Genomic DNA, 288,358 nt, shown 5'->3' with positions numbered 1-288,358 from the left:
GGTTCTAGGAGATCCTTACGGGCTGCAGCATTTCTTTTGCCACCCATAAGGAGCTCAGACAAACCCTTTCACAGGACTGCCACTGCAGCCTACGTGAAATAGTGCACTCACTATTTCACAGCCATTTTCACTGCACTTAAGTAACTTATAAGTCACCTATATGCCTAACCTTCATTTACTGAAGGCTAGGTGCACTAGCAAAGGTGACCCCACGCAGTTCAAGGCCACTTCCCCGGACTTTGTGAGTGCAGGGACGCCATGCCTCTCGTGCACTACATATAGGTCAAAACATGTATGTAGCTTCACAATGGTAACCCCGAATATGGCCATGTAAGGTGTTTAAGATCATGGAATTGTCAACCCATTCCAAATCTGGTATTGGGAGCCAATTCGATGCAACCTGCAGGCTCCACCATGGACCCCCAATACTGCCAAACCAGCTCTCTGAGGCTTGCACTGCAGCTACAGCTGCTGCCACCTCACAGACAGGGTTCTGCCCTCCTGGGGTCTGAGCAGCTCAGTCCCAGGAAGGCAGAACAAAGCATGTCCTATTGGAGGAGGGTGTTACACCCTCTCCTTTTGGAAAAAGGTGTCACAGGATGGGGAGGGGTAGCCTCCCCTAGCCCCTGGAAATGCTTTGAAGAACACAGTTGGTGCCCTCCTTGCATAAGCCAGTCTACACCAGTTCAGTGACCCCCAGTCCCTGCTCTGGCATGAAACTGGACAAAGAAAAGGGGAGTGCCCACTCCCCTGTCCATCACCACCTCAGGGGTGGTGCCCAGAGCTCCTCCAGTGTGTCCCAGACTTCATCCATCTTGTTTTCCAAGGTGTGGGGACATTCCGAAAGCCTCTGAATGGCCAGTGCCAGCAGTTGACGTCAGAGACTCCTCCTGATAGGTCCATACCTGATAACGTAGCCAATCCCCCTCTCAGGGCTATTTAGGGTCTCTCCTGTGGGTTTCTCTTCAGATTCTGCTTGCAAGTTTCCATCAGGAATCCTCTGCAACCACTACTTCATCCTCTGACCTCGGATCGACCGCAGACTGCTCCAGGAACCGCTAAACCAGCAACAAAGTGTCCAGAAGGGCTACTTTTCCTCTGCAACTTCAGCTCCAGCCAGCAACTGCAACAGTTTCCACAGTGTGCACGGTCTGGGGACTCCCTGTCTTCACCCTACACCAGAAGAACCAAATAAATCTCCTGTGGAGTGTCGGAGTCACTCCCCTGCTCCTGCAGGCACCTTCTAAGATGACGACCGGTTCTCTTGGACTCCGCTCCTGGCGACGAGCATGCTCCTTGGAACACAGGTGGTTGGCCCCTTCGACACAGACTGTCCTATAGTCCTGCTGTCCAAATTTGGAGGAGGTAAGAGCTTGCCTTCCCTGATTGTGACAGTACCCCTGTGCACCACGTCATCTTCACCTCCTGAGACCACTATGCACTATTTGCAAGAATCATTCATGCACAGCCTGGCCCAGGTCCCCAGCACTCTATCCTGCGACGCTCAACTCACTGAGTTGCCCTCCGGCGGTGTGGGGCCTTCTTTTGTAGCACTGCAACAACTGCAATTTGCACCTTCTTTGACCCCGTGTCCTGGGACTTCCATGGGTGCTGCCTGGTCATATGTGGGTTCCTTCCAGTGTTGGGAGCCCCCTCTGCCTCTTCAGTCTGAGTTGAGGTCCCCAGGTCCATCCACATTCTTAGTATATGGTTTGTGTTGGCCCTAGACCTATTTTCTCCCATTGCATTCTATAGCATTTCCTATTGTTTGCACTATTCTATGTCTAATTACTTACCTTATTTTGGTGTCTAGTGTATATTGTATACAATACTTATCTCCAGAAGGAGTATTGCCTCTAAGATATTTTTGGCCTTGTGTCACCCAAATAAGCTACCTTAATTTTTGGTGACACTGAGTATTGTCTTTACTTGTGTATAAGTACTGTGTAACTATAAGGGATATTGCAGGACCTTTGCATGTCTCCTAGTTCATCCTAAGCTGGTCTGCTATAGCTACCTCTATCAGCCTAAACTGCTAGAACACTACTACATTTCACTAATAAGGGATAACTGGACCTGGTATAAGGTGTGAGGACCCAAGGTACCCACTACAAATCAGGCCAGCCTCCTACATGCGTGATGGCCGTAGTGTGAGTACTATGTATGTGTATGTGGGTATGTGCCTGTGTGTGAGTGCGCGTGTTGTTGTAGGGTTACGCGTGTGTGTGTCACCCTCGCAACCCGTTACCGATTGGTATGTTGTATGTGCATAAGTACTTTGACATTTTACAAGAGTGACAGGTAAGTGTGTCTACTCACAATTGCTGTTGTCGTCGCTGGTTCCAAAGTCATTGGGCAGCAGGAGCAGCGGGAAGACCTGTAGTTCTGGTTTTATGGTGGCTCCGGACCAGTATGGGTTCCTGAGGGTGAGTGTCTCCTTTTATACAGTTGGTTTCTGCCAGGTTTTCCGTGGTGGTGCAACCGCAGTGGAAACCTTGGTGGTTTGCAGCCTCGTAATCTGTCCAACAGGAACATGATTTCCACCGACCTGCAGGTGGTGACCGTAATCCATAGCGGCCTGACCGCACTGGTGGTGCTGGTGGTGGATTGGCTATATACTGTTGGGAATACCGTCATGGTCATAATTTGGCTGTCTTCTCCATCATCCTGTTGGTGGTACGACCACCACCACCAATGTGGCGTTCTGAGTTCGCCAAACTCGTAATGACCTCCATAGTGATCATTGTTACAAAAACAAAATCACAAAACTTACAATCATGTGGAAAAGGGATCACACCAACCACACTAACCAATACACAACTCACACATACCTAACATTAAACTTGGGCTCTGGACAATTAGTAGGTGCTAGGCAATGAACTGTTAGCATTCTGCCAAAGTATAATTTAAAAAAATATTTTGCGAGATAAGTAATTAGTCAAAAACTTCAAGATGTCAAAAATTCCATAGGACAGAATAAATAGGGTAAGAAAACCGTTCTTTAAGTCTTTCAGATCGCTTTTTTAAATATAGCGGTACATTAAGGCCCATATATAGCAAGGTTTTGCGCTGCTCTTGCATCATGCAAATAGTACACAGGCGCAACGCAAAACCTAAGTGAGAATTATCAAGCCATACAAGGCAACCTTACGTGGCCCTGCATTGCTCAATAATTCTAGATTAATGCAATGCAAAGCAAATTGTTGCCCTGCATTAGTCTGCGACAGGGAGGCCTGACAAAGATGGAGGGTAAGTGTTCCCATGCATCCACCCAAGCCTTTGGACACTTTCCCCGATTTACCAACCCGGGAGACCTGGGAATGAATCAGAATTTTATGCCTCCCCACCAGAGATGCAACAAGACAAATATCTATAATTATTCTCTTTGTTTACTCTTTGTCCCTTCTTGCACAAAAATAATCCTGCCTACAATGTAGGTGCCATTGCACCATGGTTCAGGAGTGCCAGTGTTGGCGCTAGGCAGCAGTTTGTGCGCCAGCACAGGCAGAGAGCAGGAATGTGCCATGTTATGTTAAATATGTGCATTCCTGTCCTCACCCTTTCACGCAGTGAAGCACAACAGGGCGGCTTGCTATGCTGTGTTGTGTGAAATATTGATACACATGGGCCTATATATTTTTTAATCACACAGCTGAATTGTATTAGTTTTTGTGTTCCCCGTTTTTATTACTTTAATGTTAAGTATGTTTACTATCTTGTTAGCGTGGCTTTGTTTTTTGTTGATTTGATTATATATTTTGAGGTTTTTTTATAAATTGTGTATTCATTTATTTTTGGAAGGGTTGTTGGGTTTGTAGGGTAATGAAGTGGGATGTTTATTAAATATTGATTTTTACTTGATTATAAATATTTTATAAATGTTGCTTTGTTTATATTATCATTACCTATGTAGATTATTTTTAAATATGTAATGATTAATAAAACAAAATATAATTTGTTAATATCCAGATTCTTAAAAACAATTAAATAATCAGCACATCAATTATTACCATATTTTAAAAATGAATCTGGATATTAAATAATTATAATTTGTTTTAGTTTTTTTCTATCACAATTTTAAAGTATTGTGATTTTGTAAAATAATGTGTATTGTTACTTTTTCTTTTATTAATGAAGTTCGATTTTGTGGTTGTTGAGGTTTTAGGCTTATACAGTGGGAAGTGCCTAATCGCCTGATTTAGATCTCGGCTGAGAGGTTACTCCATCATAAGGGTGACAGATATCTCGTCCATCGAATTCTAAGTCCCATTGTTTTCAATGCAATTTAGATTTCAGCGGACGGGATATCTGTCACTGTTGTGACGGAGTAACCCCTTCACCAAGATCTAGATCAGACCCTAAATCTTGATATTTTTTAAACATAAAATTTCAATATAACTTTACGTATTATTTTATTTGCAAATTTAGAGTTTTTTAACATGTAATTATTCATAAAAATTACATCATGTAATCATATATATATATATATATATATATATATATATATATATATACTGGGTGCTCCCTTGTGTCTGGACAAAGCTAAACCCCTCTGAAGAGCTCTAATGAGAGCAAAACACGTGTCAGGGGTGGCTTTACACATTCCAGGTTGGCTTGGATGGTATTTGACCAGTCCAAAGCAGTAATACTGTGCCTGGAGTGGTAAATGGCTTTTGTCATTTTACAGCTCAGCGAGGATGACATTGTGTCAATCCTATGCTTAAAGAATTTGCTGTACAAATGGCAAAAGACTTTGGCCCTCAGTACAACCCTGGCGGTCTGTGTTAAAGCGGCGGTAATACCGCAAACAGGCTGGCGGGGAAAAAAATGGCATTACGACCGTGGCGGAAACATAGACAGCAACTTTAACACTCCGACCGCCACAGCGGTAGAAACAAACAGCGCAGCGGTCACCGCCAACAGACAGACGGGAGACAAAGTACCGCCCACCCAATTACAAGAGGCCTATCCGCCACCTTTTCCGGGGCGGAACCAACGCTATCAAAAGCACAGCGGAAACAGTACACAGAAGGGAAAACACTCACCTCTCGACACCCAACGAGGAACCAGGACGCCATGGAGCCCAAACTCCACGTACTGCCCATGTTGGTTTACCTCCTCTTCTACCAGGAGTACGAACGGCGGCGGTGGCGACCACGGTGAGTACTGCACCTACAAGACAGGGGAGGGGGGAGGAAAGAGAGTGACACACACACGCAACACTCAACACCCCCACCCTCACCCCCCACACTCAACAACATACACACAAATACATGCAACAACATTACATATACACCCCCCACCCCCTGGAAGAACGCAAGGACAAAAGGAAATGATTGTAAGCATTGTAATCATGAAAAATCTATTAGTCAAAACTCCTAATTCAGTATATACAAATATGTACACCAACTACACAAGTCCGGATAGTGTTCCAATCATTGTCCGTGGACCACTGGGCCCAAAATGCACGGGCGAAGCCCACAAATGATACCTGACTGGAAACGGAGAGAACACTGCAGGGGCATCAGATCGAAAATATACAGGCACCTCAGGGGGAGGGAGAGGGGGGCACCTCAGCCTGATGAACGCACAATGCCACTGCTGCACGAGGGGGCTCCATGCCCATTGATGTATCTTGGGGAGTGCAAAGCCACAGTCTCTCAAGTCTCTCCAGTGGGTGGTTTGCCAACTGCTTTATCCTGGGGAGTGCAAAGCCACAGTCTCCCAAGTCTCTCAAGTGGGTGGTTTGCCCACTGCTTTATCCTGGGGAGTGCAAAGCCACAGTCTCTCAAGTCTCTCAAGTGGGTGGTTTGCCCACTGCTTTATCCTGGGAGTGCAAAGCCACAGTCTCTCAAGTGGATAACAGTCTCCACTGGTTCTGGAGGGGGCCTTGTGCCGAGTGCTTCATCCTGCCAAGGACTGAGGTAGTGGATGTATCTCTCCACTGGTTCTGGAGGGGGCCTGGTGCCCAGAGTGCTTCATCCTGCCAAGGACTGAGGTAGTGGATGTATCTCTCCACTGGTTCTGGAGGGGGCATGGTGCCCAGAGTGCCTCATCCTGCCAAGGACTGAGGTAGTGGATGTATCTCTCCACTGGTTCTGGAGGCGGCATGGTGCCCAGAGTGCTTCATCCTGCCAAGGACTGAGGTAGAGGATGTATCTCTCCACTGGTTCTGGAGGGGGCATGGTGCCCGGAGTGCTCCACGTGCAGTGTGGCAGTTACAATTCCATCACCTGGGTGTGCGTGCCACAAGATTGGCGAGGTTCTGGTAGCATGATACGCCATGGAGGCAGCAACATACTCCACACTACTGCGGCTGCGCCTTCCACCTGCAGGTGTAAACAATGATGGAAGAAATGCCTCATGGAAGCTGCCCAGGGTCCAGGAACTCTCCTCCAGCCTCAGATGACTGACCACTGGGGATGGTAGCCATGTCAGCGGTGGTACCAGTGTCCGAGGACTCCGCGGGGCCGGTGGCAGTGCTTACGGCGGTGTCTGTTGCAGCGGTGCTTTCGGCGGTGCTGGCGACGGTGCATGGGTCAGCACCTGCAGGGGGACACAGCAGGACGTTTCCTGCAGCCTCGGATGGCTGCCCACTGGGGAAGAGGCTGGGGACTGTCGCCGAGGCTGTAGACGTGCCGGGGGCGGTGCAGGTGGCGGTGCAGGTGGTGGTGCAGGTGGCAGTTGTGGTGGCGGGGTAGCTAGCGGTGTTCACTGCCGTACAGGTTGGCATGGTCGTGGACAGAAAGTGTGACACTGGTCCCTCAGTCGGTGCCACCATGCCCTTTCCTGACCTGCTCTTCAGCTTTTGGCCCTTCCCCAGTTGTCTTGCTACTATCCCCTTTGGTTTTTGCTGAGCCCTTGGTGGCAGGTACTCTCGGCTTCTCCCTCTGGGATGTGGGCACCTTTTGCACCTTGGCAGGTGGAGGAATGTCCTTGCCCTCGCTACGTGGCACACTGGCAGCCCTGATGTGTGGCGCACTCGATGACCCCGCAGTTGCTGGCACCACTGTGCCTGGGGATTTGGTGGCTGAGATGCTGGGCTGGGACCTGGAAAGCCTGGCCCTAGGTGAAGGACTGGGGGGAGGTGAAGGGAAGAGGTCAAGGTTTGCCAGAAACTGTTTTTTAGACATACTGGGACGGGAAGATGGAGGGGGTTTGGGAGTGGAGGTAGAGGTAGTGGTTGTAGGAGGTGTACGTCTGCTGAATTTGGGTGAAGGTGCATGGGCCGGAGGCTGTTGTGAGGTGAATGACTGTTGGGTGGGTGTGTGCCTGCGTTTGTGTACTTTGGAAGGAGGGCTCACTGACACACTGGTAGAGGACACAGGGGATGTGTGAATGGTAGTAGGGTGGTAATTGCACATGAGCGGTGTGTGGTGATGGACGTGCTGGTGATGGAGGCAGTGGCTGGACCGAGTGCATGCAGGTGTGAGTGGAGACAAGACAGGGAGGGAGGAGGAGGACATGGAGGAGGGGGACACAGTGGAGGCAGTGGATGTTGCTGTGTCTGCATGGGGATGGTGCTTGTGTTAGTGCCTGTGGGATGTGTGGTGCTTCTGTTTGCTTGAGCCACTCTTGTGTGTTGATGAGTGTGCATGCTGGTCTGATGGTGTGCTTGGGATAGGCTGAGGTACAGGGGATTGGGTCTGGGTGGAGGAAGTTGGAGGGGGGAGGCTGGACACAGGGACAATGGCTGCCATTAGTGCTGAGGCCAGAGCCTGAACTGCTCTCTGTTGGGCTGCCTGCCCAGAATTAATGCCCTCCAGGTATGCATTTGTTTGTTGCAAATGCCTCCCTACAACCTGGATGGCATTCACAATGGTAGATTGCCCAACAGTGAGGGATCTCCGGAGGTCAATAGCCTCCTCACTGAGGGCAGCAGGGCTGAATGGGGCAGGGCCTGAGGTGCCTGGGGCGAAGGAGATGCCCACCCTCCTGGATGAGCGGGCACAGGACACACGCTGAGGGGCTGCTGGGAGCACAGTGCTGGTAGGGGGGGTGGCGGCTGTACCTGTTGATGCGGTGGCCACAGAGGTGACCGCCAGCGCAAGGGAGCTCCCATCAGAGCAGGAGTCGCTGTCACTGGTGTATGCTCCTGTACCCGCTGTGGAGCTCCCCTCGCCCTCCGTCCCACTGGTGGCTTCAGATTCCATTGTTTCGCCCTCCAGGGCCAAGTGGGTTGCAGCTCTCTCCTGCTCTGGTGCCAATGCTCCTCCGCCTGATGATGCTATTGCACACAAGAACAGGGAGACCACAAAAAGGGAGGAAAGACAGAAGAAAGACATGTTCAGTGCATGCAACACCACTACAGTTGGCGGACACAACACACAGGGTGCAGCCCTCTGCAGTACGCCATGCACTGACAGTTCCTAGAAATTTCAGCTGACCATGGGGTACGAGGCCTAAGACCGATTGCTGCACACCTGGGAGTCACAGGAGCCTGACTAGGTGTTGATGGCTATTACCACTGGTGGGTTTTGGGTGCCTCATGGCCTGCCTCACAAGGGACCTTGCCTACCAAGTTCGCCCTGGCCTAGGGGAACCCACTGCCCACCTCCCCCACCCAGACACCTCGTAATGCACGCAGAGTCAGGTGAATGAGATTGTACTCACCCTCTTGTGGCTGCTGTGATGCTCTCAAGTGCCCATCCAACTCTGGATACGTCACCGCCAGGATCTGGAACATCAGGGGGGTCATGGTGCGACGGGCACCCCTACCACGTTGGGAGGCCATCTCCAGCTGGACCTCCACCGTCATCTTGCTCCAGCGGCGCAGGTCCTCCCATCTTTTATGGCAGTGGGTGCTCCGTCTGTGGTAGACTCCCACGGTCCGAACGTCCTTGGCGATGGCACGCCAAATACCCTTCTTCTGGTGGGCACTGACCTAGAGGAATGGTACAGGGGGAAAGGAAATTACTTACCCGTCCGGACCGTCATACTCATTGCCGCCCAGTTCCCACCCTTGCCCTGATGCACATACACTCCCCATCCACACATGCAGGCCTCAGCACCCCCATGTATCTTCCATCTACACCACTCCAAACAGGCATTGCCCATGCAGCATGCTCACAGTGTACTCACCTGTTTGTCTGGAGGACCGTACAGTTGCGTGTACTGGGGGAGGACCCCATCCACTAGTTTCTCCAACTCCTCCGAAGTGAAGGCAGGGGCCCTTTCACCATGCACATGAACCATCGTCACTTCCAGACACAGGTCACAGCAGCACTTGCAGTGTAGGTCCTCTCCTGTTGAAGGTCAGGTATCAAGTGAGTGAACAGACAGAAAATGGTGGTCACGTCCGCGGTGGTGCGTATTGTCACCGCCGGCGTACATCGTCATTGGCTCCTGGCACCCATAGGGCCCAATGTTAACCAATGCAGAATTGCGCCAGCGCAGTTACCTCATATCCCCTTGTCCCACCTTACAGGTCAGGCAGCCGCCATTTCAGGAGGCCACAAGGGATGGATGTTAACTGCATCATACCTATCTAGGCCAGGAATATAGACAGATACCGGCACATTGCGGATTCATTATGTTTCTGAAAATAAGACATTGTGATACCTCAGTGTTGGATGACTCACTGCTCGCTGTTCTCCTCCATAGGGCAGGTCCGCTGCGGCAGGTCATGAGATGGCGGCATCCTCTGGTGTGCAGATCCCTGGTGGACCAGCCGACAATGGAAGAGAGACACATCCTAGTCACATACAGACTTGATCGTGCAACAATCCAGGAACTGTGTGTCCAGTTGGAGCCGGACCTGTTGTCAGCTATCCGCCATCCCACAGGAATCCCCCCTCTAGTGCAGGTCCTGTCTGTACTCCATTTCCTGGCCAGTGGGTCTTTTCAAACAACAGTGGCCATGGCATCAGGGATGACCCAGCCAATGTTCTCTAACATGTTGTCCAGAGTGTTGTCTGCCCTGCTGAAACACATGCGCAGCTACATCGTTTTCCCTCAGGTGGAGGATTTTCCCACAGTGAAAGGTGACTTCTATGCCCTGGGACATATCCCTAACATCATTGGTGCCATTGCTGGTACACATGTGGCATTTGTACCCCCCCCGCAGAAATGAACAGGTATACAGAAACCGGAAGAGCTACCATTCTATGAATGTGCAGATGGTGTGTTTGGCAGACCATTACATCTCCCATGTGAATGCCAAGTATCCTGGCTCTGTGCATGACGCTTACATTTTGAGGAATAGCAGCATACCTTATGTGATGGGCCAACTCCAGAGGCACCATGTGTGGCTAATAGGTGAGGCCAAGGTCCCAATACTGTTGACATAGGTCTCTGGGTATGGGGCTGTCCCTAAGGGTTAGTGTGTGTCTAACAGTTGTCCCTCGACATTTGCAGGTGACTCTGGTTACCCCAACCTGTCATGGATACTGACCCCAGTAAGGAATCCCAGGACAAGGGCAGAGGAACGCTACAATGAGGCACATGGGTGAACTAGGAGGGGGATCGAACGCACCTTCGGCCTCCTGAAGGCCAGATTCTGGTGCCTCCATCTGACAGGTGGTTCCCTATACTACTCACCGAAGAAGGTGTGCCAGATAATCGTGGCCTGCTGTATGCTTCACAACTGGCTTTGCGACGCCAGGTGCCTTTTCTGCAGGAGGATGGGCCAGATGGTGGTCTTCAGAGCCAATACTTTTCCTGCTGTTGCTCAGATAGGAGTGGAAATAGTAAATTTACCCCCTGAAAAGTCCTACACTTTCCCCTACAGTTGCTTACGTCAGAGGGTGAATAGTAAATCTGACCCTGCTAAAGTCCAACATTTTTGCTACTGTTTGTCAGCTTTGAGTGGAACTAATGAATTTGAAATCTACAAGCCTTTTGAATCTGCATTTTATAAAATGTTTTAATTTTAAAACGTTGTTATTTTTTTTTTTTGTCATTTTCTGTCTTTGTTTTTTTAATATTAATGTTGTAATTGTATATATTTTTCAATGTATGAATGCCCAGTGTTTTAATCATAACTAATTAATTTGTATGTTCTTTATTTTTGGGGTTATTTTAAAGTGTATACTTTGATTTTTTGGTTGTAAGTTGCAGTTTAATTTTTTTTAAATAAAATACATATTTTTTAAAAATGCAATATTATTTAAGTCAAAATATGTGTTTTAAAGTTAAAATAGTGTTTAATAGTTTCAGTTATACTTACCTATTCTATGACAATATTGTGGCCTTCTATGCTTTTGCTGTCAATATTTTTGACTTTGCACAGAAAATATTAAGGTTAAGACTTATGCTTTAGATATTTTTTAATTGATATTTTTTATCACCCATCTTTTGCTGTACAACGAGCAGTTCATGTAATGAAATCATATTGCTCTGTAGCTGGAAGGCTAATAGCTCCTATAAAATGCCTGAACATTGTTCTCAGTGCTTTTTAAAGACTTTTTGGCCACCTTATTCAGGACTACACAAAAGTCACTATATTCATTCGAGTCTAAAGTCAAAGTAAGCAAAAATGAAGATTCAGTGTAATAGAGCTAACCAAACTGAAGTTTGTGCCCTGGACAACTCATTAAAATATCCCACACAGGAGATGATCTATTTGTGTGGGTACTAATCTGCTTCAGATCTGTCCTCTCTTGGAAATCATGGTGGACCCTCACACCAAAGAGGCCGGTAACAAGACTGATGCTATATAGAGGTTCCATCAGGAGCTTGGAAAGCAGTCACAGCAGTTGTTAAATTATAAATAATAGTAGAAAAACACTGCAAATCCATATTGTGATACATGAGGTCCTGCCTCACTGCCCTGACCTTGAAGCAATGTCATGCTACTCTCCCCAATTGATAGTGTTGCCAAGAGAGAGAAAGAGAGCACTTTTACAACTCAAGCACTGAAATGCCAAGACTTTCAGGAATTTGATAATTCCTTCCACATAATACAGGTGCTTAATTTGTGTGCGCGGTTGCTGGTTGGTCTCATCAACAACTATTTTTGGTAATACCTAGGTACGTTTATATGTTTTTATCCATAATAATGTTGTAGTCAATAATAGTGTCCTTTATCTTGTAAATATGTAAAGTTCATAATTTGGACGGCAATATTTGACCTCAATAGTTTTATATTGCATATTCTTCTGATCAGTATCCCATTATACTGGAACCTAGAAGTGGTGCTGAGATTAAACAGCGAGATCATATTACATTAGAGTTGGAAATCAACACACAGTTTGTATTAGGCCATTATGAGCAGTTAAAATGTTAAAATGAAAAATATTAGCAAGTCTCTGAAAAATTGATCTCAGTATGACTAGTGTGCCATTATATTCCATGATTTTCGCTGTTTATACTTCCGGTTATGTAGGTGCAATAAAAAGCGAGAGTTTCAATGGCCGAGATCCTATGACCGACCGAAATGACATATTTTGCTGTACAAATGGTATCTGCCTCGGGAAAAGAACAACAATTAAACACCAGAATTAATGAAGCAACATATTTGTACCAATGGCAGTTTAAGATCATTCATGCACTAAAAAAATCTAGAGGATGTAAATGAAAACTTCCGATGTTTGGGTGGCGTGTCTGTAATCAGATAGCTTCATTTCTCGCTGCATAAAATTAATAATCTACACAGAAATAAAGAAAACAAATTTAGGCATGAAACAAAAAAATATTTATTTTCTACACTCTTATCCATTTATACTTCGAGATACTATTACAGTGTTGTACATGTAGAAAAACGGCGCTGCCTGGGGAGTCAATGACGCTAACAAGGTCTAAGTTGAAATGCAGGCTGACTACCGTATGATCTGGATAGCTGAGATCACTAGCATTCTCACTGTGAATAGTGGTTAGTCGTCCCTGCGGGCCTGGGTAAAAGCCTAACAAAATCATTTCAGGACGTGAGATAACTCTTTCACTTACTTTAGGGATACAAGGAGTGCTGGTCGAATCACAGAAGCCATGCGCAGCTTCCTTAGAACAAAAGGGATTATAATAGCTTGCTGCTAGGTACATTTCACGAGTATGCAGCTACAGTTACTAGCGGGGCTGGTAAGTGTATCAGTAAGGCTCTCATTACAAGTGCCCATGTATTTTAGGGACATTTAGCGCACCTGATATATAACGATACTGTAGGCTTTTTTATTTATCGAGTAAATAAAAAGACTTCTGAATTTATGAGGCCATTCTTAATGGTGTGGTAAGGAGTATCAAGTCAACCCTTATTGAATCCCTAGAGTGCTTTAAGTGGATAGTATTGGCTTCCAGATTTGCTAAACCATTTCTCATACAAGCCTTTATTTCTGAAGATAAAACACACCCTATAAAACGTCATAGGGCCTGATTAGGAGTTGGGCAGTTGAGCCTCCTCAACTCCAATACGTTGGTGGGGAGGCAGCAGTCAAGCTGGCGTCCTCACCATCGCCGTATTATGATGTTTCCACTGGGCTGACCAGAGGAAATGTCGTATTACAACGTTTCCGTGGTCACCCCAGTAGAAACAGTGCAGCAGCATTGGCCTCAGCTCCCTTCGGGATGCGTACTGTCTGCAATGTCGTGTGCATTGCAGAGGTCCCCTCTGACCCCTAGCACTGCCCTCCACCAGCCTTTTTATGGCAGGGACCCCACCATCTAAAGACTGCCATAAAGCAAAGTCATGATCAGCACGGCGGTGCCGAACTCGGTATCGTAGTGGCTGACCATGACTTTGACTGACACCACCCATCGGAATCCCTGGGGTGGAGGCGGCAGTGTCCTAGTGGTCCGACTGCGAGGATCGTAATCCAGCGGTCAGAACGCCAGGAGAGCAGGAGACCGACCACACTGCGAGTTTGGAAGTCCATGGACCACCAATCTCATAATTAGGCCCACAGTCTAGATTGTGTTTCTCCTTTTGCATCTGTCCAAAGCTTTCTATATGTTATACAACTTTGTGATAAACATTTATACGATCCGTGTACACCCTGATTATCAACCACAGAATATCCATGGGGCACAACATTGAGGACAATATATATATAAAAAAATGTCAACAGGTAAGTTTCTATTATTGACAGCTAACTCCACTTATATGTACATGTGTGGTATAGATACCTTCAAGATACGTAGATGTGGAGTTAGGAACAGACAATCTACACTTCTCTATATACACTTACCTTTCAATATTATGCCCTCAATATTTTTGTACATCGATATTCTGTGGGTCGGTATTCAGTAGTACAATCATCTGAGCCAAAGTTTGGGGCAAGACACCACAATATTGCCCTCCTGTCGAATGGTTCAGTTTTAAAACTACACTTGTGTCTTTTTCATCCCAAACCGTTTGTGCATCACTTTCTGCTGATCTGACAGCAGAAACTGTTTTCCTGAAAAATAGAGGAACGTCTGCCAGAATGTAGCCTACAAGTGCTCTTCAAAAGGTCATCAAGATTAAAGTGCCGATTTTGTTTGTCTAGCTTCATGCCTTTAGACATGCCAATCTATTGATGGCTCGTGTTTATTTTTCTGGATGGCAAATATCACATGACAAGCTGACTTAAGCAATGGTTGTATGATTCACAGTGCACAAGCCTGTTACAGTCTAAGAATAGTTTTGTTTGTAAAACAAAGTGTTAGATCTTTGAAATTGTATGAGCTATTTTAGGGTGGTTTCCTTCATGCACTCTTGCTTCAATTGGGCATAAACCCATAGCTGTGAACTAAGCTCATACCAAGAGCCCGATCTTTACCCAGTCGCCTATCTACACTAGGCATGCGGCAACTCATATGATCATAATAATAACCACAGCAGTAAAACTATAAGCCCTAGAATGCAAAGTGGTGCGGGCTGAAAAATCAGAAGTGACTGAAAATCACCTTCATATTATTTGAAAGGCTGACAGCTTTGTACACTCTGGTGCACTAGATGAGAGGTTACGTTTCACAGAGTGCATGGCCAACTCCATGTGCAGAGGTACTGAGCTTTCTGTTCTCTCTTAACAAGGGTATGTGGACATGTTTGCATCACAATGGGATCCTTGCTAGGTGGCACTGCTACACCTCATTATCATGTAACTAATCAGTGGGCCCAGTTCACAGAAATAGTATGGTTTCTGCACCAGTCAAAGTAGTTCAAAGTAGTTCTATGTACAGGTGCAGATTTAAAGTTTTTTGGAATTCCCAAATATACCAAACAATAGGACTGGAAAGATGTGCTAGCCTTAGGTTTTCGGACATGGTACCAGGAATGTCAAGTGACGTGTTCACCAGACTCTAATTCCCCAGTCCACAAATTGTTATAGTGTACAATCATGCACAGTGAAAATGGAGCCCATTGTCTTAATGCACATTTTTCCATTTTTTTTATCAGCAGGGATAACATTTTTCCCTGTGGAAAAAACCCTTTATCTGATCTCCCACCAAATCTGGCATGGGAGTTACTTCAGCTCCTACCTGGATTAACTTTTCAACTTCTACAAGGCGGTAAAGGATCAGTTTTCAGTATGTGAATAATGACTACAAATGTATTGATTTCAGGGTGTTCACAAATTTACAAGTTCAACCTTGTAACTTGCACTTCAGTCCCTAATCCTGAGATTTACTACTGTGATGTATGAGAGATATCTGAAGCGCTAAAGTCGCTTGCAGCTGTCAGGATGGTTTCTTAAAGTTTCTGGCAGGGGTCAAAGAAGACATTGTTGGACATAAATGTACATTTATGTCCAAAAACTCATTTGAGAATCAGGTCCAGTGAGATGTGATGCTTGCAGCTTTCGCTCTGGTCAATTGAACTAAGGTACAACGTAATGTGAGGAGCACAGATACACCTTACAGGATATAGTAAAAAAAATTGATGGCCAGGTTTATCAAGTAGTGCGTCGCCCTTGTTCCATATAAGGGGGTGCAAGGGCAACGCAATTTAAGTAAAATATATAAAGCGACACAAGACCACCTTGTGTGGCCCTGCATGGCTTGATGAATCTAGAGTAATGCAAAGCAGAGCAAATTGCTGCCTTGCGTTACTGTGTGGCAGGGATGCGTTCCATGGGTGGAGTGTGGGTGCTCTTCAGACAGTGTGCATTCTGAGGGTGCTGGTCAGCTCCCTCTGTGTGATGAGATAGCACTCTGATTATTGAAGGGATCTGAGTGCTATCTCATAGCACTATTTGTGCCATCTTGACCGGCAGGAACGCCCTATTGCAATTCTACAGTACTGGCGGTCAGACCAGCGAGAACATTGTAATAGGGCGGGTGAGATGTGACCTCCATGGTGGTGGCATCCTCCCCGCGAGTTTGTCGGGCCTGTGGTGAGACCACCAAACTCCTAATGAGGCCCTTAATCTTGTTAGAAGGTGACCAGTTCTTTCGATCAACTTATGCATTGCTTATTGTATGAAGTTGAGTGTTGGTGCCTGGTGGACTTGGCCAGCGTCAGTTTATGTGTTCCTGTTTTCCCAGATAGAGATGGTGTGACCTAGCAATTACGGCTAATCTTCTGCTACTAGAACAGCCCTGAGGGTGATTTACATATGATTTACATATTTTGATCCCTGTCTGTAGCAACATAATGAGCAAAACAATGATGGACTCAAATCAGGTCCAGATTAGTTAATAGAGGCTGAGATTACTTATAGCATTTCTCCCATCATTTATTGCTTTTCCCAGTGTGGCCCTACCAGTACAACAGCAGCTTTCAGACATTGGGGCCTTCCCTCTCTGTGCACTAGGAATCAAGCTGAATATAACTGACAAATACCAACCTTTACCGAACTTGCCCAAGGATGCCTGTGTTTCAGTTCAGTGGGGAGGCAGTTTAGCAGTTCAAGATGGGCAGTTCCTTCTGAAACAGGATGAGGGTTGATTTCCATATAGTTGGTCCTTGTCTACAGTGGGACAGCAAGCAATAAACAATAGACTGTCATGTGGCAATGGCTGAGAATGATTTAAACATTTCACAGATCACTTTTTTCTTTCGAGATCTATAGTGACATCATTCTCCGGGTGACCCTTTGAAGGAAAACAAATTAAAAAAAAAGGATATGGTACAGAAACATTGCACAAAGCTATATAAAATCCATACAGATAAACAGTCAGGATACAAAGCATGAGGTTAGACTCTTTTATATAACCAAGTTCTCAAACCAATGTACACAGATAAAGCAAATTAAATACAATGTTTGGAAATTAATTGTATATGATATTTACCTTAAACTGTTGGTTAGAGGGAAGCCAATGATGACCTACAGAAATTGGAGGAATCATTGTCTGGAACTTATCAGAGCACGTATGGTACAACAAAAACACAGAGATTTCTAAGTTAACAAAATGTTAGGACATGTCCTTTTCAGAAGTTCGCAGACTGCAGCTACATAAATAAAGGTGAAATATTACATCACCTCCACAATGCAAAAAAGGTAAAATTATGAGAAAATGTCACATGTGATTGTAAAGATTGCAGATACAGCATAAAGTGCTACAACAGCTATTATTATATTGGATAGACAGAATGAGTGGCCACAATACAATGGAATGAACACTGGCCCAATTTAGGGTTGAAAAACATGTTCAGCTAAACGCTTTCTCTATAAAGGACATCAGTTATCTCAGGAGGAATTATAGGTACTGGAATTTTAACATAAGGATTCTAGAAGTGAAAATCTCAGGGAAACATTTTTAAATCTTGTGGATTGTGCTACTGGATACTCCTGCTTTGAGATGGTGTAATAATCCATGTAACTAAAGTTGTTTTCTAAAAACATATGCACTGTTTTTATGAACTTTGAGCTGAAAGAATCATGTATTTTGAAACAAGAAGAAAAATAGATGTGGGGAACACCACTAGTCGAAATGAAGGAAATATTGCAGATGGAGTTTAGAACATCTGTTTGTGACAAAGGAGTGTCAATAAAGTAGCCAAGCATAATCTTAGTTCAAAACTCAACTGAATGAACATTCTAGTGGATGGTGTAGACAGCCCTGTGTAATGTGTATGTGTATTTAAAATGTCCCCAGTGTATTGGGAACCACAGAATGTTTCCAGTGAACTGAGATCTACATTTAATAAAGTTGGTTGAAGTGAAGCATGGACATTGAAAAATCTCTGTGTAGGTGCACACTGTTTCTGACCAGACTGAGCAAAGCCATGAATGGGAAAGAAAAGTTGAATTCAGATTCTCCTTCGTTGTCAGGCTCTGTCACTGAGAATCTTCTCCACCATCCATATCTGTTCAGTCTTATAAATGATGCTCACTTCCAATTTCTCTTCTGCAGCATACAATTATTGTATTGACGGCCATTGCAATTATGTGATTCTGCTACCACAGAGTTGTCCACATTATTGTAGATTTGCCACTTTATTGCATAATCCATAATCTACTGCATAATCAACATATTTTAACCAAAACCTTGTTTCTGCTCAAATGTATCAAAAGTTACAAAAACCTTAGTAACCTGTGTTGCCACACAATGGAAAGCTTTTTGCAGTGGTTGGCATTTTATTTGCATAGAGCTATTTTTGGGTGGAATGAATGAATGAATGGCGACTTGTGTAGTGCATGTTTACTCCAAGCGACCCTTGACCCAAGGGTAGGTCGCTCCCCCTGCCGCTGCAGCTCCTCCAGGTTCCTGAGTTCCTGAGTTCCTGAGACCCACCTCACAGTAAGTACCCCCCCCCAGCACCTCGCTCTGCCCCGCGCTACTCAACCTCTCTCCTGCTCCTGCTCCTGCTTCTTTTCTTCTTCTCTGTTCTTCTGTTCTTCCTCCTCGCTCCTCGTCTGTAATCTTCTTCTGTACTCTTCTTTCCCCCGTCTTCACTCTTCTTCTCTTCTTCCTCATCTTCTTCTGTGGTCTTCTGCCCTCTGTTCTTCGTTTTTCTGTATCTTCTTCTGTGTTCTTCTGTGTTCTTCTGTGTTCTTCTGTGTTCTTCTATGTTCTTCTGTGTTCTTCCGGTCTTCCTTTCTTCTCTCCTTCCGGTCTTCTGATCTTCCTTTCTTCTCACCTTCCGGTCTTCTGTTCTTCTGTTCTTCTGTTCTTCTGTTCTTCTTGTCTTCTGTTCTTCTTGTCTTCGGCTCTTCTGCCTCCTCCGTCCTCTTCTCCCCGCGCCTGCCCTTCTGCTCCTGCCTCATCCCCCTCCCCCACTCGCATCCCCCTCTCTATCTCTCCTATCTAACCCGTTCACTATCTACCTCCCTCACTCCTCCTATCTACCTATCTCTCTATCTCTCTATCCCACTATCTAACTCCCTCACTCTCCACCTCCTCCTATCTTCCTATCTCTCTATCTATTTCCCTATCTATCGATTTCCCTATCTATTTTCGCTATCTATTTCTCTATCTCTCCCCCCTCCCTCACCCCCTCTATTACCTATCTTCCTATCCTCTCACTCTACCTCTCACCGTCACCCACCTCTACAACCCCCCTCCCCTATCTTCTCAACCCTACTCCTATCTTTCTCCCTTATCTCCTAAACCTCCTAACACTCACCCCCCTCCACCCTTAAACCCCCCTCCCCCAGCTCTTCTCACTCTACCTGTCCCCCCCTCCCTCGCGCTTTCCCGCCGCGACCTCCTGCACGCCCCCGCCCCCCAGCTCCCATTTGCCCCCACCTGACCCCTCCCCCCCCTACCTTATATGGCGGCTGCTGCGCCAGCGCAGCGGGTGCGCGCAGCGGGCGCGCCAGAGGCGCGCCAGAGGCAAGCCCGTCTGCGCCCGTCCGCGCCTGGCCCGCGCCCAGCGCCACGACCCCTGGTCCCCAGCTCTCCCAAGCCCCGCTGACCCGCTACGACCCCACCACCCTCCACGCCCTCAACCCAGGACGCTCCAACACCTGCTTCCAAGCTCACCCCAAACGCACCCATGGACCCTTCGCCTGCAACTCCTGCAAACGCACCTTCCACCACGCAACAACCACGACCACAAGCCCACGCGCCATCAACCACCTCAAGTGCATCCTAGTCAACGCTCGCTCCGTCCACAAACACGCCATTGAACTCTGGGACCTCCTGGACTCCATAGCACCGGACGTCGCCTTCTTCACGGAGACCTGGATGAACGCCTCCTCGGCCCCTGACATCGCCACTGCCATCCCAGAAGGCTACTAGATCTCCAGAAAAGACCGCACCAACCAGGTAGGAGGAGGTATCGCCATCGTCGAAGACTCCATCAGCGTCACCACCTCCACCGAAGACACCCCTCTCGCCGCTGAACACCTGCATTTTCAGATTCGCACCGATCCGAGGACCACCCTCAGAGGATCCCTCGTCTACCGTCCTCCCAGCCCACGCGCCCCTTTCAGCGACGCCATCGCCGACTTCATCTCCCCGCACGCCCTCGCCTCGCCGGACTACATCCTCCTAGGTGACCTCAACTTCCATCTGGAACAAAACAACGACCCCAACACCACCACCCTGCTCGACAACCTCGCCAACCTCGGCCTCAAACAACTGGTGAACACCGCCACCCACATCGTCAGACACACGCTTGACCCCATCTTCTCCGCCAGCAAACACGTCTTCCTCAGCCACGCCTCCGCCCTACACTGGACCGACCACAGCTGCGTCCACTTCACATTCCGACGCGAGACCCGCCACCTCCGCACCCAACCCATCCCTCGTCGACAGTGGAACAAGATCCCCGAAGAGCAACTCTTCTCCGCACTCGCCGCCAACCAACCCACCCTCACCACCGACCCCAACGACGCAGCCCTCAACCTCACAAACTGGATCTCCAACTGCGCAGACATCCTTGCTCCCCTCAAACGCACGCATCGACAGACCAACACCAAAAAACCTCTCTGGTTCTCTGACACCCTCAAAGAATCAAAGAAAACTTGTCGCGCCCTTGAGAAAGCCTGGCGCAAGGACCGCACCGCTGACAACATGACCGCCCTCAAGAACGCTACCCGCGAACACCACCACCTGATCCGCGCTGCCAAAAGGAACTTTTTCACCGACAGACTGGACAAAAACAGACACAACAGCAGAGAACTCTTCAGCATCGTCAAGGAGTTCTCCAACCCCAGCGCCAACGCCGTCACGCCCTCACAGGATCTGTGCGAATCCCTCGCCACTTTCTTCCATCGCAAGATTAGCGACCTCCACGACAGCTTCGGACACCAGACCCAACCATACACCACCGAACCGGCATCCACGGCCATCACCCTCAACAACTGGTCCCACATCAACACGGAAGAAACCAAATCCATCATGAACTCTATCCACTCCGGCGCCCCTTCGGACCCCTGCCCGCACTTCATCTTTAACAAAGCCGACGACATCATCGCCCCGCACCTCCAGACCGTCATCAACTCTTCTTTTTCTTCTGCTACCTTCCCCGAATGCTGGAAACACGCCGAAGTCAACGCCCTACTAAAGAAACCTACGGCTGACCCGAGCGACCTGAAAAACTTCCGCCCCATCTCTCTTCTGCCTTTCCCAGACAAAGTAATAGAGAAGACCGTCAACAAACAGCTGACCACCTTCCTGGAAGACAACAACCTGCTCGACCCCTCACAAACCGGATTCCGAACCAACCACAGCACTGAAACCGCCCTCATCTCAGTCACTGACGACATCAGAACCCTGATGGACAACGGTGAAACAGTCGCCCTCATTCTGCTCGACCTCTCGGCTGCCTTTGACACCGTCTGTCACCGCACCCTAATCACCCGCCTCCGCTCCACCGGGATCCAAGGCCAGGCCCTGGACTGGATCGCCTCCTTCCTCTCAAACCGTTCCCAAAGAGTTTACCTCCCTCCGTTTCGCTCAGAACCCACCGAGATCATCTGCGGCATACCCCAAGGCTCATCACTCAGCCCGACACTCTTCAATGTCTACATGAGCCCCCTCGCCAACATCGTACGCAATCACGACATCATCATCACCTCCTACGCCGACGACACCCAACTTATACTCTCCCTCACCAAGGACCCCGCCAGCGCCAAGACCAACCTACAAGAGGGTATGAAGGACGTCGCAGATTGGATGAGGCTCAGCCGCCTAAAGCTGAACTCTGAAAAAACGGAAGTCCTCATCCTCGGCAACACCCCGTCCGCCTGGGACGACTCCTGGTGGCCCACGGCCCTCGGCACCGCACCGACCCCCACAGACCACGCCCGCAACCTCGGCTTCATCTTGGACCCTCTTCTCACCATGACCAAGCAAGTCAACGCCGTGTCCTCCGCCTGCTTCCTCACCCTCCGCATGCTCCGCAAGATCTTCCGCTGGATCCCCGCCGACACCAGAAAAACCGTGACCCACGCCCTCGTCACGAGCCGCCTGGACTACGGCAACACCCTCTACGCCGGGAACACAGCCAAACTCCAAAATCGCCTGCAACGCATTCAAAACGCCTCGGCCCGCCTCATCCTCGACATACCCCGCAGCAGCCACATCTCCGCACACCTGAGACACCTGCATTGGCTCCCTGTCAGCAAAAGGATCACCTTCCGACTTCTCACCCACGCACACAAAGCCCTCTACGACAAGGGACCGGAATACCTCAACAGACGCCTCAGCTTCTACGTCCCCACCCGCCTGCTCCGCTCCTCTGGCCTCGCACTCGCTGCTGTCCCTCGCATCCGCCGCTCCACGGTGGGTGGGAGATCTTTCTCCTTCCTGGCGGCCAAGACCTGGAACTCCCTCCCCACCAGCCTCAGGACCACCCGGGACCACTCCGCTTTCCGGAGACTCCTAAAGACCTGGCTGTTCGAACAGCGATAACCCCCCCTTTTTCCCCTAGCGCCTTGAGACCAGCACGGGTGAGTAGCGCGCTTTATAAATGTTAATGATTTGATTTGATCCAAGGAGTGTCTTGGTGCTCTGCACCTACGTCACTATTATACAGTGTGGTTACACTATCTATTCCTGCCTCAATAGCCAGGTTTTCAGTTGTTTCTTAAACAGTGAGATTACATCAATTGACTTTAACTCCAGTGGCAGCTTGTTCCATGCAGAAGGCCCCAGAAAATAGAAAGACCTTCACCCAGTTATGGTGTGGCAAATCCAAGGGATTCTGGCTAAGAGTGTGTTGGCTGATCACAAATTTCACACGGGAGGACATAGGAACTAATTCTTGGCCTGAGGTAGCCTGTACCTCTATGGTGGAGTGCCTTGTGGGCCACAACAAGTGTTTTAAATGAAATTCTATACAGGGCATTTCCATAGTCCTGCCTCAAGGTTATAAGTACCTGGACAACCACTTTCCTTGCTGAGAAGACCGAAGAATATTAATTCAGTCTTGTCAGCATTGCATTTAAGTTGATGGGAGGTTAACCAGTCTACGACAGCTGTTAAGAAGGGTCTGATTTTCCCAGTGAATTGAGAACTACAGAATGTTCCAAGTGAATTGAGATTTGCAGTTAATAAAGTTGGTTGAAGTGAAGCACGGACATTGAGAAAACTATGAGTTGAGGTGCGCTGTTTCTGACCACACTGAGCAAAGCCATCCATACTGAGCAAAGCCATGAATGGGAAAGAAAAGCTGAAATCAGATTTGCCTTCGTTGTCAGGCTCTGTCAGTTTGATTCTTCTCCACTGTTAGACCTGGCCTCCTTGGAGTGGTCTTCCCTGTCTTTTTTGCCTCTGTTTCCCATGTTTTGACTGTGTGCTGGACTCTGTTTTTGCTGTTTTTGGTACTCTGGGCACTTTACCACTACTGCCCAGTGCTAAAGTGCAAGTGTCCCCTGTGTAAAATGTATGTGTAATTGGCTTTTCCATGTTTGGCATATTTGATTTACTAGTAAGTTCCTAGTAAAGTGCACCAGAGGTGCCCAGGTCCTGTAAATCAAATGCTACTAATGGGCCTGCAGCGCTGGTTGTGCCACCCACATGAGTAGTTCTATAAGCATGGCTCAAACCTGCCACTGCAGTGTCTGCGAGTGCAGTTTTAAACTGCCAATTCGACCTGGCAAGTGCACCCACTTGCCAGGCCTAAACCTTACCTTTTTATACATGTAAGGCACCCCTAAGATAGGCCCTAGGTAGCCCTATGGGCAGGGTGCAGTGTCTGTTAAAGGTGGGACATGTACTGATGTGTTTTACCTGTTTTAACAGTGAAATGCTGCCAAATTCGGTTTACACTGTTGCAAGGCCTATCTCTCTCAGAGGTTACCATGGGGGCTACCTTTAAATATCTTTTAAGTGCTGTTTCCCTTTGGGATCAGATAGAAATGTGGAGTTTGGTGTCTCTGAACTCACAATTTGAAAATACATTGGTAAAGTTGGTTTTTAAATTGTCAGTTTGAAAATGCCACTTTTAGAAAGTTTGCATTTTCTTGCTTAAACCATTCTGTGGCTTTGTCTGTTTGAGGATTCCCTGTCTGGGTCAGACTGACAACTGGGCTGTTTATGAATCCCCCCTCTAGACAGTGAGAAAAAGGTAGCTGGGGTGTAGCCTGCATGTCCTGATGAACCATCTGGGCTGGAGTGGAAGAAGGAGTGGTCACTTACACCTGAATGGGCTGTGCCTGCCCTCACACAGTGCAGTCTCCAACACTCTGGTATATGCCTGGGGCCTGGCCTGGGCAAGGCAGGATCCTGTAAGCAACAGAGACTTTCCTTTGAAGTTTGTCTATATCAAAGACAGAAAGGGGTATAAGTAGTGGACCCAAAACCCCAGATTTTTAGATTACTTCTGGAATCAAGAGGAGCCTCTGCCAAAGAGAAGAGCTGAAGAGCTGGAGGAGGAGTACTGCCCCTTTGCCTGTGCTTTGTTGGGTTGGCCCGCAGTTGCTGCTTCTGCCTGAAAAAGGACAAATACTGGACTTTGTGATATATTCCTACTTGTGAAGAATCTGCAGGGTCTTGAATTGAGCTTGCCTACTGTTTTGAAGTCTCAGAACAATGAAAGATTTCCTCTGCCAGCACCTGGACTCTCTGTTGAGATTCCTTCTCTGCCAAGTGGTGCCCCTTCCAGTCCCTGGGCCCTTGTGAGGTGAAGTTGGCAGACAATGACTGAAATCCAGGCACAGAACACTGTGAGGGGAAAATTTGGACAGACCACCTTTGTTTTACAGGATTGTCATAATGTGTATTCATTCTAACAAAACGGTGACATATTTTATGCAGCCCAAACTTTGTGCGTCAACAAACTTGTTTTATCAATTTTCCATTACACGCCAAAACTAGCTTTAGCATTAGTATTCTGTCCTTGCCTGCTGGACACAAAACAAGCAAGATAAACTCGGCCTTTTCTCCTTTCAGGGTTAGTAAACTGAGTAACTGTTAATTAGGCATTAGTAAGATGGTTTATGTGTAGCTGTTATGGGTGTCTGACATGCAATATGAAAAGCTATAAAAGGAAGCACTGATAAACCCGGTAGGCCTCCTGTCAGACACACAAGGAGGCTGGGGACCAGACTTAGCCCTACTGGAAGTGTGCCCCTCAGCCCCTACCGATGTAAGTGTGGGGGCCCTTTCAGCATATCTTGCACGGGGAGCAGGGGCGGCGCTCCCCTTTTGTTAAGCCACTGATTAGGCCTAGGTGAAATTTAAATATATAAATAATCTAATCCAATAATACGTGTTTGTTGTAATCATATCAGTTTTGACCAGTTGGTTTGAAGTAAACAATTTACCTTTCTATTTTCTTGTATTGCCTCTAAGGCTTGCGGCACTACATTCTTAGAAGTGTTAGCCCTGCCGCTGTTGGTTGCTGTGTTAGAACCCCACCCCGACCGACTGTCAAGTCTAGTTGCACCCATGGTAGTCAATGTATAGGTAGAGACAGGATTTACAAGAAACGCTATGACTCAGTGGCACACAAAACGAAAATAACCAGGGCAACATACCAAGGAGTTAACAGAGAGGTCACATCTTCGTGGCTGTGATTTACGACAGCACCCAATGTATCTATTGCGCACAACAATAAAAACTCAGTTATACGATCTTTTTAGCTATATAACTGTTCAGAGAAACATTCCTTGTTCGCACTACAAATACTCACGCTGTCTGAATGCACGTTCGTAACACAAGCTACCTGTGTAAGAGAGGGGCGCAAAATTGTGACACGAGCATACCCTGTCTCAAACTGCCTCTCTCGGTTTCACTCTTCTCCTTTCTTTACACTCTCCATCTTTCCCTTTCTCTCTCTCTGCTCGTTCCCTCCATCATACGTACAACCCCGCCCTATCTTCCAAGCGCTCTCTCTCTCTAATCTGTTTCCCCCTGCCCCCTCTCTTTCTCTGACAAAGGACACTGAAACCTATTCTTATCGATTCTCGAAACGCCAGCCCTGCGCAGTCTGCCCACTCATCTATTAGCCGCAGAGGATTAACAGGGACAGAAAAAAGCGAAATGCCTGTTAAAGCGCGAAGCTGCGGGAATACTTGTTTCCGTGTTGCATTGCACGTCACTCAGTTGTGCTTTTGCAGTGGGTAGAATTCCCCAGCCACTCTACTTGGCTTGTCATCTCCGTCACACCCCTTCTTCTCACTCCCCGCCAGTGCCGTCACACATCACTGTCGGCTGATTCACTCGCATATTGGAATGTTACAATGGTGCGATCCTGTCAGGGTTATCTTACCTCCTGATGGCCTGCCTGTAAACCTCCCACACACATCCTGCCTGTAGCCAGGCAGGTCTACTGAGAGGGCATGCCCGTACTCCTTCATAAGGTCCTACCTGGTCAACAGGGGCGAGAATTACAACTCATTGTTAAAAATCATCAAGGGGCATACCCCTTGTGCTGCCTTAGCGCCGCCATAGCGTCATTTTCTTCTCCACCCACCATCCCCCACCCAGAATTACAAAGAGGCACAATGCATGCATTGCGCCACTTTGCAACCCATTGCACCACATTATGCCTGCGACAGGTCATATTGTAGGCAAGGGAGACATTTCAACGCAGGGAGGCCCGAAAAAAGTGGCAGTGAAATTTACTGGATTTCATTCTTCAATTTTTTCCGTCATTTTTAATGCCTGCGTAAGGTAGGCATTAAAATGACGAGCCTATTAAAACAAATGGGCCTCTTTGGGCTTTGCTGCACTTTTGTCAACATTTTTGACGCTAGTGCAGCAAAGCGCCACACAGCGTCAAAAATTCCGATGCTGTTGTGGTAACTAGTGTCATGGTGCACTGTATTGTAAATACGGCGCAACCTTGGTGTCGTTTGGTGGGGCAAGGGCGACGCAAGAGAAGCGGCACATCGGGACCGATGCAGCACTTTCTCATAAATGTACCCCTAAGGGCCTTGAGGTTTGTATCGGGAATTTATTAACAAGAAGCAGTAAACAAGGAACATTACCTTTTTAGGGTTGAGCGCAAAGCGCTCTGTCCCTGCCGTAATTTCTCAATGGGCTTGTAACCATGCCCATCGCACGCCCATGAGTTTTGTTGGTTTGTGGGCTTGCCTTTTAAAATTTGCTTGCTTTCATTGGTGGAAGGTATGCATTCGTCATGTCTTTTCCTGTGTTTAGTCCTCCTTGAGCTCACCGGCCAACTACTGAAAACATACGAGGCTCTGTGTTTTCCATATGGTTTCTGGACTACTTTTTTCTATTTAATTCCTATGCTGAGCAATCTCGCTGGGCAGTAGTCGATTGATTTGCATCACATTTATCCTGTTACATGGATAATTGCATTTTTGCCGATAATACGTTTGACTGCGAGCAAACTTGTGGTTTACTTTTTATTTTCATTTTATGTGACAAGAAATGTCCAGTTCGGAATTGACAACGCAAGTAGCTCTTACTTGAGCTAACACGAGACCCATTGCATTGCAAATGCTTGTTATTTTATTATTCTTGCTTTCCACTGGTTGGCTGCTCTCTCTCTCTCTCACACGCCCACACACACACACACACACACACATTTATATCACAAAAAATCAATAGAATAAGTTCAACCTATCATGGTTTGCTGTTATTATACAAATTTCATTTACAACATGAACAAAAAAACAAATCAATTGCATCCAGTCATTGATTGCTATTATCCTACTAGAGAGCATTGTTTCCACTGTCACGATGCCAAATTTCCAAATCGACCCTCATCACAGAAAAGAATCAAGTTTATTACTTACCACTGACATTTTCTATAATTATGTTAGGGAATTTAAATGTTAAGTCACTGCTTCCAAAGTGTTTATGTTTTTGCTCCAAAATTGTCCAACCGATTCCTCAGAGAAAATAGCCCGAGGACAATATTTAATTATGAATATTTTGTCTTCTTATAAGCATAGCATACTTAAGCTTGGCATTTTCTTTCCAATCACCTCGTCATAAGAACGATTGTCATTTAGTTAGGTTAAGCGCAAATAATGTTAAAAGTGGAGGAAGATCTGACATGTGCAGGCTGTAACATTAATTTTTCACTTTCATCCTAGGTCGAACTCCATTTGGGTAATGGTGCAGTACATTGATGCTTTGAGGATTATTTTATAGAGAATCCTTGATGGTACACATTCACTATGGTGTCTCTTATGAAGTAATGTTCTAAATTCCAATCCTTGTTAATTTATTTCTGTATTTTCTAGGTTCAATAGAATGGTTGTATGATGGAATCATGCATGCCTGAACAAGAAAGCAGTGTCAACAACAAATTTTGTTACAAAAGCATGTCTGGTAAAGGAACATGCGTGGTAAATTGTCCCCAACCCTGACCCATTACACCTCATACCATACTCTGCAATCCCCCTCTCCCCAGCCATTAAAACTGCTCTGCACTACCCTAAAAACTACCCTGACCCCCGCCCTGAACCCTAAACCCTACCCTGCTCTAGCAACTACCCTGACCCCCTACCCCTGTCCTGAACCCTAAACCTACGCCATCCTGTCCTAAAAACTATTACAACCTCCCTGACCCCACCCTGAACCCTAAAACCTATCCCGCCCTATCCTAAAAACTACCCGACCCTCCACCCCTGCCCTGAGCCCTAAGACTAACCCTGCCCTGTCCTAAAAACTACCATGACACCCCCACCCATGCCCTAACCTTAAAACCTGCCCCGCCCTATCTAAAAAAATTACCTGCCCCTGCCTTGAATCCTAAAACCTACCCCACCACTTCCTAAAAACTACTCTGACCCCTCGCCCTGAACCCTAAAATCTACCCTGCCCTGTCCTAAAAACTACCCAACACCCTGCCCCTGTCCCAAGCCCTAAAACCTGCACCCCTCTGCCCTAAAAACTACAAGACCCCCCTCCCTGAATCATAAAACCTATCCCAGCCTAAAAACAACCCTGACCTCCCACCCCCACTGTGAAGCCTAAAACCTGTCCCTCGCTGTCCTAAAAACTATTCGACCCCTCCGCCCCTGCCCTGAACCCTAAAACCTACCCTGACTCCCTCCATGACCCTTAAAACCTACACCGCCCTGTCTCAAAAAGCTACCTCGACCCCCATCCCCACCCTGAGCCTTAAAACCTACTCTGCCCTGTCCTAAAAAGTACCCCAACCCCCACCTCTTAACCCTAAAACCTAAAGCATCCAGTTCTAAAAACTACACGACCCCCGCCCTGAACCCTAACACCTAACCTGCCCTGACCTAAACATGACCCAGATCCCCTGCCCTGAACCCTAATAAAACCTACTCCACCCTGTCCTAAAACTTCCCCGACCCCCCCACCCTCGCCATGAACCCTAAAACCTACCCTGCTCTGTATCAAAAAGCTACCCTGCCCTTACCCTGAACCCTACAACCTACCCCACCCTGTCCTTAAAGCTACCCCAGTCCCTGCCCTGAACCCTAAATCCCACCCTGCCCTGTCCTACTAACTACCTCAGTCCCTGCCCTGGACCGTAAAACCTACCCCGCCATGTGCTAAAAACTACCTCGACCCCCTGCCCTGAACCCTAAAACCTACCCCGCCCTGTCTTAAAAACTACCCCGACCCCCTGACCCTGCCCTGTCCTAAAAACTACCCCAAATCCCCCACCAAACTCAGCTCCAGCACCAGTTACCTCTCTATCCTCTGCTCCTTCCTGTTCCACCAGGACAGCTAGACTGCTCTCTCTGCCTTCACCATTCATATGTGTATTAAAGACATGCATGTTAAACGCATATGCGTGGTAATGGCAGTGTGGTAAATGCATTGCGTTGCATTGACCATGTTGTAAGTGATGTTTCCAATAGGTTAGAGGTAACCTAGCTGACCTGCGGGTCATGCTGGTATAGTATATCATTTATTCATGTATTAGTGGTTGTTATCACTAATTCCAGACACCACCAGTGAAGTATGAAGTCAAAAGAAATAGCAATGCACAGAAATTAGTATGGTCCTAAAGAAAGCCATGTGCCCCACCTATAGGCAAATAGGCAATTTAATGAGGGCTTAAACTCAGCACAGGAATAAAACATTTGTCAACTAATAGGTAGTTTTATTCAATTTCTGTTCCCCTTTTTTGGAACTAAGCTCTCACCATAATGATTATAGGAAGTGGGGTCAGAAAAAGCTCCCCTGCCCAGGGTAGTAGCCTGGTAAGAAACCTTTCGCTAATGCAAGGAGGTGGCCCTGTGATGAAGCATGGTACCTTTTGGTGGGTTAGGGCATTTGTCTTAATAAACAAAAGTTTATGGCAGGATGGCTTGTGGCCTCTTCCGTACACCTACATTTTAGGGGTTAAGAAAAGAGTGGGATTACACCACATTAGGCTTGTTTTTTCTTGGACTAGTTGGTGTCTATTTCTCGGGTTATAGAGATTTCGCGGAGTAAATGCTTTTTCACGATTTTTTCCCTTTGACTGTATGCTGCATTGCACAGCACACATGCAAAGTAGGAACATTTTTATAGTTGGTCTGAGAATAGGATTTTATACTGGAAGGATCCCTTTCAGTACAAAACCTGTGCTAAGCTCCACACACACCCTTGCACTAATGTATAAACATGTATGCATGACCCTTCCAGCCTGATTGTCTGCCACTGCTGGGGAGAGTTTATATAAAACAAGGAGCACCCACTTTCCCAAGCAGCATGCTTAATATAGTCATCAAAGAACACTGCTCCTCTAGAAAGCATTTAACCATACTTTAAAACATCCATGAAGATCTCAAATTAATGATGACCTTGTCTCAGAATACAGAAATTATGGGCAACATAAATTCATTAACAACATACACATTTAGGATATTCTCATAAAATGAATCCAAAGGACAGGTCAAAAGAATGCAAGTTTAGTGCAACTTCATAATGGTGATGTAAACGGTAAGGATAACACAGTGCACAGACAATACATACAGAGGTCCCAACCAACATGACAAAAGCATTATTTGAAACGCAATAATAAAGACATTCAGGTTTGAGAAGATGACAATGTATGATATGGCTAGGATCTAACAAGTCTGGGGAAAGAGCGAATGCATCATAATATCCTTGTAGATATGGTGCTGTTCTGCTCTCTCCTCATACAATACAACATAGCAAATTTGGTTGCTGTGCTGCGTTGCAGGACATTTTAATAAGCATACCCCAGTGACTATTCCCACATTCTGATTATAGGCAGGACAGCACTGGTAAAAATGATGATCCTCCCCTTACTATTATTTGTTTTTTCTAGTATAATTTTGAGAGTCCCTAAATTTGTTTTCCTGGAGCTGGATTCACGGATCAGACAATTCAGATGGACCCATACGAAACCTCGCTTTCAGCTAGTGAAGTTAACTCTTACAGTGGAAGATGGGGGTTGGCACTCCCCAATGTTCAAACTAACTATGAAGCTTCCGTATTAGATTGGGCTTCAAGAGCTGCGTTAACACCAAATGCCAACTTCTATTTTAATCACATGTTGACAGATACTGGTACACAGCTCTTGTGATTTCTTAAACACCCTTGCCTCCCGAAGCTGGGAAGGTATAAACTACTGATAATGATCCAGACTAGTATATTGTTGATACAAGCCAAATACCAAATTTGTAAGATTTATCCGTCAGTCAGACTTCAGGATGCATGGATGGTAAGATTAGAACTCAATCAAGGATATGTTCAGAAGTGGGAAGAGGCAGGGGTCAAGAGTTTTGCTGATCTTCTAATGGGCGAACATATTAAGACATGGATGCAGTGTGTAGCACTAAAGAATGCCATTTCAGAAAGCCTTAAGTTTTCCTATTGCCAAATTCAACACTTCTTGCAAACAGCAGAAAAAGTGGCTGATGGCCCTAATCGAGCCATCTTTCTGGCTTTTTATGGAAACTGACTGGGCATCAGCAATTGGTGTAAGATGCTCCATGATGGGTATTCAACTAAGGCAATTTCCCAATTCTTGGCTAAGGCAGAAAACCTTACAGGGTGTAAAACGGGGTTACAACAATAGAGAAAGCATTATGATTTGTCACAAAAAGCACTTAGTAGGGTGAATTTTAAAAAGACTGCACTCTATTCCAAATGGCTGCTTTATTACACCCTGCTAGATTGAAGGAAATGTATCCAGAAACATCAGGCTTGTGTCCGCGCTGCCAAACGACTCAGGGGGATTGGCTCCTTATGAGCTTTTCATGTAAGCATCTGACAGCGTCCCAAACCCACTAACAGCACTATGGGGCATTTCGCAACAGGCAGGCTTGTCTATTTACTCTAAGCAAATTATATTTGTGGCTACTTTGATGGCCAAATGGTTGATTCTCTAGGCGTGGAAATCACCAATATCCCCTACTTATGCGGCATGTGAGGCAAAGATGGAGGCAACAGGGGCAAAAGAAAAACTGTATGCTGATAGGGTTGGAGCTCTGCGAAGATACCAGTGTATATGGGGGAAAATGAGTGATCATGAGAAGAATTTGGTTAGAAATGGGGAAGGAGAGGTCGAAATGCAAGGCCCCCTCCTCATTCGTCTAAATGCCTTTGGGATATGTGTACCTGAAGGAATTGCTGCACATTGACTGTTTCTGTCACAGAAATTGTATGTCAAGATAAGATCGGGATTAAGCTCTGATGTATGTAATGTATTTTCACCTGCAGCAAAAAAATAAAAAAAAATAAACGTCTATTCCACATTCCTTCAGCTGGGGATATTAATGCTATCCAGACGAAATTGCTCCTCTTTTATTCCTTAATCAACAGCTGAAAGTTACAATTTCAACTTTTTCCATACTATCTGCTGCAGCTCTACACCATCTGTCGAGTAAATGTAGTTTTTGTTACCCACCTCTTTTTGTATTTCTCTCCCTTGCTCTCTACCTCTTGATCTCCCCTTGTCACTTTATTTTACCCTCTCATTCTCATTAACTTTGACTAATCCCAGCACTGTGCAGTAAAAGAGGTGATTCCCTATAATAAAGTGCCGTCATAGACATCAGGCCCTAACCTCACTTGTCTCTTCCCTTCACTCTCTTTTTGTCATTACCTTTGTGTGACTATTCATAGCTCTTTGCTGTAAAATATGTTTGTCTTAGAAATCAAAAGCTAATCTAGTCGGTGGGCTTTCCCATGAGCAGTTAGTGCACTTTTTCAGCCCTCTCTCCAGGCTGCATTCGGTCTGCAGAAAAATAGTTTTAAGCTACATACATAATTGTTTATCTGTGGTATAATGGCCCGGTTTTACATAGACAATGTGCTAAGCCTGGGCACGGTTCTTTCTCAATTCCCTCACTCCCTCTCACATACGCACTGTCACAAATACCCTCCACAGTCTCAGCCCCAGGCAGGTTGACTATGATCCCCTCCTGGGCCTCAGCCAAGTTAGAATTGAATTGTCTATGGGTTCCGGTTGTTACTCTGTGCCATTGCCTCACCTTTCATTACCTTGTCCAGATCAACAGTGATCAAGTTTGCTGTAGCAGATCTGAGGACCCTTTCGCTTCTGAAGAATGGTGGTTATGGTGCAGAGATCAGAACACAAACTACATTACCTTTGAAGTTACATTCAACTTCTGATTTGTTATGCAAGACTAGGCTTTGAGGTAAAAGTACAATTCAGTAACTGTGGCGGATGGACTGTAAACAAACCTGGGGAAAACGTGAGAGTAAGAGAAAGAGATGGTATAACACACTGAAAATTACTGGTTAGTTGTAAGTGAGCATATCTATACCACAGCTCCTCAAGGAAGGTTCCTCTAATGAAAAGAACTCAGTGAGAAAAGCGCCCCTATCCTGTCCTGTAAAAATGGGTTCGGGGGGGATGTTGTGACTCAGGGGTTCATCTTGTAGGTAAACAGCGTGTGTGAGTTTGACTGAGTGTATAGGTAGTTTCAGGCAGAAAACACAAAAGGAACGGTATGCAAATGGGCAAGAAGTGAGTAAAAAGCGAGATCGAGAACAAATATAAGAGGAGAAGGAAAGACAATAGAGAGTTTGGGACAAGGAAATGGGAAGACCATTAAGGAAAGATGGCCAGAGAGGGAAAGAATAACACTGTGCAAAACCAAATTCCATCCTTTTGTCCCTTGTCATTTCCAGAGGGTGTGCCCCTTCTCCCTGATCTTTTTTCTCCTCTGTGGCATTTAACTGGGACCGTATTATGATCATGAACGTGTGCACAGGAGCAGAACTCTAATGGGTGCCTGCCTCTAAAGACAATTGCAGTGCCTACATAGTATACACTATCTTAGCAACTGTAAGGGTCTAACTCAAAGTGGGCTGGGAAAAAAGTGGCGTATATACTGCATCTGGTAAGTAGCAATACTTCCGGGTGTGGTCGTTATAAGGTGTGGTAAATCCCTTCTTTTCCTAGGTTTCAACTGATAATAAAGTAATAACTTTTCGAACTAGGGGTCTGATTTAAGAAAACTGGTGCTGCATCCAATGCAGCACCACTTTTCTTGCGCCCCTTAGTGCCCCCCTACAACCAAGTTTGAGCCGTATTTAGTATATATGGCACACCATGGCACAGGGTAGGGGCAATTACATCAACATTTGTGACGCAATTGATGTACAGTGTATTATTAGTACCAAAATTTTGGTGCTAATTCTGCACAGTACTTAGGGACTCATTGAAAGCAATTGTGTGCCCCCTTTTAACACCTGCTCTGTGCAGGTGTTAAAAGTAGCCACAAAAAATGATGCAGTTTTTGCATAATTTTTGTGGTCCCCCTCATGGGGGAACTCCCCCCTTGCATACTTTATGATGGATTCAGCACTATACAGGAGCAGGCATAATGTGGTGCAAGGGGTTACAAAGTGGTGCAATGCATGCATAGCTCCACTTTGTAAATATGGCTCAGTGATTTTGGCCTTGTTGGGCCATATTAGCGTGAAAAAAAAGTGGCGCTAATGTGGGGCAAGGAGAAGCTAGCCCCTCTATTATCTGGGACTTGGTGTTTTCTGTACAATATTACGAATGTATCAGAATATATTACATGTTTTCCTTCTGGTGAACACCGATACTTTGACTGCCAAAATTCACTAGAGACAAATAACAGGAATGTGGTGTTTATCACAAATTGTGGAATTCTGAAAACTGTACAAAGTAGAGGTGTTGCATTTCCCAAGTATCTGAATTTACTTGTACTCATGTCCTAAAGTTAATGCATAAAATGCAGACAGCACAACTTGTTGCTTCAAATCGTTGAGTTGTGCTGTCTATTGTGCTGCTGCTCGACTAACTCATACAATTTCGGATTAAGGTCTTTATTTACAAAGCTTTGCCTACTAATAGTTTTATTCTTGTGCCGATTTTAGATGTGAAATACTCCTGAGTATCATGTCTAATAATAAACATTTTTTGTTTTAGTTTTTGTATCCTATGCTATGTTTCGGAGAGACTTATTCGTGAGTTTCCTGAAAAAAATTATTTATGATTTATAAAGCTTTTTTTCCATGAGTAAGCATATCTTAATTCTGGAAATATACGAGTAGGAGATTTACCACTGTAGTAAGACACTTCTAGTGATAAAAAAGCTTTGATTTAGACCCTGCGACAACACAATTTGATCAGATATAGGTATACAGCTCAGTTCTATGCCTGCGTGCAGGTTCATGATACAGCATCTGGTATCTCTGGCACCCGGCAACTGACCAAGACATTCCATATAGCTGAATGCAAACATCAACCTAGCTTTCAGGACCAAGAAATGCCAAAGAAATACAAAATAGGTATCAGATGGTCAAATTTCTGTGGTCCAAGGACAAATCTGTCTTCAGAATATAGAAGATAAAAGGGGTGAAGAAAATAAAAAAATGAATTGAGATCCATAATCCAAAAGGTTTTTAATACAGTGTGATGAATATTGTAACTAATCTTAGGTGAGTGACAAACCTATCAAGGAAACTTAAAAAAATAGACCCCAAGAAGCCAGACTGTTCACATAGAAGCATTTGAACCACAGTTGTGTTTAACATCGTTTTACATCTTGTAAAGAAGTGCTTTTGGATTTCACTGCGTTTTGCAGTAGTCCGTGCTTTCTAGGTTTCGCCTGCTCAGCACTTGTGCTGTGCTTGTAAAACCTATTGTATTTAATATAAATCTTAAAAGGGACGTACATCCTGCCTCTTGCTTTCCTTGCTTTTCATTGGTTCCGGTACTTGACACTTACTTTTCCTGCATTTCTTTTGGCTTTAGCACTATTTCTTGCATTTACCAATGCTTGTCCACCTGTGTTTGCTCTTATCAGTGTCCCGATGCCCAAGCACTGTGTTCATCTGCAATGATTTCTGGACGTCTTTTCCTTAACTAATTTGCTATTTTACACACAGCGCGAACTCCAAAGAAGGTATCTGAGTGCTTCACAGGCATGGTGGGATAAGTGATTTGCACTGAAACACTGGATGTTGTTCCTCACACTGAGACTCGAACCGTGATCACAACGGCACTCAACAGTCTCCCCGGGGCACCCTCTCTAGTGTTCACGTTTATTGTGAGGCTGGTGCTTGTCTCTGACACCCTCCCTTGGTGTGGAGGTGCCCCTTTGAGCAGGATGCCCACAGATTGCGTTTGTGGAGAGGAGTCAGGTATTTCCCTTGGTTCCTCCATATTCCATTGATAAGAAATTGTATTTTCTGCAGAACGCTGTCCACTGGTAGACAGATCTCCTCCTTGCAGCCTTGGGGGTAAATTACCTTTACTGCGTTCTAAGACCCCCCCAACTCTTGGACAGATGGCAGAAGATCCCTGTGGACTGCACCCCCTGTTAGAGAGGGTGAATGTGGCTACTGAGACTGTACTATCAGATGATGTCTCTGGTCACTGGAAGGTTCGAGCCTGCTGAGATTTATCACTCAATTTAACATACAATTGTTCACAGAACGCATTTGTCACAGAATGACTGAAAAGCTGGTTGTCCTGTTAATGACTGGTGACAGACCCTGGTCTCGGCTCAGTAGCATGGATTACAGCAAGCTGGTCCGATCTGTCAGGCAGTCCTTTGAATGTTTTCAGCACATGTATAGCGCTTTCTGTCAGTAATATGGCACCGAGGTGCTTTCTATGGAATTTTTTCGTTTTCTGTCATTATGGCCCTACAGTGCTTTCTACTAAATGTTTTTATAATCTGAAATAGCTCTTTCTATCATTAGTACGCCACCACAGTGCTTTCTGTGCAATGTTTCCAGCATTTGCATAACGCTTCCTGCAGTGGTATGCCACCACAGCACTTTATCTGGAACGTTTTCAGCATCTACATAGCGCGTTTTGTTATAATGACACCACCCTCATTGACTGTATGGAGGAAATTACTCTTAATAAACTATTTCGGTTTAACCTTCCCGCAAGTGCCAGCCATTCCTATGAAAAATAGTCTGTTGACGACGGGTGATTGAATATTTTGATAAATCTTTATTTAAGTACATTTGTGGTCTTTGGATGAGGCACACAAGCTGTTTACATAAGCTGGGGGGCGATGTTGGTTGTATTCTCTTGCTTGAAGTAAGTTTAATGAATCAAGCGATCAAAAAATTAATCATGCTGATTACATGGGGTTGGCAAGTCATAATATGATCATTGTTCTCTTTCTGCTTCATGCAACTGTACAGTCGTATCTAAAAAATATCCTATTTCAATATAATGTGGAACAATAATACAAAAATCACTTCGTCTGCGGCCTCTCAAAAGTTTTAATTATTTATTTATACTATGCACTACGGAAATGTTGTTTATTGACCAACATGCCGTTGGTCAATAAACAACATTTCCGTAGTAGATGCTGGTGAGATCAGTGCCATGGAGAGAGTTACACAAAATGCGTAGGTCATTCCCACCATTTTTAGGTTTCGCCTGCACAGCGCTTGCTCTGTGCTTAAGTTATAGCCCTTTGAAAAAAAAAAAAAAAAAAAGCGAGGTGGAAGGCATTTGAAGCCTCCGTATGCCACGAACTTCCTCTGAAACTCCTTCCCGCACGGCCTCCCACCAGCAATTTTAAATCTTTTTAAATTTTCAGCCATGCTGCACCTCAGTCGCGCTGTTGCGAAACACGGCTACAACATTGACAAAGGCAATAGTTTTTTGTAAGTTCTTTCCCATCATGGAAACTCGTATAAAATAACAGATTGATAAACAGGCTTAAGTGCTCCTGTTTTTCCAAAGTAGTATAGGGAAGAGAACACCAATATTCCAGGGTGCTGGGGTGGGTTAAGGGATAAAGTGAAGCTAAAAAATAAGCACACTGTCATTTTGGCTGGGCACTCACAGTCACCACTCTTATGCAAAGAAGAACATGCGTGTGCTTGGAAATATACCAATTACACTGATTTGATGGATTTGGTAATGCCTGACTATCTGGAGATATATGCACATCTGAGGATTGCATCTGCATTGTGTACTGTGGGCACATCTAAACCCCACATTCTTGCCTCCAACACCTTGCAAGTACTTATGTCATTTTTTGTACCAGGCAGATTGATATATTGTATCAGTCAAGCATCGGAGACTGCTTATGATGTGGTTATAGCACAATATATTGCATTTCAAAATGAACAAGTCATAACACTTTAATTGAGTTTCAGTAACTTATATTGCACAACTTCTCACCAAGGTACAACAGCTTAGTATTAATCATAGAGGTAAAACCTAATGCATTCACCAATGCTTGTTATGGTAGCAATAATAAATATTTCTACTTTGTATTCTCAAATAAAACATGAATTATGGAGCTTTATTTCTCCACTCAGCACTTTCTGGCAAGGAAAAGAATAATGCAACGTAGTACTATGATGATTTTCCATGCCTTACTATAGATAGTGAAAGTGTGATATTTTGTTTCATTTATTTCAGTGAATAGTGCTGTCTTACAGAAGCAAAACAATTATATTAGTGTCACGAATGTGCATACAAAATGTGAACCCTCGTTTCTTTACTTTTGGAAATGTGTTAGAGAATCTATGTGAGGTCTAGGATAGGTTTTGTACTAAAAGGGTACCCTTCCTGTACGAAAAAAGTATCTTTAGACATAGTTTGAGACTTTCCAAACTTTGTTTTTGTTCTGGACAGGGCAGCATATATAAAAAGTTTGAAAACATGTTTACTCCAACTTCATGCCTGCCTCCAGGAGGCATACATTTTTTGCTCAAATTCCTCTCACCAAATAATAGGAGGTAGGGCTTTGCATCAAAATCCTTGGGTGGTTGAAGTGAAAGCCCATGCACCATCTATGGGACATACTCTCGACATGAAGTAGCACAAAGCAGCACGGTTACTTTTCATTACTTTAGTGCTACTTTCCAATTCAAACAAGTTTTGCCCCAGAGGGTAAATCCCAAATCAAAACTTTGCACCAGTTGGTGTCAGTTTTCGGTGACATTCACTGGTACAAAATGTTGATAAATCTGGCTCTAATTTAGTGCTAAATAGCACACTAGTACAAATTAGCATATACTTTAGAATACTGGCTCAGAAAAGCTGCCCCGGTGTGCTCAGGCCAGGCAAGCACTGTTTACTGTAAGGCTGGAGCTGTACGCAGGGAGAAATGGCATAGCAGAAACAACAAGCATTTTCAATGCAACGGGCCTCGCATTTGTTCGAGTTAGAACTATTAGCGTTGTAAAGCAAAAAATGGAAAATAAACAGATAAAGTAGTCCGAACTCCAGCCTGAAAACATCGAGCCTCGTATGTTTTTGGTACTTCACCGGTGCTGTGTAGGTGGGCTAAACACGGGAAAAGGCATGACGTATGCATGACTTTCCCAAATGAAAGCAAGCAAGTCCACGAACCAATTTAAGTGACTGACGTTGCATGGGCGTGGTTTGAAGCCCAAAGAGAGATTACAGAATGGACGGAGCACTTTGTGCTCACTCATAAAAATGTAGCCACAATGGGAACACAATGAAAACAAGTGGTTTGCCCTCTGATTAAGTATGGCTGGTAAACTGAAACTCTTATGGTTTTCAGCGCCATAGACTCCACTGTTGACTTAGTAACCTGTGCCAGCTGGAGGGCAGCACCAAATGGTTAACTAGTGTCTTAGCTGCATTCTCTTTTTGATAATGAATTGTTTTTGTATATTTCTTCACAGCACCCATCTTCCGTTTCAAAGCACAGAAAATAACAGGTGGAACTATAACCCAATTTAATGATACTCAATTCATCAACCTCAAAATCATGGGTGTTGATTCAATTGCTAATGACATCAATTATTTAACCTCTTCTCTCACCTGCCATAGACCCTCATAATCCTCCTATTTTCTACTTAGTGGCTATGGGAATGGTAAGGAGTGTGAACATGTTTCTGAAAGCCCTATTTATTTTTTGTTCTTGCTTCTGCCTTCATGACAACTGAGACCAGGAATCCAAAGGTCAGTTCCTGGGGTACCAAAGAACAAGCAGGTTTCTTCTCGCTCCCCGAATTGACATCTGTGATCAGAAAGATAGAAGGCAGAAATAGCCAAAGCGGAGTTTGGATTTTAACCTGCAGATCACATTAGGCATCAGCTGGGAGTATTGAACTCCTTAGCACATCTTATCACATATTCTATTTTATGCTTATGAGCAGTATGACCCACGTTATCAAAGACTATTTCTCCTTTGTTAATTGCATAGTGTTTTGACTTGATCTAAGTTATGTGTTTTGGTGCAGGAGTAAACAAGGGCAGAAAATATTGTAAAATGAGGAAATGCTTGTCTGTCATTCACCAGGACACTTCCAGGATGAAATATATTCCTCCCTCCTTGGTGAATTAGCCACTGTTCAGCTCACTCTGGTTTCTCGTAGTATGCATCCAGCACCTCAGCTGAGAATGATCTGATTTTATTCCATTTTAGGGGTACTGATTAATCTGAGATATGACAGTCAACCCCTCCTCCCCCAGCAAAATCATATTTATCTTTCCTTATTCCAAGTTTGCAACCTGGAACATACTATAATGGAACATTACTGTCCTTAATTTTAAACTTGCCGACCTGGACCGGGGGAATTTTATTTACCCATTCGATCTATGCAGGCTACAGAACACTTGGTGTGTAGAACCAGTGCACGGACCTAGGTATACAAGCTTTTTCGGTACAGCCACTTCACAGGGTAGGGGGTCAGCCAGCAGGTGCTTTAATCACATGGATCAAGAACTAATTGGCCAGCCTATACAATAACTAGGCTGGAACTAACTTTTCTAGATATTTTGAGGTTGTCCCTTGCTGGAGGGTTTTGAGGGGAGGGGGAGGTTCGTATTACACCTCTAATGTTTACAATAGGTCCAATGATGCAAACAGGCCATTTAGCACTCTTTATACCCAGACGGATGTCATTGACTCTTTCCCTCATAATGACTAGGTAAATGTCGCTGGTGACTTTAATGTAACATTCAAAACCTTTTGGCTCCAGTTCCCTCAGTCTAATAGAAGAGGAAGATGTGATTCTGGGTGTTCCCCAGTTAGATCTGGAACCCGTAAAAAGATGCACAGTGGCTGCAAACTGGCTGAAGAGTTTATCTCTTCTCCTTGGCTTCAGGGTATTCAACGGTAGGTCCATTTCCAATTGTAGAGCTGTCCATACTTTTAAGCATCTTCTGGAAAAGAGCAGTATTGATTATATATTCATTTCTATGCAGGTATGGCCCTTTCTCATAGATATGATGGTGGTTGAGCGCTATGGCAGTGACCACAGTGCTCTTAATTTGACCTCAAGGGGCTTGGACCACAAGTCCATCAGGGTGGAATCTGCAAACTAGTGGGTGAACTTGCCCTTTCAAATAATAAGCGTGCACTAAAATGGGAGTCTGTTTATGTCACACAATCACCTGGTTCCAACTGCAGGGACGATGCTGGTCCTCCAGTCCCAGTTGGGATAGCTTAGTGAAACAAGCAACAACTTTCTGGTTCTAAAAAATGCCTCCAGAGGGAAAGGGGATGAGATAAAACAAGAAAAGATTAACTTGCGTCACTGAAGGGACTGCTCTGCTGCTTCACACACTGCCTACTAGGATTGGTGGTCCCTGGACTTTGTTACCCTCAATGCAGGTGTGATACACGAAAAACAAGGGGACAAATTACCCATATGTTCTCAATACCAAATGATCTATCAATTGTTTACACAATATGTACACTTACAGACTTCATCACAGATATTGGATGAGAGAGAACAGAAACCATTTAAAGAATAAACTGGAGACTTTCTGGCACTCCAGAACATTTGAGGATCAGATCCAGACTTGAGTAACACTTCAGGCCCTAGACGTCTCATCCAAAATACTAGATTCAACTTGTCAAGAATACAGTGAAAAACTTTAAGTTCAGATACAATAAAGTTCAGAGAGCTATGTGTAAGAGTCCAGAGCGCTGGGCCTTATGGGGATTAATATTCAAACACTGTCCAAGGTCAGAAATTGTGTTTACAACTTCATAGGAATCAGTTTTTGAAATAATTGTTACCCTGTGGATTAGTCCGCACTAACCTGAGGGGAAGGTATTTAGCCATGTGAGCACTTGAACTGGAATCCGAAGACTCGGTGCAAGAAGCTGGGGAGGAGGCGGAACCATAGCTTATCAAGGAAGACTCTGGAAGCGTCACTGACACCAAGATCACAGGACCATCAGGAAGTCTTAGAAGACTAGGGCGCTGAAAGTTCTGGGTGAGTACGGTAACGAGTGCAGGAATGAAGCTTGCGCAGGACTGGAATGAGGCCTAGTGGCGATGCAGGATCCGAGGGGATATTTATGCTGGAAAGAAGGAGTGTTCCAGAAGGCACGTGTCCCACGTGGAAGTGTGGAATTTTCCAATGAACCTGGGGAAGATCACGTGTTATAGAAACAGATATGAGACCTTGCAGGTGGCAGGCACAAAAGGCAATTGTCAATAATAAACAAGTACAACAAATTCAAAGTGAATGATGGTACAATTCAGTGTTTCACAGTGGAAACGTAATTATCCTAAATAAACATGTGATCATTTGCCTGTGCAAAATGAACTAAACTGGTATAGCAACAGAACAGGAGAATCAATGGTTCAAACTTCCAGGGAGAGGGACCATGGAGTGCTCAAGACTGGAAGGCGCCACAAGGGAAGCATGACTTGGGGTACTAGAGGCAGGAAGGCACCACAAGGGAAGGGTGAAATGAGCCCAGAGAGTAAAACCCACCACACATAGTGCACTAGATGGAGTTGTGACCATTTACAGGAATTAGAATGTGTTAGCTTTGATTTATGCAAAAAAAAAATAGATGATGGATGGAATGCTGGACATTGCAAACATTCACCCTAGTAACATGATCTGGGTTTAATCCATCATTGTTTTGCCTGTCATGCCATCCCAGTTTGGACCCAGCAATATGCAAATCAGTCTCAACCTTGATTCCCCATGGGAACAGTCCAGCCCAAACTGCCAAACCAGGTCCTTGCTGGACTGAAAACAAGCATCCTGGGATCGGTATGTGGTCAGGTTGCTGTCACCTTGGAGCTACTTACATCTTCTAGTGGGTCGCAGCTCCATGACTTTGCATCTGTCCTTCATAGCCATAAAAAATAGTTTACCTGTCTCCAAGGTGTCTTAAGTAAGGATGGTAGTAAGGCTAACAAATCCTCCCTAATGCATATGTTAAAACCAGGGAATAGAACTGACATCTCTAGGGCCAGGAAAATCAATGAAGATTCACTGTTGCAGGCCAAATCTGCCTGGGAATGTACGTTGTAGGAAGAGTTGGTAGTAGCTGCTAGGGCATGTGAAGTAAATCATTATGGGGCATAGTGGCTCATAGCGGCTGCAATGCTGCCACCCGGGTTGGTTATAATTTACACCGGTAGACCTGGGTGAACCATTTTCAGAAGGTTTATGCAGCTAAGCCAAACCACATTGCCCAGATACTGAAGAAGCCCTTAATCTCTCAGCAAGAGAAGTTACTGCGTTGACTTTTCAATTTAAAGGTATCTTAGAGGCAATAAAGCTGATTCCTCTTCACAAAGCTCCTGGCTCCGATTCCAACCATGGGGACTTCTTGCGCTCAGAACCTCTTATTTGGACCTCCTAGTTTGAGCTGCTTTTTCTTTCTATCCTGGAAGGCGGCCCTATTCCAGGTTCTTGGCAGACTGCCAAGATTGTTCCCATATTTAAAGAGGGCAGTCAAGATGACCCTGCAAATTACATGCCCATCAGTCTTATTGATGTATCCCAGAAATTATTTTCTCGTCCTATTCCAGGGGAACTGATGGAGTGGATTCAGGGTAATATCATCCTTTCAGAAATGCAGGCGCCATGCAGAAATAGGGTTAGAACTGGTTGCCAAATTCTACGTTTCTGTGGTATATATTGGAAAACAGTAACGTTAGAGAAGGACCACTTATATGTTGTCTTTGTTGACTTAAGATCAGCTTTCGAGTCAATCCCCAAAGCTAAGCTGTATGAAGTTTTGAAGCAAATGGGTGTTCCTGCCAAACCTTTGACTGTTTTGATTAGCCTACATGCCTCTAACACTGCTGTGTTAGATATGGGAACAAAGGAAAGCTCACAGACCCTTTTTAGATTGAGACTGGTTTCCACCAGGTGTGCATTCTGGCACTGATGTTGTTCACACTTTACATTAACAACCTAGTGAAGGCTTTTTCTCTGGGAATTATGCACCTAAATTGGGTCCTTGTAAAATCTCTACGCTGCATTTCACAGACAACATGCTCTTCATTTCTAAAACTCCATGTGGGATACAGTAGATCGCTTCTTAAACTTCTGCACCACCCATGGCGTTGAACTAAATATTAAAAAAAAAGGTTTGTGATATTTAACCCCTATAAATCAGGGAGAGCGAATATTTTGGTGCAAGGTATGACCTTGGTGCAAGTCCCAGAGTTTGTGTACTTGGAAATCTGCTTAACGAACAAGCTGAGTTGGATTACACACATTGGCAAGAGCTAACTGAAACTTCAGCAAGAATTGGGTGCCATGAATAAAATGTGCAAGAAAGCTAAGGCATGTCCACTTGCTCCAGCAGTGGAAATTTACAACCAAAAGGCAAAAAACTCAGTGGTGTATAGTGCAGAGCTTTGGGATCACATGATCATGGATGTAATTTACAGGTCGCCAGGGGTCGCAACTGCAATCCCTAGCTTGCCCTTTTGCTACCTCCGGCACTGTCTTTGCAATCCCTGGAAACATAGGGGGTCATTCAGACCCCGACGGGCGGCGGGAGCCGCCCGCCTGGAGGGAACCGCCATATGGCCGCTCCGCGGTCGAAAGACCGCGGAGGCCATTCTGGCTTTCCCGCTGGGCTGGCGGGCGACCGCCAGAAGGCCGCCCGCCATCCCAGCGGGAAACCCCTTCCCACGAGGAAGCCGGCTCCGAATAGAGCCGGCGGAGTGGGAAGGTGCGACGGGTGCAGTTGCACCCGTCGCGAATTCCAGTGTCTGCTGAGCAGACACTGGAATTCAAAGTGGGGCCCTCTTACGGGGACCCCTGCAGTGCCCATGCTATTGGCATGGGCACTGCAGGGGCCCCCAGGGGCCCCACGACACCCCTCACCGCCATCCTGTTCCTGGCGGTCGGAACCGCCAGGAACAGGATGGCGGTGAGGGGGTCGGAATCCCCCATGGCGGCGCAGCAAGCTGCGCCGCCATGGGGGATTCCCAGGGCAGCGGAAAACTGGCGGGAGACCGCCGGTTTTCCTGGTCTGACCGCGGCCAAACCGCCGCGGTCAGAATGCCCTGCGGGGCACCGCCAGCCTGTTGGCGGTGCTCCCGCATCCCCGCCGGGGTCGGAATGACCCCCATAGTTTGCAGAAAAAGTCCCAGAAACACAGTGCCAGCACGTCTTTATGAACATGGGTTGGGGCTCCTTTCTCTTTTGTTTTCTCTCATTTTTTTTATTACACTAATAGTGAACATTTTTAATTATTCATTATTAATGTAGTAAAAAATTTAGTACAATTAGCTGGATTAGACCCTCACTTACAAGTGAGGGAAGCAAAAAAATGCTTGAGGGTGAGTGTGTTTAGACGATAGAGTGTGGGTGTAAGCCTAAATGTATGTATGTGTAAGCATGTGAGTGTGAGTGGAATTGAAGGTCAAAAAGGGTGTGTGCCGTCACATCTGCTACCACTGGCATTTTGGTGAATTGGCGTTCATGCACATGAGGGTCGATGACCTCTAAAAAGGCAGGTTTCTTAGGTGTCTCCTCAACGTCTCCCAGAGTACTTCTCGCCACCCCCATCTAAAGGACATTGGTATCTATCCGATTAACCTTAGTGTGAAGCTACAACCCATCATGTATTGGCATAGGCTCAGGACAATATTTGAGCTGGAATCATTTGGAACAACATTAAAGGTGCTCCTAAGGTCGCTGGGATGTGAGAGGATCCCTTGGTTTGCATATATTAAATCTATCCTTTATGAGGTCGGCGTGTCTTCTCTCTTGGATACCCCGGATGCAGCAAAATTAGTTCCTCGCTCCTTGATCAATGAGCGTTTAAAGGAGTATCTGTGGTTGCAAGAACTGAAGTGTGTAAAGCCAGGGAGTCTGACAGATATGTACTTAGTCTTCAAGATTACTCCTGCATATGAATCACTCCTTGACACTGTCCCTGGATGTCTTTCTCTGCAGCTTTACCCAAAATGAAGGTATGGGGTCCTGCCCGTGAATCATTTCTGTGCTCAATGGGGTGAGAAATTCTCTAGCTCTAGTAAGTGCCCCTTCTGCACCTAAGTTAATGAAACTGCATCATTTTGCCTTTTTCTGCCCTACCTATGTTCGAACACATAAAAATGGCTTAATCCTATGGGAACGTTTCTTGGATTATGTCAGTATGCACTGTCTATTTTATGCACTGACATGAGAGAAGTGATTATTATTGCAGTGGCAAAATTATTTTTGCATGATGCCTGGTGCATTCGTAATCATATTATTTTCAGTTGGTGTATGACATGTTTCTGACAGCATTGTTAATTGGCATGATGCTGGCATTTAAATTCTATCTCTAATTTTCTAAATAATGCAATTGTCTGAAAATACTTTGATACCGGATATTGAAATTAGTATTCTTTCTGCTTTCCTAATTGAGTTACTTTTGAATTACTATCATTCAATTGTTGTTTGATATTGTCAGTTACCCAGGTCTCAACTGGGTCTATGGGTTTCTCCTGTTGTTGCAAACATCGATAAATATGAGGCATATAAAAAAATTAATATCCACTTTTTCAATGTTTGGTTTAGAGTTCATACCCAGGAAGAAATCTTTACGCATCCTTTAGGTACCATCAAAAGGTTCTAGGCTGTAGTCATAAGGTAATTTATTTGTTTTTAGCATCTGTCTACAAATAGCTCTAGCTATTTGTTTGCAAGTGCTCATGTGCTTGGCCACTGGATTTCAGGGATGGCTGCACCTTAACATTGACTTTACACTGTTAGGCCCAGGTTTATCACAGTGTTGCATTACCCTTGTGCCACGCAAGGGGGCACATGAGTGACGCAGCACTAAAGTCAAATTTATCAAGCCACAAAAGGCCACCTTGCATGACCCTGTATGACTTAATAAATCTGGCATATGCAAGGCAGCGCAAATTGCTGCCTTGCGTTACTCTGCCCCAGAGAGGCATTCTGTGGGTGGAGAGTGGGTGTTCCCACACATCCACCCATAGATGTTGGTGCATTCCCAGTTTTACCATTAGTGGCAGACCTAAGAATGCATCAAAATGGTACACCTCCCCTGGTGAGGGATAAAAATGAGAAATGTCTTTCTTTCATTTTGCAACACACATAGAAAGAAGAAAATGCCTCTCAGGATTGTTTTTGTGCATGAAGTTGTCCCTGCCTGCACAAAAACAATCTTGCCAGCTACACAGGCACCCTTGCACCATGACGCAAGGGTGCCGGAGTTGGCGTTAGGTAGCCAAAAGTGCACCAGAGCAAGGAAAGGAAAGGAATGTGCCATTTAATGTTAAATATGGCACATTCAAGTCCTTTCCCTTTCACGCAGCAAGTGGCTTGCTGTGTTGCGCTGTGTGAAAGTTGGATAAATCTGGGCCTCAGTTCAGTGATGTGCCAAAGTACTTCCTAACTGGATAAACAACCATTGCAGATTTGTCACCAGCAGGAACAGCTTCTCCAGTCCTGGCAAAGGTTTCACCCTGGAGACTTACAACCTTGATAGCAGAGCTCATCCAGCCTCCTCCCTACCAAAGTTCCTCTCCCAAGGTAACTTCTCAGAGCTCTTCAAATAGTGCAAGCCACAGGCAGTATCTATGCCTAAGGTTGATGCACAATCTCCTGGAGATAATGCAGTAAATGGTAGGTGCTCCTACACGCTATGCGCCTGATTTAGGAAAAGTGGTGCTGCACCCAGAGCAGCACCACCCAGAGCAGCACCACCCAGAGAAGCACCACCCAGAGCAGCACCACCCAGAGCAGCACCACTTTTCTTGCGCCCTTTAGTGTCCCGATAATGTCATCATGTGCGAGCCGTATCTAAGAAACATTAGCGTAAAAAAACATGACGCTAATGTGGCGCAAGGAGGCACTAGGGGCTCAAATCTGCCCCTATGTTTTACAGGATGTAAAGTTGATTGGACAGGCCTTATGTAAGTTTATCGATAAAGTCTCAGATAAGATCAAATTTGAAAATGTTATAGGCCGATCTGAGCGTGCTGCAGCAGACACATACTTGGATGAGTATCAGTGCGAAAATCACTACTCAGTTACGTCATAATGACATGCAGGAACCAATGGTTAATTGTTTTGTGCCCATGTTTGTTTTGTAAATATCTTTGTTTATTGTCTTCATCCAATCACATATAGATATATATATATATATATCCATATATACCTTGTCTGAACATCATTACAGAGCCATTGTATTATTGCTTGAGTGGAATGTCAAATTATTAAATCAATTTGTGCGTTTTGGAAAAGCCTTTAAACAATCTGGGGTGTGAATAGTGAAGTTAAAACATATGGACTTAAACGGGAATGCTCAGCTCACAGGAACATTAAGATAAAAATGTGAAGGGGTGAATGTTTAGTGTGGTCTAAACATGGTTTAATCGTAGCACATATTCAGCTTCTAATAAATTAAATTGAAATCATGAGTTAGAAACAGAGGTCACCATGGGATTAGAGTTCAGTATCAGTGAACAATAAATGACGAGTATTTACAGTAAGTGGATTAATCAGACTGTTAAATGAAATGAATCGGCGGACAGACACATAATCGGGTTTATACAAAATAAAAAAAAGATGATAAAGGTGCTGGAAAATATCGAGGGAAATTCCAGCATTACAATGAGTGAGAAGCGTAGGAGAAGATAGCAAAGAAGAAGCGGGAGGAGAGCAGCCAGTGGAGAAGGCTGTTATCTGAACCTGATTTCCAGACAGAGTTCTCTCTGGTTATCTGCAAAGGGAGAGTCCGGGAATGAGCAAGCAACTGTCTGTGCCTCCCAGAGACTGGCTGGCTTGTTGGGCCTGGCTAGAGACTGATTTGTAATGCTGACCAGTTTTGACAGTGGTACCAGAAGGCTACTCACATTGTTCACCAGGTTGTGTGCTCACTGCCCTGATTTGTACAAGTCCACCACTCTCTGGTCTACATCTGACAAGGGCGAATAAAGTATTTCATCCTTCCCAGTTGCTTAAATAAGCATGATTATTTAAAAATGTCATATGTTGTTAAATCTTCTAGAAACAAAATAATCTTACTTTATAACAGAGCATTAAATGGACTGGGTCTTGCCAGGGCTCATTAAAAACGAAGGGACATATTTATTGTACACTTCATCTCCCATGTGCCACGCAGTGGGGAATAAGAGAAACACAACTCTTAAGTTAGCTTTATTAAGCCACACAGGGCCACCGTGCTTGGCCTTGTCTGACTTGATAATTCTAGATTAATGCAACGCAGTCTGAATTGCTGCGTTGTGTTACTCTGCCCTGGGAAGACGTTCCATGGATGGAGCGTGGGAGTTCCCATCCCATTTGCAATATACTGTATTCTGGGCCACCTTAAAACTAGCTCTGGTACATTTCATGATGATAACATTTGTCACTCTAAGATCCACCACAAATGCGCACATCCACTATCCACCGTCATTAAGTCCCTCTTCAGAAAAACACACACTTTTCTCAGAATAGTCAAGAGACCCCTTGCACGAGCCACTCCCCTTGTGCATTCAAAGCTGAAGGAAAGATCCTGCTAGCACGTCTGACATTCATTAGTAAAATTACAAGGGGACGCAAATAGGTAGATGAACCTTTTGACTCGCAATTAAGATGATCCCACCATAACTCCAGTAAATGCAGCTCAATAATCAATAATCAATCAACAATATCAATAATCAACAATAATCAATGACATTAATAATCATTGGAGTCAGTAATTGTCACTCACCATGACCTTACAGTCATGAATAACTACAACATTTAGTAAAAGTTCGAATATTTATTTCCCTATATTAACAATGTTAATGTCACGTAAATTAATCTCAAAATCAAATGTTACACATACAGAAACAACACTGGCTGTCCAAATCTGTGGAAGAACCACAATCTAATCAAAGCATGAACTATTACGCATTCTATGGTTATGGTACAAATTAATAACAAGAACAATTGCACAAACAATATCACATACATCTCGATTCAGCAGAGAAATTCATCAAACATTTTTCCCTATTGACAGATTTTCACTAGTGAGAATCCTTATTTAATATCAGATTAGCATCAGCAGGTTGGGCTTCATGCAATTTAGTAACACACATTTGGTAAACATCTAACTATTGCTCTATCAAAACAGTGCAGTTGGTACCTAGAAAGAAAAATTACATAGGCATAACAAACACATGTGTACAATAATACCTCTCCACAATTGGTTCGACAAGCTAAGATAATCTTCATCATCAGGACATCAGTTCAGTCAGCAAGGCATCAGATTCAGCATCAGAGTTCAGAAACGCAAAGTCTTTAAGCATTAAAGTTAAGCATGTCTCTTGTCAAGACGGAAAATGGTCAAGAATGGGCTGTCTTCTCTCGGTGCAGTCTGGTTAAGTTAAATTCCCTAAAACTACTTCCCAAGTCCCTATTGGTCAAGGGATTGCATGTTCACACGTTGTCCAATAAAACTAAAAATTCAAATCTGTGAATTCTACCACTACTCTGTTCACATGTCACTGATTGGTTTCTCCTAAAATGTCCTCATCATCCAGCTCATCAGGTAACAATACTGTTAAAGCTTCTACTCTAGTCAGTGTCACCATTGTTCTTCTCCTGAGAAAGTCAGTCTCACACGCATTACATACATATTTGTTACATTTATCAAGAACAGTATCTTCTAGCAGTCGGTTCTCATGAGAAAGATTCTCATCTACTAACACATTTACACAATACAATGGAAAATCACAATTTAACTCTCTAGGACAGCCATTTTATTAGACGGTAAGAAATATAGCTTGACATGAGGCCTAGCAACTAAGCCAAGACCTCCTCTAAGTTAAGGCCTACAATTAATAAAGGTAATACATAATACATAAACCTTCATATGACACATTACCACATTAGTCAAACATATACTCAACATTCCATATTAATAAACTATTAATAAGGACTCTTCCTGAACATTGGGGGCCACTCATCGTGATCACATTTTCAAATGCGTGCATTATTATTCTATCGTTATTACATCTTCTATGCAAATCCATAACTCAGAATACATAAACACTCATTAATAATTTTCATTAAAATACCTGCGCTAGCAATCCCACTGATACTTAAAAAACAAACCTTATCCCTACAGTACCTTTCAGCTCATCACATACCCACAATTGCTGAAAAACCTAATTACGTTGATTGAGTTCTTGCTGATTTACCAATAACCGCGCCACCTTGAGAAATTGAAAGTTTTCGGAATGAACAGCAGAAATTATCATGCTAATTTCTAGCTTATTGCACTACTCAGAAATGAAAGAAAATTACATGTGAAGCTGGTTTTAAAACATCTTAAAGCATGAAAAACTTTGATCTATTCATGTCCAGTCGAGCAGTAGAACTTTGACTGGGTGCATCAGCACTGGACAAAAATGCATATTTTACAGAGTTGCTGTTAATAATACAGGCGAGTAACAACAGATTATTTTGCTGCATGATAGCTTATTATTGTGCTTTGAATAAAGTATGCAGATGTAAACAGGCGAGCGAACTTAGAAACCTGGGCATTGATTCCGGCTTTTTTAACCTCCTGCAATTACTTCACTCAGATGCCTGAATAAATGTGTTATAAGGTATAGGGCACTCATAAATAACCACAACTACACTAATCCTATTTGAAGTGCTTGTTTAACTGACCTATGTCATGCCCTTGCGGTTTACAGATGTTATCCATCAAAGACTGGCAATTCTCCATTGAGACAAGTATTAGACGGAGATTATATAATTTTACTGGACAAGCATCCTCTTGGTTTTTAGTATGCTGTGAGGACTAAAGACTTACAATCAAGATAACTTTTTATAACTACATTTAAGCAGTACAAACATTTTTACATTTGGTTGAAACAGGACAAATGTCTTCACATTGGAATAAGTAAAGAAGTAGTATTAATTAGAGTTCACAGACACACAGCTGTTAAATTAGGTTCAACATGTGATAGTGGCTAGAATGAAGTTGTTTGAGATTTTTATTTCCTAACATGTCATTTCAGCTGAACCTCTGTTATGTTCTCCTTTAAAGTAAGGCAGAAGCCATTCTGTGGTATGACAGAGTATTGAGAACAAAAACATTGTGACACCAGTATATTGTTTTGAAAATATTGTCTACAAAAATATTGAGTCTAATACTAAATAAAATATTGGGACACAGAATATCTTAAAAAACAGTAAGTATATTCACATGTTCACGGATATACCACTAAATGTAATTTATTTATAAATATTAAAGTACAAAAATACTAATATAATTAAAAATAATCATTTTAATTAGTAATGTGAATTAAATACATTAGTAAATGACTAAATGTAGCCGTTACAACCTGTAAAAACAATAAACAAGTCTTAAAATACAAAAACAGTAAAAATAACTTACATTTCAAAATGAACAAACATATATAAGAAAATACATATCATATACAACCAATTTTAAAAATGAAAATAATCTAAAAATAGTGTGTATAATTAATGTGTACAATTTGTATAAATTACATATAGTACACAATACATATATATATGGATATTTGTATTTAATCCTATTGTGTCCTTATTGTCTATTCCCTTTCTCACCCTCGCAGAGGTGGTGCCCACACCGAGACAGCGAGGAAACGTGTTCCCAATCCAAACCTCTTCTGCCTCAGTAATCTAACATAATATTGCCTGCACTCTGGATACTTAGTTCTTATATTCTGTATTGCATTAAATTCATAATGTCTTCTAATCTCCAACCCGTTTAGGCAGCCATGGCCATGATCAGGGATGCCAGTAGTGCCCAAACTTCCTCCTAAAAGTACAGTGTTCTAAACATAGAAACACACTTCCACAAAAAGTGCTCAAATTTATATAATTTAAACCTGCCACCATCTTTTAATGGGTTTTTAAATATATATTCTTTCTATATGTCTGCTCATAGTACATAATGGATGTCTGCATTAAACAAAGTAATCATGTTCATTTTATGTTAGGGCCCAATCGACTTCAAATACTTCTGTTTTGTAATATATATCTAAGTAATTCCCAAATAATGAAGGGCCTTATTATGAGTTTGGCGGTCAACACACCGCCAGACTCGTGGTGGAGCTTGGACCACCACGGTTGCGGTGGTCAGACCGCCACATTACGAGGTTGGAGGGCAGACCCGCCAACCTACCGCCGTCCTCACCAGGAACTCCAATGGGGTGACGGCAGTGCAGGTTGTAATCAGCCAGGGCAGCGCTGAAGTCAAAGCCGCCCTGATTACTACCTTGTTTCCCGCCAGCCTTTTCATGGCGGTACATCCTCCATGAAAAGGCTGGTGGTAAACAGGTGCAGGGGGGCTAAGGGGAGGCCTGCACTGCCTATGGCATGGGCAGTGCAGGGCCCCCCTGCCCAGTACCCTCGAAATGCGCACTGTCTGCTGTGCATACTGTGCACATTTCGAAGGTGCTGGTGCCCACTGCATGCAACAGCTTTACCATCGGCTCTATTATGAGCCGGCGACAATGCTGCTTCACCGTTCCCAGTGGCATGACGGGCGGGAACCTTGGTTCCCATCTGTCAGCCCAGTGGAAAAGTTATAATAGGGCCGGTGGGGAGACTGCTGGGGGAGAAGACCGCCAAATTATGACCATGGCGGTATTCACAACAGAATACAGCCAAACCACCGCCGGCAACGCCAGAGTGGGCAGGCCCCCATGGACGACAGTAACCACCTGCAGGCCAGTGGAGACCATGTTTCTGCAGGACAGATTACGATGCAGCACACCACCAAGGTTTTTGCCGTGGTCGCACCACCACAGAAACCCAGTTGGAAACCAACAGTATAAAAGGACACACTCACCTTTAGGATCCCATACTCGTCAAGAGCCGCCATGGAAACAGAACTACACATCTTCCTGCCTCTCTTGCTCACCCAACAACTCTGGAGCCAGCAACCACGGCAACAGCAACAATGAGTATACACACATACCTGTCCCCATTGTAAAATGTCAAACGTACCTACGGACACACAACATACAAATTGGGAATGGGTGCAGAGGGCGACACACACGTAACCTCACACTGAAACGCACACTCACATACACACCTGCACATACATAGTACACACACTATGGCCATCACACACACATGTCAAAAACACACACCAACCCCCAGATACACAGCACTGGCACAGTCACACATGGTTCTGCAGGACAGATTACAATGCAGCACACCACCAAGGTTTTTGCTGTGGTCACACCACCATGGAAACCCAGTTGGAAACCAACGGTATAAAAGGACACACTCACCTTTAGGAGCCCATACTCGTCCAGAGCCGCGATGGAACCACAACTACACATCTTCCTGCTGCTCTTGCTCACCCAACAACTCCCGAGCCAGCAACCACAACAACAGCAACAATGAGTATACACACGTACCTGTCCCCGTTGTAAAATGTCAAACGTACCTACGCACACACAACATACAAATTGGGAATGGGTGCCCAGGGCGACACACACGTAACCTCACACTGAAACTCACACTCACATTCACACCTGCACATACATAGTACACACACTATGGCCATCACACACAGATGTCAAAAACACACACCAACCCCCAGGTACACAGCACCACCAAACAACACTACTACACCACAACTGCAACACCAGCAAAGCATTGGCAAGTACCCACAATAGACATAACTGTTGACAAATTATACATACAAAACCACATACCACCACCAGAGAATGAACACACACAATCACACAACCACACAATGCAGCATACGACATACCCCGCAAACACACATCACAACGTTTCTGACATACTGTTCAATACACACACTTACGCACACAGTCCAAGTACACAAAGGCACACAACACTGCAACCAACACATGTCATCTCAAACACCACTCAATACCATCACAACAACATGTCCCCAACATACATATGCCCATCACACAACACACACCCGTCACTGGGGGACAAATTCTCTGCACCCAACCTCACATGCTGCCCAGACAAAACAGGTAGCACAACCACCACTGACACACAAATATTCACACACAATGTCAGCCAAGAACAAATCTTCCTTAAGAAAAGAAATTCAGGACAAAGATGTGACGCTGAAACAAACAATAGGTTGGTCCAAATATATAATATTTGAATAAATAATGTTAAAATGTCCAAGGCCAGAGACCAGTCGAAGAAAATATTGTGCAACATGCACACAAAGCACATGTGTGTGCCCTGAACATGACTCCTGACTGCCATGTAATCTCCACAGGTAGGGGTATCGAGGGGGCACGCAGGCACCTCAGGGATTGGGGGGCTGGAGGAGGATTGGGAGGGGGACTTTTGGGTTTGGGCTTGGGAGGGGGGCTTAAGTCGAAGCTTAGGGGAGGGTTGGGCACTCTTGGGAGGGGCTGACTTCTTGGTGTGGGGAGGAGCATGGGTACTTGCAGGTGGGGCAGAGAAGATCTTGAAGATGGAAGCGTCGGACTTGGGGAGGGACACGAAACATTTGTGGTATCACAAGGTGGTAGAGGAGTAGGGAAAAGGGCAAACTCCGAGAAAAAAGCTTTCTTTGACACATGGGGATGGTCATGGGAAAAGGGTTGGGTATGAAGGGAGAGGGAGTGGTTGTCTGAGGTGGTGTTGCGGATGTCTTGGGTGCATATTTGTGTGAGGTATGCTTGTGGGTGGTGGGTGTCTGTTGGGTGGGTGAGTGTGAGCGATTATGTGTCTTGGGAGGAGGGGGGTGGAGGTGCTGGGAGATGCCGTGGTGGATGGGTAACTGTCTGTTGGGATGGTGACTGCAGATATGGTGGATGTGCTACATGTAGGCGTACCTGTGGTTTTGGTGTCTGCGGATTTGGTAACTGGGGTGTATGTCTGAGGGTCTGCTGTTGTGCTGTCTGTGGGTAAGATAGGTGTAGTGGCTGGATCGGTGAATGTTGGTGTGGTGTCTGCAGGTGTGTCAGATGTGGTGTCTGTGATGCTGGGGTGGTGGGGGTGTCAGGGCAGGATGTGGCTTTTGATGTGTCTACAGGTGTATGTTGCTTGTGTGCATGCCGGTGCTGTGTCTTGTGGTGCTTATGTTTGTCCGAGCTACCCTTGGATGTTGAGGTTGATGCTTGCTTGTCTGTCTGTGTGCTTTGGCTGGGTGGTGGAAGAGGGGTTTGGGATTGGGAAGAAGACGGAGGAGGGGGGACAGAAGACAAATGGTGACTGGCTGCCGTCAGTGTGGAGACCAGAGCCTGAAAGGATCTCTGTAGGGCAGCCAGTGCACCATGAATGCCCTCCAGGAATGCATTACTCTGTTGGACTTGAGTTGCAAGTCCCTGGATGGCATTCACAATGGTCGACTGATCAACAGAGATTGACATTAGGAGGTCAATAGCCTCCACACTGAGGGTAGCAGGGCTGGCAGGGGGCAGAGGTGACTGTGCAAAGGAAATGCCCACCCTCTTGGGTGAGCGGGCATGGCCACCTCGGGGGGAGCTACAGGGAGGGCAGTGGTAGAAAGGGGGCGTGGACAATAATGTTACAGGGGTGGTCCCAGATGGGTCAGCCACCCACAGAGAGTGTCTACTGGAGGAGGATTCTGAGGATGATGACATCGATCCTGTCTCCCCTGGGCACTCCCCTCACCCTCAAGGCCACTGGGTCTCTCGCTGGCCGGTATCTTCCCCACTCTCCTGTGTCCCCCGTCTCCTTTGCCTGCTGATGCTGATGCACACAAACAGAGAGAGAGGTAGAGAGAGGTACATCACATTCTTCACTCATGCACATTACACCATGCACAACAGTAGGTTTAATGTCCCAGTGCAAAAACCTTTAGAGCCTACATCATGCCAACTTCCCCGTTCGTCATCTGTCTCACCGACAACATAAGCCAACTATTTGAGCACTACTTGACCATCCCATCAAATCACCTAAGGCATCATGCACATTATGGCCTGGCTAATGCAAAACTTTCATCCCCATACAGCTCATCACTGTCCAACATCATATCAGTTTAAGGAAATGCAGGTGACTGATAAGACAATATCATGCCTACTCCAACTCCACATCTGCCCAATCCATCAACAAAAGTCATGTTCCATGAAAGGAAAGTCATCTCACTTCACATACGACACAGCACCTTGCCTTCCAATCACATGCCTAGTTGATCATTCAGCACATAACTCACACAATGGCAACAATCTCTAATTAATACACTACATGTGGCAGTCCAATACAGTGGCCATCACAATTTAACATTCTATGTCTGGGAAACATCTATCTAAATACTACTGAAAGAGTCTTCAGGAATTTCTGCACTCAATATTCAGATACATTGCACATAGACAACAACTCCTTGTACTGCAATTGGGGGCTACCTCGCACACATGATACATCCACATACAATCACAGGGAGCATAGTTACAGCAATAAAACTATGGACAGCATAGAATGTGCTAGAAAGGCTCATAGCATTCCAACTCACATGGTGATTCAGAGCCTCTACATGACAACATGAGTACACCTATATCACTTACAGCTGTCCTGATATGTGATTCTCACTACGTAAAACCTGACTAAACACTTACACAACTGGAAACCAATGTACCCATGAATGACACATGCACCTAGATGAAAGCTGTTTTACTGACAACGTATCCCACAACACCAACAAATGGACCATCTGCTACACCATTAAATCAGGCTAAAATAAGCAGAACCAAAACCATACCTGTCCAAACAGCCTCAGATCAGCTAAGGTAAGCTTGGGAAAAATCAGCCTACAATACATGATCAGGCACAAAGTATCAATTGAGACATGATGTAGGCAGCAAAAAGTATATGTAGCACTCTTATAGGTATCACTTTGGCCTATCTAGCATGGACAATACACATGGGCAAAGGGTGAAGCAGCCTACCCACTTGCCTTCTCTGCAACTAACGCATTGGGATACAGGTTATTTGTAAATATGTCAATCTAATACCAAGTAAATGTTAAGGGCCAATACACAACATGAGTACCCCATTGTGGGATGTCCATCCTTTTCAAACTTCACATTCCCCATTGTATGAATAAGATATGACAGTGGGGACACTTTCTCAAATCTCATAGGGACAGTACTAAATTGACCATACCAAAAGCCTGATTTGGATGTCAGCCTCACATGAAGTCTCCAACTGTTTCAGGACACAGGATAATTAGGCCCTGTAAGTAATCTGTCAGAGCCAACTTTGCACATAGAGCAGATCCATTGAAATAGGACTGGTCTGACACCATAGAGCTACATACCACATCATTTGGATGAATGGACCTGGGGACACTAGGTGGGAAGGATGAGTAGGGTCACACATATGGATAAGTCACATGTGCATCTCCACATGCAGTCATACATCTTGCTGGACACAGGTGATTAACATGTTTCCATGCACAATACAAAGGCCACATCTCTGTCAGTATATTGGCAACTGGAGTACCATGTATTCCCAGTAGTTAACATACTTGTAGCACCTACAACATCATCACAACTTCAATACTGAGACAGAATACACCAAACTATCAGAGGAATGTACATGGGTTCTGTCAGTACTTACCCCCTTGTGGCTGCTGTACTGCCCTCAAATGCCCATCCACCTCAGGGTAGGCCATTGCCAAAATGTGGGCCATTGGGGGGGGTCAAGGTCTGACCAGCACCCCTCCCATGTTGGGTGGACATCCCCAGCTGGGCCTCAGCGGTCTTCTGGACCCAGTGTCTTAGGTCCTCCCACCGCTTCCTACAGTGAGTGCTCTGCTGACTGTGGACCCCCAGGTTCTGCACTTGCTTGGTGTTGGCGTGCCAAATCCCCTTCTTCTGATGGGTGTTGACCTATATGGATGACACAGACAAAAGGAGAAAGTAATGTTCACATGCACCATACCAATAGTAGTGGACAGAACACATCAGTCACAGCAAGTTGGCACACATTCCCATCCTCTCAGCTCACACGCCTTCACAATATACCATCTGCATGCATCAACACCTTTACCTACTATTTATATTAACAGTACATGTTCAAACACCACATCTATCACACAATGGAATGACATTGGACTCACCTGCTCCTCTGGTGCCCCATGTCGCTGTCCATACAGGGATAGGACAACCTCCACTGGCATCTCCAGCTCTTCAGGGGGGAAGGTAGGGGCCCTATCACCTGCAGGACGTGGCATGATAGCTTTCAGAGGTAGTACACAGCAGCTCAGGTTGTGGGGTCTAGCAGGAAGCAGTGTCAGAAGTCAAGTGAGCAATACTGCAGAAGATGGCAGAAATATGTTCCAACCGCAAGTTACACGGCTGTTGTGGCTGCCTACCACCATGACGGCTTCCGCTGGTGGACTTAGGTCACTTCCACATGTCCAGTACAGTGGGTCAGGCGGCTGCCATTTTGAGCCCATTTCATGTATGGAAGTGTTTCATAACCTGCGTCATTAACTTTACCCCATATTGTGCTGTACATATGTAAGTACTGGCCTCATGTTTCGGTGACTTTTTGTGCATCTGTGCTGTAATTGCTGTTTTGTGGGAGGATATGTGGTGATAGCTATGTACTGCTCCTCGGAGGTTGTTGTTTGTCAGAAAAATGTCCATTAGGTCCAACAATATGTGTGAATCATGTATAACAGATTAGTTTTACACACATTGACAGTAACAGTTGATTTCATCAGTTCAATCCCATTGTTATAGTAGGCAATGTGCACCAAGGAGGGTGTAGTCAGATGCATATTTATGTGCTGTACTGTATATGTCACATGTAGTAGCCATCCTCTACAGCTGTTGAGTATGAGGAATGTAATTAGCTGTACATGATGTGTGCATTCTGAATTTCACATACTATGTTTACATGTTTTCACATAGTTACCCTGCCATGAGGAGAGTAAGACAACCACCAGTGTACCATCCACTAGTAGACCTGCACACCATGGAGGAAAGATATTGTACACAGACATATCATCTGAATTGTCAAAACATCATGGATCTTTGTAATCAGTTGGAGCCAGATTTGATGCCTACAATCCAGAATCACTTTAGCATACCTCCAAACGTTCAAGTCTTGTCAGTGCTACACTTCCTGGCAACAGATTCCTTTCAGAATATAGTGGCTCTAACAGCAGGGATGTCTCAGCCCATGTTCAGTCTGGGTTTGAAGGATGTACTGTGTGCATTGTTGAAAGTACTGGACAGCTACATCAGGTTTCCCCTGAGCGGATTTGGTCTATGCAAAGGCAGACTTTTATGATATGGGACACATTCCACATATAGCTGGAGCTATTGATGGCACCCATGTAGCCTTGGTCCCTCTCAGTGCCAATGAACAGGTGTATAGGAACAGGAAAAAACACCACTCAATCAACATTCAGGTGGTGTGTCTGGCAGATTAGTACATCTCACAAGTCACAGCCAAGGATCCAGGTTCAGTCCACGATTCCTTCATCATGCGAAACAACAATGTCCCACTGCTAATGACATGATTCTTCACAGAGAAGGACTGGCTGGTTGGTAAGTTCCCACTGAAATGTTTGTTTGTGATTCATGTCTCCATCACAATGTTGCACGTCCCACATAAATGTTTGCGTTGTTCTACGATTGAGTTTACCGGTGACACTGGCTATCCAAACCGCCCTTGACTGTTGACACCAGTAAGGTACCCAATAACCCCAGGGGAAGTCCGCTACAATGAGGCCCACTGGTGGACAAGGCATGTAGTTGAGCGGACTTTTTGGGCTCCTGAGGGCAAGATATAGGTGCTTGGACTTATCTGGAGGAGCCCTCCTCTACTCACCCCACAAGCTATGTCAAATAATAGTTGCCTGCTGCATGCTCCACAATCAACCCTGAGATGTCATATAGCATTGATACCAGATAAAGAGGAGGAAGCAGAACCTGTGGGTGGAAATGCTGATATGTCAAGAAATGAAAAGCCTGAGGAAGAGAAAGCAGGAGACTCTAGGGCAGATCTCATGAATCAGTACTTTGACTGACTGATGTATGTGAAGTAGACCTATTGTTGTTATGTAATTGTACAACCAGATGTTGAATGCTAGCATATCACCTTCTTTCTTGCATCATCTGTGGGGGTGTAGTGAGTTCCAGTGCCTATGAGTGAGTTGTGAATGCAGACTGAAAGTTTGTATTGTGTACAGGACAGAGTGGTCTGCAGTCTCATGTATTGTAGCAGCAGATGCAAACTTAGACTTCTGGAAATGACTTCTCAGAGGAGTGTGTTCTGCTATGTCCTATCTTTTTTCCCTTTCACTCATAGATTTGCCTAGATTCTGTTTTGCTCAGCAACCTTGGCTTAAGAAACACTGTCTCAGAAGCAGATGGGAATTACTGGCAGACATGAGAAGTGCACATGACTGAAACCTGATAATATTAGTGTTTTTCAAGTGGGGAGTAACCAAGATTGTTATACTGTCGTAACACCGGGGTGGAAAAGGCTTTTACTGTATATTTTACCTGTTGGGTACAGGAGGTTGTCAAATGGTATATTATGTTATCATCTTTGTATGTTCCATGGGCTATGTGATTTTGAAGCTAAGGCATGGGTATGTGATGAGGCTCTACCAGGTGATTCAGAAGACCTATAAGTGTGTCCCTGCCTTGTAGGTAAATTACCATGACCCTGACTTCTGTATCCTGTGTTTTTGCATTGTATGACACCTTAGCATACATCCTGATGCTACTCTCAGTCATGCTCTATGTGCCGTTTTCAAATCTACCTATAAAGTTGTGTAGAGATGGATTTCAACCTCCTTGATTTCTGTTTTAATGACTCTCCTACTGATGGAGTCCCCGTTTGATGTCCATTACAATCGCTGTACAATACAGAGGGACATGGCCAGACCAGAATTGCTATGCATAACTATTGTACATGGAAGATAAAAGACACATACCCAGGATCTGTGTTTAGGTGTGATTTATTGTGCACATCAAAATGAAATCTGTAACAATGAAAGGAAATAAATGAACATGAAAGTGATGGGTGACGTCATGGTGGATGAATTCATCAGGGTAGCTTCTACACCAGTTGGTAACACAAGTCCAGTGTCCTTGTACCATGGGAAAATTGAGTTAGGTTTCAGAACAGTCAACAGGGTGTATCTGTGGCACACAAGGGGGACTAATCAGTCAAGGTTCACTTCTTGGCAGTTGGGTTTGATCTTGGCATCTGCTCCTGCTGGATGTCTGGGTGAACATCGATGTTTGCTGAGTGTTCTAGCAGAGCTCCATTCCACTAGCAGCCGCAGATCTTGAAGGAGCTAATGTTTCATTGCTGTGGAAGGAGCCAGATATTGTGTAGAAAAACTAATCAGAATGGTATTAATGTCTGTCAGCACCCCTGAAATGGAAGCCAGGTGGGCATTTTGTACCTTTCACTGCTGCATGACTTCCTGGTGGTGGTCTCTCTGCAGCATTTGATTTTCCCCCAACATGATGATGACTTGGCCCATCCTGTCTTGGAAACCTTAGTAGGCTCCCAAGACTTGGGAGATGGTTTCCTGGTCAGTTGTGTCCATTTGAGGGCCCATCCTCTGGGCCACAGCATCCCTCCCACACACCCGGGCCCCACATGCCTGAGCGCCTGGCACAATTTGCTCACTTCCAATGGTTGCAGGTCCATCATTTTCAGGGGTGGCAACGTTAGACTCAGGGACCTGTACTGTGGGGTACACAATAGATGATATAGTCCTTGGGGCACAGGGTTGGGGGCTAATGACTGCCTGTGATGCCAATGCAACAGGGTTGGGAGGAGTTGATGTGGGCAGGGTGAGGCTATTAGTCTTTGACTGACCAGGTGTCCCAGATGGGCCAGTTTGTTCGTCAATGTTCAGACATCCAAAGGTGTTGTCCTCATTGGGGCATTCATCCAGAGGGGGGTGCCAGTCTCTGGTATCCACTGCATTGCGGCAATGGCAAGGTTACGTGTGAAGGGAGTGAGACACAGAGTTCAGACTAAAATGAGTGTTTTGTTGCATTAGTGTGAGATGCAGACGATGCAGACAATGCCTTAACATGATTCCCTTCAATGACATTGACAGCTGCTGCACAGCATACTTTAGTTGTACATACAACTTCCATTCCCCATGTTAAGAGTTGTTAGACTGGGTTGGTACTTATTGCACTACATATGGTATCTGATATTGTCTGATTGTTGACATGACTGTACACCTCTGTTACCTAGTGTACAGTCAGGCTTGCTAGATGGCACAAATTAGAGCTGCGCAATGCACAATGGTGTCATTGTAGGAACACAGTATGTAAGTTTGGAAGGGACATTTACCTATATCTGGATGTACTGCATGTGCATCGACTCATCCATCTTTCCACCACAGGTGAGTCTATTTCTGGCTTGAGATCTTTGATCTGTGGCCATTATGAATGGTCACTCAGCTATATCTGTTTTGATTTGGTTGCTATTGTGAGTGAGAAATTGAATTGCTGTCATTGCCATGTACTGTTCCACACTAGAACTATCCATATGGTGTAGATAGTAAATTAGTTATACATGCATGACATGTGTGCACATTCCAGTTTTCACAATGATGGGATAGTGCATTCTGGGAGTTGCAGTGATAAGATTAGCCAGTAGTTCACGTGTTATTTCCAAGGGCTGTGAGGCCAGTTGAATTCAGTGGAGAAGTGGCATGCCAGAGAGGGCATTACGTGATTTGGAGAGTAGTGTAGTGGGTAAAAAGTTAATTAGGGTGGGTGTTGATGGTGAGGGAGCATGGAGGACAAGACAATTGTGTGACATGAATGTTGTGAGTTCTTACCAGACTCCAGTCCCCGAGGTATTCCTCTCAGGCCCTCAGGATGCAGGATGTTTAAAACCTTCTCCTCCCACGATGTGAACTGTGAGGGAGCAGGTGGGAGGCCCACCGCCCATCTTCTGTATGGCTAGCTGGTGCCTGAAAGCCATGGAACACATCTTTCCCCTGAGGTCGTTCCACCTCTTCCTGTCCTCCCTTGTGCGTGGATGGCTGCCTACAGAATTGACCCTGTAGACTATTCTTTGCCACAACTCAATTTTCCTGGCAATAATGTTTGTTGGGCCTGTGCTGCGAACAGGTGTGGCTCTACCCTTACAATTTCATCCACCATGACCCTCAACTTGTCACCAGTGAAACGTGTTTTTTTTTGTGAGGACATGGCAGTGGTTGTGAAGACGGTGTTTGGAGGTTTTGTGAGTTGAGTAAAAGGGTGCAGTGTTTGGTAAATGGTGAGGTGTAGGTGCTGCGATGTGAGTGGGAGATGGCTGTAGCGAATTGTGTGTGATAGTGATATGTGTACTGTGATTGTTGTGCTGATGTGGGGTGTGTGCTGAGTGAAATGTATATGTGTGCCTATAGTGTACAAGAGCTACATCTGATATTTTTGGCTTCTCTGTGTATGTGTATGACGTTCTGGATGCAAAGGATTGTGGGTTGTGCAGAGGTGTGTCATATAGTGCAGTGTGTAGGCGTGTCGGGTGTGTGGATGTGTGTCAGGTGTGGGATATTCAAACTATCCAATGTGGTGTTGTGTTCTAACAGAAGTGAGTTTAGACCGGCATGTTTTGAACTGCTAATAATTTTCCACCATGGAAGAACTGCTGTCGTGATTTGTGTATCATAATTTGATGGGTGGACTTTTGTCGGGCTGGTGGTGCTGGTGGTGGAACCTCCTCTTTTCTGTCCTCCAGTGTACTGGCGGTTTCGGATATTTGGCTGTTGTTTGGCAGTGTTCTCAGTGTTACTCGTAATAGGGTAGTCGTATGACCGCCAACTTGGCAATCTATTGGTAGCCACCACCCTGCCAGCCTTCCCAAATGACCGCCAAAGTTGTAACGAGGCCCATAGTCTCTGTTGTCTTCACAATTTATTGATAGTCCAGTGAAAAGGTCCAACATCTATCCCTCGTCCATGATTATACTGCATTATGTTCCTATATACCTTTACAAGTAAAGTTAAGCCCCAGAAGGCAAATAATTATGCAATTCATCATCTAAAGGAGACAAAAACACAGTTGACGGCTTGTATGTACATGATACATCCTCCCATTAAAAACAACAATTAAAAACAGCGCAAAAGCATTGCAATTTCACACAACATTACTATGACATGTGATAATGTGAATGATCTACATAGATACCCTCATCTCTTCTTCAATATTTAAGCTGTCCAGATTTTTAGTCTCGGGTCTAAAGTATATCTTGACACTAAGGGCCAGATGTAGCAAAGGTTTTTACCCATTCTGTGTCTATGGGAAAAAGTGTTCGTTCATACGGCCCTAGATTTCTGTACAGTACATTTGGTGGGGCTAGATTTACAATTCTAACTTCACTGTAAACAAAAGGAGGACAAGGGTTGGATTTTTGAGGGGCTAGATATACCATTCCAATTCCTATTCATTTACAAAATCAATACCTAACAACATATAAATAGTAAAACATTTTTATAATAAAAATGCATTATATATAAATAAAATTACATGTAAAAAAAATAATGAAATCATAGTTTGCCAAATGAAAAAATAAAATAAATATATTTAAAATAAATACAATTCTCTCACTACTATAAAAAAACATCCACCAACAAATTATAGAATATGTTGTAAATAAAGAATCACAAATTTAAATATTAACTAAATACCACTAATAAAATGAAAATAAATAACAAACTAAAAATTCATTAAAAAAGTTTAATGGTATTTGCATCTGTCAAATAAATAGCACTGAATAAAGTACAGCAATTATTTGGCATTATTTAAATAATTTACTTCATTAATTACTATTGGTCTCATTTCGAGGCTGGCAGACCCAGGACCGCCAGACTCGTGGTGACGGTCAGACTGCCACAACTGTGGCGGTCGGACCACCACATTACAACCTTGGCGGGTAAATCTACTAGGAGACCACTGTCCCCACAAGGAACATGGTTACCGACGGGCCGGCAAGGGCTAGAGTTGTACCCAGCCAGGGCAGGGCTGAACTCAGCGCTGCCTGGCTGATTACAATCCCACCTTCTACCAGCCTTACTATAGTGGGTATCCCACCATGGAAAGGCTAGAGGAAAGCCAGTGCAGGGGGCCACAGGGTATCCCAGCACCATCAGAATGCGCACTGTCTGTTTGTAGATAGTGCGCATTCCGAGGGTGCTGGAGTGTTACAATATTGGCCTTCAATATTGTAGCACTGGTCCCGCTGGTCAGCCCAGTGGGAATGTGTATTACAATGTTCCTGCCAGTTAGCTCGGCAGTCAGCTCGCAGGGAACGTCACCGCCAATTTGGTAGGACCGCCAAATTAGTAATTCAGCGAGGAGTACCCTTTTATTCAACCCAAAAACGAATTTGAAATTAAAAAATAATTAAGAATTTCAAAACGTTATTATAAATTAGTAATTGAACTTTAAATAAATCTCACTCGACCATGAAAAAGCAAAAAATGCGCTAAAAAAAACAGTTAACCAGTTAAATAGGTAAGTACCAATTAAATATGTAATTAGTAGAAACAATTACATAAACAAAACAATCATTTACAATTTATGTAACTTCACACCTTAGTCTACCCACCAGAAATCTAACAACACCTTACTTTTGAAATTCATAATTAAAGTGTAAAAAATGTATATTACACAAAATAAAAATCCAAAGATGCACTAGGATATTTCAAACAACAGTTACTCAATTAAAGCATTAACATAATTAATTACCAACTAAATATTCAATATAAAAATCATTACAAAAATAAAAAATACTACTACAAAAAATTATATATATAACTTATCTCCATATTCCCCCACAAAAGTAACAAACCTGCTACTAAATTACAAATTACTAATTAAGTGTAGAAAAAGTATATACATTAAAATTTAAAAACTACTTAAACAATTATTGTAATAATATGAAAACCTTAAAAAAACCTAATATGAGTTAAATTGATTTTAAAAAAGAATACTTAACACAACTGTATTAACACAAGCAACAATGCTATATATAAACATTCAGAATTCTTATCTTGTATATTCTGTCCATGATACTTCTGACTTGCCAATATTTTCTGCACAATATGCTTGCAATTCAATATTTTTGAAACAATATTTTGGCCATTCACCACTGTATGAAGCCAGTACATATAACGGTACAGTAAACCTGCAGCTAAACACCTCCAGATATGTAGCTCTGTGAACTCTATTTCACTCGTGCTGGAGGACTCCAGAATCTGTCATTAGGCTGGAGTTAGTTGGACTGGTGGAACTGTGACGGATAAGGCCACATTTATGTAATGAATAAAGTTAGAGCAGACAAAGTCAAAAAATGTAGCCTACTATTCAGAGGATGTTTTCCATACCTCTAATGGCCTTTTATTTGGTTGAGGTGCCAGTTGTCAAAAACCTTACATGTGAACACGAACTGGTTGATATATAGTGTGATACTGGTTACCCCTATGTAGTAAAACCAGCTAAAAATTATGAAATAAGAACATTTATTTTTGGTGCTGACACTGATGCTTTATCTAAACTATCATTGTATTTTAGATTAAATGTTAGATACAGCAGTTTCCTTCCTCAAAGGCTGTTAGCAAATTCTATGGCACATTGGATGAATTTTGGCTTCCTTAGATTAGGTTAGGGCACCTAAAGGCCTCATTACAAGTGGGACCGCCAAACTCGCAGGGAGGACGCCAGCGCCACCCTGGCTGAGTACAACTCAGATCTGCGTCACCTCGCTGGGAACCCTGTTCCCAGCAGGACGGCGGACCCTTTGCAGGTTCACCTACCAGTGTTTTAATTGGGCTGTTGGACCACCTGGAGTGCCGCAGTCTGACCATCAATGTGAGTGTAGCAGTCCATGGACCACAACACTCATAATGAGGCTCTAAGGTTTAAGGTAATTATATTTTGCTGAAATAAACAACAATCTCAGCTGACAAACTGGTCAACAATATGGATTGTGAGACACTAAATTGTGTAATATACATTTACCCTTATTTGTCAGATTTAAGAAAAAAAAGTTACTAAAATGTGACCGACTAAGAAATGGCAGACCTAACTGTGGGGAGGAAACTGCATTTCTTGAAGTTGGGGCTACTTATAACCATTGGTCTTTTAATACAATAAACAAGACGTAGTGGATGCCATAAGCTTGCACATCAAATTGGGGTGTGTGACGGGCTGGATCCTGATCGCCCGCACACAGCCCTGTCCTGTGCTGACTCTGCCCCTGGTGCTCTCGGTCTGACACGCCTCCCGTCCCATGATTGGTGGGATGGTCAAGAATGGCGGGCCGACGGGAGGTCAAAACTGCCACTGGCAGCACTTGCGGATGTCGGAGGTTCGGAGGACACAGACGAATGACCACAGGAGGAGGAAGAAAATCAACCACGGGAGGAAGGAGACAGCGAACATCAGATGGACGAAGGAGAGGGAGAGTGGTGGCAACTCGCAACAAGGGAGACAGCAAATCCAGTCTTCTACTCGGGAAGACAACCGGAGGCGTCTGACGAGTTCAGCGGAGACAGGCAACCGGGAGGACGGAACGTTACAGCCCGCCACGCTTCTGGAGAAGCGTGGCAACCCCAGGTGCGTGGGACCACGTCCCTGTGAGAAAACGAGAGTGAGAGAGAGAGAGAACTGTATGAGAGAGGGGGGAGAAAGAAAGGGAGGGATAAAAAGTACAACACGGGCACTGAAAAGGGGGGGGAGAAATCCACCATTGAGCACAATAAAGCACTGTAACTAGAATATTTCACGTCAAAGGCACCTCACACAAAAATCGGCATAGGCACCAAAGAAAAGGAAAGAGGCACGGAGCAATAGAACAAGGCCAAACGGAAGATTCGAGGACAGTGCCTAGAAAGATATAAAACAGAAGAGGGACAGATAACGAAGCTCTGAGAGGGAAAGGAGAAAGACATGGAGGAAAACATAAAAAGACCAAAACAAAGGCAACCTGACCACTTACTGTATTTCCTCTGTTCTCTCCACATGTACTTCCCGGGGGAACCTGTACGCCAAGGAGACAAAGAGAGAGAGAAGAGTGAAGAATAATCTGCGATAGAAACATTCTGCCCACTGCCCAAGAAGAAAGCCTTAAAACATACCTGTACCTTAACTCACCGATTACCAAATTGATCCAATAAAACTCTGGTACATAGGAACAGTGAGTTTTGAGTATTCCTTCTGCGCGGCCCGGTCACAAGTGGTGTCAGAAGTGGGATCACAAGGGAATCCGCCACCATGGAAGAGAAGGCAACCATGGCCGACATAATAGCTCAATTGGCTGAAGGACAACATCATCTCCAGTTGATATGGGAGCAACAAATGAAAGAAGCTAAAGAGGAACGTAAGGCGTTGCAAACTGCTCTTAAAAGTCAAGCCACAATTATGGCCAACAACCAGATGGTGCATGAAACCGCATTGGGAAAACTTACCGACACAATCGCCCATACTAAAGTACACCCCAATGTACCGAGTAGTGTGTTGCAGCGTTATCAGGAGCAGGAAGATCCCGACTCTTTCTTCACAAACTTTGAGAGGGTAGCAAGTACAGCTAATTGGCCTGAGGATAAATGGGGCCAGTATATCGCCCCCCTTCTCACTGGTCACCTGCAGTCTACTTACCAAGCCATCAATCCAAGTGGGACTCTTCCTTATAGAGAAATCAAGAAAACCATTTTAGAAAGAGTGGGCTTAGATAGCGAAAGCTACCGCTCCAGATTCCGACAAACGAAATGGCAGCACCAGGAGAACCCCTGCACCTTATACTACAGAGTCCAACACGCAGCTGGTAGATGGTTACATCCCTCAGAAAAGTCCAGGGAAGAAATGTTTGACGTCATAGTCTTGGAGCAATACCTGGATGCATTGCCATCTACCACTCGCAACTGGGTACGACAACATCCCGGTCTCACTAATGAAACGGCTGTGGATCTAGCCTGTGCTTATCATAGGGGTTAGGACTTCAGTGCTACCGGGAGGCGAGCCCCTCCACCTCCTGTCCGAATGGTCATCACTAGAAATGTCACCCATCGACCAGTGGTGATCCATGGCCCTGACCGTGCCCAACCCACGGGCCCGGTAGTTTACGGACACCCAGTCACCGGACCACAGTGTTATAACTGCTCAGAATGGGGCCATATTGCCAGGTATTGCCCTCAAAGAAAAGATGCAGAAGAACCCATGGAGATAGGTCTGACAAAGGGTAGAGTGTTCTGGACCGGAAGAGAAAAAACAAAATATACCCTCCCCATCATCGTCAATGATGAAGAAGGAATAGCTCTAATTGATTCAGGTTGTAGCCAGAGCGTGATCAGGGGGGATCTAGTACTGCCAGGTCAGAAAGATACCGAAACCCAAGTCCTCATCGCCTGTGTACATGGTGATCAACAATACTACCCCCTTGCCACCATAAGGTTGAAGTGGAGAGACCGAACCGAGAGCCTACAGGTCGGGGTACTCTCCAAATTAGATGAAGATAATTCTAGGGACAGGCTATGAGGATTTTCCCTCTTTATTAGAGAAAGCCGGACAAGAGCACCTTTTCAGGGACTGGTGGAAGGAAGCACCCAGTGGGGTGGTTATGGAGGAGCCCAGACTAGTACGGAAAACCCTCAGTAGGAGACAAAAAAGGGAGCAACAGCGTTCTTATGTTCAGAATAAGTCCCCCCAAGATGAACTTATAGTCACTAGGAAAGTTTGCACGGTCACAGGTGATTTCTGGCGGAGTCAGAATGAGGACCCTTCATTAAAACAAGCATGGCAACAGGCAATATACGGGGCAGCACAAGGGGTATGTCCTAGATTCCTGATACATAATAATCTATTATACTGGAAACCCACCATCACAAGGGGAAATGACCTACAATTAGTTGTACCCAGAAGACACCGCCAACAGGTGTTACAGTTAGCACATGGGGATAACGAGGAAGGACACTTGGGGAGGGAGAAAACCTCGGAAGCCGTGCTTAGACGATTCTATTGGCCTGGGGTTTATGGAGAGATTCGCAAACATTGTTCCGAGTGTCCAAAATGCCAACTATACAACCCCTCCACTACAAGGCTCGTTCCCTTACAACCACTTCCAGTTATCGATATTGCCTTTACCAGAGTTGGGATGGATATCATTGGTCCTCTCACTCCTTCTACTCGGGGTAGACAATATGTCTTAGTATTAGTGGATTATGCCACGCGGGATCCGGAAGCATTGCCCTCCCTAGTATGCATACTAAAGCTATTGCACAGGCAATGATAGAGTTTTTATCGAGGGTGGGCTTCCCAAAAGAAATATTGATGGACCAAGGGACTCCTTTCATGTCCAGACTGATGAATGAAGTATGTCGATTGCTAGGTGTGAAACAAATCCGTACCTCAGTATATCACCCCCAAACAGACGGGCTAGTGGAAAGATACAACAAGACCATTAAATCTCTCTTAAGAAAAAGCATATCTGAGGTGGGTAAGGATTGGGAGAAGAAACTCCCTTTGGTTCTATACGTTATCTGTACTCACGTACAGTCCTCTTTAGGTCATAGCCCCTTTGAGATGTTGTTTGGCCGACAACTTCGTACGTTGCCGGATATGTTAGCAGAACAGTGGGAGGACACGGAAGAAGAGATAAAAGACTTGCTAACATACACCCGAGATTTGAGAGAGAATCTTCACACGGTATGGGAAGAAGCCCACACTGCTTGCGGGAAGCTCAGAACAAGCAAAAGCAAATATATGACACCAGAAGCGCGGTTCGGTCGTTAGCTGTAAGGGATAAAGCATTGGTCTTACTCCCTAGCACGGAGAACAAATTAGTCGCTCGATGGCAGGGTCCATTTGAAGTGATTGCCCAAATAAACCCTATCACTTATAGATTAGCCATACCCCAAGGCGGCGGAAGAGAACAGATATACCATATCAACCTTCTTAAAAAATGGGTAGAACCCACTGGCGGACAAGCCATCCATTACATTAACTCTGATGTAAATGAAGACATCCCTTATCCGTTCCTCTCTCACCAAGAGGTATCCAACCCGGGAAAACCGTGGATCAACCCCGATCTTACCGGGTCGTATCTTAGCCATTTAAACCACCTAGTGACCCAAAACCAAGACGTGTTTTCTAAATATCCGGGAAGAACCACCTTAGTCCAGCATCTCGGGAAGACAACCGGAGGCGTCTGATGAGTTCAGCGGAGACAGGCAACCGGGAGGACGGAACGTTACAGCCCGCCAGGCTTCTGGAGAAGCGTGGCAACTCCAGGTGTGTGGGACCACGTCCCTGTGAGAAAACAAGAGTGAGAGAGAGAGAGAACTGTATGAGGGGGGGAGAAAGAAAGGGGGTGATAAAAAAAACAATACGGGCACTGAAAAGGAGGGGGGGGGGAAGAAAACCACCATTGAGCACAATAAAGCACAGTAATTAGATTATTTCACGTCAAAGGCACCTCGCACAAAAATCGGTATAGGCACCAAAGAAAAGGAAAGAGGCACGGAGCAATAGAACAAGGCCAAACGGAAGATTCGAGGACAGTGCCTAGAAAGACATAAAACAGAAGTGGGACAGATAACGAAGCTCTGAGAGGGAAAGGAGAAAGACAGGAAGGAAAACATAAAAAGACCAAAACAAAGGCAACCTGACCACTTACCGTATTTCCTCTGTTTTCTCCACATGTACTTCCCGGGGGAACCTGTACGCCAAGGAGACAAAGAGAGAGCGAAGAGTGAAGAATAATCCACGACAGAAACATTCTGCCCACCGCCCACGAAGAAGCCTTAAAACATACCTGTACTTAACTCACCGATTACAAAATCGATCCAATAAAACTCTGGTACATAGGAACAGCTAGTTTGTAGTATTCCTTGCGCGCGGCCCGGTCACAGGGTGTAAATAAATGTTCAGGGAAGAATCCAAGGTTCCACGTCATGGGTGCCAACCTGGTATGACACCCATCCCATCCACCAAGGGTGTCAGAAAGATTGCTGACTGGAATAGTCAGTAATGATAATTATTAATAAATTCTCACAAGTGGTGGTTAGGGGCATAATGTCTCTTCTCAAATACTCTTAACAACTTATTATTATTATTACACACAATTTGTCAAATTTCTTTTAATTTCCCCCTCTTTTTCTAATGGGTGCACATTACACAACAAATTTTATTATGCACAGTTTACTCTTTACGGACACCGTCATCTTTCTCGTCTGGCAGTCTTCATCACTCGCTGTGTGTTCTCTGCTATTTTCACTTCTATCACCTTCCTATGATCCCTGTATATCATCAGACCTGTTTCTCTCATTTTCTGCTTCTTCGTTGTTTTATTTAACTTGCAGCCTTGATAAAGTCAATGTGACAAAACATGTCTCGGCTGTAACTGTGGATGGAACTTTTTTAGATAAGAATAAATTCTATCTTCACCAACTACGTGGGCCTGTACTTTCATTTACTTTCCACTAGGATGAACTTCACTGTACTACCTTTTTTGGTGTACCCTGGTCCATATTAATAACCCTTGGTCTTTTGTAGTTTGTTATATTGAATTTCCACGTGTAGGCTACAACAGGCACATCACTTTAAATGTGAACTTCCATCTTTATACTAAACTTTCTGGGTACTGGTTGACTAATACCATATGTAGTATGTGGAGCTAAGACCAGATCTTAACTGTTTATGTATAGCTTAACATATTTTTGAAAAATGTCTTTCATAATTAATGATTGATGATTTATAAAGCATGATTATTTGTTATTTTTTATTCTGTGGTTATTAAGTTAATGTTTATTGTGTACTACAGGTATACACAATAGGTTTTTGTATAAAAAAGCAATAAAAAATAAACATGATTCTTGAATTTGAAAAGAGATCACATTCTCTTTCACAAAATTAAACTTAAAACGTGAGGGTGGATAAAGAATTCCAGATTTTAAAACCTATAACTTAACTTATTGTCTCAAGCAAACTTTCCAATAGCTTTCTATTGTGATGTGTATTATTTTCCACAGTGCTAAAAACTGAAATACATTTTTAATTTCATTTAACTGTACAAAGATGATGCATATTATATAATTTGCCCTTTGAGAATTCCAGTTCATACGCATGCATTTCCATCCAGACGTTCACAATACTAAATACATTAGAATGAATTAATTAGCATTAATTAAAAACATAAATAAGTAAATAGTTGATATCTAACCAAAAGTTTAAGTTAAAATCAATTCCATCCTACACGAACATCTATCTGAATTGAGATGCTGCTACAGCTCTGAAACAATTAGCATCTTCTCATGGATGACACCTTTCTGATCAGACAACAAGACTCCAGTCTGCTTGATCTCTCCACCACAGTAAATATCACTGGTCATTAGTCCCACGTACATATCCTTTCACCATGGAAGAAAATGATTAACAGAGCACAGTACTGCTTCTACTTCTAAAATTATAAACAACATTCACTGATCTAGATAGGCATCTGCATATTCCACTGGCTAGTGTTAAACTAAGGACGGCCCAAAATAGTGCTAAGAGTAATACCTTTGATCTTACACAAAACAGGCACAGCAAAGACAGCATTAGTATATTCTTTCGTCAGAAACAAAGAACAGTTAAAGCAAAGGAACAAGACCAATATGACATTCCATATAACAGCAGTAGGGATTACCAATGGCTTGCTATTGCAGTTCTTTGTCACATTAAACTTGTTTGTCAGATGCAGGTCTCCAAACAGAAGAATATAAATAATACTGCAAGAGAACAGCATTATGGAGCTGGAGGGTGGGGGCATGGAATGCCAAATACGTCAAATGCAATAAGAGAAAGAGAGCTATAATTAGAGAGAGGAAGAAAAATTATGAATACTAGAAAGAAGGGGAGATGAGAGATATAAATGTAGTGAGTGAGTGTAAAAGAATGAAAGAATAAATAGAAAAAATGAAAGCAAGGAAAGAAAAAAGAAAGAAAAAGGATTAAAAAACAGGGGCAGATTGAAGATGAACGAAGGAAGGAAAGAAAGAAAGGAAAGCAGAAGTAAGAAAGATATACATTAGTTAACATGAAAAGAAACAAAGATGGAAATATAGAACAACACTAAAAGGAAGGAAGGAAATATGAAAAGGAGAAAGGAAAGGAAATGAGTGAAAGAAATAAGTCCAGTAAGTACCAGTTGTTGCCTTTACTTTATTTTATTGTGCTCAGCGAAAGTCTAGGTTATATCACATTGCCAGTCATTAGAAATCTTTTTTTAAACACTGCACTTGGTTAAAAAAACAAAGAACAACTTTTTATTAAAGATTAGGTACTGGACTTTCACTCTTGACACCTTCCTATTCTACTTAATAAAACGACAATAGCATTTAAAAATATCTGTTTACTCTGCGTTCAAGGTTATCTGGTTGGCCTGGTTGTAGGACATGGAAGGGTCCGAATGGGACGTGAGGAGTCCTAAGTAATTGAACACTTTGCTCATAACAAATATTTGACTCTACTTTTAATGGGACATGCGGTTTTAGCCTGTAGGTACGTTCGTTATGCTTTCCACTTCCAAAAGAAAAGTTCATGATATCAACAAGATTGCCTCTAAATATATCTTTAGCGTTCGGTTTTAACAAACACTCAACTGTGAAGCATACATTGGGAACCTGTCTAAAGTGGTTTTCTTGAGCTAGCAGGTGTCTTCAGCAGCAACATCTTCCCTGACCTCCTACTCAGGGACTCATTCATTTTGAGGAAGTAGTGCCTGGTTTAGCTGGAAAAGGAGACATAGGGTTGATATTAATAAAGAGCATCTAACGTATGGTACTGTTACTCTACAGATAACTACTCAAGGGATGGCTCTGCTTTTCCCAACCCAGGGTTATATTTTTTTTCTGCAAAGCAATTGTTTCTCAAAAAAGTAAACTGTGAAAGAATTTTCCTATAAAACATTTTTTAGAGAAAGTATTCCAGCTACCAGTTGAATTTCGAGGGATTGTCCTCCCCAAATATACTTTTGTGGGATTGCGTCCCAGTAAAAGTGTGTAAGAATCTTCCACAACTTTGCACAGAGCAAATTAATCTATTTATTATTTAAAAATGCAAACCCACTGAAATTCATAAATTATGGTCAGCTCAGTAATCTATCATTTATAAAACAGCCACACAAATCATAAATTGCACACCAGTTGCAATGCGTATGACCTTACAATAACACCTAAAACTACAGTATTGTGTTAGACCTGTCAGCTTCAGGCTGGTATCCACCCCATACATTTTTCATTTACTCTTCTATTTTTGCTGGAATGTCTTTTTTGGCTTTAGGACTCTGCTTACTTTACCACTGGTAACCAGTGCTAACGAGCCTTGGTTCTCTCCTTTAAACATGGCAAAACTGGTTAACACTTGATTGGCATATTTAACTTACTTATAGATCCCTTATATAGTGGTATACCATACACTCTGGGTCTGTACATTAAATGCTATTAGTGGGCCTGCAGCACTTATTGTGCCACCCACTTTAGTAGCCCCTTTAAACATGCCCCGGTACTGCCGTTGAAGCCTGAATGCAGTTCTAAAATGCCAATTCAACTTGGCAATATAACCCCCTTGCCGAGCCTTGAACCTCTTTTTGTTGCATATACGTCAACCCTAAGGTAGGCCCTAAAACGTATAAAGTTTACATTTCCTGGTAGTGAAAAACTACTAAATTTATTTTTCAGTACTGTGAGGCCTAACTCTCGTATAGGATAATATTGGGCTGCCTTATCAAATTTAATAATTGCTATCCTTCGATTGGGAACAGGTGAACATATCATTTGCGGTGTCTGAGAAATTGTAATTTAAAATCATCTTTAATGGTAAAGTCATATTTTAAGTTACAATTTTGAAAATGCCACTTTTTGAAAGTTGGCATTTTCCTGCCCTATTTGGTCCCTGGAGCCAGTTCCTGAGTCATATGACTGGGTCTAGTTGGCAGTTGAACTTTGGTTATTCCTCCCAGACAGCCACATAATAGAGGGATTAGATGTACCAAGATGGGCAATCAACTGTCAGGATGGGGAGGCAGAGCTGGGCACATCCCCACTTGCAACTGAATAGGCTGTGCTCTGCCTTCACACAAATGACATGTCACCACTGCATTGTTCATGCAGCCAGCTTGGAGCCAGGCAAGGGGAAACAGGAAACTTCAAACACTTCAAAGGGAATTCTGCCCCCGATTGCAACTGTTTCCCTGGGAGGAGAAGATCCTGGCCCTCCTGCACCCTGAGAGCCTGACAAGAATAGCTGAGGCAGTGGAATCTGGCACGTTAGACCTCACTAATGGTCACAACACTTCAATGTCCTGCATGCTCTCATCTCAGTTTTTGCTATTGTGTTGTCCATCTTCTTTCCTAATATGCAATACTCAAAGTATCAGAAATGTTTGACTGTCAGTGTCAATGTTTATTGTTGCATATAAGATCACATGTATCAATCTCAATGACATGCCCCATGTTGGAATGGGCTCTGTAAGTGTAGTATTACATTATCATCCCAAGACCCCTGGTATGTGTCAATGTGTAAATGTATGGTTCAATCCAACTGCATTTTGGGAACATGTATGCGTATGTAAGACTAACCATTTGTCAAGTGTTTGGAGGTCGAGAGTAAAATGACTACAACTAATATGAGGCCCTGTTTCTGTAAAAGAAAACAAGATGCAATTGAGATTTTGCAATTTTCACTTGTTTGACATGTTACAACTGATGTTCACTTCTTATGGACTCAGCAATATACATACAATGCTATACTCAGAGACAGGTCTGCCTGCTTAGCTTGATGTTGTCTTGGTCTCCTCAACTGAAACTATTGATGGTGTGAGTGGCACCATACGAAGTGGGTACCTCAAATATTTGTAAGATATTAAGATATGTTCCCTGCCTGGAAGTGCAAGGTAACCCATTGACTGTGCACTGCTCAGATGATGAATAATGCTACATATACAATCAAGTTATGTGTTTGCCTGTATTGTACATATCTAGGTCTTGGAATGGTCAACTACACATGTTACGTCTCCACTGTGTTGGCATAAATGTTTGTGAGATGTCATGTTTATTCCTTCATCCAAAATGCAACATATCAGCACATCTGATGAGCTTCTCCATTCTAGTAAATGTATTGACTGTCTCCAAAAGTCTTGTTCACAAGCTCAATAACACAGAAATATATCAGAATAGTAATCTCTACCTATTTTATTCTTCCTAGGTCTCTACTTACCATGACACAAAACATCCAACACAATGTTCTCTATTTTAAAACTGGTCGATATGGCACAGCACCTTGGCAGAGATTGTCCACCGAACAGACTCCCACCTTCACCCCCGGATGAAGCCCTCAGTGATGACAACACTCTTGGACATGTGGATGTAGATAACAGTCTTGGCACATCTGGTCAGCCTAGGCAGATGGCAACAGTGAGTCTCACTGTGCCCACACCAACACCTCCCACCACAGCTGCAACACCTCAGCCAACCCAATCCCCCCAAACCTGGGTACCTGGCACAGTTACTCCCAATTTATGCCCCCCCCCCAGTCCTGGATTCTGAGGTAAGAATCACCAGCCCTGTCACAGAGGAAGCAGGACCCAGTGGAAGAGGGCACCCTGGGCTAAGGGCACAAGAACATCTTGGTAGGGTTCATGGGAGGGATATTGTGGGCCAACAGAGGGAGGCCACTGGGGCCACTCACACCCAGGACACCATCAGCCAAGTTTTGGGGGTTCATCAGTAGTCCCAAGGTGTGAAGGTGTGTTGGGTGTTAATCAAACTCCAGAAGATGAAGCAGCTACAGACTACATACAACCCTATCCAATGCTTTCTGATCAACTACTACTTCTTCTTTTGATACAACAACATCTGGCCCATCTACATCTGCGGCAGCCACTGGAAGAGAAGACCTGCCGGATGAAGAACTGCCTGCAGACACCCCAATCTCTGCAGTAGCTGAACCCCTTCCACCTTCGCAAGTGAGGACATGCAGGCAAAAATCCAGGAGTTGCAGATGGCAAGACACCCAGCACAGCCAGCACAAAACCTCGACCTCCATTGTGTGTGACACATTTACTCTGGGGACTAGTTCTGGACACTTTTCCATTTCTGATTGGAGCAGTAAACTAGACTTTGGACTGCAGATAATTTTGCATCAACAACTCTGGTTCCATTCACCATGAAATGTATTTTTTTGTTTGTTTTAGCACATTGTATCTCTTCGCCTTTATCACTTTAATAAATACACAAGCCGCAAACTCATTGCCTGCTGTAGTAAATCGCACACATAATAATGTATATATGTACTACCATGTGAACTATGCAATGCCAAAACAAGCTACTTGTGTAAGCATGGAGAGGTTACAAGTCCCATGTTTAGCTCAGAATTACAAGCATGTCACACCAATACATAAATACAAGTGTCCAGTCTTATAACATCAATATTCCATTGTAGCAATTATAGGCTGGCATGATGTCAGAAACTTAGTAAATCATATGGCTCAAATATGCTGTGTCATTGATCACATTTTCAGGTGCAGACCTGAACAACATGGAAGGAGGGGCTACATCAGATGTTATCCTATAGAATAGGCAAAATAAAATTGTTCTATGTCATCAGCTCAAGCCTTATTGCCTACCTTGCAAAATGATCACACATAATTTAAAACAAGAATCAGATGGATGGCAGTACACAGTTTCTGATCACAGGTTCTTACAATCCAGTGTTTCTGCATCTGGTGGAATGTCACAAACAAATGTCAGTGATGTGCTAGAAGCACTTTGATCTACAAATATCAGACACATCAACAGGTACATATAGTTTATACAACATGAGGGTTTAGCTAATGTGAAAAGAGACTAGAATGATTTGGGCCTACAACAACATATTGTTTGAGGACATGATCACACACGTAATGCATTATGGCCGCCAGACGACTAGGAACAAGTCCAATATATTCTTGTAGAAAAGTACCATCCTTCTTGGGATGTTACACCCAATTTCTACCCGTTTGTCTGTGTGTTTTTAATGTCTCACTGGGATCCTGCTAGTCAGGACACCAGTGCTCACAGTTTGTGGCCTATATGTCAGTATGTTTTATTGTGTTGTCAGTACGCTTGACTGTGTCACTGGAGTTTTGCTAACCAGAACTCCAGTGCTTATGCTCTCTCTGTTTCCAAATTTGTCACTATAGTCTAGTGACTCCATATTACAATCCAGATTGGCAGACTGGATGCCCCTTATAAGGCCCTAGTATATCATACCTAGTAACCCAGGGCATTGGGGTTCCAGGAGATCCTTATGGGCTGCAGCATTTCTATTGCGCCCTATAAGGAGCTCATACAAACACTCCTTCAGGACTGCCACTGTAGCCTGAGTGAAATGGTGCACACACTATTTTACAGCCATTTTCACTGCATCAGGTAACTTATAAGTCACTTATATGTCTAACCTACAGTTACTGAAGGATAGGTGCAAAGTTACTGTGTGTTATGGCACCCTTACACTAGCAAAGGTGCCCCCACGTTGTCCAGGACCAATTTCCTTGACTTCGTGAGTGCAGGGACAGCATTATAAGCGTGCACTACATATATGTCAATACATATATGTAGCTTCACAATGGTAACCCCGAATATGGCCATGTGAGGTGTCTAAGATTGAGAAATCGTACCCCCAATCTGATTCTGGTATTGGGGGGGCCAATTCCATGCATCCTAGGGGCTCCACCATGGACCTCCAGTACTGCCAAACCAGCTCCCTGAGGTTTCCACTGCAGCCCCAGCTGCTGCCACCTCACAGACAGGTTCTGCCCTCCTGGGGATTGAGGAGCTCAATACCAGGAAGGCAGAACAATGTATTTCCTTTAAGAGAGGGGTGTTACACCCTCTCCCATTGGAAATAGGTGTAACAGGCATGGGAGGGGTATCCTCCCAGAGCCTCTGGAAATGCTTTGAAGGGCACAAACGGTGCCCTCCTTGCATAATTCAGTCTACACAGGTTCAGAGACCCCCAGTCCCTGCTCTGTTGCGGAACTGGACAAAGGAAAGGGGAGTGACCATTCCCCTGTCAATCACCATACAAGGGGCGGTACCCAGAGCTCCTCCAGAGTGCCCCTGGTGTTAGCCTTCTTGGATTCGAAGGTGTGGGGACACTCTGAGAGCATCTAAGTGGCCAGTGGCAGTAGGTGATGTCAGAGACCCCTCCTGGTAGGTGCATACCTGGTTAGGAAGCCAATCCCCCTCTCAGGGCTATTTACGGTCTCTCCTCTGGGTATTTCCTCAGATTCAGTTTGCAAGACTCCGCCAGGACTCCTCTGCATCTTCTGCTTCAGCTTCTGACCATCAGATCACCCGCAGACTGCTCCAGGAATGCTGTAACTGCAACAAAGTATCCAAAAAGGCTACTGTGACCCTGCAACTTTAGCTCCAGCCAGCAACTGCAACAGTTTCCACGTTGTGCATGCTCTGAGGACTGCCTGTCTTCATTCTGCACCAGAAGGACCGAAGGAATCTCCCGTGGAATGACGGAGTCACTTCCTTGCTTCAGCAGGCACCTCTCTGCAATGACAACTGGTACTTTGGAACTCCTCTCCTGTCGACAAGCGTGATCCCTGGAACACAGGTGGTAGACTGAAGTTATCCTGACTGTCCAAGGGTCCAGCTGTCTAAATTTGGTGGAGGTAAGGGCTCGCCTCCCCGTGCCAGACTGTACCCCTGTGCATCATGTGTTCTGCAGCTCCTTGTGCTTCTGTGCACTTCTTCTAGAAATTCTTCATTCACAGCATGACCCAGGTCCCCAGCACTCTATCCTGTGACGCTCAGTTCCCTGAGTTGTTCTCCGGCGGTGTGGGAACCTTTGGTGTAGTGCTGCAAAGACCGCATTCTGCAACTCCTTTGTCCTTGTGTTCTGGGACTCCTGTGGGTGCTGCCTGGTCTTCTGAGGGCTCTCTAAAGTGTTGAAAGCTCCATCTGTCTCCTCAGTCTGAGTTGAGGCGCCCAGGTCCCTTCTGGGCCCAGGTAGCGCCTTTTCCCACAAACAGTGACATTTGCGTGAGCCAAGGCTTGTTGGGGGAATCCAAAGAAGAAAACCAGCCTGCCTCTAATGACTCGACATGGGACATCTCTTGCACCAAGCAGGAACCCCCAGCTGCCTTCTTTGGTGCATTTCTTACTTCTTCTTCCAACCAGAGGATCCACTTTTGCACCTTCATCCAGGTTAGAAGGAGCTCCTGTTTTTCCTGGACTCTTCATCGACTTCTGGACTTGGTCTCCTCTCTACACAGGTCTTCAGGTCCAGGAATCCATTGTTGGTTCCTTGCAGTCTTGCTTGGTTTTTGCATAATCCTTTACCACGACTTCTAGTGTGTTCTGAGGAAACTTGCTGTACTTTACTCCTACTTTCCTGGGCTCTGGGGTGGGGTAATGTACTTACCTTTGGTGTTTTCCTACACTTCCAGCACTCCTCTACACACTATACTTGCCTACGGGGGAAACTGACATTCGCATTCCACTTTAGTATATGGTTTGTGTTGCCCCTAGGCCCATTGCAAGCTATTCTGTTTTTCACTGTTTGCACTATTTTCTGACTGTTAACTTGACTGATTTTGGTTACTAGTGTATATATTGTGTATAATACTTACCTCCAGAAAGAGTATTGCCTCTAAGATATTTTTGGCCTTCTGTCACTAAAATAAAGTGCCTTTATTCTTTTTTAACACTGAGTATTGTCTTTCTTGTGTATAAGTTCTGTGTGACTATAGAGGTATTACAAAAGCTTTGCATGTCTCTAGTTCAGTCTTGGTGACTATAAGTTCTGTGTGACTATGGAGGTATTGCAAGAGCTTTGCATGTCTCCTAGTTCAGCCTTGGCTGCTCTGCTACAGCTATCTCTAGACAGCCTAAGCTGCTAGACACTGCCTACATTTCACTAAGGTGGATCACTGGACCAGGTATAAGGTGTAAGTACCTCTGGTACCCACTACAAGCAATGCCAGCTTCTCACAATTTTCCTAACTTCCATTCTATCACTGTGCAAGCTGTCTTGGTACAGGTTTTGTTTACCCAAAGTCTGTGACATACAGACCAAGAAATAGTCCATGTTCAATTTGTATGTCCTAATATATACGTGCTATTGTCACAACTCTGAAATGTCCAAATGAAGATGCTGTGCTGAAGGTGCCTAAAACACATCAAAACAAAGAGATTAGCTATGAAACTGTACATGTGACACAGTTCACATAGTAAACATCTGGAGGACACAGTCCATGACAAAAATCTTAACTACAGAAAGGAACACTAAAAAAATGAACGTTTCTAAACTTTCCTCCACAAACACCTTTCGCAAAATTTGCCAGAGCTTGTTAATTTCCCTACACTGATGAGAAGAATTTGTTGATGAGATTTTGAGACAAGTCAGCTCCTTCCTGTTCACCACTCCCATTATTTGGCATTTCAGGATCCTCATCCAGTGACACTTCAGAGTCTCCATCCTCTGTGATATAAGGGATGTTCTGTGGCAGGCCAAAGCTGTGGAGCATTCAGCACCCCACAATGATTTGACACACCTTCCTGGGTTAGTAGAGGAGGGCTCCATCAGTCTTGTCCAGACATCTGAATGTGGCCACTAGAAGCCCAAAAGCCCACTCCACTGGCTGCTGTGTTTTTCCATGGGCCTCACTGAAGTGGACATCCCCTAGCATTGTTGGATTTCTCAGCTGGGTTGTTTTGCTTTACTGCTGACTGAGCCAAAAAACACACACTGAAAGGAGTTGCAAAGATTCTCTGGAATGCACTTCTTAATCTGAAGAAGACATTTATTATAGCTTTTAGCAAGGCTTTTGAAGGAAGGCCTGTATAGCCAAAAGTGGATTTTCAATATGTGCAACAATGAAGAAAGACCATGTAGAAATAATCTTCAAATTATATACAGCAAATATATACATGCAAGGATACAAACACTTAAATATATATATGTAGATATATTCATACTCAAAGCAAATAATTAATAAAAATGCATCACTGTGGAGCCGGTCGGGTGCTTCATCTTTCTCCTGCCAGCAAGTCGATGACCCTGTTCGACTGCAATGAGAAAGAGAGAACTCTACCCTCATGGGAAATATATCAGGCATTCGACTTCTAAAATCCTGATTGAGGTCTCTCAGTCTCCCACTGTTGACCTGGGTCTCTTATATATTTTAAACAAATGAGGAAGGAGCTTTCTGGAAAGGCCCCTCCCGCTGCGCAAGAAGTATTAAACAATGCTTGCTATTTTTTGGTCAGGATTGAAAGAAACAGGTTGGAACTGGCCAGTTTCCCAAGGTGTCTCTCCCAAGCCTAAGCCGTTCCGTGCTTAACCAGAAATATCAGTCTAGTACATCCTTATTGTGCTGACTGACTGACTCCTCCACATTATGTCCTAGATCTTCGGTGAGAAATGAGAAAAGAACACGCAAAATAGAAAACACATTGCATAACATGTTTTGTACGGTAACTACTCATACCTTTAACATGGCAGTGAAGTCAAGGCTAAGCTGAATAAAAAATGGAGTCTGTAACTGGTGATCACTAATGTGATGTTGGCCAAGTGCAAAGTGGTGTGACACGAAGTCAGTGGTCAAAATACAAACATCACTACAGGTGTCAACAACCAAGGACAGTTGGGAAATGCTGAGTCTCCTAGTTGTAAGAAAGACATAATTGCTACATTACCTCACACACTTTCTGATCATAGTACCTGACATTACACACACAATGTTGGGACAGATCATACTTAGCAACAACCCAGGCCCTCTCCAGTAGTAGTTGTGACATCAGCTAGGGTGCAGTGCTGTTCCGCAGTATGAAGGAATAATGGGTTGAACCTGGGAACCAGGCACAGATGTTTAAGATATACAAATCCGGTAAGGATACAACTTGCACATTGATAGAATGGACGGTCTTCCTATTCCAATAGACTTGTTGGCTAGCTTGCTGTGGTACTAAGGCAATATGGTTGCCAATAATGGCTCTAGCCACATGTGGGAGCGGACCAAATACATAGAAGTTAACCTTTACATTGGCTAAATCCTCACGTCTGCGGAACCAGATGTAGCTCTCAATGTTTCATCATTGTTTAAATCACGTCTTTTAATACAGTACTGAACATTGGTTGTGACATACCACCAGATATAGGCACTGTATTTTGAAAGTAACCTGTGTCCAGAAAATGCAATGCTGCCATAAGTTTTACAGTTGGTGGGATACATGTAAGATTAGTGTTGTGAGGCTGGATATCACGTTCCAACAGATGGCATAAGTCCAGTATTGTTTGCCTATTCAAACAAAACTTCTTGATTACATCCTTTTCTTCCATGGTCTGAAGGTCTGGAAAGGGGGCAGTACACTGGAGCCTGTCATCTCCCCCCTCTCCCAGGGTACCTCTGTGTGGAGTACAAACAGTTCCAGGGCCAGCCGGCAGAGCCGACAGGCGTCTGTCAGATTGTTTTGAGTCCACCTGGGTAGATGGGCGTACGTTTTATGATTTTATTACTTGTGTTTATTGTTTGTGTAATGGTTTTAATTAACTGAACACGGTTAAATAAATGAACTGAATCTGAGTGCAAATAATTTAGAGCATTGGTCACAGTGTCCAGAGTAACATGTATAAACAGTAAGCCAAAAGTTATGTCACAAAACATAAGTGGATCTGAAAGCATTACACATAATTCAAAAAATAAGTGTCTACTGCCTAACATCCACCTATATTCCCCATTGTGGTCTTCACTTGTATCTTTAACAGAAATGTGCACAATATACATCTGAAAATGCATCATGAGCCCCTCAATATTGTAAAGTCTGAATTGTTCTCACAACATACCGTCACCAGTGGTGTACAGTGCACTGCAGTAATATGGAATTTATGCCTAGTAATGCACTACACTGATGTTTGTGTAAAGGAAATTACAGAGCAACAGAGTAATACACATGTAAACATGTTACAATACATTTGTAGTGGTGGACACACACTTAACAGTCACCAATACTGTAGTTCCAACAGCTAAAATGGCGGATGCCTGACCTCATATGTTGGACATTTGGAACCTTCCACCTCCGGTAAAAGTCGACCACGTGGTGGGTGGTTACATCCATGGCAGATACAGCCATAGGCTACTGTTGGTGATTGTGATGGCCTAAGCTTAATGATGTGTCTGTCTGTGCTGATGACTACGTGTGTGGCATACATGTATGCCGTGGTTTGAAAAATAACTCACTTTCCTCCTGACACTGCTGCTATCAGCACCTCCTTTATTTTAGCTGCTGTTTGCAACCTCTGGGAGCAATCATACAGGCCAAGCAGGTGAGAGGGCCCCTTCCTTCTCTACAGAGGAGCTGAAGAAACTGGTTGAAGAGGTTCGTCCCCTGTATGGCCAGCTCTATTGCTCACCGGAGGAACAGGTATCTATCTCACATACATACTTTACTCTGTTCAACTCCATCCTTTCTATTTCCACAGGCTACAATGTGCCTATGAGTCCCAGAGTGAATTCAAATTACTGTAGTAACATTTTTGTGGTCCCTACATGGGATAAAAACATAATGTATTGTGAAGCCTTGTATTTTGTGTACTTAACATCACTATTGTGATGTGTAATGTGTGATAAGCACTAGATCCTACTTTTGTTGCATGCACATATCTGTGTATGTATACATTTCAGGGTACCTATGATATATTTTCTAATCAGATCATGGTAAATGAGCAAAGAAATGTATATGCATTACAGCATACTGTTAGAAGTAGGTGAGGATGACGTTACATGTACTGTCCCACATATCACTCAGCCCAGATCAGGCCTCGTCAAACTGTTGTCTGAGAGCCAGCTATACCTCACAGACCCTTCAGAGTGTGACACAACCTTGAGGTTACGTATTGGATGGCCACAATATGTCTGTTTATGTATTGAAGCAGTGGAAATGTGATGTTCATGTGAGTTCAGTATGCTCAGCCTGCAGAGAGGAAGGCCTGACAATGGGTTCTGCCCAGTTTGACCCATGGCCCAGGCTGGGGCAGATTTACTGTGGTGATACAACTGAGTAATCTCCCTGTAGGCCTGCAGATCCTTGGATGCTCTCAACCAGTAGTAGCACTGATTGCTTTTAAATAGACTACATTTAGAATGGTGACTGAGATTACCCCGAACCTGATATTTCTTTCCATTGACCCACATTGTCTATGTATGACATTTACTAATGACAGTTCCCTTACTCCCACAGGACTGCTGTCACTTTTCCATAGGTCATGTTTGCACTGAATATGCCTACTGCACATGTGACAAATTAACAGTGAAGAGAGTTGGTTACTTCTGAAGAGATTATGATATTTGAATCACCAGCTTTCTTACATTAAACCAGTCAAACAAGACATACAATGGTATGTTGAATGTCATCTCAGTAACAGGGCCACATATGTCAAAATGTGTTTCCTGTGATGTCAGAACATACTACACAAACTCAATCAGACGTGTATAATATCTCATTAAGTACTCCAGATGTCCACAAATCCCCAGAGAGGAAGCTCTCAATGACACACATGCCAGTCCTTTCATTCTCACCTAAGTCTTAGGATGTATTCTATACTATAGAACCAGCCTGTCTGGACAGTATGCATTAAGTCTCTGGGCCTGGCGGTAAAGGTGTCTGTTCAGTCATGCACAAGTAGATTACCCTTCAGAAGGTCTCAATAGTGAGTTCTGTTTCATTGTAGCCCTGGACTGTCATGATGTTAGTGGGCTAGCTTAGTCAGTGTAGGTCATGACCACGGTTGAAGATAGTCATCAGATGACAACAATAGTGTGTATTCATGTCTTTGCAGTGCTCAGCATGTGAGAATTCCACATCTAGGGCCAGATGTACCAAAGGTTTGTGACTCGCAAACGGGCAGAATCGCAATTTGCGACAGTGCAAAATCGGAAATGGGATGCAAAAAGCCCATTTCCGACTCGCAAAAAGCGATGGGACCCGTTTGCGAGTCGCATCCGTTGTGACCCCATTTTGCGACCCGCAAATACCAAGTCGCAATTTGCGAGTCGCAAAGCTTATGCAATTGCAACTCGCAAATTGCGACTAGTCGCAAAAAGCCCAGTTTGCATGTCCCATTTACCACTAACTCAGAGCAGGTGGTAACCATTACCAAAGTATAAAAGGGGACCCAGAAGCCATCTGGGTTACTCAAGATGGCGGAGATATACCTGATAGCAGTAAGGAGGAGAGTCTACGCAGCCCAGCAGAGGAGGAGGAGGGGCCACAGACAGGAGAAGATATATAGAACCAGGCAGACTATTTTTCAGCAAACTGAAGAGGAGATCTATGACAAATACCGCCTTAGCAGCGCAGCCATTCTAGAATTAATAGATTTACTCAAACCACAGCTAGAACACCAGACTCTGCGTGGCTGCGCCATTCCTACGCATGTGCAAGTACTATGCTCACTGCACCTCTTGGCCTCAGGGAGCTATCAGGGGGTCATTGCTGTGGCAGGTGGGGTATCCCAAAGTGCAGTGTCAAGGTTCCTCAGGGCCTTCCTAGATGCCTTAGTCACGCACATGTCTCACTTCATATACTTACCAAGGAATGAGGCAGAAATGAACAGCACCAAGCTGGACTTTTACAGGATTGCCCACTTTCCCCATGTCATAGGGTGTGTAGATGGGACACACATTCAAATATGCCCCCCTGCAAATCTGGAACACATTTTCCGCAACAGAAAGTGTACCCACTCACTCAACATACAGGTTGTTTGTGATGCCCATTATGTCATCACGGACATCGTAGCTAAGTTTCCAGGCAGTACCCATGACTCATACATTTTTAGGCATAGTGGGATACATCAACGCCTGGAACGTGGGGAATTCGGAGACGGTTACCTCCTAGGTAGAGCCACAGACACTTGCAGACATACACACAGGTCACTGTGCATGACTATCTGGACTTCCTAACAGTGTACTTTTGTGCCCAACAGGTGACAGTGCCTATGCTCTCAGGCCTTGGATCATGACTCCGTTTTTAACACCCAGCACTGAATCAGAGAGGCAATACAACAGTGCGCATAAGAGGACCAGGAACCTGATAGAGCGCACCTTAGGACTCCTGAAGGCAAGATTCAGATGCCTCCACCGCAGTGGAGGCGCCCTCCAATACACCCCCATTACCGCATTCAAAATTGTGGTCGCATGCGCCATCCTCCACAACATAGCCACCCGACGTGGGCTACCTCTCACCCCTGCATACCCAGATCCTGATGATGAAGAGCAAGAACAACCACATCGCCATCATGGGGATAGGAGTCTAGCTAATCAAGGCAGACTGAGACGGGAACACATTGCAACACAATATTTTGGACGGTACGTGTCAACTCCCACCATACTCACCAATTGACCAAAAACTCCATTTGTTAAGTGGAACAAAAATAACTGTTTTATTACTGTAATTAAGAAATTATATACAAGTCGAAATTGTCCATGGGCAGGAAAATGCCAACCAGTCATGTGGCACATTAACGCCATGTGCCACATTTAATGGTCCTGGGTGTTCTCTATGATCTTCTGCCCCTCCTGTCAGCCTGGCTGGTCCCTGCTGCGTCCGTGGTGCTCTGCCTACCACTCCTGAGCACCCTGCTGTCAGTGGCAGAGACACTGCTCACTGTTGAGCCCTCCTCACTGTCTTGGGGTGTTTCCCCTGTGGCCCTCGACATTTCCCGTGTCTCCATAAGTTCGATGATGTGGGTGAGAAGTCCCAGGCCCCTGGCAACATCCCCAGCAAAATGGCCCATCTCTACTTGCAGCCCAACTGTCCTCCTCGACAGACCTGTTGTATTCATGGCGAGCCTGCCGATCGATGTGGCCATCCTGTCCAGTCTGTGCATTATCTGCCGATCTCTGCGCCGCCCAGCCTCTGCCTGGGCCAGCAGTCCTCCCGCCAGTTCCCTAATGGCAAGGGCAAGGTCCCCAGTGTTCTGGCACATCATGTCCATGTGTCTGTTGAGGTGCTGCATGCTTGCATGGTTGTTTCGCACAAAGCGGTGCAGCACACCACTAATCCTGCCCAAAATTCTGTTCTGCAGGCGCTGACCACGCAGCAGATGTGCCTCACTGGTGGTTGGAGGAAGTATCCCGGATGCAGACTGCAGCCCAGATGGTCTTGACCTGCGACGCCTGCGCAGCGGTGGCTGCCCTGTGCTCCCACCTGTGTCCTCCCTGCCTGTTGCTGGGGCAGCTTCTTGCGTGATTGTTGCAGCAGGTGTGGCTACTGCAGGGATGCTGCTGACCGTGCAGGTGGGGGTGCTGGCGGGTCCTGGGGTGTCCTCCTGGGCCTGGGTGCTTGGGGTGTTGGGGGTGTCTTGCTGGAGACCTGTGGGACATGGGGAACAGACTGTCAGTGTCTACTATCTATTGCACACATCCTAATAAACATTTGCCTATGAACAGCCTATTTGACTACATTTCCCATAATGCATCATTCTGGCAATTTCTACCCTGAAATGGAGCTATTTTGGTTGTGCATGCACCTGTGTACATGGTGGGTGGGGGTATGGCATTGATAGGGGTACAGGCTTATCACATGGTACTCACCGGTTGATGTGCTGGGCTCTGAGGTGTCCAGGTCCCCAAATCCACACACTGCCTCCTGCTCCAATGTTTCTTCCACCCTTTCTTCCAGGGGTGTGGGTGGTGGCACAGATGATGGTCCCCCTCCTGTGCCTCTCATCTCCCGGAGCCTTTCAGCCACCCTCTCCTTGGTCCGGGAGCGGAGGTCATACCACCTCTTCTTAATGTCCTCGATTGTCCTGTGGCTCACACTGAGGGAATTGATTTTATCCTGAATGTCCTGCCAGAGTAGTTTTTTTGTGGCCTCAGGAACATTGAGGGCTGCTCTCCCAAAAAGCTCATCATGGTGCTGACAGCATTCCTCTGTCAGCACCTCCAGCTCCCTCTCAGAAAATTTGAGCTTCCTCTTTCTTGGGGTTCCCTCCATGGCAGCTGCTGTTTGTTCTGTGTAAAGACTGGCAGTTATAAAAGGGTGTGGTCCTCCCTCCTCCCAGGTGTATTTGTAAACTTCCTGGCTGTGATGTCATCATCATGTGCCAGGAAGTGTTTCCAGAGTGTTCTGGTGTGCTTTCTGGAGTGTTCTGCTGCACCTGCAAGCAATTTTCAAGGTAATCGCAATTTGCGACACCTACTCGCTAATTGCGAGTTCGTTGTTTGCACACTCGCAAAAAGCGACCTCGCAATCTGCGGACTCGCACACTGCGTTGCGAGTCCGGCTGCGAGTCGCAAAATCGGATCGTTTTTTTTTCTGGCATTACATATTGCGACTCGCATTTTGCGAGTCGCATCAACTCGCAAAATGCGAGTCGCAATTTTTATTTTTGCTACATTTGGCCCCTAGTGTGTTAACTATTTAGTAATGATTGTGCTAGGTTATACAAAATGTGTATCAACCAAACAGATATCCTAAACTTTGCATTTATGATCTGTTTATTCATGTATTGCATCCACACGGGTCAACATCCATCAGAAACAAGCCATTTGGCGAACCACTGCCTGTAAGATGCGGACTCTGGAGGTCTGTCGCTGGCACAGCGTCGATTGCAGGAAAATATGGAAGGACTTTTGGAGACGCTGGACCAGGAATATCATGGAGGTCCAGCTGGGGATGTCCTCCCAACGTGGAAGGAGGTCTCGCTCGCCAGTCCCTGACCACTCTAATGGCCCACATACTGGAGGTGCCCTACCCAGAGCATGATCGGCAGTTATGGGCCCAAAAGCAGATACAAGGTGGGAGTCCTGGCCAGAGTGGTACATGTTACATTGACAATTTTGTATATTACAGGCAGGCATTTCATTATCAATATTGGACGTGGCTCATGTGTGACACACAAGAAAAGTTTTTGTTTGTGTAGGTCTGGTAGTAGGTACATGTTGATGTGCTTTGCGTATTGTTCTTATGACCAGGACCACAGCAGAGTCCAGCCCACTACCAATTTACTGTCTTGGGCACACACATGGCTGAGTAAAGTGATTAATTAGCTTATGTTGCTTGATGTTGTTGCCCTAAGTCTGAAGGGTATGCCCAAACGTGGGACTGTGCTTGCTATGCCACCAGATTCAAGATAGCCTGTCTGATGAAGTTGCGATACCCTGAAACCGGTGCCAGGATACTTGCTTCTGGTCTAGGGAGGACCTGGCCTAGCAGTTTGGGCTGGACTGTTTCCATGGGGAACTGGGTCAAGATTGATTTGAGTATGGCTGGGACCAAACTGGAATGGCATGGCAAGCAAAAAAACTGTTGGATTAAACCACGATCTGTGACTGGTGGTGAATGTTTGATTTGTTCTGCATTCAGTCCATCATCTGCTGTTTTTTGCATTGGTAATGTTATGAGCACTGTATTTGGTGCACTAGTCTAAATTAGGACCTTTCACAGACTTACCATGTGCGCATTGTTATGTTTACCTGTTTTATGAATAGGGGCAAATGTGTCTATACATGAACAGCATGAGAATCCACTTAAATTGATAGAATTAACTCATTAAACCAATAGGCATTATTATGAGATAACAAAAAATGTACAAATTATAATTCCAGTGTTGGATTTGGAGGAAATTGACACTTTTATGCTTCCTGAAATTTTGGACCTCGATTCAGAAAAAGAAACTTAAAAGCACAAACAGATTTACATTTCCACCTGAATTTACTTTACAGTTTAGTTTCGATTCACTTGTTTTCAGTTGAGAAACATTACAAGTAGTTCACGTGGAAAGTTCTTCCAGGTGCATGTTTTCAACGGGACTACTGGGATTGGCATGCAATGTGTACAGTGGTCTTCTATTCCTCTTGTAGTGTAGATTTCAGCACAGAGGTGATGGAGCCCTCTATGCACATATGTCTTTTTTTACCTTTTTTCCAGTGTTGAAAGAACAGTGCACCTCCAGAAAATAGAGTCTGGAATAAATTCACAACCGTTCCCAGGCTGGGAAGGGTCAGATTGATGTGAATCACCACCTACATACATGTGGTTAAAATATATTTCCCAAATCTCTATTTAATTTTGTTGAGATAAAGTGTATGCTTTGCAATTTGTTTTTCCATCCATAGGAGATGATGGTAAAAACCTGCTCAATCTGAAACTCATTGTGATCCTTCTCTGACACCATCTCAACCTGTACTACGTGTGTACATTCAATGCGCCAATTTTTGGTCCAGCCATTGACTCTTACTGCTTTTGTTTCCCTCTCTATTTATCTTCTTCTTGAGTTTCAATTACTGTTTTAGAATTTGTTATATTCTATGCGTTGCTTTCCTGGCATATTTAATCCTTTATCTATGTTTTCCATTTCAAAAATCCTTTTCATGTGTCTTCTTTTTAGGTGTTTCAAACAGCATGTACTTAGATCCACAGAGCAGTGAAGTGTTTTATGAAGAACATTTCACATTGTAGCAGGGATGCCTCAAACATGGTGTGCTGTACATAGAACGGTATGATGTGCAGAGTCCAGTTCAACTGAGGCCAAGTACAAAACACCAGGATGTGATGTGGGCCTCTGCGTGAACAGGAGTATGTAGTTAAGGCAGTGGTGGACAGCACAAGGTACAGTGTTTTTCATACTTTACACATATTTATAATCGGATGCACAGAAATATCAAACTATCTGCCTAGAATCTCATATGTTGGTATTTTGGTGAATCTTGACTCACACAGAATAATTTTTTGTCCACCATTTTAATGTTTGGGTTGTTCTTTGGCAGTGTGTATACGGCACACCATTGATGTTAATTATATGTTGTTGTTCCAAACTCAATGTTAGAACCCAGTTGGTATGCATTGTATTGTATTGTAATAGTATTTATACAGCGCTTACTACCCCTGACGAGGCGTTGAGGCGCTTTTCGGCGAGTAGCTCGCTACTCCAGAACCCAAAAAGAATTAGTGTTGGATTAGTATATGGAAATATGAGTACAGTTTTAGTATTATTATGAGTTAATTTGAGCCGCGGATATGAGAGTTTGTTAGTTAGATTGACTGGAGTAATGGAGGGGTAGAGGAGGGAAGAATCCAGAAGTGTTAATTGGGAGTTTATGGTAAGAGGATTTAGGCGTGGGATGAGTAAAGGGGGGATGGAGGAGGGAAGAGTCTGTGGAAAGGGTTAGGGAGATCGTAGTAGCAGGGTGAGATAAATGAGGGAGAATATAGTAGGGTTGTTTGAGAGATCATGGTAGTAAAGTGAGGTTTGGGTGAGTTAGATGTGGAAGCGGAGGGAAGAGCTTAGGCAGAGTTATTTGGGAGATGAAAGTAGTAGAATGGATTTGGGATGAGTCAGAGTGGGAATGGAGGATAGATTGATAGAGACATGACATATGGTGATGGATAGATAAGTGTGATATAAGATGAGAGCAGGGATTCCTAAGTATCTAGTATAACAACTTATCTAGGAGTTTTGCAATGACCTATGAACATGTTAAGCATAGAATAACATACACACACACACACACACACACACACACATATATATATATATATATATATATACATATATATATATATATATATATATATATATATATCCATCCACAAGAAAAACGAAATTCAGAAGCCTTCCAATTCCAATCTGGCACAAGTTTATTTCATTATAAATTGGCAGCAAATTATTTCTTCCTTTCCTGACACGTTTCGGCAAACAGCCTTGTTCACAGGAGAGCAGTTGCATACAATCACAGATGCTTCGAATTACATTGTACATGTCACGTGATTCAATGGCTGAATACTTCAACTCCCAAAATGCATCCTTCTCATCATCATGTATCACATTGTGGCATATTTTCATTGTTTTGCTTAAATAGCGTTTCTTCACCACATTTCATATTGTGCTTCATATTTAACCAGGTGCAATTAAAAGTGATCACGTGCAATTTATTTAAAAAATAAAATGAGCTATCAAAGTCAAGCAACCCTCATCATCGTAGATGCTGCCATAAACAGTACTTTAGTGTCTCTTACTCATGAAAGTTCGGAATGGTGAAGGAGGAAAAAATCCCTCTCTCTTCCCTTTCTCGTCTGTGTGTTCATTAATCACAGGTTAAGTCCTTCGTTTGGCACACAGGCAAGCAGGTCAGGCCCCCACAGTCATAAATACTCCAACACAATCTCCATCGCCAGGGCCCCCAACCCTGCAGGGCGGCTTCATAACAGGGATGGAGCATCCTGTTATATTCATCCACAAGATTTCTTTGTAGTTGTAGTTTTTTCATAATAGATAGAGATGGTCCATGGTAGAGGCCATTGGCATAATCCAGTTTGGATAGTACAATCGAGGTAGTAGCTTGCACCTTGTGTGGAAATCCGAGGTGGGGGAAGATGCATCGTAAAGTCTTCAAGGTGATGAAACTTGTTTGTGCTAATTTGTCCACTTGAGCATTCATAGTTAACTTGGAGTCCATGGTGATTCCAAGGTTTTTTACTTCCTTGGATAATTGAGGAGGTGGTCCAAGATCGTCAGGCCAGCCGCACAGTGGGTCATAACTTTTCCTGTCACCACATATGAGTATTTCTGTTTTGGAGGCATTTAGGTTGAGATGGCTCCAGGTCATCCACTGATGAATGGCTCTGAGGCAACTGAAGATTTCTGAATTTTCAATGTTTTTGGGGCATTCTAATTTAAGTAGTATTTGTGTGTCATCTGCATAGTTGTAGCATGTGAGATGAAAATCACTGATCAGTTCTGGTAATGATATCATGTAGATGTTGAAAAGCAAAGGTGAGATGATTGATCCTTGGGGGACCCCTGCTTTTGCGAGGTAGGGTTTGGACGAGAAGGAGGGAGAATAGATGATGTTAGATCTTATTTGAAGTTAGAATGTAATCCACTCCAGTGCAGTCCCTTCTATGCCGGCTTCGTGGAGGCTTTGAATTAGGGTGTCATGGTCAACCGTGTCAAAGGCAGCTGAGAGGTCCAAGAGAAGTAGTGCAGCAACTCCATTGCGGTCAAAAGTATAGAATTGTCTTTAATGAATTGTGACATCTGGGCGAATGCTGCTCTTTCTATCTGTTTGCCCAGGAAAGGTCAATTTGTGATTGGTCTGTAGTTGTTGGGGTCTTGCGGGTCTAGGTCTGTTTTCTTTAATAACGGTTGTATGTATGCCTTTTTCAGGTCTACAGGAAAAGTTCCTGTTGTTAAAGAGTTGTTGATGATTCTTCTTACAGGTGTGGCAGCAGAAGTAGATAAAAGAATGTTCTTGAAGATGTGTGGTGGGCAAGGGTCAGAAGGGCAACCGGAAGGTCTGCTTGCTTTGACCAAATCCATAAATTCACCTTGGGATATATGTTTGAAAGACTGTAGAGGCTGGGTTGGTTTATTCTTAGAGGGTATTTTAGGAAAGGGGTTGGTGCTGATTGTTTTCTTCTGTTTTAAATAGGAGTCCAATGTGTCTGCCTTGGTTGAGTAATGAGTTGTCAGTTTGTTTGTGAAATCTTGAGTAGTGGGATGACTTCCTTCCATGCATGTAGGTTTTCAAAATTCATTTAGAATTTTATAAAATTCTTTGGTTGCAGATTTAGCATTTTGAATTCTGTCTGAGTAGTAAATATTTTTTAGCTTTTTGATTGATGATTTGCATATTCTGTTAAGTTTGTGTAGCTGCAGTCTGTCATGACTGTTGTTTGTTTTGAGCCAGGTCCGCTGTAACTTTCTGATTTGTTGCTTTATCTTTTTAAGTTCTGTGCTTCTCCAAGGTGTTGGTTTTCTTTTGTCGTGTTTAGTTTTTCTGAGTGGTATTAGGATATCAAAAGCTTCCTGTAGCCACTCAAAGTTTTGGAACAGAATTAATTGTATCTAGATCTGTGTAGGCTGTTAGTTGTGATTCTTAGTCATCAAAATTGAGTTTGCTCCAAGGTCGATAGGTGCATGTATGTAAGTAGTTGTGGGGTGTGTTGATTTGTGGAGTTTTATGTCGGAAAGTCATCAAATGGTGGTCTGACCATGTGATTGGCGTGATGCTATGAATGGTAACTAGTTCAATGCTGAACACTATCCTCTGATAAGCCTAACTTCTCGACCACACTACCACAAATCGAGAATTAGTATTATCTATTTCAGCCTCTGTCAAGCCTCTGGGGAATCCCTGAACTCTGTGCACACTATATCACATTTTTATATAGCATATACAGAAACAGCTTCCTACACCATCAGAGTCACGATTCGAGTTAGAATCTGCGATCGATGGACACTGCAGCCTGATGAGTTATTTCTTCCTGCGCGTGTTCTTCTCCGAAGATGTCAGGCGTTTGTTCCGATGACTTGGACACCATCTCCAACTGACGTGCTCTTCGATCCCTAAGAGTTTTCTTTGAACGGAAAGATTGACACACTTTACAGCTTCCTTCTCTGTGATCCGGAGACAGATTGCACACCGATTGCTGATTGGTGTATGGGAACTTGGCGTAACACTGAGGGCTAAAGCAAAACTGAGTCCGTCCCATCAGCCTGACATCGTTCAACAACCACGAGTCGAAGTAGGCCCAAGAAGGGCACAGTCACCCAAAAAGAGCATTTATTCGACCCTGGCTATTACAATCGGATCGAATATGTTAGAAAACGTGTTCGAGAACTATACTGACTTTTATAGAAGGAAGAGAGAAGTTCAGATAGTACCGAACAAAGATCTGCCGGAGCAAGAGGAAACACGTCCGAACCAGATGGCGGAAAGAAAAGAATCTAACAAAGGACTTGATGCCCATGTGCACCAAGAGGAGGAGTAACTCGATCTTGTGACTTAAAGTTGTAACACTCCGAGCACAACACTAGATGGCGGACTTATGCAAGTCCTGTGTATCTGCAGCTACATATGCCATTGAACACACACATATGTGTGTGTATATATATATATATATATATATATATATATATATATATATATACATACACACACACATGTGACATTTATATATATCTCCATTGCGATGGCCACTGAAGTAATTGGTAGCTTGAATGATTTTCCCACTGAGGTGTTTTGTTAGGTTCCTCAATTGCACCACCTTCTAAACTTTGTAACAACAAGTTGCCCCCAACTTCCAGCTGCTTGAGATCACTGTTGTTCCAGCCACTACTGCAGTGGTGTCATGTATAGCCTTGGATGTGGCCATCATTTTCCCCAATGACCTTACTATTAGATGTTGACCCTTCTGGTAGAGGTGACTTTGATCTACCATTGCTTTGACTCTTGTTAACTAGAAAGCCCCTTGTCTGAATTTAGGGTTGCACCCAGAATTTATTTTTGCATTTCTGCTGTGGTTGATGATTTTTCGAAGCTGATGAGAATCCAAGGTTGGGCAACATCTTCATGACCTTCCAGATGTTTTTTCATGCACTGTTTGAACGTATTTGCCTTTACTTCTGTAAGAAAGTGCCATTTTTGTCATCCCCCTCTTTTTGCACACTGGTATTGCGGTCTTTCGACTGAGGTGCACTGGATTGCAGCTAACCAGGTCCCTAGTGCCAGTGCTCTCTCACTAAAACAGGTAAAATCTGTACAATTGGCACACACTCCTTTACCTCTAAGTCCCTAGTAAATGGTACCTGTGCTACCTAGAGCCTGGGTCCCCCTCCCTGATTCCTCCCCCGACCCCTGGAGAGGGTCCCTAAGGGCTGCAGCATGTATTGTACCACCCTCATGGACTCCCCATAAAACATGCTGCACACACCCATCTTTGCAGTCTGCGTGTCATGGTGCAAGCCTGACAAAACACAACATGGTACACCCCTTGTCTGCCAGGCCCCACTCACTGCATCTAAATATACATAAGCCACCCCTACAGCAGGCCTTGGAGCCCTAAGGCAGAGTGTGTTATATTTGATGCAAGGACATATCTGCATGAGCAGATATGCCCCTGTGACATCTAGTTTGATTGCTGGACATTACAAGCGAACAGGGAAGCCATCTTAAGGTATTCCCTGGACACTGTAATTATGAGTTTCCCAGCTACATAGCTACATAATGGCTTACCCGAAACTTGTGCTGCTTGGTATCTTACACCTCGTCGTAATAAATCCAGGCTGATGCCAGCCTTTGATTTCTTATGACGTGCACCCAGAGGGCCCCTTAGAGGTGCCCCCTGAAACATACTGGTCTCTTTGTGTGCTGGCTGACATGTTTCAACCAGCCTACCACCACAATCATGTTTCTGACCCCTGGGGGTGAGAGCCAGAGGCCAGAAACCATGATCATGCCTGCTCCAGAGGAAGGTGTTATCACCTATTCTAGCAGGATGGCTAGGGCATCTACATACCAAGGCCAGGGACTTTAAAGACCCTGCCACCTTTGGTATGCAACCGCAGCTTCCCAAAACCTAGGAGTTGCCGCCTCCCTGCCCTGAGGCCCACTTGGCACAGTACAGGCAGTAAAATTAGTTAGGCAATAGGTGTGTTCCACCTTTGGGCTATCCACACCCTATTGTGGGCTACCTGAAGTTTACACTCAATGAAGGGTTCCACCATCTTGTTTTTGGAGTTCTGGGATAGGCTTATGCCCACTTCCCACACAAAGTGGTCATATAGGTGGTGCAGTCATCCCAAGGGTAAGTAGTCCACTGGCAACCACTCTAAACTCTCCTAAACGTCCCTAAACGTCTCTAAATTACTTAGATGGTGCCCCTGAATGACTGGTGGACTTTTTGAATCCAAACTCTGCCTACTCACCTGCATCTGTCTCGACAATCGTGACATCCTGACTCGTCCTGCAGCTGTGATGTCTCCAAAAGCCTCAGAAGTTCTCCAGTTCTTCGCCAGACCATTAGTATATCCCTTGTAGTGGAGGAGCCACCTCCCTGATTCCTGCAGGCACCAACCGCAACATCCGGTTCACCGTTCTGCGGGCCACTGGGACCACCAATGCAGCAGCTGCCCAGGAGGGAGTCACCGTGCCGTAAGAGGCCACTTCCGTCTCCCCTCCAAGTAAGAAGACATCAGGATCAACCGTAGCTGAGCTGCACCAATGCCTGGGGTACCACACCCCTTGCAACTACCAAGTCTTGTTGAAGTCCAACACGGATTCTAATGAGAACATCTGAGGACCAGTGGTCGGGGGACATCAAAATTGCAGAGGACATCTTACAGTTCCGTCCAGCTGCACTTTTTGTCCCTCCTCTTGCAGGTGGCTCAAAGAACAGTGGGCGCCTTGACGCAACACCACCAAGGACAAAGACCTGCTGCACTCGAGCTCCCTGGTCCAGGTCCACGACCATGACATCCTAAGGTGTTCTCTTGCTCCTAGGACCCTCACAGACCGGGCCCCCCGTTGGGAGCTCACGGACTTGTCCCCAAGTCTCCCCTTGCACTCTCTTTCTAGGTGGCCCCTCTCATCGCCAACTGTGCCGTGTGCAAGACACCCAACTTGACTAGAACCCCTGAACCTGGATATCCCAGGATAGGTAAAACTATCACTGATCTTGCTTGTGACCTTCACACCCATCACCCTTCAATTCACAGGGGACCCCGACTACTGTTTGCAAGGACCCATTTGCAGTAAAATTACTTTGGAACCTTTACCGCATAAAAGGGTATTTGAGTAAAAATGTGACTTACTTGCTATAGCAATGCAACTGCAAAAGTATTTATTCTCTTAAAAGTATTCTGGTGTTGAAACATAATATAACTATTTATAGGAAGCTGGCCTGGTGTGTGGTGGGCACCTAAGGTACTTACACCCTATATCGGGTCCAGGTAGCTGTAATTCTAATACTTCTGACACCTTCAAATATTCTAATGTACTGCCTATTCTCTATGGATAGTTTGCGACTTCTATGTACCTATTCATTTTCTGATTTATTCTCCCTCATACTCTGGTCCTTTTCATTGTTCTAGGTCGCCATGAGCCAGTCTGTAACATTAGTTTAATGTCAGTCTGAATAACCATAGCCCAGACAGATATTGTTACTTGTGCCAACTATACAATGCTTAGTATTCATTCTAGATACCTGTAATCTGGTCAGTTCAGAAACATTTGCAAAGGATGGGTTAAAGAAATTGGGTTATTGGTTGAAAGGGGTGGAAGCCCCAGTCAAGCAACAACCACAATTCTTGTCAGGGTGAACCACAAAAGTTACTAAATTAACCTGTGCTGAAACACCTGGTTGCTTGGAACACAAGCAGTCAGGCTTAACTTAAAGGCAGTGTTAAAAATAATCATGCAACACACAAACAGTAATAAACTGAAAGCACGACAAAAGAAAAATCCCAAACCAATTTAGAAGAGTACAACAAAAATGTTATAAAATACAATGACACCAGAACAACAGAAATCCAATCAGTAGAACTGGTGATAATAATTTGTAACGTTTTTAGTGAAAATAGCTAGAAGATGCAGAAAATGCAACTCGCAGTATCTAGTCGCACTAGACTGGGGGAAAGTCACAAATTACACAATAAAGCACAGGTCAGTTTCAGTGACGGGTTAGTCCTGCTGGAATGTTACCTTCTCATGTCTGGCGCCAAGAGTTACATTCGTGTTGGAGGAGGCTTCGAGGAGGGGGCTTTCAGTGTGAAGAGAACCAGATTGATTGACTACATGGCTTCATGCCACTGAGACACCATTTTTCCATTCCTGGACTTTGCTTTTACACATTATTGTTATCAGGTGTGTTGGTCCAATAACTTAAATAGAATACCCAAGACTACAACAATCAGAATGAAGTGGCATGCAAAAGCAAAGTACAGGAATGGAAAAGCAGTGTGCTGTGACATGTAGCCATCTGCTTATCCTACCCTCAGAGACCCCAGTCAGAGCATCCTGCAGTTTCTTTATGATGTTGCAGGTGTGGAAATTTTTTTCCCCACTGTTGCAACATCGTAGCAGCGAATTTACAGTCCGGTCGTTCACACTAATGGCTTTCTATGCATAACAATTAAATTGACCGCGCGTAAAACATACACAAGAACAAGATGATGATGCAAGGCAACTTATGGCCAAATAGAAGTAATCACACTAAAATACACTCTATTGATCTGGCTAATCATTTCTGGGTGATTTTCCACAAATCCTGGAGCTCATTCATTTTTTTATTTAAAAAAGTAGATTATTTTAGTGGAAAAGCACAAACAAAGTGGTGTATATGTTCTGTAGCATATACCGCTGCTGGATAGGATATCGACTGACTGCTAGTACATACCTCTGAGGCAACCTAACACGTACACCATGGGCCCGATTACAACTTTGGAGGAGGTGTTAATCCGTCCCAAATGTGATGGATATACCACCAGCCGTATTACGAGTTCCATAGGATATAATGGACTCGTAATACTGCTGGTGGTATATCCGTCACTTTACCGTCACTTTTGGGACGGATTAACACCTCTTCCAAAGTTGTAATCAGGCTCCATATCTTGCCTATCCCATCTAGTTCAAGTTCATGAGTTTAAACTCAATTAAATAACAGTAATGTTTTACCATCACATAGCTAATTGCCCAGCGTTAACCAACATATAGTAGGCCAATTCATAAATGACATCCAGCTTCCCGGCATTTAGAATATCTGCCTAGATTTACAAAGGGTGGTTTAATATGCGCATGTTGCTGCACAAATGTGCGTAGCGCGTATGAGCTTTTATAATGGTGAGTAAATCAAAGCATTACTTGGTGTTGGTTTGCGCCATGCAAACACCCACGAACAACGTTAGTAAATAACACCATAATTTTAAAACCCACTCATTGAAAAAGCCATTCAATATCACACTCTACATGGGCTCCGCCTAGCCAGATGCCTCTAGACTAGATATCGTAGAACTTTCGACAATGCTTTCTGGCCTTCCGATTTGCATACTGTTTCTACCTGTGTGTCGCAGTGACGCGCCTGTCATGCTATGCAATGATATATAAAAGTCAAATGAAAATAAACAACGTGATTTTTTAGAAGATAAGAGAGTTTATTATCCTATTAGTTATCACCCATTACATTGAGGGGCATATTTATACTCCGTTTGCGCCAAATTTGCATCGTTTTTTTCGACGCAAATTCGACGCAAAACTAACTCCATATTTATATTTTGCCGTTAGACGTGTCTAGCGCCAAAGTTCATGGAGATAGCGTCATTTTTTTGCGTGAACACCTTCCTTGCGTTAATGATATGCAAGGTAGGCGTTCCCGTCTTAAAAAATGACTCCGATGCATATGCGTCGTATCTATACTCCCCGGCAAAAATGACGCCCGGGAGTGGGCGGGTCTAAAAAACCTGCATTAGCGCCGGATTTTAGCGCCTGGGTCAGGGCAGGCGTTAAGGGACCTGTGGGCTCAGAATGAGCCCAGAGGTGCCCTCCCCTGCCCCCAGGGACACCCCCTGCCACCCTTGCCCACCCCAGGAGGACACCCAAGGATGGAGGGACCCATCCCAGGCACATTAAGGTAAGTTCAGGTAAGTATTTTTTTTATATTTTTTTTGTGGCATAGGGGGGCCTGATTTGTGCCCCCCTACATGCCACTATGCCCAACGACCATGCCCAGGGGACAGAAGTCCCCTGGGCATGGCCATTGGGCAAGGGGGCATGACTCCTGTCTTTGCTAAGACAGGAGTCATTTCAATGGGGGTTGGGCGTCGTAAAAAAATGGTGCAAATCGGGTTGAGGCGATTTTTTTGCCTCAGCCTGACTTGCACCATTTGTGGACGCCCATACGCCATTTTCCCCCTACGCCGGCGCTGCCTGGTGTACGTCGTTTTTTTTTAACTCACACCAGACAGCGCCGGAGGCTAACGCCGGCTAACGTCATTGAATAATTACAGCGCCCGCATGGGCGCAAATTTTTTTGGAGCAAAACTGCGTTAGCGCAGTTTTGCGTCAAAAAGTATAAATATGGGCCTGAATTCGAAAAGGTAAACGCCAACTCGGCTCTGCCGTATTCAGGTCTGCCAGGTAAAATAGAGGAAATTACCTCAGCTGCCTTCCCCACTCCGTTTGCTTGAAGGAAAAGCAAAAAGAAAAGAAAGTGCCCACAACATTCCGCAAGGGTGAAAAGTTTCCATTAAGTGAAAGGGTTGTTTTGAACAGTTACTATTACAGACATCACCGTCAAAGACAGTACAGACCCCCGTTTAGATTTCTTTAGTCCGAATGTAGATCTGAGTAAAGCATGTGCATTACTGGAAAACCTTCCTTAAACTGATCCCTGGTCAATTACCACTTCCCGCAGTTTACACAAAGGACTATTATTTTGGTGGGTAAAAAAACTTTGAACGCTTCAGAGATAGGTTCCCTTGATGACACGTTGTTGTGCGGTTCTGTTTGAAAAAACAACCTTGGTTAACCATATAAACCCTTTTCCAGCCATGTAAGCAGTTGTCTGGCGCACAGCTGGAGAACAGAGGGCTGCATGAATTGAAATCTAGTGTTTAGAGGGGAATTTTGCGTATTGCTTAAAGGTGCTCACTCATCGCCGACAGTATGAAGCAACAGGGTAAGGCAGCTATTAAAATTCATGCACAAACCCCAGGGAGACTGCCGCGTAACTCAATGGTGTGAAGTCAGCCAGGCCTTGTTTTTGCCCTTTCCACCCTTCCATCCCGCTAGCGCTCCCATACAGAACAATTAAAAACCACTAGGTTGATCTCGAATTACCCTTTAAAAGTACTGAAAAAACAGAAAGTAAACACTGTTCTATCCATGAATAGGCACGGGAAAAGCCAGTATGTCGGATAGTTTATACAACTGACGCACACAACGTGTATCACACGTGCAAGCACATCGTCCTTTTTCTTATACACACACACACCACTGTGACATTCATAATGTTCTCACACACAATAAAAAACTTTGTGGTATAATATTAGTGGCGGTAATGGTGGAAATACTAGTGGTTGTGATGATGGTAGTAGTGACTGTTTAGGTGATAGGGTTAAGGGTGGTATTGATACTGATGGTATTAATGATGGTAGTCATTACTGTAGTACTGGTGATGTTGGTGGTGGTAATACGGATAATTGTAATGTGGTGATAATGGCAGTAGTGTTAATGGTGTTAATAATGTTGGTAGTGCTGGTAGTGGGTCTGATGTTAGTAATAGTAGTGGTGGTGGTAACAGCTTTCCTATGAGTAAGGTGGTGGTGGTGAGAAAGATAATGGTGGAAGTCAAGGGAATGGTGGTTGTGGTGATTTTAATAATCGTATTGTGAGTACTCATGATGGTGATCTTGGTAATGGTAGTGTTGGTGGCAATTGTAAAATGTGGTGATGGTAATGTTGGTAATTGCGGTGGTGGTAATGGTGGTGTTGGCAATAATGGTGATAATGACAGAGGTAGCATTGTAGTAATGGTATTGTTGGTGACGGTAAAATTGTAATGGTGATGGTGATAATGGCTGTGGTGGTAGTAATGGTGGTGGTGCATGTTATGCTAATGGTGGTAGTGGTACTGGTTCTCATGATGATAATAGAAATGCCGGTTGTGGGGTTAGTAAAGTACTTGTGATGCTGTTAACTGTGGTGTTGGTAATGGTAATGGTGCTGTTAAGAGTGGTGGTGAGATGAGGGTAATGGTTTTGGTGTTAGTAGTGGTGGTTATAGTAGGGTTGGGGATGGTCATTGTGGTGGTAATTATAGTGGTGCTAGTAAAGATGGTAACGGCAGTGATAATGATAGTCGAAATGGTGGAAATCATGGTGATGGTAATGATAAAAGTGGCAATAGAAAAGGCAATAATTAACTGTAGTGGTGTTAATGGGGCCAGTAGCCTTTGTAATGATCATGATGGTAGTATTTTGGTAGTAATTGTGATTGTCGTAATACTGTTAGTGGTAGTAATATTGATGGTGGTTGTGTGGTGATAATAGAAGTGTTGGTGAAAACAATAGTGATTGGACTGGTGGTGGCAATGATGGTGATAGTACTGGTGGGGTTGCTGGGGATGTTACTGGTGGTAGTAATGGTAGTGGTGATAATGGTGGTGGTGGTAATGTTTTTGGTGGTGGTAACATAATGGTGGCAGTGGTGGTAGTAGTAAAGACAGTGTTGATAGTGGTGATGGTAATGGTTGTGATGTTAATGGTGGTGCTGGTGATGGTAATGGTTCAAGTATTAGTAATGGTGGTGGTAGTGGTGATGATGTTTTTGGTTTGGGAAGTGATGGTGGTAATTTTGGTGGTGGTGATAAAAGACGGTGTTGATGGAGGTAGTAATGGTAGTGGTAATGATAGTGGTGGTAATGGTGGTGGTAGAGATGGGAATGTTAACATGTTGGTAGTTATGGCGATGGTGGTTGTGGGAATGGTGGTGATAATGACTTTAGTTTTCGGAACAGTGGAGGTAATGGTATTGGTGTGCCTAATGATCATTGATGTAATGTGCTAATTTTGGTGGCGGTGGTAAAGTGCTAGGTGTTGATGGTAATGATGGAGGTGATAATGGTGGTGGTAAGAATTGTGGTGTTAATAATGGTGGTGGTAATGGTGGTGGAGATGCTAATGGTAACGTGTTGGTGGTTAGGGTGGTGGTGGTTCTGGGAATGGTGGTGGTGATAATGGTGGTGCTGTGGCTAATGGTCATTATGGTAGTGGTGGTAGTGATTGTAGTGGTGGTAATGGTGGTGGTGGAAATGGTGGCAATGGTAGTATTTATATGCAATTGCTGTACAACCTAGTAATTAAGTGCAACAGTTAAGTCATATGAAAAAACAGCTGTCTCCATATAGAAAAAGATGAATACATTATGTTAAATATTTATTCTCACAACATGTTTTAAAGTGTACCTATAGGGGTCGTTCTTAGATTTTGGAAAACACAATTGTGAAACTGAACAGTAACAATGTTACTATAACACAGAGCTATAGGTAAAAAAAAATCATCCATCATTAACAAATGATAGCAGACTAAGGGCCGGTCCTTTGAAATATAAATCTCTTTGTATCCTACAGGATTTATATTTAGGCAGACGGGCTGTCCGTCACCATTATGACTGAGTAACCTGTCCACCCATATCTACAATGTAATGCAATTCTCTGTGGCTGTTAAAGGAAAATAGTTTTTTAAACAAAACCTACAGTTTCAAATGTAGTATTGAATATTAATATTAATAGTGCTCTTACAAACATAGTTCACCACATATCCACTTTTTAAATATTTTGCTGAATGAGTGGCATATGAAATTATGACAATGTTATTTGTTTTATTTATTTCAAGCCTGGCCTGGAGACAGCTTTAGCCTCAAAATCATAACAAAAATACATATGTATATAGAAGCTTTCAATCAACCCTCTTTTGCCACTGATCTACTCAAATGTCTCATAAATTACCCTTCCTCTGAAAACAGTACAAAATATTAGTTAATGGATAAGTCCATTTCAACCACTTTCAGTGACTGTATTATATTCTTGCACAAGTAAATATCAATATAAAAAATAGCTTCCCAATAGGCGTAGCCTGCCATGGTTGCTGAGTGGATGTAATCCGTCGAGACTCCGTTGCAACCTGGAGCAAAAAAGGGTAAAGGTGCTTAACTAAAGCCAATCACCACCAAGGCATGTGGTGGCAGTGAGAAATAAAGGCAAATCACCAAGAATATTGTGATCCTCTTTGTGACACTAGGAAACGTGAGAAGGAGGCAGAAGTAGACCAGATGCTTGGTGGGTCGAAAAAGCAGGGAGAAGGTGCTGGTTCCTGACACAGCCATCGATCCCACAATTTGCACAAAGACGGAGCACTGTGAGCTTCTCGGCCACCCCCCATGCACTCCGGACCCACGGACAACTCTTCAGGTCTCTAGAATCTCAATCACTGACGGACGGAATGGAAGTCCTGAGATGGGCCCAATATGCCGAGCGGAGTGGCTCTATTGCTGCAGCCTGGCAGTAGACAAATGTACCCGCAGACAGAGTGATATTATAAGTCCAGATCCACACTTCATAAGACAGTAAGAAGATCTTTATTGGTTGTGGCACCTACATTATGCACAACAGGCTCTCTCCTCTCTTCTCTTCACCTCTTCTCCCAACCGTCTTCCTCAGAATCCTGTGCTCCTCCACCTTCTAATCTCTGACATCATTAGTCAGAGATCCAAACCACAACACATCTACCTCCTTATAACAATGACATTTTAGGAACAACATAAACAACAATATACAACAATACAACTGAACAATAATAACAATAGTAAAATAACAACAATATATACATAAATAGAATTAAACAGTTAGTGGTGCATACACAATTTTGTATCCTGTTACCACCATAAATTCTTTAATGTACAAAATTCTCCAGATACCTAGGGAAAATCTTCTTTCTTACACTTCTCCTAACTTTCCCACCAAGATCAGACTCATAAACATTTTGTTCTTTGCACTTGCTCTCACAAGCCGATGCTTTATCTACATATTTAGCTAAACGTGACATACTCCAGACATCTCCTCCTACCAGAACGATTACATTCTTTTTAACCTGTACAATTTTCTTGGGTCCCATAAATTTTCATTCACCCTTTTGGGTCCACATAGGTTTCTTTATATATACCAGATCACCTACATGCCAAATTCTACATTGCGCACTATGTTTGTCATCAAATACCTTCTTGTATTTAGCTTGGTTCGCAATTATTTTATAGCGACCACTATTCACTGATGACTCTCTACACTTTCCACCAGGTGATAACCATAAAGGATTTATTTTAGAACCTGCTATCCTGTCTCTCAAGATTCTAAAAGGAGACATACCAGTAACAGCATTTGGGGCATTTCTGTGAGCCCACAATTGTTCTCCGAGAACAGTCTTTAAAGGTAGTTTATTATCAATGGCAGTCTGCACACTAGCTCTCACCAACTGGTTCATTTTCTCAACCAAACCATTAGCCTGCGGGGTATATAGCGCAGTGTGAAAATGCGAATTGGCTAAATTGTTAAGGAAATTCTTAATTTCTAGTGAAGTGAACTGTAGACCATTATCAGTAATTATCACATTAGGAACACCCTCACACGCAAAAACATCAGTCAAAAACTGAATAACAACTTTGGTGGTGATCGAATTCACACAACTGGCAGTGACCCACTTGGAGGTATAATCAACCAACACAATGACAAATGTTTCATTATAAGGTAAGGTTTCAAATGATCCAACCAGATCCAAACCTAGTTTGTGCCAAGGTTCATCTGGAACTGAGACAGGTGATAGTGGAGCAGTTCTCACACATTTAGACTTATCATTGCTAGCACATTGTATGCAATTCTTTTCAAGGGCTTCAACCTGTCTATCTAGACCAGGCCACCAGTAACATTCCCTGACACTCGCCTTAGTCAAATTCCTACCTAAATGTCCCTCATGAGCCAAATTGATGAACTTTTTGTATAATCCTGCTGGTGGTACCAATCTGTCACACCTATACAAATTGCCTTCCACAATGTTTAGCTCATCTTTGACAAACCAAAATGCCTTAGCACCTTCAGAACAACTGCCTAAACTGGGCCAACCTTCCACCACACAATCAGAAACCAGCTTGCGCACAGTGTCCTTTTCACACACTGAATACCATTCTTCCTTATCCATAGCTGATTGTTTGACCCACAATATCGGAACTTGATTGGAACTCCACCTTCTAATCTCTGACATCCTTAGTCAGAGATCCAAACCACAACACAGAGGTAAAGGAGTAGGTGCATTTCTGGGCCTCGGGAGCATTTGGAGACTCACCAGCACCAAGCACCCCGTGCCAAGTTGGGTATCGAGAAAGCCAAAGACATGGCTCAGCACACATTTCTTCAATTACAATGTAAGCTGGTGTACCTTCTGGCGGTGCAATATCTCCTATACTCGTTAAAATGTATGTATCTTCCCTTAGGGTACTCTTTAAAGCTTTGAAAAATGTAATTTCTGGGACCTTTGTGTTTTTCTAAATCAAATCAGAAAGTGACTTTTAATCCCAGAATCCTCTTCACAAACTTTCTCAACCAATTGCTCTTCATGGTTGTCCGCCAATCAGTGCGCAACCCTTCTCACTAACCAACCTCTCCCAGAGCGGCTTCAACGATGTCACACTCACACGTACTGTGGCTGACAAAGTCTTGCGGCTTGTCCTCCTAACTTCAGATTCACACTAGACTAATGCAAAATTATCGCGAGCACTAAACAAAATCAAAAGACAATTTGTCCGTTTACTAAAGGGAGGGTAGCTAAATCGCTTCAGAAACCATACGGATTTTTCACTGACAGCATTTCACTCTATCAACTACTCCTTCTTTCTCAGTTTCCCTGATTCGCAAGCAAAATTCAACCCGCAAATATTTACTCTCAGCTGATCAATGGGTCTGTCCTGGTGCACATAGGACTTGCCAGAACTCAGTCAAAAATTATTTCACTCACTTTTGACTCACACTCTGACTTGGTGACTTTTCCCGATCAATCTCTTAAACCAAATAAATTACCACAAAAACCAAGTGTTAGAAATAGGATTTCTGGTTGGCTAGGGTATTCACCTAAGCCAGGCAGAACTCACCCACTCTAGTCAGGGCAAGGGAGTTACACGTACAGGATAAACCCTGCTCACCCCCTTGGTAGCTTGGCACGAGCAATCAGGCCTAAACTGGAGGCACTGTGTAAAGCGTTTGCACAACACACACAACAAATGTGAAGCAATATGTACACCACAAAGTAAACACAACACTGAGCTAGGTAAAAATTAACTGTATTGCACAACACATAATTAGACCAAACATTACATGCCAGAAATACCTTACTACCTTAGCAGTTGTCAGAACGTTACACAGGTTACTAATACTCTGCAGGAATAAGCAGTTGTCACATTAGAACATGTAAATTCTCAGGATTATGCAACATAAGCAGTAGTCCGATATCACATTATAAAGAACTAAGGGCCTCATTACTACCCTGGCGGTCAAAGACCGCCAGGGCTGTTTTGGAGGTTGCACCGCCAACAGGCAGGCAGTGCAAACTCGGGGATTACGACCGCGCCGGAAGCGCTGCAGTCGCACCGCCGGAACCAGCGGTTTTCCACCACGTTGGTCCTGCCAGTTATAATCCGCCAGGGCAGCGCTGCCCAGGGGATTACGAGTCCCCTTCCCACCAGCCTTTTCATGGCGGTAGGAACCACCATGGAAAGGCTGGAGGGAAGGGGAGTCATGGGGCCCCTGGGGGCCCCTGCACTGCCCATGCTTTTGGCATGGTCAGTGCAGGGGCCCCCTGGCACAGCCCCACACAGCTTTTCACTGTCTTCAAAGCAGACAGTGAAAAGCGTGACGGGTGCAACTGCACCCGTCGCACGGCCGCAACACAGCCGGCTTCATTTGGAGCCGGCTCCCATGTTGCGGCCGACATCCCCGCTGGGAGTTTCCGCCCGCCGGGGAGTTTCTGCCCGCCGGGCCAGCATGGATGTCATGATGGCCACCGCATTGGTGGCCGCACGGCGGTTACAACTTGGCAGGTGGCAAGTTGTAATGAAGGCCTAAGTGTCCTTGTCATAAAAGTATCATAGCTATCCATAAGCGGAACAGCAAGGAACATATGGCAAGTCATGAACACCTATTAGCATACATGCCTGGGCCATAGGAACCCATTACCACAAGGTATACATGACATAATTCATCACAAATGAAGGTTAGAGTAGAACCATTACTGGGGCACGGCGGATTCTCCACGCCAGGCAACAGGGAAATAGAGGGGGTCCTCCCTGGGAAAAACCTACTTCAGCAGCTGCTCGCGTACCTGCTGGGCAGCTGCTCCGTTTGGCGGTCTCCTCTCCCTCTGGAGCTCCGTGCTCTGTTCAAAGGAAAAGAAAAAGTGGGAGGTCAGCCACCATGATCCACGTCCTTGTGGTCTAGTTTCCAGCCTCTATCCCGCACGTCTCCCACTCACGGTGGCACGGGAGATCACAGGTTCAGGGTTGCACGGCAGCCGCTCCGGACGGCTCATGTTTTCTCTTCGCATTCCTGCAGAGGGGATGGGGCACAACAGCAGATGCTGGGGGGTGCCCCAGGGGCACACCTTACTGCGCGCCTTCCCCCCAGGGCACGGATAGGAGCACAAGGGCTCCGGCCTTCACTTCCTGGTGTCCCAGTGGCACAGAATACAGCACGCTTTGACTGGGCTGCAGTGATAATAACTGCCCGGTTCGTGGCGGTGAGGATTGTTCCACAGCAGCGCTCTCGAGCTGCTCACGTAGATCGGACAAAAAGGGCACTCCCGGATGAAAATAAAGTGTGCTCCTCACACACTTTGACAAAGGGTAAAGGCGCTCTTCAGGCACTAGGCAGGACAAGTGAAGCATTCTCCATGTCCTGAAAACACGTTTCAAGGTTACAGAGAGCAGGGGCCACAGCACCCAGCCTCTGGGGGACACAAGGTGGAGCACAGGGCAGTAGGGCCCAGCAACATGCCACCACAAAGTGGATGCAGACAGTGGCAGTTCCTTCTGTGGGTCACAGGTCAGCTCAGCAGCAACAATCCATGGTGATCCCTGGTGAGTCCTTCCAGCAGCAGTGTGTCCAGTTCCAGGTAAGTTCCAAAGTGTCACTCCAAATGTGAGGAAAATTCCCCTGTACGTATATTCAGTTTATAGTGTGTTTTCAACCGGAGGGGAGAGGAGGTTCCAGACAGTTACAACTGGTCCTGGGAGGGCCCCCTCTCTCCTGCAGCACAGGCTCCAAACATCAGTTGGGGGTAAACAACCCTATTGTGTGAGGCCAGGGCACAGCCTTTACAAATGCAGGTGTGCCCCTCAGCCCAGGAAGACTATTCAGTATGTAGATGCACCTCTGTGACACCTCCACCCACCCGGTGTACAGGCTGTCTGAAAAGTATGCACAAAGCCCAACTGTCACTCTGCCCAGACGTGGATTGGAGTCAAGCTGAAAAACACCAGAGTCATAAGCACAGAGAAATGCTCACTTTCTAGAAGTGGCATTTCTGTAATAGTAATAAAAAATACACCTACACCAATAAGCAGCATTTCTTACCACCATTACAACCATACCAAACATGCCTACGCTGCCCCTCATAAATTAGACAATACCCCTTGCACATAAGGCAGGGCATTTCTAATGCAATCCTATGAGAAGGCAGCACTCAAAGCAGTGAGAAATCAAATAGGCTGTTTGTCACTACCAGGACAGGCCACATTACTAGGCACATGTCCTGCCTTCTACATACATGTCACCCTGCCCATAGGGCTAGGTAGGGCGTACCTTAGGGGTGACTTACATGTAGGAAAAGGGGAGTTCTGGGCATGGCAAGTAAATTTAGATGCCAGGTCCCTGTGGCAGAAAACTGTGCACACAGGCCCTGCGCAAGCAGGCCTGAGACGGGTATAAAAGGCTACATCAGTGGGTGGCGTAAGCAGCGCTGCATGCCCACTAGTAGCATTCAATTCACAGGCCTTGGGTAAAGGGATACCACTTTACAAGGGACTTGTAGGTAAATTAAATATGCCAATTAGGTATAAGCCAATCATACAAAATTTACAAGGGAGAGCACATGCACTTTAGCACTGATTAGCAGTGAAAAAGTGCTCAGAGTCATAACGTCAGCCAACAACGGTCAGAAAAATAAGGTGGAAAAAGGCAAAAAGTCTGGGGAATGACCCTGTAAAATGGCCAGGTCTAACACCAAGTGTCTCATACACTTTTCAATGTATTCCGGAGTCTTAGACCACACCTGGTCCATATACCAACAACAACGTGGACAATTTTTTAGTACAAAGCGCCACACAGATGTGAAGTTCAGCGACTTCCCTACTCTCACACTTCGGAGTACACACACTCCTTGTACAGCATCACTTTGTGTACGCAAACTCCCTAAACCCTCACAAACATCACAATTCACTTACGATTTGCATAAGCTGTGCAAGTGCAAAACTTACCTCATTCACACTGTCATTAGAATGCTGGGAACATCCTCAAACAATCAATGGCAAGCTCCAAGATTCTGGGAAAGTCATTTTAAGTACTTAGGGGCACATTTTTTCTCTCCACTTTGTATCATTGAATATGAAAAATTCAAACTTTCTGCAACTTTTCTCTTTTGGGGCCACTCATGTATGGGGCCTTTATGATGGGCTCTTCAGGAGACTAACCATCATAATCTCCTACCATCTCAGTCAGCCAGTCAGTCTTTATTTGGATAAATGACATTAATTTATAAGGGGACGCGTTTGTAGGTTGAGGAACCTTTGGCTGCACATAGAGCAGTTCCACCAGGAGACTCCGTACCAATACAAATCATTAGCAGTAACAATCAATGGCATCAATAATCATAGGAGTCAGTAATGTCCACACACTGTGACCTTTCGGTCATGAATAACCAAACCTTCATGTAAAAGTTAGAATGTTTATTTCCCTATATTAACAATGCTAATATCACGTAACTTAGTCTTAAAATCAAATGATAAGCATACAGAAACAATACTGGCTGCCCAAATCTCCTGAAGAATCACAATTTAATCAAGGCTTGGACAACTACACATTCTAAGGTTACTGTACAAAGCAATAGCAAGAATAACTACTCAAGAGAAATGGCATACATTTCGATTCAGCAAAGAAAATACATCAACTTTTATCACATGTAGCAAGCATCATTAATGAGTACCCTAACTAACCTTTAGATTAGAATAGCATGTTTGGACTTCATGCAAAACAGTTTAGTCAACACAAATTTGGAAAAACATCTAACTATGGCTCTATCAAAATTAGCGGTTGGTACGTAGGGACAAAAGCAAATAGACATAGCAATCAGTAACATTGTCTTATACCTTGCCTCAGTATGATTCAGCAAGGTGTGACAGTCTTTGTCAATTGGACATCGATTTAGTCAGCAATGCATCGGAATTTAGCATTAAAGTTCAGGAAAGCAAAGTCTCTTCATGCAGTTCGGAAAGAATAATAGCTAAATGCTCAAGAAGAATGGGGAGAATGGCCTCTCTCCTCTCGGTGCAGTCAGGCTAAGTTAGATTTCCTAAAACTATTTCCCACGTTGCTATTGGTCAAAGAATCGTATGTTTACATTTAGTCCAATGAAAGTAGAACCCCAAATCTAAGAATTTACTGGTCCACTCTTCACATGTCGATGATTGACTCCTCTGATCCTATTCCCGTCGTGGGGCTCATCAGGTAAGAAATTTGTATCAGCTTATACTCCAGTCAGGGCATCCATTGCCTGCTCCTGGGAAGGTCGTTACACAGACTAAGTCATACGCTGTACCCCTAGCGAGTACAGCATGTTCTAGCAAGTAGTTCTCATGGGAAATAACTTCAACTACCAACATTCGGTCCATGCAGGGGAAAATCACAGTTTAATAAGCAGCCATTTTATAATTCGCTTAAGCAATGCAGCTTGATATAAGGCCGTGCAATTAGGCCCAAGACCTCGCTAAATTATGGCCTATGATTAATAAAGCAAATACATAATACATAACCGTTAATATGACGTACTACTACATTAATCCCTACATTAGCTCAACATTTTACATTAATAAGCTGTTAACAAATACACTTCCTGAACACTGACGGTCACTCAAGTAGGCACATTTTCAAATGCGTATATTATTTCTCTACGTTAACTAATTTTCTATGCAAATTCAACACTCACATGAATATTCATTTGTAAAAATTCAGCGTTAACACTGGCAAACCACTTGTTCTTGGAGATCTGAGTGGTATGTGACCTAGCTGTCACATGACTTGTAGTCCATGACTTTATGCCTGGCTTGTATACATGTTGTGTGGCTTGACTGTGAGTGTGAGAGTGCCGATATGTGGTGGTAGGGTCTCATGCCAGAGAAGCTTACAAAACCTTACAGGTATTTGACAGTTGCATAAGGCTAGTCGCTATCTAGTTGTCCAATCATTTTCGTTGCTGTGCTGTTGGAAGCCTCATATTCTGTTGAGAAGAAGGGTTTCGCTCGTTGCCCCTTTAGATTTACATTGATCGCTATTTATTGTCTCTGTGTGTCTCCCTGGGGATTGGAGAGTATATCGGGTATTAGTTGGGTAAATGTGTGACTTAGACGTGTTTGAGATTTAACGATTGTGAATTGTTAGTACTCCATTGGTCGCAAAATGACTGTTCTTTGTTTTATTGTTTGTGAATAGGGAGGTGTGAAGTATTCTGTATGTCCCAGTCCCTGTCTGAGCTGGTGCCCAAAATGCTGAGAGTTAATGATGATTTATAAGGATGTTGATGTGTGTGTTGTAGCGTGTAGATAAAGTTGGTGGGAAGATGAATTCTCGACTATAGCTAGGTAGCTGACTCCCAACCTAGGGATAACGTATTGCAGCTTCAATAAGCGCTCACATGACGCCGTGGAAGTATTCTACGCTTTGGCACTAGAGAAGTGGTTGTCATTGCATTGACAAAATTAGTGCATGCTGCTTGGCTCATTCACATTTGCGGTATCAAAATGTGAAGTGTTGATATGCTCTAATAGCGCTTCCTTAACTGACATAAGCTCGCTACTACAGTTTTATTGTACTCTTTTTTTGGTATGTCTAATTACTTCTATAGTTTATTTTATTATTCTGCGTCGTTCTATGTTATTTTATATTCTGTGTTATTCTTATGACTGTGGCGTTAACACTTTGTATGTAATTGTTATTATTCATTGTTATCATTCATATTAAATGTACTATGTTTTAAACTTTTAATTCTCTGTATTTTTCATGCATTGTGTTTTATGGATTACGATATTAAAAAAACAGATTTTGAAATTGAATAAAAATAGAGTTGGCTAGCGATTGAACTGCTCTGGCTCCCTCAGTGGTGAAAAGGTATTAGTGACTCTCCACTTGAAGTATAAAACACCTTACCATTGTACCTACCAAAAGGGGTGCAGCTTTCAAATCTAGGAAGATTTTCTGTCGCCTAGGGCCGTATGTGCAAAAGTTTGGCTTAGCGATTTCCAAATAGTGATTTTGTAGAAATTGCGATTAGGGAATCACAAATTGAAATGTACATAGGAGTGTATTCCTCCAATAGTGATTTCTACAGATTCGCAATAGAATTTATGAACTCGCTAAATTGTGATTTCCTGAGAGGAAACAGCAATTTAGCAAAGGTGATTTTACTTTGTTTGGGTTGCAAAGGCAGCCATGCCTTCACTCCTGTCACCCACTCAACACCCTCACATGGCACAGAGGAGCAGGGAATAGTCCCTTCTGCCTGCACACCGCCCCTGTTTTCTTTCAACCGTCACTGCCTTACACCCCGCTCCAGTTTCCCACCATGTGGTTAATCAATGCAGATTTGTCCTCAAAATAGGGACACAGCATCAGGATTCGGACTTGGTAATGCTGGGCCCACATGTTATTCCCCATTCTGGGGGAAAATATTTGTACTAGACGGATTTATGTGCAAGGATACTAACCAGGATATGTTATTGACAGTGACATGGTATCTCTGCACATATATCCACCCACCTCATACCTGAAACTTAAGAGGCACAGTATTTTGTCTAACACAGCCCTATTCCTACTCAGTTGGAAAGAACACTGCATGTATTGCTCATCAGCTTACATTAGGCATGTGTAATGTCGAAAATAGGTGATCGTATTTGACAGCTTATGTTCTTTTATGTGGTAAATCACTGTGCTCCTGTAATGTATGGAAAGCATTTCTGGGACCGGGACCATGCAAGAGATTTCTTGACAGACATGCAATGGCTGAAAAACTGTGTCAATATAATGTGGAGGACCTGGGCAAAGTATGGGGAATACATTGTCTTACCAAGTATTATGATAGGATTCACATTCGAGCTGTTGCCCGTCACCCCAATTCCAAGCTGCAATTGCTGGAAATGACATTCTTTGTCATCACCTACTACACTTCCACTCATTGATTAATCCCAGTTAGTATTTGTGATCTATACCGAGCATGTGTACAATAGCTTGTTGATGAATAGCTTGCACTTGACCAGAGTACAATGCATGACTTGTCCAAAGGCTCAATTTAATTAGTGATGGAGGAAGTCATCTTTTTTGGCCTGGAGGAGGACTTAATGTCCACCAAGTCAAGACTATTCCATTCACCAAATTTGGGAATGACAACCAAGCCGGCTGTCATTTCTGCAACATTGTCAGGAACTGGGGTTGCAGCAGTTCCTGTCAACACTGTTTATAGTTTGGTCCATGGCTCCATCAACATGGCGGAGCCCTGCACTAAAGTGTTTTCATTAATATTTCCAAACTGTAAATCCAGTATTGGGATTTTCTGTTTGAAAATTAAAAATAAAATGCTCCCATTACTGCAAGGGGCCAATTTAACAGTTCTACAGTTTTACTGCCCGTTACTTCCAGGTTTTGCTGGTGGTGAAGGGCAGTGAAAACAGACCTCTAACTCCGCTCATATAAATTAGATGATTTTTGTTCTATAACGTAGGGCTCCAGCAGTTTTGTGGAGGCAACGTAACCTGTAGTTCAATATGCCAAACGTCCATTCAGTGATGGACCACGTTATCGTACGTGCCCTGTTGTACTGCCTTTCACTTTTGGTTCTTGGAGTCAAGTATGGTGAGAGTATTCAAGGACTCAAGTCATATGCACTGTCTTCTCAAAGAGCATGAGAAGGATAAACCATTAGGTCACATTACACAAACAGTTCTTGCCACTGTATGCATTAAGAGAGCAATTCTCTTACCAAGTAATAAGTCATCGGCTAATTCACCCTGTGACAATCGGTTATATAGTCTATTGTGGCAGTACATGAACGAATGATGGGTGTTGCCTGGGAATCTGCATGCAAGGTCAGTTATGATGCATGAAGCATCACAAACCACCTGTATCTTGTGCGGATGAGTGCTTTTAATATTTCTATATATGAATTCATTTGTACAGGGGGGCATATGGCAATATGTGTGTCATCAACACAGCCAATTACTTTGGGAATCTGTGCTACCCTGTAAAACATTACCTTGATCTGTTGCACTACTCCTGCCACTGCTATGACTCCCTGGAGATTACCTGAAGCCAAAAGGTGTAGACCTCCACATGTGGTGGGATACCATTGCTTCTGACTTTTGGGGTCTCTAGCTGAAGTGACTCAGCAATTAATTCCAAAATCACCTCCCTACTGAGTCTGCACTTCTCATATAACACCTTCTCCTCGGTCTGTTAATAAAGGGTGTCCCTCACCCTAAATATTCTCTCCTGTCTCAGCCTCATTCTTTGCCTAGCAGCCAAAATCCTCATCGGCCCCACCAAGACATACAGAGTCGCCATTCTGAATGAGCCAGCTGCATTTTGGGTGATTTTGTTTTAGCTAGCCTCTGGTTACCACCAGAAATGGCCATTTTGAGACTATTTCCAATTAGGAAACCCTTTGTAGATAGTGTTAGCAATTTGCTATTTGGAAATTCCCATTTGGGATGTACTATTTAGCAATTTTTTTAATATTATTTCTACTAGATAAAATTGCATTCTGCACCTCTACAAATGCCTTTCTTACATAGAAAAATGTCATTTTGCATTTCCTAACAGTCCGAAATAGCGATTTGCACCGTTAAGATATGCAAAATGCCTTTGCACATATGTCCCTTACTCCTTTGGTAAATATGGAATGCAAAAGATTGTCCTGGAATGCCAGGAATAAGTACTTGTATTTAGTTAAGGTTTCATTATAATTGAGCCTGATTAGCATTCATTTTAGTTGAATTTTACAGTGTGTGAGGGAGAATTGCAGATTGATTGAAGTATCAACGGATCAATATATTGTTTACTGTATGTACTTGAGTTGAAAAAGAGGGCTTGCGATATTCCAATCATTCTATAGAAAATATCACACTGTGTATCATCAGACAAAGACTTCATTACCAAATTTTTGTTTAACTTTCAAAAAGCCTAAAATAAAATTAGATTGCTCTTCCATTTAAATGACATGTCTGTTGCAGTTGTGCTACAGCAAGAGGATTCTAAAAGTAAGTAATAAGTAATTTTGGTTTAAATTATTTTTAATAGCGTATCAATCCAAAAGAAACCAGGTGACATTAGGTACAAGCATGATGGTAAACAGTATGGTGGCACTTTGCAATACATATCCAGGAAATATTCACAATCCCTCACCCTTTCCCTAGCGACTCTCACATTCATAAGCCTGTCTAGCCCTTCTCGGTCCCAAGCATTCCAAGTGGTATGCATTTCAGGCATACATGGTTGTCCCTGAAATTCGTTCCATTTCCCCCATTCTTAGTCCATTTGGGTGGACACCCTCTAGTTTCAAAGACTGCCTTCGCCACTTGCATGCACAAGTCCATATCTCTCTTCCAGTCTCCTAAATGTATTACAAAGTAAATTTTCCAAGGTTTGGCTATGTTCCGTTTGACTACCATCAGTCCCGGAGTGACCAGGGGTGGACCGTACAGGTGAGATCTGTGTCACCCCAAACGTTCAAGAGGCACTGTTTTGTTGGCTCTCATTGCACCAAAGAGTCTGCTGGATTCGGGCAGCGGCCACCACAGAATTGTGGGTAACTGAGTCCAATTCCACACTGTGTGACAACTGTCGGCCTAACCCTTCCGGCCAGCTAGCAGTACCTCACCAGCACCCAAAAGTGGTGGTGATTTGTGGCAGCCATGAGCATGACATTTTGATTTCTCAAGGAAATCATGGTGGAACAGATCTTATCCTTTTCTCTCAGTTACATTTGCTTAACACATGCAAAAACAAACAGAAGTAGGACTTGGTTCAATGGATTTTATTGAATCAACTGCACTCAAGAACAAAAGGCATGTACTGTAATAATATGGATAATGAACATAATAGCAATGCAGTGACAACAAAAGTAGAACATAAGAAATTTCCCACCATAGTGTCATAATGCTAAGTGTTAGAATTTCTACCTATACCACTAAGGTTCTATACTAGAACACAGCAGTGTTAGCCCTAATACGCCCTTCAGGGCCCCTAGAAAAACACCATACCCCATACCTGAATATGGTAGTAGTGAAGAGAGCTGTTGGCCTACTGAGAGTCTTCTTCCATGTAGGTGGAAAAGAGCAGACAGCTGCAATGAGGCAACAGCAGGTGGTGGCAACTTCTGGCATGAATTTCCCTCTAATGTGTAGGGAGCAGAGGAGTGTTTTACAATAAAACATCTGATGTTCTAAGAAAACTGCCTTCAAGTATGTTTCCGTGAAATGACTAGTTATGGGATGTTCTGCTATGTACCAGCAACATTATTGTGTAAAGCCTTGAGCAAGCACTGAGTGAAGATGTCATGCTAAGAAATTAAAACAATTTCTAGGCTAAAATTGTAATAGATAAAAGAATAATAACATCATCGCAAATTGAGGCTTTTTCTAAAATAATAAAATGAATTATTTTCTAGGCTAAAGAGCACAAGTTGCAGGCCTATGGCTAAAATAAAGTGGCCATAAAATGATGCTAAAATAACCTCATGGCATCACCATTTCGCCTCTGGTTCCAATCCACCGACACACATACTTGCAATGCGGGACACCGCTGCTGTCCAATACTTCTATAGCAATGGACAGTCCCATATCATATGGTAGAATGTACCTAGTTGTCCACACCTTTTGGGGCAGGCTAGTTAGTCAGTGTTCATGTAGGAGGAGGGTTATCTGATGCTTTTGACATTCTGTGGTCAAAGTACTGCCTAGAAATTGCTGAAACCTCTCATTCTAAAATGTATTGAAATGTTTATATTGATGTAAATAAATTATTTACAGACAGAATATTACGCCAGAGTTTTAATTTGGAATAATGTTCCAACATCTTTGTTTAAAATGTCCTGCTGTGCCAATGCATTTAAGGAAACAATCCATTATTTACTGTTCGTTTGAAAAACAATACATTTGGGAGATGCAGCAGATACTTTGCAATGTCTTATATGTAAACTACATCCCTCTTCAAATGCATGATAAGAGAGAATAAAGATATGAGCGAAGAAAGAGGTGAGGCTCAGGATCTCATTGTCTACTTACCAAGTAGACATTAATTTATTTGGGCAACCGTAGTCCGGCCTTTTCATCTCACCTCAGACCAGATGATTCCATTTAGTGCATGTGCCATCAAAGAGCCTTATTACTACTCATGCTATAAGACTATACAGGAGAATCTGTTTTTTGCAATTAACATCATCTGCCTATCCAGTGACTCCAACTCTTCCATTTCTCCCCCATATTCAATTTTCTTGTGGATCCTCTTGCAATGTGGCGAGACTTATTCTGAATTACGCTTTTACCGTAAGTGCCTTAGCTAGAGTAATTTGTAGTGTACAGTGGCCAGCCACAACAGCCACCATCCTCTCTCCAACTTCTTGTTGACTTACTAACACTTCTACTGAACACCTCCTTTTCTGTGGCATTGTCATTGAGTAGATATGTAGTCCAGCCCACAAGAATTAAGAGGTAATAAATACCCAAACCAATGGGTCGGTTGATTGCATCATGCCACTGGAAAATGTAACTTATATGGCATATTATGCCTCTGAAGGCAAATGATTTATCATATTCTGCGGCATTATCTATTTAGAAATTTAACACAAGTATATATGGAAATACAAAATACAACTTATTATTTAAAATATACAGATTTATTAAAAAACTTTATTCTCCAACCTTTTGCCTAGCCATTAAGAAAACATATCTATTTGTTGCTGAAAATAGATCCAAATGATTTAGAAAATATCCGGATTTTCTCCAACAATTTATGTCATGAAAACACGTGAGCTCCATTTAATCAGCACTATCACCTCTGCTTCACCACGTAAAATCTTTTTTTAAACATGTAAAATTTTGCACTCAGCAGACCACAAACCTACACGTACATTATTCTTGAAATAAAATGTGTGCCTTTTTTATTCAGGACATACAATCTGTATTGAACACATTGTCAAGTTTCCTCCGTGTTCACAACTGCAAGCAACTCTTTTAAACAAGAACCCTCCATGCAGAACAGTTTTGTGCACTAGAAATATATAATGTAGGTTACTCACCAGACAACACTTTACAATTAAAGACATTAAAAATATGGAACATATTTGTAAAGCTTCTAACTTCTGACAATTGACTCCTGCATTAACACCATAATGTAAACATAAATCTGCAGTGACCTTACAAAACAAATTTATGCCAAATAATATTTTCCACCCTGTTTAAAATATACTTGAGTAAGTTGTTTTTAGGGTCGAGCCTGGGAGTACATGTGCTAGAGCATGCATCTCGCTTGCCAGACTCTGTTGTGTTCAGCAAAGGACTTGGAGCCCGCCTGCTGCTCACCAATTGTTGGTTTGCTTGCCACACTTCTTCACAGCCTTGTAATTCGTTAATGCATGTCTGGAACCATTTCCATTGCTCTGTGTGGAGCAGGGATCAAGCACTAATTGATTCAACCTAATTAGTGCCCTTCCTCTGTTCCCGAAGTGATCAAGGTACTATTTATTCTTTTTAACTTCTAGATCCTCACAAACAGAAGGCTTGGGACTGGCAAAAAGTGCCCAGCAGGACAAACAAAATTGCAAAGTTTTATTTTTAAAGCTACATTTTTTTATTTTGCCAAGTCATCTTTTCTCAGTTTCCATGCATGTTTTCTTTAGTTTTTGCTCCTGGGTGCTGTTGTCAAAAGATGACAATTAACTTGTTCTAAATATGCGAGATCTATTGCATTGCAAATACTTTTTTTTATTTCTTCCTGTGGAGAAAAGCATTTCTTGGATTCTCCCACTAACGTACATTAAACCATTGGGGCAAGATTATTATCTCTTTGTTTCCAGCATCAACTAACATTATGAGCTGGATTGACAATGCCCAGAGTAAAACAGACATACTCCTGACACGGTAATATTCGTATACTTGGAGTAGCTTTCCAACTTTCTAGGAATTTACAATGAATACCCTGTGCACCAGTGGCGGCCGGCAGTTTTAGGAGGGAGCGGGGCGGGCGGACGGGAAGCACACACACACTCATTCTTTCACACACACACACACACGCACGCACATCCATTAAAAACACTCGTCAACATTCAAACATGGCCTCACGCACCAAACATTCATTTAAAAAGATCACTCACACACACACACTTACCTTCAGCCTCGGAGGTCAAGGGAGGGTTGGGACTGCCGCCTTCCCTCACTGGCTGACCTTAGGTCAGCTAATGAGGGAAGGCAGCAGTCCCCACTTCATCACTGTGTGGGATGGGGTCAGTGAGACTACTGACCCCACCCCACTCTGTGATGAGGTGTCACTGATTGACACTCGCCCTGGGCGCTTCAGGGCTTAAACCTTTGTTCAGTCTGACGGCACTCTTCATGAGGGGCAAAAGGTGGGGGGGGGGGGCATGGTCACTCTGCCTTAAAGGACGGGCCGCACCTGCTGAGTACTTAAGGAAATATGCAATACTGGTGAATTTCCTGACGTGTTCCATTCTCATAATTAAAGATCTAGGATTTCCATCAGGTGGGAAATCGTGCTGGCACAAATAAGGCATAAATGTGCATTAGGAAATCTCACTCTTTTATCCTCGGTATGCAAAAATGTTTTCCCCATGGAGGCCATTAAAAGCTGTCCATATAGCTAACAAGTTGCTAGCTCAACTATTACTAATATGTTCAGAGTACCAGGACTTTTGAGCACAAAAACGGTTGAATGGAAGTTATGTTTTTTTATGTAAGCTGTTAATAAAAAGTTCCAACTGTCATAACCATCTTTTGATGTAGTTTCTTCAGTGTAAAAATAGACGATTGATGTATCTTTACCAAGAACGTATTCATCAACATTCCCTGCACACCTTTCTAAGTTGCATGTTCAAATGAGTGGTTGAGTAAAATAAGCATCGTTAACCAGCTGGTCAGTTCCTATATCGACAGTGGAGTATGGTGATGAGCATCAATTGGGTCCTCAGTCCTCTCACAAATAGTGGGAAGAAATATTCAGCACTCTTGGCAAAAACAAGCCCATGATAAAATAGATGATCAACATCAGATCAATCTGTCTCTGTCAGTAAATTATGGTTAAGTATTGTTTTCTACTCGAAAGGTGTTGCTTTGGTCTGCTAACAATCAAGCTCTGTTTGACAAATCTGCATGTCATTGAATCAGCTATAAATGCACTGGCCAAGTTACTGGTTCGGTTTCGCAGACCTGTGAGGTAAGAAACTTTAAAATGTCCACAGAACTTTTGGCACTCTGCAACAGCAAGAACTATTAAGCAGCAGAATTACACTAATTTAGACGCAAAACTAGAACTTTATTGAGAACATTGTGTTGTTGTTGTAAATCCATTTATTAATTCTGGAGATCTTTGTGGTCCAAAAAAGTGTCGGCCCAGCTTTAGAGGTTAAATCAGAATGCCTTGACTTTTAACTAGTGGAAGTGAATACTCAACAGACCTGTATCAGCCCACATTTTTAAATATATAAATTAAGCTCTTGGGAAATGGTAACCTTTTGTGTCATCATCAAATGGTGGTCTTCTGACGTGCTGGCAGCAACAATAAGACCCGATAATGTGAAAAAATAGCAGGGCATTAAGTTTCAGGTAATGCCTTCCTGGCCATCAGTGAAGGGCACAAAAGGGTCATTCAAAGGGCTAAATCAGCCCCCCAAAAGTGTATGTAAATATTTTTTGAATCTGTTGCACAAACCCAGATCTGGGTCTGCAAAGCCAGCAATACTAGAGAGTGTCTGCAGCTGTTCAATAGAACCTGGGACCCATGAACAATGACAAGATTTGCTGACAAAATTATTACTTGAAAGCGCCAAAGACCTAATTTGGAGCAGGTGGACGCAAAATAAAAATAAAATACAAACACACAATTGAAACTATGCCATCCAAACTCGGAGGCCAGTTCCCAATGTGCACAGTCAGAGACCCTGCCCAACCGGAGACAGGCAAACAGGTTGAGGGACACAGGCCTGTCAGGGCCTGTGGTCAATCCTTGGTTGTAAACAGCAAGATTGCCTGCATTTGGGTTAAATTCAGGGCCTAGTTGGAGGCAGACTGGGTTGGCATTATGGGCCAGTTGACAAGGTACTATGGCCAAACCCATGTCCTGGTTTTTGGAGGTCATATGCAGAGTTTTTGCTAGTCCTCTCTTCCAAAGGGGTAGCCTAGCCACCACAGACTTAGTGGCTAAACCACACTGCACACTCGGAGGTCATGCTCCACAGATATTGGTCACAGAGTGGGTTCGGCAGGGTCTGTCCAAAGACCAGGCCGTGCAGCAAACCTCTTGTGCATAACTTAATATCATGCACAAGAATGATTAGCTGCGGCGTACTACCAGAATATACAGAACCTCAATACGAGTTTGGGGGTCATGAGACCACCACACTCGCGGTCGGACTGTAGCTGCTTTGGCGGTCGAAATTACGACTTTGGTGGTCGGACTGCAAAAGGACCATCGGAACATGTATCCCGACAGCATGATAGCGGTCGGGCTTGCAGCCAGCCATTGCGGTGCTGAACTCAGCACTGCCTGACTGATAACAACCCCTCTTTCCACCAGCCTTTTCATGGTGGGGTCCCCGCAATGAAAAGGTGGGCAGAAAGGAAGGGCTGGTGGCCCCCTGCCCAGCACCCACGGAATGCGCACTGCCTGCTTTGCAGATAGTGCCCATTCCGAGGCTGCTGGGGTGTTATGATATTGGCATCAGCTTCCTTGGAGAAGCCAAGACTAATATCTTAACATTGTTTCCGCCTGTCAGGCCGGTGGAAACAGGTATTACAATGTTCCCACCATTTAGCCCGGCAGGAACATTGTAATATACTCGGGGAGAACATCAATGCTATGGCGGTGGCGTCCTCCCTGTGAGTTTGACGGTCCCACGGTGGGACCTCCAAACTTGTAATGAGGCCCTTACCCCCAAATGTTGTGCAACTAAAACGGTGTAGCAAGAATATTGACAATAAAGCTATTAACAAGGTAAGAATAAAAGCAGCTAAATTATACTTCTATGTACCTTGACAAAATACATACCGTCATGCTGCACAAAATTGATGATAAGAATAATAAATCTATATGTGCCTATATACACTAACCTTAACAATATTTTTGCTACAGTATAATAGTTGCATTACATTTTCGTGGTCTGTATGACATGACATATAATTTTATCTGCACATGAGATTAGGTGCAGAGCACATGAGGTTGTGGATCCTAGTTGGAGGTTGGCAGAGATGAATTAAGCACAAACATTTCTGAATTTTTGTGAAAAAGTTGCACTTTCAGTAGGGCATTATTTAACACCATTTGACAAAACTGCGTAAATATATGAACAAGTCAATGCTCATAAAAAGCTGATCATTTTTACAGCGCTCTTGATTTCCCGTGTCTAATGTTGCAATATTTTGCCTTGGTAATTAGGGTAAATCTTTGCAGTAGGCTTCTAGAGAAACCATAGGTGTACTCTAAGGCAGTGGATCTTAACCTTTCGACTTCTGTGGACTTAATCTTTACATGAATCTGGGGAACCTCCCTGAATCATAATTTGACGCAGGGGGCCCTTACCTAAGCAATGCATTATTTAATTCACAAACAAATATAAAAAAGCTGCAAATTGTAAGTTTAATAGGAAGGTTGGAGCTTTTCTAAATTGAAATGAGGTCACCCATGACCCATACTGTATTCTCGTTGATGTACTTCCACTCTTGATTCAGGACGAGGGTATCACCTCCATTTTTAGCCTCTATTTACAAGCTCCTTCGGTTTTATACAGTGTTTTTATTTTTTCAATTTTTATTTTGTTTCTTTTTTTATTATACTTTGTTCAACTATTGAAATTATTTTATTTTCTAGTCAGTCGCGGACCCTTGAGTAAGGACTGCGAGAGGTCCTTGAACCAAAGATTAAGAACCGCTGTTCTAATGCCATTATGTTTCAACTTATTTACCCATAGACGCAATATAGATAAAACGCTTTGATACGTCAAAGCTAAAGTTCCTTTACTTAGGCCTGGATGAGCCGTCGATGACAAATCTCAGAATAATTGTTAGCTCAGTGAATTCATTTTAAATCTGGAATAGAGAGATTGTGCACATGTTGGCTCCCAGTGTAAACAAACCCCTCCCTGCTGCCACTCCCATGAGAAGTCATGCTCACACAGCATACAAGAGAGAAGATGACCTAGTTTCACTGTGATGTAACCTTAATTGCACGCCGCTCAGCCAATTATGCAAGGGAAGCCTACACATGGTGCTTGCGATACGGTTACATAAGTATTTTTAGACTTGTCCTTCCCAGAGTACTGCTGAATACTGCCACTGGGGTTTCCTATGGGAAGGACCAAAGATAGGTCTCAGAAGCAGTTGGAACATTTCTTTGTTGGGAACTTCCTGGCGCGCACTTAAGTAGACAAGAAGGTTTTGGCATGCTGTAGCACTTTATGCCAGCATCTTCGGGACATTTAAATAACTCATATACATTAACTTAATTAAGTAATAAATACATTAATCCAGCATGAATATTGGTCCATATGCCTATGCTACCCAAAGAAAAACCGAGGATTAGGGAACCTGCAAAATGATAAATGGCTGTATGTTTGCACTTTAAAGCCCGATTCACAAAGATAAACTTACACTTTTTGTGGAAGTTTGCATTTTTTATGATTCAATATTGATTTTATGATTGCGGCGTCTATGCAGCCGGCGCTAGAACTCCACACATAAAAAGATAGTTCAGGCCCATCTTTTTATGTTCAGAGTTCTCCGTCTCGAATGCAGAGTTTCCGCAGTAATAAATTTACTATTAGGTCGTAGTTTTGTGAATACCAAAGAAAAAGTAAGTTTAGGCCAAAGTGTAAGTTTACCTTTGTGAATCAGTCACATACTGTTTTTGTTGCCTTGTTTCTATAAGAAAGGATGCACTAACAATTGAAGCCAAGATTCACAAAGGTTTTGCAAAAGGTTTGTGTTACTTTTTTTAAAGCAAACCTGACATCAGGCCTTTTTGGGAATTTATAAACTAACTCAAATCAGTATTTGCGTTGGTTTGTTAGGAAAATGAACGTAAATCTGGGCGAAACACTGCTCTACGTTACTCAGCCTCAATCGATCGCCCAATACATGGGTGGAACATGGATGTTCCCATGCTATGGTTTTGAAGTAAAACCAACCCTATCTACAAACATTAGTAAACAGGGTTTTGCATGAAAAATTAACGCTTCAGGCAAGCTGGGATTAAAAGGAGAAAAATTTTAATTTCTCTTTTTTTCCAGCTTTGCAGGTGTGCTGCACTATGCAGGACAAATATTAAGTAGGGAAGTTTTAAAAGTTGTCTAGACATATTATTTTGTACTAGAAGGGTAGTCTCCCAATACAAAACCTATGCTAGACACATGAAAACACCCTTGCATTGTGGCATAGAGGGGTGTGTGTGTGGTGTTCGGCAGCAAAATTCTGCAACAGCCCTAGAAAGTGGGGAGAACAGTGCCATATCTTTGTAGAAAATTAAGCTCTCCTGCTCTCTTCCTGTCACACAACACAGCAGAGTACCTTTGGGTGGTGCCCTGCATTGAGTGAAACATTTGTAAGCCCGACCCACTGTTTCTTCAATCAATGTCCCAAGAAAGAAATTTAACATCACTTGATGTCTTAACTAAGGCTTGACAAAGTTGCAAAATGTTTCTCATGCCCAATAACCATACATTTCATGAAAATTATACAAAATTAAGCTTATTAAGCAAAATTAACTTGGCTGGTGAATCACATGAAAGTAGTTTACAAAGGCATATCATGCTTAGAAAGTCATGTGAGGCTTCAGGATAGAGTTCAAGCAGAAATCACTCAATAATAGAAAAGTGTTCCCATAAATCATTTTGTACTCAAACTATAGGAGAAAATTGTGCAAAACAGCATACCTGCAGAAACAAATAATTTGCTAAATATAAAAAAAAACAAAAAATATTTTTGCCTAAATTCGTACCTAACTCTCACATCCATATTGGCTCTCGTTAGGAGTGCCCTGTTAATTCTGGTTGGCCTGGAAGACGGAGTTACCGGGCCCATAGGAATTAAAAGTTTTGTGGAACACTGCTGATTAGTGGTATTCCACCCAGTGATTTCACCTACTGTGAGCCTCTGGGTGGAATGCAGGGGGAAAACATAAAACATATGCACTGTAAGTCTGATTTGTTTAATTTCAGCAGGTAAAACCTGCTGAAATTTAACAGGGGAAAAATTGTACAGAACTTATAATACCATTAAGTTTTTGATCTGGTTCACACCAAAACCTGCAAGTTATTCACCAGAAAACAGTAATAGGGGCTATTTATTGATCTTGATAAACTGCATACTCACACGGCTATACTTGTTTATCTGGTGTGACAAAATGCACCTGGAGTGTGCCAAATTCAGTTTCAATATGGGGTTATCCCCACACAATGGGGATGCAGTGTGTGACTGCACCCGCAGTCGGAGAGGGGGATACAGATGAAGTTCCTGATACATAAAAACCCTACTCCCAAAGTGGTCTCAAGGGCAAACATAGGGTGCACTAAATGTGTTCCACTTGATTAATATATGGCACACAATCAGAGCACCTCCACATGCCTGGGACATTTGGAAAGAGCTCAGAATTCTTCAAGTCTCCAAGAAAGCTAGGTGGGAGGACAACTTTTGTAGTGAAATAAGAAGCAAGATGACCGTTTGTTAGTACAAATTCATACATATTTACTGAAAGATATGGGATATGTATGACATTAAAATGTAACATCTAGGACTGAGTTAAATCTTGCTGCCCATGCAGCATCTAAGAGTTCTAAGAGTTGCATGGCAACATAATAAAAGTAACACAGTCTCATTCATAACTCTTCTCTCATTCTTCTTCAAGGTCCAGCTCAAACTTACCTGGATTAGTTTTCCAACTGGTTCCATGCCTCTGATGCCATTGCTGCTGCTAACCCTTTTGACATATCTCTTTACCATCTGTATTCTACCCTCATCTCTCCTATTCGCTCCTGCCCCTCTCTGGACCTTTTTCTCTTACTCGCTCTCACCACTCTCTGGACCTGTTTCTTCCTTTAATTTGTACTCTCTCCCTTCTGCCTCTTTTGCCTTGTACTTTTCATCAGCCTTTGATGTCTTGCTGCTCCTGCAGCCTCTTTGACTCCGCTCCTTCAACTCACCTTGGCCTTCTTGCCTGGCATTTGGCTCTCCTGTTCGTTTACTCCATTTCACCCTTCGCTTCTCTCTCTCTTTTCTAACTAGTGTCTTTGCTTTCCTTCACTATCTTCTACCTCACTGATTTCTGCGACATGTCACTGAGTTAAATCTTGCTGCCCATGCAGCATCTAAGAGTTCTAAGAGTTGCATGGCAACATAATAAAAGTAACACAGTCTCATTCATAACTCTTCTTTCATTCTTCTTCAAGGCCCAGCTCCCACTTACCTGGATTAGTTTTCCAACTGGTTCCATGCCTCTGATGCCATTGCTGCTGCTGCTCTCCCCTCTGACTTATCTCTTTTTCCTCTGTATTCTACCCTCTTCTCTTCTATTCGGTCCTGCTCCTCTCAGGACTTTTTTCCCACTCTTACCACTCTCTGGACCTTTTTCTTCCTTTGATTTGGACTCTGAGCCTCTTTTCTCCCTTCTGCCTCTTTTGCCTATTACCTAGCCATGGCCTTTGGCCTCCTGCTGGTCCCCCCACCTCCTTCACTCTGCCCCTCCTTCCTGCCTTGGCCTTCTAGTTGCGCAATAGGCTTTCCCACTCTTTTTGCTTCATTTCACCCTTTCCAACCCTCACTCTTTGCTAACTTGTGCCTTTACTCTCTTTCACTGTTTTCTATCTCACTGCTTTCTGTCACTGTGCTCTGTGTAACATGTGCCTTGCTCTCTTTCATTGTTTTACAAGTTTTTAGCTCCTGCTCCCACCCCGCTCTTTGTCTCTTCCTCTTGCTCTCACCCCTTCTGTCCCCTGCCTCTGTGCGCCCCCCTTTTGTGTTCCTACCACTGTGCTCCCATAAGTCGCTCTCTGTCACCTCCCCTGCTCCTTACCGGGTTTCCAGGCCCTTCCCAGCATCTTTCTCACCTTATCCCGTCCTGCCCTTATTCCGCCGCACTCCTCACCCCTCCCAGGATCTAAATAATGGTGGCTATGCACAGCGAGTGCCCTGCTTGAAGGTGTGCTAAGTGCAAGCTCATCTGCATCCATCAGCTCCTGGACTCTGCCAACCCCACTAAATTTGGTCTAACCACCCCCACAGCTATATAGCCACCACCCTCCGCTTGTTTGACCCTGAATGCTGCCTTGACCATTGAGGTTGTGCCGCAACACACTCCATGGTAGGGCCTTTCACCTGCACTCACTGCCACTTCACCTGCTGCAACACACCCATGCTCACCACCAGCACCAAACAGGCAACACCATGCAAAAAACAAACACAACAATAACATACTTTCATGCTTCTCCACATATACTCACCAAGTTCTCGGACCTCCTTGGGACTCATGCAACATTTCTCCTCTTCCTCACCAGAATCTCGACTCTGCATCAGCACCCAACATTGCCACAGCCATCCTGAAGGGGTACAAGATCACTCACCAAGACAGACTCCACAAGCCAGGCAGAGGATTCACCATCACCCACAAGGACACCATCAAGTACACCTCATTGACGGACCCCAACACCACCTTCACGGAACAGAAGCACTTCAAACTGCAAACAGACGCAAGAACCACAAAGAAAGAAACCCTTGCATACTGACCTCCTGGACCACAGACAAACGTAATCATACTTATCAGCGACTTCATCGCCCCCTCTCCATCAGCTCCAAGGATTTCGTAGTTCTGGGTGACTTCAACTTCTACCTAGGTGACTACACAGACTTCAACTCCATGACCTACTCTAAAGCTTGAAGACCATTGGAATCACCCAGCTCGTCCAGGGCCCAACTCACAGTGCTGAAAACACTCTGGATCCCATCTTCATCTCCAGCGACGTGATCAAATTCAGCCACGTCACCCCGCTCGCATGGACACACTACTCCATAGTTCACATCCACGTCACCTTGCCTCAAGTCACCCCATTCAGAAGGCCAAGCAACCCGGACACAGTTTGAACAATGTGATGGAAACAGACTAGCTGAGCACTCTTAGAACCGACCAACTAGACACCACCAACATTCAAGACAGCAACATTAGAAAATTAATTGATTGGATATAAGATTAAGCTAACACCATTGTACCAATAAAGAACAATAAACAAAGGAGAACCAACAAGCAAGCCAGTTGGCACACCGACAATCTCAGGGAATCTAAACGCTACAGCAAGCAACTGGGGAGGAAATGGAGAGACAGCTGGAAAACTGCCAGAACCACATACAAGGCCTTAGTCAGGTATAACCACCACTTGTTGAGGGAAAGTAAGAAAAGGGCTCTGGTAAATAAAATAGAAACCATCTCCAACAACTGCAAATAACTATTTTCCATTGTCAAAGAATTCAGAATCCCTGCAGCTTCAACCAACATCATAATCCCATTGAAGAAATTTGCCATGACCTGTCTGACTTCTTCCACACATAAATATCAGAGATCTACAGCAACTTTGACCCCCAGCACAACCCAGCAGACCTCATTGACCAGCAGATGATCACCACTAAGGATAAAAACCTGAGCAACTGGAACCCACCCACCAACGAAGAAAAAGATGTAATCATGAAAATGGTGAACCTAGGGGCACCCACAGACTGATGCCTACAAAACATCTACAACTTAGGAGGGACCACGATCAGCCGTGCACTTACATCCACCATCAATACCTCTTGAGAACCGCACCCTTCCCAGGGAACTGGAAATACACTGTAGTCAACGCCCTTCTCAAGAAACTATTGGGTGACCCAAGCAAGCTCTGCAACTACAGCACATCTCATTGCTGCCATTCCCAGCCAACGTTATGGAGATGATGATCAATAAGCAACTTCCAATGACCTTGAATTTCACTTACTCCCGGACAGCACGCAGCTGGATTTCTTCAGAAACCACAGCACCAAACAGCCCTCAAAGTGGCCACAGGTGACTTCCAGACCATCCTTGACTGAGGAGAAAACCAGCACTCTTCCTCCTCTAAACGCTTTGCAGAATTCAACAACGTTTCCCACCACACACTGATCACAAGTCTTCATAACACAGGACTACAAGCACCCGCACACACATGGATAATAGAATTCCTCACAGAAAGAACCAAATGAGTACCACTCCCACTCTACACCTCAGAATCCAAGGAATGCATCTGTAGAGACCCACAAGGATCCTCATTCAGCCCAACCTTCTTCAACATTCACATGACACCGGTCGCCAACATCATCAAGTTACACACAGCTCATTTTATGTCTGAAAGACGAAACCGCCACCTTGAGGGGCAACACCACAAACTGTATGATTAGCGTAGCATACCGAATGAGAAAGATCTTCCTAAAGATCAAACCGACAAGACGGAAGTACTGATCTTCAGGAACAAGAGCTCTTCCTGGGACTCCACCTGGAGGCCTACAGAACCAACATGTATGAACCATGCCAGAAACCTGGGTCTCACACTGGACAACAACCCAAGCACAGCATCACACAAACCCTCCTCATATGCAAACTGGACTATGGCAACTCAGTTTATGCAGGAATCTCAACTCACCTACTCCACAGACTTACATGCTGCAGCCTTATCACACCACACCTCAGAGAGCTCCACTAGCTCCCTGTCCAGAAATGCTGCCAATTCAAACTTCTCATCCATGCATTCAAAGCAATGCACAACATAGGATCCACATGCCTTAATCGCCAACTACGCTTCCACCAACCCACCAGACAATTTCGCTCAGCATCACTTTCACTCACACACACACACCCCACATCCATAGAAGCAGAACTGGAGGTTGTTGGTTCTCCTGTACAGTTGACAAAACCTGGAACACCCTTCCCCAGCTTATCAAGACCTCCTCCTTGCTTCTTGAATTCTGCAAAAAACTGAAGACTTGGACTTTCAATTAACCAAGTGGGATCTGCAGAGACAGCAAATAACCTGGCTTAATGTCACCTCATCTCGCCTGCACAGTGCCTGGACATCCTCATGGGTACAAAGCAGCACTTTAAACAATGAAATAACATAACGTAACATACCATAACGTAACAAACATAACATCAGTCATTAGGATTTTTCTAATCTAACAATCAAAAATCATGTAATGAAGCAGCCACAGAAGCACTGTCCCCAAGAAAACCTAGGAATTACCCATTGAATTATAGAAGAGAGATCATTCTTTGTGGTATGCTAATGTCCAGAGACTTACTCTATCTATTCTGTTTTCTTTTCTTGTTTTTTGTCATTCTACAATCAATGATTGAAGTATTTTCAGTGCTTCAGGGAAAATACAATGTAATATTCTAGAGAACTCAACAAACACAGAAGGCAATATTTGGGCCTTTATAAGTATCTGGCACCAAGACTACATTGGGTCTGAAGGCTTTTGGCTTAAATAACCATGTTGGAGGACCAGACCAGCAGTCAAGTAGTTTGTTGCTGACCCACAGAGATGTTCCTCAGGCGGTCAATAGCCTTCTCACTCAGGACAGCATGGGTAACAACCGCTGGGGCGGAGGTGCCTGTGGCAAAGGAGACGCCCATCCTGTTGGGTGAGCAGGCACGGACAATTGGGTGGGGAGCAACAGGGAGGGTGGCAACAGAACTGCGGGTGGTGGACAAAGATGGAACCGAATAGGTCACAGTTGGTCCGTCACTGCTAGGGAGAGCCACTGGAAGTAGAACTTGATGATGAGGATGTAGATCCAGTCTCCTCTGTGGCACCCCCCTCACTCTCTGGGTCACTGAGACCCTCTGTGTAACTTGTGTCTTGACCAGAGGTACCATGGACAGATGCTTCCCCACTTGGTTGTGCCCTGTCTCCTTCGCTTGCCTGGGCTGATGCTGAAAATACATAGAGAAAAAATGTTGCCACATGTTCCTGATCAAACCTGAACAACAGCTGTGAACAGCAAACATGACCATGATGTTATTTAGGCCCCAGCAACAAACTCCACCAAAGTGGCCCCTACATATACCAAACCATAAGCATGCATGCAATCCGAACTATCAACATCTACCCACAGGAAAACAGGATCTCAGACAACTACAGTTGCATGGTCAAAGTTGTGAAATTACAATAACCATTTAATAAGTAGGAGACTGCGTCACCTTCAATGCTTTGCCTCATGGGGCATACCTCAGTTACCTTTTGTCATACAATAGTAGGCCAATGCTAACTTCATTCCCACAGATCCCACACAAGGTCATGCAGATATTTATTTTTCACATGCACAATAATACACAATAATACAACAATGTGAAATGATGCTCCCAGAACATGCCATGTTGCTGACAACAGTGCAGTAGCCTGGAGAAGTTGACATGGAATTATTAATGTCACACTGGAAACATATCAACAATGCACACTTCACCAAGTGAGTCATGGAGCCAGCACCAATAATAATCTGATATGCCACACATTGGGCATAGAAATGTACACTGTAGACATCATGTGAAAATTGACAGGGAGATATGTCTCTAAAATCCACACAATGAATCAGCAAGCCCCAGGGAACTAGTGTCTGCCACGACTTACAATGTCATACCATGATTGCATCAATAGACGCCATTAGTCATTTGTATTTTGGAGAGGTCCAGAGATTTGCAAGTACCTGCAGAAGGCCCTCAACATGTTGCCCAATGGGAAGCAACATCACTGTCTCCATTACGGTCCTGCAAATCCAGCTGTATGTGGATGAATGATTTTACCCAACCACATGTGATTTCAACATAAATGCAATTCACTGTATGATGCATGCCAACAGTCAGGTTACAAACCTTCCCCTTTACACATGTGCAGTGCACTTTGTTACAGGATGGTACTTCAATGGCCTGGAAATGCACATCGTGACTACAAAATCTAGTCATACACATCTTGTCCCTCATTGCTACTGCAGTTGTACATGCCAAATGACATGCAATGACGGTTGAGGGTATGTGTCAGCCGACAATCAATGGTGACACACTCCAGTCTGTGGCACCACATGACATGTACCCCCATTGCAAATGTCCTATTCCACACACAGGTTAGCATGCACATATATGTGAGGGAATAAATAAATCATCCCATAAACACAGGTAGACTATGTATGAACCAGCAGGCTCCACATTTTGTCAAAAGAGAAAGGGACTCGTGCTAACATGTAGTCACAAAAAATGTTGGCAACAGTAATGACACACAAATCATGTCAATGGACATTCCCCACTTACCAAGGGGAAGTATTGATGTGTGGCTGACGCAAAGCACAATGAATGCTCTGTCATGTATGATGGCCATCCTCACACTACAGACAGTAGTGAGGCACTAGCACCCATTACAAGCTGAAGACAAGTGAGTGAATGTGCACAACATGGCGGTCATGCCTGCCATCTAAGCGGTCATCACCGCCGGCGAACACAGCCATTGGGCCGCAACCGCCACAGGTAACAATGTTAGCCTATGACTATGTCTGCTGCGGTTGAAACCACCCTGACGACTTCTGATGGTGGTCGCGGGCAGTTCCTAATGTCCAGTGTAGAGGCCATTTTGGCAGCCTGCAATGCTGTATTTGGCTTTGTGTCACACCTAAAATATATCTATTTTAGCATCATAAGCATCCTTATTCTGTCTTGTTATGTAGGTTCCTCTACACAACCACCAGTGTAGTGTGTTGCAGGACACAGATCACATTTGATGGCAGTGCACATTCCACCACTGCTGACAGTCATTTTGTTAGTCAGAATATATAGTCACATTTTGAGGGGCAATTGTGTCGCACATCTTTGAGTTTCGTCCAAATCCATGATGTTGACATGTGTTGAAAACCATAGGGGTCACATGTGACCCTTGTGTACTTGCCAGGTGTGATGTGTACTGTGTGCCATGTCTATCCAGTCAGAAATGTCTTGTCACATGATATTTTTGGCATGCATCATGTACGTTGCTTTGGACACACTGTCTAATGTTCCAAATCACATCTTGTCACACATAGATACCCCGTGAGAGGGAGGATGCGACAATCTCCTGTCTACCATCCACTGCCAGACCTTCAGACCATGGAACAACAGTATGTTATTATGTTATACCACCTGGATAGGCAAGCAATGGTGGACTTATGCCATCAGTTGGAGCCATTCTGATGCCAGCTATTAGTTATCTAACCTGCATACCACCCATTGTACAAGTCATGTCAGTATTGCCCTTCCTAGCCACAGTGTCCTTCTAACATACAGTGGCCCTATCTGCTGGTATGTCCAAAACTATGTTCACTCTAGTGTTGAAGGATTTCCTCTCAGCAATGTTGAAACACATTGACAGCTATATCAGCTCCCTCATGAACATGACTATTTAGCCAGTATGAAGGCTGACTTTTATGGTTTTGCCCACCTCCCACATGTGCTGGGGGCCAGTGATGGCACACATGTTGGCTTGGTGCCATAGCAGGCCACTGAACAAGTCTATCACAACAGAAAGAGCTTCCATTCCATCAACGTGTACATTCTCTGGCCCATATTTCTACTTTTTTTGCACCGCATTTGTGTCATTTTTTGACACGAAAGTGATGTAAACTTACAAAATATAATTGTATTTTGTAAATTTGCAACACTTTTGCATCAGAAAGTGACCCAAATGCGGCGCAAAAAAGTATAAATATGGGCCTCTGTTTGGTGGAGCGCTACATCTCAGATGTCTGTGCCCGTTATCCAGGATCAGCCCATGATTCCTTTAAAATGCAGAACAGCACCATACCACAGCTGATGTCACAACTGCACTCATGGAGGGCCTGGCTGGTTTGTAAGTCACGTCTGTCCTGATTGTGTGTGCACACCGTCAGGTGCTACAATCATGAACTGAGTGACTCATTGTTGTACTTATGTCCCATTCCTTAATAGGAGACTCCACATATCCAAACCATTCTTGGTTGTTGGCGCCGCTGAGGAATCCAACCACGCCAGGGGTTGTCCATTTCGATGAGGCCCAGGGAAGAACATAGCGGCCTGTGGAGCAGGCTTTTGGGCTCCTGAAGGCCAGATTTAGGTGTCTGGACAGGACTGGTTGAGCCCTCCTCTACTCACTTGGAAAAGTGTGTCATATCACTGTGGCAGGCTGCGTGCTCCACAACATCGCCATGCGGGGCACCCTGCAGTGCCCCAGATGAGACTCTTGAAATGCTGAGTGAGGATGACGGTGATGAAGAGGAAGGAGTTGACTGGTGAGAAGATCTCAACAGCTACTTTTCATGACGGTAAGTAGGTCATGTGATCTTATGACTGTGACTGTACAATGAGCTGTAGTTGTGAGATGTGTGGAGTTGAGTGTTTTTAAAACAGCTAGGGAGATGATACTCTGCAATATTCAGCCTAAGGCTGCTGGATAAAATAGCTTTTTACTCATCCCACCTTCATGATGTTGCTTTGTCTTTGTACGTTGCCTTGCAATGTACTTTGTTTTCCAGTTTCTTGCTATGTGACTTGTGTTTTGGGTATGGTTTCAAGCCTACACTCCTGGTTTTGTTCTTTGTACAGGCTCCTTCACCATAGCTTCTTCATGTGGGCATTTCAGAGTTGTGACATTAACAGGTGTCTGATGCTGTTCCCACATACAAAGTGGGCATTAATTGTTCCAGGTAATGTAGGTCACAGAGTTTGGATGTATGAGACCTGTACCAAGACAATTTGCATGGTGTTTGGGTAGAGGTACAGAAGTCCCCATTGCACTTGTTTTGTGTGTTGTGGTGGGCCTGATGCATCATGTTGTCATCATGTGGTTCGAAAATAATGCGGTCCGAGCTTTTGACCAAGTCATTTTTCCTTCCCATTGGCTAAACAATCTTTTTGCATGACCTGTATATAGCTGTAGATGCGTTTCACCATTGTAGGCCACAGTGCCTGTGCTACAACACTAAAATATGTTTGTGTCATACCACAAGATGCATGGGAATTGGATTATGATGTACCTACGACCAGGGACTATTGTACTATCATCTGTCTGTGTCTTGGATCATGTGATGTTAGAATACTTTGGTGTGGTATGTGATAACGCTCAAGCTCCTGACATTAACCACTTTAATGTTTGCCTATTCTACAGGACAATGTCTGAAAAATCCCTTTCGTCTGTGTTCTGGGGGTCTGTACCTGTAAGTATGTTCATTTACTCAGTATGAGTCACTCATCCTTGTTTCAAATAGTCCAGACATATTTACAGCCTATGTTTTAATCCTGAGCTGGACACTGTGTATCTGTAACGTATCTCTACTTGCACAAGTAGCTTGTATCTTCATTGTATGGTTCACATGATCTTACATATCTATATAGCTAAACGTGAAATTTAAGCAAGCAAACAATTAGTTTGTGATGGACAGATTTATTGTAATGCTAATAGAGAAAATACATTTTGGATAGAAAGAAACAAAAATGTAAAGCAAAGGGGTCAGTCATGGTGAATGAAATCAATGGAGTAGATGCCACACCATTGGGAGTCTAAAGGCTAAAATATTCCTCCCATTGGAACTGGTCAGTGGATATGGGTCAGTCAACAGAGTGAATGTGCGGCACACAAAGGAGGACCGTTAGGAAGAGGTCACTTGCTAGCAGTGGTGGGTGTCTTGACATCCGCACCTTCTGGATTCTTTGCAGGACATCTCTGCTTGCATGGGGGGATCTGCTGCTGCAGATGCAGGGGTTTCTTTGGCTGGTACTTCCTCTGGTAGGGCCTTCCTTACAGTGGCTGTCACCGATGTTGATGTGCCTGGTGTTGATAAACCAAAGGACGGGGTAGATTGTTATTGAAAAACTCTGTACAAGGTGGTGTGAATGTCCCTCAGCACCCATGTTAGGGAGGACATTTTGTTATCCTGGGCCTCCATCTGTTCCCACATGTTTTTGTGCATGTCCCTCTGTAGCTGCTAGATTTCCCGGAGTTCGGTCAAGACCTGGCCCATGACGCCATGGGACTCCTGATAGATCCCCAATATGTGGCTGATGGTGTCCTGGTTGACAGCTGCCCCAGTAGCTTCACCTTGCTGGTCCATAGAATCCTTCCCATGCACCCTACCCCGATGGGCCTGTGACCTTGCCACAGGGTGCTTCTCTCACTTGTTCCTAGAGCCTCATTGTCAGAGGTGTTGCACTGCAACTCAGGATCCAGGACTGCAGAGCACACAATGGTTGACACTGTGCTAGGGACACAGGTTGCAAGACCTTAGTTGCCTGTGATGTTGAGGCAACACGGCTTCGAGGTGTTGATGTGGGCACAGTGAGACTCACTGTTGCCGTCTGACCAGGTTGCCCCGATAGGCCTGAACCATCCTCCACGTCGAGACGTACAGGAGTGTCTTCTTCACTGTGGGCTTCATCCAAGGGGGCAGTGGCAGTGTGTTCTGTGGCCTTAGTGTGCCCAGCCGCAGCTCGATCTGTTGATATAAAACATACAATATTACTGATTGTATTGTGACGTCTACCTTCAACAGTTTAGAGTTACAGTGCCATCTTGCCACCAGTGCAGGCACAACAGTGGGTGGGCAAGATATGGGTTTGCCCATTTGGAGGCCCAGATGGGTGTGATGCAGGCAACCCCAGGACTTTGTTGTATATGTGACTAGAGTCATCATGTTCACAGTGCAGTGTGAATATGTCTGCTTCCAATACCAATGTGGTAAGGCACCTTGAGACCTTATGAATATTTGTTATACACACTGGGTAAGGTGTCTTTCATGTCCTCAAAAATTTCATCTTGGGTTAGCAAGTCAAGGTGGAGCTATGTTGAAAATACATCTCTGATTTGGGCATCATCTGTTCTTATTCACTCCCAGTTGAGTATATTTCATTTGAGAGTTGACAAACAAGGCTATTTGGACAAGTGACCACTGTGCTGGTGGTTGGAGTTAGAGTAGCAAATATTATCTCTCCAGGTGAGTACACTTTGTTTGTGAGTTACCAAACAGGAGTATTTGGTCAAGTGAACACTGGCCTGGTGTTTGGAGTTAGAGAAACAGTGTCTCCTGGAAGTTGCAGTCAGGTAACTCTCTCTACCACATACACTATATACATGGTATCCTCCCAGGTGAGAACACTTCAATTGAGAGATACCGAAAGGAAGTATTTGGGCAAGTGTACACTGGGCTGGTGGTTGAAATTACAGAAGCAGGGCCTCCTGGCCTCAGCAAATCAGGTCACTGTCTCTAATTCCCACACTTGACAAATGGTATCCTCCCAGGTGACTAAACTTCAATTAAGAGTGAACACTGGTCTGGTGCTTGAAGTAGTAGAAACAGTGCCTCCTACGTGTTGCAGTCAGGTAACTCTCTCTAATACGCACACTATACAAATGTTGGGTATTACATATCCGTATGCAGACTGCATTTATGTGTGGGCATATATTTACCTGTTCAGCCATACCATGAGACCTGGGATTATTTTTGTAGAATGAAAGACTTACAGGCCCCATTTAGACACAAGGCATGTGAAGGACCTTAGTAGCTGTGACGTTGGGTCCAACATTACAGATTGACAGTGTCAACACCCAGATACTCTGCTTATTGGATATTGGTGGGGTACATGAACAAGATAGTAGCAAAAGATGGGCTATGAGCATGCATGACATAGAATTTTCGTAGCATACTTTTGGGTTCTGACTTACCAGACTCCACTCCCTCAGGTATTCCTGTCAAGCCCTCAAGTTGGAGGGTAGCCAAGACCTTCTCCTCACAAGGAAAGAGATATAATGGGGCACTGGGAGGGCCACGTCAGTGTTCTTGGCCTGCAGCTGGTGCCAGGAGACCAGGAAATGGACCTTGCCTCTGAGGTTTTTCAACCTCTTCCTGATGTCCTCTTTTGTGCACAGGGTGGTGCCTACAGCATTTACTCTGTCAATGATCCTGTCCACATTTTGAATTTCCTACTGAGAGGAGGATGCTTGACTTGTGCTGCAAACAATTGTGGATCTACTCCAATGACTTCATCAACCATGACTCTTAACTCATCTTCTGAAAAACTGTGATTTTTAGAAACTGCCATGGTGGGAAAAAATTGATGACAGTGACTTATTAAACAGGGGAAGTGCAAAAGGGTTTGAATGGACAAACGTGTATGCAGGGTGTTCTATGGGATGGTGAAAAAAGGGGTGCCTAATATATGTACTTTGTGGAACAAAGGTGCTTTGGCTTCTGTGTTTTGCACTGGAAATGTAAAGAATTGTGGTCTGTGAAAAGATGTGTTTTACAGAGTATTTTGCAGGTGTGCCCACTGTAGGAATGTGTGTCAGCTGTGTTGTATTCAAATTCGTCCAATGTGCGGTTGTCTATGACTTTGCTGATCTTGATCCGCCGTTGTTCGGACCACCATTGGCTGACTGCCATGATGGGACCACCACGGCAACTGTGCATTTGTTATATGCTCTGTGGTTGTTCGCAGTACTGTCACGGCTGGAGGTCGGACCGCCTATTTCCAGGCCGCCGCACTGGTGATGGTTGCCAATTTTTGCTTGGCAGTCGGCTGTCCTACCTCTGTAACTTGTAATAGGGTGGTCTGAAAGACCGCCAACATGGTGGACTTTTCAGGACCACCAACATGGCAGTCTGGCGGTTCGACCTCCAAACTCTTAACAAGGCCCTTAGTGCCTCATTTAGAGTTTGGCAGAGCAGAAGCACTGCTGTTAAACAGCAGTCCTGTCATACCAAACTCTTCTGCTCTATTTAGAACCTGGGGAAGTGCTATGTTTACACGTGAGGAACCTTAATTAGTGGCAACCTCTAACCTTGCAGCTTCTCTCCCAAGGACCACCAGGTCACAATGACATTCACACCTCCCTGTTGAGGGTCGGGTTCTATCACCGACTGTCCACTTTAGGAATTTGTTTTCTCTAAACAAAAAATGGTTGCTCTGTGAGTGCTTCACATCTGGGGCCAGATGTACGTAGGTTCAGGTTTGCGATTACCAAATAGCAAATATTTGTGTTTCGCTATTTGGTAATCGCAAACACCCACTTACGAAAGTGTGCTATACACTTTCTGTGATTTCCAGTGGGTCCTATATAGACCTACCTCATTATTATTCATAAGGTACGTCTCACTTTGTGACCCATTTGGAATCACAAAAATCACAGGCATTGTAGCCTGCTGAGGTCCGCAGACCACCATGTCTGTGACTGCTTTTAAATAAAGAAATGTTTTAATTTTTTAACTGCAGACCATTTTCCTTTTTTTCCTTTAAAGAAAATGGGATATGTTTAAAAAAAAAAAACAGAAAGCTTTTCTTCTCATTGTTTAAGAGTAGGCAGTGGTCTACCTGCTATTAAAAAATATTTTTAAAACCATTCTTAAAGAAGAAGGGATCTCCAGGAGACCGCTTCCCATTTGTGAATGGGTTACCACCCAAATGTTTTGCGGCTGCATTTCGGTCGCAAAACATTCACACACAGCACTGTGATTCGGTATTAGAAAGGGACAACCTAAGTACGTCCTTCCCTAAAACTGACTCGCAAATCCAACTTGAAATTCGGTATTGGGTTACTGAATCGTAAATTGGTCCTTGGTGCATTGAAAAACGCCTTTTTTCATTCGCAAACGGCCAAATTCTGTGAAACAAAGCCCTCAAAGCGCAGAGATCCCTGACAGATAGAAAAGGACCTCTATAAAGGGAAGCCATCCTCTGCCAGTGTGCTGGAGGCCAAAGCTTTCTCCACCATGGTGAAGAATCCTATAGGGTCTAAATTACCTCTTCAGTTATGCTGTTGCTGTAAATATGGGCCCCTCCGACGCAGTTTTCTGTGGCAGAGGGGCGTGTACTGGGTGTTGCTATCGGCGTTCCATTGCAGCACCCATTGCTTTTGACGCTGCCCAAGATTCATGAGAAATTATAATCTGTGGCAGCGACAAAAGCTAACGCCACCCCATTCTGAAGCACACATAGAAGTGCCAAATCGCCATTGTAGATTGTTTATGAGTGGGAAGGGCCACCATCCTGCACAGGAACAACGTATACCCTCAATGTAGACACCCTTGAACTATGGTGCAAGGATGCCTGCATTGGCACTGGCAGCCAAATTTAGTGCCGGAGGAAACACAAAGGTGTTTTTAAAAAGAGTTTCTCTATTGTTCAGTTCTTTCATATCAGTTCATGTAATAAGGATGTGGCATTAAATTTTCCCTCCCTGCCAGACTATCAAATGTTGTACTTCTGCTTTAAGATGACCTTTCCTGTGCTAACGTTATAAATATAAAATAATTGTGGTGCTGGGGCGGGGCATGTTCAAGATGGAGGCCAGATCATAGCTGCCCTGTGGAGCTCTGCATCAGTTTTACCTTTGCCAGCAGAGACAGGGTCTATCGCACCTCCATGAACTCTCCCCGGTAGCATCAGACATAATAGATAACGTTGCTGACCTGATTTGCAATTCCTGAAAGCCCTTGTGGAGGTTTTGGAGCATCGTCTTTCCCAGGCCTAGCATCTGTGCACCCAAAATGAAGGCCGCCAAACTCTGAAGAAAGAAAGAAGATGGCTCCTGCCACTCTAGGCTGCAGGACCCGCTGGTATTGGACAGACGAACCACTAGTGGTGGCTTCCACTGCCCTGCACCTTGCAGCAGCCCAAAAAGCAAACCCTTTAGGCCCGGCAGAAGGGATTCTTAGGCCGGCCTGTCCTGAGGCTTTCACAGCAGCAACTCACCACATGATTGAAGTGGAGGATCATACAAGGCATCAATTGGGCTCCAAGGTCAGTGGCGGCAAGGGGTACCATGCTTTCAGGACCCCACCCATGGGCACATGAGTGCACCCCCAAGATGGTGATCACCTAGTTGTGTGCAGCCAAAAGGAACTGGCCCATGCCTCCTTGAGCAGCAGTCCATGCCTGAATTAGACAGACTGAACAATAGCAGAACCTCACAGTGGACATCTGTTACACCCAGCGGCAGAGGCTACAGAGAAAGCAGCCCTGAAGCCTTGGCAGCAGCAGCGAGCAGACGCATGACCACAGCAGCCGGACTCACGGGTTGTCATACGGGCCCCCAGGAATCAGCCATGACTTGGGGACTCCATAATTCATAAGCTCCTTGTGGCCTGTCTACAAGTGGCAGGGTAGACACGGATCGCCGCTCCCACCAGGTTATTTGGTGCACATGTTGTACCCCTGTTGGAAAATGGGTTATTGGTAAGGACAGGTAAGTACCTACACTAGCAATGGGCCAATAACCTCCACTTAGGTTCAGTTAGGTCTCAATAAATGAAACGTAGCTCAACCCTTAGTAGCTTGGCAACAACTGACAAGGCTTAACTTAGGAGACAAAGCGTAAAGCATTCCAATATCACAAAATAGTAATTAAATAAAACACAGGAACCAATTTAAAAATCCCAAATCAATTTATACAAAATGGGAAATAGTTTTAAATTTAAAATGACACCAAAACAAATGAAATCGGATTAAGGGAACCTGAGATATTAATTTTTAAAGAATTAATGCTTTTTAGCACTTAGAAACGACTAGCACCAATCTGGTCATCTGGTCGCACCTCGACCGGGACAAAGTCAAGGTCTGAGGCCAACCGTGATGGAGCCCTGTCCAGCTACAGCTCGTGGGAGGCCTCGGTCAAAAGTTTACCTTCGGACGTAGTCATTTTTATTGAGATTTTCTTCACCGGGATGAACCTGCAAGTCAGGCTGGGTCGGGGTTAAGGCAAGCCGGCTGGAGTTGCCTCGGCGGGTCGGTCCCTTAAAGAGCTTTCTTTCAAAAAGTTCTCCAAACTTCTACAAACTTCTGGATCTTCTCCCAGATGTTCTTTTAAGGATCCTTTAGTGTCCACAGCTCACCCCAAGGTTCCAGAAGCTCTGAGATGCTCCCTGAGGGTGCGGACTATAACTCCCACAATGCACCTGGTGCAAACTCCAAAACACCCACTGGACAGTGGTCAGTTTCTTTAGGAGTTTGTGCAGGGGACTCTGGTTAGCAATTTTGACGATCTTGGCAGTTCAACACGGACCCTACTCATCATACATCTTGCGAACCCAAGATGGAATTGCTACATTTATGTTATCTGTTGATGTTTCCTTCCTCTCCTTTTTCTCACCCCATCTTTTTAATTTGCCTTTATACTCACCATGGCACCCCCATATAGCAGACTTGCATGTCCTCCCTCACCAGCAGACTGATGGGTGATCTTCATGTGGGCCTCCCACAGGCTTTCACCCCCTATATGTCTTCAATGGTTAGAATACTTAGGACCAATGCTGGAGGCCTCAGTGCACCACCCAAACGTCTGGTGCTCCTGTCAATGTTGCAATATACTAAACGCGATATATGCCTAATTCAGGAAACACATCTTCTCAAAGCAGAATGAAAATGCCTGTACTCCTGCTAGTTCTATCGCCAATATTTTTTCTCTAGCACAGGAGAGAAGGTGGGTAGCCATCTTATTGGCCTCCCACTTCCGAGGTAGGGTGACATCCCTGGTAGACTTCTCTCCCTCCACATTGCTGAGGAGCCCTACACAGTCACACTCACCAATCTCTATTCCCCAAATTAACGGCTGGAGGCATTTATCCTCAATGCACTGGGACATGCCTCTCTAAACAGTGATAGCACTTCTCAGACATGCCCCCGGCTACTATGGGATCAATATGAGCCCGCCAAAAAAATAGCTTTGTTTCTTCCATAGTGAAAAGATTATGCAGTGTCTTGCTACTTGTCATTCTTTCATGCTGCTGCTGACAAGAAAAAAGTATTAAAAATGTAAAAAAACAAAAAAACGCAACAGCCGGCGAAAAGATGTCAAAAAATAAAAATAGAACTTTAGAAAAATAGAGTAATTTATAACCACATACAGATGGTGAAGGCAGGTATTAAAAAGCATTCTGAAAGTATTGAATTTAACATCAAGGGCTCTGCCCACTTGCGAACCATGAGAAAAACTTATACGGGTCGCAACACATATGTGTACTGCTTGAGGAAAGAGGTTTACAATAATATTTGTAAACAAGCTCTCGAATTCAAAATGTACAGTTTTGAGCATGTTCTGTTGTTAGAAATGGGGTCCTTGGTTGGCAGTCAGGTTGCCCCCTGTCCAACCAAGGACCCTCACTCTAGTCAGGGTTAAGGAGAATCACCCTCAGCTTACCCCCGCTCACCCCCTTGGTAGCTTGGCACGAGCAGGGAGGCTTAACTTCAGAGTCTGGGTGTAAAGTATTTCTACCATCACACACAGTAACTCAGTGAAAACACTACAAAATGACACAACACAGGTTTAGAAAACTAGGAAATATTTATCTAAACAAAACAAGACCAAAATGACAAAAATCCAACATACACAATTCAAGTTATTCATTTTAAAAGCAAAAGAGTCTTAAATCCTTTTGTAAACAGTGAAAATACTATTAGCGTTGAAAAGTACCTGGGTAGCGTCAAAATAATACGCACGGGTGAGTGTGCATCGAAAAACGTTAGCGATGTGTCGATTTCTCACCAGCAAGCGAGACCGTGCATCATTTCTCCTTCTCCGGTCGGGTCGGCGTGCGTCGTTTTTCCTCTCCATAGGAGAGCAATGCGCCTATCCGGGCAAGCACTCATGTCTGGGCAGGCGTTGCGTCGTTTTTCCACGCCCAGCAAGGTCTGCGTCGAAAATTGTGCTGCACGGTATCAGTAAAACCACGCTGTGTGGTTTGCGATGTTACCAGCCTCCGTTAGTGGTGTCACGCGTCGTTTCTCCAGCCGCATGCACCAATCTTCCAGCCGCGCTGCATGAGGAGCATTGATTTCAGCCATGAAGCCGGCGGCGCGTTGTTTCTTCAGCCGCCTCCTAGAGGTTTCCCCGCACCGCAGTCGGTGCTTGGATTTTCAATCTTGGTCTGCCAGTTTCACCTATCAAGGCCCCAGCAACTGGATAGGGTACCACTTGGCAGGGCAGGAGTCTCAGCAGAGAGTCCAGGTGCTGGCAGGTGAAGTCTTTGATGGCCCTGAGACTTCAAAAACAGGAGGCAAGATCAGGACAAGCCCTTGGAGATTTCTTCACAAGAAGGAATGCAAAACAAAGTCCTGTCTTTGTCCCCTTTCACCAGGCAGAAGCAGCAACTGCAGGGTAGCTCCACAAAGCACAGTCACAGGCAGGGCAGCACTTCTCCTCAGCTCTTCAGCTCTTCTCCAGGCAGAGGTACCTCTTGATTTCCAGATGTGATCTAAAGTCTGTGGTTTTGGATGCTCTTCTTAAACCCATTTTGGCCTTTGAAGTAGCCCTACTTCAAAGGAAAGTCTCTCTTGTTTATGAAATCCTGCCTTGCCCAGGCCAGGCCTCAGACACACACCAGGGGGTTAGAGACTGCATTGTGTGAGGGCAGGCACAGCCCTTTCATGTGTGAGTGACCACTACTCCACTCCCTCCTAGCACAGATGGCTCCTCAGGATATGCTGGCTATTCCGCAGCTCCCTTTGTGTCACTTTCTAGAGAGAGGTGCAAACAGCCCAACTGTCAAACTAACCCAGACAGGGAATCCACAAACAGGCAGAGTCACAGAATGGTTTAAGCAGGAAAATGCCCACTTTCTAAAAGTGCCATTTTCAAACACACAATTTTAAAAAACAACTTTACTAAAAGATGTATTTTTAAATTGTGAGTTCAGAGACTCAAAATTCCACATGTCTATCCACTCCCAAAGGGGATCTGCCCTTTAATCATATTTAAAGGCAGTCCCCATGTTAACCTATGAGAGGGATAGGCCTTGCTACAGTGAAAAACTAATTTTGCAGTATTTCACTGTAAGGACATATAAAACACATTAGTATATGTGCTACCATAAACATACACTGCACCCTGCCCAAGGGGCTACCTAGGGCCTACCATAGGGGTGTCTTACATGAAAGAAAAGGGAAGGTTTAGGCCTGGCAAGTGGGTACACTTGCCAAGTCGAATTGGCAGTTTAAAACTGCACACACAGACAGTGCAGTGGCAGGTCTCAGCCATGTTTTTACATGGCTAATAATGTGGGTGGCACAATCGGTGCTGCAGGCCCACTAGTAGCATTTGATTTGCAGGCCCTGGGCACCTTTAGTGCACTGTACTAGGGACCTACCAGTAAATCAAATAGGCCAATCATGGAAATCCAATTACATAAACATTTCATATAGGAGCACTTACACTTTAGTACTGGTAGCAGTGGTAAAGTGCCCAGAGTAACAAAAACAGCAAAAACAGAGTCCAGCACATTTCAACAATCTGGGAAATAGGCAAAAAGTTAGGGGAGAACACGCCAAGGATGCCAAGTCTAACATCTGTTGAATCTCTTTTGTTTTTAAATTGTGGGCAAACTCCCCATCAAATACACCTTCAATCACCCTTCTAATGTTCTCCAGCTGTTGCATGTTTTTGATACACTTCGCAATTGCTTTAGTTTTCTTTTCTTTTGCTTTGTTGATATTATTTGGAGGCACCCACATAAACGTAATGAATGTTCTTCCAGGGGCCCTATATTTCTTGAATTTACAAGGACAGCCCTGTGCCTTGTCGACCTATTCCTCCGCCATCATACATCAGTCAAGTTTGGATTCATATTCCCTCAGTGTGGGTACGGATTGACTTCCCCATTTCTTGGCTATGTCATGTCTCAGAACCGCAAGGGCCACATTGCAAAAGAGTAATGTGTGCCTGTCCAGCGTCTGTCCTCCCCAAGTACCCAGAACCACCAGTTGTGGTATGAGTTACACTTGCTTTTCCTTCACTTTGCACAGCCTGGCTCTCACCCCCCACCAATACCTCTGTAATGATGGGCATACTCTGATGGTATGTAGCAAGATGCCTCTCTGACCACAAACCCTCTGACAAAAGTCTGAGTCGCTGCACCCTATTTTGTGTGGCGTCACCCTTGTGAACTATGCTCTGTGGAGCAACTTCAGTTGGACCAGGCAGAAGCCTTCTCTTATCACTACCTATCTCAGGTAGCAGCAGGCTTTGCTCCATGCATTGTCCTCTAGTCTACCCAGCTTCTGTTCCCGTTTGAGTCCGTTTGGGAGAGACATTTAGTGAGTAATGTTGTGCATACCTGGGAGACAGCACTTACGTGCAGGGTGGGGGCAAGCACTCTAAACCCTTGAGAGGTTTCCTCCACCAGACCTTCCAGGAGGTGCTTGTGTTTCCCAAGAATATGCTACATTTGCAAGTATCTGAGGTAGTGGCTCTCTGCCAATTCATATTCGGCCTGTAGTTCTGGGAAGGGTATCATCCATCCCTTTCTCCAGATATCCCCCACAATAGTAACTCCTAGCAGGTGCCACCTACCATGTCGTCAATTGCCCTGAACACCTTTAGGGCCATCATGGTGATCTTCACCTGCCAGCCTACGCCTTGTGTTGCCTTCTCCAAATGCTATCCACTGTGGCCGTTGGTGGCGGAAACCCGCATGTCCTATCGTGCAGTACAGGTGGCAAAGGTATCTCTCCCAGTCCAGTGCCCTTCTGTCCACCAATTGAGAGGGTTCCCGCTGGCCAGCATAGCCCCAATCATTCATGACTTTCAGATGATCTTCTCAATAGTACAGCTTCAATTTGGGTAAGGTGATGCCCCCATCCTAAGGCTTTCCAGTCCATACCACCAGGGCCACCCGGAGGTGGGGCCTCTTTCCCACAGCAGACTTTGGCCCTCATCGTGACTTTGGCGGTCTTTTCAAAGACCGCCAAAGTCGCGGGTGCCAAAATACCACACACCCCCATATGACTGATCTCTGACTTTCACCTGAAATCACGTGGAATTCTGAGACCAGTCGTGCTGGCGGTTGGCAGTGCAGAGGCGGTGCTGCCACCGGTATGGCCAACCAAAAAGAGACCACACACCATATTACAACCTGTAATATGGTGTGGTAGTGTCCAGATGGCGAGGCGCTGCTGGTGGTGGGCCTGTCCCCTCCTGGACATCCTCCTCGATAGAAGAGGTAAGTGGATCGTCTGACAGGGGAGGGTGTGTGTGTGTGCGTGTGTGCGTGTGTGCGTGTGTGGGTGCATGTGTGAATGTCGTGAATGTGGGGGAAGAGGGGTGTCTGTGGGTGCTTGTCTGTGTGTGGGAGTGATTGAGTGTGTAAGTGTGATTGAGCGGATGGAAGGGGTGAGTGCGTGTGCATGTGTATGTAAGTGGATGGGGTAAAGGGAGTGCGTGTTTGTGTGAGTGAACAGGAGAGAGGGGTGCATGTTTGTGTGAGTGAACGGGGAGAGTGGGTGCATGTCTGTCAGTGGACGGGGAGAGCGGGTGAGTGTGTCAGTGGACGGGGAGAGCGGGTCAGTGTGTGTCAGTGGATGGGGAGAGCGGGTGAGTGCATGTATGCGGTGCAGAGGGGAGGGGGTGGGAATGTATGTGTAAGCTGGGGGAGGGGGTGTGAATGTATATATGTGCTGTGGGAGGGGGGAGTGAATGAGTGCATGTATGTGGTGTTTGTCAGTTTGAATGGGTGTGTATGTCGTATTTGCGTGGGTGGGTGGGGATGTGTTTGTGTGCAGAAGTTTGTGAGTGCATGTGTGCGGGTATGTGGACATGTGTGCAAGTGTATCCTGGTGACAGGAATGCTTATTCCTGTCACTAGGGTGCAAGACCACCAGTTTTTTTCTGGCAGTGCGACTGCCAGATAAATGCTGATGGTCTCCTGCCTCGTGATACCACTAGCGGTATCACGCCATCTGCTGTTCTAGAGGTGCTCACCTCCAGCCCAGCGGAACGTGGTAATGTGGCAGGACGGGTGGAGGCTCAGCGGTTGGGCTTCGGCCAAACCGCCAAACTCCTAATTTGGCAGTATTCACCACCAGCCATTTGGCGGTGACACCTCCCAGCTGCCATGGCGGTCTTCAGACCACCATGGTCATAATGAGGGCCTTTGTCTATCTGGCAGAAGAAGCTATCTAGCATAGGTGCAGGGGGTGTTCTGTACAACATATAGGAATTTGGATAGATGTATCATCTTATATAATGCCTCATTGTCCAACAGCATCAGAGGCAGGTTTACCAGTGACCCACATCTTGTCTACATGCCTCCAGAACCTTGTCCAGGCTTTTCTGGAACAACACCTCTCAGTCAGTCATAATGTAGATACTCAGATATGTAAAACCAAAGGGCTCCCACTGGACCGGGGAGAGACAAAGAGAGAGGCGGTAGTCCGTCAGGGGGTACACCTCAGATTGAATACAGTTTATGCGAACCTTCTGAAGGTGCACAATATTTTCAGTATCCATGAAAGAGACTAGGTGGGGTCTGCCAGGTAGAGAAGAATGTCATCTGCGTGTAGGAAAATTGTGTCTTCCCAGTCCAGGTTCCATCTCAGGGTGTGAATCTTGCCATATCCATTTAGCAAGCGGCTCAATAGCCAATGGAACCAGCAGTAGGGATGATAAGCATCCTTGCCTGGTGCCCGTGCATATTGATATTTCAGTTATTCGCAGCTTTGCAGAGAACAAAGAGTGTCTTTAGGGGCCACTTGACTTCAATACACGTGTATCTTTGTTTCTGCAGTTTTGTGGTATAGTCTTGGTATATGTTTATGGTGCCCCCGCCTGCTGCCATGGGCCATGTGTTAATGCTGCCTGACAAATGCTGTCTCTGTCCTTGAAATTGTTGAGTTGTGGCCCGCATCGCTCTTTGAAGCCTCCGGGGAGGGAGGTCTGCCCAGGAAAAGGTTGGCACACTCCACCATGAAAGGTTTTGAGGGTTGCACCTCCAGGTATACAAAAGCCCAGCCAATCTTCTATAAACTTGTCAGGGGATGGCCCATCTGCATGCTCCAGGATCCCTACTGTCCGTACATTATTGCGACGTGAACGTCCCTCCAAATCATCCAACCTCTGCACCATGACTGCGCATTCCTTTTCCAATATCACAAGGCGATCATGTCCCCACTTCACTGTGGGTGCTAGCTGTGTGAGGGCCTGTTCCACTGCCTAACCCATTCTGTTAGTTTTTTGCGGTCTGCCTGGATTAAATCTACCTCTTGGGCCACTGTTTCAATCTTGTGCTCCACAGTAAATTGCATATTCTTGTTGGTGCCAGGATCGCCGCCATGTGGGCCTTCAGGCTCTGTTCAGCTCCCTCTGGGGTTTGGCAGCCCATGCCCAGCAGCCACCAGGGATAAGATACTCCGGCCGCTCCTGTTTTGCCCCTTTATTCTGGCCCATTATCAGCAAGCTGGCATCTACCATCCAATGGGAAGCCTCTATCAATGGTTGACTCAACCATGACTCTCTCAGCATTCCCTCACTGCATATGGATTTCAAACTCAGGCTTTCTCCAGGGGGTCGTACTCCTCTCCCCATCAGCTGTGCCAGAGGTCAATCATGTCCCTATAGTCCTCCTTGAGGGTGCCAGGGATGGTCTTTCTGCCAACCAGTGTCCAGGCCTCTCTGTTGCCTCTGAATGTAGGGGGCTTCTCCCTTCACCGTGGGGAGGCTGAGGCCACAAAGCAGCAGGCATGCCGCCACTCCCCAAGATCCTTCTCTGCCCCTATGCCCCCTGAAACCACAAATGGCTCTCTGAGTGCATCCCAGGAAAAGGGCGCACCGGCCCCAAATTTCTCATATTGGATGCCACCACAGGGCACGAGCACCCCCAACCCTCCCCTCCTGCCACTCACCAGGGGCAATGCAGGCCCTGGATAGGGCCACAGGCAGTCTTTTGAACCTTCTGGTCACTTGGAAGGCTTTGATGCAGTTGCGGCTTTAGGCTGGAATGATATGCACACCTGGCACACCCACTCTACCCCTCAGGTCTAGCACATCACTGGCTTTGGAGCAGGCTGACCGCTGTCCCGCAGGGGCTTCCACATCCACCCTGGCCTGCATCTATCTCTCCTCGCAGACCTCATGCTGCACTCATTGCTCACCTAGGCCTGGGGACTCACCATCTAAATTGGCCAGCTATATGCTGGCCCTTGCCTCCACCAGAATGACTGGTTTCTGAACTCCAAGGACCAAAGGGCAGCACCAAGAGGCCCCTCAGGGTCTGGGCAGTACCCTCACTGACTTTGAGGCTTCGGGTGACCTCCAGTCAGAGTATAACTGGCTCTGCTGACCTTGGATGCACGAGCTGTGGACTCACACAACCGGCTCCATGTGTCTCCAAGCCACAGCATGGTTCTTGGTGGCCTTGACATATTGATAAGGGAACACTTGTTCCAGACAGAATGTCTCATCAGGTGATATCTCTGGATCATCAGAACGCCTTGACACTTCAAGGCCCTTCATCAGTTTGACAAATGATAAGAGCAAATGACATTCATGTCAATATTGGTAACAATGGATATGACAAAATCTGGCAGAGGTGTAAGCGGAAATAGATTTCAGGGTCTGATTGGAATGGAGTTGTAAGTTAAATAGAACGGACGAGCACGCTACTTTGCGACTCGGATTAAGCACAAATTTCTAATTGGGCAATATTGGATCCTTCATATTATTAAAAGAGTTTCAAAAACAAGGAGACTCCATGATTTGTTTACTGTTCTGAATATTATGGAGCGAAAGGCAAGACTTGAATAAGAATATGGACTTGTGATGATTTGTGAGCAGTGATCTGTCAGATTTATGTTGGATGCAGATTTGAAAGGTATACGTTGGGAGTATATTTGTTTGTCCTGAAGAAGGTGGTGGAAGAATTGTCACATGACCACCGAAACGCGTCAACGCTAATTGGACTGCTGGACCCATTGGAGCGGGCCTAGATTCAATTAGGGACTGTGTGCAGAAATTGATTGGCCTGTAAATACCAAAATTGGGACAGCTTGAAGACAATAGATGAAAATGGATGTCTTTTTTGTCCCCCCTATATGTATGGTGTCTTTTTAATGTTTGTGTTTTATTAATAATTTTCATGTTTTTATTGGTTATGGGTAGCATGTTGTAATTTTATGGGAATGTGAAAAAAATATTTTTTATTAAATTAAATTAGAATTTTTTTACCGATCCCTTTATTTGAGATTCATCATTGGAGTGATTGAGTGGGTGATACTGTGTGTGGTGCATTTGAGAACAGCCATTGGAGTGTAAGGGTGTATCGATTGGTTGTTATTTCCTTCGGGGACTCTTTTTCTTTTTCCTGAAGGCCGAATTCATCCCAGATTTTCTGGTTTCATATTGTGCAGTTCAGCCACTAGATGTATATGCTTCACTTTCCCTACACCTGCCTTACCGCTAACCCCCCAATCCCTCCAAACGCCACCCTGATGGCATCTGTACCGCTGTCGGTTACATCACATACCACACTTTATGGCCCTTGGGAAAATGTTCACAAGTACCTATGATCTCCCCATGTAGGGAGATGCGTGTTGACAACCAAATATACCAGTGATGGAGTGGAATGGGCCAAATAAAAAATAGGCGGCGTAAAAAAACATTGAAAAAGTGGCATCTCCTCAGTCCATGATCCATAAGCCATGTGATATTAAGAAAGAAAATCATATTTCATTCTCCTGCTTCACAGACGGCATGTCAATATCTTGTGTCACGCGCACAGAATAAGTGTGGTCATTGTAGAGGTCGGGTAATGCATGCCTATATCCATAAACCCGCACATTCAATGGTCCAGCACCCATTGGCTCAACGGAGGCCCTTATTGATGATGGAAACTCTGCTCTGCTTCTGAAGGCTCCAAGGTCAGTAGCACATTGAGTCATTGGTCAAGAGGGGCGTTGAAGAGTGTAATACTTCATGTTGGGAGGACAGAAACGGTGCTTGCCATCGTTTCTGGAGCTCACATAAACGCTGAATCATGGCATCTGCAGCAAAAGAAGCAATAGGTATGTCAGGTAATTGCTCCAGTGATAAATCCAAGATTATTTCGATCAGGTAAGAATACAGGTCTTACTTTAATCCGACACCACAGCCAATTAGCAATAGGACTCCTCATAAATTGCTAGTGAACAGGGAGTGATAAAATGATAGAATGAGTCCAAATACTGCTTTGAATTCAGTCAGCAACCTAGATCCAATGTTCCTAAAAAATGCACTGCACTAGTTGTGTGAATTGTGATGAATAGAATATCTTTTGTATGATATTGGCAAAGTGCTCGAGGTATTGCGAATACACACCGCTCTGTATTTTCGAACCAGCTATAGCTATTTGTAGAGTATGTACCTCGGTCGCTGAAGTCAAAGGGACTTCTTTTTGTAAAAAGACTGGCAATAGTTTGCTTAGGTCGTCAATGTATGTTCTTCATACTAATATAAAGCCAAGGAAGATATCCAATTCCATGTTTGGGGGGGGGGGCTACAAGGTTCTTCCACAGCACTGAATTATTTCCAAAACAGCTATCAGGTAAGGTAGGCCAGGTTCCAGGCCTCAGCAGTTAAAAAAAATAAGAGCCATTGTTTAGTAGTTCATGAGACGTAGGAAAGGACATAGTGAGTTCTACAGAAAATATGCAGTTCAACCCTGGCATACAAACACTCCACATAGAGTCACACAAAAGGAAGTATCCCAAAGGATTTTTGTAATTAGCTCTGCTGATGAACACAGGGTCATCCTTGTCTTCGTTCAAGCAAATGTGGGAAAAGAGAAGTCTGTGAATGGAATAATTGTCTATTATGCATCACTTCATACCAGCCTTTGGGTTGTACCTCTGACAATTGTGAAAATGAAATGTGGCAATAGGTACAGAAATTATACCATCTATTAGCCAGGTAATAGATGGAATGTCACTATCAGTGGAAGGGGCCTCTTTGATTTTTGTAGTTATTTGCAGTTGCTCAGTGAGTGATGCCAAATTATAAGGTTCAAGGACGACTGTTTCATTTAGAAGTTACAAATGCACAAAACCTGATCTGAGTGCTTGCAATGCCCAATTCAAATGTATAATGGCTTGCAATCGTGCATGCTCGTGTTGTAATAAACCCAAGTTTCCTCTCTTAAGGTTTACGTCAGAGCACATAATACATGATTTGATATGTACATTCTGTCAAATTTGGTTCTCTAAATATTTTTGTCAGCAATATTGTTTTCCCAGTGCTCATATTAACGGCTCGCCAGATTTTGACTGAACTCAGTGGAATAAATCAGTTTGATCATGGCAAGTAGTTTTGTTTTCAACTGTTGTGGCTATTATGAGAAATAGAAAGCCATGGGTGCAGCCTATCCTCACTTTGAAAGTTGGGGAATTTCTTTAAAGAAAATTAGGTGAGTATCAGAAGGCGGTGCCTTACATTGTTCTCATGGTGTATAGTTATAGATTTCTCTATGATAACTAGTACTATGGATGCAATAGGGTGTGTAATGATGATAACAATGCAATTCTGAATTTAAATAAGGATCTTCCTCATTCAAACTGGAATAAGCTTGCAAATCAGACATCATTCATTCAACAATTTTTGGTCTATATTTATACTTTTTTGTGCCGCATTTGCGTCATTTTTTTATGCAAAAGCGGCGCAAACTTACAAAATATAATTGTATTTTGTAAGTTTGTGCTGCTTTTGCATAAAAAAATGATGCAAATGCTGCACAAAAAAGTATAAATATGGGCCTTTGTGTCTCAGTCGTCTGAGAGAGAACCACGAATCAAATTAAAATTAATTGAAACGTCAATTACATTTGGTAACTGCAATGTCTATGTGGGTCCCATCATCTGATATGGGACCTTTTCCCAAGCCATGCCTTCAAGCACAGAATACACTGTAATACTGACAGCATAGAGGTTTCTTTGAGCTCTGTGGGAGGAAGAATCTGACTGTAGTTCACGAACCACAGGGAATGCAGTTTTTCTTCCAGGGACAAAATGTCCACTGAGCAGTAGTAGAACGATGATCATTGTTGTTAACCATAGGATAAAAAGTAAAGTTCCTTAGGCGATTCAAACATAGGACTTGGGTAGAATAAGGCACCTGTCATGAAGCCACTGGTAACTGAGAAGCAGCCTATTTTGGTGAGTGAATGTAGATTGGTTTGCGAAATATTCTGATGTGTATTCAGAATCATCCCCAAAGTTAGTAGGCTCTCGAGTTTATTGAATGGGCACCATTTCATATGGCATGGCATCAGGTAGGTGTTCATGATAGACCATGGAACCAAATTGAATCAATCAATCATTTCTTTTGTAGAGCACAACACTGTCACCCCTGAGGGTATCTGGGGACTGGAATGCGGTGCCTCACTCAAATAGCAAGGTCTTGAGTCTTTTCCTGAAGTCTGCAAGTGAGGGTCCATGCTGAGGGAAAGGGGCAGGTCGTTCCAGGTCTTGCCGTCGATACGAGAGAAGGAGCTGCCACTGATGGGGCTGTGACATATTCTGGGTGTGTGAGTGAGGGACAGCGAGGAGGAGCGCAGGTGTCCGGTGTGTTGGTGGAAGCTCAATCAGTGGTTGATGTAGGCTGGTCCTTGGTCATATAAGTCTTTGTAGTCATGTGTGAGGAGCTTGATCTGGCATCTCTTCTGGACAAGGAGCCAGTGGAGGTCTTTGAGGTGGGGGAGATGCTAGTTAGGTTAGGGAGGTACAGATCGAGTCTGGCTGCTGCATTCTGTACAGTCTGTAGTCTTGTGAGGAGATGGGTGGAGATGCCAGCGTAGAGTCAGTTGCTGTAGTCGAGGCAGCTGGTGATGAAGGCCTGGGTGACGGTTTTCCTGGTGTTTATTGGGAGCCACTTGAAGATTCTGCAGAGCATGGGGAGTGTGTGGAAGCAGGAGGAGGCAACTGTGATTTGCCGCTTCATGGTCATCTCACTGTCAAGGATGATGCCAAGGTTGTATGCGTGATCCGTAGAAGTGGGAGTGGGATTGGGTCAAAGTTCGGCTGCCCACCAACTGTGGTCCGATATGGATGTGTTTCTCCCAAAGACTAGCACTTCCGTTTTGTTGGGGTTGAGCTTGAGGCAGTTCTTTTTCATCCAGTCGGCATTAAGTTAGTCATGGCACTGTAGAAGTTTGTTCTGGTGGTGGAGGCATCTTCAATGAGTGAAAGGATGAGCTGGGTATTGTCTGCATAGGAGATGATGTTGAGTCTGTGCGATTTGACGAGATCAGCCGTAGGGGTCATGTAGGTGTTGAACAATGTGGGGCTGAGGGTGGCTTCAAATTCAATTGTGCTGCAATCTCGTACTGCCATCATTAGTGTTTCCTTTTGTTTGTAGTAATGAAGGCAGGTTAAAATATCTTGGGAAGATATGGGGATTCTGCAGGTCTGCTCGGTCCTGTGGGTGCGATCTAGGATAATGGGGGTCATTCCAAGTTTGGCGGGCGGCGGTTGCTGCCCGCCAAACTTCCCCCGTCAAAAGACCGCTCCGCGGTCAGAAGACCTCGGGGCCATTTCGACTTTCCTGCTGGGCCGGCGGGCGCCCGCCAAGGGAGCACCCGCCGGCCCAGCGGGAAAGGCCCTGCAACACAGGAGCCGGCTCCGAATGGAGCCGGCGGTGTTGCAGGGGTGCGACGGGTGCAGTTGCACCCGTCGCGATTTTCACTGTCTGTTAAGCAGACAGTGAAAATCATGCTGGGGCCCCCAGGGGCCCCACGACACCCGTTCCCGCCATCCTGTTCCTGGCGGTAAAAACCGCCAGAAACAGGATGGCGGGAAGGGGGTCAGAATCTCCATGGCGGTGCTGCAAGCAGCGCCGCCATGGAGATTCAGCCCAGCCAGGGGTAATCTGGCGGGAAACCGCCAGATCCCCTTTTCTGACCGCAGCTTTACCGCCGCGGTCAGAATGGGCAGGAAAGCACCGCCAGCCTGTTGGCGGTGCTTGCCATCAGTCACAGCCCTGGCGGTTTTTACCGCCAGGGTCGGAATGACCCCCAATGTCTTGAGGGGCAAGGTCAGGTTAAACATGATGAAACAGTCTGCATACGTAGTGGGCCAGATTCCCCAGATTGGCCTGAAGGGGTACTCCTTTAAATCTGATATTGGCCTGGCGTGATCTGTTTTCAAGGTCTTCTATATACTTATTGTGCAACTTCAGCAATTCTCGCTGATGTGTGTCCAGTTCCTCTTCACGCTAATCAGTAGCCTGCTCCATTACGACCACTCTCTGACCCAGCTCGCTCATTTCTCTTTCAATGTTCTTCATACTGCTTACCATTTCATTCTTGAGGGTTGCAATGTCAGCCCTTGGGGTGCTAAAGAGAGTTTCTAAGAAGGCTGGGTCACTGGTGCATCCTCACCCACCTGATCCAGGAGGGTGTCATCCGATTGTGAAACATTGCAGGGATGTTTGTTTGCTGGGGTCCCCTTTTTTTTGCAGACTTGGAGAGTAGGTCTTTGATGGCATTGTCTTTCTTGTGGGAGCAGGAGCCGGCCATGGTTGCTTCTACCAGTTGAGGAGTGGTCGGGCAAGTAGTTTAGTGAGAAGGTATGCCACATGTGATATTCTTGGGTGTGGAAGTGAAGATAGGCAGCCAGACGCTCTGTCCTGTCAAGAAGGAGGCAATCCACTTCAGGACAATCCCTAGTATTCCGATGCTATAGAATCTGTTGATGATGGTGTGGTTGGAGGCGAGGTAGAATGCCATGGATAGGTCGAGGGGGATCAGGGCAGTGGTTTCCCCGTGATCGAGGACTGCTCTGATGTCGTCAGTGGCAGCGATGAGTGCCATCTCTGTCCATGGTTGGTGTGAATCCTGATTGGGAGATGTCCAGGAGGTTGTTTTCTTCCAGGTAGTTGGTGAGCTATTGATAAATGGCCTTCTCAAGTACTTTGGCAGAGTAGGGGAAGAAAGAGATGGCTCAGTCAGTTTTGAGTTTGATGGGGTCAGCGGAGGGTTATAGATGGTGGTGATTTTGCTGTGAAAGTAATCTGGGAGGGTGTCGCAGGGTTCATGGGAATGGTGGATGGTGTTCTCTGTGGCTGTTGAGTTGGTGTATTTTTTGACTAGTCTGAAAAGTCCTTTGGTGCAGTTGGCTGCTGAATCGATACAGGTGGTGGTTGCCCCTCTCTTGGCTCCCTTGATTTGCCAGTAGTAGTTGCTGAGGGCTGCTTTGAGGGCAGCTGTGTCAGATGGGTATATGGTGGATCACCATTGTTTCTTCAGCCTGTGCAGCTGTGCTTGCTGGCTCTGAGCTCCAGGGTGTACCAGCTGGTTTTTAAGGTTTTGTTGGTGTAGGCCATCTTCAGCTAGGGATCTCTGTCAGTGCATTTGGTGATACAAGTGGAGAAATTCAGGACGGCATGGTCAAGGTCAGATGAGGCCTTCGGCAAGTGGGAGCTGAGAAAGTGTGTCCACTGTATTTCTGTTACTTTGCCCCAGCTGCGGTGGTTGGGTCTGGGTTATTGGTGGTGGTGTGTTGAGGGCTAGCGATGGCGAAGTGCATGATGCTGTGGTTGGGCCAGGAGAGTTCTGTGAAGTGGCTGAAACTTACTCTGTCTCTGGGAGGTGAAGATGGAGTTCAGTGAGTGTCCGGCTTTTTGAGTGGGTGCAGTGACCAATTAGGTGAGATCAATGTTGCTCAAGTTCTCTAGGAGAGTGGTGAAGGTGGGGTAGTTGGGGTCTTTGGTATGGAAGTTGAGGTTTCCGAGTAGGCTGAGGTGGAGTTGATGGCCAGTAGTGCAATGATGTTGGGAATGGCATTGCAGAAGGTTGGTCGCAATCCTGGCGGTCTGCATATGAGGGAGCCTCTTCCTGTTGTCTTGGTATTAGTTTGTAGTTGGAATGGAGGTGTCCAATGAGGGGGGGTGGTGTTCTTGAAGATGATTGCGATGCCCCCGCCCTATTTCTTGGTGCGGTCTTGGTGTATCATCTTGTAGTTGTCGGGTGTTGCAGTGGGGATGTCGTGATATGAGGAGGGGTTGAGCCAGATTTCTGTGATGAAGGTCACATCAGGGGAGAGGGATATGACGGTGTCCCAGGTGCCCACGGTGTGTTTGCAGAGAGATCGGACATTGATTAGGATGCAATTAAGTAATTCTCGGTTGTTCGTGGTCTTCTGGGTGGGTGTGTCGTGGGGGCCAGTATCAGCTGGTGACTCCGTATTGCAGGAGAAGCATCAGCATCAGCAGGTGAAGGGTCTTTTGGTTGATCGGGTGAGGAGATGCAGCAGTTTGCTGCTGTGGTGCCCTGGGTCCAGGACTCTGAGCACCTCAGTGGTGTAGGGGTGGGTGTCTGGAGGGCCAGAGTTCCTGTTGCTGGACATGGACCAGGGTTGGGTGGCACAGAAGGGCTTCCCTTTGGGGTACCAGAGGTGCACCCGCTCTGCATTTATGCTTTGGCATCCATTAAGTATGGCCTGGGAGAGGGTGGGGTGTGACAGTCAGAGGGTGGGGCTGGAGACAGCGAGAGTGGGCGGGAAGGCAAACTTTGGGAATAAAAGACAGGGACAGATAACGAGTGAAAAGCCAACAAGACAACCAGAAATGTACTAAGACTGACAAGTCACTAACAGGGGACATTTGCCAGAGAGGCACAGAGCAAACTGAGAGCAGATAATGAGTGACAAACCAACAGAGACAAACAATGGCACACAGAGCGAGAGCTGAGCGGTGCGAGCTCCAAGCAGGAGGAGAGACAGCAGAGTTCTGGTGTAAAGGCAAGTGACAGGGTGGGGGAGCTTGCACAGGACCTGCTCAATGGGGTCACGCTACAGCCTACTTTAAGTAGGTCCTGGGAGGGAGGGGCGCGGCAATCAGTTGGCGGGCCAGACTCAACAATAGCAGGGGGGAAGGCAAACAGCAGAAAGGTGGGCCACACAGGAGCACGATTGGGGAAATCCGAGATAAGACACTAAACAGAGGCCAGAATGCAAGGTATGTACAAAACAAACAAAACACTAACAGGGAACAGACTCCAGTGAGGCACAAGACAGACAGGGAGAGAAAACGAGTGAAAAGCCAACAAGACAACCAGAAATTTTCCAAGACAGACAAAGCACTACATGGGACACATGCCAGAGAGGCACAGAGCAAACAGGGACAGAGAACAAGTGAAAACCCAACAGAGACAGGCAACGTCACATGGGACGAGAGCGGTGCGTGCTCCAAACAGGAGGGGAGGCAGCAGAACACAAGCAGCAAGGCCAGTGACAGATTGGGGGAGCTGGCACAGGACCTGCTCTATTAGCAACCGTGGTTATGGTAATATCAGGTTCTGTTGAGGAACTCAATGTTCTGAGTGTATCATTGAGCTCTGCAATATCCAGCTGGGAGGTCAAGCTAGTAGTGCTGCATTTTTCCAGGGGCATTATATTCAGAGTAGTTAGAGGCTGAGAGGTACCACTCTGTATCCGTCTCAGTGTTTGGGCTTTTTTTTCATGTGATCAAAGGACACCTCTCTAATTCTCTTGGAACCAGGCAGAGGAGGCAGAATGACAGTTATATTGCCTTTTACCCCCAAAACACTCATAGATGGTCGTTAAGAAGACTGAAAAGTTTGCTTGTCACGAATTTTCTTTTGGAGTGGTCCCCAGCTTTGAGAACCCACCCATAAGCAGCAAGTATAACCCTTCTCTTTGCAGGTGGCGTTGTCTGAGTGGCTTATATTGGACAGTTTATCTCTTACTTCTTGGACATTCTATAAAACATTCAAACTCTTCCCCAAGTCAAATTTTTCTCCATCTTCCACCTTACCAGCATACTCTCAGCTGGGCCCATACATAGGAAATCCCTAGAGACTTCCAACCCCACGCTGTGCACATCCTTTGGTGGCTTAGGAGGCTGGGTCCAGATCCTGTCATCAACCCTGTGGCTAACCCCTCAGAGGGAGTGAAACCCACACTGCACATGTCTTTCAGTGAGATGAATTTGGGGGAAGTGGGTGCATGCCCTTTATGCCTCTTTAAGGCTCCAGGAATCCCATGTCCCGGGGGTGATATTTCAATAAAGAAGCAGGGGGCCAGGTGACTCACCTTCAAGAGCCTAATAAGGCTCCAGGGACCTCATCCCATAGGGCCAAGGTAAGTAAAAAGGAAGGGGGCATGCAGACCCCCTTCATGAGCCTTATTAGGACCCAGGGGCCCCATATCCTGGGTCTGAAATGCTTTAATTAAGAGAAGGGAGGTTTGAAGCCCTCGTCCTTGAGCCTTCTTAGCCCCCAGCGACCCTATTCCCCAGGGCCACAGGTGGGTACCTATCCGGTGCACCCACAAACCACACATTTAGGGGGACATGCAGGGAGCCCAGGGTCCCGCAGCCCCAGCAAGCTTCCCCCCTGATGCATGAGCTCCCACTAGATGGACAAGTAATTTTGCAATCTCCCTCACGGTAGGAGCAAAATCTGTTCTGTTTCCCTGCCCTCAGGAGTGCAGGCAGGGAAACAGAACAAAAGTCTGCTCCCAGCTGGCAGGAGCATGTTTAGTTCTACAGCTAAGTGGGAGCAGACTGGCCTTCCCTGCCCGCACACTTGCAGGCAGTGAAGCCCTGTTTGCTCCTGTCTAACAGGAGATTTAAAAATGCTTCTGCCGGGTGGAGCACACATATGTTTCCCTGCCCACGCAAGTATGGGGTGGGCTGCCTGTGACAGAGTGCTTGAGCTGGCCTTGAGTAATGAGGTCATCAAGGCCTTTAAATGCTCTGGGAATGGGGACCTGTGGTCCTCTCCCCTTTTTATTATAGATTTCAAACTAGGGGGATGGGGTCCCTGGGGACAAATTAGGCTCATGAGAGGAGGAACGTGCACTCCCCTCCCTTCTTTTTCTTCCCGGGCCCTGGGGGATAGGGTTGCACAGCCCCCATTCATTAAAATATCAGCCCTGAAGGATGGGATCCTGGGGCGCCTTAAAGGTTTGGAGAGGTGGACCATGCGCCTCCTCCCCTAAATTCAACAATGCACTGGCCCACCCTGGTGGGGTCTTTTTTTACCTGAGTGGGAGACCGCACAGTTTTTGTTTCAATTTAACCATGGATTAGTGGATCCTCCAGTATATGGGGTCAGAGTATCTGCACAGAGTGCACTTGTTGGGATGGAAAAATCTTCTGCATGGTGAGAGACGTGTACCTCTGCCCTGTGTACCCCACAGTATTGTTGTCTGCATCCGTAATGCAGATGTTTTTCGTCAGAAGCAAACATGGATCATAACTTAGGCCTGTCTCATGGCTTATGGACTTGTTAGACCAGGAGAGGTGCCCAAAGCGCCACCCTCATAGTATTTGAAGAAATGCACAGGTTTGGTAGGTTTCCCTAGGTGCCGGCTGAGCTACAGGCCAAAATCCACAGCTTGGCACTCTGCAAAAAAAAAAATTATTTGGGAAAATGTGATGTGTCCATGTTGCATTTCCTGTCATGAGCATTAGGCCTACCCATTCAAGTGAGGTACCATTTTCATCGGGAGACTTGGGGAAACACAGAATAGCAGAACAAGTGTTATTGCCCCTTGTGTTTCTCTACATTTTTTACTTTTAAAGGTAAGACAGTGTGTAAAAAAGACATCTCATCGCATGCACTGATGACATCAGGACCAAGGTCGACAAAGGCGAGGCCATCGCACTCATCCTCCTAGACCTCTTCTCAGCCTTTGACACTGTCTGCCACCACACACTCCGCACACGCCTCCACAACATAGGAATTCGCCACAAAGCCTTAGACTGGCTCACCTCCTTCCTCACCGACCGGACCCACAGAGTCCACCTTCCACCTTTCCACTCCACCGCTACCAAGATCATCTGCGGAGTCCCCCAAGGGTCCTCCCTCAGCCCCACACTCTTCAACATTTACATGATCCCCCTAGCCAACATCCTCCGACCACACGGAATCACTATCCTCTCCTACGCAGATGACACCCAACTCATCCTCTCCCTCACCCACAACCCCACAACCGCCAAAACCAACCTACACGCTGCTCTCTTCGACACCGCCAACTGGATGACAACTAACCACTTCAAGCTTAATTCCAACAAAACCGAGATCATCATCTTCGGCCCCAACAAAACCATATGGGATGACTCCTGGTGGCCCACCGTCCTAGACCCCGCACCCACCCCCGCAAACACGCACGCAACCTCGGCATCATCCTGGACCCCTCCCTCTCCATGACACAGCAAATCAATGCACTAACCTCCTCCTGCTTCCACACACTCCGCACTCTAAAAAAAATCCTTCAAATGGATTCCCCCAGAGACCAGGAAGACAGTCACTCATGCACTCATCAGCAGCAGACTAGACTACAGTAACGCCCTCTACGCCGGCACCACACTCAAACTCAAACGCAAACTCCAGAGAATCCAGAACACAGCCGCAAGCCTCGTCCTTGGCCTCCCCCGCCACTAACGAATCTCACCACACCTCAAATCCCTTCACTGGCTCCCCATAGACAAGAGAATCACTTTCATGATCCCCATCCACGCACCCAAATCCCTCCACAACACCGGCCCGACCTACCTCAATGAAAGTGTGAACTTCCACACTCCCACCCGCAACCTCAGATCAGCCGACCTCGCACTAGCTACAGTCCCCCGCAACCAACGAACAACCACAGGAGGCAGGGCCTTCTCCTACCTCGTCCCCTCAACCTGGATATCCCTCCCCACCAACCTCCGCAAAACCAAAGACCTCCTACTCTTCAGAAAAAACCTCAAGACATGGCTGTTCGAACAGTAACCCCCCTCACCCCCCCACACAAGCGCCTTGAGACCCTCACGGGTGAGTAGCGCGCTCTATAAAAAATTTTGATTGATTGATCTATTTGAGAAATGCCCTGTAATTCTAATGCTAGTATGGGGACCCCAGAATTCAGAGATGTGCAAATAATCACTGCTTCTAAACACCTTACCTTGTGCTCCTTTTGGAAATACAAGGATTTTTTTGATACCTACTTTTCACTCTTTATATTGCAGCAAATGAATTGCTGTATACCAGATATAGAATGAAAACCCATTGCAAGGTGCAGCCCATATATTGGCTCTGGGTACCCAGGGTTCTTGATGAACCTACAAGCCCTATATATCCCTGCAACCAGAAGAGTCCAGAAGACGTAACAGTATATTGCTTTCAAAAATCTGACATTGCAGGAAGAAAAGTTACAGAGTAAAACTTGGAGAAAAATGGCTGTTTTCACCTCAATTTCAATTTATTTTTATTTCAGCTGTTATTTTCTGTTGGAAAACCTTGTAGGATCTACACAAATTACCGCTTGCTAAATTCAGGATTTTGTCTACCTTTCAGAAATGTTTAGCTCTCTCTTTCACACCCATTTCTCTCACTAACTGGAAGGAGGCTGAAAGCACAAAAAATAGTAAACATGGGATTTGTCCCAGTAAAATGCCAAAATTGTGTTGAAAAAATTGGGTTTTCTGATTCAAGTCTGCCTGTTCCTGAAAGCTGGGAAGATGGTGATTTTAGCATTGCAAACCTTTTGCTGATGCCATTTTCAGGGAAAAAAACACAAGCCTTCTTCTGCAGCCCTTTTTTCCCATTTGTTTTTCAAATTTAATTTTTGCTGTATTTTTGCTAATTTGTTGGTCTCCTTCACGGGAACCCACCAACTCTGGGTACCTTTGGAATCCCTAGGATGTTGGGAAAAAAGGATGTAAATTTAGCCTGGGTTGCTTATGTGGACAAAAGGTTATGAGGGCCTCAGCGCAAACTGCTGCAAATAGCCAAAAAAAAGGGCTGGCACCTGAGGAGGAAAAGGCTTAGCAGCGAAGGGGTTAACTGAGATAAAAACACACACAGCATCATGATACGGCCACCATGTAAGTAACATGAATGTGGCAGAGGACACAGAGGGATTGTCGCCTTCCAGCTACTCAGCAGATGAAAGATAACTTTCTAAAAGCCTGCACTTTCATATTCTGAGGCACCAGGTGCACTAGAGAAAGCGCACGCCATTGGTTTCCTTATATCCATTCCCCATGACCTCTTATTGCTCTTTCGCATGTATTGAAAAACAAAATTTGTTCCACTAAGGTGGGACCTTTCACTTTCTGATGTGGAAGCTCCTAAAACAAATCTTCTTACATAGTTATATTTCCTGTATCCTACTGCAAATTGTAACGATGAGAATGATTGCCTACCTGTTAACTGTTAAGCCACAACAGCTGCACTTGAGAGCAGCAGCCATTACTCACATCGCTCCTTGGCTGTTGTGGTGACTCTTGGGGTTATTTATGTAAAAGCTGCTTCTATCCCTAAATTATAAGGATATTACAAGTCACATTCCATTATTGCAGGTCGCCTGCTTATACAAGGTAGCAGATTTCCGAGGTGAATTGCAATATCCTTCTCGTGTATGGTTAGGTTATTTGTTATTATTTCAGGGCTTTTTGTTCCTCTAGGTATTTGACTCAGTTGTCTCCTTTGCTGTCATTTTAGCCCAGCTTGTTTAATAGTTGCAATCTTAAACAAATGGGATACCTAAGATGTTTAACACTTTAGACAAAACCTTGTTTTTAACTAAGTAGGGTTTGATGACCTGTTTTGACTTTACAAAAGTTAAGATTTAAGTAACAAATCACAAAATGCAACATGTTGTTGCCAAAAAAGCTATGACTGGCCAAAAGGTTTATAGTTGATATATCGACTCTTAGCAACTAGCCATAAACAGCCTACATGGCAAAAAATCTGTGTTGGCAAGGGTATAATACTGATTCAGGGTTGAAAAACATAGTTTTTAATGAGGATAATTTGACTTTGCCAAGCAATGGCATGCTACTCTTTTTATGTTATGTTTGCAGTCTCACTACAGACGTTTGCTTGATACAGGACTGCATATTATGTTCCACAAACTGGTCAATGGATCAACCCCTTGCTCACAATTGGATGGCTTACTGTATAACTTTCCTTCCTTTTCTTGTGTTTGGCCGTCTTTGGAAAATATCTTCTTTACCATTGTTTAAGAGTGGGTGGGGTGTAACCTTCCACCTTGCATTGCTGGAATCATGGAACTATTTTATTCTCATTTTTTTTTACCTTTGCTCTCAATCAAGCATGGTAAGGGTGCACGTTATGCTCCTTTTTCAATCCTCGCCTTTAAGCTGTTCTCACCACCCAAGTCCCTCCTCTCTTTGTTTTCCCAACTCCCCATGAACTGCTCTTTCCTCTTTGTATCTTTTTTTTTAGCTTCCACAAGCACTCTTTCCCTTGCTTTGTGATCCTTGCCCTTCTGTTTTTCCACCCCCCATTCATATTGCTTTTCCCAGTCTCTGACATTGAACATTGCTGCAGATCAGTGTTGGGCACACTTCAAGAAGTATGCAAAATTTGTTTCCATATAATTATGTGAACTTTCAGGGAAATTAAGCAAAATTACATGTAATTATGCAAAATGTGTATCTATCATTTCAAACTGTGTTTTAGTTTGAAATACATCCTCGTTATAGATTTCTGAAATTGGGGTAGTTTTAGGAATTGTGCATAACAAGCGATATGTGAACTTCCATAAAATACAGAAGCATGATTTAATTTTTAATCTGACCTACTTACTTTGTCCTCTTTTCTCCTTTGCATTACCTCTTTTCCCATCACTCTCCACCACCCACTTTTCTGTTCCCACTTCTGCCCCTCTCAACCCTCCTGATCTTTGCCATCCGCCACTAATGGTTTAACTAATTCCATGTTTTTACAACTTAGACAGAAGAGCAATAATGACAACATGCCTTCTAAAAAATGTTAATTTTCTTTACTTTAAGATGTGGATAACATTATGTCACACATAACATGAAAGCTATCTTCAAAAGTAAAGACAATCACATTTTGTATACCATGAGGTATGGCCCCCTATTGTTTGGTGCAATGTGGCCACAAGCAACATGGCCTGATTCAACACTGATATGATCCTAAAAGTACAGAAAACAACACTTTCAAGATGGCCTCCATATTTTCATAACGTGGTCTGACACACCGTGGCACTCACTGAACTATTATAAATTTATTTTTCATACTTTCAGATTCCAAAGATGTTGTGTCATGTCACATTGTGTCCCGCAACATGGAGGCAATCTTCAAAGTATGAAAATATTATTTTCTGTACTTTCAAGGTTAACTGCCACATTGTGTCAGACCAAAGTTCATCACACAAGACAAAATTATAAAAAAATAAGCTCTCCAGATCACCAATTACTGCTATTGGTTTAGCCAATGCCAATTCTTTAAAAGCATCTGCACTGTCAATCTAATAGCAGCAGTCAAAAAGCATTGAAAACACAAGACTGATTGGCTTTGCCCTTGCTTGCTTTTGGATTAAGCTGGTGCACAGTGAACAGGATCTTGCTGAGTACTGGTGCTGCTCAGTTAGGTGTTTTGTTGCTTCTGTCTGTCTGTGCTTCTATGTGAGGAGAAAGATTTGTTAAGAATGAAATACAGACTTACTGCCTCAAGACCAAGAGTCACTACTTCTCTCTCCAGAAGTTGTGATGGTGAAGTTGGGCAACCAACCAGGTAAGTACAGTCTCTGTACCAGGTAAAAATATACATGGTCATGAAATCTGAGGGTATTGTGCTAATAATGCAGACAGAATTCATGGGATCAATTTTCTTCTCCGGGTCACTTGGAGAGTCACAGCCGAGGGTGCTTTAACAAACATTCAGGGCTTAACAATAAAGGAAGGAACTGAGGGAAGAATTGGAGAGATAATGTTAGGAAGGGATTAAAGTTTATGTAGAATGGTCAGAATGTTTATGTTCTGTTGAAAACCAAATGTAAAATTAAGATTGTGAACTTGTTTGAGAGATATAAATTACTTAATTAATGACTGACTGAAATTGGTTCCACCCCTTGAAATGTGGAGTTGGAGCCAAATTTACAAGTGTAAGGTTAGTACTAACTTTTCACATGTAGGGCAGAGTTCTCCATCATTGCAGTGGAAATCTCTTTATAGTAAAATATGGGAAAGTGGAAAAAAGTTAATTGAACTTTACAAATAAATGTTATGGTAAATACTAATGACAAATATTTCTATTTGTGTATTTTAAATGTAGAGCAAAATAAAAAATGCAACAGCACTTTAACTTGAACTTGAATTAATATTTATATTTAATGCATAATTGGTTGCTTTGTTGCTTAGTAGTTATCATATGTAAGTGGGCATTATTGTATATTAATTTAATTCAACATGCCTCCTTTTTTGGTTTATTTTTACTGATATTGTCTTTTTAATATTGTATTTTAATGATACAGTTTACATGTCTCATTTTTCTTAATCATCTGTGCTGTGCTTTTATGGTATTTTTTACCGAAATAAAGCAGAACTGAATTGAATTGAATTACATATTTAATTCATTTACATAAAATGAAATCTTTTTTTAAAATGTTAGTGAACTTTATGTGTATTTATTAAAAAGTTTATTAAAATATTTTATCGTCAAATAATATTTTTTGTTATTTATTTGTAGCAGTACATCACATAATATACTTACTAAAGAGAAAGGTTAAAGGGATGCTATTTTAGGTAAAAATGCCAATTAACACAATGTTTTAAAATAATACAACCACTGAAATTCACCAGTTCTGGGTATCTCAAGTAACTATAAATTGTGCATATTTAATGACCCAGGAGACTTACTGGTCTCCTGGTTTAATGAAGTATACACAAGTTATAGTTGTTGCTGGTGGCCTGTTGCACTCCCTGCAGCCCATCACAACTTTAAAAAATACTTGGTTGTGTCCGGTCCTTTCTAGAGGGCAACACCAGCATCAAAAAATATAATAAAAAAGTTCTTGCATAGCATTATTGAGAGCTCCTTGACTGGATCTGTGAATAATAAATGAGTGTCTCCTGCTGCTCATTTATTTTTCCTTTTGTTTGGGTGTCCTGGTTCCACCTGAAACATCCACACTTTATATTCAGTTTGGGGTTATGGGGGTGATTCCCAAGCCCCGTGCAACCTATACCAGCTCCCCAGCTAGCTCCCATTAAGGGTGCCGGAAGTAGCTGGCCATTATTTCACCATGGGTGCCACCTGAGTAGAGGCCCATGGCCCCCACAGTTCCTGCCAGCTCCCCAGCCAGCTTCCACCCTGCTCCGGAGCCAGCTCTAATTAAATTGTATACAGTTTATTTGGGCATTCTTTTACATTTTGTTTAAGTGCTTGAGGGCATCTACGCCTTTCTTTTGTGAGATCTACACATATGTCTTCCTTCCAACTTTCTTTGAGATTAAGTTGACTAACATTGTTTGGATGTGAAGGTTTTGTAAATAATAATCATCACTCGCCGATCTCCACCCCTTGTTAGCAAAATCTGTAATGTGCTATGAGTCTCTGGTATTCGTTGTAGGACAACCATTTTTGCTGGAGCTGCTGAATCAAGCAGAGATATAGGGAATTTTTTCCATTTTTTTATGGAAGCAAAAGCTCGGTTCAGATTACCGGATGTGATATCTTCTGGCCTTATAAACCCACTCAGTTAAGTACTTGAAGGTGTATGTTGCGGAATCAAAGCCTTGCACATGTAGGGAATATAGTTTAGGGCACTAAGGTCTCTTAGGGGGAAGATGTGAGACTTGCTACTATTTAGCTTTAGCCCTGAGACCTTCCCAAATAATTCTAATTTCCATGCTACTACAGGAGAGCCTGTGCTAATGTCATGCAGTACAGTAATTTATTACCTGCATATGGTTAATCCATCTGATTCAATGCACTACATTTCAGTATAAAGGTAATCCAAGCTATATCAAAACTCCCCTAGTGTAGATAGATTATGTTGTACAAAAGACAGATCCTTGCCAGTCACTGGGAAACCTACCCCCCTCAATTTTGGTGAGGTGTGTTTTCTGCAGAATAGCATGGTGTGCTTAATGTTGCTTTAAAAATAAGTGTGCTTAATAGCTTTTGGTGAGCTAACCTAGACCCTGAGAATTTCTGGTTACACTTTTGATTTTGCCCATTTTCATGTTAGGAGTGTTTGCTTGCTCCTGTAGACCAGAACCATACCCAATATTCAGGACCACCCCAAAAATTCAGATTATCACAATTTCACTCCAGACAGTTCTACCATATGCTGATCTAGCATGTAAATGTACTCCTCATCATCAATTTAGCAGAATATAGGCAAAAACATGTATATCACTCAAAAATTGATATTTGGATCAAGAGAAAGTTAATAACTAAAAATCTCAGAAATTATATGGTACAGAATAAATTCCATAAAGGCTAAAATGCAGAGTTATACAGACTAATTATAAACCAGACATCTTTCTAAGTCTCACTGAGCACCCAAATCATAAAAGAATCGAGCTGCATCCCTAGTAGGAAATCCTACAAATTTGGCACACCCCAAAACCAAGTGATTCTTATACACAATTCTTGCAATGCAAATTAGAGAAATAGCAGAATCATCATGGCATGATCACAAGGCACAAATATCTTAGCAAATCAGAATAAGATATATCACTACTTTACTACAAAAGCACTATCCCATTTTGAGAAAACATTAAGCATTTTCCAAGCTACCTCCATCTGGAGATGCTCAAAATAATATGAAACATTTTAACAATGACGCTTAACACCAATGAACAAAACTAAGCCCAGCAAGTGAGCTACATCAGAAGGGCCTAGAAAAATGAAACAGTCTAGTACACCAGAAAGTTCATTCAAAGCACATCAGTAAAAACCCATTAAATCAGCTCGTCTCTGCTTCTGCAAAGCTTGTGAGAAGGGAAGGTGCACGGGGTAGAGGATATGAGCGGTGGTTATAGGAGTGAATGACAAAACAGCACCAGAACAGCATCCATGTTATCAAAGACGTAGATCAAAGATGATAATTTTGTATAAGTGTGGCACAACTACATTTCATCAACATACTTCTATATATCATATTAAACTCTTTGCAACTGTAATCATGTTAGCTCATCATTTGTGTTTTGGACCCAACTTATTATTTATTAAAATTCTTTGTTCACAAAAATATGATTTCCAAAAAAACAGTACTACAGTTCTCCTCTCTTATTATTCTATAATGATTAAAACCAATCAAAAATACTTTATTAATCAGGAAATAATTATTCAGTTGCCATCACTTTCTGTTTCTTTCTTGAATTCTCCTCTGCCATTTTCAGCTGGTTGTAGACACATTCCTTATTGTATTCCCTTTCATGCTCCTCAAACCTCTTCCTTTTCATCAACCATAATTATTCCTGTTTCCACATTTCTTGATCACATAGTCAGAAAATGTTAACAAAAGAAATAATACAATTGCACAAAGTCTTAGAATTAATTCAGGTGTTAGAATCAGTTTTAGTGCACCCCGCCCAAATTATTTATCCATCCACTAACCTTGCTAAAACCGTTCCCTAACTCACTAAACCAGGCTCTCCGAAAGGTTGAAGAACATGTGTGAGATATGTTATCCATGTAAGAAATAATAACCCTACTATTAGTTGGTGCAAATGTACAATACCTTTTGACCTTTCTTACCTTGCAAACTTCACATTCCTTCGCCAGGAGAATATCAAACGCTAAGTGATTCTACGTTACCATAGTCCTAATAGCAATTATTTCTGCATTTAACTGCTTCAAGGCTTCAGCTTTATTTGCTGCAAGTTTATCAACTAAAGTCGATAGACGTCTAATCTTCACATCACGCATTGCAATACATATAAAGGGAACCAAATCACTCAACATATTTGATACTACCTTTCCAAAATGCAGTTTATCTCTTTTTAGGTCTATTGCAGCAAATTGAACTAAGCAGTCTTTCAACAAACGTAATAAATCCCTCTCAGGATTGCCTCTCTACCCAACAACTAATTCCCTAATAACTTCTTTTGAACACACACTCTCCCACATATTCAGTCTTACCATTTTTCAAAGATCTTTGATGAAGCATACACAATTGACCCCTTAATTCCTATGCCATCCTTAGCCTAGCATGTATATTTGACAATCTAAATTCTTCATCTTCCTTCACTTATTCCATTATAACTTTTCCCTCTCTCCAGTCTTTATACTTCTTTCACTTCTCTCATTATATTCCATAATAAACAAGTGTTATTCTTTATTCAAATCACACACATACACCTGTTTAGTAGGTTTAGTTTCATACTTGGTTTGTGTAGCTGTGCTCAGGAATTGACCATATTTATTACCTGGATTATTCACTTTTATTGGAAGATCTTCTAGAGAAACATTAAAAGCCATTAGATAAGGGGAAAGAAAATCATAATTATTAAATATAGCAACATACATATTGTAAAAGAAAGAAACATGCATTGAAAGTTGCACATGTGTAGATCCCTCACCAGCAGAAGTAGGAAGAAAAGTACAAACAAAGCATTCTTTATTTATCATAATATTTACATCTTCCTGTATCATCTAGCATGTATATTGTGCTGGAATCCACTATCTAAAATTTCTCTATGTTCTAAATTGTCATGTTTCGATGTATATCTAACAGTAGGTAATTCTACATTAGAAGCATGCTCCACTGGAGATGATAAGCACATCAATAGCCCTTCTAAAACTAACAATATTGCTAATATAATTGCTAAACATACAATTTTACAGTTGTTGTTGTTCTTCATCCTCTGAGACAAAAAATATTGCAAGACTCAAAAATTCCAATACAACAAAAACATTCTTAAAAACCAATAACAATTTCTTCTGTTACTTCTTATTTATTAAAAACACTAAACAAACAAAAATTCTAAAATAATAGGCTTCTTTTTTCCTTTAAACATTTCAAGTTCATTTCAGTTTTAATCTTTAAATTGTTATCTTGTTGGACAACTGGTCTTAACTTTAACTTTTTCTTAACAGTTACTTTATTCTTTCCAGGTGGTTCTTCTTCTGTTTCACTCTCTAGAGCATCAAGAGCTGATTCAGGGGCTTCTTCTATCACTTCTTCTTCTGCTGCTTTTATTCTCTTCATGTGAGCATCATGGATCGACTGCAGCACTAGAGTGCACTTTCCTTCATTGCTCGTTGTTAGTATTGCTTGATAGGGTCCATGCCACCTCTCCTCCAGGCAGTTCTTCCTGACATGCTTCTGGTCCACTATCCAGTCTCCTGGATTTAGACCATGACAGAGAATGTCATAGCCTTGTGATCTCTGGGTGAAATAGACTTCAGACAAGTTAGAAAACAAGCTGACAATGACAAAGATGTATTTCTAACCACAACCGAGAATGTCCTCCGTTGCTTCAGTCTCCACATTCACCTAAAGAAAGACAGATTTCACCACATCACCTAGACCTTTGCAATAATCTAGCATAATGTCAGTTTTTGAAACAAATGCAGTTGAAGGAATATAGGTTAGTCTCTTTGCTCTTGCCATCATCACCTCATGGGATGCCAAACCAGTCTTTCTATCAGGAGTACTCCTCATGCTCCTCGGTACCAAAGGGAGCCAGTCTGGCCACTTCAAATCAGTTGGATACATACTTTAACCAACTTATTCTTAAGAGTACTATTTGTTTTTTCATCTATACAAACTCAGCTTGGAGCCTTCTACATGGGCTTCTGATTTGCCAAGACAACCTCCAATTTTCTAGGTCTTTCTTCGTGGTTTGACTAAATATATACCCTTGAGGTGATTTAATAGGACAATTGTATGAAGTTTACAGTCCTCCTTTGTTTTAGATGTGACTAACAAATCATCAATATACTGCACTACAACTGAGTTATAAGACACCCCCCAACTTTCTAGGTCTTTCTTCATGGTTTGACTAAACATATACCCTTGAGGTATCCTACACAACATGAGAACTGTATTAAAAAATTGTAAAACAAAAAGGAATTGGCTCTCTTCGTGTAGAGGAATTGTAAAAAACACTTGGCAAATGTCAATGACTGTATAACATTCTGCATTTAAAGAAATTTGATACAAATCAATGCTTTATTCAGTACTACAAAACAACAAGGGATGACAATTTTATCAATCTTGAGTAATTCCTGAAATATATGCCACTTTCCAATTGGTTTCTTTATACCCATCAAAGGAGAGTTACAAGGACTACCAAGTACGTCCTAGAGTATTTCCCGTTAAATAATTTTTTCATTCAATGTCTTCATCCCATCTTCTGCTTCTTTTCTGAGTCTGTACTGTCTCATTCTAGGGAATATGCATCTGGTGTAATTGTTTATTTTAACCGGCTTTGCTCTTTTAATCAATCCAATTTATTTTCTAAAAATCCCATACCTCATCTTTAACAGTATGTCTTTAATCCAGAGGTGGTACCTCTTTTTGTTAAAGTTGAAAATAACTGGACTCTAGTGTCTTGTGGATTTATTTTAAACAATGAATCTTCATCTTGTGTCTCAATTGAACCACCATCTGGTGTTCAGTAATTCACACAATTCATATTGCAAAACCAGTTACTACCCAATAGGTCCACAGCACTTGAATCACTCAAAATGAAATGATGTTTGTTTTCTATTTGACCAATTTTAACTGGGTCATCTGTTGTAACCTGATTAATATTTTTGTTTATTATTAATACCTACAACTTGGACTTCTGTTCCAGATAAGGGTAGTTTTGAGACTTCCACAGAACAAACTGTAGAATGGATAGCCTCCACCTTAATTAAAGATGAAACAAGATGGCTATTGACTGATTCATCAACATATGGTGAACTTTGGTCTACCTCTAGGACTGCTCCAAGAATGCTAGCCCCCCCCAAGGGATCGTCATTGTGAATTACTCCCCGCTGAGTCATCAATCAGAATCAATGGACTCTGCACTTCATTACATCTTATTCTTGATATTTTGCTGCATCTCTGTGCTGAAGACATCAACATTCAAAATTATTTCAGATTCTTCACACCCTGCTCAAAATTTGGCACAGAAGGGACAATAGCATTTTTGTCTGCATTTGAGACACAACTTCACCCCAAATTCTCTTTGTATTCTGGTAACACTTGCGTTTCCAGTGTCCAATCCTTCCACAGAACTGACAAGAAGTGTTTCTTTTAATCATTTCAACATTCACGCTCATGCTATCATTATTCATCATCCCTCTTTCACCACCTTGCATTTGTATCACTTAATTTCCCATTTGCACACCTTTCATTCACATGAAAATAGTCACTATTTCACCAACTTTAAAATGTCATCTATGCTTTAGGATGCCAATACACTTCTCTCTGCTGGCGTGATTACTAAACTCTGGTCTCAAACCCTCAATGAAAGCAGAAACACAAACACTGAAGCCATATTTCTCTGGATCATCCAATCCACTGTGTTTCTTGACAAATTGCATACGTCTCCTATAAAAAGTATGCACTGACTCTATCAGTTCCCAGGAAGACCTAATTTTTATCCTTTTCAGGCACTCTTCAAACGTTCAATTACCAGTCGGTACCTAGCTTATGTACCTCTTTGTACCACTCCTTTGGTTTCGCCGCTGACTTTGGAAAATTTGTGGTAAAATAAATAAACATCAGTTCATGTCCATGGCACAAGTACTAGATATCCTCCATGCACTTGTTCTTGTCCCAGTTTCCAAATCACTTACTCTTCTCTCAGCAACCTGCGCTTTCTTCTCACTCGCTGTCCCTCTCTTCCGCCTTTCTCTGTGTCTCTGTGTCAGAGCCTGTGATTCTCATTGGGAGCAGAATTGTCACGCATTCCCAATGCCCAACTGCCTGTAACGCTTTTAATGAACCAGGCTTCACTAGCAAGGGTAAAGATACGAAGAGACAACTCCAGTTGCAATGACTCTTTTGGAAGTGGGACTGGCAAACCCACTGGATGTGGAATATTTTGTTTACAGCAGCAAGGACCTAATGCACACATGAAGCAAACAACACCATAAACACCTTCCTAACTAGAATACATTTGCTAACCAATTAGCATTCCAATAGGCCTATAACCTACCACTTCTCACTGAAGTTTTAGCTTCTCTTATAGCCTTATACTGTTTAGTATCATTCTAATACACATTGAACAGTTTATCAGACTTGAGCATATTCATTCAGTTCCAGAACTCGTTTTCTAATGCCTAGCATTCAAACTATTTCCATTGTCTCTAGATACATATCTGCATAACATGTGATGATCAGTTTTTAACGCAAATAGTCTGCTGGCTGAAGTCCAAATATGCTGATTTTACTTGCTGTTTGGATGGAAGAAGTATTGGGTTCTTCTACGCATAAATAGGGACTGGGAAGGATAGACCCAAGGAAAGAAAGGTAAGGGTAAGCAACTGAAAGGAGATTAGAAGGGGGAAGAAAAAAACACCTCACTGCCAAGCAGAAATAAAGAATAGCTTACTGACTTTAACTTTTCTTATGAAGTTCTGGGAACTTATCATCAGAGAAGCCTCACGACTAGAAAGCTTCCTGACTTGCAGGTGATGAAGAAACTGGTGGAGGTGCTACCGGACAGTACTAGTAGCCATTTCTCTACATCCTTCCGGTCAGTGCACTTATACCACTAGCCTTATTACGAGTCCATTATATCCTATGGAACTCGTAATACGGCTGGTGGTATATCCGTCACTTTACCGTCACTTTTGGGACGGATTAACACCTTCTCCAAAGTTGTAATAACCCCCTTCATATAACTTTTTTGCGATATCTCTACAATTTCACATTGCATCTTTATTCATTTTGACCTGCAATTATCCAGATAAATATTATATATTTTTCAAAACACTGTGTGGTGTATTTTTGTGGTGTTATATGGTGTTATTGTATGATTTATTGCACAAATACTTTACACATTGCCTTCTAAGTTAAGCCTGACTGCTCGTGCCAAGCTACCAGAGGGTGGGCACAGTATAATTTTGGAGTGTGTGTGACTTACCGTGACTAGAGTGAGGGTTCTTGCTTGGACAGAGGGTAACCTGATGCCAACCAAAAACCCCATTTCTAACATTGGTGATCAGCGGTGAGGATAGGACTTGTATTTGAGCATATATATAGTAGCTAAGTATTTCCTACCTACCCACAGTTGAAGGTCAACTTGATTTTTATCTCTTGTTTTGCAAATTAGTTTTCCTAACAATTTTCAAAAACTAAATCCTACTCAACATGTCTCTGACTGGGTCTCAAGTAGGAGACTTTGACCTAGCCCTTTTGGAAACATATACGGTCAAACAGCTAAGAGGGTTCTGCAGGGTGATGAAAGTACCCACCCAAGGGGCCTCCAAAAAGGAGGACTTTCAAGTGGCACTGAGGGCCTGGGCAGAAGCCCATTTAGAGGAGGATGATGAGGAAGAGGAGACAGAAAATGATCCCCTCAGAGGATTTGTTGCTATCAGTGGATGATGTTACCACTGCAATTGTGCCCCCTTCCAGACCAGGGAGCAGTGTCTCTGTGCAAAGCCTGACTGCAGAGGAAAGGGGAGAAGAAAGGGAGTTCCAATTGCAAATGGCAAAACTGAAAATTGAGGTTCAACAGGAAGACAAGAGGGCAGAGAGAGAAGCCAAACAAGCTGAAGCTGAAAGAGCAGCCAAACAGGTGGAAGCTGAAAGAGCTTTGTATGAAAAGAAACTATTGTTGGCTCATGAACTGAGTCTCAAGGAGCTGGAGATCAAGGCAAGACAGTTTGAATCCAGCAATAATGGTGGCAGCATACAGACAGGACCTGCTGAAGAAAAGAAGGTTTGTATACCTAAAAATGTGGTGCCCAGTTTTGTGGTGGGAGATGACATAGATAAATGGTTAGCTGCTTATGAAGTTGCACTAAGGGCTCATGAGGTTCCTGAAGGGCAATGGGGGGTAGCTATGTGGGGTTATGTGCTGCCATTGGGGAGGGACACACTTCTCACATTGGATCAACCTGATCAAAACACATACCCACTTCAGAAAGCTACTTTACTTGCCAAGTTTGGGCTGACCCCTGAGGGATACCGTCAGAGGTTTAGGGACAGCACCAAACAAACCACACAAACATGGGTAGATTTCTTTGACTTTTCCAGTAAGTCACTGAATGGATGGGTGCGGGCAACAAAGTAGATAATTATAAAGGGTTATATGACTTGATTCTGAGAGAGCATATGCTCAATACTACTTATACAGAGTTGCACCAGCACTTGGTAGATAGTAAGCTGACTGATCCCAGGAAGCTTGCTGAGGAGGCGGACCTCTGGGTTAGCACCAGAGTGTTCAAAAAGGTACCGGGGGACACACCCACAAAGGTGGTCAGGGTTCCCAACAGAAGAAAGAGGGGGAAGATAAACTTACAGATAAGGAACTCTCAAAAGGCCCCCAAAAGAATTCCCAGGGAGGGGGTGGCAACCATTCCTTTTCCAGATTTGGGAAAAAGCCAGGGACTTATGATAAATTATGGAGATCCAACCCCAAATGCTTAGAGTGCTACAAATATGGTCACTATAAAGGCGACCCCCAGTGCTCCAAGAGGGCACCGTCCACTACTGGACAGACACCTGGGTTGACTAGTGTAGCGCTCGGGGGAGATGGACCCAGATAGCTTTGGGGAGCAGGTAGAGATTTCCCTAGTGTCCCTGGGAGAAGGAGAAATGGGGCCCAAAGCCCACATGCCTCGAAATACTTCCAAGTACAGGCAGTGGGTTACCATTGATTGGAAAAAGGTGGAGGTTCTCCATGACACAGGAGCCAGTATGACTACTATCAAGAGTCAGCTGGTGTCAACAGAGCAGATAGTCCCTAATACATTCCACCAGGTCAAAGTCACTGACAATTGTGAGAGTCACCTACCAGTGGTTCTGGTTCCCTTTGAGTGAGGGGGGGAGTCTCTGGTTCTCTGAAAGTAGCTGTGAGTCCTGCCATGCCTGTAGATTGTCTGTTAGGCAATGATCTTGAGCATACTGCTTGGAAAGAAGTAGAGCTCAGATCTCACCTGGAGATGTTAGGGTTACCTGAGTGGGTCTGCATGACCACACGGTCCATGGCTGACCGAGAGGGAAGTCAATGGTGTCTGGAGCCTGGAACAATGGCCCAGAGAACTGCCAAGAGGAGGGGCAAGGGGCAAGGGAAACCGGTCCCAGAAGTTCTCGCAGTGGTTGACGGGGCTCCTGAGGAGGAGGCTCCCGAACCAACTGGGGAAGACATTGCCACCCTAGGTGATCTACCTGAGCTTGCTGGCTGGCAAGTTGAGGGTGGACCCACCAGGGAGGAATTCTGCAAGGCGCAGAAAGAATGTCCCAATCTAGAGGTTCTGAGGAAGCAAGCCTCAACCCAGGCAGCAGGTGAAGCCTCTGGCGATCACCACATATATTGGGAGAATGATCTCCTCTACAGTGAGCCTAAGGTTCCGGCCATTGGGGCAGCGCGTGCGCTGGTGGTCCCTAGTGTTACCGTACCTTCTAACTGGGTCTGGCTCCCGACTTTCCCCTGGCAGGACATTTGGGGCAAGACAAGACCTTTGCCAGGCTTGTCACCCACTTTTATTGGCCCAGAATAATGACAAACTTAGATACGTTCTGTAGATTTTGTCCTACCTGCCAGGCCAGTGGTAAAACAGGAAAAAGGGTTAAGACCCCCCTGATTCCACTTCCTGTCGTTGGCACCCCCTTTGAAAGGGTGGGGATCGACATTGTTGGTCCATTGGACCCCAAAACTGCCCTAGGCAACAGGTTCATCCTGGTTTTGGTGGACCATGCCACCCATTACCCAGAGGCAATCCCTCTGAGGACCGTAACTGCACCGGTGGTGACCAGAACTCTGATGGGGATATTTACCCCTGTGGGATTCCCAAAGGAGATAGTGTCTGACAGAGGCACTAACTTCATGTCTGCATACATGAAGGCTATGTGGGATGCGTGTGGTGTAACCTACAAGTTCACCACACCCTATCACCCCCAATCTAATGGTCTTGTGGAGAGATTCAACAAGACCTTGAAAGGCATGATTGGTGGCCTCCCTGAGGCCCTGAGGCGTAAGTGGGACGTCCTCTTATCATGCCTTCTCTTTGCTTACAGAGAGGTACCCCAGAAGGGGGTAGGGTTCAGTCCCTTTGAGCTTCTCTATGGGTACCCTGTCAGGGGACCCTTAAGCATTGTCAAGGAGGGATTGGAGAAAGCTCCGAAGGCACCCCCTCAGGATGTGGTCAGCTACATGTTGGCCCTCCGCAACCAGATGACCCGCTTCTGGAAAGAGGCCAAAAGTAACCTTGAGGCCAGTCAAGAGGTAATGAAACGCTGGTATGACCAGAAGGCCACCCTGGTAGAGTTTCAACCTGGAGACAAAGGGCCTCATTCCGACCCTGGCGGTACAAGACCGCCAGGGCCGGGGGCAACGGAAGCACCGCCAACAGGCTGGCGGTGCTTCATTGCCCATTCTGACCGCAGCGTTAAAGCCGCGGTCAGAAAAGGGAATCCGGCGGTTTCCCGCCGGATTTCCCCTGCTTGGGCAGAACCTCCATGGCGGCGCTGAGATTCCGACCCCCTTCCTGCCATCCTGTTCCTGGCGGTTTCTACCGCCAGGAACAGGATGGCGGGAACGGGTGTCGTGGGGCCCCTGAGGGCCCCTGCACTGCCCATGTCACTGGCATGGGCAGGGCAGGGGCCCCCTAACAGGGCCCCAGGGAGATTTTCACTGTCTGCATTGCAGACAGTGAAAATCGCGACGGGTGCAACTGCACCCGTCGCACCCCTGCAACACCGCCGGCTCCATTCGGAGCCGGCCTCTGTGTTGCAGGGCCTTTCCCGCTGGGCCGGCGGGCGCTCCCTTGGCCCAGCGGGAAAGTCAGAATGGCCTTCGCGGTCTTCTGACCGCGGAGCGGCCATTTGGCGGTTCCCGCCTGGCGGGCGGCGTCCGCCGCCCGCCAGGGTCAGAATGACCCTCAAAGTGTGGGTAATGGAGCCAGTAGAGCCTAGAGCTCTCCAGGACCGCTGGACTGGCCCATTTGAAGTAAAGGAGCGGAAAGGGGAGGCCACTTACCTAGTGGACCTCCAAACCCCTAGTAACCCCCTAAGGGTGCTCCATGTCAACCGACTGAAGCCTCATTTTGAGAGGTCTGAAATCAACATGCTTCTGGTCACAGATGAAGGAATGGAAGAGGAGAGTTAACCTCCCCCCGACCTCCTCTCTGCCCAAGAAGGTGATGGGTCAGTGAATGGTGTCATTCTCTCTGACTCCCTGACACTAAACCAGAGAGGAGACTGCTATGAGCTGTTGGAGCAGTTCTCCCCCCTGTTCTCCCTTACTCCTGGACTGACCCACTTCTGTGTTCATGACATTGACACAGGTGACAGTCTCCCTGTGAAGAACAAAATTTACAGGTTATCGGATAAGGTGAAGGCCAGCTTCAAGGAGGAGGTCTCCAAGATGTTAGCTTTAAGGGTTATTGAGAAATCCAGTAGTCCCTGGGCCAGCCAAGTGGTGTTGGTCCCTAAGGCTACTGCCCCAGGTGCTAAGCCAGAACTCCGGTTCTGTGTGGACTACCGGGGTCTCAACTCAGTCACACGGACTAATGCTCACCCCATCCACCGAGCTGATGAGCACGTTGACAGACTGGGCGCTGCCAAGTTCCTGAGTACGTTTGATCTTACTTCAGGGTACTGGCAGATCGCCCTGACCGAGGGGGCTAAAGAGAGATCCGCATTTCCCACACCTGATGGCCATTACCAGTTCCGGGTGATGCCATTTGGGTTGAAAAATGCCCCCGCTACCTTCCAACGGTTGGTTAACGGGGTCCTAGCTGGCAAGGATGCCTTCTGTGCAGCCTACCTGGACGACATAGCTGTCTACAGTTCCAGCTGGGAGGAGCACCTGCTCCACCTCAAGGAGGTGATTCAGGCCCTGCAACAGGCAGTCCTGACCATCAAGGCTAGTAAGTGCCAGATTGGGCAGGGTTCCGTGGTGTACTTGGGACACCTAGTGGGTGGTGGCAAGGTGCAGACACTCCAGGCCAAGATTGAATCTATCAAGGCCTGGCAACCACCTAGAACACAGACTGAGGTGAGAGCCTTTTTAGGCCTCACAGGATATTACCGCAGATTTGTCAAGGGCTATGGTACCATTGTGTCACCCTTGACAGAACTCACTTCCAAGAAACAACCTAGGTTGGTGCATTGGACAGAGGCTTGTCAGAAAGCCTTTGACTCTCTAAAGGAAGCCATGTGCACGGCCCGTGCTCAAGGCCCCTGACTACTCCCAGGAATTTATCGTGCAGACAGTCGCTTCAGAGCATGGCATAGGGGCGGTCCTAGCACAGCTAAATGAGGAGGGCCTAGACCAACCAGTAGTCTTTATTAGCAGAAGGCTATTACCACGGGAACACAGGTGGAGTGCTATTGAGAGAGAAGCTTTTGCTGTTGTCTGGGCACTGAAGAAGCTGAGGCCATACCTGTTTGGGACTCACTTACGGGTTCAGACAGACCACAGGCCCCTCAGATGGCTCATGCAGATGAGGGGTGAAAATCCTAAACTCTTGAGGTGGTCCATTTCCCTACAGGGGATGGACTTTATGGTGGAGCATCGCCCAGAAGTTGACCACGCCAATGCTGATGGTCTCTCCAGATACTTCCTCCTTAGCAATGAGAGCTCCCAGGAGGTCGGGTAGCTCTCCCCACTTTCAGCTGGGGGGGACACATGTTAGACCTGACAGCCTTAGGTAGGTCACCCCTAACTTTTTGCCTGCGTCCCTCCACTTTTTGGACACTGTTTTTGCTTGCTTTTAGACTCTGCACACTTTATCACTGCTAACCAGTGCTAAAGTGCATATGCTCTCTCCCTTTAAACATGTAACCTTGGATCATACCTGATTGGACTATTTAATGTACTTATAAGTCCCTAGTAATGTGCACTATATGTGCCTAGGGCCTGTAGATTAAATGCTACTAGTGGGCCTGCAGCACTGGTTGTGCCACCCACTCAAGTAGCCCCTTTACCTTGTCTCAGGCCTGCCATTGCAAGGCCTGTGTGTGCAGTTTCACTGTCACCTCGACTTGGCATTTAAAAGTACTTGGCAAGCCTAAACCTCCCCTTTCTCCACATATAAGTCACCCCTAATGTGTGCCCTAGGTAACGCCTCGGGCAGGGTCCAGTGTGGGTGAAAGGCAGGACATGTACCTGTGTAGTTTACATGTCCTGGTAGTGTAAAACTCCTAAATTCGTTTTGCACTACTGTGAGGCCTGCTTCCTTCATAGGCTAACATTGGGGCTGCCCTCATACAGTATTGAAGTGGTAGCTGGTGATCTGAAAGGAGTAGGAAGGTCATATTTAGTATGGTCAGAATGGTAATACCAAATCCTGCTGACTGGTGAAGTTGGATTTAATATTACTATTCTAGAAATGCCACTTTTAGAAAGTAAGCATTTCTTTGCACTTAAATCTTTCTGTGCCTCACAATCCACGTCTGTCTGGGCTTAGTTGACAGCTCCTTGTGCATTCACTCAGACACACCCCAAACACAGGGTACTCAGCCTCACTTGCATACATCTGCATTTTGAATGGGTCTTCCTGGGCTGGGAGGGTGGAGGGCCTGCTCTCACACAAAGGACTGCCACACCCCCTACTGGGACCCTGGCAGACAGGATTGAACTGAAAGGGGACCTGGTGCACTTCTTAGCCACTCTTTGAAGTCTCCCCCACTTCAAAGGCACATTTGGGTATAAAACAGGGCCTCTGCCCTACCTCATCAGACACTTTCTGGAGAAGAAACCAGAACCTGCATCCTGCCAAGAAGAACTGCCTGGCTGCCTAAAGGACTCACCTGACTGCTTTCTACAAAGGACTGCTGCCTTGCTGTTGCCCTGCTGCCTTGCTGAACTCTTGTCTGGCTGTAAAAGTGCTCTCCAAGGGCTTGGATAGAGCTTGCCTCCTGTTCCCCTGAAGTCTCAGGACCAAAAAGACTTCTCTTTTTCATTTGGACTCTTTGTGCGTCAAAAATTCGGACGCTGATCGACGCGACGCCTTCGGGGCGACCGGAACTTCGACGCACGGCCTCACAAGAACAACGCCGCCCGACTTCCAGAGGGGAAAACGACGCAACGCCTGCCGTGAGAGCAAAACTTCGACGCACAGCCCCACGGAACGACGCGCAGCCGGAAAACAAGCAGGAGAATCCACGCACAGACCCCAGAACATCTGGTAATCCCGCGACCCGCAGAAAGAGACTGTCCGCGCGCCGGAAAACGACGCACAACTTCCCCGCGTGAAAAATAACGACGTAAGTCTGTGTGTGCTGGGGAGAAATCGACGCACACACCATTTTTCCACGTATCTCTTCTTCTGCGGCCCTTTGCGGAGATTTTCCACTCCAAACCAGGTACTTTGTGCTTGAAAGAGACTTTGTTTGCTTTTTAAAGACTTAAGACACTTTATATCACTTTTTAGTGATATCTCTACAATTTCATATTGCATCTTTATTCGTTTTGACCTGCAATTATCCAGATAAATATTATATATTTTTCTAAACACTGTGTGGTGTATTTTTGTGGTGTTATATGGTGTTATTGTATGATTTATTTCACAAATACTGTACACATTGCCTTCTAAGTTAAGCCTGACTGCTCGTGCCAAGCTACCAGAGGGTGGGCACAGGATAATTTTGGATTGTGTATGACTTACCCTGACTAGAGTGAGGGTTCTTGCTTGGACAGAGGGTAACCTGACTGCCAACCAAAAAACCAATTTCTAACAAACCCACTATGTGGAGTGTTTAGTAAACCTGATGTGTCAGCGGTAGCTCATCGCAAAATAGGTTGTAAAGGTATTGTTTGAGGCGTTCATATTAGAGAAATTGTTTTGGTGGAAGATTACACTCTGCTACCTGTGCATGGTAGTCCTTCAATTAGCCATTAAAACATCAGTTGCCTGTTGCGGAGATTTTAGCAGTAAGCCCGGTTTGCAAGTGTCCTGGTCTTAAGCATCCTTTTTTGGTTGGTAGACCTATTAGGGAGACAGCGGGGCAAAATGGGGTCTGTGCGATGGTCAGTCTGCTTGTTCCAGCTAAACAGGGACCTTTCTGTGTGTCGCAAGCACAGGAATTTAAGCGAGTGGAAGAGAACAAGAGACGATGTAATAAAATGTATTGAAAATCAGCCTTTGAGATTCCTCTCTCATGAAGTGACTGCCCGGAGACCCAGTGGGGAATCCAGTACAGCTGCGCAGCCAGATAATAGCATTCAGTGTCCGGGAGGGTAAGGCCTCCAGCTTCCACAGGAGTTTCAGTGTAGTAAGGGCGACTAGGCATTGCCGAGAGCCACAAAGAAAAGCAACCAGGGATAAATCCAGTTGTTTAAAGAAGGAACAGGTGATGAGGAGGTGAAGATTGGTAAAATAATGAAGAAAATCGGTGAAAGAGGTAAAGATGACTAGAAAACCATATGAGACGAGAGCACTTGCATTGCTTTTCTCAGGATGCCATCACGCAAATCTGTGGGACAGTGGTAATTGTTGACCCCTAAATATCTAAACCATTGTTACCTGGGGTCTATCCGCATTTGAGTGGTAAGCCTGCAATTGTTTTGGAGAGCATATATACAAGATATAGCCCAGACCACCTTAAGGCCTGAAAAAGTTGCACAGTCAGAAAACACCTGTACTATGACAAACAAGTCCATACTCATGACAAACATACAGAAGGAGGTCACCAGCATATAATGTTATGCGCTTCAGGCTGCAGTCCGGTATCTCCCAGTCAGCTCCTTGGCGACAGAGGTGCGCTGCCAGATGGCCTTGGCAAATAATAATGATGAAAGTGGCACCCCCTGTCTGGTGCCTCTATCCATGGGCCACGAAGCCAAGATGCATCTGTCAGTCTTTGCATGAGCCGTTGGTGCAGAATATGGTAATTGGGTCCACTTCCGTTGGTGGGGACTATTGCAGCGCTCTGCGCATATAATCCCAATGCAGGAAATTGAAGGCCTTGTTTTGGTCCAATGCGATGCAGAAAGCAAATTGAGCTGCAGATTTGCCTTTGATGTGCCACCGTTGGCAAAGGTTGAGAGAGATATTGGGGCTCATGGTCCTCATGAAATATGTCTGGTAATTCCGGAACTAGGCAAAAGGCCAATATTTTAGTCATAATTTTGTAGGTGGGCCTGTTGTGTACCTAACCAGTGAGTTACAGTGCTTATATGTCAGCCATGAATCATTTGATATGTACAAAACATACTACATTACCATTGCAGGGGACAGGGCATATGCTTATAGCCCTCAATACTCACCATGGCCCAGATTTATACTCTGTTTGCACTGAATTAGTGTAATTTGTTTTTACGCTAATTCAGCGCAAACCTAACACCATATTTATATTTTGACGCTAGACTAGTCTAGCGCCTAAGTATTGGAGTTACAGTCATTTTTTGAATGCGTGAATCCACCTTGTGTCAATGAGATGCAAGGTGGGAGTTCCTATCCAAAAAATGACTTTAAGGCCCTAACGCCTGATTTATCCTCCCATGCAAAAATAGTGCACGTGAGGAAGGCGAGCTTAAATAATGGTGCTAAGTCTGCTTAGCGCCATTATTTAACGCCGGGGTATAGGCAGGTGTTAGAGAACCTGTAAACCCATTTCCATGGTCAAACATCATGGAGAGAGCCAACAGGTGCCCTCACCAAGCCCCAGAAACACCCCCACCCGCACCAGAGGGACAACAAAGAATGGGAGAACCCATCCCAGGTCAGTATAGGTAAGTAGAGGTAAGTATTGAATCAAAAAGTATAAATATGGGTCCATTTACCTCCAGTGGAAGAAGGTGTAACACAGTGCACTGGCTCACACATTTAGTGATAGAAAACAACTCTGGCCTGCTTAAAGGTCACTTCTGTTTTCCACACGAAAATGGAGGGGTCCTACAGTATGCACCATAAACTGCATGTAAAATAGATGCATGTTGTGCAATACTGCACAACATTACTACCAGGTAGAGTCTGTTGACAAATGTCCTGATGAGGATAACATGCCACCACCTCTCACCCCCATGTGTCTCACCGAGACCTGTAGAAGGTATACTACCCATGACAGGATTCACAGATAGCCACTTTTGAGTGAAGACCTATTAAATATAACAGTACACAAAGAATGGACATATAGGTTTTTTGCTGCATTAACATAATCTTAATCTTTTAGTTGCAGATGAACATACGAAAATATACCAAGTTAATATTGGACTTTTTGAGTAAACCCACTCTGATGAACTCTTTTGAGGGTAATAAATGTGTTTCTTTCGGCCTATGCTACCTGAACTCCTTAGTGTACCCTTAACTGTCCCTGGGTTGATCTGTCTCACTGCAAGCTCGAGTAGCTGACCACTTTAGGTCTCTGTCATAGATACTTTTCTAATACTGGATACCACCTCACTTTCTTGTGCAGAGGTTCCCATTTCATTTGAGGCCATTTATATGGTCTGGAGTGTTTCTTAGGTGAGAGAATTGTGCTATATCTTTTGAAACACACTAAAGTATATCAAAATGTGATGCATGGAATGCTTGAATTTATCTCAACCATTGGTAATTATTCAGATCTGCCTCCCACTGCATTTTTATTTTGCACACCTTGCCATCTCAGTTTGGAATCAGCTATATGCAAATAAGTCTTGAGCCTGCTTCAGTGGGAACAGCCAAGCCTGAACTGACAAGCCAGGTCCCCCCCTGAACTAGAACACAAACAACCCAGGACCATTTTCACCCTAGTTAGGGCTCATCAGCCAGGTATTGTTGGTTCCATTGGTACCATGGGTCCAGTGTGCACAGGACCCATGTCTGAGCATACCTGTACCACTTAGAGCAGCACACTAAAGTATACAAAAAAAGTGATGGATGTAATCTTTGAATTATTCTTGCTCACTGGTAATTATTTAGGGTGTATAGCAGTTCATTGTTATTTTGCTCACCATGCCACCCAAGTTTGGGCCCATTCATATGCAAACCAGTCTTGACTCTGCTCTAATGGGAACAGTCCACATCAACCTGCCAGGAAAGCTCCATCCCAACCAAAGCATAAGCAACCCAGGACTGGTTTTCCCTTGTTAGGGCTCAGAAGCCAGGTATAGTCTGGTTCTAGTGACAGTGTGCACGGGACCCACGACTGGGCATGCCTGTCCCATTTAGTGTGAGACACTAAAGTATACAAAAAGTGATGGCTTGATTTAATCTGAGCCACTGGTAATTACTCAGGGCAGCATCCTCTTCCATCATTTTTTCATCGGTTTTCCACACCATGCCACCTCAGTTTCAACCAAGCCACATGCAAATCAATCTTGACAGTGCTCCAACAGGAAAAGTCCAGCCCAAACTGCAAGGCCAGGTCCACCCCCAGGCATGGTGGGCTCAAAAAGTGGTGGAATGAGTTGTGGCACAAGTAATAACCAGTGGCTGAGATTAATTCAAGTCCTAAGTTTTATGATGCCCTAAGTGTGACAGGCATGCCCAGACGTGGGTCCCATGATCATTGTGTCACTTGAACCAAGCTATATCTGACTGATGAGCACTAATAAAGGTGAAACCGGTCCTGGGTTGCTTGTCTTTTGGTTAAGTTAGGACCTGACTTTGCGGTTCATGTTAGACTGTTTCTACCGGATCTGGTTCTGTCAATGCATGGGATGGGTGCAAGTAGGAGTCCTGAAGAGTGGGGGTGTCTGAGTGGTTGGTGGAAGTAGACGCGAATATTCAGGTAGGTGGGGCCTGAGTTGTGTAGTGACCTGACTGTGTGTGTGAGAAGTTTGGATTAAGCACGTTTGTGTATCAAGAGCTAGGGTATTTACCTGATGTGTGTTGCAGGACACCCATGCTATGCTGCTTCCTCCCGCCTGCTGGCAACCTTCCCTTCAGTCCTGGTGCATATTGCACATTTTCTAGATACTGTGATTGGCTACTCCCACTGCATTATTTAATTCTTTCATCCTTTTCAGAATGCATAGCTGCCAAGTTTCTCGGGTTTATGCATGATGTGCAGTCCAAGTTTTCCCTTTAAAATCTGGGACTTGCAGTTTTCTTTTATAATGTAATAAAGAAGACTACAAGTCCCAGAATTCACAGAAAAACCCTGGACAGGAGCCCCACATCACTCATGGATCGGGGATACTTGGCAGGGCTGGGCTTGGTACTGGCACTGATTGGAATGAGACTTCAAAGAGTGTGTCATTGTTTCCAGAACATCAAGATGCCCAGCTCTGCTTCATTGAAGTTTCTTTTTATTTGGTCATTGCCCATGTTTATTTTGGAGTTTTTCAGCAACACAAGTACCTCCTAAATACCTCCTCTGTCCTCTTCCGTTGCACGTGGCTCACTTCCTGTAAATGATGCCAGTAAAGTGAGACACAGCCTCATTCGCTATTTCCAAGTTGTGATTTGACATTTTTGTGGCCACAGAATCGCTATTTGGTAATCCTAATTTTTAAATACGAAACATATAGAAATCACAAAATGTGCACTTCTAAACTACGTACATATACAATCATTTCCAGTTGCACCTACAGACTCGCAAATGTTTTTGTTCATACACCTAGCCTTAAATCTTTATCTTATAGATGCATTGTACACAAAGTAATGCTTTTTTACAACATCATGCTTTTTTAAATGTCAAGTTTCAAAATGAAAGACGTCTAGAGGAACAGATCTCAGCCAAACTTTGTACACACAGAAGAAACACATCGTGACATTCACTGATTAGATATAGTGCTTAATCTGAGCAAGTGGTTTCCGGTGGGGGGGGGGGATCACCCGAATTTATTTGTGTGTGGATGGGGGAATGAGGGAGCAGCACTTATTTTTCTCCATCAGGTATTTACTGCCACCAAAAAGACATATGGAAAAGACGGAAGAGAAAGACAGTGAAGCGTCACAAGGAGAGAAAGTAGAAAGCTGCAAGGGTGAGCTGAGGGAGCAGGGAGTGGCTGTAAATAGATTAAAGAGGCCCAAGAAAGCATTAGGATTACGCTGCCTCAGTATTCTGTGCTCGCACATTTAATTGGAGCAGGCACGTCTTTCAGAGGAGAGCTTTGGGCACTGGCATGTTTTTATTTACAAATTAAGCACTGATTGGATAGAAGATTAAACATTGAAATACCAACTGCGTAGTATTAACTAAACATCGCAAAAAAATTGCTAGTACTCCCCTGGATTAGACATGTTTCTCATTGGTTTCGATTACTGGGTTTGGCCGATTACTGGGAAAACCCCCATAACTTAGGAAGACGCCATAAGAATGCCTTAAAGACAGTTTACTGGTCCTATATTAGGGCCAACTACATAACTTGTAAATCTTATGGCAGGTTAACGAATTGCTTTCTCAATTTGAAGTGGTTTCCGCAGTATGAGCCATATCTAGATATCATACCAAATCTACTGGGTAAAAGCTTATACGCAAGATTTCGATTTGGAGTTCTGCCTCTATTGTCCTTGACTAGTAAATGGGGGCAGTCTACCAACACGGATATGTGTCCTGCGTGTGGTGGTGCGACTGAGTCTATTGAGCACTTTATGTTCTTCTGTCCTGCTTACTCTATCCCACGGATAAAGTGGATTTGCACAATTTGTCGAGAACTGGGTCTAATTAACTGCAACCACTCATTAATGATTTTAAAAACCCACAGATCTTGTGACTTAATACTAGCAGTTAGCAAATTCCTAGTAGCTGCTTGGCATACACATCGCTGTCTTTTAACCAAAAATTAATTAAATACCAAGTGCAATTAGATGCTGTTTTAGGATTTTATGTATTTTATGCTTTTATCTTTTTTACTATTTTATATATTGATGCTGTATTTGAATAAGAATATTCGTATTTTTGTGCATTGCTTTGAAGGCCAATGGACCGAATAATACTTGTTGTTGTTAAAAAGTTGCTAGTACATTCTGTGAGTCAAAGTCCTCAAATCAACATTGTCTCTTTTGCTCGATAATAATGTGCTTTATGTTGCAAGATCAATCTCATTATTTTTTTCCATGTAATAATATAGACCAGCTCTTAGAAATGCTAAAAACCACAGAATGCTCTGCTGCCTGTACAGTGTACTGATGTCACTGGGAAGCCAGGAGCGGCTAGCGGTGCACACGAGGGGCTGGGCGGCACACCCTGAATCGTCGCTGCCGCCATTACCATGCTACTCCTCTCCCGTCCAGACAGGCTGCAGGCACAGGCTCCCAGCCTGCCCTGCGGCCAATCCTGATGCTGCTCAGAGCAGCGTCAGGATTGGCTGGGATCACCCAGCCAGACCTCTCCAAGGCAGGCAGGGGTATCTATGTCGGCACTGTGTTGCCAGGCTGGAGAAAGCCTACTACACATGTGTGTTTGCCGGCCACAGACGTCCGCCCAAACATACTGCGCAGTCCCTCAGTGCTCGTCAAAGTCTCTGTCCATGCCCCTTTTACCAAAAATATAGTTTATAATCGGTTTTTGGTAAAAGGTTTGCAGCTGCTGCTGCTGGCGGGGGCTGACGATCCTCAGCCCTGGCGAAGGAGCCGTGCCTGGAAGCCAGGCCACGAGATGTACCTCATAAATGTCACTAAAGTAATCTTCTATGGCACGAGCTTCGGCGTGAGCAGGAAACTCTGACTGCGAACGTCTTTTGTGGTACACGGTTTCACATCATCAGCACCATCACTGCGGGGACTAGCGTCCTTCAGGTCATTTTTTACGTGCTTTACTTGTCAGTCTCGCTCACTGGATGTAGGTGCAGTCTCAGGAAGGTAAACAAAACCTTAAGCAATGCATCCCGTATCATTGATATTTCAAATTTGTGTAGTCATATTCTGCCATTAGCAGAGAACCATAGGCACTATGACTTTTGATATTGAAGCCCCCATTAAGAATCTCGCAGTAAATGTCGTAAAGGAATAACCTTCATTTTTAGTGCACCTATATATTTACATTTCTTTACTTAATTTTTGACCTAATCAATGTGAATCCTTTTTCTCTCAGTCCTGAGGCGGTCCGTGCTCACAGTATCTATGGTGGGCAGTGTCATTTCCTATAAACTTTGCACGTGGCAACTCATAATTGAAACCTTAAAGCTGGATATGTTTTGGAAGTTATTGGCTGCAGCTTTATTCACACCAATGCCACTCTGCTTCAGTTTTATTGGGGTCATAAATCATCCTGCACACCTGATTTCCTGACCAATCATAAAACACTATAACTGCCAAGCTAAATCACAGATTACTCTAAAACACTGCATAAACCTTACAGCCCAAATTGACACCAAGTCGTAAAGCAAGCCCTAAGTCAATCAAACAGGCACATTTATGTCATATCATAAAATCATTTATTGCTATGCATCAATCTGGCATTTATTGCTGACAATTGGAGTCCTTGAGGTGGAGCTTCACCAGTGCTTAATTGGTGCTTGTGGTTTCCGGTGCGGAGCACCGGCACTTATTTGTGAGGGCCGGGGCTTATTCTTATGCCTCAAGCATTTGCTGCGAGCAAAAGACACATATGTGAAAGACGGAAGAAGGAAAAACTAAAAAATCGTCATAAAGGGAGAAAGCAGAAAGTTGCAGGATGAGCTGAAGGGGCAGGTGTGGCCGTAAATGGATTGAAGAGGCCCGAGATGGCTTCAGGATTATGCTGTCTCAGTATTCAGTGCTTGCAGATTTAATTACAGCAGCCTCGTGTTTAAGAGAAAGGCGTTGAGCACCGGCACTTCCTAATTTACAAATTAAGCATTGAGCTTCACCATCTATACAGAGAAGGGGTATTCCACAAATTATTTGTTAAACCCAACTCGGTACCATGCTTATTTGGTGTGGTTCACTGACCTGCGGTCCAGGCCTGCAAGTGACGTGTTCTGTGACTCCTTGTCGGGCGTGCGGTGTTCATAACTTCCCCAAGGTGCAGTCCCTTTAAGAAGGTGGATCGCGTAGCCTTTAAGGCTGCGCGCTACACCAAGAACGACCGCTAATTGTTCAGGAACTTTTCCCCTCCCTATGCACTTACCTGTGGTTTACAGTGAGCCACGCCTTTGGAATGTCATTGCTTCCCTTGTCGCTCTTTCGTTTTGGTCTCCTTTGCACTCCTCTCTCCTGGCTCCTATGGGGCTGGGCTCATCCTGGTCGCTGCAGTTTGTTCGTCTTCCAGTGGAATGATTCTTCACACCCTGCAAAAAAGAGAAGAAGGAAGCATTAAGAAAGATAGCAGAATCTTTAAAACGCGCTAATGCACTCTTTTTGAACTATAGTTAAAACTTATTTCAATCAAATTCTTGATATTTGTTCTGTTTGCTCTTCATGTCTCTGCAATAACCTATAAGATAAAAAAAAATAACAGTAGTGAGTGGAAACTGTGAATATACTGTTTCAAAGAGGAATGGAACCTATTTATTTGTATTGACATAATAAAGCGTATTCACGGAGCATTAATTAGTACAAAGATTATGAAAGTACTTATGGACTCCAAACGAGCCTACTTATTAAATGTATACAAGTGGCATACATAAATATTTGGGACATTGTATGTACCGATAGACCCTAACCGAGCTTTCATATAAAAAATTATACAAGGAGTATAATACTCTGGTTTAAGCGTGTACTGATGGTCTTAATAAAGTTAGCGTTTACAAGGAACAATGTTCAGGACGCATGAGCTCTTATTAAGATGTATTTGTTCAAGTGTTCTTTAGGATGCAATGAATAGCGGTAATTCCCCACATTGTTGAAGATTTAGGTATGTGTGTATCCTCTGTGTAGTAATACCAAAACACACATTTAGCCACTTATATCAGCTGCTTCAAGTTACATTGTGTGTTTTTATTATAGATACAGTAATCAGATCCAGTGTGTCACTTTGTACTTACCAACGAAAGGGAGAAGGGTTATTAGGTAAATCATTGATATACCTATGTCTTTACAATTCGTACCATGGAAAGGCATAAAGTACCAATGTCCTTTATTATCTTGTAGGAGATGATAAGAAGCCAATCCAGAATTAGGAATTAGCTGGCCTGGTGTGCGTCAGTTTTCATTCCTTCGTCCTGGTAAGTCAGGCTGACCCATTATACTTGAATCGACTTGGGTCATTGGGAGGATGAGAATCATCATCGCGTCCATTTCACCCCTGAGAACAGGTAGGAGCCTGACACTCCTCCCCTATCTGACTGCCTTACCCTGCCGGGAGGCATCCAGAGGTAAGTACCAGGTCTGCCACCATGCTGTGGCCTTTCAAACCACTTAAGCCCTATTCAACTGACTCCTTCACCAACCTGTTGCTGCAACAACCTTTGTTTTTGCTGGGTGTGGCCAGGTGGGTTTTGCTGCACAGCAGCACCATCCCAACACGAACAGTGGTTGAGCACGGGCACTTGACCCTTCTTAATAGGGCCAAGATGCCCTGGGGGAAACATTATAAATTTTGCTCGGCCTTCTCATTGGCTGGCAGGTTTTGTGCCATTCTAGATAGATGCACTCCATCTTTAGCAAAGTATTCCGGGTGTCTCAAATTGATTAGGCCATGCTGAATAGATTCCCAACCATTTGCCCTGCAATATTTTCCCATCACCACACTGAGCCTTTTCCTGGATTTTTTAGGGCACTGGTGGACCAAGCTCATCTCCATTTATGCCTGGGCACTATTTTGGACCTTAGCAAGCTGACGTTGCCCAGGAGCCTTGAAGCTCTGGTTAAGCCATGCCTGATGTTCTCTAGAAACTCCTTCCTACCCAGTTGTGCCAGGTCGTTACCTCCAAGGTGCACAACAAGCACATCCGGTTAATTTGGGTTCTCCTTGTGCAGCCTCTCCAATGTAGACTCCAGCTGTTCCCAGCACATTCCAGGTGTTCCCACCCACCTTATTCTCGTTCTGCTGGGCCTGGGAAGCCATTAGCCTCCTCCCTCACCAACCATTTGTGAGTTCTCCGAATGAAAGTGTCCCACCATCCACACCTTCTTCCGCCGCTCACATGTCAAGACCAACAGTGACAGCTTAGTGTACAGTTTGGTTGTTTGGGCTTAGAGGGGGGGGGGTGTTAGGCCCCTTCTTGTGGTGGGAACCTCACAAAGAGCCTGTAAGCTTTTGAATGCCACCTTCCTCTATTTTTGATGCCATCCGCTGTTGTTGCTGCCCCAATGCTGAACAAATGAGTTCCAAACTCCACTGCTGGCAAACCTGCAGTACCATCTTTAGTACCGCCCGAAACTGAAACTTGCTCAGGCACTCCCCATTCTTGTTTGTACAGCAGACCTTCTTAGGTAGGGCAGATTGACCAGTACTCCCGCATCCAGTGCACCAGACAAGTAGTGAGATGTGGTAGTATCTTCCCCGGTGCCCAGTCTGGAGAAGTGGGCTATTGCCTCCAGGTGCACCTGAGCCCAGGATCTGGTTTTGCTCTGATCAAAAGCCCATCTCACAAGTTGCTCTTTGGCTTGGGCTGTGCTCTGTGTATCCCTGAAAGACTGCAGCCCCATAACTCTCTTCACTGTTTTTCTGCATGTGGTGTACCACTGTGCTGTCTTGGGTGCCAGTGCGTGCTCTACCAGTCGGGACAGGTCACATCTGCCAGAGACACAATTCCTCTGGAAAGGGGGTCATGGCGCTCTCCGCTGTGGGAGCCAGCTCCCTGCATTTCCCCATCTAGAAGAGAGAGAGGGCATCCACTTGAGCATTTTTGACCCCCCGGGACGTGTCTTGCCCTCACCTCCATATTGCCTGCTAATTGGAACTTAACCAGTATCCTCACTAACCTCAGAACTAGTGGACATTTGGCACCCTGCGTGTTGATGGTGTATACCACAGCTTGGTTATTTGATAATACGGTCAGTTTCATATTACATAGCCTTGCTCTTCATATTGTCAGTGCTACTATTTTGGGAAACAATTCCAGGAATGATACGTTCTTAGTTATCCCTGCAGCTGCCCAATCTGCTGGCCACCTCTATGTACACCACTTGTCCCCCATGATTGCTGCAAAGCCCAGGCTGCCAACGGCATCTGTGTGCAGAGCTAGTTCCCTGTCCGAGACCCATCCTTCCCTCCATATAAGCTCCCCACTGAAATCTTTCAAGGAGGATAGCCAGGTCCACAGACACTGCCTTGCCCCTGTGCTTAACCGGGCATGGTGGTGCTTCTTCCGCAGCCCTTACGTCAGCTGTGTCAGTCTTCTTGCAAGTAGTCTCCCAACTGAGACCCTTGCAGTGAAATTAAATTTACCTAGCAGTTCTTTCAGCTCACCAAGTGTGGATTTCTTTTTCCCTATCACAGCTCCTACTTGTCTTTAATGTCATGAACTTTGTCTGCAGAAATCCATGAGGTGCCAGCCATAAAATCCAGCTCTATTCCCAGGAATAAAATTTTGGTAGCTGGCCCTACAGTCCTGTCTGCAACCAATGGCGCACCCAACTCGGCTGCTAGGTGTTGAAAGGCGCTAAGCATGTTCCCCCTTCACACTGGTTCACCTAAGAATAAGAAGTGGTCCAGCTATTGAAGCTAGCACCCCCCCCCCATTGCCCCTGGATATCTTTTATGTAATGTTAATTCCAGAAAGGGGCTGAACCGCTCAAAAAAATGCACAAGCTATGGAACACCGTATGTGTAGTGCTTCATCAAAGTACGTCTCCCTGTCAAATTGGAAACCCAGGAGGTGGTAGCTATCAGGATGTACTGGCAGGAGCCTAAAGGCAGATTCTATGTCTGACTTCACCTGGCTGCACACACTAACTCAATTGCTTCTTCTATTGATGTGATCCCAACTGCGCAGTCCTCGGGGTTAATCCCATTGTTAACAGATTCCGTTTCAGGGGACGACAAATTGTATATTAGCCTATATTGTCCATGCTCCTTCTTGGGTACCACCCCGAGTAGGGAAATCACCAATCTACCTGTCTTCTCTACGCCCAGTGGACCTTCAATCTTGCCCAACTCTTTTTCTTTCAGTATTTTTTTGCACACTATTTCGGGACATTGGAATGCTGAGCGAAGGTTCTTGGTTTCACCTGCCCTGATGTGTCCTATCACTGGGATTCTGAAGCCTCTCTCAAAGCCTTTGCATAACAACTTGCACCTGCCTCATTGTCATGTTGATTAGCTATCAGTCTTAGCCTGTGTGTATTGATGGGGGAACGCGCTAGCTGAAAGCCCTCCATATAATTATTATCTTTGCAGCACCAGAGCTACTTTCTTCTCTTTTGTTTCTCTCTCTCTTTCATCTCTACCGTTCTTGCAGTTGACTGCTTGGTGGCCCCACCCTGCTGCAAGTTGAGCACACGTTTCTAACTTACATGGTGGGCCCCAGGTGCATTCCTCCGTGTCATACTCGAAACATATTGCTTGGGAGCTCTTCTCTGATGCCACCCCATACAGCTTGAAAAATGTTCCTTTTTAAAGAAGGATTTCTGTCTCTCTTGGTACCCCTTGAAATGACCCTTCTGAAAGGACTGAAATTGCTTCCAAGATCCTGATTTGGCCTCCCTGGCTACCATCATTTTATGCATGTAGCTTGATACATCATCGTCATCCTATTCCAGGTCTTTGTGTGTTTGCTTCTTCATCCTAAAGTGCTTATCGTAGTCTAACCATGCCTTTCCTGCAAATTGCCTATATGCCTCATGAATCTTTGACTCATAAAAGCACAAATCATTTGTGCAGTGGGGGAACTTCTCAAGTATCATACAAGCCATTACCCTGAAAGCATCTTGCCAATTATCAAAGTTCCTTTCTTTTCTAACTTGCACCCTCCCATTCCTGTACTCCTCATTCTTGTCACATGTTGCCCAGTCTAGCCCTTCCATTAGGATCTCCAACAGTGGGAAAATGTCTATAAATGTAAGATCCACGGATAACTATCTCACCTTCAGAAGACTGCGCAAGGGTTGGCTCTTTCCTACATAACCACCATATTCAAACAGCAATGGACTGCATATCCCTGTATAAGTAAACATTTAGAATTTAAATTATTATATGTATCTATCTAGATATGTGTATTTCTTTATACAAATAGGTATTATAACTATTTTATCTTAAAATATATAAATACTCTTCACGCCTATATATTTTTCTTACGGTTAAATGTATATATTTATGTATGTGTAGATGTATGTATGAGTATATATATTATGTACATATGTATGTATGACTATATATGTGTATTTTTTTCTACGCTTAACATGTTCACAGGTCATTGCATAATTTCTAAATAAGTTGTTTGATTGGATGATTAAGAGTATCTGTTCTTGTTTTATCTATTGCAAAGGTCAATATTATCTTAACTATTTGTCTACAAGCATTTCGCTATTGAAATATTGAGGAAAGATAAAATTATGTTATAAAAGTACACAAATTATCTTAAAATACTGCAACTCTAGAGTCTGTGTTCATACTGTACGACCTAAGTATCAATATATTATATTTGTTACACATATAGGCCCTAATTTAAACCTTGGCGGGCGGAAGTTGAAACCGCCGGGCGGCCGCCAATCGGGGCGAACTCCTGCCTATTTGGAGATCCGACCTGGGCTGGCGGGCAGAAACCTGGTTTGCAGTTGCACCTGTCGCGCTTTTCACTGTCTGCTATGCAGACAGTGAAAAGCTGCATGGGGCTGTGGCAGGGGGCCCCTGCACGGCCCATGCCAGTGTGATGGGCAGTGCAGGGGCCCCCAGGGGCCTGTGACTCCCCTTCCCGCCAGCCTTTGAACAGCATGAAAAGGCTGGCGGAAGGGGGACTCGTAATCCCCTGGGCAGCGCTGCGGTCGTAATTCCCCAGGAAGCCCCGCCAGCCTGTTGGCGGTGCTTCTGTCAAAACAGCCTGGCGGTCAAAGACCGCCAGGGTCGTAATGACCCCCCATATTCCCTTACTATGTAATCATGCATTTATATATTTATTACTTTATTGCTATTGTACAAGAGAAAAAGGAAAAAAATACTCTCTCAAAAGCTTTACTCTGTCTCAGCATCATCCTACACCTCTATCAATCTATCCTCTAACTTTACTCTCTGACTCATTCTAAATCAGTTGTACTGCTATGATCTCAAAAATGTACCTTCCTAGAAACTTCCCTCCTCTAACCCTCCTGTCTCACCCCAAACCTCAGTTTCCTACTGTTATCTCCCAAACAACCCAATACAATTCTCCCTCATTCATCTCTCCTTTAACTCATCTCAAACCCCACTTTACTACTGTGAGCTCCCCAGTCCCTTTCTACAGACTCTTCCCTCCTCCATCTCTCCTTTGCTCATCCGAAATCTTGCTACTATGATCTCCCAATTAACACTTCTGGATTCTTCCCTCTTCTATACCTCAATTTTTCCATTCAATCCAACTAACAGACTCACATCCTCTGCTCAAATTAAATTGTACCTCCCCATACTAACACCAAAACTTTACACATATTCCCCTATATTAATCCAACAGTAATCCTTTTGGGTTCCGGAGTAGCGCGCCACTCACTGAAAAGTGCTTCGATGCCTCGTCAGAGGTAGTAAGTGCTATATAAATACAATTACAATAAATTCCTTGCACCAGATGCACTCATTTATCGCCAAAGGTATCAGTCTTGCTAGCCCCGTGGCCCCTGTCACCATGTATGGATGACCCCATATACCCCTCCTGTAAGCCTCTGGCTCTAGGCCACCCCCATCCTGGCCTTGGACTCTGCCCCCTGCTTTACTACTCCATACCTCTGTGAAGACTGAATGTGCAGTGCTTGTTAAAGGTGCTTCTTCACTGCTTTAGTTGAGAATGAGAACCCACAGAAGTTATATATTTTAGAGAGAAAAATTCTCAATGCTGTCTCTTCAGTAGTCAAAGTACAGTCTTTATTCATTAATTCCATAGAGTCAGGAAAATCAGGTTGAAAATTGTGAACCGAAGAAACAGCTGACACGTGTTTCGCCCTCTATGGTCAGTCGACCAAGGGCTTTCTCAAGGCTGTAAACAATCAGAGGTAAACCAAGTCAAGTGGTAAGGTAGACTAATGAGGTGCTTGGTGAGTTAAAACATTATGATGAGGCATGGAGAGCCCCTAGTGATCCTCAGAACATTCTGACTAAAGCTGTGTCAAAAAGTAAAAGTAAGTGGTATAAATAGATGGTCATGTGAATTCCTTACACACCGGATTTATTGAAGGAAAGAGAAACAAACTGTGAAACCCCAAGAGGAAACCCAAATGAATCCATGTTTGCAACAAGGCACTACGTTTAATAGGTTGATAGAAGGCCTTAAAAAGTGCGCAAAAGAACAGCGAGGTCTTAAAGGAATTGAGTTAATAAAGGTGCTGGCACGCCTAGTTAGGATTCCTACCTTATATGTACTACCGAAAATACACAAAGGAGGTAACCCCCCCAAAGGCAGACCAATTATTTCAGGAATCATCTTGATCTGTTATAACCTGGGAACCCTCATCGACATTGAACTACAACCCTTCATGCAAAATTTACCTTCCTTTATTAGAGACACCAAAGATATACTTCAAAAACTGCAGAACATTGATTGGCAGTCAGACTACATACTTGCTACTATAGATGTTGTTAGTTTATACACCTCTATCAGGCATCATGATGGGATCGAATCAGTTAGCAGCTGCCTGTCCACAAGATCGGCTCACCACACTGAAATTAATAAGATGATAATAGAAATGCTATTGTTCTGTCTTCAAAACAACTGTTTTCTTTTTGAAGGACAATTTTATCTGCAGCTTCAAGGCACGGCAATGGGAGCAGAATTTGCGCCGCCGCATGCATGCATCTTTATGGGAGCCATAGAAAGATTCTGGCTCTGGAATGATTACTCTGAACAATTTTCCCAACACATTATCTTTTGGGGTCGTTATATAGACGACATTCTGTTATTCTGGCAGGGTCACGAATTCTTACTTCAACTCTTTCTTAAATCATTAACACCTAATAAATGGAACATTGAAATTATGTACCAATATTCGAGAACTATGATGGAATTTCGGGATCTCACAATATACACTGAAAATGATAAATTACATACTCGTCTTCATAGAAAGAGCACTGCAGCAAACTCAATTTTACACGCCTCCAGCTGTCATCCGTCTAGTATAATACGTAATATCCCGGCAGGAGAATTTAGGAGAGTCTGATTGAACTGCAGTAACCTTTCTGATTATAAGGCAATTTCTTTGGAAATTATACAACGCCTGTCTGCCAGAGGTTATAATTCTTCAAGTCTTAAAAGGACAATGGAACATTTTGCCAAATTAAATCGTGATACGTTGCTGAACAAATTCAAAACCAAAGACAAGAATTCTGTCATCACAGATTTCCACAATGGCCATTACCTGATCCGTAAATTACTTCGCAAGCATTGGTATCTACTGGAGAATAATCCATCCATTAATCAACACATTTCATCCCATCTGCAAATAGGTTTTAGAAGAGAACCAAACCTTAAGGATAAACTTTGTTCTTCGTTCTTCTCTCACCAATCTCCTAATCTAAGTGCTATACAGCGATCAAAAGGTTCCTACACTTGTACAAAGTGCTCCATCTGTAAACTTGGTCATTCAAAATCTAAATCCATTTTGATTAATGATCAACCATTCATGATATGAGATTTCATTAATTGCAACAGCACCAATACAGTTTATCTGATAATCTGTCCTTGCAAGAAATTTTATATTGGAAGTACAATCCGAGCATTGAAGACAAGAACACTGTTGCAACATTCAACAAAATGATACTAAATTTCCCTTAGTGGAACACTTTGTTCAACACCATCCGTTTGCCCGCACATTCAATTTTTGTGGCCTCTTGCAACTGAAACCACATCCTAGAGGAGGCAACCTGGAACTACAACTACGTCAAAATGAAAGCCGTCTCATCATACAATATGATACTGTATGACGTGGACTTAATAAAGATTCAGAATGGCATTTTTGGTTACATTAATAACTGTTAAAAGGACATCTGTACAAATTGTTAACCTCCTAATGTTATTTCAACTTATTTATATGCCTTCAGTTACATTATTCTGAACTTTCCGTCTTTATTATTATTTTTTCACTCTTTCGTTTTTTCATTTTTCCTTTTTTCCATTTTTTTCATTTTTCTAGGACTGTAATTTCTCTTTAACTATGGGGATATTTCTCTTTTTCTCTTTTTTCGTATCTTAATTTCTCACTGGTTTAATTATTTTACCGGTCTCGGATTTCCATGGAGCATGTTTGTACCTGAATTTATGTACAACCATATGTACAGATTCTGCCCCATCATATTAACAGTCTATCATTGTTTCATCGCCTTTAGACCAATCATTCTGAATCATCGGACTTCATTCTTCCAACACCATAACTCTTAGGAATTATGCAGGTTTTCCTTCTTAACCCTCTGGTCCTTAGTGAATTTTTTCACATTTTTTTCATTTTTCTCGTTTATTATAGGTATCATACCTACAAACAAACTTTGCATAATTATATAAGAATGATTTGGATGTCTCTCTAACATATTCATAGTTAACTTTCACTCCTAAAAACATTGTCTAGTTAACTGGTTTCTAAATAATCTTCCTAAAATGATTCTTTATCTGATAATAGATCTAACAAATCCATTTTGCTCATGCTTTTTCAAAATGGCGCCTTCCGAACAACGTTGATTCTTTTTCTCATAATAGACGCCGGATCCAATATGCTTTTTCAAAATGGCGCCCACCAAACTACGTTAATTCCCAACTCTTAGTCCTCCACTTTTAAGTATTACAAAGAATGTCCAACACTTGATAATATTAATCACATCAGCCATTTGGCAATTCGCTGTACTTTTTACAGCTTCCAGTCTTTTCTTACTTTTATCGAAGCTTATTACCTTTTTCTCTTCATTCGGTCTTAATATTTAATACCATCTCAGTCCGTTTAAAGATGGCGTCACATCGTTAGCCAGCCCTTTCTCTAAATGGCCACCAAAACTATAAAAGGACTATTAACGTTAAAATGCATGCATCAGCTTGAAACGAATTCCAAGATGGCGCGAGACTAAGACGCATATACGGCCAACGTGTGCCGTTTCTTTACTTGAAATCGACCACCGGTATTTGGGTGAGGCTCTAACCCCTTTTCTTTACTTTGATACCTGTATAGTGATTTAATTCCTTTTCTCCGACTTTAGTGGGATTATTTATACAGCTAGAGTGTATTAGGGCAAGTCTTAATAGAACTTTTACATAGTTCATCCATTTAGTACAAGAATTTCGTTTAGCACTACTATTATGTAACCTGAGGAAAAATTCTTACCTTTTCTTTTACGATTATAAATTTTTACCTTTTCTTCTACAATTATAATCTCACATCACTTTACACTTTTCTTTGTTTTTAATTATTGATTGGTGATATCAGTTTAATTTCTGTTATTATTATTTAGACCATAGACGATATGAAGTGCTGATATATTGGACAAATTTACGGCATGATGTGCTGCTTTACATGATAATGGTATGAATTTCTTTAATTTGGGTGATACTTTGGCCCTGTATGGATTAGACAGCAGGACAAATAAATCCTGTGTACTCTCTTGATACACTATGACTACCAAATTTCCCTTTATTTTCTAACTAGGCGTGCCAGCACCTCTACTTACTCAATTCCGTTACGACCTCGCTGTTCTTTTGCGTACTTTTTAAGGCCTTCTATTAAGGTATTAAACGTAGTGCCTTGTTGCAAACATGGATTCATTTGGGTTTCCTCTTGGGGTTTCACAGTTTGTTTCTCTTTCCTTCAATAAATCTGGTATGTAAGGAATTCACATGACCATCTATTTATACCACTTACTTTTACTTTTTGATACAGCTTTAGTCAGAATGGTCTGAGGATCACTAAGGGCTCTGCATGCCTCATCATAATGTTTTAACCCACCAAGCACCTCATTAGTCTACATTACCACTTGACTTGTTATACCTCTGATTGTTTACAGCCTTGAGAAAGCCCTAGGTGGACTGACCATAGAGGGCGAAACACGTGTCGGCTGTTTCTTCGGTTCACAATTTTCAACCTGATTTTCCTGACAATTTTGGAATTAATGACTAAAGACTATACTTTGACTACTGAAAAGACTGCATTGAGAATTTTTCTCTCTAAAATATATGACTTCTGTGGGTTCTGATTCTCAACTTGTTCAGGATTTCTACTCTCTAAAGGGGGAATCTGGTCCAGACCCCCTGTTTGAGTTCCCACCATCGAATTCTTCATCACCTATAGGGCATTTACACAGGAAGGAAATTTGGACCTTCGTTTTTCAGGGTTAAATGCTTCCTCACTGGTGTTTACCTTGCAAGGGGCCTGAGCAGCTTTACACTTAGCTCTTGACGGCTCTGCTTTGCTACCCCGCAGTGCTCTGCCCCAAAGTTGGGAAATAGCAGTGGCGCAAATGATTTTAAGCATGTCTGCACAATCGTGCTTATCTGCTCACCATTTGTGGATTTCGCCTTCTTGCTGGCGCTGGGTGTTGTATCTGGGGGGGGACCTTGACTTGTGCCCGTCCTCTTTTTTGCCCTGTTGCTTTTTTTGCCATTCTTGCTGGCGATGCATCAGTTCCTCTGTCTCCTCGCTTTCCTCCTGGCAGCCTTCACAATGCCCCTTGCTTTTGTTGCTGTCCCTAGATTCTTCTGGGCTGCTTCAACCACTTTGCCCTCCTCTCAGTTGGGCCATCATCTATTCTTTGCTAGGCATGGTAGTTGCTTCTCTTGCTGCACTTATTATCTCCTCAGTGTCCTCCAGCTGCATGGCGCTTCCTGGTTCTGCCATCTTTGCAGACAGGTCTCATCCACCAACTGTTGGCTGTCCCTGCTGCTCCTGTTATTCCCTCTGCGACTCTTACAACAGCATGGGTCGCGTCACCCCTTTTAGGGCTGCACGCAGTTGTGGACTGGACACCCCAGGTCGTGTCACCTTTGAAGGGTTATCCCCGTGTGTCTTCTGTTGCCCTGCTTCTCCCTTTAGTTGAGGGTCTGTCTCTGCCCCACAGGTCACGCTGCCCTCCTTGACTGTCCCCACGTGTTTCTACCTGGAGGGGAGGGACCATATCTCATAAAGTTCTAGCTGCCGATGCTCATGCGTCCTACCGTTCTCACAACTGTCTTTCCTGCCAGACAGAATCACGTCGCAATGCATCAATCCTCTGCTGGCAATGGAGTCAGCCTCTGAAGGGTAGGGATGAGTTTTCTTCCTTTCTTCCATGGCTGCGGCGGTTACCACAGTGTCTCTTCACAACCAATACCACACGGAGTTGCACTGACCACACAGACTTGCACGGCTGAGACGTTGACCCTGGTGGCAAACAACTCCACCAGACTGCTGCAGTCTCCTCACCAACTGAAATGCAGGTATGAAATCCTTTTTACTGCACATTGGTGCCATCCCTACACAAACAGCAGCAGGGGGCAGGTGCTTGATCCCCTCTTAATAGGTCTAGGATGCCCTTGGCAAACTTTTAAATTCTGCTTGGCTTTCCCATTGGCCTGCAGGTTTCGTTACTTCTTTCTGGTTTTTGGCACCCTTTGCCCCCTCTCCCTTGCTTTTGGGTGGCAGGATGACTTTTTGCCTTCTGTCCTTTGTCGCATTTGGAGCATGCGTTCCCAGGCCTTGGCGCCGATCACCACGTCTGCCCCTCCATCCCGCTATGGATGCGGGGCTCTGTTACTACAGGCATATGGCCTTGATAATCAAGTTCCTCCTCTTGTTCCTGTCTCGACAAGGACATTCAAGATGACAAGTCAAGACTTCATCCAGCAGGTGATATGTCTTCAGTAGCTCACATAGTGCCTGACACTAGTAATTATACTTAGTTGTAAACAGAGAGCAGCCTATACGTCTTAAAAAGAAAAAGGTCCTGATTTAGTGTTAGGGGATAGATTACTCAATCACAAACATGATGAATTTCCAGTTAACCTTCTAACAAGTGCTTTATCTCCTGTAACACTGTTTTAAGGCAGACTAGAAATCCATCCTGTTTGTGTCAGAGTAAACCATCCGCCAAACTCTCAATCAAACCCTAAGGCTTTTTACTACACATAGGTAAATCTGTTAAGTCTATGTGAAGGGACATCGGAAATAAGGCCTGGGAGTCTTGTCTATTTTGCATATGATGGCTTTATTAGTGTTAGTCAAAAAGTATATACTGGTATGGCCAAATATCAAAACCAAGCTCATCTGTACTATTTCTTCTTATGGCCAGTGTCACTTGGAAATAAACTTCTCCTTTTCTTCATTGTATGTTCTGTAGGATAGCTGCCACCAGCATCCCTCAATAAACAGGAGAAGATTCAGGAAAGTGAATGTATAGACTGTATGGAATACTAAGTAGTTATGAGGAAAATCGTGCTTCCCTTATTCCCAAATACAAGTGTGGGTTTTCTGGCCCATTTCAGGGTGTTCCCATCACCATCACCCATGTGACACTGTATTCATTGAAAAATAAATCTTCTGGATTGGGACATCCCTGATAAACTATCCAAGCTTTAGACTTTTCCTCGTCCCCTTTTTGGGGTCCGTTTACCTCATAAGTATACAACATCACCCTGTGGCCAATGGACTGTGCATCTGTTTGCATTTGGCCTCTTTGGGCCAGTCAACCATGGGGTTACACTGCAGGGGTCCTTTCTCCCCTCCGTTCATGTTGCTCCCTGGCCCCAGGGTGCACCCTGCTCTTCAATTCACCCTTCAAGGTGTGCCCTGCTAATTCTTTCACCTTCAAGGTGCTTCCGGCTCTTGCTTTCACTCCCTTCCTCCCCCTTGTAGGCTGGTCAGTCCCCTCCCTGGTCACTCGCTGTTGAAGCCACAACTTTCCAGAGTTGTGAGTCTGCTTGTGACGCCCACCACTCTTCAATCCAGTTCTCCTCATCCTCCTCCTTCTCTGGGATCTCTAGTCCTTCCACTGCTCTCCTTGTGTCCTGGGACCTTCGTGCTGTAAGGTCTTCTACCATCAGAGTCTCTGTGTCGCCCTCAGGATTCCCTTCCACAATGGCATCTCGTCCACCTCCAGGTCTCCGTTCTTTTTGCTTTCTGAGACCTATCTCTTTGGTTCATCGTCCTTTTCTTTAGTTCAACTCCTCCCACACTGTAAGTGGAAGCCCTTTGTCAATTTCCATGGACTTTTCCTCTAGGGCGCCATCCCTAATCTGTCCTAATGCAGTGCTTGTACTCTTTCAGGTGTCCATCGGAGACCTCAGCGAGAGCTGCAGCTGCTTTATCAGGTAAGTGGGCTGGGCAGGACCATGAGTCATCCCAGTCTACAAAATAAAAGATGTCAGTACGTTGTAGGGCCAAGATACAATCAAAAATATAATTTCTGCATTTATATGATGAAGTGAAACATTGCAATAGTGAAATATACGGTGTGCAAAACTCTTAAAACCAGCAGAACATTTAAGCATAGGATAAGCCCAATACCAGTTTTGGAGCTGGGCCTTTTTGCAGGGTTAGCCCGAAACCTTTTGCCTTCTTCCTCCTGTTCTTCTGACCTATTTTTGTTGGCTTTAAGACTCTGGGCACTTTACCACTGCTAACAGTGCTAAAGTGCACAAGCTCTCTATCTAAAATGGATTAGCAATTTGTTTATCCATGATTGGCATATTTGATTTACTAGTAAGTCCCTAGTAAAGTGCACTATGTGTGCCCAGGGCCTGTAAATCAAATGCTACTAGTCGGTCCGCAGCACTGATTGTGCTACCCAGATGAGTCGCCCTGTAAACATGTCTCAGACCTGTCAAGTGGGGGGGGGAGAGGAGAGAGAGAGAGAGAGAGAGAGAGAGAGAGTTAAACTGGCAGTTAGACTTGGAAAGTGCACCCACTTGCCAGTCCCAAACCTTCCCTTTTACTACATGTAAGTCACCCCTAAAGTAGGGCCAGGGTGCAGTGTATTTAAAAGGTAGAACATGTACTGGTGTGTTTTATGTGTCCTTATACTGAAATACTGCTAAATTCATTTTCCACTATTGCAAGGACTATCTCTCCTATAGGGTAACATGGGGAGTGCATTGAAATATATTTTACTTGTAATTTCCCATTAGGAGCAAATAGAGAAATGGAGTTTGGGGGATCTGAACTCACAACTTGAACATACATCTTTTGGTGAATTGTTTTTTTTTAATTGTGAGTTTGAAAATGCCACTTTTAGAAAGTAAGCATTTTTTTGCTTAACCAATCCGTGACGCTGCCTGTCTGTGGAATACACATCTGAGTTAGGATGACAGTTGTGCTGTTTGTGAATTAACGTTAGGCAGTCACACAAAGGGAGCTGAAGTGTATCCTGCATATCTTGATAGGTCTTCCTGAGCTAGTGTGGTGGAAGAAGCTGACACTTGCACCTGAATAGGGCTGTGCCTGTCCTTACACAAAGCAGTTTCAAACCCCCTGGAGTGTGTATGGGGCCAGGGCAGGAAAGGCAGGGCCCTTTGCACTACAAATACTTTTCTTTGACATTTGCCTATTTCAAAGGCAGAAATGGGTATAAGTACTGAATCTCTGACCCCACAAAGTTGGAATCCTTCTGGACTGAGGACATTCTGCCAGGAAGAAGAGCTGGATGCTATAGGAGAGACTGCCTTTCTGCCTGTTGCTTTACTGTGCTGACCTGCTGCTTGCTGCCTCTTGCCTGGGAGTGAAAGGACTGGACTTTGCTTTCTACATCCTGCTTCCAAAGGTTCTTCCAGGGCTTGGACTGAGCTTGCCTCCTGTAAACAAGTCTCAGGGACATCAAAGACTTCATCTGGCAGCACCTGGGCTCTCTCGCTAAGAGTCCTGACTTGCAAAGTGGTGCCAAATCCAGTCCCTAGATCCTTGGGAGTGAGTTCTCTTGAAACCAAGAAGAAACCAAGTACAATGACTCATAGCAACTTTGGAACCAGTGCCACTGTCTGACTCCGCGCCACTCCCTACACCAGAGCCACAGTCCCCTTTGAGTGCAATGATCGCAACCGATGCTGCAGGCTTGAGGCCACTGCAGCACCTCCGAAGTCCTGCCACAGCATGAGTCCCGAGTGCCATGTCACCGACACCCGTGACACCCAACTCCGCCACAGCACTTGTAGCTCCGTGGTGTGATCGCAACACAGCAAAGTAAACAGCTCGCATCTTGACCTCCTGAATTCACTGACCCCGCTGAGTTGTAAGAAACCGACGCCTCACCACTGACACCGCATCACCTCCCCTGCAACCATAAGGAATCAATGTTTCACCTCCCCTGGCTAGCAGTAAGGATCCGGCACCTCACCAGCCCAGTAACAGTAAGGAAACAATGCTGCACAAGTTCCAACAACGCTTCATCTCCCGACTCCGTGCTTTCTTTGTTTCTTCATTGTGTTCCAAGGTATTGTACCTGGATCTGTGCGACTCCAGGACGGGCCTGCACTCCCTCACGAGTGGTGTTGGGAATGATTAAGTCAAGACGCTTTGAAAACCCCACTTGTACCTATTGTGTTTTTAAGCCCTATACTAAGATTTAATCTTTGAAAATTTGTATATTTTCTTGTGTATGTTAGCTTTTTGTCATTTTGCTCTTGTTTTACTCAGATAAATATTGGCCATTTGTATAAACTAGTGTGGAGCCATTTTGGGGTGTTTTCACTGTGCTAGATGTGTGTGTGTGTGTACAAATGCTTTAAACATTATCTCTGAGATAAGCCTGACTGCTTGTGGCAAGCTACTAAGGGGGTGAGCAGGGTTTGTCTTAGCTGTGTGGCTGCCTTACCCTGGCTAGAGAGAGGGTTCCTACTTGGACAGGGTGCAAACCACTGCCTACCAGGGACCCCATTTCTAACAACCAGCAGCTTCTCTCCACCAAAAAAGTGAAAACTACGCAGTGGACCACCATTACAGGAAGGATATGACGTAACCCGTCTGAACTGACTAGGGCTTTATTGGTTAGAGGACAATACAACTCATCAAATAACATTAGCTCACAGACCAGCTAGGCACACACTGGTCCTCTCTTACTTGAATTTAGAGGAGCAAGCCATTTGATAAGAACTGATATTGTATATCAGTGTTCCCTTAGGTTGGTTTGAAAAGTGCTTCCTGGCCTCAAGAGAGGTGAGAGGCATATTCACCATAGTACTCTGTAACAAATACTCACCCCTATATAAACCAGAACCAGGTCCAAAGTTTCTTTATACAAACAGCTAAGAGGACACAAGTACTACATCGCATTATCCTGGGGATTAAAAGGGACAATTTATGATAGGATAATAATTGAGTGGAGGGGGCCCCCTCTGATTGCTATCAGAACAGCACTCTTCACAACTGTGTGTGTTTTTGCGGCCCCATCAGTTTTATCGGTGGCCCATAAAAATGACTTCAAATACTGATCTGTGTTCTCAGTTTTAATAAAGAATGAGGTTCTGGTCTGCTTGCTTGCCCATCGGTTTCAGTGGGGTGGGAGACCTGGACTGTTTACAAAATATGGCCCTCCTTGTCATTGGCAGTGAGGCAATGAGAGTGTGGCCTGTGGACAGAGTCTACCATACTTAGACCCAGAAATTAAGTGGGCTTAGCGCCTCCTTGCACTACCTTACTGTATTGTTTTATGACGCTAATGTGGTCCAACGAGGCATAGTCGCCGTGCCATATTTACCAAGTGGCGCAATACATGCTTTCCGCCACTTTGTAACCCCTTGCACCACATTATGCCTGCACCAGGCATAATGTATGGAAGGGGGACGTTTCTCCATTAGAGGGCCTGCAAAAATGGAAAAGTGGACTCTGAGAGATTTCACTGTGCCATTTTTAAGGGCTATTTTTAATGCCTGCCCAGAACAGGCATTAAAAGGATGTATACCATTGTTTTCATAGGGCCCCTATGTACTCTGCAGGATTAGCGTTAATCCTGCACAGTACATCAGTAGCGTCAAAAAGGTTGACGCTATTTCCCCTACCCTGCGCCATGATGTGCTGTATATTAAATATGGCGCACACATGTTTGCAGTAGGGGGGTGCTAAGGAACACAAGAAAAGTGGCGCTGCTTTGGATGCAGCGCCACTTTTCTTAAATTCAGGCCTTAGTTTTAATGACAGCAGTATGCAGCCTCTTGCCATACTGTAGCCCATGGAATGAACTGCTGAAATGGGGCCCCATAAGATGTGGCTCTCCTTTCTATCAGGGCAACAATGACTCTGATCAGTTAAACAGAAGTCATCCCCAACAAGGCGCAATAGACAGCCTGAAAGAACAAAAACAGAGAATACACAAGAGGGCAATTTTTTGACAGCAATTTAACTTTTAAAATCAGAATGCGATGGAAGGGAATTCCAAAACCCACAGCTTTGGAAAAATATGATTCTTCTATAGACCTCATAATATTAATTCTAATATCATTACTATAGTGCTAAATGCTGAGAAATATTTCAAGCATGTGTAAGACATGGATTTGTGGTGGATACAGCAGAAGTGTAGGCTGTAAAAGAAAGGTAGCCTATATAAATATTGGACACAAAATGAATTCAAGCATTAGTAAAACAAGAGACATGTAGGAGATCAATGTTACAAATGTTTAAGAATGGAAGAGCCTTTGGTCCTAGATTTGGAACTCCCTTTCACAAAATGGGTAAAGTATTATTAACTGCAGTAGCATGAACTCAATCTATATCAATACGCAGGACTGACCGTGTCCAACCTTCTTGAACTGTGACTTATACTCTGACATTTGTTGGCATCCCAGTGAAAAATTGAGAATCTTTGCACATGTTCAAAAGCAATAAGATTAAGGTTCTTATTTAATGTTGGGCGGAGCCGGGACATCGGGGAATAGGTGCTAGATATCCTGGCCATCTTATTATGCCTGCTTTGACAAAATTACATTATAAATATGGTTGACAAAACTTCCACAAATTTTTGTCAGGCATTCCACTCTACAAAACTCTACAGAATAAGGCCCATAGTGCCAGATGTACAAAGCTGTTGATTAACAAATCCTTATTTGTGAATGTTAGTGAATCGCAAATAGGGAATTGCTAGACCAAATGTGCAATGAAAGCAATTTAGTGTTTGCAATTCAGTAGAATTCACGTTTGCAAAATAAGGAACCAGGAATAGCTATTTCTTATTTTGTCAATGTGTTTAGAGTCCAAATTTGCGGACCCTGACACAAATTACAAAAGAAAGACTTGCAGTTAAGGATGACATTGCAATCATGATGTACTGCAGCACATACTGAATGCTGCCTAGAACAGCATTCTGGAGAGGAGGATACCGGGGCACAAGACCTAAAAAAAGGGGTGGGGGACTACACAAGTTAGGCTATATTGCAAGTGACGTCATGGCACATGACATCACAGCACATTTCATCACAGGTGGAACCACAGGGAGTGGTATCACAACCCATGACCTCTCAGAAAAATTACATCACAAGCAGAAACATCAGATTGTAAGACCTCACAAATATGTTTAGCAGGTCTATCATGAGTACATATGAGCATATTACATAATTTAACAAATGAGATTTTGCGTTGGGGTTCTGCCCAAAAAACAACTCAATCCCAAAGCGTAATCTGGGCCTCAACTTTTATATTTATTTTTTGCAACTATGCCAAAAAGAAATTGGCTACAAGGAGAAATGTTACAGTAAATCTGTTCTGCCTAATTAGTTGCAAAGCCTGCGTTTTAAAATATCTTATGGGGTTAAGTTCCCTGCTGCAGAGAACTCTGTGTGCCTACTAAATCTCAGGGAATAATAATAATGGTAAAATAAATCTGGAGATTAACATATTTGTTGGAGAGATCTGTGTTTTTTCTAGTCCCATTTTGAATCAAAGTAGCATAGACGTTAATATGTCTCCTGCAACACAGTTTGTAACAGGCAGATAGCAGATTTTTATTTTATGTAAATGGGAAAGTGGGTTACTGCTTTTAAGACAAAGATCCCTTTGTTACCTGCAGTTCATAAACTGTAAATCACAGTGAGCTATAAAGGACACATGCCTATTGCACCTTGTAACACCCATGTGTTATGTAATACATCCTATACATTGATTGACACACATTCGATTCATTGCTAATGTATAATATGTAAGTGTGACGTAAAGTGCTCTGACATCCTGCATTGGGATTAGTAGAGGATAGTGCTGTAAAAGAAATATTCAAAAAATTGGTATTTAAACTATTTGTATAAACACTGATAAGGACCAACACATCTGGCATTTTTACAGTGCATGCATATCTCTTATGTACAGGGACAGAACAAAGTCAAAAGCATGCCTTTTGTAAGAACCTGGGAAGAGACAAGCTGTGTGCCTTTGTTTCCCCGTCCATTACGTTTAGGTGTGATGATCCTGATCGCTCCAAGCCAGGATATTCCAATATAAGGAGGCCCGGTGGCCCTCTAACTTCGGTCTTGATTACTGGGCCAGCTGGAATCTGAAAAGCCCCCTCGCTGCCTGCACGTTGTTGCTCGGAAATTACACTGGGCCAAGTTTAGCAAGTTTCAGTGGGGCCCAAACTGTTGGCAGGGTAGACGGCGTCCACCCTGTGAAAATAATGAGTTGATGCCGTCTACCCGCATCTACACTCGACGCGTGCCCTGGAGGAGTCCTTGTTTAAAATCTCCTGCAATGCTTTTTAATCCTGCGGAATCCTTGTGAACCGTGTCCTGCAACAAACACCAAAGGAAGAAGGTGCAAGAAAGAGGAAGAACGTTTTGGGAAATCGTTAGTCTCCCTCCCTCATTCACCTAAAAAGGAAGTCTGGACCGAAATTCAGGAATCAGTTAATGCCGTTGCAGTAACTCATTGTTCCATTGAAGAATTACACAAACGCTGGTACGTAGGTATTCAAAAGAAAGGCTGGGTAGACAAATGAGAGGTAGGAGTGTCTGGAGAAATAAGTACAACAGCAGAGCCATCGGCTCACACGGATCAGCTCATAGAATCAACCCTACACGGAAGCAGTGTCCGACATTAGCAAGATAGATAGTTCCGGTCTCATGGCAGCATCTTTAGGTCAATTCTAAACATTTATATGTTCACAACATTCTAACTTTATCTCAAACTCTGTCTCTCTATACACACATGCATGTATAGATAAATATATATATTTGTTTTATCATTTACTTAACTTCAAACTCAAAATAAAGAAGTATTTAATTTTTGGTGACAGATACTCAACACTGTGAAGAAGAAGCAGGAATGGTGGCTTAGGATATAGATGCGATGCTATCTAGTGACACAGCTCAACCAGCAGGCACTCTGATTCCATCGGGAGTTATCCCACTAGTGCCCAGTGAAGAAGCACATGCTCAACAACACATACAAAGAATACAAAGATATGTAAGGAAAAAGCTGCTCTACACTAACTTAAGACTGCCTTTAGTAAGGAGGCGCCCTAATAAGAGATCTGTCAATAGAGGACATGCCTAAAAAACAATGGGTCGTAGGTTGGAGTCTCAAATCCACAACCCTTTAACAAAATGAACAGTCAATGTCGTTGGTTCGGAATGAACAATGTTTTGCAAGACCTTCCGATAAAAGTAAGTTCACTTTCTGAATAGGTTAAAGAACCTTATAATGCATTAAAGGAAAGCATTAATGATGGATTTCAATTTATTCAGAGCAATTTAGAGCATTAAACTGAGGCTGTGACTGCGTTATGTTCCACCAAGCAAAACAATGGCAAGGTACAAATACGAATGACTAGACAAATGTATGCATTTAGTCATTCCATAAACCGTTTTTCTAATGCTACTTCTATACTGTCCAGACACACAGTTAAATCACACAACAAAATGGGCCCTTAGAGTGGTGATGTGGCAAGTGGGTTGGTGCAAGTCAGCACTGCACTTGAAGTTTTGCAAACTTCCCAAGTAGCTGCAAGTGAAATGACAGCTGGCCACGAAAGTGAGGATGCTTCAAGCTAAAGCAGTCTATCAGTGCAGGATGACTGCAGTGAGCAGAAGTGATATGACTGAAACTGCTCATCACTCACCTGACAGGAGGTCTTTAGACAGTAAAGCACACAAAAGGCAAAAAAAAGTTTTAAATTTGCACTTCATTATTGTTGCTATTTGCACAAATTGCAAAAAATTGTTGCATTATTTCATTACATACCTTATTTATAATTGTAATTTTATTATATTTTCCATTAACGGAATTAATATTAAAGACAACATGTTGCAGCGTTATCAATATTGGGCTGTCGATCCTACCAAACATCCTACTACTGCTTAACCTGAAGAGGAGTGATTTCTGCTTCTGTGTGCTGCGAAAGAACTTACCTTTATGCAGTTGCTGTCCTTTTGAAGGAAGAAATAACATATATTTCGTATGCTTTTGCAGCCTTTCATACTTGGCGGTATTGTTGTGCTATTTAAGTTACCAATTTTCGAATTGCTACCTAAATTAATGAGATGATGGTTCTTTACCTTGGAGTTTCCTGCGCGTCCCTGCCCACAAGCAGTTCCTGCTGTTTTCCTGGAAATGTGATTCTTAGATGTGATCTTACAAGCGTCCATATCTGGGCTACCTTCTCACTAACTGCAAATCTAATACCTGCCCATTGTACCTCACGCAAATTACTCCGGTGGATTGGATTTACCTCACAATCATTAAACTCGGCTATTGCTTCTTCGACATTCATGACATTATCAAGGTAATCCCATTAGCACAGCCCCCTGCAAATCCGTCACTTCTTTGGGTTACAATAACCCCCTTTGGTCTACGTCTTTATATGAAAGCCCACCAAATGTGACCTTAATAACACATGGTTTGTAGTCTTTGCATACAGTCATTATAATATGCCCTTTGTGCAGTAACACAACATCCTTCGACCTACTGCATGTGTTGTTCTTCCTTATTGGCAGCACAGCATCCATCACCTGAGAAGTACAATACTCTGTCATATAAATGTGAGATTATTTCAGTTTCATTGTATGGTTTATTCACTGACAATCCAGTTCTAACAGCAACATGGCTGAGAAAGACCAGAAGGAACAACAATGGTAATGAAAAGATTGAAGAGAAGTCCTCTGATTCCTGACTCTCCCGTTAAACCCAAACCTGAATTTCTTTCTACCATGGAGATGGTACTTAGAAACTGAAAGAAGTACATGATCTGGCCACCTCCATTAAGAGCAATACAGACAATATGCAATCTGACCTTACTATGAACAAAAATGTGTTTAAGCAGATCAACAGCAGAATTGCAGTGGCAGAGCACCAAATCACCAGTCTGGAGGACAGAGAATGCTCACATGTGAAACAGATCGCTACTCTTATGACCAGCTCTCTCACAATATGAAGAGAAATAACAACTTTGGAAAAGCGGAATAGAAGGGGCAGCACTCACATTTCTGGCTTACCTGAAAGCTCAGAGAGCTAGGACTTTAATGCTTGGATCAAATGCTTGGAGACATTGATTGCTCAAATAATGGGCTAATTCTTTCAGAAAGATTTTGAATTACAAAGAACTCAGAGTGTCCCCGCCTTGTCTCCATCCAAAAAAGAAGACTCCAAGACCAGTTTTGTATAAACCTCCTAGATTTCATCACACAGATCTCCTACTGAACTATATGAAGAACAATAACAACTGCATCTGGAAAGGGCACAAGATATATGTCTCCTAAGACTTCTAAAAAATCACAATGGACATTTAGTAAGCCTTCTTGGGCCTTAGACCAAGGCTGAGAGCCAGAAACATGGAATTCTTGTTTGCAGATCCATCGAAATAGCAAGTTTCTATGAATGATTGGAAATGTATCTTTGCATCGGCCATAGAGTTGAACATTTTTCTGAATTAACTTTTTTTAAATGAATTTTTATTGGGATCATTGCATGGCATAGTGAAGCATGTAACATTCTTGATAGTGTGCACTGTGGAACGGTCAGCTGTGGTCGTAGTTTATATATTAATTACAAACATAGGTGTATGCAGTAATCATGACATGAAGAAAAAAGAAAAACATAAAAGCAAAAACAGTGTTAATGGAGTCATCCAATGTTTGTGTTATGTCATCTTTCCTAGGGAAGCAGTACTAAGATAGGTCTTTGGGGATTTAAGTGCTGTGTGTGGTTCGGCATCCCATGGTGGCATGTTGCACATATATATAGCATCCCAGACAATAGTGAAGTATTCAAGTTTGTGTTGTCCCAACCTCGGGAGGTGTCAATAAGGTTTATTAAATAATGGACTAATGTGTGACATCATTTGGCTTACGAGACATGGTCGGGGTGGTCGATTCTCATTTTTCACCTCCAGATTTGTGATGTATTCCTCCCAGGTCCCTTTGTTTGTTGGACCCCCACCTCTCGTACGCCCTGTCTCTGTGGTGTTAGATTCAGCTTGCGTCCGCTTCGACAAAGCGGTCAGCCAGCCCTTAATCTCTGGAGCTGAAGGTGTCTTCCAGGTCATTGCAAAGCTACGATTAAACAGGACGAAGACCAGATCAATAAACCTGTGCAAGAATTTGTCTTCCTTTGATTTGAGACAGAGTCCGAGAAGACTCGATTCAGGTAAAACCACTAATGTTTGCTTGGTGATCGTTGCAATTACTCCTGTGACCTCTTCATAGGCACTTTGGATCACCGTGCATTCCCAGACCATGTGGTAGAACTCAGCGTTAGACATGCAGCACCAAGGACAGTCATGAGGTACCGCTGGGAACATGCAGTGGAGTCGGTGTAGTCTCAGGTTCAATTGGTGGAGGTAGTTAAAATGAGTAAAGTGAAATCAATGGTTTAGGAAGACCTCTTTAAACTGTTGAGTGTCAGGACTCACAGTTTATCTGATGTATGGTGTGGGTGGTCCACACATCATCTTGTCCTAGCTCTGTCTGGTGCTCCTGTTGGAGTAGAGTTCAGGGAAGTATATAATACTGATATGGAATGTCAGGCAACTTCCTGTGTCGGAAGTGTGTGCAGTGTGGGGAACTGGGACTGTTCTACCATGTCTGGTTTCCAAGTGGCATGAATCGCAAGCTGTATAGCGTGGTATGCCAAAAATTGCCCTGCTGTCAGGCCATAAGTGTCCATTGTGTCTTGTAGGGACATGAAGGTGCCATCAGCATAAAATTCTCTGAGGCAGTTTATTCCCACTTTTCTCCAGGGCCCCAGATCTAATCATCGGGCCACCTCTCAAAACTCTGGGTTTTGCCACACCGGTTCTAACAGGGAGTAGGGTGGGTGGGGTCCTCGTTTGCGCACAAACCTTTGCCAGCTAAGGCAGGCCACATTCATTTGGCGCATCTCATTTCGAGGGCAGACCTTGCGGTCTGATAGCCAAGTGTAGATCGGGGTTGCTTCAAGTATCTTGCATATGGTCGCTTTTTCAGGGCAGGCAGCATCATTGATCCACTGCTTCGGTACCTGTAGATGTGCCGCTGTGTCATATAATTCATAATTGGAAGTTCCCAGGCCTCCATTAGTCAGTGGTTGTTGTAGTGTGGAAAGCGCCACCCTCTGTCTGTGTGAGCCCCACATCAGTTCTGTCAAGATACCATGTAGTTTCTGGAAAAAGCTCCTAGGTAGGGATATCAGTAGGGTGCTCGCAGAAGCAAGCTACAATCCAGTGGCTCAGTGGGCAAGGCTGCAATCAGGGGAAGCAATGGACATGCCTGTCTTGTGCCTCTCTGAATAGTAAAGCTTTCAGAGATCAGTTGACCTGTGCTGAGACTGGCTGCTGGGTTTTTGTAGAGAACGTAAATTCATCCAAAATACCCTGGTCCTATGCCCATTCTTCCTAGCATAGTCATTAGGTATTCCCAGCTCAAGGAATCAAACGCTTTTTCAATATCTGTTGACACCACCACTCGGGTCTGTGCTGTTGTTGGGGTACTCCCTATGAGGCATAGTAGACAACATATATTTAAGAAGGTACTACTGCTTGATATTAACCTGGATTGATCATTGGAACAAGGGTGCCAATCACAGGGAAGAGTCAGTTGGCTAGAGCCTTCCCAAGGATCTTATAGTCTAGATTGAGGAGCAACAGTGGACAGTATGATCTGACATCTAGTGGGTAGTGACCTGGTTTAGGGAGGACCCTGATAAATGCCTCACAGAGTGAGTCTGGGAGTTCGCCCAGCATCCTTGCCTCATTGAACATGTCTAGGAGATGTTGAGAGAGGTTGGCGCTAATGGTGGCGTAGTACCCGGTCGTTAGGCTGTCAGTGCCCAGTGTTGTGTTCTGGGCAATGTGAGCATTGGCTGGTCTCCTCCAGCTCAGCTCCTTGTAGCAGTTCTAACCTAGGCAGTGGGAAGTTCCAAAGGAATCCCTCCATGCGGTCAGTGTCACACATTCACCTGTTTCCAACCAGAGGGATGGCACTGGAGCCAATGCTAGACCTCCACTCCCTCTCAGGAAGATTCAGGACACAGGGACTGTACACAAAGATACAGCAGGCTTCCAGATGGAGTAGGGGGAAAGGGACAAAACAATGAAATAAAACTTGTGGTTCAGGTTCTGCTCAGTGATGGTACTAATCTGCTTAACAGGATGTGTCACTCCTGGGGCCTTCTGGGTATGCGAAGGTGGAAGTTTACAGGACCAGCGTCTCTGGTGTCATGAGAATGCAATACACTGGGAACAACGAAAAGAGGTAATCATCATCAATACTTTTACAAGCTTTTACACAATTTACAGTGCACTGCTCAATGACCAACACTCACAGATTCCTTCATAATCACAGCATAAGAGCAGAATAACCAGTAACTTAAATGAGGATATTCTGGGACTCTTGCAGAAGAACTCGAAATACTGATTGGAGCCTATGACATTCCTGGTGTAATTCAGAACATAGATTGGAGTTATTGGCACTCCCAAGGTTATACTCTGTGCATGGATTGGACTCAGGGGCACTTCCAAGGAATACTAGAAACAAGGTAGCTCCCTGTACATAGGTTGGAGTTAACATAAACTCTGAAGATATGCTAGAGACCAGAATACAGTAAGGAATAGGTTACATTTGGTACATTGGTTATACTCAGAACGAGGTCACACTCGGAGCAAGGTTGGAGTTACTGACACTCTCAAAGTTGTACTTGGTATACAGGTTATACTCGGAGCAGGATTATATTAGAAACAAAGATATACTCGGCCCAAGGTTTGGAGTTAATGAAACTCCCAAGGTTTGCTATAATACAAGATTTCACTTGGAATAAGATTATACATGACACAGGGTGAAATGTACTGACACTCTCAAGGTTGTACTCGGTGCAGAGGTTACACTCAGAACCAGGTTATACAAGAAACAAGATTATACTCAGCACAAAGTTTGGAGATACAAGGTTCATTCAGAATTCACTCTCTAGTCTGTGAGCAACACAGTTCAATCGGCAAGGTTTGGAGAGAGGGTCTGGAGCAAGGACAAGCAATGTGTGTTGAAGAATTATGGAGAGAGAACTGGAGAAAAGTCTAGAGTCTTGAAAAGTTTGACAGGCAGGCCTGCGACAACTGTAAAGGATTAGTACTGTCTAGTACTTTTATAGGAGTTCGAGGACGGCAGCCAGTTCGGTGTGAGACACTCAAGAGGAGGCAGAATCGTAGATCATGAAGGGAGGCATTGGAAGCGTCGCAGAAGTTAGGATCACGGAATCATCAGGAAGGCTTGGAAGACTAGAGTGCCAGGAATTTCTGGGTGACTCAGGAGATGAGTCCAGAGATGAAACTTGCGCTGGACAGGAATGCAGGAAGATCCGGGTGGCACAGGTGGTGAGTGCAGGGACGATACTTGTGCAGGATGGGTACGGGCATGAGGCCAAGCCCTGAGGCAGGTTCCAAGGGGTAATTTATACAGGAAGTCAGGAGTATTCCAGAAAGACACGTGTCCCATGTGGCAGCATGGAATACTCCAATAATCCTAGGGAAAATCATGTGTTACATACAACAGATATGAGTCCTAGCAAGTAGCACGTGCATGCAGGAATTGATAATAATAAAAAGTACGACAGAGCCCCAAGTGCATGATGGCACAATCCAGCGGTTCACAGTGTACACATGACTATACGAAATGAGCACATGATATCTGTAGGTGCAAACTAGATTAAACTTGCAGAGCAAAAAACTGGGGCTCATTGGTTTCAGCTTCTTAGGAGGGAGGAGGTATGGAGTACTCAAGACGGAAAGGCGCCACAGGGGAAAGAATGATATAAGGCTGGCGAGTAATATCCACCACACATATGGAGTTGTAACAGTTCCCCACCACAAAAAATGACCCACCAGGGGGATTTGTCAGAATGGCGGGCATGAATTGAGCGAACCAGGCAAGGGGCATGAACCTTGCTAGCTGGTTCCCATGAGGACCCACCTTTTGAAACAATTCTTTTCCATGCAATTAAATAGAACAACCAACCTTGAACATGTATTGAATCTAGAATCCTTCAGATCTCAAACACTTTGTGACCCTCCAGGCTTACAGGTGACAGAGGAGGAACTGGTTAGTGTTGGACATGAAATGATTTAAGAAAGGAAACAAGAAACACAGGGTGAACAGGCAAATCATTTGGTAGTTGGAGCTGAACTGTCATAGAATTAATAACCTTTTCCGGCTTCTCTGAAAGAGGCCAAAAAAGCAATGTTGCTTTTTATGAGGACCATGTAGTATTACGTTTCTTGTAACAAGCCAAAACCTCATCTCTACTTTTGTACTCTGGTCATTGTCAAACATTTTTATTTTATTTTTTCTCACAGTTCAACTGAACCTGTTGCAAGTGTTGTAACGACCTCTTGTTGGGAATCAGAGAGGTGTTTTACAAGGTCTTGTATTGCAGATACATTTTCAAAGTTTATTACAAAGTTATTGGGTATCTTACATTAATGTATGTCAGTTACGCAACAGAAGGGTAAGACCCCTGTGACTGAATGTGGTGTGTTATAGTCAAACTCAGCAAATGGCAACAAATGCTCCCAACAATCGGGAGTAGTGGTCCCAAGACATCACAATGCATGCTCTAAAACCTGATTAACACACTCCATCTGTCCACAACCGAATGGGGGGCTGGCAGAAAAGAGTTGCACTTCAATGTCCAATGATGTGCAAAGACTGCACCAGAATCTTGAAATGAACTGTGGGCCCCTATTAGACACAATGACCAAAGGCAGCATGTGCAATAGCATAACATGTTGAACAAACGGCATGGCAAGAGGTTTGAGCAGGTATTTCCTTATGAGTAATAAAATGTGTCATTTTGCAGGAAAGATCAATTACTACCAAAACAATATTATATCCGTTGGAGTTAGGAAGATCAGTAATAAACTCCATGCTGATGGTATGCCAGGGATAAGGGGTTAGAGCAAAGACACTTGAATCACCAGGAGAGGGGCAGTGGTGTGTTTTGTTTTTAAAAAATATTGGGCTAGTCTGAATGTAGTCATGCACATCCTTAGACAATGTGGACCACTCAAGCCATTCTCCTGGTCCTGTAGTTCTCATCCCATTCATTACTATCCTATCTCCATGACAGAAAAAAACACAAGTAAAGCTGATTCCTTACCCCACACACTCCTACTAGGAGTACACAATTTGTACTTACCCAGCATTCCTCCTGAACTATCAAGCCCAAAGAAGGAGGGCCGGACATGCGGGAGGCAAAGAGTGATGTAATGAATGGGATGAGGACTACAGAACCAAGAGTAATGAAGATTACCAGTAAGTAATCAGACATTACCCCCAGATCACATCTGTCCTCGTCTCATTCATTACAAGTGAAGAATACCAAAGCAAGAAACACCTGCTTTCCTCACAAATAGACACAGCAAAAGAAGCACAAAAGAACACAAAATCAGAATTGCAGTATCCAAAAGTGGTTTAGTAAAGGCATAGAGAAAAAAACAACTCCAACCAACTAGGCTAGGAGCAAACAGCATTCAACACCCCCAACCTGAAATTAGTGTCCTCCCCAAAAACATTCTGGAGATGATAATGCCTAACAAAAGTGTTCGAAGATGCCCATGTAGCAGCCTGATAAATTTCAGAAATGGACACCCCCGCAACTCAGTCCCAGAAGCAGACACCCCCCCAGGTAGAAACTCCCTGCACCCCCGTCGGAGATGGGACCCCAAAGATGTACTAGGCCAATTCAATGATCTGTTTAAGGCACGGTGAACACCGCTTCTGCCCTGAAACGCAAGAGGCGAAGTCATGTGTGGACCAAAACTGAGGAATGTACCATCACCTCCTGAGTCAAAAGCCTCAACGCCACCATCCTGGGAGGTGAAATGAAAACCCTGTTGAGGTCTGTATGAAACTCAGATCCTATAAAGGTCAGATCTTGAGAGGGAACCAGCTGACATGAAACCCAAGAGGTAAAGCCTTGTGCAGACCAGCACTGAGGAAAGTCCCATCCCCTCCTGAGCCAACGACCACAATGCCACCATCTGGGAGGTGGAATGAAATCCTCCCCTGAACCCCAAGAAGCAAAGCCAAGAACAGACCAACAGTGAGGAAACTCCCATCACCTCCTGAGCCAACAACCTCAACGTCACCATCTGGGAGGTGGAAGGAAAACCCTGTTGAGGTACATATGAAACCAAGCTTCTGTAAAGCGCAGATCCTGAGAAGAAACCAGCTGACACTTTTCCCAGTTTATTAGAAAGCCATGCGCCTGGAGAGTTGCCCACACCACCTGGCCATCCCGAAGAACGTGGCCCCTGGATGGGGAATGAATCAGCCAGTTGTCCAATTAGGGGTACAGGTGTATCCCCTGAAGATGCAGGGGTGCCCACAGAAGAGCCACTACCTTTGTAAACACCCTCTAGCTGACCTCAGGCCAAACAGCAGAACCCTGATCTGATAGTGAGAACCCTTGACACAGAACCTCAGAGACTGCTGGGAGAGTTGATGAACCGGGACATGGTAGCAGGCGTCCTGCGTACATCAGATGACCCCTACCAACCAGCGGAATAATATGATGGGGAGTCTCCATGACACACAAAATTGTTCAAGACTTTCAAGTCCAAAACCAACCAGAAACGGTGGTGGACTTTGCAACAAGGAAGATGATGGAGTAAAACCCCTTCCTTTTCTCCAAGAGTGGAACATCCAGAATGGCATGCTTGCAGAGAAGAGAGTGAATCCCTTGGGCCCATGTAGCATGCTTCACACGGTTGGAAGGCCAATGAGTCGGCCTCACTCCCAAAGAAGGAGGAAACACCCCAAACTTGATCCTGTAGCCCATCTGAACAATGTCCAAAACCCAGGAGTAGACCCCTGCCAGGCCCCAAGGAAATGCTACAGGTGACCCCCACTGCAATGTCTGCATCCTCCATATAGTCAGGAGTGAGGCTTCCACCGAGGGGACTTTGGTTACCTCTTCCAACCACGTCCAGCCAGAAACCACCCTTAGGATTGAAAAAACTGCTGCTTGTAAAGTTGGCGTAACCGAGACTTGCGTTTCGAAGGCTGCCTATCCCCTGGCAAGGATTTAAGAGAGGAGGAATGCTTTTTCTCCTGGAAGCGATTATGAAGCATTTTCCTCAATCTCAGCGCAAAACAAAACAGATCCCTGGAAAGGCATCTGAAAAGCCGAAGACCTCCAGGCTGCATCTGTCTTCCAATCTCTCAGAACCAGATTATGCCGAGCCGCCACACAAGTGCCCCCAGAGAGTACTGAGGCCCACACAACATCAAAGGACACATTGAACAGGAACTCCACTTGCCGTTCAATTTGCTCTAGCACCCCAGAACAGTTAGAGGACTCATCCATGGCCCACTAAAGGGACTTCATATTGAAAACCAGCGACTGCATCACACAAGTGCCATATATACCATCCCTAGGAGGCAGATGGACACCCAGTTACACCTTCTAAAGGGCAACATCTACCTTCCCATGAACAGAATCCTTGATGATCGCACCTTCCACCAGAGATGTACACCCCACCACATTGGCCACAAGGGAAAAAACGGGAATTGTGTCCGGCAAATCCTTCAGCATATCCTGCAAGGGATACAACTTTGTCATAAAGTGGGGCATCAACATTTTGTCAAGATCCTTCCACTCCCGCTTGAGGACCTCCTGAATGCAAAGATGCATTGGCACATCCACAGGCATTGGACACTGAAATTGGCACAGCAGGGACCCAGAAAATGTATCCAACATCTCCTTTCCCAGAAAGCCCATATTGGCTTTAACTTGTTGAAATCAGTTGAGGCAACACTTAATTTGAGATATATTTCCCCTTCTGCTCCTCAGGGGCTGGTTCAAACCTCTCAGACTCCAGAGACTGTGAAGCAACTGCAAGGACAGCCCCCTTAGGCTTGCTGACATCCCCCATCTCCAGAAGGGTCTCGCTAATCTGGCGCTTTAAATGGGTCTCATCATCCTCCTTCTGCTGCTTTGAACAAGGAGGTGAAGAAGAGTCCAAAGAGGAAGAAGAGGAGTCTAAAGAAGAGGGCTCCATATGTTTTCTGTTATGGGAGTGCTTGCCCATCGCAATAAACAAAGCACCCAAAACAGGACAGCAAAACAGGCACCAGCAAGGACCAACCCAGTGCACCGCGCGTTATGTGATACTTTCCTCCGGCCCCCATGCATAGGTAGTGCCATGGAAAACAAAAACACGATATCCACCAGCAGGTGCAGGTGCAGGTCGAATCACTCACGCATCGGCGTACTGGCGTTTTCAATCCCAGACCGGAAGAAAGGCAGCGCAAACCATGATGTGCACTTTCCCCAGGCCACCACGAAGCCTAGGAGACTTCACGCACCATGGAGGAAGAACAGGAACTGGGCAGGCAACAATAGGCCTGGCCAGCTGCCAGCCGGCCTGAAAAATCCATGGCTACACCTCCTTGTGAGCCCTGTTGACAGGGAGGCAGACCCATGAATGCCACCCTTAATCCCCAGCTGAAGGGACGGCCTGATGAATATAGAAGCCACCCCAGCCCAGCATGAGCAACTCCCTCTATTCTTCATGCCATTCTGTCATGAGACAGAAAAAAAGAACAGAAGGAATGCTGGGTAAGTACACATTATGTACTTCCAGTAGAGGGGGGTGGGGAAAGGTATCTGCATTCCTAGAGTTATTTTTTCTGTTGTGGAGATAGGTTTATCTCCACTAGTAATGAATGGGACTAGGACTGGAGGGGGTAATGCCTAATATAGCACCAAAGGGAGGGATATCAATGAGAACAAAGGTCAAGCTCTCTGTGTGGCCTTTCTCACATACTAAGGATAGTGGAGTAGTTTGGTATACAATCAACCCAGACGAGTGCTCAGACTCACTCTTAACATGCAAGGAAATGGATAAGGTTAAATCTAGGAAATTCCCCTTGGCCCCAGAATCAACAAACAAGGATAACCTCATTCTCTGTTGTGGTAAAATGATCAGGGTTGCTGGTATCATTATGGGTTGAGAAACCTTAAGTGAGGTAGTAACCATGTAAGTGTGGTCTGGGTCAAGAGTTGTGTCTAAGTGACAGACCTCTGTGTTAGCTGAATACTCAAGTTGTTTAGGTAATGTATCTGAAGTCAAGGCAGTAAACCTCTGAATTTGCTTCGGTTTGGCAATACATTCTTGTATAGAATGCTCCACCTTACAGCAACAACAACACAGTTTACATTTCTTTCTACATTCTATTATCTTCTGGTCCAACTTGACAACTGAGTAAATGAACTGGGAACAGTGAGAGGGTAAGGTTGCAAGGTGGGTCAAGGAAATCTTTAATTCGCTACTCAATTTCTTATAAAACTGAAACGTTTTAGTTTCAGTAGGCCACTAGAATCTCCTAACTAGTTTATCCAAAACAGTAATGTAGGGAAGAAGGTTCTCACAATCCTGACGATGATTTAGCATCTCAATAGAAGTGGTCTAGACAAGGGTATCCGCATCCAGGAGACGAAGCATGATCTCTTTAAGGTTTCTAAGATCTTGTAAAGTTCGGTCATTATGTTCTAGGTGGAGATTAGCCCAAATAACTGTGACACAGACAGAATTAACACTTCTGTTAACAAAGGCATTTACTTGACTGCATATTAACTATGGCCCAGACTAGATCTGAAACTTTGGAGTGTCCTTTGACAAGGTCTACGCCAGATCCAAAACATACATCTGATCATCCATGTCGTCTGAGCAGTGGAAAATGTGAGGCTTTGCCTTCTGTCATGCATTCACCGGGTTCCAATTGCAGGAACGACATTGGAGCCAATACTCAACCTCCACTCCCTCTCAGGAAGATGCAGGACACAGGGATAAAAGAAAGCACGCAGTACAGGTTCTGCTCGGCGACCGTACTACTCTGCTTAACAGAATGCGTCACTCCTGGGACCTTCTGGGTATGCGAAGGTGGAAGTTCACGGGACCAGTGTCTCTGATCTTGTGAAGACACAAAACACTAGGAACAGCAAGAAGAGGTAAGTTCCATCAATATCTTTACAAGCTTTTACAAAATTTACAGTACACTGCTTCAAGAGCCAACACTCACAGTTTTCTTCATAATCACAGCATAAGAGCAGAATAATGAGCTACTTGAAAGAAATCTTCTGGGACTCTAGAGTAATAACTCAAAATAATGATTGTAGCTCATGACACTCCTGGTGTAATTTGGAACATAGATTGGAGTTACTGGCACTCCCAAGGTTATGCTTTGTACATGGGTTGGAGTTGGGGACATTTCTGAGGGATACTACAAACAAGATTGCTCTCTGTACATAAGTTGGAGTTAACACAAACTCTCAAGGTATGCTAAAGACCAGATTACACTCAGGAATGGGTTACACTGGGTACATTGGCTATACTCAGAACAAGGCTACACTGAACAAGATTATGCTTGGCACAAAGTTGAAGTTACTGACACTTAAGGTTGTATTCGGTACATAGTTTACACTCGGAACAAGGTTGTACTAGAAACAAGGCTATATTTGGCACAACGTTTAGAGTTACTGAAATTCCTAAGGTTTGCTAGAAAACAAGGTTATGCTCAGAACAAGATTATACTTGGCACAAGATTAGAGTTACTGACACTTTCAAGGTTGTACTCGGTATGTAGGTTACACTCGGAATAGGGTTATACTAGAAACAAGGTGATACGCGCCACAAGGTTTGGAGTTACTGAAACTCACAAGGTTTGCTAGAAAACAAGCTTACACTCGGAAGAAGATCATACTTCGCACAAGGTTTGGAGTTACAGAAACTTGCAAGGTATGCTCCATCTCTAGTACATGAACAACATATTTCAAGCGCCAAGGTTTGGAGAGAAGGTCCGGAGCAAGAACAAACATTGGGTGCTGGAGGAGAATTATGGGGAAGGAACTGGAGCAAAGTCTAGAGTCTTGAAAAGGTTGACAGATGGGCCTGCTACTACTATAAAGGATTAGTGTGCACTAACCTGAAAGAAAAGTACTTAGCCTTGTCTAGTACTTTTACCGGAGTTCAAGGATGGCAAAAAGGTAGGTGTAAGAAGCTCAAGAGGGGGCAGAATTGTAGCTCATGAAGGGAGACACTGGAAGTGTTGTAGAATTCAGGATCATGGAATCATCAGGAAGGCTTGAAAGACTAGAGCGCTGGGGGTTTCTGGGCAACTCAGGAGATGAGTGCAGGGATGATGCTTGCACTAGACAGGAATGCAGGAAGATCCAGGTGACTAAGGAGGTGAGTGAATGAGTGCAGGGACGTTGCTTGCGCAGGACGGGTATGGGTTCGAGGCCAAGCCCTGATGCAGATTCCAAGGGGTTATTTATACAGGAAGCCAAGAGTGTTCCAGAAAGACACGTGTCCCATGTGGCATCGTGGAATATTCCAATGAACCTGTGGAAAATCACCTGTTACATACAGTGGATATGAAGCCTAGAAAGTAGCAGGTGCAAATAGTAATTGACAACAATAAAAATTTAGAGCGGAGCCCCAAGTGCACAGTAGTACAATCCAGCGGTTCACAATGGAAAAGTGACTATCCTGAATGGGCACGTGATATCTGCAAGTGCAAACTAGACTAAAGCTGCATAGCAACAGAACAGGGGGTCACTGGTTCATACTTTGTGGAAGGTGAGGCTGTGGATCACTTGAGACGGAAAGGTACCACGGGGGAAGGAATGACATGAGATCAGTGAGTGATACCCACTGCACATAGGGCACAAAATGGAGTTGTGACAGTCACAGGGAGGTGTGTCGCCAGATGTGTATAAAGTTTGGTAGTAGTCTCGAAATGCGTTGTTGATGTCTCTTTGGGTGATAACCACTGTGCCATCTTCCAACTTGATGACACCTATCAGCATTCTCTGTTGATCCTCCTTCACCAGGCAAGCCAATAGCCTGCCAGCTCAGTCTTCCTCCATGAGGAGCACAGTCAGCCATTTGTTCTATGGTTCCCCAGCCTCGCCTCAGTCTCCCTATGTTTGGAGCCTAGATGTCGAAGTCGCTGAACATTGTTGGTCTGCCAGGCAACCTCAATCTCAAGGAGACGCAACTCTTGTTCTGTCATTAGTTATTCATCACACTGGCATTAGAGAGGAAGTAAGTGCACTTTGCCCATGCAGTTTGATTTGTAGAGGTTTTTTAATGCACGCATAGATTTTTTAACGCACGCATAGATTTATTTCAATTATAAAAGAGATTTTGATGTGCCCTGCATGTTGTTGTTTATAGAACCTGACGCAAGTATCAGACAGATGCCGGTATTTGAAACGAGTGCCGTTAGCAAATAGGTAAGACGAGATCTGGCGGCTTTTAATATCACTCTTGACAGCACGGAGCTTGGGAAGCCGAGGACTAATTAGTTTTTGGTTTGTGTGTTATTTCCTTTTTCTTTTTGAATGGTCAGCAGCACTCGGGAACTGAGTAATCAAGTGCGGATTCTTACTTTACAGATGCAAAGGTATGAATCATAATCGGGGCTTTTCACTTAGGCTGCATGTTCTAGTTGGCATGCCTGACAACTTGAGCCACCTGTGTTTGCACCCTTGTTTTGTGTGCACTTTGGAAACGCCATAGCTTTTAGAGTTACAACTAAGGCACGAGAGTTGGCGGCCAAAAGTAATATAGAGTTGTGAATGAAAGATTTACAGGGGCTTAGAAAAGAGATTCTGGTACTGAGACTTGTCACTTTTGGTGTTAGTTGGTGGAAAGGTTGATTTTATGAGGTTGTTTCTAATGTGTTTTTTCAATCTTTATAGTGTTGCCAGAGTCCTCCGACAGTCCTGATGAGGCCTTGAGTTGTTAGGCCGAAACGCGTCGACATATTTTTTGGGTCCAAGGAGTCTGGGCAAATAATGAATTGATCCCCAATAAATTGGTTCATAGCACTACTTACTACCTTCTACAAAAAATTCAAGGCAGTATACAGCTGGGTGCGAGACCCTTGGTCACCATATGTTTCTTGATCACTATGTTTATTGTTTTGTTGTGACTTTCTTATAAAATGTTGGAGTAGGGCACATGTTTTTAGACATTGTACGTATTGTCCATCCCACATGCCTGTTATTAATGTAAATGTGTATATATAAGTGTATATAGGTTCACCTGAGTGTCATTAGTTTATATACAGGCAGTTTGCCTTTGACTCTGTTGCTGTTGCGTATTATTAAATGAAATAAATAAGCGAAATAGTCTTACCCTTTTGAACCAAGAGTTATTATTGGTTCTGTGCAATAACTATTGAATTTGTCCCTTTCCTGCTGATAATTTTTTGTGAGTATTAGTTATTCATCAGTCAGGGCCCGGCGGACCACCCAGGTGGTGGCGATGCCTTGTCCTCGTATAACCACTTACTAGGCATCCCATTCTAGAGCTCTGATGGGGGCAGTGTCTTTGTTAATGTTGAAAAATACTTTCCTGCTATACTTTCCTGTAGGTTAGGTCCCTCAATTCATCTGTTAGAGCCTCCAAGTCAGTCAGTACGGCAGGGTGTTGTTTGCCACAGAGGAGTTTTAATAGCAATGGGCAACGAGTGTGAGTCAGATATTCAGTGTAAGGGGTCTGTGTGCCCTGCAAAGGCAGAGGTGCAATCTGGTGTGTATCACATGGACTGGGAAGCAATATGAAAATTCTGTGTCATGGAGATGTTGGAGACAAAATCAGTCACGTATTCATGTGTGCCTCATCCAGTCCCGAAAGTGATGTGATGTGCGGATGCAGGGATTGCTATCGAGAGGTGGGGTAGACCTATCATGAATAATATCTGGTACCCAAAGTTGTCTCTCCAGATGCCCTGGTATGAGGGTCTTTGAAGAGTGCTGGTGTATGTGTCATTGAAGGATGTCTAATTAGTGTTGGGTGCATAAATGCCCACAAGTGTCAATGGCATTCCATCTAAGTTGCCCTCAACAATCACATATCATCCCCTTTCTTCAACCTGATGCATGTCCTATACAAAGGGGACACCAGGGCCTCTCCATATTAGCACTCTCCACGTGTAGGCTGATGCTATAGTGCTGTAAAATAGACCTCTTCATTTTGTCTGAAGCTTGTGGAGCTCTGTATATGTCAAATGTGTGTCTTGTAAAGATGCACCACTTCAGATAGGCGTGTATCCAGAACCGTTTCATGGGGATAGCTGAGCCACGCACCTTTCACATTAGCAGGTTAGAGCTCTGGAGGAAGGTGTGTGTGTTTGTATGCTCATGGCATTAAGTGTCAGGTGACAGCGGACCGTGTATCGATCTCAGCCCTCTCCTTGTGTATTGCTTCTCTTGTATCCCAGGTGCTTGGTATCTATCTAGGTCGCGTTGTAAGAGAAAATGTAAAAGACTCCATAACCAGAATAAAACCCCAAATGAGCATACCCCTTCCACCCAAGTCAGAAGGGCTACGTGTTCCCGGCCAAAACTACTCATCCAACAGTAACAAATATAAAACATGAAATAAACCGTGTCCTGTTCGGCATCCCCATGGGGTGTGAAACCCCGGTTAGCTGAGATCTTCAATGACGGGGTTGAGGTCTGCATTGGATGACCAAGCATCCGGCATCGGTCAGCCATAGTACAGAAGGAGCTGGCCTGCGTCCTGCAGGCTGGGTCTGTGGTACGCTATTCAGGACAGGCATTGTCAATGTTCATTGAATATCCGACCTTAGAGTCAGTTCCGGAACCCGGAGCAGTTCTACAGTGGATGGTTCAGTCTGAATGCAGTGCTTCGTGGGGATTTTGGCTATGGTGCAGTGTCTCTGCCTCCGCTTGTCCCCACCCCAAGGCCACCTGTTCTTGGGTTGGGCGACCTCCCACTCTTTTGCGTCTCTTACTCTGTGGTCAGAGAATAAGCCATTCAACTCGTGGTAGAGTCCTCAGTGGTATTGAGTATGAGGCCTTTTGCATGAACCCATGTCAATACATCTTCAGGGGAGGAGACCTTGAGTTTTCCTGGGTACAGCAATGCATACTTCAAACCAACTCCCAAGTTCCTGGACGAACTTGATGATGCTGACATGGATACTTCATTTTCTAAGTCTAACGGCCTGATTTAGATCTCGGCAGAGGGGTTCCTCTGTTGCAACGGTGACGGATATCCTGACTGCCGAAATCTAAATATCATAGAAAACAATGGTATTTAGATTTCGGGAGTCAGGATATCTGCTATTGTTTCAATGGTGTAACCCCTCAGCCGAGATCTAAATCAGTCCCTAAATCTTCTCCAGACGGAGACAAGTAGTAGATTTGGTATATCCAGGTATTCACTCAGCTGTTACCCTTTTTGAAATTCCATATGCCCACAAAATACTGCTAATAGTCCTAATAATGGAATCCTTATCAGTTTTGACATCAAATTGTGTATAGTTTTATATTCCAGCATGATTGTTCACTTCTTGTGATATCTTAGATTGTTTTCCTTAATGGCTTAAAATCTGTTATTTAGTGTAATGTTTTCCAAGTGGTTGAGCCAGATTGGTTGTTAACTATCTATTTATTATGACTAAGGTTTCCAGGTTTCCTTTTTTACAGATTTTTACAGATAAATACAGACAGACAACTATCTATTTCCTTTCTGTATTTATTTTTAGAAGTGGAAAAATGCAGAAAATTGTACTTCTTTCTTGTTGTCCTTTATGAATTACAGACTAGCTGCTAAGCAGATAAACACCATGGGGATTTAAAAACAGGATGAGATTCCCTTATATACAGACGTAAGTTAACATATATTTGTTTATAATGCCAGTAGTTACCTGCTGTTCTAGAGGTTTGTTATATTTGGCTGCTTAATTTGCTAAAACAAGTCTTGCATCAAATTATGAGTGCATGTTTATCAGTTAGATAAATGAGGAAATATGCCATTTTATGACCCCATCTAGTCTCAAAACATAAAATAAATATGGATAATAGCAATAAAGTGGCCAAAAATTAAATATGGATCAATACAGACTATAATGTTAAAAAAATAAATACTATAAAACCGGGAGCCATATATGTAATTACTGCTAGCTTCCACCTATGATCATGGACTCATAATATAATCTGACTACTCCTGCGCTGGGTTAAGATCTTGTCCTCGTCCCCACATTGCCAACTTATGTTTCTCAAGGGAGGGGTGGCTGGAATGGGTTTGATAACCTATTAAGTCACCAGTTTTACTGTTTTTTTTTAGGAAATATTTTTCACCTTTGCTGGGTGTTTAATTTACCTATGAATTATACAATAGATAGGTCTTCTAGGTGTTTCTACTGGCCCTCTAAAGCTCACAGACCTATGAAAAATGTATGGTTGATGTTTAATCATAAGGATGCATGGAGACTCCAACATCCAGATATGTTAAATTTCATGTTTTTCTCTGCATTTTTCTTACTCCAGGATAGATCATCTAATTATTTCAGGTTCTCATTACATTTATACCACTAATATAGAAACCAGACATATCTCTAACCAGTCCTGTATCATTCCATTGCTTATGTAGGGTGCGACAATTATTTAAAAAAACCTCAGGAGATTTTAAAAATATCTATATGGACCTATATGATAACAGCAACAAATTTGATTCTGAGCAGTGTATAGAATTCCTTAAAAATGTAAATCCTATTATTATTACTGTTGAGGAAAGAGCAACTCTTGCCACACCTTTTTCTGCAGAGGAAGGTTGGCAAGTCATAAAATGATTGAAGACCTTCAAGGTCCTGGGCCCCAATGGACACACTGCATCCTTGTGTAAACTTTTTGTCCACAACTAAATTTCCCCTTTGATTTAAATCAGTCATTTTCCTCTAAAGGAGAAATTACCTGCACACCGGCTGAAACAGTTATTGTTGTCATTTCTAAAGAAGGTGAAGATCTATCACTTCTGAAAAATTACAGGCTGATATTGATTAATACAGAGTGTAGAATCTATGCTAAACTTCTTTCCACACAGTTGGATAAACTAATTTCTAAACTAATTCACCCCACCCAACTCGGATTTGTTAAAAATAGACTATCCAGTGGTAATATCAGATTGTTTTGCTGCGTTACTGAAAAAGCCTCGTTGTCAAATTCCCCAGTAGTTGCAATAGGCACGATGCCAAAAATGGCATTTGACAAGGTATCTTGGGCATCTGAAAAATGCATTTATTAACAGAATTGACCTAGGGAAAGACATTAATAAAATGATTTTGGCCTTATACACTCATCCTAAAGCTGAAGTTAGACTAAATGGTATTACTTCTGACTATTTCAACCTAAAGTAGTGTATGAGACAAGGTTGTCCACTTTCACAGACACTCTTTGTTTTAGTAATTGAACCTTTATTACAAGCCACAAGGGATAACAAGGATATTGCAGGTGCTAAATTTGGAAATCGCACAGTTAAATACATGGACGATGTATTAATATTTACAGAACACTCTGAATCCTCTCTTCAGGCCTTGACAAAAACTATCAAAGCTTATTTGTGAGTATCAGGATATACATTAAATAAAGACAAATCTGGAGTGATGGCCTTGAATAAATTGGGGGCATAGAAGTCTTGGGCATATCTGGCCTATAATGGCAAAACACATTTATAAAGTACCCTGGTATTGAATTTAATGATGATCTGAATGAATCTCTTAAACATAATGAACCAATCTCACTAGAAAAAGTAATAAAGATCTCGGCAAGCTCGTCTCCAAAATTTCTGACTTGGTGGGGGAGAATTGAAACACTAAAAAATGATGATTACACCGTTGATTAATTATATGATTCCCATAATTCCTGTCTCACAATTGAAATATTTATTTTTCAAACTGGGATTTTTTTTAAAACAAATTTCTTTGGAATGGCAAGAGACCAATGACCTTCCTGAAAAAACTAAAATTACCTCAAAACTTGGGCGGGTCAGATTAGCAAAGTTTTCATTATATCATGAAGTGTTCTCTTCAAAGAAAGCTCTAAATGGTTATCACAACCAGACTAATGCCAACCAGTTTGGTTTAAAAAAGAAGGTTAGATACTACAAACCTCTGATATTAACTCTTTTTTAACAGCCTCGTTCTACTAAGATATGTCATCACTCCAAACATGATTTTATCTACTGACTTGAAATCAACCACAAAACCTAAAAATTCAAATTTGGCTTCCATTTGGAATAATAACTTAAGCAAAATTGACAGCTCAATAATCAACTGGCCAAGTTGGACTCTAGGTTGTAGATTTATGCTGGGCCAACTTGGCTCCCCTCAATCTTCTCAGACATTTGCAAATTTACAAACTAAATATCGCTTATGCAATGTGGAATTCTAATGATTGAATAAATTTAAATCAGTCATCTCCAAACTTGAACTTGCATTTTCTCCCCAACTTTTCTAGATCTGATAGCATTGTACAGTCGTAGTGGGAACTTTGTTTCTCAAGTCTACACCCTCCTCCTCCCCAAGTCCTCTATGCTACTGACATCTACTCAAAACGTGAAAACAATATAGACTACTCTCCTTATAATTCTCAAGAGATGTGAACCTCTAGTTTTAAATATGAAATCACATCTTCCCTGTCACAAACCAAATATGATTTCCTACATAGATCTTTTTGGACAACGCAACTTATGTATAAAATGAAATTAAGAAATGACCTGATGTGCTGAAATGGTCTTATTTCAACAGGAGACCTTGCTCAACAGTTTTTTTGTTGTCATCTAATTAGGGGATTTTGGCTGAAAGTCTGTTTAAAGTTTTAGGTAAAAGCAGGGCCAAAGGATGTAAAGCACCAGCTGTGGATACCTGGTTGTGCCGGACCGGGTCAAAGTCACAAGTTCAGGTTGACAATGCAAGTCTTTGCATTGGGAGTCCAGTCCATGCATCGGCGGTGATGTGTCGGTTCTTCCCGGGTTTGCATCAGGCAGCAGAGGAGAGCTGGCAGTTCTGTCAGTTCTGCTGGATCCACAGTCTGGCAGAGCACCTTAGGCCCAATTCCAAAGGTCCAGAACTTGGGTAGCACCACATGACAGGGCAGGTTCACACATGGCAGAATCCAGGTGCAGATGCAGGGTTGTTGGAAGCCTGTAATGTCGCTGAGGCTTCAGAACAGGAGGCCAGCTAACTAACCCTTGGAATCACTTTGAGTTCTGCGTTAAAGAGATGCAGGTCCAGTCCTTCTCACCCAGGCAGGAGGGCAACAGGCAGCAGGTCAGGACAGCAAAGCAGGACTCCAGTGGAGTGCAGTCCAGCAGAGTGGCAGTCCTTCAGCTGCTCAGTAGTCCTTCATCCTGGCAGAGTATCTATAGGTTCAGAAGTGTACTGAATTGATGGTGCCTGAGGTCCATTGTTTTATACCCTGGTGCCCTGATTCTGGAAAATGGGAGAAGCTTCTTGACAGTGGTTTTGAAGTGCAAGGAATTCCCTGCCTCCCCTGGCTCTAAACTGTCTGGAGTGACATTTCAGGGTCATTAGGTCCTTTCTGCGGAGTCAGGGCACAGCTTATTCAGGTGCTAGTGAGGCTGTGTCCAGCACCTCCCTCCCATCCTGCCAGTGATAGCCCATCTAGTCACACCCAAGCTTCCATTGTGTGTGGTTGTCTAAAAGGAATACAAACTGCCAACTACACCAACTCATTTAACCAGAGACAGGCTGCAGCACCAATTGGCTAAGGCAAGAAAATGACAACTTTCTAAAAGTGGCATTCTCAGATCTGAGATTTAAAATCCAATTTCACCATCAGTTAGGATTTTAAATTGTGATTCCAGAGGCACCAAACTTGAAGGGGTAATTTGGAAATTACACTTGTAAAATGAAATAAGGCAACTCCAATGGTGTCCTACAGGAGAGATAGGCCTTACAGTAGTAAAAAAACAACATAAAGGTTTTTCACTACCAAGACATGTACAACTTAAAAGTACGTCTTACTTTTTTAAATACATTGCACACTGGCCTATGGGCTGTCCAGGGCCTACCTTAGGGGGTGACTTATATGTATCAAATAGGCAGATTTGGGCCTGGCAAACGATTTATTTTGCCACGTCGAAAGGGCAGTTTAAAACTGCACACAGAGACTCTACAGTGGTAGGCCTGGGACATGTTTACAGGGCTATTTATGTGGGTGGCACAATCAGTGCTGCAGGCCCACTAGAAATTTTTTATTTGCAGGCCCTGGGTACATGTAGTACCACTTTACGAGGGACTTATAAGTAAATTAAATATGCCAACTTGGGATAAGCCAATATTATATGTTTAGAGGGGAGAACAAATGCACTTTAGCACTGGTTGGTAGTGGTTAAAGTGCTCAGAGTCCTAATACCAATACAAATGAGGTTAGAAAAAGTGGAGGAGGAAGTCAAAAAGTTGGGAGGAAGAACACCCTAAGGCTAACAGGTCTAACAAAGATGTTTCGCAAATGAAAATAATATTTTGTTGCTCATATCTTGGTCTTGGCCCTCATGATACACGGCTAACAAATATGATGGACAGATATCTTCTTGAACTCATTCTTATCAGTGATTGTAAAGTTATACTCTGGAAAAGCACCCCCAGGATCTCCTTCCAAGCCAGGAAAGAACAGGTATTCTACCCAAGAGCAACAGATAACATCACATTACAGCAATTCCCTTTGAAACTCAAGGTCTTACCTATTTAAGAAAAACTAGACGTCTATCTTGAAGAAAATAATTCTCTGTGAATATTGGATTATTTACTAATATTGGTATTTCTTCGATAATGGTAAAAAGTTTTATTGCCTTAAGGTATGATTATCTTCCCTCCATCTTGCTACTCATATTTTCTTTTCTTCCTCTCTCCTCTACTTTCCTATTATCTACTAATAACCAGGCTTGTTGATAACCTTCAATACAGTTGTAGTAATGGATGACCAACTGCAACAACAGTTTCTGTATATTTTGTTTTTTCAAGGTTTCTCAATTGAGGTTTGACCTATAATCAATTTTCTTAAAACCAATAAAGCGTCCTGAAAAAATGAAAAAAAAGAAAAAATATTCCAAGGCAATGTGAGTGGTTATGCTACGACTGTATGTTTTTGCAACAAATACCTTATTAGGCTTGTGGAAGGTGAACATCCTCCTTCTTAAATTACCCCTAACTTTGAGTATTAAATGATCCAACTGAATTGGAAAGCTGTTAATTACACAACCATATATTCTGTGGGATTGGGCCTGTTTAACTCAAAGCACAGATAATAAAGCTTTAATAAATTTGATTATGATAAACAGTAAGTGACCTCTGTTGAATAAATTATACCCACATCTTTTTGGGAAAAATCACTATGAATCATAATATTAAATTCAATACCTAGCTTCGGAATCCTTCTCTCCAGAGAGTTACACCTGGCTGCAGTATTGGTTTATATAGCATTATACATTTGTCAGTTAGATATAATTTAAGGCACATATGGGTAACATTATGAAATGTTTGTCACTTAGGGCCTGATTTAGAGTTTGGCGAGTGGGTTACTTCATCACAAACAAGACGGATACCCTGTTCGCTATATTACGATTCCAATAGGATATAATGGGATCGTAATATGGCGACTAGGATATCTGTCACGTTTGTGAGGGAGTAACCCCATCTGCCAAACTCTAAATCAGGCCCTGAGTCTTGAATATAACCCCGTACAATGTTACAAAAAATAATAGGTGTATGCAATTATTATATATTTATCTTTCTTTACAGAGGGGAACAGGGCTTTGCCGCCATATTTATCCAATTATATTTCTGTATCAGAGGCAAGCCAACACGGACACCGTAGGGAGGGAGGGAGAGAGGGTGAGGCAAGGCAACATGGACAACAAATGGAGAGAGGGAAAGAGGATTGGGGTAAACAAACTCAATTTCCAACTCAACGACCTCAACAACACCAACACCGCCAACCTCCTCGAATGTCTGTACATCGGGCTCAGACAACTAGTGAACAACCCCACACACAACCCAGGAACCATGCTTGACCCCCATCTTCATGGCCAGTGACGAAGGTAAAGTGCTGTCATGTCACTGAACTCACCTGGACAGACCATGTTCTCATCCACTTCATCATCACCAGATCCCCTCGGCACCACCCGAGTCATGCAGTGCCCCCCATTACAGCTGGAGCAAAGTGTCAGAGGACCAGTGGCCTGACACCATTAACACCTCTCACTCTGACACCACACCCAACCTTTAACAGGCTATCAAGAACTTCACTGCCTGGATCACCGACTGCGCCAACCGAGCCACCCCTTTCAAGCCCAGCAAATGCAAAAGATCCATCAAACAGGCCAGATGCTACACTATGGAGCTGAGAACATGAAACACAACTGCAAGCAACTAGAAAAAAAATAGTGCACCAGCATGGTTTCTGCAGACAGAACCACCTACAAGACAGCCCTCAATCACCACCACCAGTTCATGAAGGAGACGAAAAAAAGAATGGCTTGGCGGATCGTATTGAATCCAACTCCAACCACAGCAAAGAACTCTTCAACATTGTTAGAAAATTCACCAACACATCAGCCACCAAAAACATAATTACCCGGACTTCTTCCACAACAAGATCTCCACCATCTACAAGAACTTTGACCACCAGCCCACCCCCACAAACCTGTTCAACCACCTTGCTCCCACAGAAGCAAGCTCCGACCACCTACTCACCACCTGGGACCATCTTACCACACAGAACACCACAGTCATCATGAGCTCCACTCACTCAGGAGTCCCCCATGGACCCCTTTCTCTGCTACATTTTCAACCTTGGTAGCAAGAAGATCAGCAATGAGGTCACTACCCTCTTCAAAGCCTCTATTACCAGGGCCACCTTCTCCGAGGAATGGAAACACGCAGAAGTCAAACCCCTTCTCAAGAAACTGTCCACCGACCACTGCAAACTCAAAATCTCTCTGCTCCACTTTACCCCCAAAATCCTCAAAAAAGCCATCAACCACCATCTCACAGAACACCTTGACAACAACCATCTTCTGGACCCCTCTCAATCCAGATTCCGCACCAACCACAGCACCGAACCCTCCCTGATCGCTGCCACTGACAACATCAGAACCCTCTTCGACCTCTTGACAGCATTCAACACCGTACCCCACCACATCCTGACCAAAAGACTACATCGCATCGGAATCCCAAGGACACACCCTCAAGTGGATCGCCTCCTTCCTCATTGAAAGAACAAGAACCCAGAGAGTCCACCTACCACCGTTCAAGAACATCATCTGCAGCATTCCTCAAGTCTCGTCCTTCAGCCCCACGCTCTTCAACACCTACATGACCCCATTGCCCAACATCGTCATAGGCAATGGATGAAACATCATCATCATAAAGATCCCACCACCACAAGAGCCAATTTCCACAGGTGTATGACGAGCATCGCCAACAGGATGAAAAACAACTGCCTAAAACTCAGACAGAATGGAAGTGCTGATCTACGGTAACAACACCTCCCCATGGAAAGACTCCTGGTGGCCCTCAGAATTAAGAACCTCACCCACACTGACAGACCATGCTTGTAACCTCAGCATTATCCTGGATAGCAAACTCACAATCAAAACCCAGATCAAAGCAGGCTCATCTGCCTGCTTCCTCACTATTCAAATGCTATGGAAAATCTTCAAACGGCTCCCCATCAACACCAGATGAACCGTCACTCAAGCCCTAGTCACTAGCCACCTGGGCTAAAGGAACACACTCTACGCAGGAATCACCACTCACCTTCTAAAGAGACTGCAGACGATTAGAACTCAACAGCCAGACTCATCCTTGACCTTCCCAAACAGACCCACATCACCCCTCACCTCAAGAAACTCCACTGGCTCCCCATACTGAAGAGATGTCAATTTGATATATTGATCCACACCTACAAAGCCCTGCAGAGTCAAGGACCAACCTACATCAACCACCGCCTGAATTTCCATCAGCCCTCAAGACACCTGTGCCTCACCTCCCTCTCCCTCACGTACAACCCCCGCATCCACAGAAGCAATAGAGGAGGATGCTCCTTTTCCTACCTTGTGGCTAAATTCTGGAACAACATCCCCTACACCTCTGGACCTCCACCTCTTTCCTAAAATTCCGAAAGACACTCAAGACCGGGCAGTTCAAATGAACCCACCTGAAGTAGCAAGTCCCTCAGCACCTGGATACCCTCACGGGTGATTAGCCACACTTTATGAATCCTGCATGATTGCTTAATTCATGCTCTAGGTGAGACACAAACAGACAAAGAGGAAGGAGTCCTATGGCAGCTGACCAATAAGAAGCAACCAAATGAGAGTGACAATAAGTTCAATCAATGGTAGGCAATGGGTGCCTCTAAGCTTACTGATAGAAAACAGGTATTGAAGAAACAGTGCATGAGCTGTGTAAGCGAGACCTAAAAAGAAATCATTTTAATAATTATAAGAGACTGTTATGTGGCTAAGTTACTGACATGTCTAGGTCAAATCAGGTCCACCATGAGTAAAATCTGAGACATTTTAAGAAAAAATATGTACATCATAACAACGAAGGGGAACAAGTTGAGAAAAAAGTATCTCTTTAGAAAGTAAGGAACATTTTGAGAAACTTTAGAACCCGACTTTTGTTTTCGTTTTCTTGCAAAATTGTAGCAAATTGTTTTGTTTTATGTCCAAATCAGAGGTTAATGTCTAGGTTAACTGTTCCTTCTTATAGTGATGTCACAGAAAGGGAATATGTGCAATGTTGAAAAGTGCTTTCAAAGTACTTTGAATAAAAATCATTGCCACAGGTACAGAGGAAATTATAAGAACAATTTAACTGAGAAGTGCAAGAACGGAAAGAGCCCACTTACCTCATCAAGGAAAAGTACTGGTAGTCACACATCATGGTCAACAACCCTCTTTATTATGTGATCATGGCCTGAAACCGAGCGCTTTAGGCAAGATCCAAATGTTGAGAAGACATGGGAGGAATGCCCCTTTGGCATTCCTGCAGCTCGCTGAGCTAGACATAGTCACTTAGGGACATATGTATTGTGCATTTTTGTGGTCACAAACTTCCCAATCGGGCCGTTTGAGAATGCAAAAAATGCATTTTGGTATGTATGAATTCCAACTTGTGATTCAGTAACATGTTACCAAATAGCAATTTTCAAATGCGAATACATGCAGATTCAGTATTAGGAAAGGCTGTGTTAAAGGCGTCCCTTCCTAGAACCAAATCACAGGGGTATGGAGGAATGTTTTGTGTCCAAAATGTGGTTGCAAAACATCGCATTTTACAACCTACTTCCACTGACTGCTCTTAAAAAAAAAAAACTTTTCATTTTTATTTTTTAAACGCATCCCGTTTTCCTTTAGGAAAACGGGCTGCATTTAAACAAAAAAAGATTGCTTTATTTAAAAGCAATCACAGACATGGTGGTCTGCTGAGCCCAGTAGGTCACCACCCCTGTAAATGTAGTGTTTTCAAATGGGTCGCAAATTGTGTCCTACCTCATGAATATTAATGAGGTAGGTCAATTTGCGAGCCATTAGGAAACGATAAATGAAACTCATGTAGTTTCATACATTCTAATAGTGATTACGTAAATGCGATTTGCAAACAAACGTAATTAGGTAATTGCTATTCAAAATAATGATACATCTGGCCATTAGTTGCTTGGGACTCATGCACACAAGACTAAGTTACAACATTGCAGATCAGTCTCCTTCAGGATAAACGGTCTAAAAAATGTTGATCATTTGACTCAGACACCGGGAAAAGCAGTGCTCTTCCTACTTTTTTCCCCACATTTGGGTTTTGCTTATATAGACTTGTTTTAGAACAGGACTACATAATACAGAGGAGTGGCGGCCCTTAGGTGTGACTTACTTTCCTTTGAGGTTGTAAGTGGGTTTGTTCCTTTGCATTGTTCTCATAGTTTTATTGTCATAGCCTCTGTGCCTTTATTTTCGTAGAGTGTGTAACAATAGGGAGGCACTTTCTCTTTCCTTCTGTACGGTATTGTCTACTGGTGTATACAGTAAAACAGGTCCTTTTTACTCCATTTCCGCACCTAGATATGTTCTTCACATAGCCTGTTTGCAGTGGCTTACAAGAGTGCAGCATGGGTTTTGGTCAGGGCTTAAAGAAACAGGAGGTGGGCCCCCTGCAAAGAACGTGGAGGGACCCACCCCTCTGCACTCACTCAGGCCAGATGCTGTACAGAGATGGCCCCCAGTAGTTCATGCCCCCCCTTCCCCACAACACAGGGCCTGCAGGGGCCTTTGTTACACCACTGTTTTTGGTATTGATCGATCTCTCAGTATAATATGACAATAACTGTTGCTTTCAGTACGGTAATTCTGACATCACATACTTCATTCATTCATCAAGTATTGTGTGCTCCACATCAATATACACTGTAAGTATTTTTTCCTTTTATTTGAATATTAATATTTGCATCTACATAGAGTGCATATCATTTATGATAGAGCTATATCAGGGATCCTGGTCCTGAAGAAAGTCACTGGAGCGTTTGGGCTTCATTGATGGCAGAAACATGTCACCTTTGAGATGTAAGAATATCAGGGATACCTAACATCCTTAATTTTGATTTTAGGCCTGGGTGGAAACTCACGGAGCTCCACTCCGTGGAATTCCGCTGAGTTGATTTAAAACTCTGTGGAATTCCACTGAGGCGGAGTTCCGTGAGCCACGGAGTGGCACCCTCTCCTGAATGTGCCCGATCTCTGAAGCGCATTCAAGAGAGGGCCGTAGACAATGAAAGCTGATGTTTCAGGCCTTTTGAGCACTGTCCTCCCCCATGTGCACTGCATACGTGGCAGGCCAGTGCACAAGAGGCCTGAAATGGCAGCTTTGTGCACAAATGAAAAAAGTTAAAAAACAAGGACTCACCTGGGTCCTCGTTAGCAGCCGCCTTACGCTCTGCCTCCCTCTGCCCCGCACTCCTGGGCCCAGCCTGCAGGCGGACGGAGGCCTGGAATCCTCCAGAGCTGCTGGCGCCAGCTTCATCACTGTCAGGGGCGAGACCGAGCACTGCATCCCAGTTATGGGCCACACAGCACAAGCGCAGACAGTATGCACTTGTGCTGTGTGGCCCACTGGGATGCAGTGTGCATGCAGTGAGCTCCTGAATGAGGATAGGACCCTATGATGAAGTGTTCCATCATTGATGGGTGAAGGTCCTGTATCCTAAATGGGAGACACTTGCTGAATACATGTAGATTCCCTTTATTTCAGCTATATTTATACAAACTTTCAGACACAAATCATCAAAGAAGTCATGGAGAGTTTGAGGCCTCCTAATCTCACCAAGTCATACGTTTGCACTAATTGTAAATGTTAAATTCCACCGAGTCTACAGGAACATCTATCATTTATGTCTAAGAGTCGGGTGCCTGAATGAGCAGACAAAGTGTGTGGTTGTCACTGAATCTCAGAAAGATTTGGCTGCACTCACTGAAATTCTAAATGAGGACCCAATTGAACGGTCCTGTTGCCTTGGGTTACACATAAGGATTACTTTCTAATGTCATCAAGCAGTGCCAAAATCAGATTTTGCTATCATTACAATCACCTCAACGCTTTAACCCCATGGCAGGTTTTTTGATGAATCAACCATTTAAATATCTCATCCATTTAAGTAACTAAAGAAGATCGATTTTTAACTGAATTTGCTTTAGGGGTCCTACTCGACAAAAATGTGATGATTTCATGGATGTTGTGTTTGTTGTATGGTGTGATACATTTTTTTTAATCCAGCAAACAATTAATTAGTAGTTTAACGTTAGCTTTTAGGACCATAGAGAACCCTTCAACCACCACCTTATATTTCACAGGAAAATTCTGGACTCCCCTATTTAATGCCAGCTTTGGAATATTTCCTTTTTTGCAATTTACAGCACTCATTGGAAAAGCCAACTGTCCCGACCTTCGCAAGCTGGTTAAATGGCTGCATTTGTTTTTTAAACTGTGTTTTATTGATTTTATGCAATGAAAGAAATACATAGATGAAACATACAGTGTATGCTGACAGTCTTATCCAAGTTCTTGCATGTGAAATACATGTTAGAGGCAGTGGCTGACAAGTTCAATACATCATCTTGGAGCTGGAAAATCTACCAGTCCATCTGTAGATAAGGGGTGGCATGCATGTTACCAAGGCTACATAAATGTCATGTTGCAAGGAAACATCATACATACTTGGTACTCAGAAAATGACATAACTATTAGTTCACCATGCAATTATTAATCTGTGTCCGATTCACTCTCAGCACTGGAATTCCTGTCCTCCTGGAACATAGCCAACAATTGCATCCACGTCATTACAGCATCAGCTGCTCTCTCATCAGTGCAAGACACCCTCTTATGCTGTTCCTCTGCCACACCCCACTCCATTAGGTCTCTCAGCCAAGGCTCCGGCAGTGGAACCCTTGTGCCCATCCTTCCAATGGCTACCCGTCTCTTTGACAATAAAAAAGCCAGCTGAGCGAGTCTTTAAGTGATGTTGTGGCCTTTGAGGTGTGATACCACTCCCAACAAGCAAACCAATGGCAACACTGGTATCCTAATCCTAGTAGCCGCCTCTAGGCGTGGCACCACCTGTCCCCGAAAATTCAGGACTTGTGTACATTCCCATGCCAGATAGAGAAAGGTGGCCTAAGTGTCCCGAACTTCCCACAATTTTAAACTATAGCGGGTGACATATGTTCGATGTACAAAATGGATGAACAATAATTTAAATCTGTTTATATAAGATACTGTCCTTGCCAGACTAACGCACTCTCCCAGTCCGAACTGGAGATTGGCAGTCTCAAACCTTTCTCCCTGGCCCCACAGGCTGGGATCTGTCGAAATTGCATCTTGCCCCTGTGAGCCTTGTAGAACGGGGTAATCAGGTGACGCACTTTCCTCCATCCAATAAGGCCATCTAGTTCCCTTGAGGATTGAGGTGTCCTGGGGAAGTCCATGCAGAGCTCCCTCGCAACACTCCCCAACTTGGCATAATGCAAGAAATGGGCCGGTTCAACCCCAAAACAGTCCTGGGCCTCCGGAAAATGTAATGAGTGTGTCTCCGGGATATTTATCCCCTGCAAGCAGCCCCCCCCCCCTTCTTCCAGCGCTCCATAGACATATCTACATCAATATTCCTAAATGGGGACAGATCCCATAGCTTTAGTTCCCTGCTGAAGGGTGCCCTGTGAAGTACCTTCTGAACTACCTTTTCCCAGAGTCCTGCCATGTTTTGGATTAAGTACAGGAACGGGCAATTCGATCTCCCCCTCCTCCACCCCGCATCAGTAACAGTGGCAGCGTGTTACTACCACATTCAGTTCCCAGGAGCCGTTTCTCCCAGTTTTCCGACTCAGTTAGCCACCTGGCAGTGCTGCAGGTGTGCAGATGGCTGTATATCCGGAACCGCTAATCCCCCCTCTTCCAAGTCCTTCTTGAGTGTGGACAGCACCGCCCTGCTGCTTTTACCTTTCTATATGAGATTCACCAACAGGCTATCCAATCTGCGAAAAAAACGGTCCTGCCTAGGTGCTTCCTACTAGGCAGCTCTACTTAGAAAATGTACAGAAACTATGTTTAGTTTTAATGCGCATCACAGAAAAATAATTCTTATTGGCACAAAGAACATGTACTGTTGGCTTTGAACTACTGTATTCTGAGGCAATCGTTTAAACACACAAGGATGACACAATAATTAAATTAAAAGTAAAGAATGGAGTGAACAAAACAGCAAAGAAACGTATTAGCAAACAGCCCTGGTATTGAATTGTACTCTTTTTTTGGCAACCTTGCACACGTGACCAGGCAAAATGCAATTACTCCCAGTCCAAGAGAGACAATGATTAAAGTGGGCAAAATTATTATTGCCCCATGATGTGTGCTGTGGTGCAGGAAGCATAACACGAGTGACAGCAGAACTACATGCTTGATAAAGTGTTCTGACCCAAAGCTTCTCTGTATATATATATATATATACATTTGTAACTATTTTTATTTATGATTTTAGTTGATTATTTCAGGATGGCGAGACAGAATAAAAGTTTCTGTAGGTCATACCAAAAGTAGTATAAGTAGCAACACTCTCGTTACCCAGTGCTCATGTACCAAATTATTAAAGCGGGAGAGACATATTTGCGAGCGGGCAGGATGCTTCATTGAGTCGACTGCTTGCTGCAGGCGCCTGCAGTGGTCTGCATAAGTAAATCACTAGAGGTCACAGTTTCAACCCCTGGCAAGCCCTGGCACTGCCTTTTCTATCACTGGCCTCAGAGGTGGCAAAATCAGTGTCCAGAACACTGTGGTGGCTCGCCCATGTAGGTATCACAGCTCCACCCTCCTTGTTTTCCGCATTTTTATTATATTAATAGTGAATAATCAAATCACTATTAGTGTAATACAAAACAGGAGCACCAGGAGCTGGAATAGACACTTGACTGGCAGCTGAGGTAAGTAAAATAAAATGCATTTAAATGTATGTTGTGTGCATGCTTACGAATAATAGTGCGCTTGAGTAAGAGATCCTATGTATGTGAAATTGTGTAGTTCTATTTGTATATATGACCCTGTGTGTGCGTAATAGGCAGTGGAAGGGAACAAATAAGATTGAGTGCCTGTAATTAAATAAGAGTGAGTGAGAACGAGTGAGCGAGAGTCAGAATGACTGCACCCAAAGTGAGAGAGAATGCATGAGTGTGAGGTTGTATAAGTGAGAATGAATGTGACTGAGAGGGAGTGTAAGTTTGAGTGAGAATAAGGTGAGTGAGTGTGTAAGTGAGTGAGTGAGGAAAAAGTGAGAATTATCTAGTGTAAGAATGAGAGCAAGTGAGTGAAAAAGTATGAGAGAGAATAAGAGTGAATGGGAATGAGAGTAATTGTAAAAGAATGTTAAAAGCTAGTGGAGTCCAAATGAGTGAGAAGTAAGACTGAGTATGAGTGGGTGAGAGCAAGAGTCACTGCAAGTGAGTGAGTAAGTTTGAGTAAGCCAGAGTTAGAGTGGCTGTGTTAAAATGAGTCAGGGTAAGAAGGAGTTTAAGGAAGTGAGTGGGAATGAATGAGAATAAAAAATGAGTGAGAGGTAATGTGTGAATGTAATTTAGCATGACTTAGAAGGATGTTGTACTTGCAAGACTGTTTTTGGCCCTGGCATATTGAAGGAAATTCTGATACCCATGGCAAAATGCTGGCAAAGGCATCCTCGAGGTAATTCTTAGCGTGAAAGCCATCTATGAAAAAACACTGGCATTGGCATACTAGAGGTAGTAATTGGCATATAGGACCCCGTTTAGTAAAATTCTCGTGCTGCAATACTGGAGGTAATTCTTTACATAGGGAGCACCTATGGCAAATTGCTGGTGCTAGAACATTTGAGGTGACTCTTGGCATAAAGCAGGACAATTATGCTGAGGAGAGTATGTACAAAATACTGACCCTGACATAATAGAGGTTTTTTAACACAATGGTCACACATGGTATATGGATGACAGTAATAGAAAAATTCTGGCACTGCCATATTTTACATAATATTTCGGCCTAAGGTGCGACACATGGCCGATGGTGGGCAGCTATGAAAACACGTTGGCTCTGAAACAAAAGGAGGTCATTGTTGACATATTGGAGCACCCATAGCACCAATCAACGCCTTGTGAGAGTCAGGTTTCAATTGCTTGGCACACCACGACAAAGGACATGCATATTTAAAAGGTGCTATTTCAGAGACTCTGGCTTTTTACCACGCTTATGTGAAAATGTTCTTTACAAATCACTATTTGACCCCATTTTTCCAAAATGTTCTTATGTTGATACCCCTTGAGCTCTCCCTAATAGATGTCAGACTCACTCGCATCACTCATTCGCAACTTCAGGGCATGTTACGCCTCACAGATTTCAAAGATCAACAGCGACCACTGAAAGAACTAAAATCAACAGTGGCTTTATGAGCATTGTTTACTTTATTCATCTTCCACACGAACATTTTGATATAAGTTTCGAAAAATATGTAACTTCATCAGTGGAAACTGCACTAATTTAATTAAAAAAATAAACTAAAAAACAGACACATTTTAAAAAACAGTTGCTGTTATGTTTAGTTACTAAATATAGGAACAATTATGTGTTTGAAAACAACTTTCACTTTTATCGTTGCACGAGTGATAGCGCCTTGCAAATGCTTATAGAGCAAAAGGTATTAACAATGAGGAATAATACAAGTCAATAGCATAGTTCATAGTCACTATGTGGACCATAGCACTCGAGACATATGGAGATAACTTTAAATTGTAAATCTCTTTTGCTTCCCCTCCATATTCTTTTTCAATACATTTCTCATTGCAGCACAGACTGAAAATTATTAAATCATGACAGTTTGTGGTATAAATAATTTAGGGTCCTAGTTCTGTCCTGTGTTGTGGCAGTATATCCTCATCAGACAGGCATATAGTTCTTCATATAACACATGGTAGGTATGTTCCACTGCCATATGAAGTTACCACCCTAAAATAGGTGGTTTCTAAAATAGACATATGTATCTGTTGTGTTCTTATATTACTCATGGAGTTATTGTGAAATTCGGAGACGTGGATTATTGTGAGGGCATCAGGGTTATGTTCATGAGACATCCTTTCCTGGGAAGTTTCAGATCAAAGGTCATATAATGTCACTTGCTGTGATGTCATTAAGGGCGGAAGGTGTATGAAGTCACTTCTGCCACCCCTAGCACTTTGATGAATCAACATTATACACAGATCATGAGCTCAAATCTTCGCAGGTTTGCCTCAGCCTTGTATCCTTCAGAGGTTAGGAAATTGAGCATCGGCTTGCAGGAGCAAGTGCTATATAAAAGGCTTGATACGAACGTTATGCCATGCCGTCCTACATCACAGATTGTTTGCAATATATATATAGCAATTATAGCAGGTGTGGGAATTTGCTTCTTCGATAAAGTAAGACTGGGCACATTGGCTAATGAAGCATTCCTCCCCCATAACATTTCTCACACATGAAACATTTAACAGATAAAGCAGGGATTCTGCAAGGAAAATATCTGAGAACCAGCCTCCGAAACTCTATTAACACTGCACTGATATGGAGGACCACAACCTCCTTCCTGTTCTTACGAAATAAATTACAGTAAGTGTGACTCAGCTGAAATATTCTATTTTCATAACGTGATTTATAACGCATAGGTTTGACTGGTGGATCACAAAAGGCGAAGCAGATGTGGGTGTTTGTTGGTCACTTCTCATAAACAGATGAACCCTCTGTCAGATCTACACATCCCTATGGTGTTAACTAGCAACAAGAGTCTGACAACACTTGAAAGGCAGCAAAACAGCAAAAGATGCTGAGCTATTCAAACTGGTGTTAGCATCCCAATGAAAAACACATTGAGCAAAAGTGGTGCTGCAAATTAAAAATAGCCATTGGTACCATGTGCTATCCCTGGCTTGCATTTGGTACCACTAACACCTACGCTAGTCTTGACTGCATAACTGAGAAAGCCGTGACTCCTAAGAAGAGTGGCCTAAGGGCTAGAACTGAAGACACTGAAACTAGGGAAGGTCTGGCATCAGCTCAAAATCACTAAATCTCCCAGTGCCTAAACGATATGTAACCAGTCTGCTTCTTTTCTAAAGTGCTCTAATGCTCTCCGGCCATAATAGTGCCAGAGCAGGAAAGAGCATGCAAGAAACATAAAAATGACAAATAGTAAGGTCTGTTTTTCGTAACCTCCAGTACATGTCTTTGCCCCTATCACTGAGAAAGAATAGAAAACAGTGAGAAGCTAAGGGTGGGACCAGGAGTTGGCCCTGTGATGTCACAGGGTGTGAAACAGTGCAGACATCCATGACCTCTGCGTGTCCTTTTAGTATCCAGGGACAGCAGCACTGGGAGTGGGGTTTGGTGGGAAAGATGTGTATGTGGAAGACGTTGCGGGATTCGGATTATGCATGCTCTGTAATCCGAGAACAAATTACGTGCACTGAATTTGTAAAATACCAGCCTCAAGAAAAGTATGAGACACTCGAAGCGGAATAATAGCAATGATAATCTATTTCAGTCAATATCGTATCTAGTCAGAAATAATGTGCAATCATGCTAAGGAAAGCAGTGTGAGGTCATAAATTGTATATTTTCATGAGGAGTCTGAGGAAGAAATTACATTTTTATATAATATTTTCCTAATATGCAGAGTTTATTAATACATCTAAATTATTATGGTTAGAGTATACAAAATTGTTCATTAGAGTAAAAGTATCATACATCAGACAACACGTGTTTCGTGACATCTTACATGTTGCTTCATCAGGGCTTTTATTGTTATAAAACATAATATAATAATTACAGAAATAAAAAAATAAAAAATATTAACAGGTTTAGTTACAATCAACATCAGAAAACAAAGAAATGCTAGAATAATGAAAGCAAAAAGAGGAATAGAATCAATAACAATAAGAGGAACAACAAAATAATTTTGCTTTTTAAATACTTACAGTGTCATTGACAAGAATCCAGCAGGATTTAGAGACCAGATAGTTTACCACGTGACAATTATGCATAACAAAACCACTATTAATTAAGTGAAACAAAGTAAAATGACTCACAGAGGGAGATTTACAAACATTTTGCACTGGGTTAGTGTCACAATAGTGAGGCTAACCAACCCAAAATGTTTTTACCTAGTTTACTTTCCAGTGAAAAACTGGTTTTGTCTGGAAAGTACCCTAAAAGTAACACAAAGCAGTGCAGGGCACTGCTTTGTGTTACTTAGCGCCAAGGGAGAATTACATGGGTGGTACATGGGTTTTCCCATGCAACCACCCATGCCTTTCGATGCGAAACCCTAGCTACAAACAATAGTAGACAATGTTTTGTGCCAACAGGTAACACCTTTTAAAAACAGGCATTAAACTGGCAAAATGTTTTCATTTCTCCTTTCTTTTCCGCCTTTGCATGCTTGCTGCACTGTGCAGCACACATACAACGTGGAAAAGTTTTAAAGTGGGTTTAAGCATAGTATTTTATACTGGAACGATACCCTTCCAGTACAAAACCTATGCTAGACCCTTGCATTATGGCACAAAGGTGTGTGGTGGTGCACGGCAGCTAAAATCAGCACAAGCGCTAGGGAGAGAAGAGAAGAGATCCGTATCTCTGCACATATGGTGCCCTCGTGCTCCCTTCTTGTCACGCAGCGTTGCATTTTCCGCTCCTGCTCATCGCTGCATGACTATTTGGTAAATCTGGGCCACAGGCTTTACTGAATATGTGTATATGGATGTATTGTTTTAATCCAATAAAAGAAATATAGAACAATAGAGTTTGGCCAGAAACCCAACAAGTGCTTGTACAAGAGATTATGCAGTTTATATTTAAATAAAATGTACGGAATGCCTGTTTCCTTTCTACTATATCCCCATTTTCATACCTTACACATTATAAATAGATATGGAAGAGTCAAAATATTTTATCTAGCATCATTCAAATACTCCATTAAGTGAACCACACTTGTTCGAAATATACTCCTGTCATCGAAGATAAAGTGTAATCAGAGAGAAAGTTAAAGTTGAGGTCTGAAGTATGATATGTGCGACGTGTGCTAGGATCTTCATATGTTTGTTTAAAGATTTGTAGAGAAGTTATAAGAGTATGTATCATCAATTCAAAAATTATTTTAGTCCTGTTAATGGAAGAGACAGACCTTGACGGATGGGATACTCTGTCACAAATGCTGTTTTACAGGTTCCATTACATCATATGGAACTTGTAAAATGGCGAGCGCGATATCCATCATGGATGTGATGGAGAATCCCATCCGCCAAGGTCATACTCAGGCCCAGAGTGTTGAAGCATGCATTAATATGGAGCATCTTTTATTAAATAATATTTTTCGTGTTCAATTTCGATTTTCGTAAGTGCTGCATTGTCATACTGTATACTATGGAGTTTATGACCAATTATGTTTAGACATGTACATCAGTTGGACAATGGAGTCACAAGTGCTAAAATCCGATACATAATATAAAGTGGTACTTATTTAATGTAAACTCCAATTTTAAAGCATATTGGAGAGGCGAAAGACAAAAAAGGGGAAAAGTTAACTAATTTGCTGTGTGAAAAAATAATAATTTGAGCCCCACCCTGTGTGTACAATTCAATGGGATCTCAAATGCCCATTTATCAACAGTGATTGAAAATATATACAAGAAGGATTAGATCTATCCATACCTTGTCCAGAGGCATTATAATTGGCGTTCCTGTGGTTTCTAAGCTGCCATTTTCACACTGTTTATATAGGGACTTTTATTACGGGTATACTCATACTGTTACCATTGAGACAGTCCTACTTTGTGAATAAAAATGACTAATCTGCTAACTTCCTTTTCACTGCGACCCACAGTGATGTTCCCACTGTATGGTTAAATGAGGAAGCCTGTTTAATAGCACAATTCACCTGAACGCAATACCCAGGGGTGGAGAGCAGCTTTTGTTTAAATTAAAAAATTGGTAAAAAATGTCTTTCCCATCCCAAGCGTTTATGGGTAATACAAATAATTAAAAGAAATAATGTTGAAAATGAAACTTTCCTTTCTTCATCTGAGTTTTTTTGGTTTTTAAAATCTAAAGTGCTAACTTAGTTCTTCATCTTAAGTGCCCTCAACTTTTACTGTTGACTGTGATAGCTTATTCTTATTAACCCCTTTGCTGCCAGGCCTTTTACCGTCCTGTGCTGAGCCTTTTTTTTTGGATGTTTGGGGCAGTACGCACTTAGGCCCTCATAACGTTTTGTCCGCATAAGCTACCCACACCAAATTTGCATCCTTTTTGTCCAATGTCCTAGGAATTCTAGAAGTACCCAGAGTTTGTGGGTTCTCCTGGAGGAGACCAATAAATTAGCAAAAATACAGCATTTTTTTTTTTTTTTTATGGGAAAAAAGGGCTGCAGAAGAAGACTTGTGTTTTTTTTCCCTGAAAGTGCCATCAAAAAAGGGTTTGTGGTGCTAAAATCACCATCTTCCCAGCTTCCAGGAACAGACAGATTTGAATCAGAAAACTACATTTTTCAACACAATTTTGGCATTTTCCTGAAACTTACTCCATTTTTACTATTTTCTGAACTTTTAGCCTCCTTCCAGTTAGAGACAGAATTGGTTGTGAAACTAACGCTTGATCCCGGACAGCTAAACATTTTGGAAAAGTAGAGAAAATTCTAAATTCACCAAGGGGTCATTTGTGTAAATCCTACAAGGTTTTCCAACAGAAAATAACAGCTGAAATAAAAAAAATATTGAAATTGAGGGGGAAAAAACAGCATTTCTCTCCACGTTTTACTCTGTAACTTTTTCCTGTGATGTCTGATTTTCAAAAGCAATATACCATTACGTCTGCTGGAATCTTCTGGTTGCGGGGCTATATAGGGCTTGTAGGTTCAAGAACTCTAAGTACCCAGAGCCAATAAAGGAGCTGCACCTTGCAATGGTGTGGATTTTGGCCTCTAGCTCAGCCGGCACCGAGGGAAACATCCCAAACCTGTGCATTTTTCAAAAATAGACACCTAGGGGAATTCAAGATGGGGTGCCTTGCGGGGCTCTCACCAGGTTCTGTTACCCAGAATCCTTTGCAAACCTCAAAATGTAGCAAAGAAACACATTTTCCTCAGATTTCGGTGATGGAAAGTTCTGGAATCGGAGGGGAGCCACAAACTTCCTTCTACCCAGCATTCCTCCAGGTCTCCAAATAAAAATGGTACCTCACTTGTGTGGGTAGGCCCAGTACCCACAACAGGAAATGCCCCAAAACACAAGATAGACACATCACATGTTTCCAAAGAAAACTGGCCTGTTTTTTGCAAAGTGCCTAGCTGTGGATTTTGGCCTCTAGCTCAGCTGGCATCTAGGAAAACCAGACATATAGGGGAATTCAGAAGGGGGTGACTTGTGGAGCTCTCACCAGGTTCTGTTACCTAGAATCTGAGGGGAGCCACAGACTTCTGTCTACTCAGCGTTTCCCCAGATCTCCCTATAAATATGGTGCCTCACTTGTGTGGGTAGGCCTAGTGCCCGCAAAAGGAAATGCCCCAAAACACTATGTAGACACATCAAAATTATCAAATACCAAACTACCTGTTTTTGCGGGGGGCACGTGAGTTTTTGGTCCTGGGCTCAGCAGCCATATAGGGAAACCTACCAAACTCAAACATTTCTGAAAACTAGACACCCGAGGGAGTCCAGGGAGGTGTGCCTTGCGTGGATACCCCAGTGTTTTCTTACACAGAATCCTCAGCAAACCTCAAATTTAGCTAAAAAGTCAAATTTTTCCCACATTTCTGTGTGGGATCACCGCACTGGAACAAATTTCCTACCACCCAACCTTCCCCTCAGTCTTTGGGTAAAAATTATACCTCACTTGTGTAGGTGGGTGAAGTGCCTGTGACAGGGAAGAGCCAAAAATATGTTGAAAATGAGGGGGAACCAAGTCGGGTCCAAAAGGGCAGTATGAAAAAAAAATGTTTTTAGGACTGACAAGTGGGGCAGAATTTTTATTGGTATAGATGTGACAATGCTGGGCGGTAGGAATTTTGTGGATTCCTGCAGATTCCTGGAGGTTCCATCACACAAATGTGGGAACAATGTGTGATATCAAGCAAAGTTGGAGTGTTGCAGGGCATTGTGCGTAAGAAAATGGTGTGGGGTGCATGTGAAGCACACCACCCTGGACTCACCCAGATGTTTAGTTTTCATATGTGTCTAGCTCTCGAAGATTTTTCTAAATGGCAGCGTCCAAAATTCCAAAAAGTGCAGCCCTCACCATTCTAAGTGGGACGATTTTGAGAGTTAGCCAAGCTCTCATGGCCCAAATGTAAAACCAAAACCCAAAATAATCAAATGTCCTCTTGCTTGCCATGGGATAAGATGGTTTAGTGTGCGGGGGAGAGCTAAAAGACTGTTACCCCCTTCAGTTGGGGTGGGGGCATAACCACGCCCAAACTGGTTTGTAGCCACCACCCAACTATTTTTTAATTCTTTGGCATCTAGTAGACTTTCTGCCCCTCCAGGGAGTGGATCGGGGGTAATTGCCCCATCTGCCCACCGGTGGGCAGAACAACTTTGTCCCCATTTATTTGGGGTGGGGGTATGGCTATACCCCCACCTCTTTCTTTTTTTAAATCTGCCCTGGTCTCTGGTGGCCTTTCTGCCCCCCTTGGGGCAAATGGGCCTTACAAAAATAGGCCGATCTGCCCCCAAAGGAGGAAGAAATGGCCAACAGTAATGTGCCCCCATGGGGAGCGACCCTTGCCCAAAGGACAGTCCACCCAAACACACACACACACCAATCCCTGGTGCCGAAGTGGTTTCTGCCCCCCCCCGGGGACAGATCGGCCTCATATAAAAAGGCTGGTCTGCCCCCAAGTGGGGCAGAAATGGCCTAAAATAAATTTTCCCCCCAGGGGAGTGATCCTTGCCTAAGGGGTCGCTCCCCATCTGTAAAAAAAAAAAAAAAAAAAAAAAATCCCTGGGGCCCAGTGGTTTCTGCCCCCCTTGGGGGCACATTGGCCTAATTAAAATAGGTCGATCTGCCCCAAAGGGAAGCAGAAATGGCCTAAAATAAATTTGGCCCCCAGGGGAGTGACCCTTGCCTAAGGGGTCACTCCCCTTCTGTGAAACTGACTAAAAAAAAATCCCAGGTGTCTAGTGGTTTCTGCCCCCCGGGGGCAGATTGGCCTAAAAGAAATAGGCCAATTTGCACCCAAGGCCAAAACAAAACAAACATCCCTGGTGTCGAGTGGTCATTTCTGCAGCCCGATTGCTTCACGATTGGGCTGCAGAAATGCTCAGAAAGACATCAAAGGAAAGGAAAGGCCTTTCCTTTCCTTTGATGCCTCTCTGCATGCCCTCACCCCCGATCGGAAGAGAAATGCTCTGCATTTCTCTTTTGATCACACTGGAAGCTACCTCTGATGAGGACAGTGCGCGATCGTGTGCTGACTTCATCAGACGTCACTGGGTGGGGTGCGGGGGGTGGAAGGTGAAGCGATTCCCCTTCCATCCCTGCCCTGGGGGTGGGGGCAAGGCCCATGGGGGAGCACTAGCGCTCCCTCATGCTCCAGTGCCAAGGCATATTGGTTGCGTCCTCTGCACAAGAGCACTATGCCATGGGACGTAACTTCCAAGGCACAGAACCGGTTAATGAATCCTACATAAATTATTTCAACGGAGTAGTGAATATAAATACACAATATAATTTTAAACACTGTTTTCTCATGATTTGATCTTGTTCATTATTGTATAATTATAAGTTACCCTAAAAATTAAATTTCATGATTTTTCTTATTCAGAAGTAAATCTAAGTACTCGCGCACAGAGATGTCACTAATACTCATCCATTTTCTAATCCATCTGCTGTTTTATAGCTGATATACCTTCCTACGGTCTGCAATTAGTTTTACCAGCATCTCAAATGGTTCTATTACAATACTGCTTAACAATTTGCCCTTTCAGGAGTACGTCTGCCTTCTTGCCACTTCAATAGCTATTTGCAATCTTGCCCCCAAAGATATCACACCAGTCACAACTCAATAAATTATTTAACAATAAAGGTAAAGTTCACAAAGGTAAAGTTAGACTTTTGGTCTAAGTTTAGTCCAAAAGTCTAACTTTACTATTTTTTGGTATTTACAAAGGTAGGTTACGAGTAGTATCTTTACGTCCTCACTCGGTGAGGAATCTTCACACTCGAGGAGGAATCTCTCCACTCGGGGCAGAGATCCACCCAGAGTGCAAAGATTCTGCCCTGAGTGCAGAGATTCCACCTGAATGCAAAGATTCCACTCTGGGTGCAAAGATTACTCTCCGGGTGCAGAGGGGCATCTCCACTCTTGGGGGGAGATTCTTCCCCGAGTGCAGAGATTCCGCACTGAGTGTGGACGTAAACATGCTACTCATAACATACCTTTATGAATACCGAAAGTCTTAAACTTTGTACTTTTGTAAAACTTGCCCAAAGTTGTTATCCCTTCATTATGTAACAAGTTATTACACAAATCTTCAGTACACTTCTTTGTCTGCCATTAACTAGTTCAAAGTATAACCTTTCGACTGCATACAGGTTTTAAGTCTGAAAAAGCACAATTCATCTCAAAACAATGATTGTTTTAAAAGGGTATCCTTTATTAACATACTTAAGTTAAAATATATTATAAAAAATCATAGGTTTGTCGGCTTTAATGTTTGTGGACAATTCACCATTGAGAATTAAACATATGTTTGGGTTTACTATCTCTATTATTTTATTAATCTAGCTTAAGACCTACTATTGACCATATATACTGTTTATATTCTACTGGGGGGCATAACTTCAAAGAACTTTGCGCTTTACTTTCTGCTCATATATTAGGTCTGTTAGAAATGGTTCTTTAGTTGACAGTGGTTTGCACCCTGTCAAAGTTGGGACCCTCACTCTAGTAAGGGTAAGGGAGCTACACAGGTAAGATAACCCCTGCTCACCCCCTTGGTAGCTTGACTCAAGCAGTCAGGCTTATTTCAGAGTCAACGTGTAAAGTATTTCTACACACACACTCAGTAACACAGTGAAAACACTACTAGAGGACTCCACACCAGTTTAGAACAATAGCCAACTATTATCTGAATTAAACAAGACCAAAACAACAAAACTCCAACAAACACAAGTAAAGATATCACTTTTTAAAGGTAGAAATGAGATTTAATCCATAGGAATCAATTATTGTATTTGTTTGACACAAAGTACCTGGAATGCATCAAAAACAAAGACAATGCGGGCCACAGGGGAGGTGTCGGAAAGCAAAGCAATGCATTGGTTGCCTATTACAACAGGGGAGGCGATGTATCTATTATTACCTCGTGTGAGAGGCGATGCGTCGGTTCCTCCATGGATGGAGAGGTGATGCGCCAATTCTTTCCTAGCAGGAAAGACGATGCTTTGTTTTCTAGACACGCAGCTTCTGTTCCTTACTGCGGTGCAGGGTCGATGAGAAATTGACACTCCGGGGGCGATGCATGGAAAATCCAAACACGCTGTGTTGATGGAGCCACGGTGAAACAGGCGCTGAGTTGATTCTGCAGCTATGAGACAGGCACTGCATCGATTCTTCAGCTGTGGGAGAGGCACTGCGTCAGTTGTTCTGCCCCAATGCGTTGGTGCATGGATTTTCTTCTTCAGGTCACCAGCTTACACTTCCAAGGGCCCAGGGACTGGAGTTGGCATCACTTGGCAAGTTAGGACTCTCAGCAGAAGATCCCAGGCACTGGCAGATTAAGTCTTTGAAGTCCCTGACTTCTAAAAGAAGAAGGCACGCTTAGTTCAAGCCCTTGGAGAACCTTGGAAAAAAGGATGTAAAAAGCAAGGTCCAGTCATTGTACTCTCAGAACAGCAGCAGCAGGCCAGCACAGCAAAACAACAGGCAGACTAGCAGTACCTTCTATGGCATCTGGCTATTCTTCCTGACTGAATGTCCTCAGGCCATAAGTGTTCTAATATTGTGGTCTGAGAGGTCCAGTACTTATACTCATTTCTGTCTTTAAAGAAGGCAAACTTCAAAGGAAAGTCTTTGTAGTGCACCAGAACCTGCCTTTCCTGCCCTGGCCCCAGACACACTCCAGGGGGTTGGAGGCTGCTTTTTGTAAGTACAGGCATAGCTTTATTCAGGTGCAAGTGTCAGCTCCTCCCACCACTCTAGCCCAGGAAGACCCAACAGGATATTCAGGGCACACCTCAGCTCCCTTTGTGTGACTGTCTAGAGTGAATACACAAACAGCACAACTGTCATCCTGACCCAGACATGTGTTCAGCAGACAGGCAAAGGCACAGAATGGTTAAGCAAGAAAATGTCCACTTTCTAAAAGTGGCATTTTCAAAGATACATTTAAAAAACCAACCTCATCAAAATATGTATTGTTAAATTGTCAGTTCAGAGACCCCAAACTCCATGTCTCTAATATCTCTAACTGTTCCCATTGGGAAATTACACTTAAAAGATATTGCAAGGCAATCCTCATGTTACCCTATGTGAGAGGTAGGCCTTTAAATAGTAAAAATCGAATTTAGCAGAATTTCACTATCAGGACTTGTAAAGCACACCAGTAGATGTCCAATTTTTAAATACACTGCACCCTGTCCATACGGCTGCCTTGGGCCAACCTTAGGGGTGGCTTACATGTAGTAAAAGAGAAGGTTTGGGCCTGGCAAGTGGGTGCACCTACCAGGTCAAGCTGGGAGTTCAAAAACTACACACACAGACACTGCAGAGGCAGGTCTGAGACATGGTTACAGGGTTCATTATGTGGATGGCACAATCAGTGCTGCCGGCCCACTAGTAACATTTGCCTTCCAGGCCCTGGGCACACATAGTGCACTTTACTAGGGACTTACTAGTAAATCAAATATGCCAAATATGGAGAAACAAATCACCAATACATTTTAGACAGAGAGCATACGCACTTTAGCAGTAGTTGGCAGTGGTAAAGTGCCCAGAGTCCTAAAGTCAACATAAACAGGTCAGGAAAATAGGAGGAGGCAAAAACCTTGGAGATAACCCTACAAAAAGGACCAGGTCTAACAGGTCATATTTACTCTCCTAATCGAGCTTGAGGCTACTTTATATGGCACCTTGGCAATTTACCAATTACTTACTTGTACTTTATATGTGTTGTCTAATTCTGAGCACTCTGGTCCGTGGTTCGTTTTCTAGAGAGTACATGTCATTACAAGCAGCCATTTTTATTCCTCAGGGTGATCTGAGGGTGCCATGTTTGGAGGGTTGCACAGCCTAGTTGCCAATATTCTCAGCCCCATGCGTAATTTAGTGCAGGAAAGCACGCCTGCGCTCATCCATGACCGGAGAGTGTTTAGTGTCACAACCCCTGGTCTTTTTAATCCAGTCAACAGGCAATAGGCAACATATTCCAAATAAACGCTTCTTCAAATGAATATGTGCAGTAAATCTGGAGTTTGTAGCTCTAAGCTAAACACTGTAAATTGGGACATGGGTCTCGAATGGTCCTGCCAATGATCTGATTCACCACTTCTAAAATCCTAAGCGAGCAAGTCATTTGCTCTGAAATTCCTATTATTTAAAATATTGAAGCTATGCCGGTGTGTTCTAACACCGATAATTTGTAAATCATTACATGCTTCCTTCCTAACACTCACACTCTGACCAAAAACAAGTTTGAATTTGCAGAGTTAATCCAAATACATAAACCTGAAATTGTTTTGTAACCGAAACGCAGATGTGTGACTCATCTGGCCGAGACTAAATTACTGCAGTACCAGCTGGGCGCTCTTTTCTTCAACCGGATCAGGTGGGTGGTGGTTTAGCAATAGATTTAAAGACAGGATTAGAGGTTCTATTTCTATGTTGGAATGATGGCACTGTGAGGCCACTCTCTTTTCACTAGAACTTACTGCTGTGAGAACGTTTACTGGGGTTCTTATTTATAGACTACCTGGATCTAGGTCTGAATGAACACAAGTTTTGGGATCCTTACTAGAAGTGTTTCTTCATACACGCAACTTGACCAATGTAGGGGATGTAAATGTTTAACTTGAAGTGTTAGAAAACCCAGATACTATTGCTCTTTCTGGTTCACTAAATGCATTGAGTTTCACACACCTTTTGAACATTCCGACTCACAGGGCAGGTCCTACTTTAGACGCTATCTATAGCAATTTAGTCTAATAAAGATAGGCACTCCACTTCCAGTTATGTGGTCGGACCACATTGCTATCTCTTAAAAAAAATTCTTGAATAGGACAGCCAACAACATAGTTAGTCCTTCTCTATCAGACTTTCATGTACACGGGTAAATGTGAAACAAGGGACTCTGACTGCCGCTTCGGAAAATCAAATAATAATGCTACATAATACTAAAGACATAGGGCCAGATGTATCAAAGGGTTTTACCCATTCTGTGTCTATGGAAAATAGTTTTAGTACACCTGGCCCATAGCCACTATGGCTCATATTTATACTTTTTAGCGCCGCATTTGTGCCGATTTTGCGTCAAAAAATGCCGCAAGTGCAGCGCTTAAAAAGTATAAATATGGGCCTATATATTTCAATAAATGGGACTCCACTGCATTGGAGGCGAATGCACCGCTCCATAAGGATAAGCAGTGAAGGACACATTCAAACGCTTTTTGATAAACAAGTAATTTAAGAAGCCTGAAACTAACGTTCATAGTTTTAAAAGTTTATAAGAAAAATGAAGAAGAATAGTTTCAATTTACCTTTTATGTATTTAGACACTGTAACATTTACATTTCATGCAATTCTCAAAAGGTAACCTACTGCAGTTGATGTTCTTGTGATCTTATTTATATAGGTCATAGATGTCAAAAAATAGAAATAAGAATAAGGCAACATCGGGGTAAAATTAAATGCAAGGTGCCAAGTGACCCCTTTGCTTCCCATTCCACAGATGTAAATAATTTAGAGAATGAAGTAAGATGTCAAATTATGGCGATTATATAAATTCAAACCGGAGGTGATGATTTTGCAAAACTACTTTTAAAAAGAGAACTTGCATGATTCTGTAAACTATGGCCGTTCTACCACCGAGGACTGGCACGCACTACAACAATGTGAAGCTTCTCACAGTATTCATGAAGGCGAACTGCAATATTTGTTGAGCACGATGATGTAAAAACTGCCTTCAGGAGGAGAGCTCGTTTGTATACTACGTTTTGATTCTATTAAAACCAGCCTCAACATCATTTCGTACACACACACACTACTAAAAGCGAATCTCCGTATTGCATTCACTAAATTGAGATTTTTAAATAGACATTAATTGTTGAAATTTAGCTTGTTTACCATTTTAAAAAAATGTTGCTGTTGAATTTTTTTTCGAAATGTTTTTTAAGTTTCTCTATGAAATCACTTTCCTGTTTGTATTATGTGTGACGCAATTATTCTTTGCCATGTTCATTATATTACCAATTTACCCCTTCCTGACTTTCAGCTCTGGGTGCATTCAACGTTTCTCCTCCGCCACTCATATGGGAATTTACAGCCTCGTGAACTATTCTCATGGATTGACATATGGTGACTGTCACCACCTAATGGAGTACTCCTATTTAACGTTTGAGAATTGAGACCAGGGGCCCATCCATCTCATACTGCATTAGATTACAATCAGTTTCTTCTTCTGAAATTCATATTAGCTTTGACCCTCCCTTTCTTTCCACTTTGTAAGTTCTGCTGCTCACAACTAATACTGGCCCACACATGTTTGCCCATTTAATTCTAGTTAGATTTTTTCTTGGCTCCAGTTCTAACTCAGGCTGTTTTTAATCACTGTCCGATGATGAAACTCCTACCTGTCATGATCAAAACATCATCAACATTGCACATTTGTATCATATAAAAGATTTATTCCTTGCCTGTGAATAATCATAAAAAAGTTCTGTTACTTTACAAGTCCTTTTTATCACACTTACATTTCTCGCAAATGTCGTACATGAGCTACTACTGAGCACTGAGACCTTTAGTTTTTTGAGTAGTAAAAATAAATGCAATATTTTCAACATAACTTCCCACTTTAGCATCTTCTATACGATTGTTTTATTGAATTAATATTAATTGATGATTAAGTAATAATCTATTTTAACTTGAATGGAACCACTGTTTTTTGTACTCTAGTGGATAGCCTACTCTAGACGCTATCCTTCTCTAGAGGATCACCTCCTTTATAGGCCAACTTTCTCTAGTGGATGGACTTCGAAGAGGTCAACCTCCTCTAGAGGACAGCCTACTCTTGAGGCTATCCTACTCAAGAGGTCAACCTACTCTACTGGATAGCCTATTCTACTGTCCAGTCTTGTCTAGTGGATAGTCTACTCAAGAGGCCTGCTTACTTTAGTGGATAGTCTACTCTAGAGGGCTTCCTATTGTCGAGCATTGCCTACTCTAGAGGCCAGCCTTTTCCTACATCCAGCCTACACTATGGCAAACCTGTTCTTCACAAAATCCTAGTGGTGTAGTGGTGTGGGTAGAGGGAAGGTGAGGGAAGCCTGTCTCTTCACTCTCAGGGAACCAAGACATTTTGAAGGGCAAAAGTTAAATCCAGGTGAAAAAGCATTTGTTGCAGTTTGCATTTCCTCAATGTGACGCCTTACTTAGAAAACACCAGTCACAAGCTAACAGGCTATGAAGAAGTTTTGGAAATTAGAGAATGAATGCCTTTGGTCTCGGTGCACTCTTAAAAACATGCCATTGCACAATAAACCACACAGTGGGAACCCAGGAATCGAAAACTAGAATGGTCAACCACTTTGTTCAGTATTTTTCTTAAGAGGTGTCTCCTGCCAACATGGAAAGACTTGCTCAGAATTCAAAATCTGTCAAGCCTACACTGGCATGGTGGAACTGCAGTCATAAGTGTGACTTGTAGGTGAACCTTAACATATATAATTTTCATAAGGTATTAGAAGACTTCTCCCAGCTTGTGGGAGACATTTTAAATGCTGTTTGAACTGGACCACAAGGTTTTCAAAGGGGTTACCACACAGGAGCAAAGCCATCACAAATGGTATTTAAAGAACAGCCCTAAAATATAATTAAATCAGTCAATCAATCATAAGATTTGTAAAGCGCGACTTATAAACCCTGGGAGCATCCAGGCGCTGTGGGTTGTCGCTCCAAACTGGCTGCTACTCATTAAAGAGCCATGTCTTGAGCTTCCTCCTGAAGTTGAGGAGGTGTGGGTGATGTGCAGGTGAGGGGAGGTTGTTCCAGATCTTGGTGACGACGTAGGAGAAGGAGCACCCACAGCTGCAACTGCGACAAACTCTCTGGACTTGAGCGAGTGCGAGGGTAGTGGAACTGAGTTCCATGATGGGCCGGTGGAAAGAGAGTCTGTGGTTGATGAGATTGGGTCCGATGTTGTGGAGGGCTTTGTATGCAAGGGTGGGAACTTTAAATTTGCATCTCTTGGGCACCGGCAGCCAGTGGAGACCACTGAGGTGGGGCATGATGCAGGTCCACCAAGGGCTTGGATTGAGCTTGCCTCCTATTTTCTGAAGTCTCAGGGCCAAAAAGACTTAATATTTGCAAAGAACTCCTTGTGTGGTGAAAATCGGCACCCAGCTTGCCCGAATTAACGCACAGCCTGCCCTGTGGTGAGAAAATCACTGCATCGCTGAACCGGAACGACGTAGCCAGCTCCCAGAGTGGAGATCAATGCAGTGGCAGCATTGCAACCGGAACTTTGATGCATGGCTCACCGGATCGACGCATCACGAGCCAGAACAACACAAACTGGCTTCCTGCGAGAGGAATCGTCCAGCACCTGCCGTGTGACAGATATTTCTCCACATCGAAGCAGGTCCTGAGATTTTGTCCTGCACACCCAGGATTTCTCTGCATTGTCCCCGGGGCGTCCAAATACCCCGCAACCTGACGATGATCCAAGCCTGCACACCGGACATCGACTCAAAGCCCTTGCTGCGTGGAAAAGCATTGACGCATCATCTGTGTGCGCCCGGAGAAACTGATGCACATCTCCCCGTTTTCCACGCATCTCCTCCTCTGCGGTCCCGTGCGGATAATTTAGACACAAACCAGGTACTTTGCACTCGCAAGAGACCATTGTTGTTTTTAAGAACTAAAAGACTCTATTTATTATGATATCTCAACTTGTATTTCTCAAAACTTGATCATTTTGACCTTAATCTACTCAGATAAACAGTCTATATTTTTCTAAACCTGTTTGGTGTATTTTTGTGGTGTTTGCACTGTGTTATTGAATGATTTCTTGCACAAATACTTTACACATTGCCATCGAAGTTAAGCATGACAGCTCAGTGCCAAGCTACCAGAGGATGGGCACTGGACAGTTTGGATTGTGTGTGACTTACCCTGACTAGAGTGAGGGTCCTTGCTTGGACAGGGGGTAACCTGACTGCCAACCAAAAGACCCAATTTCTAACATTCCCCAAATACTAAAGTAATTTTAAGATCTCACTAAGTAATTTTTCTACAATCTTCTCCCTTTCAAAGGTGTGGGAAGAACTAGAGAGTCATGTGCTTCAAAATGTTTACTTTATGGTGGTCCAGACTGCCTCTATACTTCTATTTACCACTTCTAACAGTACTTAAATTTAGTGGCTAAGAAGCGCTCTGGGAGATCTCTGAACATGAGTGTCAAGTCTTTCCCACTGGATATTTACAGGTTAAAGGCACAACACAGAAGAAAGGCATTTGAAATGTTGATCGTGAACACGTCAGCCCCTCTACCAACAGAGGATTATAGGCCAACACTAATGCCATTTGCTACGAATAATGAAAGCCAAGAGTACATTTTATCTGACTTGTCACAAGCCATTCCGACCCCACTGGTACTCTGTAGCCTAATGTGAGTTCCTGCAGAGTCATTGAGGGATATTTGCGTTTCACAAAATGTTCACATTGATGACTACAGCCACACTGTTAGAAAACTCACAGGTATGACTAGCAATTTTAATTCAATGGAGGGCCCAAACAACATAGGCACCTATGGAGAACAGGGGTGCTCTGGTTCCAGTCTGCTACCAGGTATGTACCTGCGTCCTCGGGGAGCAGACCGGGGGAGTTTTGTAGAGCACTTGGGGGGAACACACAAGCACACAAAACACACCCTCAGCGGCACAGGGGCGGCCGGGTGCAGTGTGCAAAGTAGGTGTCGGGTTTGCCGTAGGAAACAATGGAGGGATCCGGGGTCACTCTGGCGATGCAGACAGGGCCCAGGGGGGCTTCTTGGGCCAGCCACCAACTGGGCTGGGATGAGGGCCGCGTACTTGTCACTCCTGCAGTGGTAGGTGATTCCTCTCGGTCATGGGGGCTGTGGGTGCAGTGCTTGGTCCAGGCGTCGGGTTCCTTTGTCACTAGGCAGTCGCGGTCAGGGAGAGCCTCTGGATCCTCTCTGCAGGCATCTCTGTGGGGGTGCAGGGAGGTCAACTCAGGGTGTCCACGTCATTGGAGTCGCCTAAGAGTCCTCTCTGCAGTGTTGGTTGTCTTCAACTCGAGCTGGGGGTGTCGGGTGCAGAGTGGGAAGACACGCTTCTGGCAGGAAGTTAGAGTCTCTTTAAAGTTGCTTGCTTTGTTGTTGTTTCTGGACAGGACCGCTGTCCTCGGGAGGTTCTTGGTCCTTTAGGTAAAGGGCAGTCCTCTGAGTCCTCAGAGGTTGCTGGGCCCACTGGATGCGTCACTGTGCAGGTTCTTTGAGTCTGGAGACAGGCCGGTAGGGCTGGGGCCAAGTCAATTGTTGTGTCCGTCGTCTCTGCGGGGCTTTCAGGTCAGCAGTCCTTCTTTCTTCAGGTTGCAGGAATCTGATTTCCTGGGTTCAGGGTCACCCCTAAATACTCAATTTAGGGGTGTGTTTAGGTCTGGGGGACAGTAGCCAATGGCTACTGTCCTGGAGGGTGCCTACATCCTCTTTGTGCCTCCTCCCTAAGGAGAGGGGGCACATCCCTATTCCTATTGGGGGAATCCTCCAAAACCAAGATGAAGGATTTCTTAAGGCAGGGGTCACCTCATTTCAGGACACCTTAGAGGCTGTCCTTACTGGTGAGTGACTCCTCCTTGTATTTCTCATTATCTACTCCGGACTTGCCACCAAAAGTGGGGCTGTGTCCGGAGGGGCTGGCATCTCCACTAGCTCAGATGCCATGGGGCGCTGTAACAACAGGCATGAGCCTTTGAGGCTCACCACCAGGTGTTACAGTTCCTGCAGGGGGAGGTGAGAAGCACCTCCACCAAGTTCAGTCTTTGTTCCTGGCCATAGAGTGACAAAGGCACTCACCCCATGTGGCCAGAAACCCGTCTGGTTGTGGCAGGAACTGGTCAGCCTAACGAACACTGGTGTTTGAACTGGTATACAGGGGGCATCTCTAAGATGCCCTCTGTGTGCATTTTTCAATAAATCCCACACTGGCATCAGTATGGCTTTATTGTGCTGAGAAGTTTGATACCAAACTTCCCAGATTACAGTGTAGCCATTGTGGAACTGTGGAGTTTGTAATTGACAGACTCCCAGACCATATACTCTTTATGGCTACCCTGCACTTACAATGTCTAAGGTTTGGCTTAGACACTGTAGGGACATAGGCCCTCATTCTGACCCTGGCGGTTCTCTACCGCCAGGGCCAACGGGGGCGGGAGCACCGCCGACAGGCCGGCGGTGCCCCCTTGGGCATTCTGACCGCGGCGCTTTGGCCGCGGTCAGAACGGGAAAACCGGCGGTCTCCCGCCGATTTTCCACTGCCCGTAAGAATCCTCCAAGGCGGCGCAGCTCGCTGCGCCGCCGAGGGGATTCTGACAATCCCTACCGCCATCCTGTTCCTGGCGGCTCGCCCGCCAGGAACAGGATGGCGGTAGGGATTGTCGTGGGGCCCCTGGGGGCCCCTGCAGTGCCCATGCCAATGGCATGGGCACTGCAGGGGCCCCCGTAAGAGGGCCCCGCTAGTATTTCACTGTCTGCGTAGCAGACAGTGAAATACGCGAAGGGTGCAGTAGCACCCGTCTCACCTTCCCACTCCGCCGGCTCGATTACGAGCCGGCATCCTCGTGGGAAGGGAGTTTTTCCCTGGGCTGGCGGGCGGTCTTTTGGAGACCGCCCGCCAGCCCAGGGAAAAACTCATTATACCCTCCGCGGTCTTCTGACCGCGGAGCGGTATAATGGAGGGCGGAATCCTGGCGGGCGGCCTCCGCCGCCCGCCAGGGTCATAATGAGGCCCATAGTGCTCATGCAACTATGCACTCACCTGTGGTATAGTGCACTCTGCCTTAGGGCTGTAAGGTCTGCTAGAGGGGTGACTTACCTATGCCACAGGCAGTGGGTTGAGGGCATGGCACTCTGAGGGGAGTGCCATGTCGACTTAGTCATTTTCTCCCCACCTGCAAACACAAGCTGTGAGGCAGTGTGCATATGCTGAGTGAGGGGTCTCCAGGGAGGCATAATACATGCTGCAGCCCTTAGAGACCTTCCTTGGCCACGGGGCCCTTGGTACCAGGGGTACCAGTTACAAGGGACTTATCTGTGTGTCTGGGATGTGCCAATTGTGGGAACAAAGGTACAGTTTAGGGAAAGAACACTGTTGAAGGGGCCTGGTTAGCAGGATCCCAGTACACTTTCAATCATCACTAGCATCAACAAAAGGCAAGAAGTTTGGGGGAACATATGTCAAGGGAGGCACTTCCCTACACATTGTCTCTGAGAGATACACACCCCTCATTGGGGAACATGGTAACAGCTGCAAATGAAAAATACTGGAAGGAAATCCCTTCTTCTATATCTACTGAGTCCTACATGTGAGGACCTTGTGGCCTTGAGTGAACATCAGAAGAAAGAAACTGTTAGACTGCAAGAGAAGCTGGGAAAAAGATTATTATAGAATAACATATTCCCAGTTGATGCAAACTGTCTAATTCAGTCCAGATTACTTAGGTAGGTCGAAACGCCACTGAGGTCGTTCATCCAACTTTTTCCACATATATTCTGCCGAATGAATATGACGCTAAAATGTAACAAAAAGTTCAACCGGCTTGGTTCCAAGTTCAAACATGGTTCTACCCACATTTTAAATATTAAGTCCATACGGGTCAACACCTCAATCTGTACCACCTGAATGAAAAAAACAAGTGGGAGATGGATCCAAAGGAAAGCATGCACTGCACAGAAAAGAATTGAACAGCACAACATCCCCGTTTGTTTAAACTTCTAGTCCACTATAAGTTTAAAATCAAAAAAGGATAATGACTTAAGGAAACCAAACAGCAGCCAATAAAGATAAGGAGATTTCAAATCTGCTATTTGGTAGATCTAACACTATCATTATAAATATTTGATAGACTAGTACATTGGGGGGCATTCTGAAACAAAGGGGGTCATTCCTAGATTGGCGGGCGGCGGTCGCCGCCCGCCAAGCGGGAACCGCCAGAAGACCGTACCGCGGTCAAAAGACTGCGGCGGTCATTCTGAGTTTCCCGCTGGGCTGGCGGACGACCGCCAGAAGGCCGCCCGCCCGCCCAGCGGGAAACCCCCTTTCACGAGGATGCCGGCTCTGAATGGAGCCGGCGGAGTGGAAGGGGTGCGACGGGTGCAGTGGCACCCGTCGCGATTTTCAGTGTCTGCATAGCAGACACTGAAAATCTTAATGGGGCCCTGTTAGGGGGCCCCACGACACAAGCAGCGCCGCCGTGGAGGATTCCCTGGGGCAGCGGGAAACCGGCGGGACACCGCCGGTTTCCCGTTTCTGACCGCGGCTTTACCGCCGCAGTCAGAATGCCCCCGGCGGTGCATCCTCCGTCACCTACCCTGGCGGTCATAGACCGCCAGGGTAGGAATGACCCCCAAAGTGTTTGTCTTAGCAGCAAGGTGTGGCCTTTGCTGGTCCGACTCTCAGTGAACTAAGAAAATGAAAAAGACTACAGATTATTTTCTGTGAGTAGTTAAATTACTTTTTCTGGACACAAAACTCATTGGAACCAATGAGGAGAACTAAAATGTGTCTAGCAAAAACTTACACCTCAGTCTTGTTCCTGACTCAGGACACAGAGCCCTCATCCTGGAAGTTGTTCTTACCCAAACTTACTGCCATCTTTTATTTTGCCCGATCATTTCTCAGCAGACCCACTTATGAAATAAGAGGTCGCATGGAGGCTACACAAGGTAACTGTAGCCTAGTGCTTTATCTCCAGCAATCATTTAGGGCCAGATGTAGCAAAGGGTTTTACCCATTCTGTGTCTATGGGAAAATGTGTTTGTACATATGGCCCTTAGATCCTTATTCTAAACCTATGCATTTTGTTTATGCACCCCATCCCCTCTACTCTTGGTTTGAACTCTCTTTCCATTAGGTTTACTATTACGTTAAGTTTGTGTATTCGTTTTGTGACGAGTGAAAGTAATTTGACAGGAGGTTGTTTTATATAAACTTAAACTTGATACATTGACATGGGGACAAAAGCATAAGCGGTAACTGAGAAAGCTACAGTGAAAGTGGGATGCTGATACTGGAACGCAAGTGTACTGACACTGAGAAACCAGCAAATAGACTTTTCTTTTGGATCAGAATTCAATTGACCCAGTTAAAAAAGACAAAACAAATTAGCAATAGATGTCTGAATGCAAGACAGTGCCCATGAGAAGTATAAGGGCTTTGAAATGATTTAATGGATCTGAAAGAAATATACAATAAAAAAATATAAAGAAATTGGGTGTGCAGACTCCTGAAAGGTGTTCAAGCTTAAGGGAACAAACATTTGACTGACAATGTGACATTGACAAAAGAGCAGAGTGACAGTGACATAGGGCCAGATGTTCTAAAATGCAATTTTGCATTTCCTAATTAGCGACTTCATGGAAATCACTATTTAGGAAAAGCAAAATGCTAGGTACAGAGATACCGATTTCCCAATAGAAATTCTAAGTTTCTAACTAGGAATCTCTATGAGGAAATCCCAAATAAGGAAGCCCATTGAATTTGTGTCAGTAGGCTTGTTTTGCATTTCCCAAATAGTGATTTCCTATTAAGAAATCACTATTTGGGAAATCTAAAACAAAGGATGGCAATGGCCAAAAGCCCCCGCTTGGTGCACCCCAAAAATACACATGTAGAGCACACATGGTGAAGGGGCATGTGTGTGTTCTATTGCAATATTTTTTTAAAAAACATTTAGGGGTGCTTTTACTAAATTGCACATGGTTACTATTGATTTCAAGTCGATGGTAATTGCATTTCCTGAATGCCAAAACAGCATACAGGAAATTTCTTATACATCAGAATAAGAGTCGCAAAGAGGCAATCCCTATTTGTGATTTCCTATTCTGGGGATTGCAAATTAGGATTTCTACTGGGTGCAAATCACAATATGCAATTTCCTAATGGCCTTTGTACATCAGAAAAGGCTGTTTTGCATTTCTTAACGGCCCCAAGTACAGATTCTGTCCATTAAAAAATGCTAACTGCCTTTGTACATCTGGCCCATAGTCAAATGGAGGGGATACTGATGAGATGACACTGACAGTGGCAGACTAACAGTGAAACAGGTATCTGTGGAAAGCTTTACCACCCACTGCTATTAACAGATCACATGCCATGGGTGTCAGCGTCAGCCAGTAATCTAGTATTTTTATTAAACAGCACTGACACACAGCCTACATAATATAACATATGCTGAAATATACAGGCACATGCTTACACTGAGAAAAGGGAAGCTGCATTGACCTACTATGAAAAGCTGTTGCTAAATGGAGGGCCCTGTGGAGAGATTGACGCAGGCTGGGGGGGGGAAGGGAAGGGAGTTAGGGTTTTGTATAAAGGAGGGGGCGGGGTGGAGATCGGCCTCTTCGCAGTTTGTCATGCTGCTGGCAAAATTAAAGCCAATCCCCGGGGGCAGGTAATTGCTTTAGGAATGGCTGCGGCGTATGACGCGGCGGCCGTACGGGCCGCGCTTCGCGTGTTGGGCGAAGCCGGCTGTAGCAACCCGCTCAGGTCTGGTGTACTAGACCAGGCCTGGGTAGGTATGCAGCACGTTATGCGCGCTGCTACTCATGGCGTTGCGGCAGCGGTTGCCACCTGCCGTTCAAGGAGAAGAAAGAAAGCCTGGGGGAGCAAGGAGATTGCAGGTCCACCCCCTGGGGCCCAAATCTGTGAGTGGGGCAGTTAGGGAGCCTGATGTTCAGACAGTGCAGGTGGGGGAGGGGCAGACAGGTGAGGCTGCTGAGGAGGCGCCTGGGCCCAGTGCCCAGGGCCTGCCAAAAGGGCTGGACAGCCCCATTGAAGATTTGAGGCCTAGTGGGCCTGAGGGCCTGGAGATGCCCCTGGACCTGTTGGTGACCAGCCAGTCAGGCATGGCTGGCAGGAAGGGATTAACAGTGAGGCATAGGGGGGCAAAGGAAAGGCCAGAAGCAAGAAAGCCCAGGTGGGTGCCAGTGAGAGCAGGACGAGGGTTGCGGGCGTGTGGCCCAATAAGGAGCTGGGGCAGTCAAGTAGGGAGGGTCCGGGGGGGAGGTTTGTCAGCAACAGCCCACCACTGACTGGTCAGCAGTGGACACTGAGGCTAGGATACTGAAGCAGAGGAAGCTAGTGGCGGTGACAGAGGAACGTTGGGTGCGCCTATGTAAAGAAAGGGGTGAGGCAGAGGGCCGGGCCAGGCAGGCCAAGAAAAAGTCGGGGGCCAGTGAGGTTCCCAGGGGACCTAGCTTGGGGCACGGAAACTGGTTATGGGTCCCTGATGAGGAACAAGGTAGGGAGCAGGAGGCTGATGCCGACTGTGGGGTAGGCAGCATGACAAGCACACATGGCGCACATGGCCAGGTGCGGCGTGGAGAGTCAATGCCAGCAGCAGAGGTTGGCAGAAAGGTGGCAAAGCCAACAGGGCGCATTACGGCCCCTGGACATTGGCCTGAAGCAATACAGGGTCTTCGGTGGCCTTCTCTACGCCGCATGACCGCACGAAAGGCGCAGATGGCAAGCGCCATGGGGGCCACGGGACGGTCTTCGAGCGTGATGCGGTGGATGCTGAGGGTGACAATGATGAATGGGGTGTGGACGAGGTAGATGGGGTTGATTTGGACTATCACGAGGAATTGGAGGAATGGGAAGAAGGGGAGATACGCGACAAGGAGGTGCGCGGGGATCAAGGGAGGGGAGTGGGGTGTAGCAGAGGCGCAACCCCATCTTCTTTTCCAGTTTTTCAGACATCAAAGAATGGCGCTGGAGCGCGGGAGGTGCCGTGCACGGGAAACGCAGGCCCAAGGCCTTGTTGGAGGAGAGTACTCGGGCTCACGGAGTGCAAGGTAAGGTACGTCTATTGGAGTGGAGGATGATTCAGTACATGGCACATTGGATAACAGTGTGGTATCTGTGACTGGTAAGGAGCAGGAGACAGTGAAGGTTGCGACACCACAGGGCGTAAAGGGGGACGCTGTGGTGAGCAGGGACAAGAAAGTGATGCTAAAGAAGGGGATAGCCATAAGAAGCCCCTTCATGTGTTTTGCGATGCCCCTGGGGTCTCACGTGGAGGAGAAGACGAAAGCTTGGATATGGAAGCATGAGTATGTGGATGTATTTCGGCTCTTGCATAGAGACATTCAGGCTAAGGAAGGCTCAAAAAGGAAGAGTGGGAGCTGGCACCTAGGCCTAGGGTACTTATCACCATGGATAATTGGACCTCAGCATTCCTGATATATGCTAGTATTTACTATGAAAAATATGCGGACAGAGCCATCGTCATGTTTAAATACATGGATATTATTTGCAAGGCCCAAATGCATTTAGGAGGTTTTGCATGGTTGAGCTATGATGAGGAGTTTCGGGTTAAAGTGAGTGTTAACCCTGACAAACCTTTGGGGGACGTGGAACCCGATCTATGGATGCAGTGGATGGCTTCTTCACAGTCTGCTGCATCCACCCATACAGCTAGTGCTCTTCCAGTGGTCTACAGGCCTTTTCAACAGCGTCCCGCTCCGGCTGGGGTGGGTCAGGTACCAAGAGCACCATTACCTAACTCAGGAGCATGTTGGAACTTTAACAAGGGGTTTTGCTCTAGGCACCCTTGCAAATTCAAGCATAAATGTTCCAAATGTGGGGGGAGATATCCAGTCACACAATGTTTTTCATTGGCCAGTCCAACGGAGCAGTGGAGATCTTCCAGGGGCAGAGGAGGCCAAGGCGCTCCTGGGCCGAAGGGCGCCTACTCCAATTAAATTGGATAGGTGACTGCCCTGCTTTCTCATGTACCCAGATACGGACATGGCGTGCAAATTGGAATCGGGTTTCAGACAGGGTTTTCGAGTAGGGTGCCAAGGTCCGCGGGTGAGGAGATGGGCAGAGAATTTGCAGTCAGCGTTGGCCATGCCTGACGTGGTAGCGACAAAACTGGCCAAGGAAGTGGCAGAGGGCAGTATTGTGGGCCCGTTTTATGGGTGGCCCATGGAGGAACTTATGGTCTCACCTTTGGGTGTGGCGCCCAAGAAGGCGAAGAAGGGGGACTTTCGTTTGATACACCATTTGTCATGGCCAGAAGGGGCATCAGTCAATGATTTTATTTTACCTGATGATACCAAGGTGGTATATGCCTCTTTGGATGAAGCTATACGGCTCATAGGGGGATACGGTAAGGGTGCAGAGTTGGCTAAGTGGGACATCAAGGCAGCTTTCCGGCTGCTTCCTATCCACCCTGAGGATTTCTCTTTGCTGGGGATGCAGTTGGGAGGGGCTATTTATGTGGTCAGGGTGCTACCCATGGGGTGCACAATTTCTTGTGCATTGTTTGAAATCTTAAGTACCTTCTTGCAGTGGGTTTTTGTACAACTGAGTGGGCATCGAACGGTGTCACACTATCTGGATGATTTTCTATTTGTGGGGGCACCACATTTGGGAGCGTGTGGGAAGGCCTTGAGGTGTTTTGAGAACTTGGCGCAGGAGTTGGGGTTGCCTCTCGCACCGGAAAAGAAAGACAGACCTAGTTGCGTGTTGTCATTTTTGGGCATTGAGCTGGACATGGTGGCGTTCATGTCGCGTTTGCCGGTGGATAAGGTTGCTGAACTCTTGCAATTTCTGCGACAGGTCAGGTTGAGACATAGGATAGAGTTGCGTGTGGCACAACAACTCCTGGGCTACCTTAATTTTGCATGTAGGATGGTACGGGGAGGAAGGACATTTTGTAGACGCATGGGGCTGACGATGTCTGGAGCATCTCTTCCTCATCACAGGATTCGGTTGACAGTAGGTTTGAGAGAAGACATCAGAGTATGGGAGTCTTCCTGACAATGTTTAATGGGGTTCCCATGGCTTTTCGGGAAGGGGACACAGTGTGGCAGGTGCAAATTGTTTAGTATGCGGCAGGGGCCTCTGGTTTTGGCCTTTTTTGGGATGGACGGTGGTGCGCGGAACCTTGGCCAGCACACTGTTTAAACCAGGGCAGGAGCGTGGTGTTTTTGGAATTCTTCCCACTGTTGCTGGCTTTGGTGGTGTGGGGTGACCATCTGGTGAACAGGACTGTAATGTTTCCCGTTGACAACTTGACGGTGGTTGATTTGATGAACAGACAGAGGGCAAGGGATCTTAAGGTGCTGCGCCTTTTGCGAAGATTCATGCTGCATTCCTTGTCTTTGGACATCATATTTAAGGCTGCACACATCCTGGGGTCAACATTTGTATTATAGATGCCCTGTCTCGTTCACAGTGACAGTGTTTCCGTGCATTGGCAACGGGTGCAGAGGAGCACAAGACTGCGGTTCCAGCAGAAATTTGGGAGTGGGGGGCGCAATGGTCATGAAACTGGTGGAGATGTCGCTAGTTGAATCCACGCTGAGGAGTTATCGTTTAGCATGGCTGGAATTTCAGGATCTTGAGGCGCATGGAGACCATTTCTGGTGGCAAGGGAGGGTGTTCTTGAAGCGCGTGTGGTGCTTTTGTGTTATTTCTGATTCACAAGGGTTTGTCGCCAGGCACAATTGGGGATAACCTGACGGGTGTGTCCTTTTATGGGAAGTTGTTTTTTTGCAGGGACCCAGCAAAGGATGACATTCTGCCGAAAATGTTGAAAGAGTGGGGCAGGGCGCGATCAGGGTCAGGAAGGATTGTGCGTGAGGCCATTACGTTCGAGCTATTGGTACAACTGTTACATGTGTTGCCGGTTTGTTTTGTGGATGCGTATGAAGTAGCACTTTTTCGTTTGTGTATGAAATGGATGTTTTTTGGGGTAAAGATTGTGGCATTCGGAAGGATGATGTGTGACGGCAGGTAGCACATTTGAGCATCTGATTGAGGTGCTCGAAGACGGGCCAGTTGGAGAGGGGAAAGTGGATGTGGTTGGATAAAGGGGGAGAAGGGGAAGCATGTCTGGGGATGGGGGGAATTTTTGTCATACATTGATATATGTTTATCTTTCTAGGTTTCAAGCCCATGGAATCTCTGCCACCGCAAATGACATAATGCATCCGCAATGTAATTGGCTATCCTGGAGACATACTGGTCATGAAAAATGATATTGACCTGCATGCATCCCAAAACAAACACCCTCAGCAGCCCCAGCATGTGCAGACTTCATGTAGATAGCCTGTTAACTATATTCACTGCCACTATGTTGTCAATGTTGAACACCACCTTATTATTCCTGAAACAGCCCACCCAAAAGACCAAGTCTATGATCAAAGTAAAGAACTCAAAAAATGCAATGCTTCTACCCTCAGACTATTCAGTACACCACCTTCTCTGCCATTAGAGACCAAAACCTCCACTGCCATCAGCATCAGAATAAAATGTGATGGACAATTCAGCTTCATCCACTCACCCCCTAAGGATAAAACCTCATTGAAGTTCTTCAGAAACTCCAAACACATCCTGAGATGTGCACATATACCAGCTGATAAACGCACTCGGTGAATCGGTAGCCACAACTCAGCAGTGACAGTCCAAGCCTTCTGCAAAAAGTCAGTTCCACACTGACCACCCCACAAGTGAAGTTCAGATGCCACAGAACCACCTGACCATACTTCACATGCACTTTTTCTCATGCATCCCTCCAAGCAAATCTAACATTTCTTTATTTCTGTCATCTGGCAACCTTGCCTGCATCCTGAGAGATTTAGTCACAATACCGTAGGAATGTCAATATGGCATCCATCTCATGGTCTTATCTGTTGCCATGGGTACCGCAATATGGTTGTTTGGTGGAACTATGCATTCCATTAACATGCATTCCTTTACAACGCAGTCATTACAGAGTTAACTATAACTCATGCCCCTGCCATGCACATTCTTTTTATGAATAATTTTAAAACAAACGTTACAGTGATATTGCGAGAGTTAGAGTTACTTGAAATAAATCTAACTATATGTATAGTTTTGTACGTTTAAAATGTGAACCTAACTATAACGTCACTGTAATCTTTGTTTTTTTAAGTGAATTTCTATGGGGTTTTTTAAAAGTAATTTTAATTACTATACGTTAATCCAACCACCTCCAGCTATGTGCACCCTGTGGCCACCCCCCACATGAACACCCATCCACATGCAACTCACTGCCTTTGGCCTTGCATGGTGGAAGTCGTCAGGAGGCCTGCCACCAGGCCGTGCTGCTAACCCCCTAGAACTACATCAATCCCATGCCACGTACAGTCTTTGGCCATGCATGACAGAGTTTGCACTGCTGCCAAGCCCTGTGGTCAACCCCTTTTAAGCTCCAAACTCCATGCCATGCACAGCCAAAGAGGTTTGGAACTTAAAGGGGGGCAACATTAAATGTGTATATTTAGGAGGGCTTTACGGGTAGCCTCAGTCCCCGGGGACCACCACCTCCCCATCGCTCCATAATAAAAAAATGTAGGTGGCTGCATAGACACCCACAGGTCCCGGGGACCACCATCTTCCCAGGACGACTTAAAAAAATTATATTGGGGTGGCACGAACCCCCCCCCCAGCCCTGGGGACCACCAGGTCCCTGGGCCAACATAATAAATAAAACTAAGCGGAGGTTACGCAAACCCCCCTGGGTCCCAGAGACCACCATCTCCCAGGGACAACATGAAAAATATATATGGGTGGGGGTGCACAGACCCCCCCCCATGCCCTGATGACCCCCTGCTCCCCAGAACTACATTTTAAAAAATATGTGTTTGAGCCATGCAGACCCCCTATGCCCTGAGGACCACCTCCTCCCCTTGGCTACATTTAAAAAAAAATATTGGGGGGCGTGCAGACCACCTGTGCCCTGGGGACCACCACCTCCCAGGGACTATCCTAAAAATATTTAAAAGTAAAGTTGGGGCCACAGGGACCGTCCACCCCCCGCACCAGTTGATCACCACCTCCTTAGGGCTAATTACATTTTTATTAAAGGAAGAAGGGGGGCCACATGGCCCTCCTCACTATCCCAATTTCAGCCCCGGGAGGCCACTTGCCCCCCCCTCACTAGCCTGATTTCAGCCCCAGGGACCCCATCCCCTGGGGCCCAGCCACATATTACTGAGTGCCCAGGTCAATCAGTCTAAGGTTATGGGGGGAGCCTGAACTCCTGGAGAAATGTTTTCATCTCTTTCCCTCAACGTATGTTAGTGTGCAGGGAAAGAGAAGAAAACTTTACTTTCACCAAGCAGGAGAATCTTGCCAGCTCCTGCTTGCTGAAAGATGAGTGTTTGCTTTTGCTTGGCTGTCAGCTCCCACCACAGAAATGTAAACAGCTGCCTCCCGAGGGTGGACACCTCAGGAGGTAGCAGGAGCCGGCCCTGGGGAGTAGTGGTCCTCAGGGCCATTTATGGCCTTCTTTGATTTTTGGGAGGTTGTGTTACCCGGGGCCTCCCAGGGGAGGTGGTAATGTCACTGACCATGTCATGTGCGATGTAATATGTGAGGTCATAAGCAGTGCATTGTGGGGGCGTAAATTATAACTAGGGCTGGTAACTATAAATACTGAATCTCTATGGTTTTGTGCCTGTAAATTCAGTAACTAACTATAACATCCCTGTAATTTTAGTTTTTTCAGTATATATGTCTATATATATATAGACATATATATAGACATATGTGTGTGTGTGTGTGTGTGTGTGTGTGTGAATATATACTTTATATATATACACATGCATGCATATATTGTGTGTGAGTGTGTGTGTGTGTGTATATATATATATATATATATATATTCACTAAAAAACAAAGGTTACAAGTACATTATAGTTATGATCTGTCTTTTTTCAAGTAACTATAACTCGTGCCCTAAGGAAACTATCACTCTCGTCCCTGCCATGCACAGGTTTCTCATCAAAAGATTTACTGCAAATGTTGCAAGGATATAATCATTGTTGTCATAGAAGATGTTATGAGTGATGTAATATGTGGGGTATTTAGCAGTGCATGGCAGGGGTGCAAGTTATAGTTACCCTTGGGCATGAGTTATAGTTACTTGAAATAACTCTAACAATAACTGCTGCATTTCTAAGGTTTTGTACAAGTAAATTCAGAACCTCACTATAACCTACCTCTAGCCTTTGGTTTTTAAGTGAATTGCTAAGGTTATTTTTAATTCTATTTCCTAACTATAATGTCCCTGTAACCTTTGTGTTTTTCAGAGTGAGTGTGAGAGTGTCTGTCTGGGTGTGAGACTGGGTGTGAGAGGTCTGTCTGGGTGTGAGATTGGGTGTCGCAGTATCTCTCTGGGCGTGACAGTGGGTGTGAGAGTGTCTGCCTGGCTGTCAAAGGGAATGTGAGAGGGTCTGACTGGGTGTGAGAATGACTGTGAGCGTATCTGTCCGAACATCAGAGTGCATGTGAGTGTCTCTCTGAGTGGGAGAGGGGATGTGAGAGTGTCTGACTGGGTGTGAGTGTCTGCCTGCATGCCAGAGTGGGTGTGAGAGAGTCTCTATGGGTGTGAGAGTGGGTATGAGAGTATCTGGTTGTGAGAGTGGTTGTGAGAGTGTCTGTCTGGGTATGAGAGTGAGTCTGAGAGTGTCTGTCATAGTGTGAGAGTGGGAGAAGGAGTGTCTCTCTGGGAATGAGAGTGTTGTGTGAGAGTGTCTGTCTAGATGTCAAAGGGAATGTGAGAGTGTCTGTGTGTGACAGTGGATGTGAGAGTGTCTGCCTGAATGTCAGACTGCATGTGAGAGTGCCTCTCTTGAGTGTGCTAGTGGGTGTGAGGGAGTCTCTCTAGGTGTGAGAGTGGGTATGAGAGTGTCTGGTTGTGAGATTGGGTGTGAGAGTTTGTCTGGGTATGTGAGGGTCTGGTTGTGAGAGTGGGTGTAAGAGTGTCTGTCTGGGTAAGAAAGTGAGTATGAGAGTGTCTGTCTGGGTGTGGGTGTGACATTGTCTGTCTGAGTGTGAGAGTGTGTATGAGAGTGTATGCTTGTGAGAGCGTCTGCCTGAGTTAGAGAGTGAGTATGAAAGTGTCTGGGTGTGAGAGTGTCTGCCTGGGTTTGAGATTGGGTGTGAGAGTGTCTGTCTAGATGACAGTGGGGATGTGAGAGTGTCTATCTGGGTGTGACAGTGTGTGTTTCAGAGTCTCCCTTGGTGTGACAGTATCTCTCTGATTGTGACAGACGGTGTGACAGGGTGTGTCAAGGAGTGAGAATTGATTGGTGTGAAAGTAAACATAAAAGATATATATATATATCTATATATATATATATATCTATTTATATATATTTTATTATTTTATTCATTTTTTTGACATTTCACAAAATCCGGGGATTCACCCATGGCCTTTCATCAGCGGGCGCACTGGGCCCTACATATCATTCCATGAATTTCACAAAATTACCCCAAAAAATGGTTTACACTATATAAAACCTTTATTTAATGTTATATGGCGTATAAATACAGCCCCATGGGATCATGGTACCTCTACCCTGACCCCTTTATTTCACTTCCAGACCCCATTTCAGCCACAGGTACGTTGCAGTCGGCCAATCAGATTCTTCTTTTCACTCGTGACTGCTCCGCAGAGGATGTGCGAAGTATCCGCTTGCCCAGATATCTATATTTTTTGACCTTTCATATCTCTAAAACCACTAAACAGATTAACACCAAATCACAAAAAGAGTGCTTTCTGGACCATGGCCTACCTTTCTGCCAAATTTGATGTAATTCCGTCCAGCAGTTCGAGCTGTAGTCGTGTTAAAAATTCCTATTGAAAAATTAATAGGGAAAATGTGTTTTGAGACCTCCCCCCCCTCTTTTTCTCAGCCCCCATTTGACAGGTCATCCAGAAACTTTCAAGACATCAGCTGAACTCACCAAGTTATCATTTTAGAAAAGTTCACAAAGATTCATCTAGCGGCACTAAAGTTATTGCCAAAACAAAAATTGCCCCATCTATGGAAACTAAGTCCTAACTGTAGCTACCTACTGGTGACTACCAGTAGGCAAAAATACATATGTATATACATATATATATATATATATATCGCCTTATTAACCCTCAAACCCCAAATCTATAACCACCCAAAACCCTAAAAATACCCTTGGCAGTCAAAAAGCCCACACCCATCCTAAACCCTAAAAATACCCTTGCCATCCAAAATCACACAACCACTCTAAATACTAAAAATACCTGTGCCGGCCAAATACCCACACACATTCTAAACCCTTAAAATGCCTTTCCCATCCAAAAACGCACACCCACTGTTAACTCTAAAAATACCCTGTGGTTACGCTGTCCTGGAACCCGGAAACTCCAAGATGGCTGCCGCATTATTCCATGGTGGTAACGTACCCAGTGCACCAGTCTGCTGCAGTGATGCTGCACGCAGGACACCGCTATTATCAAGAGATATGCCTGGAAGAATGGAATCATTGTCGGGAGAAGCCAAACACGGAGTATGCATATCCACCTGCCAAGTTTGTGATCTTCAGGGTCACCACGCGGCAAGAACGAACATTTAGTAGACTTCGGGTATGGGCTGGGTTTCTGCATTTCCATGAAACAAGCCCCTGTTAAGCAGAGATCGCTGTCTATTTTACAACAAAGCACTGAAATAAAACTGCCTCTCCCTCTGCAGAGAGGTTTAAAATACGCCCTCGGGACCCAGCCCACCCGGTGGCTAAAATACAAACGTGATCCTCCGCGAACTTTGGTGAAAATTGAAAAAACATTTGTTTGCTGTAGTGAGGTCCTTGGGGGCCGCAACAGCTGGGCTAGGGGGTCAGGGTATTCCTAACCGGCCCCTTTACTTTTTTAACATTTTATTTAGTGGCTCAGTTCAGTCTGAGTCCCAAAATGGATGCCAACACTTCCTTGTTGAAGTGTTGGCAGCCAATCAGATCTCACCATGAGATCTCTGGAATACGCTGATTCTCTGCGTCATAGATATACCAATTTATTTTCCTTTAATAACTCCAAAACTACTGAATAGATTTATACCAAATAACAAAACGCACAATCTGCACACCAAGATCCATCTTCCTGCTAAATTTGGTGTAATTCCATTCAGCGGTTCAGGTTGTAGTTGTGTCAAAAGATGAGTTTTGGGACACCCTTTTTCTCTGCCCCCACTTGACGAATCACCCCAAAACTTTCAAGGCAAAAAATGTTTTGTGATTTGAGGATTTGTCAAACAGCGCCAAAGTTATTGGCAAAACAAAAAATGCTTTTCCTATGGAAACTAGGGGCCAGATGTAGCAAAGTTTTGCGAGTCGCAAATGGCCTGAATCCCTATTTGCGACTGTGCAAAATCGGAAATGGGATGCAATAATCCCATTTCTGACTCGTAAAAAGCGATGCGAGCCGTTAGCGACTCGCAAAATGTGCGACCCCATTTTGCGACCCGCAAATAGCAAGTCGCAATTTGCGAGTCGCAAACCATATGCAATAGCAACTCGCATATTGCGACTAGTCGCAAAAAAACCAGTTTGCATGTCCCATTTACCACTAACTCAGAGCAGGTGGTAACCATTACCAAAGTATAAAAGGAGACCCAGAAGGCATCTGGGTTACTCAAGATGGCGGAGATATACCTGATAGCAGTGAGGAGGAGAGTCCACGCAGCCCAGCAGAGGAGGAGGAGGAGCCAGAGACAGGAGAAGATTTATAGAACAAGGCAGACTCTGTTCCAGCAAACTGAGGAAGAGATATACGATAAATACCGCCTTAGCAGCGCAGCCATACTAGAATTAATTGAATTACTAAAACCACAGCTAGAACACAAGACTGCGCGGCTGCGCCATCCCTACGCATGTGCAAGTGCTATGCTCACTGCATCTCTTTGCCTCAGGGAGCTATCAGAGGGTCATTGCTGTGGCAGGTGGGGTATCTCAAAGTGCAGTGTCAAGGTTCCTCAGGGCCTTCCTAGATGCCTTACTCACACACATGTCTCACTTCATATACCTACCCAGGAATGAGGCTGAAATTAA

Source organism: Pleurodeles waltl, chromosome 7, assembly GCF_031143425.1.
Source record: "Pleurodeles waltl isolate 20211129_DDA chromosome 7, aPleWal1.hap1.20221129, whole genome shotgun sequence".
NCBI classification, from domain to species: domain Eukaryota; kingdom Metazoa; phylum Chordata; class Amphibia; order Caudata; family Salamandridae; genus Pleurodeles; species Pleurodeles waltl.
This window is presented reverse-complemented; position numbering follows the sequence as displayed.